The sequence below is a fragment of the Homalodisca vitripennis genome, chromosome 5 (assembly GCF_021130785.1).
Source record: "Homalodisca vitripennis isolate AUS2020 chromosome 5, UT_GWSS_2.1, whole genome shotgun sequence".
Taxonomy (NCBI): Eukaryota; Metazoa; Arthropoda; class Insecta; order Hemiptera; family Cicadellidae; genus Homalodisca; species Homalodisca vitripennis.
In genome coordinates this window covers 78,023,642-78,311,999 of record NC_060211.1, presented here as the reverse complement: position 1 = coordinate 78,311,999, position 288,358 = coordinate 78,023,642, and the positions used below count along the sequence as shown (strand labels likewise).

Below are 288,358 nucleotides of genomic sequence, written 5' to 3'. Positions count from 1 at the left end.
CTCCTTTATCCCTCCAAGTCTTTCATAGTTTCTTATGCTGTTTATTACATACCCTAAATATTTCTTAACCAGTATTGTATCCTTTCCATGCACAACCTTTTTCACTGTAATTTGCTTGTAAACTTAACTCTGCATTATTTTATGTAATATTTTCCTCACAAGTATAATTCCTTTACTTACCGGTAGGCAGTAACAATAGAAAAAGATTACGTCTAATATAGAAATCATACGCTTCCAGCAAAAATCCTACAGCAACATTAGTAAATGTATTAAAATATATAAAATAATTAGTTTAAAATATTTTAATACAAACATTTGAGATCTATCTTTTACAACTTAAGTTATCTCCATGCAGTATGATAAAATAAAAATTATGTAACACATAAAATAAATATTTTTGCGATGGTCTTCAAAGGATAAAAAATATATTTAAATCTCTTTCAAATGATTTCTATTGTAAGGGTTTGTTAAACAATAAATGGATACAAGAGAGGATTATAATCAATGAATGAGTTACAGGTGGATGATCCTGGACCCAAAAGATCCAGCTGATCAGCTTCAGTGGCTCAGAGATACACTATTATTGGCAGAAACCAGGAGAGAGAAGGTCCACATATTGATGCACGGCCCTTCCGTGGAAACTGACACCCTCCAAGTTTGGAATCGTGAATACAACAGAATTATTGAGAGGTACCATCCTCAATGTTTATGTTTACACAATTTTTACATAAATCCTGGAGCAGTTTTAAACGCTTTCATTTACTGTTGATAAAATCTGTTATGTATAAATCAATAAATTACTAAAGTTATTTAAGAACTAATCATTGTTCTGGTTCTCTTACAAGATAACAAATGATAAAGTTTGTAAATAAGTAAGCTTAAATAGTTCTCAAGAAGATGTCGAAATATAATTTCAAACTTAAAAAAAAAATTAACTCCTTGACATGTAGTCAGTCCCAATTACAATACGATAAAAATTGCAGCTGTTGTACAAGTAAAATTTATTCATTACTGATCCTCAAATAGATGAATTATAATTCATCAGCTTACCAAATATTCAATCAGAACATGATTATACATTAAATGTTACTTTGGTTTTGGTGTTAAGATGTAATGTTTTAAGTGCTATAAAAATGTAAGTAGAAACTTTGTAACATGTAGAGATTAGTCAATGTGTTTGTATCACACTGCTTTAAATGTAATTTTCTATAATTTTTAGTTTCTATTGAAATTTGAATGTATTTTAATATTTGACGTTAAAACCACAGTAACTTACTGTACTGGGGAGCAAGGACATAACCAGAGAGGAGGTCCAAGGGGCTTAGACCTCCTAAATTTTCAATTACTTTTTTAGCAAACGATTATTATTTAAATAATCCAGTACTCCTGACATGTACTGCTGAAAATCCGTTCTCAACATTGAAACATGTCAAAAAATGTTTAAGGAACAAGATGAGGAATGAGTGGTTGACTGCTCTTGCCTGTCCACTATAGGAAAATATCAGTTTCTCCAGAGCAAGTAAAAAAAAGTTAAAACAATGGCTTAGATTTTAAGAAAATTTTACTTTTGTAAAAGGTTTTTTACATATTATCTCTCCATGTGGAGTTGTATACTATGTACTGTATTTTGCAGACAATAAAAGCATTTTTTTGTAATTGCATTACTACACAAGTCTAAATTAATTCAATTATTAATCCTACACAGCCTACTAAAATAGTGCCTCCACATTATGAATATCATTTGTCAATACAACCTAATCAAAGACGTGAAAACTTAGAGCAAAATTCACTATTTTGCTTTTTAAAGTTGATAGTTTCCAAAATTTGAATGTTTCCAGGGGAGGCTTTCCAATTTTGTCTTAATCCCCAAAAATGTACACATGGCTGTGTTGTTGCTGGGGAGAGTTTTTGTTCGTGTCTGCAGTAGTCTTCAGGGTGTATGAAATCCCTGGGTGGACAAAACAGACTGTCCTAAACAAACAATAATTTTGGCAGCTAGGCCGACACACTCTATGATCTCCCAGCCACCAAACAAAAAGAGAGGATTATTCTCAGGGCCAAAGTCCTGAATATTTCAAAATAGATTCAATATAAAATCATGTTTCTCTAACATCGAGGGCTTGTCAAATTGTAAGTGCCTTAGTAAGATTATTCTCCCATAGTAATGTTGATATTCTGACACTTCAGGAAAGCTAAAGAAGATAAAGGTCATCATGCACCATTGTCAGTATCCAGACCATTTAAGATTGATGAGCTAGAAGTGGCCATGCTGCTTGCTGTAGCACTAAAGACTAATCTATAATCGAGTATTACCTATTTTTGCTATAGTCAATAGTCAATCATCATTATTTCATAAACATTGAGTTTAGTTAGTGTCAATCAGGTTACACCAAAATTACTCTAAAAGTGCAATCAACATAGTGTCAGAATGTGTCTTGACTCAGTGTTTATCAAGTCTGTAAAAATTCCCACCAATGAAAAGCCCGTGTCATTGTGTAAAAGGGGTGATAAAGTAATATGTATGCTGCTGTAGCACTAAAGACTAATCTATAATCAAGTGTCACTATTCTCAATATCAGAATTCCTGAGGATCAAGTTGGTTAAACTCTTTCTTATAATCAGTAAAGAATCAGAAATCATTCAGAAATTAATTTCACTAGATTCTGAATAGCTAGTCTTATTCCAGAGTCCCAACAACATCTTGAAGATTAATTGTGCAGAGTAGGCTGTATTTCTAAACTGTTATGACATACTATTTTAACAATGGAATCACATTTGAAATATCATGACTGTTGATGATAGGTTCCAGTCAACAATAGTAGGACAGTTTCTTGGCCACACCCACAGGGACCAGTTCTACGTGTACTATTCCCCCAGGACCAACAAACCTGTGTCGGTAGCATGGAATGGAGGAAGTGTCACTCCATTCACAAACGTCAATCCTAACTATCGAATCTACACTATCCACAAGCAAACATTGGTAAATCAACGCTTTATTTTCAATGCTGTTATTGAAACATTTTGAAGGAAAATTATTTTATTTAAATCTTCTGATTTTTGTTTAGGAAGTGGAAGACTTCGATACGTACACATACAACCTTACAGAAGCAAATCAGACACCAGACTCACCACCGAACTGGATTAAGCTGTACTCTTTCAAACAAGCATACAATATCCCTTCACTGAAACCCTACAATATTGACCAGTTGGTGAAGAAAATGTCAAATGATGATGAACTCTTCAATAAGTTTTTCTTGTTAGTTAGATTCAAATTTATTTCCTCAGACACTGATAAAAGCATGATGGACATTGTGCCACGTTATGAAAATGGGTGATAAGTGTTCACTTTTAATATATGAGGCATTAAAAAACTATAAACAACTTATATTTTTGTTTGTCTTATACTATTTGAGACATCTGATTTTAAAGGTCTTCATGAAATGATAGCAATCTTTTACTGAAAAATAAACTTTGGATGGTCCTAAGTTGATATAATTCTGAACAGTTTTGACTATTGAATAAAAAGTGTTTAAAAAGAAATGGATTAAAAAATACCAAATTATTGAGTTAAAACATTAAATTCCTCAAGTAGGAGGTCCAAAAAAGGACTTCACTCTGCTTTTCATAATGTTTCCTTTTTAAAACCCAAAAATGGGTTCTATAATGAAAATTCAAAACAGTTTAAAAATGTTGTATGCTTTTTATAAACAGCTAAAATGCTCCAAATAATATCACCAATCAATGTGATATTATACATGTTTTTATAAGCAAATGTACATTAATATAGCGGACAATATGTGTTTGTTTATTGGAGAACGTTTTCATGAAATAAATGAATTTGTTGAAGTTGCACACAAAAATTTCCAATTTTAAACACGACTGATAAGATGACATTACATTTTTGAAAATAAAAAAAACTGTCAGGAATTAGAATATATAATTATTTTTCTAATAATTTGTGAACTATACTATAATGATTATAACACAGTGAATTTGTTTTCTGAATAATTTGAGTGAAATATTCATGAACTTATATAAAACAGTTTGTAACTTTTATATATAACATAACAAAATAACATAAATATATGTATTACCTCACCCATTACCTCATTTGAACTACTATGGCCTAATATTTTAATTATCACTTAAAGTGGTTAAAGAAAGCAATATATTTGTGAGATCACTTATTTCATCTATAAAATCTATTTTAATTTATTTTCGTCTGCAGAAGTAATTAATGCAAAGTTTTAATACGACCAAAATGCTAAACTACAAATAATATACACTTAATATACAAGGCTCAATTTAATTTTGATTTCAATTTGAGGAATTTCTTATATATCTTATCATCTAAATCTTTAATAAGTGGATAGCCTACAAACTCTATCCTTCATTGAAACCATATTTTAATAACAATATACTATTAATCTCTTGCCAAAAAAAAATTATATTCTACAAATCTTAGTAACTGAAACATATAAATGTAATAGGCATGCAAGTATATATGCTCTCTACTGAACTCATTGCCTCTCTTCAGCAAGAAATTCCATTCCCTGTGAAAGAACCTACTCTGACTTACAATGCCATTTTGAATTCAATTCACAGATATTTGAACCACGATACTTATAAACTATATGTTGTAAATCTTGTTTTATTATTTAAACAGAACAAAACAAATCAATGTTCCGGTTTCACATTTTTCAAATTTAATTACACACTCTTAAAAACCATTTAATCCATGAATTGTCTTTATCATAATGTAAACATTTACGAGTGGTGTATTTTTCAGATACTATATGAAGAACAGTGATATTGCATTTGTTAAGGGATGTGATAAAAAATGCAAGAATAAACAGCTGTGTAAAATTGTGACTTCACCACACAATTCAACTCAGTGTACGAAATTCTTACGATATGTTGAAGGAAATGATTAGTACAACAATGATCCACTCTTATCATGTTTTGTCTACCTCTAAGTAGCGTTCGGTATAAGTATAAGTTCATTTTGCAATTAAAGTTAGTAAATCTTCTATTCCAATTTTATTTATTATTACCTCTTTTCCAGTTAGCAATGTCTCACCTCTATAAAATAAATACTACATTCAATCGTCTTATGATAAAATCATTTACCAGAAACTACAGGCTTGTGTAAAAATAGTATAAAATCTCATAATTGATTATTTAAGTTTAAGCAGAGCCTATTTTACAAGTTAAGGATATGCCTCTCTCTTATATTTAAATTCTGGAGACTAGCTGTGATTTATAAAGCTAAACAAAATTTTTAATGGCAGGTTCACTGAATTAGATTATATGGCAAATTTCATGAAATAATGGCCTCTATAATAATTCAATTAGATCTTATAAAAAATTAAAATTGTATGAATTAGATTGTATGGCTAATTACATGAAAATCTATAATGGCCTTTATAATAAATAATTAAATTACACTTCAGAAAAAAGGAAAATATTACTTTTTATCACTTTTGATTGAAATTTCAAGAAAGAATGAGATTTGTGCAATTTGGGGAAGAATACTTTTGTAAAACCATTAGAAAATATTGAAAACTATATCTGGCTAACCATTAACTAGACTTAGATGCCAAATTTTGCAAAAATCTATCTACATCTTAAAAATGAAAGTTTTTGCAAAACTCACTATTTTCGCACAAAACTACTATTCTTCAGAACACATTGTACAGTCAATTGGACAAGAGTAAATCCTATACACTTCTTATTCTATTACATGACATTTTTATTTGAAAGATTAAGGTACAAGTAAACCACACTCATTTTTATTTGCTACATAAAATCTATTTAATGCTACACAAATATACAAATTGTACACAACAAATATTTGGCAAATACAAACCAGCAAATTTACGTCTTTTCTATAGACTGCCACTTTATATTACGTTTTCTAAAATCTTCTTCTGTCATGTTATCCAGATATTTAATCTGAAAAACAAAACATCATGTAAAAGCCTAAATTATATAAAGGCTACCAGGAAATTAATTTCTGTTAGGCTATAAAAAACTGAAACAGAAATGTAAAAATTATAAAACACTGTTAAAAATAGAAAATGTATTATTTACATCTAAAAATATACATGTCTATACTACTTAATTTTATAACTGTTAGATCTAACATGAACAATTGTATATTAATCAATTAAATATGTACATGAGAATCAGCACCAGTCAGGAAAAATATGCATAAAATACTACTTAACAATACAGGAGAATTGTTGCCACACGATTCATACATCATGGTACCTTAGAGGAGACTATGCAAGAGATTCCATCAGTGTATCCTGACTAGTGACCTGAATAACTGCACAGCATTTAGATCAAGACAAGACATCGAGGGTTGGGAGGACAGATAATGGACAGGCAGCTTTAACCTTCATCTAATTCCTATGTTTTTGCTCATGAGTAGTTTCATTCAAATAGGCAGACATCTTAAACACAACCATATTCTATATGAGCAATAACACAGTTTAAGAAAGGAAAGGACTGGCATTGATGTTGTCCAGTCTGTAATTGATAGTATTGATGGAGGACAAAAAGTGGTGAGTATATTTTTGGGGTTTGCTAGTGTTTCACATAGTTCACTTGTAAACAGCTTAAGGATCTTGGAATGAATGACAAGGAGCTTAGTTGGTTTAGTTCTTATTTGGAAAACAGAGCACACACCAAATAGATATATTGAAAGATGTGGATGAATGATTAAAACACATAGTGAAGGATTCCAGTGCTTTGTGTAGTTTTCTAGAGATAGAGTAAAAATTCAACACTCTTTGCTCAACTGAACTAACTGTAAATATTGTGAGACCAACAAAAATACAAATTGTACTGTGGATCCTACTGTGTGTTTAGTACAAATATATAAAATAACTCGGAATCTTTGAAGAAATATCAATTTAAGCTAGGTAAACAACGACCATTGCTGCTAAACACATCAACTTCCAACTCTATACCAGCACATAGACAGTCTTGCTGTCATGCAGTTGGAGCACTAACTTCACCTGCTGACAGTGTGTCTACTGATCAATCCAGACCAGATCAGACACACACAGTACAGATGTGTCTGGATCCTGATCCAGTGTATGTGACCTGAGCCATCTGTTCCGTTTCACTTTTGGTAATCGTTAGCAATTACTCTTCCTATGCTAATATAGAAATAACTTTGGTATTTATAATTACATTGTAATAAATTTCTTTACTTATCACAGCTAATTAATTCCAATTCATGCCCCTCCCCCCACTACCCATGAGGTAACTGTGATATTAGAGTATGATATTCAGGTGTTAATGCACAGGTTGGTGCCAACAGTGGTTTCATGCAGGATGTCAAATGTTCCAGAAAGAACTTAAAACTACTTGAGAAACTATGGCATGGAAGTGTATAAGATGTAAGGTAGACAAACAGTCATTCCTGTCTAATCAAGAAATATCCAACTCATTCACAGCTCTGCACTCTTCAAAAGCATTTAAATAGCTTAATCTTGATATATATATATATATATAAAAAAGAAATGACCTTTGTTTTTTAGTCTCACTAAAACTCGAGAACGGTTAAACCAATTTGTTGCTAATTTTGATTTTGAAATATTTGTAGATCAAGGAAGATTTCAAAGGTGAGAAACATTGGAAAAGTTTTCCCGAATATTTAATAATTCTCGAAAATAATTATAATATTTACGACACGTATCCAAAGTTAACTGACCCTAAACAGCTGTTGACACATTCAGCTGAAGTTCACAAAAATAGTAAAAACATTTGTTTACATTTAAATTTTTGAAAATATTGAATAATTATACAGTGCTTGATCATTAGTGATATGCAGATTGCAAAGGCAAAGGTATTATTTAAGTTTTACTTCAGATTGCACCAGTGACGAATAAACCATTTAATGCATTGAAAATAATATTTAAACAGTGTTCTAAAACCCACCTTAACAAACAAAGCTGTGAATGTTTTGCACATAAGGCCATCGAAACTGGTTGGCTCCCTTAAAAATTGTACTGTAGTTAAAGGAAAAGCAAAGAGCTGGCACACTCTTCCCCTCATATCAGAAGCAGAATATAAGAGGCTGAAGTAGATGCATTTTGACTAGTAGTCAAAGTAGTCTTTTTTAACGGACTAAAGTCAAAGTCAAATTTATTTATTCCATTGATTAATACATAATTGAAATAGGAGTCATCAATAAATATATTGAATTTAACACTGAAATATATTTGAATAATAGGACTAAAATAGTGAAAACTATTTTTAATTAAATGTAAAATAGATTATTTATAAAAGAGATATAGATAAAGACTCATGAGTTCATATATTAAAATATCAACTCCACATCACAGTTTAAAAATTCATGAATCATTTAAAAAAGATTTCTTTGCAATCAACCAATCAAGGAAATGTTCCTGGCTGAAATTTGTGTAATTTGTTAAAAAATCGAATAGCATTTATCTAGCGAGGCGATCTAATTTCAGCCAACCTATGTTGGGGTGTATCTAATTTGTATCTATTGCATGTTAAGTGATTATGAATTTCGTTTCTGCTTGAAAAATATGAATGTTAGGTTTAGCGAATATTTAAATTTGGTATACGTCAAGGTTAATAATTAATGATTGTTATAATTTTGTAGTGAACATATAAAGGCCTACAATGATCTTGTGGTGCCACTCTACAAATAGTCCTCACCACCTTCTTTTGAAGAAGGAAAATCCTATGGGTTGCAGTTGAATGATCCCAGAGAATAAGGCCATATGATATTTATGATTGCAACAAACCAAAGTAGCAAGTTTTCAAATATTCCGTGGATATTAAAGTCCTTCAACTTCCATAACAAGAAACTAACTCTAGAGATTCTTTTACATAACTTGTCTACGTGATAATATGCCCAATTAACAACTTTACTGACTGTGTCTGGTCTGTTGATAAACTAAGGAGAATATTCTGGGTTTTTTCCTGGCGACAGTGAGTCCATTGGAACTAAACCAGTTTCCTGCTTCCAGTTTCAATACTCACCTGCAAGTCATAGATGACTGAGTTTACATTGAGGTTGTTTGGCAAATCATTTATTATAACTAAAATGGGAAAAGGACCTAGAACGGACCACAGGGATATTTCTATTATGACAGTTTTCATTGTCGAGTTAAATCCTTTCACACAAACATATTGCTGCCTATTTACGAGATATGAAATAATTACTTTAGATGACATCTCTGAGATGCCATAAAACCTGAGTTTCTGTACTATAGAGGTAAATGGGACATAATCCAACGCCTTAGTCAGATCCAAAAGTAACGAAACTACAGATTCTTAAGTGTGTGATCAATAATTTTCATGACTGCATTAGTAGTGGATCTTTCCTATCTAAATCCAAACTGCGATTCAGACATCATATTGTTTTGTTAAAAACAAAGAGACAGCTGCCTGTAAATAAGAGTTTCAAAAACTTTAGACAAGATTGGAATAATAGAAACTGACCGATAACTTTGTGGTAAATGTTTGTCACCTTTTTTTTAGACAGGAATTACTTTGGAAATCTTGAGTGAGTTTGAAAAGCAACCTAACTCAAGACTGAAATTTGAACTACAGCAAGGTTTTGGATGTTAGTTAGAAAAAGGGTTCATTACTTGCATCCAGCATTACTGAGTTGAAAAGTAGATCAGCAGTATGTGAAGCATCAGTGTGAAATTCTTGTAAAAGTCCTCCCATTTCTCACTCATCCAAGGGATGAAAGTTTTCCTGTACTTCCTAGATATGTAAGTCTTGACAGGAGCTAGAACCAGTTCTAGGAATCCATAAAAGTTACTTGGTAGTGGTGAGGAATAAATCTTATATCTTTTGCTCTTAGCAAATAATTGTAATTCACAATGAGAAGACAATACTGACCTCAATTCTTTAATCTCAATATTGTACTCCTGAGCAAGATACAATCTTAATAACTCGTAATAGTTGATGCTGTTACTATTTACATTTATTTAGTTACCTGCATTCGGACGTATTTAACCATGGTTTCAAGATTTCTTGGGTCATTGCAGTTTTTTTCAAAGAACCTTCTCCAAAGGGCCGAGGCCAATACCTTGTCATTACACAGCAGTCCCTCATCATATGTAATCAGAGCTGCTTGAAACTGGTCTCCAAGGATCTTGGTCTGGGCTCGAGCCAAAGAGTAATTCTCAGCCTTCAAACACACATTCAAATGTATCATCTAAAGAATAATCTAATGCATATTTCTTTATTTATGAGACATGAATTCACTTACACTAAAGCACTTGTGGTCAGGACTGTCTTTAGTTAAAGTAATCATTCACTAGCTCAAGAGAACATTACAATGCTATGCTATGGGCTTTTATGTACTCAGTAATTTAATAAGATTTGTAGCGTCATCGGAAAAACAAATTCATTTGTAGAACTGACATAAAATTTAAAAAAAAAAATAGAATAATAGGACTTAAAATGTGTCCTTAAAGTATGAATAAATGAACTCTTTAGTTCACCAGACAAAGTTAGAATTACCAAAATACTTCTGTTTTACAATCAGTCTAGGATATGGCTACTTATAAATAAGTGCAGTGTTAGTCTACATAATCTCTACTTCCTGTCTGTGAGTACTCTAAAAGCTTCCCAATTAATTGAGGGCGCCTTTTCTAACACTCACACCATAATATGCCATTTTAATTAAGATGGTGCAATCTTAAAGTTTTTTGGATTTGGAGAATATTTTTTATTGTTAAATTTATAACCCTTCATATACTGTAAGCAGAATATCTCAACGATTAAATCTAACACTAAATGTTGTAACTGGATTCTGAAACCACTATATCCTTCTATCCCTATCCTAGCCTAACCATTTTTGTAAGGAAATAAATATTTTTCAAAAGATCATTACTCCATAAACATTAACTATGACTTAAATGGTCTCTATTGTGGGAACTGCAATGCTAATATTAATAATAAAGGGGTGCTCTAGTTAAACAAGTTTGAGAATCCCTGGTGTACAATACATAATTATTTAATAATGATTAGATTGGGAATAACATTTTATTAATTACTGCTTTTTTTGGGTTAATTTCCTTTAAGAAAAAAAAATAATTTTACTGTCAGAATAAATATTTTCAAGTGTCTTACTTTATTTTCTATAGGATTACACAATCTTATGTATATTGGTTGAAAAATAAGGATAAACACACAATTACACCAAAAACAATCACCTATTTGATGATACAACTAGAGTGACGTGATGCAATATGAAAAAGATGCAGGTGACATATTACAACATTATTGCATAAATATTTGTAGAAAGGTCATAGGATGTATGTTAGCATAGATAATCATAATTTTATGATGTTTCATGACTCATAAACATTAAAACAAAATACGGGCTGGGGCTAGCCCATTCAAGTTTTTGGCAAGACTAGTGTGGGGATGGGTCTGGTTCGATTACTCCACTGATCGTTGGCCCAACGACCCAAACATTAGTTTAGTTTTAAATAAGAGGGTTGGCCCAACGATCAGTGGTGTAATCGGACTGATTTGTTTTATAAAGTAAAACATAACTAAAATGGGTCGTTGGCCCAACGAACCTTATTTACAATTTAAACAGTAAATTTACAGTCAAGGTTCGTTAGGCCAACGATCCAAAATTTACTTATAATAGTGTAATAATAATACACTAATAATAATCTATTATATAAAAATGAAACTGTTCGTGTGTAACAGCATCACTCACAAACGGCTGGACGGATTCGCCTAATTTTTTTTTAATTTGTTCGTCTTGATCTGTAGAAGGTTATAGGATACTTTTTATCCCTTTCCCGATTCAGGATTCCGCCCCACTGGTAGTGTATATGGTTCGTTGGGCCAACGACCTTATTGCAGTAACAAGTGAAATTGTAGAATACAGGTTCGATTACACCACTGTTCGTTGGGCCAACAACCCGTTTTAGTTATGTTTTACTTTATGAAACAAATCAGTCCCGTTTTATAATTTATAGAGGTTCGATTGGTCCACTGGGTCGTTGGCCCAACAACCCGATCACATTAAACATTGCATTTCAAATGAAAAGGGTCGATTACTCCACTGACCGATTAGTCCACTATGGTCATGGGCACGGCAGCCGCTCCTCCTGCACTGTAGTAATTTTATTCATTATGAGCATGAACACGTTTGATGAACATAATTTTTATATATATATATATATATATATATATATATATATATATATATATAAATAATATGTATATATAAAAAACTATATTATTATAAATTATATATTAATTAAATGCAGGTATGATGTAACTTGTACATTATTTTTTTGTCGGCAAAGAAAAAACTACATTGGTTAATATAAACGTAATATATTTTTAGTTCCGATTTCTTTACGTCATTGAGGTGACTAAACATATATATAAGTTCAAGATTATTCTTTTGATGGTGTCTTCCTCAGTTTCTTTCCAAGTTGAAACATACAAACTTTAATTGATGTCTCCGTGGCAAACCTTGTTATAATTATTAATGGTTTCATTTTGAAATAAACGTATTCTTTGGCGTCTTCATTGTAGCTTTGTATGCTGTGATGGCTGATGAGAATATTGACAACTGTTGACCGTAACATAAAGTCGCAGTCAACGAGTTTATTTATATGATTTTAGTCAGTTTTCATTGAGCCTGGTGGTTTTCTTTTACAGTCAATTTACATCATAAAAGATAGTAAACGGATTAGTTCTTCGGTTTACACGGCCGGTGTCATTACCAACTATTTCAGCCAAAACGTGGAAAACTACCCTCAGTCACAATATTGATCCGGTTTAAGATTTGTTGTTTAAGATAGTTCCCCACACAAAAACTGATACATTGTAAGAATTTAATTGGGTAAGCACCATTTCGACGTAATGTGAACTGTAAAACTTAGATGTTATGAAATCATGTAGCTCGTGTTTTAGTATTTAAGGTTATTATAATTATATTACCAACTACCGAGAAGTGTTCTATGAAATTTTTAAAACTTTCAAATTTGAATACATTATTTACTTTTACTTCATATCATTGGCCAGTATGACTTAGACAGTGAAGCAGTGGACCTATACAGACGGAGAATCAATCGTGTCCATTAGGCAAACTAGGCGGCAACTGAGGACGGCAGCTTTAAGGGGTGGCAAAAAGAAAAATTAAAAGAATGTGTATAAATTACTTTACAGAAACTGAGCCAAAAAATACATAAAACAGGCTCGTGTCACTTTAAAACTCAACCTTTATCATATCAAACATTACTTAGAACGTCAGAATAAACCTTAGGTAAATTGACTATAGTACAAGAAGCCTTTGTAGTTACCCTCTATGTAAAAGTGAAGACAGCAACAGTGTTAGTGTTGTGTTCGGGGGTTGGGCGTGATGTGGCCTTGAGAAGCATATTGTCGCATCGCTTCTACAACCCCATTACTACTACTTGTCTAAACCTTTACTCAAGTCAGTGGACTAATAAATCATTAGGCTAGTTTTGAGGGTTTTGTATCGACACTGTGTAGTCTTTATTATCGGTATCTAATGTAGCTTGATTATGCAAGCATCCCGTATGTAAGAGGACACGCTAGTAGATGCCACCTGCTCATCCGAGGCTTTATTTTTAACATGGAGCAAATAAATGAATGGAAAATAGCACTTGACTTGTCTCAAACTTGATTTATCAATCTTTCATTCCACAGACAGACTTTATAGTGAAACGCCTAGGGGTTTTGACCTCGGATTACAATTACAGTGAATGCATTTATATGGTCAATGTGGTATTTTGTTTTTCAGATTATAAATTTCAAATTCTTTGTCTAGTTTTTTTTCATTGTTTAACCCTCCGAGTGGCGGTACTTTTTTCTCCAAGTGGCGGGACATTTTTACTGATTTTGTATGTTCGCAAAAGAAAATTTATATAAAATCTTGTATATTATATAAGTATGATATATCTTACATCGATTTAAACTTCATAACACACAGAGTAGAATGGTAATAATATGAAACACTTACCTTGGATTGGGGTAAAAAACCAATGGGTTGAATTCCAAAAATAAAAATTCAAATTTTTTGTTTTATATTAGGCTGAGTAAATGTTCCTAAACTTAATTTTTTAACACAAATCCAAAATAGCCATTTTGTTTAAAATTTAATTCTGAACAAAAATATGTATCCGTTATATGTATTATTCCTAAAAACAACGCACTATTTGCTGATCAAAACTTTTATGTACACGTTTTTTACTGCATTTTAGTCAGTATCAGAGCCAAACTCATTCCTCATCATTCTTCCTGGTTTGAGAGGCTTCCAATAATGTTCCAGGTAAGGGAAACACTCCCTATGAACCCCAAAATTACAAGTTGGGCACCAGAAGTGACTTTTACCCCCTTTTTTGGTGTGTACACACACTGCACAAAGTCTGGTAAATAAGCAATCCCGTGAAGAAGACCTACACTTGGTCCAGGAGGTAGTACAGTAGGTGGATGAACCGTTTGTAAGAGTTCCATTAGTACCGGCATATCTAAATACTATATCAAATTAAAGTTTAGAATCTGGTCTTTCTAACCATACCTAATATATAGCGTTTAAGTCGCGGCATAACATCGGAAATACCGGAACAATAGAGGCTTGCGTTAATAGACGCTAGAGCGTCTTTGCCACTCGCGAACGAGATTTAATAGACGCTGCAGCGTCTTTCACCACTCGGAGGGTTAAACAAATTATTATAAAAATTCATCTTTGCGCATCTAGTTTTGCATTAAATGGTATTTTTTTCATATTATATGTGAAATTTCACCTAAATAGATGTAGAGAAACATCTATTAAGAACACCACTCTTCTTGTTGTGTTTTTGTTTATGTGTAGGGTTGTCGGGCTCTTGAAATGTAGTAAAACATGGAGGGGAGAGCGGAGCTGCAGGTGCAAAGTACAGTGGAAATATATGATATTAAAAAATAATATAAATATAGCCTTATTTTCACATAGTTCAGTGCCTAGCAACGAGGATTGTTATTATTAAGACTGTTTGCCTTAATTGTAAGATTTTGAACAGTATATAAATTAATTGTACTCACATCTCGTTACCATGTATATACAAGTTTTGTTATTTAATAGGAATCAACCCAACCTTTTCCCATATTGGTGACCTCGACATGGTCTAAACACATAACTTTCTGATCTGGAAAAGGTTAAGTTGATGCCTAATAATAACACTTGTATATAGGTTAACGAGATGTGTATTTATTGAGTATAATTGATAAGACTGTTCAAAATATTTCAAAGTAAACTCTCTTTATAATAACAACCACCCTCGTTACGAGGCACCGAACCATGTGGAACGATTGTCACATACATATATAATATCATAAGCCTATTTCTTATTTCAAGTATCGTAAATCCTTATGACTACATCCATATTCATACTGCTGGACGGTGTACTGATCTATAGATTTTAACCAACATTGACATGGTCCAAATGTTGAACCACAGAGACGAAGTTCTAGGGCCAACTCCACATTACTTCACAACAATCCAAGAGGGTTAGGGACCCATTGACTTTAATCGAAATTGACATGGAGATTCTTTGAGATAAATGACGATATTTTTTTTATCCCCTTTCCTTTGAAGACAAGAGGCGCATTTCAAGAGCATAAATGTTTTTCAGACAATTTCCTCTGCATGGCTATGGGAGTGGGTGTATACATTTTCGTGAGAATTAACTTACTTATTGACTTGAAACTTGCTTGAATCATCATTTCTGCATAAGGAACATTGGTTCGATGATGTGTGCCATGGGATTTGCCTGAGTTTTAAGAAACATTTTTACGTAGCCTATTTATGTTATGAATAACCACGATGAAAAACGAAAAAAATTGAATAAACAAATTTGTAAATAGACTTTATTACAAATTAAAACACATCATTATTTTTTGAGGCACAAAATTAGTACAGAAGTCTCAAAGTTTTTTAGTATTTGTGTATTTATATAGTTTGTGCCTAAGTTCACGGAGCCATTTATCGAAGGGACTGAAGTATTTCCTTAGTCGCCAATAAATTGTGATGACGACATGTTCTGTCAATCAAACGAAGAAGAGTAGGAAGATATAGAAGACAAGACAACATCACAGAGACCAGGAAGTAAGTGCAAAGCCACACAGATAAGCTGGCTTCCGGGAACGAGGGCATAATAATTTTCAATCAATAACCAAAATTACGGATGCTTTGAAAATTCTTCCTCTTCATTCGTCCAATCTCAAGCACAAAGCCTGGAACATCACAACCGCCTAAATTGTTTGAAATAAAAAACATTTCATTGCTATATTTTCATTCATATAACTGCCCCGAACAATTATTGACGTCAGTGATTTCCATTGATAGATGTCGTAATCATCAAACTAATTACGTTTGGCTTCGTCAGCCCTATAACCCTTACTTTCCAACAAAATGCAAAACAAAACGGAAACCTATTTTCAACGTCTAACATTTCATTCCTAAGATTAATATTACAATTTCCAGTATGCATTGTAATATTTTCACCAGTTGATGCCAAAGGTTATGAATTAACACTTTTACAGGAACTATATTTTACTTAAATTTTGTACATAAAAAACAAAATCAGCGATTTCATTGATTTAAATGACCTCACTGGCCTAACTGTTGATTTGAGCAGACTTTACATTAAATCAAGTTTAAAATGTAGTAGTCAGAAATGTACAATGTGTATGATATTAAAACCAAACCTGATATAATAATTCTTAAATTTAAAATTAAGTTTTGTTTTAAAATCTGTAATATTTTTTAATTACTTATACCCTGTTATTAAATTGTTATTCTCTTTGCTTGATATTCAAAGTTCAAAAATTAATATCACAGTTGTTGTTTATACTTTGCTTATATCCAATTCTCTTTTACCACTAATCTAATGTTTAAAATAAAATTATAAATTACGTTGCTTCAAAATAACTGTCGGGCTTAAAAAAATAAAATTGTATTACTTGGTTTTTTTGTATGCAAGAAAGAAAATTTATTCAAATAAGGTAAACAAAACAAAAAATAATTTATGGATAAACTGGTATAGACAAATTCACTAATTCTTGATAATTTAAAAGATATTTTTATTAAGATTATTTCTCAAATAATTCCAGTATTGATTTATTGTGGTCAGACAATAAAACTTCGTTAAATAGTGTAGATTTATTATACAATTCTTTTTGATATCAAAGAATAAGTGTTTGTAATATGAAGGAGTACTGATATTGTTTATAAAAGTTAACATTGCAGATTATTTCAGAAGAATATTCGTATTAGTGAAATTAATTCAATAATTCAGCTAAATCCATTACGTCATACTCGAAACCTCGGTCAACCTTTATTTTATGTCACTGGCAGTGTAATAATCGACAAATACTATCTGTACGTCTTTATGTATAAATCTTGTGTTATATTTTTCCATTTTGTGTCTTGTTATGCTATTTGTGTTTTATAATTGTTTGATTCCAAAGATTTAAGATTGAAAATTCAAATGATTACAAAATAACTTTAAGTGAAAGTGGTTCATCGATCGAACTAAACATAACCGTCGTTGAAAATTGAATTCTTGTGTAATAATGTGTTAATAACTTGTGTCAAATGTCCCACACCATAAAATATGTAAATAATGCTTCTCATCATCATGTAACATCTTAACGCCATTTCAAACACCAATTATTTTTCATTATAAAATGTATTAAGGATTATTTTGTATCTTTAAAACACATTATTGTAAGATTTCTCAGGGTCCATAATCCTTAATACCATGTAGAAATGTATAATTATTATAATATTATATATATGAAATCAATATATACGTATGTAAGAAACGTATGTGTCTAACAACGTTTACGGAATTTCAATACATTTTACCAACTTCTTATTAACCAGAAAAAATATAACTGTCAACGAAATTAATTATCTAATATTTGATTACATATGAAACCACTTATACTTTATATTAACCTTGTTATATAAGTATTAAAAAGGTAATGATAAAACAAAATGTCATCTTATAATTATACAAGCATTTGTGGATACTAATACTGATATAATAGTACATACTCCTACTAATATGTATATCTTTATTTTTATTATTTAATATTCATCGGGTTATTTTATCATATATGAAATATTTTCTACATACATTAGTATCCAGAGAACAATAATAAAACAAAATATTAATTGGAATGCTAAAAAAGTAAAACATTGTCTTACAAGAGAGCTTAGAAGGAGATGGGGAATGAAGTAGTGGACCAATCGACCCTCTGGTCGCTTAAATGAGCTAATTCAGTGGCGTGGGTCGTTGGGCCAACGCCTGGTGGTGTAATCGGCCCTCTTTTGAACATCGTAGGATTCATTCAATTAAGGTTTGTTGGCCCAACGACCCCATACAAATATTATTGCTTAATATTAATTCATGGTTCAATTACACAACTGACCGTTGGTCCAACGAACCTATTTACGAATGAACCTTATAAACACTATAAGGTTCGTTGGGCCAACGACCCTATATGTACAATTTAAATAAACTAAACAAATAGGGTCGTTGGGCCAACGATAAGTGGAGTAATCGAACCGTCCCCGTGGGGATAGCCTGTGCATTGTCTTCTTGGACAATGACTGGATACTATAAATAGCCTAATTGTCCTAAAAAAGATTAAAAAGACAGTAATTTTTGGTAACTTCAAAACCTAGCTATTACTGGACAAAATGTACTTTAAACTTAAGGAGGTGCTCTAAAATAATTTGCTACAAGAGTTCAGAAACAAATAGAACAGAATACTCACACCAAGCTTTTTACTCTTCATCGCCACATCAGCCCACATTGCTTCTACAATGAAATTTCTGATGAAACGTCCATCATCTCCTAGCTCCATAGCTTTGACCATCAACATCCAAATGTGGAGTTCAGTCACAAGGAACCAAGAGTTGAACGTATCTGGGAGTGACATTTCTGTAATCACATTAAAAAACGAGTACAATACAAACAAAATGGAAGTTAATATTAAAGGTAACAGAAATTCAATTTTGTCTTCCCTACAATAAAGCAGGAGAAACTCAATGTAGTTGAGAAAAATTGTTACATCATTGCATGAATGCCATCACTCAAGTTAAATATGCTCATGTCTAGCTAGTCTTAAACAAATGGTTTGTGTGATGGGTTTAGTGATCTACTGTGGTGGAACACACCACATTATGTGTGGTTGTATGTGTGGGCGCATACATAATGGTACATGATATTAGTTTGAAAAACATTTTTGAATTATGGAACTATCGAACCATGCTTCCCCTAATATACTGTACGCTCATATGGAGATACAGTCAAAGATAGATGGTTTTTCAAATATTATCTTTAGTACTTAATATTTCTGACACACAAGAAAAGCACTTTAAAAATTAATCATATTGTATATAAGAACTATTTGGAAAATTTAGATGAAAAATTAAAAAGAAAAAAGTTGTTACCTTTGAAAAACCATGTGTATGGGACTTTATCAGCTACACACTCGTAAAGGTAATATCCAAGGACTTTCAACTTCTGAAACAAATTCAAATTTGTAGTGCCTATTTAAAACATTTTTATGAAGCATGTTAATACATTTTTATTTCAAATAATTTTAAATTCCATTTCACCCTCCTTTATCTTTTTCTTATGTAATGACTTAAGTTATGTATCATCACCGTCTTCCAATTTCATCATTTTATAACCTCATCATGAAAATTTGGATTTAATCCGATCCAGATTTTACACATGCATGCACACATAACTGCACATATGCTCTAATAAAGCTTACAGGTGTATAAATTGACATATATAATATGAAACCACATTTTTGAACCATCACTATACATGCAGCAGCAGAAGTGTGAGAAAAACTGAGACTCTTTCAAAACGTAAGACAGTTGATGTTACATAGAGCTCAGCTTTGCATCGATAAAAAAAAAGGAAAAAATATGGACCATAATATGCTGTGACATTTTTTTACATTCTCGTTTAATTGTGTGATTATTTTTTGTGTTATTAAGAAGAAAATTAAGTTTTTTTCAGTATTTTTGCGTTTTTGTGTGTGTTAAATGTCAAAGGAAATGTTGCCTACAAGGACGCATTTCACAAATTCTCAATTTTTGTCAGAAATGAAATATTTGTGACCCCCTACATATTGGATAAAAAATGTTGTATTCACATCTTTTATAAAACCTGAAAAATGTGTAATTTTATCGGAATCAACTTGTATGTATGTATATACTATATATACAGTATGGTTGAAAAGTCCCGGAATGGTTTAATAATTCTTTAACCATTTCTTGTAAAGCAATTAGACATGGTATATCAATATTACCCATAAAAATCTAATGTTTTATGTGACTGTCAGGTTCTTATCTAATTAGGGGAAAAGCCCACAAGGAGTCAGAAGAAAATCTTAAATTGGAGCATAGATTGAGATGTATATAAAATTAAAGGTCTTTTATAGTAGAACACAATGCTGGAAACTGTACCTCAAAAAGTTTACCTTATCCAAAATGGCAGCATTTTAAAGTTTGTCTTAAATTATGCAAAAATGAGTAAAACACATAATATTCTATTTCTTAAGGATAACATTAATTTACTGTAGTGAAATTTAAATCAAGGACTTGTTTTTTTCTCTTAGGACAAGAAGCTTATAAATTGCACTTAGTCCTATAAGGACCTTATTGCTGCTTCCGGAGTGACAGGATATTCAGGATGGGTAAGGTTAGGGGTTAGGGGCCGCATCCTATCGAGATGAGGAAGAATTAGGACACTAATCTCAAAGTCATGTCACTCCAGAAGAAGGGGAGGCCAGCTCTGAACCAGCCTCTCCAGTCAAAGCAGGCAGCGGGTGGCACACCCTGGTTGAGACTAGCAATTGAACCTCTGATACTTAGGGAACGAACCCCACCAAATCCAACAGTCACAATAGACTGTCAAATTATCCTTGCACCCCAGAATCTTGACATTTGCGATTAGTGATATGCCGCTCCTGGACAACCATAAGGTTGCCCAGATTTAAGTGATACGTTGGTTTTTGCTGTACCTAGTGGTAGGTTCAACTGGAAGGTATAAACCAGCCACAAGTGGTCCCTACTGGGTAAAAATCAAGGACTTAGTCTCTGCAAGTGTTAAAAATGATCTCCAAGTGTTGATAATATCCCAATCTATAGTAGAAACTAGTAACCACATTTGTAACATATCTGCACATATTTGCCGAATTTCTTTAAAGATGTGATTAATTGTGGCAGGTTTAGTTATGTAAATCCTTTGTTTTCAATAATCCCATAAAAAGAAATCTAAAGGGTTTAAACCTGATGATCTAGGTGGCCTCTCTATTGCTCCCTTATGTCTTATACGATTGGGAAACTTGACCAGCAGCTCATGTACTTGTACTGCATGAGGTAGTACCCCATCCTGTTGATACCGTACTGTGTTATAACTTTGATCCAGTACAGTACATAAAGCTGGCATAATTTTATCTCTCAACATCAATTCATATAAGAACCAATTGAAATTGCCACTGAATACAAAGGTCATACAATGCCAACTATCCCAGTCCACATGTTCACTTTTCCAGGTTTCTGTTTATGTCTATTTCTCATCCAGTGAGGATTGTTATCACAGTTATGCCCATTCTGTGAAGTGTAGAGGTAGCTTCGTCTGAAAATAGAACATTAGATAAGAAATTTAGTTCCTGTACACACCTGCCCATCATTGTTTCACAGAATTCGAAACATAAACTCCTGAAGTAATTTCACCTTATAAAGATGATAGAGGTTTTGTTTTAACATTTTTAACACTGAACATTTTCTTGTACTGTGAAAAGTTGCTGCAGCTCTTGTTAATGTGTGTGGCTTTTTGGAATACATATATTGATTTATTTTTGTTTGTAGCAGATTTGCACCACTTCTTTCACAGTCTTTTACACAGACAGTTTCTTTGAAACGTTATTCTTTCAGTTTCAGTCAGAGACATCACAATAACAAAATACACAACTAGTCAGTGTTGTTAAAACGTGTGTTAAAACAAAGTTACTCTACAAATCTTCACTTGCTTCACGAAGATCACCTGTGGAAAATCGACAGAAAAATAAAGCTTCCTGAGAGAACATATTCAACAATCAGATTAGATAAGATAAACAATGAGTCACTTTAATGCTGGAATGACAGTAAGAATGTCATCAGCAACTTTCATTTACTAACAAGGATGTAAAGACTAATGACTTTTCAAATAATACACAATCTCGGAAATCCCATTGTCACACAAAAGAACTAATTCATTGCATCAATGAGGAAACCCTGCAAATATTCTGGATATGTTAAGAAACTTTTAAACGCCACCATTTTGGATAGGGTAAACCCTTTGAGGTTCGGTTTGCAGGAATGTGTTCTACTAAAAAAGATCTCTAATTTAAGACTTTCTTCTGACACCTTGCAGACTGTCCCCCTGATGAGATAAAAACCTGAAAAACACATAAAAAATTAAATTTTTATGGGTAATATCGATATTACAAGTCTCATTGCTTTACACGAAATGGTAAAAAAATTATTAAACCATTTCATGACTTCAACGGTCGATCCAGAAGCCATGCTGTCAGCTGTTTCTTGAGGCGCTTTGGATGTTCCATCCTTAGGTGCTCTGGCAGGTTATTGAAGAAGAGGGCACCTTTGTAGGTGGGTTTTTGTTCCGACAGACTCAGGTGGTGTTGGGGAAGTGAGAAGTTCATGTATGTACAGGGTGTTCAGTTAAAGTGTTCCAATACTTTGAGATTTTGTTCTAAACATAAAAATGAGAAAAAAATTCATTTGAAGGTATGTCATAAAATTTATAGTTTTCCATGTATATTTCTGTAAGTTTTTTATAAAAAAATTACATCTTTTGAACCAGTTAAGATAAAGTTACAAAACTTGAGAATTGTATTAACCTTTGGAAAAACTTTTTGGAAATAAAATATTAACAAAATCCTTTTACTTGTTTCAAAATGTTGTCTAACCAGTTTCAAAGTTTTTAAAGTAAAATAACAAAATATAGTTTTAGTTATAAAAAACTCATAGGATACCAACTATTTAGCCATTTGTATACCAATTCAAATGGTACCTTTTTTAAAGAAATCCAAAAGGAGGATGGTCTACAAGGAGTTGGGGTAAAAATTTAACGTAAGCTTAGTTCAAGATTTTCATTATTTTAAAATTGTTAAGACTATCCTCCACTGTATTTGAAGAATCAATAACTACCTTAAAAACTATTTCTTAAGCCCAGTATTCATTTACTACGTTTAACTTTTACAACTTGAGCCAAGACAAGAATATGAATAAATGAATTTATTTCCCATATAGCAATTCCACAATACAATCATTTGAACCATTGAGAGAAAAAAAACTGGCCAATTTTACAAGTAGTTTGGCCAATTACAAACATATATAAATTACAATGTTTTAATTAGCAACCAGTCTATGATTAATTAACTGATTAGTTAATTAATCTAAATTAAATTATCTAAAATAAACTAATTAGAGTCTAGCATTATGTTTATTACAAGTTGTATGCCCGCTGTAGCATCTGTGGGCAGAGATATTTATTTAAAACATGCTTAAAAACCACTACTCTAGCACGTTGGTGAAACACCTTACATCCTTCTGACCATAAAGCCAAGCAACTGTCCTTTTACTAAAATACTTTATATTGATTGAGTTCTTTATTTGAAGCGGAAGTTGGTTGAACAATTTAGGGCCTAGGTATTGAATGGAATGACGGAAAATAGATCTGTTGACTTTGGGTAGTTTAAACGATTTATTTGCGAAGCTTCTCGTACTGTAAATATGGTCATTTGGTATAATACTTTCTCTATTTCCGCTCCTAACAAAGAACAGTCTCAGGACCTTAAATATAAAGAGATGTTGAACAGGTAGGATTTGTAGCTCTTGAAATAAAAGGAACGAGCTTGTTGGTTTAGATTTTTTAAGAATTATTTGAAGAAAAATTTTTTGAGTTGTTCTTATCTTATCTATTAAAGCTGTTTTGTAAGTACCCCCCCCCCCCCCCTTCGGCAAGGTAGAGCATACTGTAGTTTTGAATTGATTAATGCAAAATAAAGGGTTCTTAAAAGATTAGAATTACAAAAATTTCTAAAAAATAAAATTTTCTTATTTGTGATATTAAACCACCTAGAACAGAACCTACGTTGTAAATGTTTCGGTACTTTGGGATTATACCGACCACACCCAGACATGAATCGTTATTTCACATTTCGTTTCTACTGATTACTAGATTAGCGTAGAACAATATTTCGTCAATATAAAACAGGAATTGTCTTATCGCAAACCCCTCCCCATCCTCAGACAGAGGTCAAAGTCGAGCGTCTAGTAGATAACGTGATTGCAGAGTCTCGCCGCCCGTTCAGCTGGTGCATCGCTTTGTTGTACTTCCGTGTTTTACCTCTACATTTCTCCAAACACAAAAATTCAACAAAAACAAACATTTACCAAACTAAACTCTTTATTAAAAAAAACACTAAAAACTTGTTTTTATTCTTGATCACATTCCGCCACCCAAAATGCGAGTGCCTCCGGCCATCAGCGCGGGCTTTGGCAGCACCTTCGGTGCTGCCCCGCGCTGATGTCGACGAAAGAAAAAACATCCCTCGAGATAGTACCTATCAGTAAAATATCAAATTCTAGAGGGGCTAATCAGAAATATAAATTGAATTGTAATGGAAAGGCAATTATATACCGTGCAAATCACGTGATGCCGCGCGGTCTGCCGTAATCAGGATTCTCGAGAAAGATAAGATAACAGCGAACACAATAACGATCACAATACCTGGAAATGCTTGTAAGTTTGTAATTTTGTAATTGAAGAGTTGTTTTTTTCGTTCTATCATGTTTGTTTCTATAAATTTCTATTTTTTGTGTTCTTCATACTAGTGTGGTCGGTATAATCCCAAAGTACCAATGTTTCAAACTTTTAAACCAGCGTAATGTTTTTAAAGAGTGAACCTTTTCAGATCGGATTTATGGCATTGTACTCTATTAATAGAGATCTTTAATTTGATGTACTACTCAACCTATCCTCTAATTTAAGATTTCCTTCTGACACCTTGCGGGTCATCTTCATAAGATGATTAGATTAAAAAATGGTAGTTACTTCAAAAATTGTGTAGTAAATTTTTAAATTGTGTTGATATTATTGCACTCACCACTTTTCCTACAGTGTAAAACTTTATTTTTTTCAACGTTCTCCCAAAAATATTGCCATCTAATGCAGTTGATTTTGGGGCAGCAGCGCCTTGGTGGGACTGTGATAAACAAATATGCCTATGTTGAATAGGATATAATATGCTTTGTATTCTTGGCAGCTGGGTCAAACACAATGTTCGATGCATACCCATTTCCACAGCCTGTAAAAAGAGGGATATTTTAAACATACGACAATTGGCAAAATATAAAACTTGTAATAGAATATAAAATGCATAAATAAAGTATGTAACATGCAATATATTAGTTTGAATGTCTGTACAAGTATCCTCAATTACAAAATTGCATAATGAAGTATGCACTTTTGTCTTCTGCTTGATGGCCTGACTATATAGAGTATTCTTGAATTATATTGACAAATTTGTATCTTCTTAAAAAAAGATTTAAAAAAACCAATAAACACATGTCCTATCTCGGTTTATTTAGCATCTGTTTGACTTGATGGGATAGTTAGCTTAGACTACTTATTTTATATCTTGTGATGTGGGCTTTCTTTTGGTATATAATATATGAGGGTTATCCAGAAGTAACAGACATTTTTGAATGGCGCGACAGTGGGCGGGGCTACAGCCTGCAAAACAACTGAACAATTTCCTTAGAAACTAATTTAGAGAAAGGCTATAAATAAAAGTTATATGGATAAAAATCTCAATCCACTTACATGATGGGATATTTATTCTCATGGTGGTTTATGGGGTCACTTGTTTTTTTTAATGGGATTCATATTTTTCACCACAAATTCATGTTCTACATAAAAAATACAAAACTGCTGTCTGAAAAGTTTGTTACAAATCATATATTGCAACAGAACACTTATAAAAAAAAATGTTACAGTGAAACAACATAATAATTTGTTTGAAAAGTATCAGTTTCAACATGCAAATAGTTAAAATTATTAATAAGACTTAATATTAAAGAATTACATTATTTTTGTAGAATATGAAATTCATAAATAAATAGAAATTTCCGTCGAAAACAGATGTGACACTTGTTGGGAGCTCCAGTCACTGTTGAACCTCACAGAACCATGAACACATCAAAGAGTGTTTTCTACTCCTGTAAAATATTGATTGTTGAGAGAAATAACTACGGCAAGTGTTGAAAGGAGTCAAAAGAATAATAACAAGAATAACAGAACCAACTGCCAGAGATTTGATCATTCAAACTCTGGCTGCAAAGGAGAAAAACTTGCTCTCGTTATGGGTGAAAAACATGTTGAGATTATATGTAAAGCTGAAACAAATTAGTTAAAACAGTTAAAACACTAAACTAATTCTAAAGAATGTTCTGGTTAATTCTCTCCATTATCATATTAACCTATTATCATATTAATTCAATTTCCTTAATATTATAATATATTACAAAGTGAACGTTTTAAATTACATTTGAGATGAAAACAGGTTGATAACCAAAAAATGAAGAGAATAATATAATTCTCTGTCACTATCTACTGTTTGTGATGTTACTTACAATTTTGTACAAGGCCTATTGAAATATATTACAAAATGAACGTTTTTAATAACATATAAAATGATTACAGATGTCAGAAAGTCCCAACTAAAACCAACATTGATGGCCAGGACTTTTCTGATTTTGAAATTTCACAAGCTAAGATCATGTTGAAAAATCTGGTACAGGTGAGCTTTCGGTGCCTTGCATTTCTGGTGGATAAGGAGGAACATGAGGCAGTTCTAATATTCAAACTCAGATCATATAAATTTAAAAAAATAGACTAAATTTAACTTTTCTCCATCTTTTAATATGAGGGTTATTCCAAAAGAAAGGTCCAGTTAAGAAAAAAATCCAAATTTTTTCAAAAAAAAATTGTTTTATTTACATTCCTTACATCTTTCTCCATTTTTCTACATACTTTACTACATTTCCATACTTATTTATACATTTGACACATCACTCAACAAGCTTTTGAATGCCTAAGTTGTAGAAATTGGCCAAATTTCCAAATTTCTTGATTAGAGGTAGGTTTCTTTCGCAGTATAGGGTCTTGCATTGTCATACAACAACAACCCTCCTGATAAAAAAAAACCATGTCGCTTATTCTGGATTGCATGTCGAAGTTTACTCAAGGTAGCACAGTAGGCAGCTTTATTGAGTGTTGTCCCTCTTTACATAAATTCGACTCATAATATTCCATAACTATCCCAAAACACGGTCACCATAACCTTGCATGTTGAGATTGTCTGCTTTGCCTTGAGAACAACCTTGACTAACGATGACGTGTGACACCATTCCATTGACTGACGTTTAGACTTGTGGGTTATGTGAGAAACCTATGTCTCATTCTCTGTGACAATATGGTCTAAAAGTCTGTTATCCCCCTTATGATATCGCTCCATAAAAGCAAGAGCAGAAGCAATTCTTTTCACTCATTGGGACTGAGTAAGCAGCCTGAAAACTCAATGGGCGCTAAATTTTCTAAAATTCAAATGTTCAGAAACAGTTTTTTACAAAGTTGTTCTACTCACATTCGGGAAATCCATTTATGTCTAAAATCGATCAGAGTCATCTTCAAGAATTTTTTCGTCAACTGCATTGACCAAATTGTCTGAAATTACTCAGTTTCATCATGTTGCACATTTCCCCTCCTTCATTAAAAGGTTGCACCACTTGTGCATTTAAGTGTTACTCATTATATTAGGACCATAAATTTCAGTGATGAATGTCCGCCGCTGAAATTTACTTGCAGACATAAACTGTATCACTGCCCTAACTTCGAGCTATGGTCAGGAGGAGTGCCTATTGCCTTCAGCAAATGGGACTTTGGTCGGGATGCAGCAGTGGGCACTGTAGAATTAGCATTCTGATTCAGGGGGATGATCTGCACATGATCTCTGATCAGATGCCACCAAAATCTTCCTTTGACAAACCCTTTAGGGTTGTGATACCTCCTAAGGACGATTGGTTGGAGGGAAGGAAACCTCTTCCACCAGCGGAGCTTGAATGGTTTACAGACGGCTCTAAAACAAAAAGCGGCATAGGTGCTGTAATTGTGGGGGTGAGACCATGCAGGAAGCTGGTGGTCCCTATGGGTCCTTATCCTACAGTTTTTCAGACGGAGGTCGCAGCCATTATGGAATGTACTTGTGAGAATCTTCGTCTGCGTTATAGGAGTAAGACTATCAATATTGATAGTCAGGCAGCACTGATGGCACTGGATACTTGTGTGTTCAAATCCAAACTTGTCTGGGATTGTGAAGGAAACAGGATTTTTCTGGACATTTGCCATCGTTCAGTGAAACAAAAAATAAGTAACACTATGTTTCGAGATGTCGTAGGTGGTTGATCAACGAATGCAGACATATTGTGACCTGTATTCTGTAGTTCTGTTTTAATAATTAGTGTTGTGTTTAGTTTTGTATTATGGGCATGTATTAGAGTTAGTGAAGTTGACACACAACATGGTGGTTGTTATTCCTGAATTAAGCGTGTCACAACTCTCTGGTATGATTTGTTTATTTTAACCTAGTTCATAATTATGTGTTAGTTATTTACCTGAAGAAGAGATCAGATTGCAGATCTCGAAACGCAGTGTTACTGATTTTTTTGTTTCACTGAACAGTGGCAAATGTCCGGAAAAATCCTGTTTCCTTCACAATCCTTCCATCGTCAAAAATAAACTTCAAACAAAGAATTGTCTGAGATTGCTATCAAGTCGTTTCTTCCCTTGCCAGAATCAACAATGTGACTGTCTGTCGGGGTCATAAGGGGATCCCTGGGAATGAAAGAGCTAATGCCCTGGCCAACCGGGGTTCTGCATCAATTATGACAGGTCCACAACCGTTCTGCGGTATTCCAAGGTGTGAATCCTTTGGGACTGCCTCGAAATAGGTTCGTGCTGAACATGAGAGAAGGTGGAGGTTGCATCTGGGTATAAGAATGAGCAGAATGGTTCTACAGTCGCCTTCCTCCAGAGTGGCATCTGACTTTCTCTCACTAAGTAGATTGATATCTTCTCGGGTTATAGGTCTGATCATGGGACATGGTCACCTGAGGAAGTATCTTTACAGAGTCGGCATCCTTCAGGACGTGTTCTGTAGAATGTGTGATGAGCAGGATGAAACTGTCGAATACTGCTCTTTGATTGTCCTTAAAGATCAAGGAGCGGTATGCCATTTTTGGTAGTTTGGACAAGAGTGGTGAATTTCCCCAGGAGGACCTGATAGGTTGTTTTCTGTGGTTTGTGGAACTACTGACATCATAGACTGGTAGGCCTCATAGTGTGCTTCGGAGGTATATAAAAGGCCCTTGAGGCTTAAGTGCATGGCAGTAGGCTGCCCCATAGAAGGAGGACTTCACAATATGCAGGTTGATCAATTGTCTTAAAACACTGTGAACTGACACTATAAACAGAACATAGCAACAGTCACAACTCTAATGGCAGCGCTTGACGTGCAGGGCATGTCAGGAGTCAGCGCACAGGCATGTTTTGTCCTTGGCAGCAAATTGAAATAGTTACAGTGAATTGGACCTTACTTTTAGAATACCCTTGTACAGACTTAAGTAGCTATATAGACTGTAGTATAATAAGTGGCCACCACTTCACAACAATTGAATTACTAATATTTCTGATTGAAGTATCGAACAATAAAAAACTGAAATGCAAATTACGTTATCGATATTTCAGATTATAGCATAGTGAAGTTATATTTTTATATGTAAAGGAAATATAAGTGTTTAAGATTATAGAAAATAATAGCTTTGTATGTCCAAATAGTTTGTCTCCTCTGTTCTCCTGTCTGGACACCCTACCAATTAGGACAGATTAATCAACTTGACGGAATCCAGAAGAGGGTTGTTACTGCATCAGTGGACTCCATTGAATTATTTAGAGAATTGAATTTCGATGCCTTCGGCTTTCCAGAACTACTATTATTTCTGAGAGGAGATTCTAAAACACAGTACTCATACCACAGCACAGTGCCACACCTGCATCACTTGAGGAATAGTCTACCCGACCACTTGGACTTTTCTTGCCATGTCTGATATTGTTTTCAAGAAAAACCTTACAGAATTTTTTTATAATGGAGTTTGTGTATAGAACGTATTGCATGCTAAAGCATTCACAAACACACACACCAATGCACACTTCCATGCTTGGCCACATTCAATAAAACACACACATACTTCGACATGTCCACTAGCTTCAATTGCCATAATTATTGTTTTTGTCTTGTTTAGTGGCTTCATGGTCGTTATTTATTTGAAATATTATTGCTTATTGTTTGTTCAAAGTTAATTATGTTATTTTTAAGCTCACATTTTTTTAAGTTTATCAATTATACTGTTACTTATCAGAGGTCTTTGCATATAACCTTTGATATATTAAATATAAACAAATACATTACTTTCTATTAGTTCTTGCTCTTGTTAGTGTTTTCTGGATCATGTCATATAGGCTACTGTTTGTCAATTATTGTAAAATGATAATTACTGTGCAATTAAACAGATAAATGCCTCTCACCCATGTACCAATCTTCCACAGTTATACTTTCTCTTTCAGATTTTTGCTTCATCAAGTACTAATATAACTCCTTTACCTTTTACAAATTTGTCTTCTATATGTACAAATGATAACCAATCTGCAAATATTGTATTTCAGCATGTACTAATGTCACCCAAACTGCATTAATTTATTAAAAAGTAATAGTTGGAATGGTTTCAAATAAAATAGTATACCGGTATATGATTGTTAATAGTCTATATTCATCGAACCAAATTTGGAATGTTTCTAATAAAGTCTTCTCAAGTGCGTTTTCTGTAATGTTACATATTTATCTGTTACATGTTCATTGAGTTTGTTTTGAAATGCCCCTAGCCATTGCCATAGTGGGCTTCGGTGATGCCTTGGGCACCACCCCTAACTACCTAGTTATTTACCTACTATAGCCTAATAACAAATAGAGCAGATAATGACAGTGGCTTCCTTCTTGCAGATATTGCTTCCTTTTGGGAGGCAAAAAACAAGAACTGATTGTCATCATGACATGCAATTTTCACAATAAGTCAAATAAAATTTGGTCTTTATAGGTAATAATGTAGTTTTTTAGGTTCCTGGTAAGAAACACTCTTACAAATATAGTGGCTTCCGGATAACACCAAAGAAACCCGAAACCTCTTTACAGGAAAACAAAATCAACATTTCCTTAACAAGAAATAGCAAAAGTAAAATTTCCCTAAAACTGTATAGTATTAATGATAAACTATACAAGTAGTGCTGTAATGATAAAATAAATATTATTTACCTTGTAAAATATGACCGATAAATGAGAGTTCATTTTGAAATTTTTAAAATGTTAAGTGTACTGACAGTTTAACCTTCTTGTTACATCATAACCTTACTCTGACAATACTGTATTCACTCTCAAATTCACTATACTGTAGTGACTGACTGATAGTTACCCCTACCACTTTCACTCAAGGAGGGAAGTTTGTCATACGTTAAGTATGCTTATTTTTTATATTTAGTGGGGTGATCTTCCATAACCTTTACTTTCTTATAACTTATTATTCTTCTTTCCACTTTCAGCATTATCCAATCAGAAACTATATTGCAGGTTAAAGCATGAAGATAAAAATAATTGAAGTTATTTTCTAAAACATGTGAGCGAAATTGCTGTTTGGTGCTGCACTCTATATGGCGATTTACAAACTAATTCGTGCTAGTGCGGCAAACCAATGCAATGGCATTCTCGTTCTTAGCAAAAATGGTGGTGAATGGTTGTCCGTGTATTTCGTTTCATGACTTTTAATATGTACAGATATTTAGTCTGATGAGCTGTTTGTATGTTAGGCTAGTGTAAAATGCAAGAATAGTTATCATATTTTTATTTGAAATGTAACAACATTAAAAATATTGTGTACAACTAATGTAAATTAAGGGAGAGATTAGAGGTGTTGGGAGGTGACCTCAGTGTAGAAGCACACCGAGCAGGTAAGCAGCATTGTTATCCCATATTGGCCTCAAAGTTGTTGAAAGATGATTCTTTAAGTTATGCTTGTAATTCGTAGAATTTATTATTTGTATGGTAATTGTATTGTGCATGTTAGTATATCTGGTTATTGTAGCTGACAATGCACATCGCCATGAAGAGTATCAATGGAAGGCCTGCCTCATAGAAAACGTTGAAGCCAAGTCTATGATTATCAACAGGCCAGCACACTTGTCGGTTATGCAAAAAATCATGTTGTTATATTCATTAAATTTTAACTAGCCTATTGACAGTAGGGTATTTTTTCTTGTTAATTCTGCAGATTAAATTTGCTAACAATAATTTAAAAGTAAAATATTGTTTAAATAGCCTACTAGCTGTATAATATTGGGTTTATCTTATAGTCAAATCTTAAGTTAAATTAAACTTACTTGATATATAATATAATAATTAATTTCTAACTTTTTAAGATTATACTATGGCTCCAGTATCATATTGGGCTACAAAAACTAGTTTGATATCTAAATAAAGTTATCTATATAAAAGAGATACTTAAAAATAATTATTTGATGTTATCTTATACTGTTATTTATAAAAGCAGGTGATTTTATATTTAGCCTATATTTCTTTGTCTATATTTTTGTCTCTGTTGAAAGTAGTTCTTAAAAAGTTAATAAATTAATTATTATATTTGTGGACATGTTTTAAAATTAGCTAGGCCTATGAACTATTTTTATGTTTTGTTTTATGAAAGGCTATGTTTAGAATAATAAAGTCTTAAATAGGCAGTCGCGGGACTAACCGATAGAAGTGACTACTTACGATGGGCTGTGTGAATATTTATCTTGAAAAAGTATGTTTCTTAATTATTCAACGAAAAGGTATTGGTAGCACAACAGCAAACATTAATGTGGAATGAAGACGTACTTACGCGTAGCTTCTGGAAAATATGTTCTTATTAGTATATTGTTTGATGAACATACAGGAGAACTGCCTTTTCCATCAATATACTTCGGTCAATTTTGTAAATTTAAACTAGTGAACTCAGGCAATCTGAATGGAGAGGAGTTGTCCCTCATCATATATTATATATGGCAATGAAAGCCATTAAGCATGTTGGTAAAGACACTAATATTACAAAAGAGAACAATTGAAGAAGAAAATTGTCTTCATGGCTGCATTGAAAGTAATTTGGCATGCTATCTTTGCGAACAATGTCTTGAAAGTTCTTTTGAACATTGCTAAAGCTAATTCTTTTTGCCTTGCTTCACTTCATCAGTGTTTTCTGCATTTTGTAAATTACAAATTCTGCTTTGCTTTTTACAGAGATTTCATCACCATTTTTTTTATTATTTGATTTTGTGGTTGAATTGGAATAATATTCTTCGTTTTCCTCCATTATAATTATTAGCTGAAAAAGAAATATAAAAATAATTATTACCTGTAAATCCAAATAATAATAATATACGAGGTGTGTTCAAAAAGTATAGCGAATTTCATGTGTATTTTCAAAAATTATTGATTTATTCGTGAATATCTATTTTGTCCCCTTCAAAGTAATCCCCCTGGGATATTATACACTTGTGCCAACATTTTTTCCAATCTTCGAAGCACTTTAAAAAATCATTTTTTTGTATCTTGTTCAGCTCCTCCTTCGATACCGTCTCTTATCTCGTCAATCGTGGTGTAGCGTCGTCCTTTCATGGGCCTCTTCAGTTTCGAGAACAAGAAAAAGTCACAGGGGGCCAGATCTGGAGAATACGGTGGCTGCGGTATCATTAGTGTGTTGTTTTTGGCCAAGAAGTCGCGTACAAGCAGCGATGTGTGAGCAGGGGCGTTATCGTGGTGCAAAAGCCAATTTTTGTTTTTCCACAAATTCAGGCGTTTCTGGGGGATTGCTTCGCGCAAATTGCGCATAACTTGCAGGTAATATTCCGTATTCACCGTTCTACCTTGTGGCAAGAACTCATAATGCACCACGCCCCTGCAATCAAAGAAAACTGTAAGCAAAACTTTCACATTTGATCGAACTTGGCGTGCTTTTTTCGGTCTTGGTTCGTGCGGCAGCTTCCATTGAGATGATTGAGCTTTTGTTTCCACGTCATAACCATAAACCCACGATTCGTCACCAGTTATGATCCTCTGGAGCAAATTCGGGTTGTCACGGACAGATTCCAACATCTCATTAGCAATGTTCATGCGATGCTGTTTTTTGGTCAAAATTGAGCAATTTTAGTACAAATTTTGCGGCGACCCGTCTCATGCCCAAATTATCGATTAAAATCAAATGGCACGAGCCAATCGATATGCCAAGGTCCTCGGCAATTTCTCTAATGGTGATTCGACAATTGGCCAATACCATTTTCTTCACTTCATCAATTTTTCGTATGTTGTTGAAGTGCTTGGGCGTCCAGCACGCTCTTCGTCGTTCACATCTTCTATGCCTTCTGAAAACATTTTGTACCACCAATAAACGTTGCTTTTGTCCAAAGTAGCTTCTCCGTATGCCACAATCAACATTCGGAATGCATCCGCGCACTTAATTTCGTTTTTCACACAAAATTTGATACAGGTTCTTTGTTCTATTTTTTTAAATAGGTAAAAATCGAAGACGAACCAAAACACGTGCAAGCAAAGCAGCTGTCAACAATTAACTGAACATTCATAATGGCCGAAATTGTCAACATAAGTGAGAGACATATGTACCAACATAACGCCACAAAAAATCTAAATTCAAATATACGTAACCCGTGAGAATTCAAAATTCGCTATACTTTTTGAACACACCTCATATACGCTCCATCACAGCTGATTAAAGGTTCCATTCTCATTGCCTGGTTGTTGACTGCTGGTAGTTTCAGTAAAACGTGTTTAAAATGGCATGTTAGTTAAGATCAGATGCTTTTATAATAGTTTGTTTACGTTTCGGTAGTCACTTCAAAAATTGCAAAATGTGATACATGTAATGAGGAGATAAATTGAGAGTCAATGACAAAGGCTCTTTTTAATAATATTAAGATGATAAAATATTTTAATATTTAGTAGACAAGGCCACCTTAATAACTCAACAGAACCAAAGTAAAGTTACCTTTTCAATTCCATTTTTTAATTTTTTTTTTAAGTTGTAAGGAACTTTTGCTTAGTCCTAAAAGGTCCTTTGTGCCTCCCTTACTTTAATTTTGTGCCCTCAAAGTCCAAGGCTTTTGCAAAAACCAATCAGATTTTTAAAAGGGCTCCTGTTCTCTAATGTTCTTGGGGCTGAGGAGATATGCTCCCAGGTATCTTTTCCGAGTTTCTACGATGGAAGGACAATCTAACCAAATGTGCTCTGCTGACTCCTCCTCCTCTTCACAGAGTCTACATTCATTACTCTGGCTAAGGTCTACCTTCATAAAGTGCTTCCTTAGAGGGCCATTTCCTGTCAACATTCCTAATATCAGTCTTATATCCTCCTTATTCTGGTCTAGGAGAGCTGTCCACCCTTTAACATAAGGAGAGATAAACAATTTGGATAGTCTTAATCCTGAAGCCCTACTCCAATTATTGTGTCTTGTCCTCTTTTCCCAATCTTTGACCAGAGCTTTAATGTTGGAGAAGGCTATCTCACAACCTGGCTCAGGCCCCACCATTGTAGATTCCGCTCCCTTTTTGGCAAGGATGTCTGCTTTTTCATTCCCATGAATACCTTCATGACCCGGTACCCAACCGAGTGTTACTCTGTTATTCATTGTCAGCTCTGCTAGCATTCTTGCATTCCCAGACCGCTTTCGAATCAAACGAACAGGTATCAAGTGCCTTCAGTGCAGCCTGACTATCAGAAAGTATTAGGTATGTTAATCCTTTTGTCCTCATTTGTATGAGTCTTCTGGAACATGAGTCTATTGCCATGACCTCCGCCTGAAAAACCGTGGCATGTCTTCCTAGGGGCACAGCCATGTCAACTCCAGGTCCATGTATTTTGTATCCTGCCCTAGGGTCAAGGCGTGAACCATCAGTGTAAAACTTCAGGACTCCTTTTGTAGGGTAGGCCTCCTTTTTAATCCCTTTCTCCCTACTTCCGATAGAGACCATATATGATTTGTCAAAGGAGTATTTCTTAACCGTTGCGTCTGACACTTTGGTTAGCATTTCAGCCTCAGGAAATTTTTGCAATATCTTCATGTGGCCTTCTAAGGAGGTAGCATTTATTACCTTTGTTCCTAGAAGCTTCATTGCACTTATAGCGGCTGTTCTCACCACCTCCTGCCCCAGAGGAGAGTATCCCAGGACCGCTTTAATTGCTAGTGTTGGGCAGGAGCTCATCGCTCCCATGATGCTTAAGTAAGCTAGCCTTTGAAGACTCTGTAGCCTTTTAGCAGCTGTTGTTTGTTCTACTTTCGACCACCACACTAAGGCAGCATATGTGACCATTAGTTTTATTATGGTTTCGTAAATCTAATATATCATTTTGGGTTTAAGTCCCCATTTAAATAAAAAAAGTGTCTTACAGGCCCCAAGGGCCATTGTTGCTTTGGATATCCTGTTTTCAATATGGGAGTTCCAAGTGAGCTTATCCAACTAATAGTTCCATTTACAAATAAATGCTAAGAAATTGAATCAAATATAAGCCTATACGTTATACTTTAAAAACAGGATTTTTGCTTGTGTAAAATTATTTACTGTCATATTCCAGAGAAATAAAGCATTTCAGTCAGAAAATTAAAATTAGCCTATTAAAAAACCTACAATCACAGTCAACAATATTATTCAAACTGTAATCCATCCACAGCAACACACTGATAACAGTGCTTAACAAATGAATCCGAAGCCAGTATAATTCACGAACTGAAGAGATTTCACCTTGCAGTTTCAAGTTCAGAAAGTTAATATGTGCCGTGAGGTCAACAAGAAAATCCAATTTCCATACAAACACACTGTCAGAAAGTTCAGGTACAGGACAACGCTGTTCAGTCATAAAAATGTCAATCATTTCATGAAGTTCGAAAAACGCTGAAATACTTTGTCTCTGCTCAACCAGCGAACTTCACAGTGGTCGGGAACATCTGGGTATGCACTGTCAATGTGAGTAAGAAAATTCTTGAACAGGCGGTGTTTGAGGGAACTTGATATAATGAAGTTAACTGTTTTTACAACTACATTTATTACTTCAGCTACATCTAGATGTTTACTACACAACGCTTGTTGATGGATAATGCAGTGATAAATCATGGGTTGAAAACCGCCAGCTGTTTGAACAGCATTGCAAATGTTTCCAACTACTCCAGTTTTTGTACCAGACATATTTTTCATACCCTCATGCATTTAAAGTCGAGCCCAAGATTAGAAATGGTTTTATTTTTTTTTGCAAAGATTTGTCTCCGGTCAAACTACTCTCCGTAGAGTGAACTTCAGCCAACTTTTCTGTTATCACTAATCACTGTTCACACCACGAATAAATAAAAGAACTTGTGCCGAGTCAGTGACATCGGTTGATTCATCAAGAGCGATTGAGAACCATTCACAGTCCTTGCATGCGTCTTTCAGCTGATCAACTTTATTTCAAAGATCTTTCTTACGGCATGCTACTGTGTTCACCGACAAACTAATAGCATTGAACATCTTCCATACTCACCAAGATGCAATCTTTCACTATTTGGGCGTCGGTAAAAGGTTTACCATCTTTAGCTGACTTTAAAACTGGCTTTTACACCAGCCTCTTTTTGTTGAGATTGCTGGGTAAAACTTTGTCTCTGATTTTAAAGCAAATTTTCCAAAGAAGCAATTTTTTCTCTCGTAGTTTGCCTGTTAAATTGGAATACTCTTGTGTTTTATTTCATGTCTACGGACATTCTTTGAGAACAGCAACAGTCTTGTTGCATATAAGACAACGCTTTAATATTGTTACCAGTCATAAAATAGTCATGAGTCCATAGTTTATTAAAAGGTTTTTATCAATAACTGTATCGGCAATGCCATGGTTTTTATTCTTCTGTAAGCATATGTTTTGTGTCTCAGCTGTTTTTGTGCCCTAAAAAGGGGGATTATCAAGAGACAACTAACAAGAACTACTGAAAAATAAAACATGAGAGGTCAGTTTCCATGTCCTTGTGCACTTGCATAAAAAATCTTATTTTTTAGGAGTGTTGTTAACGTAATTAATTGCATCCACAATAGTATATCGTGCAGTCCCTTAATGAGATGTTCAGCGGTTAATTCTTCCCTATGTTCATGCAATGGGTCTAAATCGCAATGGTCACTTTCGCTCGAATGAGCTTTAAAAGCCCAATTTTTTTTGACCCGCCATTGAACTGCCACTATCAGTCGACTACTTATTACAACACATTTTTGCCAGTCAATGTTATGCTTGTTGGCTTGTCTGGGTGGAGTGATGTGTAGTGTCAAAGCAACAGTTTCAAGATATAGTGGTGAGTGTGCCTGCGAGTCTCTCAACACAACACTATTCATGCGATGAAACAGTAATCTCTTTTATTTATGCTTAATTGTTTTAAGTTAAAGGTAATTTTAAGAAATTTATTGAGCTCTAGGTATATTAATGATGATTAAATAATTCAATATGACATTATAAATCTAGTCTAGAGTGAAGGTAATAATAAATATATATTTTTAATTTTTTCACCCGATATAATATTTTCCTTATCATTGTAGCTCAAACACGGTGCCCCTGATAGAGTTTCGAGGTGCTGCAGCACATACTTTTGGAAGCACTGATATAGGTTTTTGTTTGAAATGATTAGTATGTCTACTATCAGCCACATATAGTTTTTGGTACCCTTTTCAAATATCCTTTATGTTAGAGCATAGAAATAAATAAAGGACTGGGAAATATGTCTTATTCATCTTCCGAAACTTATTATGAATTTGTTAATCATGGAGAATCTGTTAAAAATATTATCTCATTATCAGTCAGGTTAAACTATTATTTTGATTAGTATTCTGATTCTAGTACAGTTCAGTTGGAAATTACGCTACAGTACGTATTTTGCAGTAATTAAAGTAAATGACGAATATTCAAACTTGTCTCAGGATAGTTTACTCAAATAATTCTTTAGATATAAAACTTTCATAAACTGATTGATTTGTCAAATAAAGCTCTAAGGTTATTTGATATTAGAGCTCTCTCTAAAGTGTTATCTGCTGGAGGGCATAGGTCATTAATTGGTTAATTCTCTTTTCAAAATGTATTTCCAACTCAACATTTAAAAAACATGAAAAGTGTATACTTGTTTAAAAATTAACAACTTGACCAACGTAAAACATTTTATTGAAAATCTACCATGAATGAATGAATCGTTTAGCAGAAACATAGTTTAAATCATTAAATAGTGCAATAGCTTTAAAGAGAGAATAACCTTTCTAGATAATAAATTTGGTTTAATAATGAAAAAGAAGATATCAGTATGTATTTGATTAGATTTTATTTTTTAATTTAAAAGTGATACCTCTTAAGGATATCATCCTTGAAAACAGGAAAAAATAAAAAAATATTTTTGTTACTCCATTTGATTGAGGAATTTACTCAAAATATCTGTTCTATGCAGTTTCCATTCTAGCTCAATTGAAAACAACAGAAGATAACAACATGAAATTGTTATGATATGTGTGTGCATGAATTAATTAGGACTTTGATGAATGACATATAAGATTGTTACTGAAATTTTGTATACATAATTGTAACAATGTACATTTTTTCTTCGCCACGTGGGCTTGATCTCAAAATCACCGTATCCAAGTAAAAAGCTTTGTTGTTTTAAAATGTTTACAGTTCATTGTAGAATGACAGAAACTTTTTGTCTAGTTTTTCTTACTTTAGCAAATGTGTTTAAAGGGTTATAAATTTATTTATAATTTTAAACATGAGTTTTAAGTCGGAGCTCACTTTAAATCCAAAAATGTTTCACTTCTACTAGTTATGTAGAACTGAATTATTGATGACAAAATTATATGAGATAACAAGCAAAACTTCAAGCAAATATCACTAGGAGATAAAATTACAACATTTAATGTAACAACTTGCAAAAGGGCCAATTTGAACTTTTTTATATATCACATATTTATAATTTAAACACTTTTGGTACATTTTGTTTCATTTTTTCAAACATTCATTTAGTTGTTATGTTAAAAATACTGCTGTCATGAAATTTATTAGTTAGGGTAAAAAATAACTACAGCTAGGCAAAAAATTTGGAATTTGTTACAGCTGAATAGCTTATGGAAATAAATTACCATGTGGCTTAAATACTTATCAGCTGGACCAAATAAATTACAGACCAGTTCTGAAATTATGTTTGTTTGCTGTAGTAACTTTACTTCCTATTTGTCATGTTGAATCTTGAACAGTGTTTCCATCTGTATTTTGTATTATAGTACCATTGTGCCAAGTGTGAATTTGTTTTAATGATTTTGGTTCTGTGTAGTTGTATGTTGCTAATTCTATATGTAAGAAAAGTGAGGGAACTATCAGGGATAAGAAAATTCATTAACAGTTTTTTTATCAAATTTGAAAGACTTTTAAAAAGTCTTTATTTGGGTAATTACATATAAAGGCGTTTTAAATCAGGCTGTTCACCATGTGGTTAGGTGGTTCATTAGTAGAATTTGTAACATTCTAAAACATCTTTTTTTGTTAGATAAATCAGGTTGTTCACCATGTAGTTAGGTGGTTCATTAGTGGAATTTGTAACATTCTAAAAAATCTTTTTGTTATATTTTCTTAGATATGCGTTTAAGAATTTGATATATCTATCAGGTTAACAACGTTGAGTATGAGTGTAAAGGTTATGTGTTAACCTGGTAGGCAAAAGGGTTTAAATATATAATTTCATATTACTAATATTTTCCTGGTTATAATTCTTCATTGGTAGCTTTTCATCAGTGTCTCCAAATTCTTTTAGAATATTTTAAAATTTATGACAGTGATTGACTGCAGCATTGTAAACACTGATTATGTATAAAATTATTCATTTTGATAAAGCTTTATGGATTGAAATGTGAAGTTTAATTTTTGTAGAGTTGGCTATGTAGCATTACAATTCATGAAAGTAACAATTTTTTTACTTACCTTTCTTGCATGATTTGTATATTCCTTTTAAACTAAAGTTATTATCAATCAATATTTATTATGTATTTATTTATTCTCAAGATTTAGAAATTTACAATAGTTTACCTATTCTAATGTATATAACATTCCTGCATTATTAATTGTCAATTGTCTGTGCGAACAATCACAGTTGTCTCACCTTATCCAATTAGTTAAGTGATCTGTTGGTTTTAGTATGGACTTTAGATGTGCATAGATACAGTTTTCTTGGTGTTTAATCAGTCAGGTCTTTTATCATGCTGTACTTTACACATTTATGTTGCAGTGTGTTCTGTGCAATTAGTAAGTTTTATTTCCACTTATGAGTATGTGGTCAGTACATGTGATTGTTACGGTTTTTGTAGTTTCTGGATAAGTGTAATTTAGATTTATAAAAAATCGAAAAAAGGTCTGAGTTGGTTGCCTTTGGGTACACCAAAACATACAGTGCACTGCTCATCACACTTTTATATTACCTATAACTTTCTAACTATTAACTAACTATTAGGATCAAGGCAGTTTGATTAATAATTTTTAATCATAGTCTTACATAGGGAACCAATTATATTCTTGTGACTTAAGATGTATTAAAAACACTGTTCAGTTCAACATAAAAAGTGAGTGTGACAATTTTTAGTACATAAAAGTGTTTTCTCTTAATAAAAACTTTCCAACAGGGCATATCCTGTAATTTTCTCTCTTTTTATGGCAACTAAATTGCTATTTTATTCTAATTTAATTCTAATTTAAATACATTGTAACATTTTCATTATATTTTTTTCAATAATGATTGATACATCACAATTGATTTGTAATTTTTATGTTGTTTTATATTATTTTTATATAGGTGTTATAATTGGTGTCATTTGGCTTTTGGTAAATATTACATGTAAGAGAGAATCATTTATGATCTTGGGCATGTGATGTACCATATCTACTATGTTTAGATCATTAACTCACAATCTCAGTAGTTAACACTTTACACTTTATCTAGTGCAGATGAAACGGTGTATCACACACTGGCATCACCAGAAAGAGAAATTGAAAGAAATATTGTTTGTTATAAAATAGTAAAACTACAACTAGAACAGTAGGCTACTAATATGAAGATTATGTTAACCCTTTTAGGATGAGTGGGCTAGTTATATAGCCCGTAAAGTACATGTCCAAGAAGACGCTATATGTAGCCCTCTCTAGTCTTGTCAAAAAATAGAGGAGTGGGCTATCTGTAGGCCGCTTTTTTTTTAATGTTTACGAGTCTGGAAACATTGTAAAATCATGATTCTATATGCTACCATACATTCTATGACCTTTCTAGAAATATTTTATAGTAATGTTGGTGATATGTCATTTATTTTTTTTGTCATGTAATAGGTGTTGTACACCTACTCTACCTGTATTGTCAGGTAGACGATTGTATTGTGTGTGTGCTTTTTATCCTTAATTCAATATCAAATTTTGCACTGTTATAGAAATAATGTGAGAAACCGAGAAATGTTGGTTCCCACTGTAATATGATTTTTTGTTTTTGTAGTAAACTAATGGTAAACAACAAAAATGAAAAATAAAAACACAAAAGGCACAAAGTAAAATTTTTTTTTAAATTTTGTATCAAATCAAATTATTATTAAATAGTATTACATTGTAGAGAGTGTTATTGTCAGTAATAGGATTAAACATTATATATGTTTATCTTTTTTATTACGGCACTTAAAATGTATTTCTAAAATATTTTCGCTACTCTTGTCTTCTTTAATTCACTCTTCAAAAAAAAGTAGTCACTTCAAAAGTTTATACCTGAAAAAATTATCATTGTCCTAAAGGGGTAAATAATGGTTTGAAAAATAATATATATTTTTTATAGATTATACCTGGAAAACATCACAACATAACAAACTGCCTGTCTTGAAAGAAAACTATCTCAGACTTAACGATAACGTAAACATATATATTTTTTAGAAGGATGGATGTTTAATTAAAAGAATAAAGTATTCAGGATGTGTTGAGCAAATACAACAAATAAGTATTATCAAACTGATTATGAAAGGATAAACAAATTTGATTATTTAGTATCAGCTTCTTGTGTATGTGGTTCAAATGTAGTAGCAGACAGATGGATAATGTTGTTGTAATTTCAATAGTTTTCTCTTTTTTCAGACTGATTATGCGTGCCAAACCGACCTCAAACTCACGTGCTGGTAAATCTAGCCGTGGCAATGGGAAATCTAATGGAGGAAATCCTAAAGGAGTTGTAAAAAGGCGTAAAGAACAAGAGCAGAAGGTTATTCCTGACCTGTCAGTGTTACGTCAGCCAGTTGATACAAGTGTTTGTGGGCTCAAACAGGCTGTTAAAGTTTTTGAGACTGGAACTCCGGAGGTGAGTAATGGTTGAAATGAGATTTGATTTAATTTTAAAGTATAACTTTCAAAACTTAGTAATAAATTAGAAAAGTAGTAGGAGTGATACAGTCACATTTCTCTGGGTTATGATATACTCTCATACTCATTTCTGGCCATGAGAATGTGGTAGAATGCAGTTGGAAATGGATGAAGCTTAAGATAGAATAGTAACATTAACATTTAACTCTTCAAAGGTGTATTACGGAAAATCTCGCATAGTTAAATTTGCATAAAACATGTATGACGAGAAATCTCATAAATTAAGTTTTTGTTTTTTGTCATGAATTGTAGTTTGTCAAACCAGTGATAAAATGCACTAGATTGTAGACTGAACATCAGACATCAGCTGTGCTCCATTCGTTGTTTTTAGCTTCCTATCAATACAAAACTGGTTTTTGTAGCTACCGACCGCCATTTCGGACTTTACACTGGTGTGTTTGACGGTTTTTCCATGGAGGAAGAGTGCCATTGCAACTCTTAAGACCAGCGTGTGGGATTTGTTCCTGTGCAATGCTTGCAACTAATAGGAGCTTATTTTTTTTAAATAGTGATAGTATCTTTGTATGCAGTTATTTCTTTTTATAGGTTCCTAAGTTTTGTATTAAACTAATTATAAAAATGGCTAACCCGGATGATGAAAACTTTGATTCATTTATCAGTTACATTACAAAACATACAACAAATAAAAATTGTAAAAATAGTTCAGTTTGCAAATTTTTTGTCATATAATAACTTCAGAAACCTAAATTCAAGTAGTACAAATTAAAAAAAGATTTTTTCCATTGTATTATCATGGTAAGTGGCAGTACAAAAATTGGTATTCAACATTCTAAAGGTTAACAATAGTTGTGTATTAAATACTGATAAATTCTTGCTTGTTAAAAAAGCTCAATGCAAGATGAGATAATGATGTATTAAATGAGCGTGACTCTTTATTTTGATGTAAGATTAAATTCATCACTACTAGCCAGATATAATAGTAACATCGTGGTCAATATCAGAAGAGTGATAAACCATGTTTGTTTCAAGTCTACCATTAATTATTAAATAAACATCCTGTAGTACAAACTTTCAAATACTCAAATGATAAGTCATACAGTCAAATATTTTACTAAGTGTTAAATTGTACTAATATTTAATTAAATACTGTATGTCCTTCTATTGAAATGTTTTAAGAATAGATGAAGGTTGATAGGCTGAGCATTAGCTAAGCCTATTACTCAAGGGGCTGGTAAAATTTCATTTCTATCTGTCTTTCTGTCTATTTGCCTGTCTATCCACAAGACATGTCAAAAACGAGCTGACATATACTCTTGAAATTGTGCATGAAGCTTCATTTCTATATGAAGAACACTGAGTTCGATTATGGTTCATGTCACACCATGGGATTTGGCTGAGTGTTAGCGAATATTTTTACATAGGTCTTATGAGTAACCATGATGGTAACAAGAAAATAGCATAATAAATAAATTTATAAACAATCAGTACACTTATAACAGATTTTAAAATGTGACATATTAACACAAAAAGCCTAACTATCCCATCTTGGTGTGTAGACTTTTATTACTTAAACACTGATATGAAACCCAATTTAATGAACAAGAATGTATATAATGTGTTTCATGCATATTTTTTCCATTTCTCTATGGACAAGAATGTTCTATGATTTTGCATGTTCAACCACGGAATTCGGCTGAAGCCTATCACTCATTAGGTTGACACAGTTTCTCTTTTGTTTGCTGGGGAATGTAAAAATTTTCTTTTCTGTATGATTGTGTTGTTAATCTTTTAATAATAAAAAGAGCTATAGAGTTGAATTTGCTATTGAACCTCAGCAAAGCCTGTAATGCGACGCCTTGTAATGGTTCAGTCTTTCAAGAAGAAGACTTAGTATTTAGCGTTGTTGGTAATACATAGGCCATCCAAAATTTCACTTGGGAATGTACAATATTTTTAAAAGTAAAATGCAACCAACATCCTGACATTCCAATTACAGTGTAGGAAATATGCAGTTAGTTCAAAGATGGCACTAACTGTTAGTCAACAGTTATAGTTTTTAGGTAACCTGAGGAATACCACAAAACCTTTGAATATTCATTATACTGGAACGTCCTACTAAAGATACTTTTAACAGAACCATCAATATTTAGTATTAAATGCTGACCCTTTTCTGTTTTGCTAATAAAGACTAACAAAACGAAATTTGGTTCTTAATTTTATAATTTTGCCTATGTCTAGCAGTAATATAATATTACTAAGTAATGTAATATTAAAATATGAAATATATTACAGTTCATCTTATAAAATACACAAATTATAGTAATAAAAACATTTTTTATTATTAACTGCAATTGAATATTCAACATAGTGTTTGACTACATACGTCCCCATGTCTATGTTTCAGCTAGTGCTTGTCCACATTTTACTTGTTATATATTTGTATTTTAAATAATCGTAAAAGACCATCTCTAAAATCTATAAACTATATTCAGATTGAAATTTGTTGTAATGTTAAAAACATCAGTCAATAAATTTTTTATAAACTATTATTTGTACTTTAAAAATAATTTTAACTTTTATATAAAGAACAAATATTTGTTTAAATAGCTCTAGTAATTTTCATTGAATTTTCATCAATTATTGTAAACCAAAATTACATAAACCAAATTTGTATAAGTTTTCAAAAAAAAAGAAAATTTTAATTTCTTTCAACTGAAAACCAATTGTACGTACATTTATCTTAATCTAGACTTCCCCAAACTTCTTGTATTGTGAATGTGATACAATTTCTAATATTTAAATGAAGAGAGATATTGCCCTATTTCATAACTTGGATCCCTTGAAATGAAAATTGAAACTAAATAGTTCAAATAGTACAGTTTAAAGACAAACTATAGATCCTTGTTTCCTTATAACCAGAATAATGTGGCAAGTATTTGTCATGTTTCACTGCTGTCTAGACAGAAGATTCCTGAGGATCAGCACGACTTGACACACACACACTGCTTGTATCTAGAACAGCAGATGCTGACATACTCATGTTACTCAAACTGGCTGAGTACGAACAACTATCCACCATCTGGCTTCACATTAATTTTATAGATGTGGTAGTTAGGCATCTGTTCACAAACAAAACAGTCTTAAAAATACACAGCTTATGATAGAAATATAAGGAAATCAGAAATTTGTATTGTTTTCAGGCATTTTAAACTAGGGATATGCAGTTTTACAATCTCTTCTGTTAAATTGTACGTAATATTAGTTGATAAATGTGACTTTTTATTTTATAATGTTTTATGGAGAACTTTGTGTTTTAAGCAATAGCATCAATTTTAAGACACTGATGAGCACATTTTTTTATCTATGCATATATTTTTCAATTTCATTAGCAAAATATGCTCTAAATTATTCCTTTGTAAAGATGTTGCCTTTTGTACATTACTTTTTTAATGGTTGCCAACAACACTGTTTAAAGTCAGTGATTTGTTGCTTCAAAGATCACTGAAAGTCACTGATTTTCATTATACACTTCAAGAGTAGACACCCTGAGCTTGAATAACATTTTTATACCATTTACAACTGTCAATGTCACTACATTACAACATATCAATACCCAATCAATTATAATAAGTGTCTGATATAACCAACTTTGAGATTTAAAGCCATTTTACAGGTGAAACTTATGCAATACAATGAAGATGTAAAAGGTAATAGGATTTTTTGGACATTTGCCATTGTCCAGTGGTACAAGAAATCATTAAAACTACATTTCAAGATCTTCAATCTGATCTTTCTACAGGTGGATAACAAAATCAACACATAACACAGGCTCTGGATTTATTTCCTTTTTTTACTGCTATCTTGTTTCTGCCATAAGTACTGGCCTCTGATCAGCTGTCAGTGATTGGGCATTCGGTGTAGACCTATTTTGACTTATATTCTTTAGTTCAGTTTTAATAATTAGTGTTTTTATTAAGTGCATGTCTCCAACAGGTTTGAATAAATCCTCAGTTTTGGTCACAATTAGGCTTTAAATAAAAAATTACACCTAGACTTTTTAATCAGTTTGTGTTTGTTTAAAGCATTAAGGCCCAGACTAGTCGCTTGATCCAATGCTTCCTAACTAGGTCTTTGTATCCTTTGGCCATATTTGGTTGAAATCAGATCAACCAGTAAAATTACTATTTCAAGATATGTCACTTTCTCTTCCCAAACAAAGACCTAGAACAGTGTGATTTAAAATTGATTTCAACTTGAAGCTTGGTTCCTTGGCTTCAAAAATGCTTTTTATCAATCCTATTTAACAGGTAAATCATAGAATATTCGTGTCAAACTAGGATAATATCTGCCCAATAATAAAGAGACCTATACCAGTCAGTTGAAATTAGGCTGTATTCTTAGTATAAACCTCTAATTCACGATATAAAATTTCGTTAAGGTCTTAGGTTTTGTGTATACAATAGGAAATTGATCAAATTTGGAGAAAATCCAACATAGAATGTGACTGGTAGAATGTTAACAGACAGACAAACTTTGAATTTTTTCACTACTAGTCGAATGTTAGGCTTCACTTCATTCAGCCAACAGAGGTTTTATAAAACACTCAAAACATCTTTTAGAGGTTAGAATTGGTACACATTTTATCCTCCCGGGTTTGGGTATTACTATGAATGTGCAATAAGCTAGCTCGTTTCATTTGTGGGAATTTACTAATGGCATTAAAATCCTAATAGACAAGGAAAGATTAAGTCCAATTGTTTCATCTGTGGTAATGGTGTGAAATATCTTTTGGAGTTGAGGCATTTTCCATTTGTATATTCTTGGTAGAAAATGCAACCTCAGTTGTGTATTATAATGTTTTAAAGATTAAAAAAGTTGATTGTGTCAAGGCAATATATAGGTGGTTCAGTAATAGTTGATAATCCATTATCACATTGGCTATATTGTTGACCAATAGCTACTAGGTTGATGTCTCATTGAGGAAAGTTACATTTTTCATTCTTGGCAATGTAATTGTCCAGGTTAGCGGGGGGAATTTAGATGAATCATAGGTGAGTGGTGGGAATATGTAGTGTATACAGTGAGTTGTTTCAGTGCTAGCTGGCAGTGTTACTCCTCTCCTCTCCCACCATTCTGCTTATTGCTCTCAGGCCTCCCCACTAGGTTTTCCATAGACCTGTCTCTACTGAGCTACCTAAAAACATAAATCTGTATCAACCATTCTATAAACATGCCGCATAGTTTGTTTGGTAAAGAACTTTCTATTGAACAAAAGACATAGATAACCTTTTGTGTAGTAAAGATCATCTTTCCTATTTTCAATTTTGTGATTAGTAGTGAAGTATTAGTGTTTTTATTGTACTATTTTTGGGAAATAAACCATTTTCATTCATTCATTAAACTAAATAGTTATGTTTTCTTTTCCAGTAACCAAATGTGTGTTAATATGATCTAGTTCTTACCTTCATTATAATGAGGACATTCTACTTAAAAAAAAACTCACTATCAATTTGATTTCATAGTTCATTTAGTCATAGTGTGTCACAAGTTTGTGAAACAAAGATTTGTACTTTTATGAATCTGGAAATGAGGTTAAAATGGTCTTATTAACCATACACACATATATAGCTATAAAAATAATGTCTATAACCGTCTTAACTTGTTCTGTCTATTCGTTTTTGTACTAAAAATTCTGTGTGCTCTATTAATGCTAACTTAATTTTTAAATTTCCTTTTTTATAAGAAAACAGACAACAATTCTATGCCTTTTTTTGTTTGAAAGCAAAACCATGACCTTGGCAATCCTGACAGTCTGAAAAATTGTTCATGGTCAATTCTAATGATTTAAACTAAAACTACTAGGCCTATGTGTTTAATTTTTAGTTTTCAACTACTTAAAAAATGTTATTTTATTGGGGTTTTATTAGTATCATTATTTTATTGTTTTACTTCATAAAATGCTTTGAAATTTTTGTGCAACCTAATATCCACTAGAGCCTTTGGTTAGGATTTTCTTTTACTCTGCAATCTATAAAATGTCAACAATGAAGATTAAATAAGAAAATACAATGTCTTTAGTTATCAGGTTTCAAAAACTACTATGAATGATTAACGTTTTCATTGCGTTTGTAAGTATAATTGTTTCAACGTCTCATGGTTATTTTTATAAATCAGTCTAATCATAAGCCAAAGTTATTTATTCATCATTTTATTATACTGCTGTTATTTTTTAAGTTTTGAATTATAAATAAAATAAATAGCTTATTTAAATTTGTTAGCAGAGTTATTTTATACAAGTCAGTTGTGAATCTGTATCTTCTTCAACCCTTAACTATCAGTAAACCTTTTATGGACAGTGTGAATGAAGTATGCACATTTGCATGTTCAACCACCGAAGGCTGTATAATAGAAATGTTTGTTTTTGTATAATTTAGAATTTGAAATTCAGCTCAATGACATTTGGTAAGATATAGAACAAACACAATTACTTTTTGTCTGTTATTTCGTATGTAGGCAACCAACACTTTTAATTCATGGAAATCAAATCACATACATAATGTTTGTATAATGCAGATGCTCAAGATTTCACTAACTCATTGTCTTTATATTACAACAAAATCTTATAAATTTGTTTTTAGTTGTCTGTAATCATGAACTTGAATAACAAGTAGACAGCAGTAATTGTATAGGCCTATTTGTACATACAGTTTTACTAGTAAAGTACGCTGATATTTGAATCAAGAATCAAGATCTTTATTAGTCTTTAAACACAGTACGCATATGCAATTGATTTCGTCATAATACTTATCAGTAATAATTACAGTTATTTTGTACAACCACTCTAAAGTTTAAAATATTAATAAAATAGAAGATTTAATAAGGATAATAAATTAATAAAATAATTAACAACAAGAACATTACAAATAACAGTAACAAGAGAATAAAAACAACGAAATAATGAAACATGTCTAAAAATTTATGTCACTAGTATCACAGGCAAAGTATTCATTGACACAATAAAATGCTTTTTCTTTTAACCAGCTATTAATTACAGACTTAAACCTATTAGTACTTACTAACCGAGCTCCTTCTGGCAATTTATTAAAAAGTTTTATTTCCATAAAAATGTGACTTTTCTTAGTTGTTTCTGGTCTAATTGGTGATAAGTCTACCTTATATAAGTTTCTTGTATTATAATCGTGAGTATTTCCCCTGATTTGATATTCATTTTAATTTTCTTTAACTTTCATGAGACAATAAAAAATATATATAATTGATTGAATAGTGCTCATCAAAAAGTTTATATTTTTCAGTGATCAATGTTTTTGTCCTCAATTTGGAGTATATTTTTGTGTAAATAGTGTAAAGAATTATGAATATTACATAGTCGAAAGTATGTGACCTTTGGGAAACCCACTGTTATCTGCAATGGTCATGAGGCTAGGCCTATACACATTTTTTCTTTACCCAGAACTTGCTGTAGAAAATCATAAATAGCCAACCAAATTTCTAGCAAACAATGTTTTTCAATTATATAATTCTGTATAAAGTAAAAACTCACAACTTTTCTGTATATATATGTTTCCAAAAAATATTTAATTTGATCATGAAAAAAGTTTTTTGTTTTTCCTAAAATATCTAAATAAAATAAAAATAATTTTAATGAGTATTATGAAAATTGAGGAAATGGAAATATTTGTATTGAAAAACACATGTTTAATTGGCAGCATTTTTGCCCACTACAGTAGAAAGTTACTTGGTAGTAGAAGGGTTAAATTGTAGTGTCAATAATTACTGTTATTTGCTATCGGCTTGTTTGGTTTGGTTGTTATAAATAGATGTTAGTAAAGTTAATTTAGTCAGCAAATTTGTCAACTTGTTGGCTAAGGATGTTTGATGAGTAGTTTAGCAGAGAGATTAACTTGTCCAACTTCTGTGCAGTGCTGATAAGCTAGTTATGTGTGGTTTTGAAGACTGGCTAGTAATGACAGCTTTACTAATTAGAAACAAAATATACTAATTATTCTTACAAGTCTTTCTGTATCAATTTGATTTTTTAAGAATCAAGAAGAGTTATTGGCTGTTAAATACCACTCTGTTATAATAGGCCACTTCAAAATTAAAATTACATGAAATACTACATTAGATTGAACCTTCTTGATTCTTGGTAATAATGTAATAATAATAATAATCGTTAATAATTCAGTTTTTTTTTTTTAGTTAAAAAGTGTAATTAAAACCTGCTGTCTATTGATGAGGACAGATATATAAATTCATTGTAGAATTCAAATTGAAAACAACTATTTGTTCAGTATACACACTATGACTTAATGATTTTCATAATAAAAGGCTTTTAAAAATTCAAGAAACATACTAAGCATATGAATATGGTTCTCAATGCTTTGAATCATGTAAACAGGACTTACTACTATGTCCGTTGTTTACTTGAATAGCACTTGAAAAAAAATTAGTCCTTGAACAGGAATTGTGCTTTTCAAGCAATTTCAAAAGCTGATTCAAAAACGGATTTAATATCGATCAAGACAGGGATGTTCTAGATTGTATGAACGTTTTCTAACAAGTGCTGAAAGTTTGTTGGAAGATCGATGTAACTTTTACTAGCTCTGAAATAAAATACTATTTATCGTTTTAAGTTTGATTATTCTTGAAAATGTTATGATGTTTCCATTTTAAAAATAATGTCAAAATGTGCATCCGATATTACAAAAATAACATAAAAATTACACATAGATAACATTAATATTCCATAACAATAGTAGCAAAATATGTGTCCAATCAATACAGAATGATGCTACATATGTATCAGTTGGTTATATATCTAAAAATATTGTTTATAGAAATTTAATGCTCAGTACATACTCATCAAATTTATAAGTAATGGTGCTTGAGATTTGAATTCACTTTCTTTGCAGCACCTAAGAAATATTGTTAAATCATTAAAGGCATATCAAGCTAACCTACTTCTTGACCAGGAAACAAGCTTTGAAAAAATTAAATGCAGTTATTATATTACTGAATTGTGTTCTTTTCCTGGAATTAAGTAGAATGTCATGTTTACCAACAATTGGAAAATGAAACTAACATATTGCACATTTAAAGAAGACAAGTACATATTTGAATAGTTCATATTATAGTTAATAGTTGATGTTCTAAAACAAGGCGCCATTAACTAAATGATCTATGCAACATAACTATGGGGTTTGGGCGTTTAAAATTTAGTCTGTGTTTCAATGTGTATAATACTTCTTCAAGTATCTAGTTTCTTCACATGCCTATGTTGTGAGTGGAATGGACACAAAGGGCATCCTGACTGCATTAGCAACAGAGTAGTGTATTGATCAGTACCAGCTGCATCAGACATGGGGGCTGGCAGATCCACAGCTGCTACTGCTGACCTCATTCTTTCCACAGCTGGCTTACAAATACAACTGGTTTCCTCTCCTCCCGAAATTTTGAAGTTTCTTTTATTGTATCCCAATTTGCAACAATATTTTCAGTACATTCAAATAATGAGGTAACTGATTAACATCAGTATTGTCTTCTTGTACAACTCATATGAACATGTCTGTGGAGGTTGTAATGCACATTAATTGAAAGGCTTCTATCTAATTTTGGTAAATAATTATAAAATATTCCGTTACCTGTTTAAATATTATTTTTGATTATGAAGGATTGAGTGTATAATTTAATTTTAACAAATATTCAATATAATTAATTGAACAAATAGTGAAAGTCTCTGGATTGTTTTATTAATAGATAAATGATTACTCACCTTAATAATCCTTATTTTATTGCTGTAAGACCGGTTTAGATTTAAATTAAATCATCTTCAGTGACGGAGACATATAGGAAGACTTGTTTTACTTTTGTATTACCCGTTTCGGTATCGCTGGTTGGTTTAAAATATACAAACACATAATTTATATACTCTGTTACACACAGATACACTCATTGTTCAGGTGAGTAATCATATATTCATTAATTGAAGCGTTTATGTTTCTTCACTTAACAATGTGAATCTGTGTGTATAAAATCCCTTACATCTATCCTTAAAGTCAGTTTCTCAGTACTTTATCCACATATTTAAATATTGGAAAAGGCTGGAATTGGGTTGATGTTGAAATTGGTTACCTGAAGTTATTTAACTCCACGGAATTTTGGCGTGAAACTTCTTTTTAAAATTAAGACTCAAAATCTAAAATACTGAGTTAATTTTTCGATTGATTTATTTGTCACAATGTGATGAACTTGGGTTTCAGAGTGAATACTAAGAAAATAGTGGAATAAGATGTATAGAAAATAGGCTTACTAATGAGTAAAATGGATGACTTAGGTCTAGTCTTTACTAAGAAGAATTAGCTCTTAGAAAATGTTAAAAAATTTTTGTTAAAATATTTCCTCAACTAGAGGATAACAGGATTACTGACATTTGCCTGTGTTGTAAGTTTCTACAATAAAAGAAAAAAGTAGTTTAATAACCTAATATCTGTCCTATTTTCACCTGTGTACAATTTTAAATCATAAGGTTAAGCATGCAAGAAAAAAACCATGGTGATGAACACACCAAAAGTCTAAATTGACAACCAAGAGGTATAAAAATTACAGGCATGCTCAGGAGCCTTGATGACCTTGACATTAAGAACATGGGTAGGATTAAACAGTAGGCATCTGTCTATACTTCCTCCCTCCCCTCCCCCTACTGGTGCCATTCTGTCTTCTGTGAGATTCTAGGACTGCCATGTCACTGTTAAGAAAATTCCGATTCAGTTGCAATGTGTTTGTTGTGTTGTGTGCACCATGAGTTGTTGCGGTACTTCAGTGTTGTCTTCAGGTGACTCATTTGTGCTTATTTCCTTTGCTCTCTTAAGCATGATTAACTTCATGGTTTAGGAGTCAACACCTGAAGGATATTTCTGGAAACGCCATGTTTTCATTGTTGCAGCAAATAACATTACGGCAATTATTCATAAGCCTAGTATCCTCTCAATTCATCCATCAATAATAATTAAAGAAAGTAAATACCATGCCTGACCTATTATTAAAATAAATAGAACAATTATTTGCTATTTAAATAGTTCATAAAACACGACACCAAGCTTTTTTATAGGAATTAAGTAACACTTTATCATGTTCGCTGGGTTGTTAAATTTGGTAATCTTTTTCATATTGCAACTTGAATTACTGGTGACCCATAAAGGTGCATTATATCCATGCGGTATCGCAGATGTCTCATGGTGGACTTGGGCGTCTGATAGTTTAGTGTAGATCAGTGCTAGAGTACTCTAGGTGAGATTGACAGAACTGCCAGATCGTGTTCTTTTAGGGAATGCCACTCTGTACAGTGTTTCCTTTTTATTGTCTCATGACACATGCTGCAAACTGTTTATATTGAATTATTATTTTAAAACATGACAGATAAGACACCTTGGAGGCTGATGCAATGATGTGACAGATAATGACAGCAGCTGAAATTGGTACTAACAAGGGAAATAACTGCATGTATGAATCATGTCACACTCGAGGAATAACTGTGTAGGCAAAATAATTCATGTGTAGCATGAGCGACTTGTGATTCATAAGTAATAATACTCTTTGTGCCGAAAAAAAAAAACTTCAGCACACTTTTTTTGTTAATTATAAAATATACTTTTCTCCACTTCAATCCCCAATTAAGTTGGTAAAAAGTATTAATAATATATATTCCGCAGAATAGAGTAGGTTTGGTGTAACTTTGTCGCAACAAATGTGGTGTTTTCTTACACTCTAAACATTATTATAAAGTCCAACCAGATAGTTTTTCAATAGATACTAAATTTAAAATATTAACTGGAAATTTAATTTTTCATAAATTCTCTTGCATCTTCAAAAAATTTACAGCAAAAATGATAAGATTACCACAATGTGCTTCTCCATTGCACTCAAAAGTTGGAGTTATTAAATTAGTGGAGATTTAAAAAAGATAAAGTATGTTCAGACATAACTGATAACAGTACATATTTTGTGGTCTTTAAAATGTAGGAACCAAGGAGGAGAAAAATCATTATTTTTTTAGCATATATACTTGTCCTAGGACTTGGAATAAATCACCCACTTTTCTTGTGTAATTCATCATTGATGTATTAGTGATATCATCAGATGACACTGGAAACATAATTCAAATACATCCCATCTTCAAGCCTTTTCCAATATTCAACCTTCAATTACTTAGTTCATAAGCTAATGACTTCTGATCTAATCAATGACATCTTTGTTTTACCTCTTCAGGTCTCCCAAGACATTTTAACTCAACAGCTGTGTTACAGTATTTTCAAACAGAAACAGGTTATCAATAATATCAATATTGTTATTCACTGCACATGTCCTAATACTTCTTTTGTCTTGTTAGTTATATGATCAGATGACTGATACTTTCGTATAAACTCTGTAACGAATAAGCACATCAACTGGATTGCACAGTATCTCACAGTTGTAAAATGTTTGTAAATTTTGTTGTTTTTTACAGGTTCTCCACCTCCTGACTTATGACTGTGATGTTGTTTACGAATGTAAAGTGTGCCGTAATCTGTTCAGGAGCATAGCAAACTTCATTTCCCACAAGAGAGTTTACTGCACTGAGAGATACAGTCGATCCCAAGATTTACGTTCAAACAAAGAGGTGAGTTTTACAAACATTATTTAAATGTGTTTGTATTCTACTGATGGTTAGAAATTATATTGCAATAGACTGTATTTACACAACTGAATGTCTCCGTTATTAAATTATATGGAAGAATTTACGTCTTCTAGTATACACTACTTGGGGTATTTTTTTATAGTGTGCATTAATCTTATAAATACAGAGTGTCTACCCAACCAGGAATAAGTCGGGAATTTAACGGACTGGGAATAAGCTGGAAATTTTTCTGAGAACCGGGAGAATTTCAAAAATAAGTTTTCCATCTCCAAGAACTTATAAAATCAAGACATAATTTAACAGCTTCTTGAATCAAGAACTGATTAATCACGATACATCGTATTTTACGCGACGTGGCTCGTTAAATTGGGAATGAAGATCGACATATGTTCGTGAGCTACATCTGATGCTGGTTGATCTAAGGTTACCTCCACTAGTGTAGTGAGTTAGTTCTACTCCTGTGCAGTGGCAAGCCTCCGCCTTCCCGCCCCTCCAAAATGTAACAATACATTGGACAATTAAAATCGGCCAACCGATCGTTTCTGACTTCGGTACTAAACAAGTGGTACGCTTTAAGTGGCAGAGCGGTAGTAACAACCGGGTATACAAACGTGTTATTTGTACTTAAGTATTAGTCAGTCGCCTAAGTGGAGTCTCCGGTTTGTCCAACTCTTATTCTTTAGAGAAAATAGTGTTTTGGACAGACGTGTTAGATAGATAGCATAGGCCTTAAATATACAGTGTTGCAAACAGACTTAAGAGTTTGGTTCGTTGAATATTATAATGTTTGACGGTTTAATAAGGGGTGCAGCCGGGTTTTTGAGTACACCAGAATGTCAGTTGGATTTATACAAAACTTAATAAGATACCTTTTGGAGAAGAAAGTAGTAGATTAGATGCAACAAGTAACGTTGAGAAGTAACGCGTTTGCGTCCTGTCGCACAGCTATGACAGACTGAGCTGAGTGTTGAGCGGCAGGAGAAACATTTACTGTTTAGAATTGGTGTCGGGAGTCCCTGCCCAATCTAGCGCTCATCGCCCAACGCTAACCACTCGTATCGCGGCCGAGGCCTCGGTTGGTCTATGAACGATTGCTCCTCTCACACGCTCCGATTGTCATAAAATACATAAGTTAAAACAAAGAAAGTGATGTTATGTTTTGATATCACGGTCATATCCAAATCTCAACTGAACTGCGTTTACACAGGCAAAAAATTGTGCAAGTTTTGTGACCAACTAAACATCGCTAGTCTAAACGGGCGCAAGAGCTCTTGCGAGTGCTGCCGCAACCAGTGTCGGACAGTTGGTTACAAGAACTGGAGAACAGTGTCGGCTATTGAAATTTCAGTTTTTAACACTGCCAAGACATCACTGTCATGTGTGAACAGACTTTGTCTTAACTTCCGGAACAACCAGCGATACAACTGTAGCAAGTACTTGCGACAGTTCTCGTTAGTAAAATTGCTTATATGTTCACATAATGCTACAGTAGTTGAGCAAATTCTCTCAAAACTGTACTTGCCAGTGTAAACGCAACTTAATGGTGTTGCCAGTATACAAACGGCAGACGACCAGCCGATCGAATCGGTCACTCTCATCAGTTTTCGTCGTCAGAGCTGCATTGATTGAACGATGGCTGGAAATCCCGTCAGTTCTTCGGTCAACTATTTACCAGAACGACTTCTACGCACACGTCACGATCGTTCAGACAATTCAAACTGTTCAGACCAAATAGTTCAACGTGCATGAGGATCATTATGTCTTGTTGTTTTGTAGTTCTTGACTGTAATCTAACTGACTATGTGGCTGAGTCTGCACTGTCTGTTTATTTGTTGATTGTACTGAACTGACCTTGTGTACTAGTGAAATCATCGTCTCGTACCGAAAGTTTGTCCACCGCTAGACCTCTGACCTGCAATACTGGGCTACAGTCTGCCCCATGGTAGTGCTGTGTTGGTATTTATTTGTTATCTTTTGGATACATGTATTTTCTAAACATCACCGAAAGGAAAATTATTAGGTATACACAATATTATGGCGACTAACAGGAAGACACAGAGATAAAAACTAAGGAGCTTAAAATAGGTGATAGCGATAAATCATCACCGAATTTCTCGTATATCGCTAGCGACAAAATGCTAGAGCACCGCAGCTTGGTGACATTTCTTGCAAATACTGCTAGTGACGATGAAACGTCATCGTTGCACTTGGCGTAAGGGTTAAATACAGTATCACAGTTGTCTGTTTGGTTAGAAATAAACTAGATAATCGGAAATTTTCAACCGGGAAAAAACCGGGAATTTGAAAAAAAGGTTTTGAGTGGCCACCCTGAAATAGAAGTGAATCAAAATGTGTTGCTAGGTGCATATTCAGAGAGTAGCTGGACAATTTTGGCTAATTCTTTTGTAAAGCATTACACTACTCTGTCACTCTGGTCTTGTCATCATGTTGAGTGTACAGCAGAAAGTACAATCAATCAATTGTTAAATTTAGTTAATTAATTTAAAACGTTAACATTTAAAATTAGTCTGTAAGTTAAAATTACCATACTTTTATCAAAAAGATAGATAAAAATTTAATATTTTGTAATATTATGGTATGCAGAGTTTTAATCTTTGATTTTGTTTAACACTTTTGGCAAAATTATGATAGAACTTTGCTTATCTTATAACTTCACAAACCATTCTCTATGGTTTGACAGTTCAAACAAATAGAAAGTATAAACATTAAAAAGTCTTCCACCAAGGACATCAGAAAAAAATGTATAGCGTTTGAGACAGTCATGTTTGCGTAGCCCAAAGAAGTTCGTCACTCGACACTGTTTGATACAAAGTATGCCCAAAAAGTATAATTCAAAATTGTAGTACAAAATTCGATTGAGTTATCAAATGAAGCCAGGTGACTGACCCAAACACATCGAATTTGTTGAAACGAAGTTGAATAAAATGATTAATGATGCAAGTTATCTCAAAAGAGTTCTTTTTAGTGATGAGGCAACATTTCACACTAATTTCTGTTTGAATTATAACAATTGCCGAATATGGGAATCTCAGTAACCCAATGAAATGTTTTAGTTCATCCAATGATTCGTCCAAGGTAAATATGAAGTGTGGACTAATTCAGGATCATATCATTGGCCCTTTACTTTTTGCAGAGGACACAATTACGGACACTACTTAATTACAAGACATAAAAGGAAAATAGAGAATTAATTCAATTTTCCATCAGGATAGGACACCCCCTCACTTTAGTCTGATTATATGATAAGCTCTTAATAGACCATTTCATGGCAATTGGATGGTAGAAGTGGTCCTGTACCTTTTAACACCAAAAAATTTTGATTTTATCACTTTCAATTTTTTGTTTGTTTGTTTTGTTATGTTAAAAACATTGTGCTGAAAAGATTCGAGACCTACATCACTTATCAATACAGTTATAACAAATGTGATTAACCATGATTGAGCCGATCTGGAAGGAGGTGGTGCAACAGAGGGAGCTCATTGAAACCTGCTAAGACATGGAAAAAAACTTCCAAGATCTTTTTAGTTTTTTGTGGATGTATGATAAAATTTCTTTTGTAACTGACATATATTTATTTCTTAGATCAAAACACTTTTTGCAATGACTGTATTTAAGATATTGCTTATAAGCGTATAGAGCCGTGATGTCTGGAGAACATCTCATGGCATGCTTACAGTTTTTAATTAAAATTTGTTTTATTTCAGGGAGAAAATTATACTGTAATTTTAGAGGACAAAGCATCCGAAAGGTTACCGACTCGGATAACAGCACGGAAGGATTTGACGTCCATAGTAGAGTCACTGTCAGGACAGACAAACAGATCCCCACTGTCCTCGGAAGGAGCAGATAGTGGAAATGACTCAAGAACCACTGAGCGACGACCTACCACGGTCCACTTGGAGCCTATGGACAACACAACATTTGGAGTCTTCCAGACTGTACTTAACAAGCCCAATTCTCAGGATCTCATGAAGAATCAGGTGAGTTCTGCCTAATGTTCATAGACTTTTAGTAAATGTTGGCTTGTCAGGAGCACAAACTAATTAAATCTGTAAACTCATTCAAAATGTTCACATCAGGTCTCAAGAAAGGCCTAGCTTGAAAGGTTCAAGTAATAAAAATTTTGTTATTATGGAATATAGTTATTTTTCATTAACAAGATAAGGAATTAGTAAGATATAAACAACGGTTTGATAAAAGGTATGGTGATATTGAAATTACACAACCTTTATTAATATAGTTACAAAATCATCACATGTTTTTGCTCTTCTGTTCAGATTTGATAATAGCTGATTTCGTCACTTGATTATGATTGCACAGACAAGTGATTAAAAACCAGGTACTAAAGAAGCAGTTGGCTATATAAAATCAATGTAGTGTTATATTAATTTATGACATTTCCAATTTGTTCTTCAACTAAGTCAAGAATTTGGATGATCAGCAAATTTTGTAATCAAAGTATGGTTGTGATTGTAACCCAACTATAAAAATATGAGAATTTTGGACAATATAAGATCATGGTTTTTCCCATATTGGGATACTTGATATTTGGTGTTTTTATCCTTGTCTTCAGTGAAGATAGACAGCATAAAATCTTAAGGATAAAATTACTAACAATAAAACATGATTAAACAAGTTGGATGGTGACGGTGGTATGAATGAAATCATTTAAAATAATTATCATTTAAGTCATCGAATAAGTAAATAGGATCAGTGGTTAGTTTATTTTTAGAATCACTTTAAATTTGTTTAAGTCATGATCCTTCATGTTTGAGGTGAGTTTGTTGTACATTCAAATATTGGAATTTAAATGACAATTTTGTGTCTGCTAAGTCTACATGTAGAGATGTCCAAAACATAGGTTTTCTTGTACTGTAGGAATGAACACCAGTTCTTGTTTAATACCTGTTCATTTTCCCTTTTAGGTCAATTAAAGCAGATACCTATGTCAGTCTAGGTACAGTAGTCTTTCGATAAGCTACATTAACAATGTTGGTTATGTAGTAAACTAGCTGTTTCCCGCGGCTTCGCACGCGTCTCTTAAGCTTTGCCCGTATATTTCTTTGCCTTCAAATAGTGTTTGGATATTTTAATATACGTAACTACTGTGTTGTAATTGCAGTTTATAATGTGCAGGCGCTTTGATAACTTTTATATCTTGCAGTACAGCCTGGTGGTTAGTTACATCAATGGGCATTGCGTATAAACCTTCTACATAGAAAAATACAAATTTTCATAGTGATCGGTCCAATAGTTTCTGAGTCTATAAAGGACAAACACACAAACATTCATTTTTATATATTATGATTGCAGAAACAGTTTAAACAAAATTTGTCGTTTCTCTTAAGCTTACTCTATGCTTTAAAAACTATAAGTGTAAAGAAATTTATATATAAATATATTTTTTGTCGCATTATATATGTTTACAAAGAACAGCTGATTAAAAATTTGAAAAGACTCTTTCACTTAATAACATATGTTTGCTGCAATGCATTTCTTACGGGTATTTCTGTAACCAGTGGGGCGGAATCCTGAATCGGGAAAGGGATAAAAAGTATCCTATAACCTTCTACAGATCAAGACGAACAAATTTAAAAAAAAAATTAGGCGAATCCGTCCAGCCGTTTGTGAGTGATGCTGTTACACACGAACAGTTTCATTTTTTATATATATAGATGGTTTATATAACTCTTTGGTAACAGGCAGGAAAACCCTAAAGCTTCCTTGTTGGTTATTTTGAGTGATAAAAAATAAATGTCTAAATATTAATGTGTTTACTATAGTATTGGCATGTTATGAACATTATTTGGGTGCATAATGATAACAAATTTTGTTGTTTTTTTTTCACCTGTGACAAGAAGCTGAGAAACCTCTGATTGCACTTAAAATTAAAATTTACGTTTGCTTCCATAGTGACAGAATATTCAGGGTGGGTGAGGTTGGGGGTTGGGACCTGTCAAGATCCCATGAGGAGGGGTAGCAGGCACACTATATCTCAGTCATGTCACCAGGCCAGCTCTGTTTTGGCCTCTCCAGTCAAAGCTGGCATGAGACAGCACTTCCTCATATCCAGGCTAGCACCAGCCTTTAACACCAAGCAAGCTCCACCTAATCGCAACGGTCATTCTCTGCAGTAGACTAGACCTATTGATCCACCAGCTACTTAAATAAAAACATATGAGTACTGCGATGCAAATATCCTGTTTTGACACAAACTGTTTGTGTAGCATATCTCAACAGCCGACAATCATGAAGCACTCTAGGTTAATTTTGGGAGAACTGTTACAACCTTATTTTTAACATACAAGTCAGTAGGAGAATTGCTATGAAACGAGTTACTGGTTATTTGTTTCACGCACAAGTAAGGTTTGATTAAAATTATATTAAACAATAAATTATTTGTAAATGGTTTGCCAGACCTATATGTTTGATCATATCAGTAAAAATTTTTCTAAGATTGGTGTAATAGGCTCTTGTCTTTTTTACTGAACGAATTAGTGGTTACTCATTCTGCACCCAAATAATAACTTATTACCATAGTGTAATGTAATCCATTACACATATTATTCAACCTTTAAAAAATTAGCTTTCTTGAATACAACTTTTAATTAAATGCAAATTGAAATATAACTTCATGAAATATGCAAAACGCATCAGAGTAAAAATTAATATTTTTTACTTTGTATATTAAATGCACCATGAGTAATCTCCTATTCATGATACACAAGACTCTTTGATGTGGCTAGATATTCCATTGACAAGCCTATTTATGTTGGAAACTGCAATGATACAAATGAAAGTCTTTATATAACAACTGACAGGCAGGAGTTGTTTGATAGACCTAGTTGGTGTTGTGGTTGTCATTAGTCCTTTGGCTTTGACCTACTCCAGTTCCATTCTTTCATCACAATTCTTCTTCAATATGCCCATTTCTTCAATAGATGGAATTGAATTTTACATTGGATATCTTTATAATATCCCAAAAAGAAAACATACTTAACAGCATTGGTAAGTCTCCTGGTAAATATTTTGCTGGAATCATTACTACCTAGAGCGCTTCATGACTAAGATACTAGTTTAGTTTCTTAACAGACCTTGTAAAATCAGTTGTAATTATTTTAGTTTTGACAGTCAGCAATTTTAAAATACTGCTGTTGTGTAAAATTTATTACTGTAAAACTAAGAAATTAATTATTCGTTTAATTTTCATTAGATCACATCCCTACTGGTATTTCTTAACTTGTTGAACGAGTACATAGAGTAAGCATGGTGTGTCTGACTGACACAGGTGACCGAACTGCAGAATCTCCTTTCACAGAATGAGGTGGTATTGGGACCTGATGGACGTATTCTACAGAATGGTGTCTTGAATGTCCATCATGAGGAACCGGAGGAGGACCACAGTCTGGTCTGTTCTGCCTGTGAGTACTTTGATGACTTTCACTCTTAGTGTGCCTTGAAAATGATATTAATGGATCCAAATCATTCCAAATAGAATTTAATGTCAGGTCTTTATAAACTGAGTAAAACTCACGTAATACAAAATTAATCTTAATGTAGAACAGTAATATTATGGTATGACAAAATGATTTATTTGTTATTATAGCTTATGAATTTTGTTTCAGGTAACGTAAAATTTGCTAATAGAAAGACACTTTCCAAACATAAAAGGTTGTTTCACGAGGCAGTGAGAACAAGTTATTCATGTCCTTGTTGCAAAAACTACTTTGCCAACCCTTGGAGTGTTTACAGACATTTGTACAAAGGTAAAAAGCTATCTTTATAACACATTTTTGTTAGAAACTAACTGGATTAACTGCATTAACTTACTGTCTCTGGATTGCTAGTTAAAAACTCTTTTATATTCAAAAACACACCCAGATGTGCCAATATCTTTTGTTATCTTGCACACCAATTAGTGCTTGGTAGCGTACATAATTTATCTGCAATACTGGTTCACATGTATCAGAAGAGTGAGTCCTTTCTCATAAAAACCTTTTGCAACCTTAGAACCAAAACCTTTATTCTCTGTAATAGCTTCGATATTGTGAACTTTTGTTGCAGCCTAAGCTTCATAAAATAAGTTTTGTGATTGTTGATCAAAACTTAGATTAAGTAACTGCACTTAAAAAAAGTATTATGATAAACAGCATGTCATGTAAAAATGTTTTGAGTTTTTAGAAGAAATAACAATTCACAATAACAATAACTTACATATTTTCTTTCATTACTGATTTTTCTGTTTTATGTATTTCTAATGTTATTATTGAAGTTCATCCTTAAATTAAATATTTTTTTTATTTGTCAACCCTCTCAATTCTCTTGTCCACCACCACTGGCGTTACATAACCATCTCAGTCACTCCACTATAATGCTAACACAGAGTAGCTACATGTGTACTGAAAACTGAATACTAAGTACACTGGTCACTGTTTATTCATGCGATTTAAACAAAATAAGGAAAAACTACAATCTCACAAAGTGATATTTATAATCTAGAACCCTTTCAGAATACAGTTAAGATCTGCTCTTTTAAAATTTATACGTAGATATCCAAAGTTTATTAAAATGTACAGTTGGAGGAATTTAGCTGTGCTGGTAGAGCCCAAATACTACCCTTTCAACAAATTAACGCTATCTGTGTGGCGAGTTGCGTTTACGTGCTAGCCGCTGAGATGAAGGTGCAACAATCTCTTTAATGACTTTAAACTCACGATTTTGATTTGCCGATTAGTATTGACAAATACGTTATTTTCAAAAACAGGTTAAACAACACTATAACAACTGAAAAACAAGGATAAGTTCTATTATTTGGTATTCTCTTATTATTTAAGTTACAATCACTTCAGTAATATTGAGTTAATTAAAATGCTAGAATAAATATAATTTTCAAATAACAAATGTTACTTACAATGAGTGTTTTTTTATTGGAGCTCTTCAATCCCACCCAAATCGTCCTCCTCTTCTGGGTCACTGTCACTGCTGTATGTATCCGAATCAACTGATATAAGGGATTCTATAATATTGTCAATCTAGGGTTGACATAGTCCTTTTTAATTTTCTCTATGTGCTTGCACTTTCTGACCACTCTTCTGCGCCCATACTTGATATCTTGTCTTCGCATAGAGCTTTAGCTTGAGACATAGTAAAAGATGTATTTCTCATAGTCACATAACTTTTGACTTCTGCCCAAATTAAGTCAATGGGATTGAGGTGTGGGTGGTAGGGCGGAAGTCGTAAGATGTCATGACCCTCTAGTTGAACAGTTTCATCCAAGGCGTACCGGACATGCCTTGCTTTATATAGCTGCACAATTTTGTACAGTTCAGGTAAAAATATATCGTTGCAAAATGGTATTCCGTCTTTTGAAAGCTACACCTTCATATATTGCTTCCTACTTTTTCAATTAGGAGCATTTTCAGTTTGCGTGTTGTGGTAGGGCGTGTTATCGACTACCAGTACTGAATTTGGTTCCAAATTCGGTAACACTTTTTGCTTTATCCACTTCATAAATATGTCCCCATTCACGTTGTCGTGGTAGTCTCCACCATGGTGGTTGCTTGCTTTCCAACAGGTAAAAGCATTGGGCACGGACCCTTTCTCTCCACCCACATGGATAATTATTAATCTCTTGCCCTTGGAAATAAGATTCATCTAAATAAATTATTGGGCGTCCTTGCTCCCTGTAATTTTTCAACGCTCATGTACGTTACCCTTTTCTCTCGGATTTCTGGCTTTTGAATTAATAATTTCCTATTGTTTGCTGTCCTTCTCCAAGTAAATCCCAGGTCCTTCAATACTCACCTCAAACTTTTCTCACAACCCTGGAAATTTATTTTGTCCTTTAGCGCCTCCCCCAATAGTTTTGCAGTCGGTATTCAATGTTCTTCAATATGGAAATTGTACACTAGTCTTTTCACTACACATTTATCGAAGTCATGTAAATGAGTGACTATTCTACATAGTTGACTGTTTTTGTTTGGTGTAGTAAAACTTACCTCACACAGGTTACTAACCTTCAACTTTTTAAGCTCACCGTTTATTTGAGTTACAACTCGCTCTGACACTCCAGTTGCTGCAGCAGTTCTTTGGCGAGCCTTTGACAACGGAATTTTAACAGTTTGATGATCTGCCTCTTCCTTCATAAATGTATAATCATTACTCATAATTTCCGGGCCTGACTATGAATAGTTCTACCTTTGACTTTCGACTTTAACTCAACAGACATTATCGGTAAAAGCAAAGCACAAGCTACCACCACACTCAGCACTATCACAAAACAGACTGATTTTAGCGAGTGAGATGAGTTATTTGGGCCAATACGATTCCAGAAAGGAGGGTTATACCCATGAGTCACAGGAAATGTTTTTGAGACGCAGCGCACACGGTACCCCTCTCACCTATCAACACACACTCAAGGTCACACGCACAGCTAAAGTCCTCGAACTGTAGTGAATAGTATGATTGGTGGAAAATTATAGTACTGCTTAAAATACGCTTTAAAAGTTCTGATTTCACAATACCACGACTAATGATGGGTTGAAGCTAAATCTCTAATTCACATAATCTTCAAATGAGTCTATTCGTGGACGACAACTGATCCACAATACACAAATTACTGATTGCTAAAACATGATATTGTTATAACATCTGTATGAAAAAAACTCACATAAATTAAACTATTTGCAGTAGTTATTTAAAATAATATTTTGCTTACAGTTAATATAAAATTATAAAACTGGTTTGCATTCATATGCATTAATAATTAAGCAATGTTCATTACGGTACTGAATGGATGAAAATTACCTTATTTACGACGTATGCGACTGCTAATAGTACAGTCATCTTCGGGTCAGACTTATAAAATCAGTTAACAAAGGCTTTAAAAATATACATTTGGGACACTCTGAACATTTATTGATACAAACAGAATAATCTATTAATAGAAGAACAAAAACAAATCAACACTAAACAAGACCAAAATTTCAATATAATAAAAAAAAATTTTAAACCTCTCCCCTCCGATTACCAAAATAAAATAAAAGGAGAAGCTAGAAATTCAACCATATGGAGCAATTAACTCTCCTCTCCCTCACATCAGAAGAAAGTGGCCTACCCTGAAGATCCTCCAACAACAGCAGAAACTGCTCACCACTTCGTGACCCAAAGATGACTCTACTACCAGCAGTCGAAAACACGTTCATCATACTGGGTGGCGCAAAAAGGATGGTTGGATTTGAACTGCGTAGTACCAGTGGAAGGTGAGGAGGGGAGACCACTGCCGGCCGTCTGCAAGTCGGCCATTACACCCAGTTTGCCACGAGATGGCGCAGTGGACGGTCGAGCATCGTGTTTTTGCTGTGGAACAGTTTTTCAGAAATAATGAATCTTTTATTACTGTGCAACGATTGTTTCGACAACGTTTTGGTGTAGCGCGTGATGAACCCATTCCAGATCACAGATCCATATCACGTTGGGTGACTGCATTCCGGACAACAGGGTCTGTCATGAGTGGTAAATCTACTGGGCGTCCACGTACGGCAGTTACTCCACAGAACATTGAGAATGTTAGAGCGTCAGCGCTTCACAGTCCGCGTCGTTCCACCAGGCGTCGTGCTCAAACTTAAGGTCTCAGCCGTCGTTCGTTGCAGCGCATTTTAAGCCGTGAGTTACAGTTTCACCCATACAAAATTATGATCACGCAAAAGCTCTATGATCGTGATTTTGAGCACCGAAGACGATTTTGTGAAGCAATGTTGGACATTTTGTACTCTAATAATGATGTTGTGCTTTTAATGTCAGATGAAGCCCATTTCCATTTAGACGGCTATGTCAACAAACAAAACTGTAGGTATTGGGCAGCAACTAATCCCAGAGAATTGCACCAAAAGCCTCTTCATAGTGCTAAAGTAACAGTCTGGTGTGGAATGTCAAAATTGGGGATTGTTGGTCCTTATTTTTTTGAGGAGAACAACGCTACAGTCACTGTGAACTCGGAACGTTACGTTAACATGCTACGTAGCTTTTTGGGGCCGAAACTGCGAGAGTTACGTGTAAATCGAGATCGAATTTGGTTTCAACAGGACGGGGCCATGACCCACATAGCCAATGACTCCATGTGTGTCTTAAGGCGGATGTTCCCCCACCACATCATCTCGCGTTTTGGAGATGTCCACTGGCCCGCTAGATCACCTGACCTCTCACCCTGTGATTTTTTTCTTTGGGGATACCTAAAGTCAAAAGTCTACGTAAACAAGCCCCGAAACTTAATTGATCTGAAGGAGGCAATCAGTGCGGAAATTATGGCAATTCAAGAAGAAACTGTAGTGAAAGTGATGGAAAATTTCAAGGAAAGACTTGTGGAATGCATCACCGAGGAAGGACACCATCTTCCGGAAGTTATTTTCCGTACATGTATTTTGGAGGTTATTTCTTGTAATTGGGTGCCTGGGAGCATTTAGTTATGTAATTGAATAAAATTAATTTGTAAAACTGATGGAGTTATAGTTATTTAAAATCCGACCATCCTTTTCGCGCCACCCTGTATATAAATAAGGTACCAGTCATCCATTCAGTACCATAGTGAAAATAATTTTAATTTTTTTTCACACATCGTCATGAGTTTGCTGTAGCTACTCATGGACGACAGCTGATCAGCAGTTACTGATTGCTAAAATTGGAAGGATATTCTTTTTCTTTATAGTGTTCTTTTTTTTTAATCTCTATGATGAAGAAGTGGTATCGGAATCGAATTTATTTGGTATCAGCTCATCCCTAATAAAAATAGCTATCCAAAATATTTTGAAGTGGAGGAGATACAGTTATATTGTTCTTAGATCTACAGTTCTTTGTGGAACTTATATTGAGATATAACACACTGATCAAACTAATATGTTTGTGTCTTCTTTAGTTCACAGGAAAACAAATGAACAGGTCAGAAGGCTTCGCTCACAAATACATAAGAAGGACATCAAAGTGGACAAGTCTGTTATAAATAATACAAGTGGTAAAAAAGCGGTTTCTCCAAATAAAAAAAGAATAGAAAATGAAAATCATCTAAGGGTTCAACAAGACAATAAGGTAAATTAAACTTTTAATATGATGCAGTGTAGTTATTGAGTTTATTAAAAATTTTGACGTAAATGAAAATAATTTTAAAAATTTGAAGTTATACACGTTGTATAAATTGATTTACATCAGTATATCTGGGTTGTAATACCAGTTAAGTATATTATTATATGCTTAAAAATAAATGTTTTACATAAAAGTTTTACTTTGTCCGAATATTATGTCTAATTTAGATTTTTTACCATACTTGCTGTGTGAAATTAAATGAGATTCAGATAGATTTAATCTTCACTGAAGAAAATTAAGTGATTGATTTTAATACAACCTCTCTGTTTCTAATATTTTGTTTTAACTAACTATCCTCTATGCTTTTCCTTTAACTACAGTAAAATGTTAAGGGAGACAACCAGTTTTGATAAGCTTATATGCAAAACATTCATAGCTTTCTTCATCAAAAGGTGGGTTGAACACCGCTTAAATACTATTTTCATTATATGGTTTATTTATCATTCATCATTGATGTAATCTCAAATAAAAATCAGAGAGTTTGTTTTTGAATCTACATGACACTACTGATCAAGGGAAAAGTTTCTCAAAATATTTAAGAATTCGGGAAAATAATTAAAATATTTATGACACCTAATCCAAAGTTGACTGACACTAAAAGGCTGTTAACTTTTTCAGCTGAAGTTCACCAAAGAGGCAGAATCATACTTAAACTTTAGAAAATATTAAATATACAGTGCTTGATCAGTTGTCCAACGCAGAGAGCAAAGATAAAATTATTAACTAATATTTACTACTGATAGCGTGTAAATGGTGTAAACCATATAACGCATTATAAATGTTATTTCAACTCTCTTATAAAACCCACCTTAATGAAAAAAAGCTGTAAATGTTTGCACGTAAGGGTAAGTGGTCGACTCTTTTTGAGATTGTGTATGGGGTTTTTTGTGGGCTTTAAACATGCCTAAGCGAGCCATTCTTTCCCAGACTATAATCCGGAAAACAACAAGATTTCAAGCTTAAAAACTTGAAACTTAACTATAAACGATTATTCTGTAATGTTGAATGGACCTAGTTTCAATGATTTTACACTATACCAGTTATACCGGAAGCAGAACACAAGTGATGGAAGCAGGTTAGAGGAGTCTTTTTAATTTTACGTATACATTATTTTCTTGATCGGAGTAAACAATCAAAATTAATTATAGCACCAGAAATATTGTAGACCAGAAGTAGACGCTTTTTAATACGTTGGTTTCCAAGACCTACATATGATTTATTTTCTAGGTTGGGGCAGCAACACAAACTCAACTGTAAAACCATAAATAAATTAGAAAGGAAGTGAATTTAAACAGTCTTAACTTTTTGACCGCAGTAACTTCTGTCAGACAGGAGTATGTATATTTTCTTCTTCATTATGTAAAGACAAACTCATCTATGGTACTTGAAATATCTTAAACTGAAGTAGGTCTTAAAAACGTACATATGTATTTATTATAAACTCAATCTAAGGCGTCTGAAATTTAATTGGTTAGAACCATAAATATATGGCCCTACACTTGCAAAAGAAATATGAATCAGTAAAAATTGTATTACTTAACTTTTGAATCTCATACCCATGGGTACAAAAAATAGTACCAGACATATGCCTTCTTTTGTTTGAAAATTATTACCGATTGCTAAAATTGGAAGGATATTCTTCTTCTTCTTTATTGTGTGTTCTTTTTAATCTCTATGACGAAGAAGTGTAATATCCTTCCAGTCTAATAAAGGTAAGGCTGCTCTTATCCTATTTAAACTATTTAGTCATTATTTATACAGAAATCTGTATCGAATTTTGGTATAGGTATCATATGTCATAAAAGACTGCACACTTCTATTTTGAAATTTGCTTGTGCCGTGTGAAACAGCTAGTAAACAGTTTAAAATAAAAATTAAAGTGAAAACATACTGGATCTTCAAGAATAAGTTAATTTCTGAAACTTTAGTCACTTATTAATTTAGTTACTAATACTGTTTTTAGTCATCAAGTCAAATAGTTGGGCATTTATATTGAAATGTGTTGTTTTAATCAAGCTGGAAACATAAAGAAGTTCGGGGTTTTATAAAAATATAAATACTACAGCAGCTGCAAAATTCATTTGATAATAGGGCGTTTAGCCAAAAGTGATTAATTGTTTCTGACTCTACCTTGACCTCTATTCAAGACAAATTTACATTTTACTTTTTTATTATATCAATAAATAGATCGATATAAATTATTATTCTCCATTATTCATAATTCATTGATGACAGTACCTCATATTAAAGTAATATTCACGACTTTTGTTTTCAGGAGTGGATGGACCATTTTGAAGATGACTGGGAGCTCCAAAGGTGTGGAGGTTGCGGAAGAAAATTTGAAAGGAAAGCTGCTTTGATTTCCCATTCACAGATTTGTCAGAAAAGGATTGCCGCCTGTAACAGAATTGAGCAGAACCATCAAGTAGCAGTGGCTTCCAATCCAACATCTCTCATAGTAGCTGTTAGTCCATTGTCTTGCTCGAAGAAACCTGTTCCTAAACCGTCTCCAGAAAAAAAAATAGGAATCCAAGTGAGAATGAATTATTGTAAGAACAGTTCCAATTGTAATGGATCACCATCTCAGATCTCGAGTCGTCAGCAGAGCAGCTCAAAGTCTGTACTTGGGGATGAGAATGATATAGACACCCTTAGTGTTGATGAGAAGGAATCATTCTTTCAACCAGGCCTCATGAAAAGTGCCGTTGATTTAAAAGAAAGCTCTGTGTTAGAACAGTTTTTAAAGAATGCAAGCAAGTGTCACTCTTCCGAGGGTGTAGAAAAAGTGAATTCGTACCTCAGTAACAGTGTAAATAGATTAGATAAGGTGCAGACCTATGAAATTTCCACCTGTAAACGTTCAACATTTCTTAGGAGTAATGTCTCTAAAAATAAAAATCTTGAAGCCAAGTGCATGCAGCTAAGATCTGCTTTAGAAAATGGAGTAACAGAAAGTAAGAAAAGTGGAGGAAAGGACAAAGCTATAGAAAGTGCAGTATTTTTTGACAATAACATTGATAACACATCAGAAAGTAATGCATCGGCTATTAGTAGCTTGAGCAGCCAGCTGACACCTTTAGTTGACAAGGGCTATGTGTGTGAAGTTGAGGAATCGATAGAGATAAAAAATATAAACATTTCAAGGACTTTGGATAGTTTACCGAGCACAGAAGCTGATTCTACTTCCATGTCGGGTGGAGGTGGACTAACAATGACCTACAATAGTCGCACATATACAGGGAACATCAAATTTTCTCCAACTACTGATGCTACATGCGAAGAAGTCTCAACATCAGTTGTTTCTGATGAATCACCTCAGTCAAATCTACTTTTACAAGTAGATTCGAGTTCTCTGAATGATGATGATGATGAAGATGATGAGGTGTCTATAAACCTAAAGCCCTTAGCTTTGGTAGAACAGGAATCGAAGATTATACAAGAAAGTGAACTAGAAAATACTATTTCGATCCTGACGAGAAATCAACTTAAAGCGATTTGCAAGGACGATCTTATGCCCAGCACCAGTGATAGAAATGTTTCTTTAGAAAACAGAATGAAGAGGAAAACAGCAGATGCAGAAATTGAAGCTGTGACAAGAGAACTTATAAAGAAGAAGCTCCACAAGTATGTCAATGAAATAAAAAACTCCTGTAACTTATGTCATAAAAGATTCAAGAATGCTTGGAACATTAACCAACATATTCCCATCCATACACAATGGAAAAGGTACAAATGTCTTTTTAATGGATGTAGATATGAAACTTTTACAAAGAAAAGTTGTGTGTCACACATAGCTGTACACACCAAGGACAACAACAAGGAGTCTCCAGAGTTACTAGTGGGTATCATCAATCCAAGCAAATGGAATCTAAAGCTATCAGATAAATGGAAAACAATTGGACAGACAAAAACTGCACCAAAGGTTAACAATGGTCAAAACAAAGACAATTCATCTCATAAATTAGTGAAAACTGTTAATAGGTTACCAAAGAAACCTCTCAATCATAATATTGGAGATAATAGGAAAAATCTGTTGAAGATAAATATTAAAAGATTAAATGAAAAGAAGAAAACCAAATTATCGAGAGTGTTGACTAAAGTTGGTACAAAACAAAAACTGTTAACTGATTATAAAACGTTCAGTAAAGTTTCAAATTTAAAAGGTAAAGGGGTTTTAAAAACAAATAAATTAAAGAAAATTGCACTGCAGTCACCAAAGAGAAAATTATCTGTCCAAAAATCATCTCCAAAGAGGTTAAAAGAGAAACAGCTTAAAAATGGAGTTTCAGCTTCAGCAAGGAATCTCTCGCAAACAAAAGCCGGTAAGTGTAAAAATTTGCCCTATTTGCAATAACATAGTTCACCGTCAATATTTCTAACCTTCTTGAAGATGTATATATACTGCTTGAGTATTTTATTAATTCAATGTTAAATTTTTTTAGTTTTAGAAGGGCGAGAAGTGCTCGATCTTCCTGTAACCAAACAAAAAAGTTACAGACAGACAGGTTATCGAAGACATTTCAACCAAAAAACACTCCCTCCTCTTCTTGGATTAGTGTGGAAATAATGTTCCCAATATTTTGGACTAACCATTTATTTATTTGGCTCTTATTATAGGTCTCATCTGCATTCTTATGTAATGTTTTTCTATATCAGTTTTTCACAATTTTTCATACTATAAATTTTCTCCATGTACTGGTGCTCTTGAAGCATACAATAGCTCCAATGATGAACTTGTGGCTAATTCTCTTCTTTCTGTACCTGCATCATCAGTTCTCTTCCTTCTGCTGTCCCATGCACCTAAATAAGTTGTGCACTGCATTAAACTGGATTAATTTCTGAAAATGCAGATGGGAAACACCGGTTTCCCCTCACTTTGGAGGTGTACTCAAAAATAAATTCATACTGCTACGTTACAGAATTCTTGTACTCATTCTTCTAAAAAGTTGACTTGAGACCCAAATTTATTGAGAATTCTGTGTCCTGTAACGATATAATTTTATATTTTGGTTCTATTTTAAATTTTAACGATTAAACCTGTTTGTTGTCATTTACACAGCACGGCAAGTTGTGTATCATGATGGTTATGTGCCTGTTCCACTTGTTACAATTTGTTCCTCATATTAACTTGATTCTATCAAGAGACTAACTGAAAGTACCCATGTTTCGTTATAATGTAGTAAATCAAAATCTAACTCCATCTCACCTAGTTTAATATTACAAACTTTATTAATGTTTCAGTAAAGGCTACAGTGAAGAAAGAAGGAAAATCTACCAGTCCACCGAGAAGAAAGTTACCTGTAATCAAGAAAGAAGTAAAGGAAGATGAAATTGTTGTAAATCATTTAACATTGGACAGCAGTTCTGGTGAGTGTCACCAATATTTGTGTGCAAGTTTTAAACAAAAAAATAAAGATAATCAAACCACAAGAACTATTTTTGAAAAGTAACTACTATAACTACTAACAACGCTAACCTTTTATCTTTTTTGCATCTATTTCTAGTCTTTATGAGACTGCATTTTTGTATTTTAATCTGTTCAGGAAACCTGTTCATTTGTTTTAGTGCTACAGCATCACTGTGAGCGATTCTATGATTTAGTGTAACATTGTATGAACTGCTGTTGCCAATTTTCCATTTAATAAAATTTGGGCGAACGTGACACAGCCGGCGTGTAATAACTTAATAAACATATAACTTAATAAAAGACGGAAATGCCTTTGCTATATAGTTGTTTATAAAGTCACCCACCGGTTTATCATTTTCTGAACGATTACAGATAAAAGCAATAACATGTGGTATGTCTTCACTACACCTAAAATCTACTTTTTTAAGTAAGTTATCTTTCAAATTCTTATCTTAGATCACCGTTTGGACTTAACAATTAACCAGTCTACTCATGGTAATCGAGTTTTGCTGTGTGGTAGTGCTGTCCAACATTTCTTTCAGTGCATTATTCAAAGAGTTCATGTCATATTGCTTGCAATTTTTCAAATGATCACTTGACGAGAGCAGCACTTAAAAAGGTTGATCCAGTACAAAATAGGAGATGTTCAAAGGTTTTACTGAATTAAAGTATTGTTTACTTAAATGTTTTTAAAGTAAATATTCAAAAATAGTGTCCTCCGGTTATTTCACTATCAATCAATCAAAATTCTTTATTCAATAAATGTACGTAGGTTCAGTCATATGCAATTAGGCAAATGTCTTGTTTATGTACTACTGAAGTGCTAAAACAGATTTATTACGCTCATATACATTCACACATTGCTTATGGCATAGCCATATTTGGTGCCACAGCTAAGAAAAAACCTAACTGACATTTTAAAGGTGCAAAAACAAGCCATTAGAAGTATACTTAAGCTTAAATTCTCAGAATCTGTTAGAAATTGCTTTAAAGAATTAAAAATAATAACAGTTTTTGGACTTTATATATATGAAACCATCCTATATTTTAAATTCAATCATGGCCAACAAATTAACTTAGAAAATAATGTGCACAAATATAACACACGCCATAAGAATGAAATCATCATAGACTTGAAATGTACACGAAAAAAAAACTATGTATATCGGGAAAAGATTTCTGAAAAATATTCCTCAAAGCATAAAGATGGAAAATAATATTAACAAATTTAAAAGAAAACTAAAAAACTATTTGATTGATTTGTTTTGTATTCAATAGAGGAACTTGAGTATGTTTAGTACTTTTATATATATAAGTAATGTATGACACTATTCGATGTACCGTATTGTACAACTAATGAATAAAGAATTATTGATTGATTGATTGATTGATTGATTGATTGACAGTTTGAATAGGGTAAGGATTTATCAACTTTCATAAGAGATCAAAGTTTTACTGATATTTAACAATTCTTGTTACTCCTTTGAAAAACCATACATAGTCTCAATGGAAGATAGGGAAAAATGGAGTAAAAAGGAGGCCTACCTTACTACAGGAGTCCAGAAGTCCTTTACAGATGGATCAAGCTTTGACTCTAGGGCAGGATTTGGTATTTACGGTCTATAACTTAATTCAGCTGTGCCCCTGGGAAAACACGTTAAAGTCTTCCAAGCGGAAGTCATGGCAATACAATCATGTTAGGCCATGTACAAATTAGATTAGGTCAAAAGGAGCAGAATACTTAATCCTCTCTGATAGCAAGGTTGCACGTCTGCTCATTTGACTCGAAAGCATTTTGGTAATGCAAGAATGTTCTAGTGGAAAGAAGAACAGAGTTACACTCGGCTGTGTGTCGGGCTATGCACTCATAGAAACGAAAAAGCAGATAGATATTCTTGCCAAAATAGGTACAGATCCCTTTTCCCTTATGATAGGACCTGAGCTGATACTGAGAATTTATACGTGTCCACTAGTACAACTATCGTCTGGTTTAACTGAAAGAGAGATATTAATCATCACTTTTAAAATATTCACAATAAAACAATTAAAATCAAATTAGACAATATTTAAAATTAGCCTGTCTCTCACAGTCTGAGTATTATCTAACTCATGTATGATGTGTTTAATGTATAATCAATTAGGTTCTTGTTTAATATATTATTTTATACCAATTCTTCTGTAAAAAACCTGAAACTCCTTTCAATCTTTCTCCAGCCTACCATATTCAAGAATAAAGTTCTCTGTAGCCTCAGTCCAAACCTTTGTCCCTACATTCCACCCTACGTGATTCCTGTATATGATGTTAAAACTTTTTCAGAGACAGGCACAGGAAAAGGAAGAGTATCAAGAACAAGCAGTAGAAAGTCTTCTGTAAATAGTGTCGACCAACCAAAAGGAAAACTTTGTGTCAACACAATTGTTAAAATAGAAGATTCACATACAAATCATTTCCCATCAGATAACTATGGTGAGATATATTGAATTTGGGTTCGTCTAAGCTTTCTATTTGTTTATTTCCATGTTTTTAAAACATTTTCTTACTATAAATCCAGATTTTTTTATTATAACTGTTATTAAAAATGTATGTAGTGTTTAGCACAATTTTTGTGAGTTATCAAATTCCCTGTTGTTATAGTTTCTTTTATTTTTTAGTTCTGCGAAGTTGTGTTTAGTTATTATTTTCAAATGGATTTGATAGCAGTACATTTGATTTCTTCTCTTTTTGCATTGTTTAGTCGTAGTAGATGCAGCTAAGAAAAAAAGTCTAGCATGCATAGGTTAAATTCATTATTATCATATTATAGTACAACCTCATTTATCCACATGTCAGAGTTATCCGGATCCGTTTTACTGAGTGGAGCGAATTCAATTTTTGAAGAAAAAACATATTTTTCTTTATTTTCATTGTAATTCATCTTCTGTTAACACATGTTTGGCTTTCAGAGTAATGCATAATCATGCGCATACATCATTTAGAACGATTTTAGAGTTGAACTTCATGAAGGATCTATCTGAGTTGTCTTGTACTGGTATGAACACAGTCATAATCAGTCGAGCCGACCACTAATGGCATTTGACCACTGACTCATGCAACGTGCTGTCATGAGGGAAAAGTTATATTGTTTTGAACCTTTCACTTGCAGGGCTTCTAGTATTTGTTTGTGCTCACTAGGCGTTCAGGAATAATTCCAGAGATGGTAGCGCTGCTTCACCGGCTAATTGACCCAGTGCATGAACCAAATGTCGAACCTGCGATTCCTTTTGTACTGAGTAGGATTACTTTTGCATCAGTAGGATAAAACTAACCTGTCCCATGATGGTTTAGACTTAGCCTTTTCACAAGGCTTTTACACAACAAACCTCTGCGTTGTTACATCAATAACAATTTATTAGTAGGCCTAAGGCAGGATAGTTTTAAATTAGGAAGATGTAAATCATATCCATTACTTTATTAGGCTAATGTTATTGAACAGGCTAAAATTGCTGTTCTTTTTTCTACACTTTGTGGACAACAAACCAGCAGAAGTTATCTGTTGAAGGTTCAAGGTCGTTGTGCTACAAAAGTTTAAGGTAGCAAAAGACTACACAAGCAGAGGCCTGTATTTAATTACATCTGCCAGGGATTGCACTCCAGGGATTGGTTTACACTCCAGAAAAAGACTTAGCCATTGATGAGATGGTAGTGTAAAACTGCTTTTATAAACTAATATAATGCCCATGTTACCTTGCTTTCAAGTTAACATCTGGTTTCCTTTCATTGCAACTGCTATTTTATTGTGCAGTTTATTGTTTATTTCCAGGATCTCCTTACTTTTTTTCTGCTACGGGCTTTAGAGTTTATTCTGAGCAACGTAATTGGCTGATCTAATCGGCCGTCAGATTCAATTCGAAGTCTGCCATGGGCCAATGTGCTTGGCTCAGGCATGTAGAAAAAAAAACTACAGGTCAATTATATCAGCTTTGCATGTTTGTTGTACTGCATGATTATATTGTACTGATATGTAAACTTCACACAAACTTATAGGTAAAGAACCATTCTGAATAGTTCCTTTGTGTATAATTACAAATAAATATACCCAAGAGTGATAAAACGACAGAATATATTAAAAAATAGTCTTATTGTGACCTAACAGTAGAAAATTACATATATTTTGCAAAGAACCATTTTTGTCATAAATACACGTTTTGTTCTATTTTATTCATTTTTCATTATTTATGGCTATTTCATCTCACAGTTGTTGCTTTATTCTTATAAGAATATGATTAAAAATAATATATAATTAATGTGTAAAAAAATTTTATAATAAAAAGTTTAAAGAAAATTTTAAAAACAAACATTAATAAAATTAAAAAGCAAGTATAATATTTTCAAACTAGACATGTAAATGTAGATCGATTAAAGATAAACAAAAAAGATTTTTAGTGTCAGTGATTAGTGGCCTAAATTCTTCCTCATAGATCTCGATAGGAGGCGATCTTTATCCCCAACCTTATCCATCCTGAATATCATGTCACTCTGGAAACAGCGCAAAGGTCCATATAGGACTAGGTGCAATTTATAAGCTTCTTGTCTGAAGAGAAAAAAAATGTTTAGGAGGACTGCTGGTTAAAGGCAGACATTTTCGGCCTTGTTTTTATTTTGTTGTGTTTCACCAACTTGTTCAATCAAACATTTATATTATCAATCCCTAATCCCATTTAAAATATTTATGAACCTTGTTGATTTTGGTCAATTCTAAATAATATATTTTATATATATTCTAAATATATTTAACACTACAGATATTCTTTAATATTAAAATAAATATTTAAACTTTTTAAAATATTTAACACTACAGATATTCTTTCTAGTACAAACTGCCGCAAAACAAATTTCTAACCGATTAGTGCGCTGGGTGTATATTTAAATTGATTCCGAAAACTTAATTCTACCGTGTGTATATATGTATAAATCTGAGAAGTGTTTCTTTGTATTTGTGTCTACTTTCAATTCCTGAAATAGTACTTAGTGTCTTAAAATGCACTATTATTTGAATTGAAATTTAGACATTGCCATGATATTACTATTTTACGTTTATTGCTATAGCTATTTATGAAAGTTTTATGTTAAAATAGATTTTAAGTTTTTAATTTTTTTTTGTAAAAGTTTAGCCTTATTCCATATTATAACCTGTTGCAGCACGGCAGTATCAACTGTAAAGGCATCAGACTTGGATTCAAATTTGGAGCATCCTCCAGCAATAGCTGTGTGGGTACAAAAGCAATATAAAATACTCCAAATTTCTGGGGGGTTTAAGGATAAAAATTGGAAATTATAACTGTATTTTAACAAATGATTAGTTTTTATATCCGAATAGCTTTTATTTCATAAGAAATAATCCAACCCTTAGCTATATTTTTGTGCCACCAATAAACAGTGAATGTTTAAAAACAAAAAATTTAAATTAAAAAGAACATTCAGTTAGTAAATTTTGTATGTTTTCAAATTGACTTCTGTTCATCATAACTTATTTTAGGGTTTAACCCTTTCAGGACCATATATAATCTTTCATTCACCATAATGAACGTCTTGTAAAAGACTACAAGTGACCTCAATTTTTATCTACTTTTCTCTTAATGAAGACACAATGCTTTGACTCTTTATGGACTATTAATTTCTGTCACATTTCTAGTAATCTTTTTTAGCTGCAAGGGGTGATGGATGTTTTCTGTTTGCTGAAACAGACGATGTTATATGCTGCACATCACATGTTATAATTTTGTGTTTCTGTAAACAAATAATGTGCACTATGAAGTTAATGCAATTACTGTTGACTTTTAGACTATGTTTTATATATACAAGCACATATAATTAGAATGATACAATCTTAAGAGCCCATTGAATCAGTGATTGTCCAAATAACAAGTAATATGGATACATGTTGTGTAGTCCTACATTTGTGTCTAGTAATTAATAAATTTTAAAATTTTAAATGATTACATATTATAAAGTATTATCAGAAAGAGTATTAAAAACTTGCTTTCTAGACTTTCATTTGCTTTATTTTTTTTTTTAATGCAGCAAAATTTGCACATAAAAGCTCCCCCAACATTGTTTTTAAGTAATCCATCTATTACTATCGCTTACTAACTAAAAATATACTATATCGTAATTATAATTTAGACATACCTTCACGAATTGAAAATTTCCTGTGTAGGTAGCAGTGATTGATTTTGTTCTTAGGGTATCTTCAAAGCTTCATTTTACTATTTAGGTGTTATTTTATAAACACATTAAAAAATGTATTCCAAACATTTATCTTATTAATAAAATTGTTATACACAAATTTAAACACACATAAGTATTTATTTATAATAAAAATAATGTGTATTTTTACTTACTTTACCTTTACTTAATTTAGTTCTGTACAAAATATTTATAAAATGTGTGTTTGAGTGTTCTGGTTCATTATTTTTAATACTCTTTGAAAAAGTCACACACCTGCTATACTTACTTGTTTCCTCGAACTGTTGTTTCAGAGAGAGTGGTACATTGTGCCTGGTAAAATGCTATTAATGCCTTGTGCGTGACAAAACTGTTTTGTTATTTTACTTTCATTCACTGTAAATTGTGTGCCGCAATATTAAGAAACACACATATTCACAGTTTTATTGATTTGAGTTGGGTTTTGTAGTAAATTTTAAATGCTATCTGCGGTGCATTAAATTATTAAAATCATTGCCATTTGAAGGGAAAATCTAAAAATATTTTTATTATTATTTACAGTTCTTCACTTATCAAGCAGTAATGATGGAATGGATTGAAATGAATGAGTATTACTTTCAAAACTTAAAATGCAAAGAGATGTTTTAGCCTTTCTCATCATTTTAAAACATCCCCTATACTTATAAATGAGATATTTTGATACTAGCGGAGTGGAGTTCTATTGTAATTTCAAAACGTAACTGATTGTGTATTATATTTCCATGTTTAAATAACAGTTCATACCAAATTTAAACTTAATCGGTTCAGTAGTTTTTGTATGATGGAAGGATAAACATCCAAAGTTACATTTAGTACGATAAAAATGTGAGTGAAATTATCACTTACCACTGATAAGTGAGTTAAATGAAATTTTTTTTAGAAAAATTGAAAGAAAATGTTCAATATAAAATATAAACATTCAAATAAAATTGTTAGTGTAGCAAAATACTTAATTTATAGTTTATGATATTATTTTAACAATACAAAATATAATAATAGTCTACATTATTATTTAAAAAATAAAAATGTTTTAAATGTTACTTGTAAACTACATGCATGTACTTCAAAAGTTCATAAATATTTGAATTGAATTATGATGTGATTTTCCATTTTTATAAACAAAGTAACACACATAAAAAAAAACAAACAAAATTCATCATTACTGGAACATATAACAATTTTAATTGATAACAACACTTAAGACGGCGTTGCTCCCAATGCTGTGAAGTCAACATTGATGACAATTATATTGTTGTTTCATCACAATGGTTAAATGTTTCAATTTATGTTATTTTGGATGAAAATTCTTTAATCCTTTTAAGATCACCATGATGTAATTTGATCAGGTCTAGCCTGTCTGCAACAGTCTGTGTCATCGGTTGGTGTCCAGAGGTTTATATAACATACCTGAATATATATTGTGCACACTATTAAAATTATGTTAATAAACTAAATGTCAATGAAGACTACTACTAATAATATATATTAATATTAATTCTCTAAAAAGCTGTGTAATTTTGTAATGGATAAGGTTTTAAAAATATTCTTCTACTGTAAATAATACATAACTGGTCCTAGAGGGTTAAGGAATAAACATTATTTAAAGGTAAAGGGACACATTTATTTTTCTCACAGCAGGTTAATATCTAGTCTTGGTTTTGAGCAAGCAATGTTGCCAAATCCTAATGCAGTACTTTTTACATTTGCATCCTTACATATTTGAAATTCTTTAAACATCTATCTAATATGAAAAAAAATATTTGTAACACTTTGGTACATTGCATATTGGTTTTGGAGCATGAATATTAATTTAATCTTTACACTGAAGTGGAATTTACCAGCAAGTTCAAAACAAAAATTAAAACTTAGTTGTCTACATAAATGCTTTTCCAAAAATGATAGTGTGAAACAGCAAGTCTATTGATTTGTATTTCATTCTTGATTTAAAATTTCATGAATTAGGGAGTTTCTTTTGAAACCTGAAGTGAATTATTGAGTGAACTGCTGAGGTCTGGTAAAAGGTTTTCATGTCAAATTTCATTTATGCTTTGTTTTACATTTTAAATTGGATGTTTCACTTTTGGGCTATCCAGGGTACAAAATGTGTTGTCTTTTGAAAATGGTTATTTGAATGTTATCAATTTTCCATGCATGTTCTTTCATTATTGAAATATGGGTTGTTTTTAGCACATTTGAATGGTAAAAATTTGAGTAATGAATGAAAAATGTGCTTGGTAAATTTTAGTACTTTGGATTTGTCAAAACATAAAATTTTTCATGTTCCTTGAAGCCTGAAATGAAATTGCAGATATATTGTATGTTTTGTTCATTTTCAGATTCCCACAGCTCAATTCACATTCGGGGTCCAGAAATTGTTGATGGGTCTTCGTCCATGGAAGAAGAAGAGAGTCAAGAATCTGACAGGCCAGTCGATGACTCACACTTGAAAAAAATTTTTATGGAAGTTATTTTTGGGCCAACAAAACCATCGAACCCTGTGCAATCTCCTGGAAGGCCTGTTAGAAATAAAAGTAGACCTAAAAGAGACAATGATTTCATTCTTGGAAGCCAGAAAGATGACAAAGAAATAGATGACAAATCAAACTTGGTAAAAAAGTCTATTAAATGTTCACCTGGATCTCGGACCTCTCCAGAGAGTTCGAAGAAATCCAAGTAACTTACAAGGAATAGGAAGACAGTTTTGTTTTCTACCATTTTCATGCATTATAACACCACTATTGTATAAGAACATGTTTTAATTTCAATCAGTAGCATATTTTTGTTTTCTTGAGGAATAGCATTGTATTATTTTCACTGATGTTTTGTTCACAATATAAAACCGATTCAAAACATTATTTAAAAAAATGATTTAATTAATAAATTAAGGGTGATCATTCCTTTTGTTGTTGTTTTTAAGGATTTTTCGTTTGACTTGTATATTTTAAGTTGTTGTGATCAATATGGTTTTGTGTGATATTGTGGATATGAAGAGGACTGATAACTGTAGACGTACTCAGATGCTATATTTTTGTGAATGGAATGTGAATAAGATACTCGCATTTACCTGTCATTAACAGTGATACATTTTATTTTTATAAGCCATGTAATTATGTTATTATTGCTCTTGATACATAAAATACTTTGTACAGATCGTGTAAAGAACTAGCTGTATTTAAACTTCATTGGTCCTAATATAAACTTGGTATTTTAGGAGTAATTAATTAGATACCTGTTGAACTTTTTTAACAAACTGATTTTTGTAATAGTGTGTAATTCTCACATCAGTTTTTGTTATTAATAAAATACCTCAGTAATATATTAGTTTACTGTCTTCTGTTTTTTTTTTTATCTTTATCATTAATATTTAAAAAGAAAAGTAATTAATAAAATCAGTTTGGAACTTTTTCTTATTTGTGTAATAGAAGAATAAACAATTATATTTTTTGTCAAGATAAATTTATACCTATATGTTTTATTGCTTTAATGTCTTCTGTTTTTTATCTTTATCATTCATGTTTAAAAGGAAAGGTAATTATTAAAACCATAGTTGAACTTTTTCTGATTTGTGTACTACAAGAATGATCAATTACAATTTTTGTCTAAATAAATTTATACCTATATGTTTTATTGTTACATTGTTATTCCAGCACCACTTTGGAGTTTTGTAATATTTCTTATTTATTTACTTATGAATAGATTCTTAGTCTCAAAAATTCATAGGGAGCTCTGACACAATATTAATAAGCGCCCAGTTGATTGTTCTGTAATATTTCTAGTCTTAAGTTTAAAATTGCATTTCATAGCAGGATCTAACAATATTTTTTGCCAGTTAGAAATTCTACGGTTTCACATCATTCTATATTTACATTTTTGTCTTCTGAGAAACTAATTTTTTTATTATTACATATATCAAAGTGATATGTTCAAAGTCAGCTCATAAAATTAAGACGCATCTGGTACCAAATTTTCTTCTGTGAGTAGCATTATGCTATTTGCTTTATAAAATTGGCAAATGCACCTTTGAAAAAGAAATAATAAAAAGTTCATAAAGGTGTCATTAGTGGTACTAATGGTGGTGTCATGCTTCGTTTTAATGTGTAATGTCTGATAAAATTGATAATTTATCATTTATACCTTGACGCGTGTGTATTTGCTATAAACAAGTACTTGTATAAACGAACATAATAAAATACTTACTTCATTAAGTCAGAAAACAAGATTAAATACAGTCACTGATCAGCAACCTCAAAACTAAAGGAAATGCGGATTAGCTTTTACAACAGTTTTTTAGTACAAATCAGATGATAGTTTATAATTATTTGGTTTTATTGTATTAGGAGAAGAACGTTTTTGAAAAACAAGACTGTTACTAGTGATGTCATCGTAAATATGAGTGCCGGAACACTAAAAATGTAGGGGGTGGGTTAGAATAGAATATAAACTTCCCTCCCCTGACTAAAAAAATAAATGAACTAATGTATTAATTAGGATGGAAATTTTGTTTATTTATTTTATGATTACTCTCTAAAAACCAATGCCCGAAGATAGTTCTGGCACCATAAAATCTATGTTTGTTAGTATCAAAAATGTATATAAAACCTCTTTTTGTGGTAATTATTTAAATATAATATTAAATAACAAAAATCAGTATTGTAAAAGAAGGCACGAACATAAAGCACGCTTTGTGTCGTCATTACTCTGGATAATAGAGTTCATGATGCCACTACGTCATCACTAGTTTTGAATTTGTTTATTTCAGCCCTTGGAATGACTGTTATGAGTTCCTATCTAGATATGTTGTTACATTGTAAAAATGTTATGGTTTATACGTTATTTAGATATTGCAATCTCTCAAGGAGTTTAAATTTTGAAATGTTTTCTTGATATAAAGTAGACAAATATAAGAAGTTGAGGTTTCTGACATTAATTATAAAAAGAACCTGACATTGATAAAGCCAAAATCACCATATATTAATTCAGCTCTATTATGATAAAAATAATATAATATTAATTTTAAAGTTTATTACCTTTGATGCTAAAAATTAATATTAAATAATATATAATTTACAAATTATACAAAAGGTGCCGATATAAAACGATGTGTGAAAGAATATTTCATATAACACCTTTACTTTAAAAGATTGTAATAATATTAATTAAAATTGTAGTAAACAACATTGTACTAATTACAAATTGGCTTGTTGCAATTCTATAACACAAGAGAGACACTTTTACAATAAGAAATTATATTGCCAAATATCAAAGTTAAAAAAGATTATATAATGATTTGTTATCGTGTATATTCAGATAAAATTTACATTAAACTACAGGTATGTTTAATCTCTTTGATTTCAATATTATTTATTTATTATTGTTAGTTGCTGATAGTTCCTGTCTACAAAGCAATAAGTTACATTGCTTTGGAGGGCCATTTCCTTGTTGTAAAACCTTGTTAATGAGAGCTGTTTTTTGTGATATTATCTTACTGTTCTACCAAGTTGAAATCTTATTTTTAAAACCTTTTGATTTGGTGGTAATTTTCGAAGATCAATTATTTATTCAATCACAATCTAAGGTTATGTACAGCAATGTGATAAATGACCAATTTAATGATTTTGACTTTCATTATTAACATTGTAACCACAATGTATGATAATTTTGTACATTTTTACTCTATGTATAATTCATGGATTTTTTTGAACGTTTTCTTTATGCCATACCATCATTTACTTAGGCATGTTTAATTTAATTACTAGTTAAACTATTTATAATTAAATAAAGTGGATGTTGGTAACTTGTCTTTTATTTGAAACCCAGTCATAAAAAGTGACATTCTCATTCATTATATGCTACTAAATCATGGAAACAGAAAAATTTCCATGGGTAATTTGGGTTCTGAACTTAGAAGGGAGACATTGCTGTCTATATTCATAGCTGTATGTGTAGCTGTATTCGTAACAAAACAAAAGGAGAAAAAGATGCATAAAATCCAATCCTCTTTTTAAACCGTACCTCCTACTTCATAGTTCACTGGCTTGAGCATTAATATGTATATATATATATATATATATATATATATATATATATATATATATATACAGGGTGTCAATTAAGTCTGGAACCTCTTTTTTAATTTTTAAACCACAATATAAAAAAATACCAAAGTTCACACGCGCTTACTGGTGATAGTAACGCATACATCTGCTCAATTACCGACCGGATAATCCCTTTGGGGGACGGTCCACAAGGAGTCGGACAAAATTCTTAAATAGCAGCATAGGTCAAGTTTGGTATCAAATTAAAGGTCTTACTTAGCAGAGTACAATGTCACAAACCGGACTTCAAAAGGTGGATTCATTCAGTAGTTATAGCTATTTGAATTTTAAAACAATTGAACAATGTAAATTATTAAGTATTACAAGTAAACACCAATTTTTAAGTACCTGTGATCAAAGTAAGTGTTCAAAATGTTCCCCTCCCATCGTCTATGCTGCTATTTAAGAATTTTGTCTGACTCCTTGTAGACCGTCCCCCAAAGGGATTATCCGGTCGGTAATTGGGCAGATGTGTGCGTTACTATCACCAGTAAGCACATGTGAACTTTGGTATTTCTTTCTATTGTGGTTCAAAAATTAAAAAAGAGGTTCCAGACTTAATTGACACCCTGTATATATATATATATATATATATATATATATATATATATATATATATATATATATATATATTATATCACTACATCATCTGGCACAAAAGAAGCCTGTTGATCAATAATCAATAACCGAAGGAAGAGTTGCTCTTAGTTGTCATTCAGAGCAGCTAGTGACTATTGTCAGAATCCATTCAAAATCCTTAATTCCAACACAATGCCAATTCCTTATAAAACAAGGTAAAGTAGGCCAGACTATTTGTCATGTAAAAAGCTGTGCTAAAATTTCATTTAAAATATTAAAACCTGTACCTTAATTTATTCTTGCCATATCTTTCAGAATACTGGCAAACAGAAGAATTTTGCCATCCCCCTGAGTAATAGGGCAATTCAACCTTCAGTGTACATTTAAAACAATTTCATGGATGTAGCAATTAAAAAACCTTGCAAAGTGCTCTGAAAACAGGGTGACCATTTTTAAATTATAAAATTACACAAATCTAATGTGAACCCTGTAATGGTCATAAGCTATCGAGTGTTTCCATTACTTATTCTACTCAATACATTTCAAAGAACTGATTTTTTGTGATAGTATATAAATTTATATACCTTTCCACACGTGCATAAGACTGTGATTTCTATCACATTTATATATTTTCTAAATGTAATTATGTGAATTTTTTACTATTTTACATACTTATGTTTAACCAGAGACCAGTAATAGAAGGAGACTGCCGATCCATATGGGAGAGTGTATCAACTCAGTGTCAGCCAAGTTGTCATATTGTTGACAGACTACCCTGGATTGCACTGTGCTGTTCACTTTACCACCCCGCACATCCCCCCTGTACATTGCCGCCACCCCCTTGCACTTCCTGCTAGACTGAGCTACAGCTTGTTTAAAGAGTATAAGTAGATCTGCTAGAGTGAACTATTGTCGTACTGTTCTCACCAGCCTCAAATTAGAACATATGATTGCCAATCTACTTCAATTATTGGTTTCTGGTTTTACACTGCAACTTTGTTATTGTTTGGAAACTAGAGAAATTGAGGTTACATTTCTACATGTAGAAGCCATTTTGGCCGTCTACTAAACGATTGTTCTTATTGTCCTCGGTTAGCAAACGCAACACCCATCTCATAGAGATTTTATCTAACAAATTTTTATGGAAAATTGAAGCAACTGCACCTTGTGATATCTCTATTAGTCTCAACTATTTCACACACTTTAATTCGTCAATCATTCAAAATCATTTCTTAAATTTTGGGTAGACACTTCCACTTCAATCGTCAATAGCAACAAAACTAAACGATGGATCAAGCTAAAGTTTTGACAGCTTTCTAGTGCTGCTAACGAACAAATTTTTTCATTCCTATGAGCGCCATTTTTAAGGTTTTCTAAAACTTGTTGATGATTCTCGTACTTCTTGGTTCAATATTGCTCCTAAATATTTGATACGGTTTGTTATGCCTACTTCCTTACAAGTTGCATTGCATGAGGATTCTTTACATAAATATTGGCTTATTAAAACATACTTCCTTTCTAAAAATAATATATGAAGTTTTTTCTATATTTAATAATGTATGGTTTACAAAACCATCACTGTATTGCCATTAAATCAAAAGTAATGTGTTCTTTAGTAGAAATAATATATCTTCATTCAATGACAGTGCTGTATCTTCAGCAAATGATGTGAATTTACCTTCAAGTTTACCATTACAGAAATCATTTAAGCATATTAAAAATAAAATTGCAACTAAAACAGAAATTTTAGGGCACCTTGGTGTACTGTAAGTATATACTCCAAATTCACTGAAAAATATCAATTTTTTCATGTTGCCTCCTGTTTGCTAAATAACTTTTAAACAGTTTTAAAGTCGCTCCTCTAATTCTGATGTTTTGCAGTTTTTCCAATACAATTTCATGATAAACAGTGTCATAAGTTATTTTTACATAAGAAAATAAACCAATTGCATATTTTCCATTATTTAAACTATTGTAAATAGCACACTGTTTATAGCAAAGGAAGTTCAGTACTTAACTTCTTTGTGTACCCAAATTGGTTTTGACTAAAAAATGTTATATCATCCAAAAAAACTATTTTTTCAAACAGCTTTGGGAAAATAGAAAGTAGAGAAGTCGGATAAAAATTATTGCATTAGATATTCAGGCCACCTTTATGCATTGGGATGACCACAGCTTCTTTTAATTTGTCAGGAAAGACTCCGGACTACAAACTTAAAGTAATTATATGTAATAAAATAACTGTTAGTTGTGGATGCACTGATTTTAGGAGGTAAGAATTTATTCCATCGATTCCTAGGAACGTTCCAATTTTTAAGGATTTTAGTATGGTACCTGGATTTTATAACATACGTATAACGATGGCAAATGTCTGAAATCCTGTTATTCTTTTGAACCTTCCATCGTCAATAGCAAACTTTAAACAAAGAACAGAATATTTTCAGGTGTAACAAACATTGATCTTACCTGTGGAGCATAATAACAAATTTCTTTAAATCAAGATTTTTAAAGATATCAGGTTTGTCTCAGCTAAAATCTAATTTGTAAACAATGTTTAGAAAATATTCATCAAACATATAAGCAACAACTTCTGGATTATTTTCAATTTCCCCATTAACCTTCATTGAGATGCACTTTTCTTTAGCTTTCCTATGATGTCTTACCTCATTTATGACTTGAAAAATTTATTGTATCTTTATCGTAATTAATAAACTTGTTTTGATAAAAAGAATTCCTAAGTTGTCTAATTCCAATTTGAAGTTTAGTCTTATTTTACAATGTAAAATTTTAATTTTTTATTCATGTAAATATCAGACCTATCAACATTATTTAAGAGACTATTGAGAGCCAAGTAATCAAAGTGATAAGCAGAGGCAGGTGGCTGGGCGCCCCCCCCCCCCCACACACACATATAGCACAGGGTCACTTTATCAAACAGTGATCAGTTACATTGACATTCAATATTTCAGATTCCAATTCAAACATGTCACATCTTGCTAAAAAAAAAGAACCGTTATCAATGCATTTTTGAGACTGGTTTGTTATTTTTGTTGGTTTACTAAGTATTTAAACCTGGTTGAGATAACTAATTTATAATTCCCTGTGAGTTTTAATTTTACCAGTGAATTAATTTTAAAATGTAGTATTAAAATATTTGTGTAGCTTCTCAATATATTTTTTAATATTAAAATAGTAATCCAGTTCATTTATAAGTACTTCTATGTTATAGCAATGAGTGTTATAGTATTGCAAAAACAAAAAAGTTTCATTCATAGATTGTCATTTTAGTTTAATTTTTAAAACATCAGCTGAGATCATTGTTATAAAACTGTCATTTATAATTTCAATTGCATTATGTATATAAAATGCCACATCACCAGCTCTATATTTATTATTACATTTAGTCTCTAAAGTGTAATTCTCGACTTCATAAAAATTAGCCTCACTATTATTAAGCCAAATTTCTAACAACACAATAACCTCAGGTAAATTACTTAATATTTGTAGCTCCACCAAAACTTGTACTCCATATGTTTTGATAAAAAAATCTCTATTTTCATCTTTATATTAAAATCTGAGTAACCTCTTTCAGTGGTCTCAAACTATGTACTATTTTACTAGTAAACACAATAAAAAATTTCACTTTGTAAGGAGGTACTAAGAAAAAAACAAATCTTAAGTATTACATCTTGCATACTGAAAAACAATAAAAAATAGCTCTTTTAGAAAAATAAAATAACATTAATGAATAAAACCATATCCTTCATCTTAAACTAATTTGCTTAAGTCATCTTGGCAAGTCACATGAATAACTGGATCATATAATATACATACATACATATATATATATGTGAGTTCAAATGTCTTGTTGAAAAATTTCTGTTTACACGTCTGCTCCGAAGAGATTCTTTGTTGAGACACCTTAAAAATGTAATGATTGAAGGTAGCTGGTTGTTAGCTCCTATTTTTCTGCCCAATTGGTGGCCAGCATCAATCACGGTATTAATAATGAACATGTCAAGTGCTCTGCCCACCTCCTTCACTACGTTTACAGTGTCTTTAACCTTTTCCTAAGGGATACCATGTATTTTGACGCAATTACTTTGGGAATACTCTTCCATATATTCTAGTTTATTTTTTAAACTAGATATTTTTTTTAATATGTGATTTTTTTTAAATAAATTTTATAGAAAAATATTTTTTTAAACTGCAATCAACCATGTCTTTATAGACTTTGAACAATCTCCAAGATCATATTCAGTACCATAACAGTTTTTAGTTGTCCTTGTGTTTCGAAACTCATTATTTTGTAAGTTTTACTTTCAACCTTTTAATGAAATGAACCAAGAAGTGAAATGAACTGAACTACTTTGACAGTGTCAGAACAGCAGTTTAACTTCACTGATGTGATTGAACACATTCAAAGTACATTACTGTTGACGTAACACTTTGATGGTGCTGTGTTATGTAGTGTGTATCTACCCAATAAAGTCATTTTAGTAATACTATTAAAACTAGTACAGAATGACTTTTAATATTATGCTAATAAGTATTTTGAGAACAACTTATGTATGATACGAACAGCTACTCGTATTTAGTATTGGTACGTATTGAATAAATCAATGATATCTATATTCGAAAGTTTAGTTTAGCTCCATTTCATCTTCCGCTTCATTTAATTTTCCGCATCTGAAATATGACACTGTCACAGACTTGACTTCTGGAATTTGGATGAATAGGTCACAGGTGTTTTTATTGTCTCGGCAGGTGCACAGTCGAGTGTTTTAAAATGTTTTATATATGATCCCAAAGCACAGTGGACCAACAGTTTTCTATAAATGAGCTATTTTACATCCATATTATTAGAATAGTTAAGAAAGGCAGGCTCTTTTGATTTTGCAAAAGAATTTACATGTGCCACTCACACTTATTGGTTTGCTTTGATGGTTCTTTTTAAGAGCCCAAGTACTTAAATATAAAATTACAAGAATATACATAAATTTACAATTTTCCATCCAAAATACCTTAAATTAGTAGGCATGTGGCCTATATAATGATTCTGGACTGAATCATGAGTTATACTTAATTTTGAGCTAGAACTTTTGTTTACCTCCATGAAATGTAGCAAATTTTTTTAATTATTGTAATCAAGTGTTTTCGTTTGATCGCGTTGTATGATTTAATTTTATGTTGGTGAGAAATCGTAAGATGAAGAAGAAACCAAGAAAGGCATGATGCCAATGTGCTGGTAATACATGAGATGAGTTGTACTGCTTTGCCTCTATCATTATTAATTTGAGACAAAATGATGATATTGCGATAGATAAATCAAACGTGGCTCGTAAATTCAAAATTAATCATCCGCTGACAATCACAGCCGTAAAGGGCATGACGTCACCTCGATTTGTCTCATAGTTACGCCGTAGTCCGCTGAGGTCGCCGCGCCACAGCTGTTGCCGACTGCTTCTACCTGGCGGCCAACTCGCGAACCAAGATTCACGATCTGCCTGGAGGGAGCATCATTATTTGGGACTGTTCGAAGCAAGGAAACGCGCTCAGATCGGGAAAACTTTCGTTTGGTCAGTTTCAAGCGCACTGTTGTCTCGTGTAGTCGTGTCGCGAGCGTCTTTGTGTGGGTTCGTATTTCGGCTCTTACAAGTGACAGTGCTTTTGGATATTTTTGGGCTTTATGTAAGTATTTAAATCATATTAGCCTTGTTATATCAACAATCTTGTTAAACAACTAATATCATAATATACGTACAATTGAAAACTACAAATAAAATATCGTCTAAAATTACAATGTTCATTACTTTTTACTGGAGTCTTGGAAATTTAAAAACACGCCAACATTACCCTATATTTTTTTGTTCAAACAAAGTTGTCGATTGTATTTCAACACTTATGCAAGGTTTTTGTTTGAAATTGATTTATATGAAATTATAGTAACAGAGATTGAGGACAACATAATAGCGAAATTATTGGCCTACAACTAATTTATCCTATGTTTTTTTTATAAACAAGTTATGATAACAATTATTTATTTAATTTGTTAAAATGTATATGCTGGTGGCAGATAAATACGACTTATGCTAACATTAAAACTGAGCCGTAAATCCAAGATTACCTTTATTGTGTATTGACCAAAATGATGTTTTGTTGAAGTGCAAACAGCAATCTGTGTTAATAAGTCAATGTTATCGCATTATTATTCAAGGCGCTGCTCTGCTGAATGACCTCTAATTTAGATTAATGAAAAGAAACATCACAGGAAGAGAATTAGTTTACTTTTGTACTGTACAATATTGTGTGTATAATCCATATCCAAAACGTTCGGGTTGCCTTTTCTTTGAGCGAAAGTGGTGTACCCTAAATACTGTAAGTAAATGGGGTTCTTGTTAATTTTGTAATATTGAATATTTAATTGAATAATCTAAAATGAGGCTTTACTTACATTCATAGACCATATTTATCTTGGTGTGGCCACGTATAGAACAAAACCCGATTATTTGCAAATCTCTAAACTCCTTGAAACTATTTACGTGTTATAAATTATTCAGATATCTTCTAAGGTTTAAAGATTAACACGATGGAATGTGCGATTTCTTTGAAAATGATACATTAATGTTGTGTCAGTAAAAAATTGTCATGGCTACAACTTTGTGCAAATTAACCTTCAAAATTATAATGTACCTCAAATTTAATATTATTTTTATAATTACAATCACATACGAAATCTACATTTCCTCCGATTATACTAGCAGTGACGTTTTTATTTTGCAGTGTTTTGAAAATAAAATTATCGTGATAGAATATCAGACAGTCTTGCTTTCACCTCTCCTGTTCTATTACACCGAAAAGGTCACATACTTTTTACTACGAAACAACGAAATATACAGTCGCTGTTTTTATCCTTCACACCACATTAATAATACACAGTAGAAGTACACTAGACCAATGATCGTGTAACAGGCTTCGCTAAAGATGTAATGAGGGATATCCAGTGGAGGGTCATGCACTATAATCAACATAGATGCACCTATTTATTAATAAACCTTTTCCCTTTGGATAGATTCGTTCTTTAGAAATAATGCAGACAAACAGACAGAGGCCTCGAGTGACAAACTTCCGAAGCCCTCATCCAAACTCCATAGAAAGAAAATTGAACTCAATCTTCTAAAATAGAAATGAAGTCTCATGCGAATCTTCGAGTAATTATAACTATATTATTTCTAGAAATACCTTTGTGGGAGATGGGCTTCACTGACGCTCAGCCACATCCCATGAATGGTCATACACCATCTCTGAACTCAATGTTTCCTATGTAGAAATGGCATTTCATACTAAATTCCGTACATAGTTCAATTCGTTCTCGAAATATCCCCCTGTAATAGTCTTCGCCTAGTTTCTGCCAATGGAGACATGCACCTTATGTAGAAATGCTACAGTCTGTACAATTTCAAATCTATAATTAAATTTGATATCAAGAAATCCTGGGGATGTCATTAGGTTTTGCTGATGCTCAGCACATTGTCATGGTCGGATATCAAACTCGAACTTGCCCATGTAGATTTGAAGTTCCTTGCAAAATGTTAAGTCTTCAGCTCAGTGACAGATAGACAAAGACAAAGAGACTGAAGTCTATTAAGTCTAACTATTAAGTCTGTGTAGCTCAGTCCGTTTTCGAGAAAGTCTCTCAGAAAATCTAATCAGGAACACTAACCTAGACGGTAAGAGATTATAACAAGTATTACTGAAGTTGGTGTATGAAAATATGGAATTTCCCATTACTGTAACACATTGTAGGTTCCAGATAGGCTGATCTCCGTTTTTGCCCTCTATAGGAAATATCAAACAAAATGTTTATATGGACGAGAGTCGATATAGCAGGAGAAATGTAGAGTGGCACATTTGTAAATTGTATTTGTCCACTATCGATAACAAGAATGTTCGTTAAATATTCACCTACAAGAATATTTTATATGCAAAATTTCCGCTAATTTAAATGTTTTTGATATTGGAATTATGAGACTTTCACCTGAAAATTGACATTACGTCTTCACACTAAAACATTTCCGGGGTTTTACTTGAGCTTAAGAATCTTGTTTGATTTATCAAACGCCTACTAAGTCGGGAGAAGGTATTTTCGATTGGGCGGAAATTTTCGGGTAAAATACCTTATTGAGAGAGTTTATTCGTTAGGCTACATATGAATACCTCTCGTATGAATTAAACTAACCTACTGTATTTGAAGTACAAATTTTTGACATTTCATGAAAAACACGGATAAAAAAATTAAAATGAACCATTAATTCCCAATTCACATACGTAATTAGAACACAAGGTTAGACCTTGCAAGAGCCGGTTTCCCTTATAAGGCTACTGGATACCGCCTACACAAGAAATAAATACATATACATACATATATACATACATACATATATATATATATATATATACACATATGTGTGTGTGTGTGTGTGTGTGTGTGTGTGTGTGTGCGCGCGCGCGCGCGCGTGCGTGTGTGTGTTTGTATATATATATATATATATATATATATATTATATATATTATATTATATATAATATATTATATATTTATATATAATATATAATATATAATATATTATATATTATAATATATATATATATTATATATTGTATTATATATATTATATTATATATTATTATATTATATATATATTGTATATATATATATATATATACACACACTACACGCTCTAAAATTACTTTAGAATATGATCAGTTATGTAAGTGTTATCACAGTGTAAATATATAGGTGTATTGTATTGCATTCAATTAAGGCTGTCTTGTATAGCAAGCTCTATAACTCGAGGAAACTATTTGAAACGTGTGTTACCGTATTAAATAAGGGTTTCTTCACAATTTTAAAACGTGTATTTAAGGTACTTGCGAAATAATAAATTACAGTTATTATATGATTTTATGTTGTTATAAATAACATAAATTATCATTGAAACGATTTGATGTAAATTACGGTTTTCGTCACCTTAGAATTCGGACGAAACATGTTCGTTTTATGTGTTTTCAGTTCCTGTTTTTACAGTTTGACGAATCTCATGAAATCGCGTGTAAAAAATCTCATAATTTTTGTGTTATATATAGTCTATAAAAGTGTCCATTTTAGTTTTATTGGGTTGAAACTTTAAGCATGTTTGGACATTAAATATATGTTTAACACTAAGGAATATTTCCATCCTGGTAGCAAAAATTAAAGTTTAAATATTAAAAAAAATACGAGCTCTAGACGTAACTAAATAAATTATTTTGCACATTTCGAGATAGTTAGCTTTAACATGATTTTAAAATTCCAGATCTCAGATGAATCAGGCTCGCGATCTTGACTACCTCGCTCCATCTTGCTAATCTTCTGCGGTGCGTACCAGCTTTAAGGGATGATTGCTAATTTCTCTCCTAAAATTGTTTTCCCTCAGTAGCTAGCAAATTGATGGGAACAGTCATAAAGTAACGTTACTCTGTGGGAATAGCCCTCCAAAACCACGAGGACAGCTGGTTCGGATACTGCCCATTACGTGAAGCCTTCCCTGCGCACACCTTGAGCCTGTAGTGCTATATCATTATCTCGCAGACGTACAGGAGCGCGTAATGTGTGATAGATAAGAGGTGTTTGTTTAGCACTATACAGACAGGTGTTACTGTAACATCCTGAAGTTGCTCGTCCTTGCCATTGTTCCCAAGGTCACACAACTACATTATCTAACTATTTACATGGTGAATGCAAAGGAGTTGAGAGCTAACTCTAGTTGCAATTTTTTCTTGCGATAAATAACCATTACTTGTTGATTTTTAAATTTTTTTATTCCAGGCCCAAGAATCCGAGTCGTGACTTGGTGTGTAGGCGTTCCATTTACGTTAGCGACTATTTTAATTAATGGACCAGTCAAAAATAGAAACCAGAATCAGTTTAAAACATCAGAAAACGTGTTACTGCCTTAATTATAACTGTTGATTTCAGGTGTTGATACCAGTAATAACTCCTTTGGAACAACCCGCATCAAAATTGTCCGATGGTGCTTGTCGAATATTATGCACCCTCTCACCCAGCGCCCAACACTGTTGCCCGTTGTGTACGAAAAATTACTGATACGTATCAAAACTAGTGAACGGCTGATAATCAGCAGCGATATGGCATTTAAATATCATCGGATCATTTTAATGCTAATATCATGTGCAGACTGCTCTAGTAAAAATAGGCCATGAATAAATCAGCTGTATTGCATAATACTAATGTGCTGTAAATAAATATTGTTTTTGTTTTTATTGATCCCGGAAACGTTTATCAAAAGAATTAAGGCCACAGATTTTTATTACCGGGATTCGAACCTGTGTCCATGATATGAAAGTTGACGCTAAGCACTCAGTAACGAGGAGGTACAGTAGGCGAGTGTCTTTTTTCGAACAATGCTATGCTGAGAAGACTACCATGTAAGCATCCTCTAAAAACACACACAGAAAAACACAAATAACAACCAAAATGCGTTCAGAAATGTGCTGATTCGCCGCAGTGTCTCCTGCTTCTTTAACTGTTATGGATTTGCATTAGGGGTGTGTTCTCTTATACAAACTTTATACAGATTATTTAGTACATCTTTACAGAAAAAAATAAAACACTTGGCAAGGAATTTTGTATTTTCCTGTAATCCACAAACTTACAAACAAAACATAAAAAATTTGATTCATAAATGTGGCACGAAACATGTTGAGATTATATTAAAAATTCATAAATTAACAACCTTGTTTTTGTCTTATAACAAATAAACATAATGTTGACGCGATAAATAAAACTACTTCAACTGATCAATCTAAAATTATGATAGAAACATTAAATCTTAACTTTATGACTGAATACGTCTAAGAATAGTCTAATTATCTAAGAAAATGTTAAGGACTTGAAGAAAAGTTTAAAAATCGAATTTAAGACATTCTTACTTCCCTTTAGTGAACTTTGAAGATCTTCGTTTGAATAAAGATTTAGCTTTTTACAATTATATCATGAGTATTGTGATTTAATTAATGTCTAAGCTTATATGATTTGCGAAATGGTTTTTAAAGAAATATAGAGGTGCATTGGTTTCGATACGGTCTGCAATTCATTTGGTCCTAATTCTTTTGATAATTCAGTGACATTAGCGCACTTGATAATTCAGTGACATTAGCGCATTTGCTGATTCCACGGGTGGATGATGGAAAAAAAAAAAACGAACCTCCTCTAAGATCCTGCTACACGAGTTTTTATGCGCGTGTGGTCGAAGACCACACCTCTATTACTCCTATATTTCCTATCTTTAAGTAGCGACAATAATTATATACAATTGAAAGGCAATTTATGATAATCATTGTAATCACTGCACACGCAATTTAGATTGTTTGGAATTGTAAAATGTCATTAAACGCGTTAATTTGGTTAAAGTAGCACATACGGTAAGTAACTTACCACATATGGCAAAACCTGTTAAATTTATTATATGGCTGAAACATATACAACCAGTATCCTGCACTTAATTTACGGAATAATAAAAAATACCTATAATTAATGAATTTTAATGATTAGTACTCAGAAGGAATGAAATGGAAAGAGGGAGGAAAGGAAAATTCTAAATATATTACAATTAAATAAATTGGTTGCTAAAAGCATTAAAAGTGATTAGACTACATTTTTTCAGTTGAAAGGCATCAGCTGTTTTGACACGTTTGTTGCTCCCCATTTATGCAAGCATACTTTAAAATTATCGTTCTCATATATGCGTTGACGAATTTCGATGAGAAAAATACCGTTGGAAATGTAATAAACATTTATAAGTCATTTGCATCTTGTAAAATGTTTATAATAATACTTGTTGTGTTGTTATTTATCTTGAAAAAATTCAATAGCCGCCATATAGGTGATATTACAGCAAATTACGCCAATATTTAAAAAAATGTCTTATGTATCACTAACTACCTTTGTGCAAGATTCGGTATCTGTACCTTCGCTAGTTCTAGAGATAATAATTATGTTATACAAAATAACAAATGGCGCCTAGCGGTTAAACGAAACATTCTTCTACCTATGTTTATAAGACATTTTTTTATGAAATGGTGAGCATTATCAGCCACAAAAGTATGTGACTTTTTCTGAAAACCCTGTTTATATAAAATCCTTAATTTATATATTCAGGAATGATGCCAACCATTTGATGGCACGATCATAGGCTATGAATTTATGAAGATTTACTATCACATAGGTTGAACACCACACCACATTTACGCAATCGGCATTTTTCAAGTAAAATAGTGAATTGACCTATTGCTCCAATTTAAATAGTTAAAATAACATTATACAAACTAATAATACTACTTATACATTACAACAAAATTATCATTGTATCTCATAAAATAACCCCTGTACTGAGCGAACGGCCGGAGTGTGCTCCTGTCGTAGTAACAATGATGATGGAGCGGCGGAGGTCGCAGCTACTTGGAGTCGTTAAGGGTTAATTCAGTCAATTGCTGGAATTGTTTAACAGGACGTGCCTTGATTAGCGATAGGTAGGTGGAGGCTACACGTCGTAGTCATGGAGTGAAACCATTTTCTTGATATGGGTTCCTAGATTAACCCCCCTCTCATGGCCGTAATAAATATTTTGTCTACGGGAGGCTAAAATAGACTCCTTTGATCGACTTTGCCCAATACACACACTCGAAGCACTAAATGCTTTTTACGAGTGTCCTTAATTTGCGATGGAAATCTCATAATAGATTTCTCGTCCACAATTCAGATTAATCATAGGCTATATCTTTAAAATCAGACTATTCAGGGTGAGGGTAAGTTTAATTTGTGCAAATTAAATTAAGGATATAATTATAGGATTATAATTTATAATCCTAAATTATAATTATAATTTATAATCTCTATATTTTTGTGTAGGTCTGGCAGGGCTGACCGGCGTTTCAATATGTTTAATCAATATGTTGTTTGCCCTAATGGTTTTTAAACTATTTAGGACGACTGGAAAGGACTGAAGGAAGAGGAGTGCCTGACAATGTTCAATTTTGAAACCTCTATTTGTGATTGAACACTGAAAAGTGAATAAACTAAGTCTGGGAGAATGTTCCCGCTCTTCGGCGAACATCCTCAAAGTTTTGAATATCTCAGAATTTAAGTCCTATTCATTTAAAACACTCAAAGATTCCTTGTTCTATACGTTGTAATTGATATTTTACAATAGGAGGCAGGCGTTTTAGTAAAAAAAAAATACACACTCACACAAACATATAGTGGTTTTACATAATAATTGACATAATGAAAGAACTATCCAAATTTGTATTTATTTTTATTAAAGATAGAGTACAAAGTGAATTTAAGTTAACAAGAGCCAGAAAATGATGTCAACTTTGTTCCTATTTGAATAGCTTACCTTGATCTACAAACACTGTAACTGTAAATGCAGTTTGCCATCAGATTTAATCGTTATCGTAACTCATGTGTACTTCGTTATTCACCCTATGCATTTATCCTACAGTAACGTGCAATATACTGTAACAATGCTACAATATTACTATAGCAATGTTGCAGTAATGGAGGAGGACTTTGAAGGTTTTTATTCGTTTTGAAGTATTCGCATTTTTACTATACATTGCTGTATCCATTTTAGTTATGTACATGCATCATCCATATCAATAGCGATACAGCTTGAACTTTATTTTTAATTTCCCCACTGTGGCGAATTTATCTATCTCCAAATGAATAATTTAAAGTGTTTCCACATTTTTATATTTATAAAAATACACCTAGCTACAGTTACTATGTAACAAGGACGCAATAAGTCTACGCAACTTAATTATAACAATAGTGCCGCACGAAGTCCTCCCATTACATTGCGGCATAGCCTAATTGCACTCCGGAATGTAATGAGGGTTATTTGTATGAGCAGCGGGCACGAAGGCGCTTGTAAGAGTTCCCCTGTAACCGCTTCTCTCCGAGAGGTGTCAGATATCTCGCCACCTAACAGGATCACAGTAGGAATGTGTAAGTGGCCCTCTGCACCCAGCCGCCCTGCCAGAAGATTGTTATTCGATTTAAATGGCTTTAAACTGGATGCTAGTTCCCACCAGCATTTGAGGTTACGGCTGTTATAAATCCAACTATAATATTGTTGTGGTTATACACCAACAATAATACTCGTTATTATTTCTTCAACCGAAATTGAGGTTAAGTTTGTTGCTAGTATACAAACTATAAGGATCCGACAGGGATATATTAAAGTCGCTTGTCGTTGTTCGATCATCTGCGCAATATCTTTTGATAGAATGGTCCTAGAGACTTGAAACTTGGTAAATAGGTAACTTGATCCAAGGAAGAACTGTATTGATTTTGGGGTCAAAAGCTTAAAGGGAAGTCCATCTGTCTGTCCGTCTGTACAATAACTTTTGATAGAAAGGCACTTGAGACTTGAAACTTAGTAAATAAATAATTTAACCCAAGGCGGAATTCTAATGATTTTGGAGTCAAAAGGCCAAAGGGGATTGGGTTCAAAGATGGGGACGTCTGTCCGTCCATCTGCCTGGATACTTGCATGGGACAACTCTTGACAGAAAGACCATAGAGATTCCTCTTTGTCCAAGAAAGAACTCTATTCATTTTGGGTTTAAAAGATTAAATTGTAGACAAATCTCTGTCATTCTGTGCAATAACTCTTCCATTACGTTCTTTTATTCGAGTTTTTCAACTATCCATTAAATTGTCGACAATTTGTTGTAGGCTTGTTGTTGTTTATTGTGGTTTTATTTGTTTTTATTTATCGTTCTTCACAAATTAAGATTGTTTTTTGCCGGTGAAAAGTTTTACAATACGCTATTTTATTTTGGACGCTGAAATTGAGGTAATTTAAATTAAGGATTTTCATAATTCATAACGTGTGTACAATACAGCCGGTGGTAACCAGTTTCAACTAAGAAAAAACAATGACACAGTTAAAGGAGATATTATAAAAAACGTAGAATGTGTATAATTATTATGTTACAAGTTAGATCGTTTAAACTACTGTACAATAACTGTCTAGTTATAACGTATGTTGTCAACACTTTCACTGCGACTACATACTACGTGATCTCAAGTAGTGTAATAAAACAGCACGCGCAATACTGCCGCAGTCTACATGTTAAGTTTATTATGTCATAAATTGCAATCGGATAAAGTGCAATAAGAAAGGAGAATATTAATATAATTAAATTTGTATAAAAATATTTATATTTAAATACACTTATCATTGTATAGTGTAAGAAAATATAGTGCGGTATTTTAATCCAGAGCATTCAGAGCAAAATGTGTTACGATCCCAGTTTTATAAACTAATTTGCATTAAAAAAATGTTAGAGGGATAATAATTTGTAAATACTTTTTTTAAAGACAGCAAAAACGTCAAGTATTACTGTTTATTTTTACTTCTTTCCACCAGCCTACATATTTTCAAGTATCAAGGAATGCACTTAGTAACTTCCTACATGGAACATGTAAATATTTTTACTTATAGGCCTAGTAATGGCATAAATCGGAAGAACAGTAGGCAAATAATAACAAGGTTGCAATGCAGGTCGACGTTGGTGCTTGCCGTAGTTCATTGTAAGGGAAATTATAGTCTTTGATTATAGCGCACCACTTGTACATCAAGGTTGTCAGCCGTAACATCTTGGTGACCGCCGCGCCGACCGGCAATTACAATGTAAGGCGTCATCCTCTACATCACTCCTGTAGTCTCCAGCAGGAGATTGGCTCATGCCAGGGTCGTTAATGAGGGTAGCGCCGAGTGATTAGATTGATGGGATCCAGGTCCATTGCCATCACGTCAATTGAGGCTGACATAATTATTGACTTGAGTGTTCATCACCGGTTTAATGTTCCCGATAAAAAAATCAATCATCGCACTGCTTTCTGTAGTGGCGCCCCTCAATAAAGAGATAATTCGTATTATTAAGAGTTTCGTTCCTTTTTGTTTTTTTTGGCAAACAAACTGATAACAGGTTCGAGTTACTACCGAAAAAGGCGTAAAACAGTAAACCAGGTCCTACTCCGTAATTTGGAACTATAGGAATTTATAATGTAGTAATTAGAGAAAATATAGTTAAATTATATTGCAATAGAAATGTGATTTCTGCAAGTCATAAATTAATACTAAGAAAACATGTTATTCTGTCAAGTCATACACTACTCGAATACATTTAATGCATGAGTATTATTATGTATTTCATGTGTAATATGCATACTTTAAAATATTCACATCCCTCCTTATATTCAGCAGTTTCGCCTTAATTACAAAAATGCCTAAAATTGTACATTAAAAGTCTATAATTCTTCATGGAGTGTACAAAAACATTTTTTTTATTTCCTGTCTTCAATGATGTTATCCTAAACAGGTATGGCTTTAAAAATTAAAAAGAAACCAAACCAAAAATATATTTCTTGGCCAGTGGTGGCATTATTTTTAACATATTTATTATTTTTGTTGTTAGAATTGTGTCTATCGGAAATTTTACCGTTTGAGTCTTGACGTTTTGTTTCCACAAAATCAAACTTCGTACGAATCCAAAAACGTGTTATAGCAGTCAAAGATTTTGAACTCGTAGGCGAGATTAGCTATTTAGGCCCAAGAGAAAATGTTAATACTACGCTCAATCTATCTCGACCTGATTATATAATTTTGTAGTAGTGGTTGACGTGTACACAAAACTGTTGTCTTATGAAAAAAGAAACTGTAGCAACAAATGATACAATTTGCTGCTACAAATACAAAACTATGCTGTAATTTCTAAATATTTATTAATCGGTTGCCATGACAACAATAAATATGCAATAATGTTAACAGCCGATTTTGTTGTTGCTAATACTTTAATATTTCATACCAACTTCAAAAAACGAATGATTGTACTTTGTTTAGATGTACGCTACTGTCAGCCTTTATTTAACGCCCCTGGTAAAACCGCACTGACCAACACTGGTGTACCAACTCCTTCTTTACAATTCTGAGGTTACAATAGAATGTACTTCAGCAAGAAAGTTTAACTGGTCATTTAAGCTCGTTCATTGTGAATATAGCAAACCCAGAGAGGACCGTGTCCGAGAGAAGACTTTGATGTTGCTTGGTGTTTGTCTACAAAGATGCCGTGAGAAAATGAACCGCCTACACGAGCAAGGTGGAGTGGTTTCTATTGAGCAAGCTAACAGAACGTAAGCTGTATCAAAAGACGGGCTGAAAGGCTCATATGCCACCGAGGTAGGCACTCTGTGCGGGGCACGCCACGATGTCGATGAGAGTCAAATTAATGTTGAACTAGACTCCCTCCCCTCCCCTCCTCCCCATCGTGGGAGAAACACCTGCTCTCCACCTGTCCAAAGTTAAATCTCTTCAAAATCGATTTGAAGCGCCGCGCCACCCGCCACGTAGTGTGGTAGTGTTTACCTGGTGATGGTCTTAGGCATTCTGTAATAGACCGTCGCTCGTGTAGATTGATATGTGCTCGAAAGGATTGTCAGCGAATGGATATTGTTGCTATTGGACATTTTTATGTTCAAGCCAGTTGTAGTCAACTGCTACAGAGCGAGATATGTATAAAAATGCACAATTATTAAACAATGGGAAATTATATTTTTTTAAGTGTAAGGTTTTGAATTTAATTGTAGTTTTGGGTAAGGTTGAAGAAAGGGGCTTAAGAATAATTAGTCAGTTATATTGAAAGTTTTATTTTAAATTAATATTCTTTCGCTTATTAGATATCTTTATAGCGGAGAGGGGTGATCGTGAGATCGAATTAGCGTAGGGAAGTTTCAAGTTTCAATTAACATAAAAGTACGTATGTTTACGAGAATTCAAGATAATCAGTTAGTGTTTAAAATAAAGTGTTGTTCGACTAATTGTGTTAATTAATAAAAACTATGTTTCAGTTAGCTGAAGGCTTTGGTCTTAGGTCCATGAAGGTTGTTGGTAAACTCTGGGTTTAGTCAAATTAGAGGCTTGGTTCGCCGTGTTAACTTTATCAGAATGGCCACAATCCCACTTATTACCATCCACATCTGTACGGCTTCGAGATGTGGAGATTTACGAATAAATTGTATCTCAAGGTGTTTTGGAGACTAGAAGTTTGTATGCAATACACATGTAAATAACGACATGTAAACTGTTTTATAATTTCTAACAGTTCGATCTAAGAGGAAAATGTATTAGGAAAGACAATTCTCTGCTACATCAGCCAAATCTGTATTACAACCAGTTAAACAAAACTTAACTCCCGATAGTGGATTTTACGGGAGTTGTTCGATTGTCCACTTAAACAATAAACATCCAGATAAATCATAGAGCTCTCCCTTTTGAAAATTCCTGCTACACCATTCCTTTTCAGGACGTTCCTCATATCACTATTAGTACAATTCTGTGCACTAATTTGGATTAATTTGCAGAAACCTTGTTTAATAGTTATTTTCTCATTTTTAAAGTTGAGAGAAAGAGAATGGATAGAAAAAACAGCAAATTCTATTCTCGAGGTGTTACACTACATAATTAGTCAGACATACGTAGTTTTCCACTCACGCCACATTCATTAATCCAGATTAAACTCTTTCACCGTGGGTTATCAATTTCCTGATTCTGAACGTTCTTTTAAGAACTGTTCAGGGTGAATGTGAAAGAAACTATGTATTGTTTCTCCCCTTATGCACACTTTAAAGTCACGTATACTTCATAAACTAATTTGTTACATTTGACCCCACAGTGTTCCTTCATCGAAACACGCGCTTTTAGTTTCAAAGCAGGAATTTGGTTTTGTTCATGAATATATTAAATATAATTAAAAAAATACAAGATAATTCAAAACAGATATGCCATTATAATCCCTTGATGTGTCATTTGATTTAGATGAAACATTTATACTAAAGGATTAAAAAATCCTCATAGTCCTAAGCACTCACAAGCCTAATGATCAGGCATTCCTTTTCCCTTTCAATCATAAACTGCATTACCAATATGCAATGACCAGTTTAGTTATTTTATAGTTCAGTTACATTTTATTACATCTGTAATCTTCGTAACAAAATAATTAAAATGGATCCAAATACGATGAACTTATGAAATAATAAAGCGAGGGTATAGTCGTAGCCTACATTAAAATCCACCACTTTAACTCGCTACATTTATGTCGTGTATAGATTTGTTTTTTGTATATTTTGTTCATGGAGGTTACACATTTGATAAAATTACTTCAATAAATAATCCAGAGTTCAGAGCAACCGTACAAATTGTATTGGGGCGGCCAGCTGTGTAGTGGTAGGGTCTATAATCCTTCAGGCGCCACAGTATTTCAGAACAGAATATAAAAGTCTTTTTAATTGTAGAACTTAAATTCAACCGCTATACGTGATCTTGAACACTATTTTTAGCAAAGCAATAAACAAGCCACCGCTAAACTTAGAAAACTCATTGTTTCAGGCCCTTTACAGCCTCTAAATCCTTTCTTATGACTGCAGTGCCCACGTTCACGGTTGTGATTGTTGATAAACCAATGAGGGGCACATTCCCAATCCTATTGGGCAGAATGGACAGGGCCGATAATGATAATAGCGGTCTCATTAAATCGGCACGATCGTACACAATAAATCAGTAGAAATGGGACTAGAGGAGGAGCGGAGAGATAAAGAGGGAGTGAGAGAGGGAGAGAAGCTGTTAGGTGGCATTCCAGCCTCGACCTTGCTGGACTGTCCACGGTCGTCTCTGGTCAATGGATGGCGTCTGGCCTAGTTCAAGTAAATTTGAGCACATCGTTGCGAAATATTACTTAAGACAAATTAACTAAATTTGTCCCCTCTTCCTCGATGGGATTCTATTACATTGGTTTCTCTAAAAAATACTTCTCAGGACATTATCATCAAAAGAGAATTATTGACTCTATTGACCATGGTGTAAGGAGATTTTTTTACACCATGCTATTGACGAATCCCCTATTGTTAATAGTTTCAAATAGTTTCAGACAAATAGCAATTCGTGTAATACTTTACTTTATGTATTGGTTTGGAATGCAGATCCAACTCTACTGTCAGCAAAAGTACCTAAAACTTGATTTTATCATCGCAAACGTCTGAAGAAATGTTTCCTTTCGTCCAAAAGTGCAATTTATGTCAGAATTTCGTCTGGCCGATTACAAATTAACCGCGATCTTTATAAAACTTTAACCCTTCATTTACAAGCGACCCTTCATTAATTTTAGGCGGATTTCCTGTGTCAAGTATAATGTAATGTGTGGGTATCGTATATTTGTAGATTCACTCAGTTAATTTACTATAGAACATTGGTTATGATACAATATTTAATTATCCATGCTAAGTATTCAAAGTCCAAGGTGAAACATCATTTGTAGGCTAACACATGTGAATAAGCGTATTTATATTTCTTTATACTTTGAATCACACATTAAGATTTGGCCTTTACTTAGATTTTATTATAAAATATAAGCTAGTTAGTAACTTATTTTATGTGTTTCATGCCTCTTTTACGAGGCATGCTAGTTTGTTGCTCTCTAATAATAAAGTACATTATCAAGTAATAATTGTATTTTAGCTACATTGTATGTTTTAGCATAATTGCCTTTAAAAAAAGTGATAAAACGATATATTACGTTAAAGTCGTGTTTGTAATAATGTTTAACGTGAGTAATAAACTTGTAATTATTATGAAAATGTATTAAAAATATTCACTCAAAGCGTCATGTAAACAAATACAGATTATTTTGGTTCCATTATTTAGGTAAGAATGTAAAAGATAATTTGTTGGCCCAATGAGTAAATTTAATATAACATGCTACTATTTTCCTCATATAAAATAAAAGTGGATACAACTCCTTTTGTTTCCCCTTCTCACAAAAATATCTTGTAGTAGTTTACTCACTGTAGTTTACTCAATTTTAACATACAGAATTCTTACAATTGTTGAAAATTTCATATTTACAACATAATAAATGCATCTAAAATGTTTACACCTATATATTTCCTCCTTTTTCTCCCTTTAAGAAAATATAAACAATTGAGCAAAAACGAAATTTGAATATTGTCAATCAAATTCAAAAGAATCTGTGGATACTACATTATTATTACTGTGAAAACGATCGTATTTTTTAGAAATCGAACAAATATATGTGTTATAGGTATCTAGGCCACAACACGTAAAAACCTAAATATACAAAATCCTTCATTTAGTAACATGATTTATACATTTTGTACGGATATTTATTATTCTTAAACCAATTTGTATTATGACGTTTTTTCTTATGTCATTATACAGGGTGTACATAAAGTCCTGCACGGGTATAATATTTTCTGAACGATAACAGATAAATCAACAAGATTTGGTACATCAATACTACACCTAAAAATCTACTTTTTGAAGGAACTATCAGTTTTCTGTAATATCATGGGGACGTCCCGCAAGGAGTCGGAAGGAAATCTTAAATAGGAGCACATCAGCACATCATTTTAAAGGGCTTATCTAGCAGAGTTTAATGCCGCAAACCGCACTCAAAAAGATTGATCCAGTACAAAATGGCGGCTGTTCAAAGGTTTTACTTGGTTACATTTTATTAGTAGCCATAACGCACATATGGGTAGCATTCGTCTCGTTTAATTGAAGTCGATTTCTAGACGAAACAAAGCAAGTTACAAGGACTCACCGAGACCAAGGAGATTCAGCATTTACAGCAAGTTGCTTTTAGAGATATAAAACTTGGTCATCTATTTACTGGCTTAACCTCTACAATATTTATATCACTGTGCGATATTTTAAGTAACAGCTAAACGCTTCCTAAGAGGACTGATTAAATCACAAAACGCTATGTTGGGTGCAAATTGGTTGATTGGATTAATGTAGATGAATGTGAATACGTTTCAAATAACATCAATAAATTACTGTACACAATGTTCGTTTATATACTTTTGTTCCTCCGTTCAGTTCAGGAAGTCAGGAAGAATCATCGGAATATACCACTTCCTATTAATGTGGTTTAGAATTACAAGCACTGAGGCCAATGATCGATTAATTGGACTTTTACCAAGTACCAAGTCAGCAAGAAGGAACCGTAAACCGTAAAGATGGAACGTTTAAACCGTATAAATGAGAACTCCACTTAGAAGTAATAACCCAGAATGACAAAGAAGCCGCTTCACAATTGGTCAAACGGCGAATCCCCCGCTCATTTACCGGATGCGTTGTTAAGGTAAACTCGGCACAGTTGGTGTGGATGATAACCAAAACCAACGCAGTATTTATTTCTCGGAAAATCTGAACCAATACTCTTAACGTAACTGAAAACGAAATCCCGCGTAATTGTTGCACATTTTCACATACCTTCTAAACTGTTTATTACAAAGCATTATAAGTACTTGCATTCTTATGAAATTTAAAATCCCTTAAATTACATTATTACGTATAAAGCTGAAGGGAGTCTTTTTTCAAAATTCCTGCATTTTGATTGGTCAATATTTCAATTGTATCGACTATCACGCTTACTCGAATGATTATGTTCTTAGACAACCTATGTATACCAGAAATATACATACGGTAGTGGCCTTTTGATAAGTATCACAACAAGGACATCAATTCCTAGGTAACATACGAAACCCTTGGCCTTAACTTATCACTTTGTCCTTCTAAAAACAGTAATGGTAATAATTTCTGCTTTCTAAATGTTTTAATCTTATAAAATTGCAATTTATTTAAATTAATTTTGAGGCTTTAGTTAATAATGATACCCTTGCTTATTTATATCTTTAATTAGTTTTTGCTAATGTGAGTGCAGTCGTTACAATCGCCTAATTATGAACGTTGCGTTTGGCGCCCAACGTGGGGTCACTACAATTTCAAGACACGCGATCACCGCATACTATCTGTACATTGATGCAGCTGAATTGCAATTGTCATAATAACTCAGGCCGATCTAGTTCTACAAGAAAGAAAAAAGAAATGAATTCTTTGGTTGGACTAGATATATTCCTATAAACTCGCTTGGAGTGTGTTAGAGTTACCGCCTCTTGTAACGTCGACATTTGTATGTTGCAGGATCGGCTAGCTCCAGATTACTAACGTCATCATGGGGCTCGGCTGCGGGAACTGCTTCGCAAAGTACATCCTCTGTTTGTTCAACTTTGGATTGTTCGTAAGTAGTCCTTTTTGTGGTTTTGTGATGTACTCTCATGTCAACGTAATATGGACCTACATACAATTTGTTTCTCCTTTTCGTTGAATTTATAAACAATTTAAACATCAATTACAGCTCTTCTGTAATTATTTTTGAGTTTGGTGAAAACAGTGATATACAAATATCCTAAGACTTTTGTATCTTATTAGTTCTGCAGCACGCTCTGTGTAAAATAATAACATCATTGTGTTTTATCATCAATAATGCATGTCTATTCTGTGATGTCAATTCATTTTGCCAGTGCTTCGTACTGTATAAATCGCTAGGTACTATGTTCCATGCCAATTCACATTGGTTGGTTTCGTCGTCATTGGACTGAATCATGCTAATTCATAACATTCAGGTTGTATTTTAATTACTGTACTATATAACAATGGGATGTTGAGTTATTGGGGAAAGAAGTAGTGCTACTATGATTTACCGTTTTGGATGGTAACATTCTAATTAACACTTTAATTATTTATTTCTAGTTCTATCTCTTATTTATATTCGTCGTTTAGTTCAGGAATCCAAACTCCACATTTTGGACAACTGAAAAGCTATAAGTCCGAAAGTCCACAATGTACCTGTGTTTACTTTCTTAATTGGCTGAAGCGCGGTGACACTATTTGCCGGCCGAGCTGGCGGTGTTGAGGCCCGTTCTAATTGCCAGGACTGCTTCGAGGGCGCGAACAATGGACTCATACAGCCCTTGTATGCCCCAGTAATCAGGTTAGCACAGCTTTTGTCTCGCCTCATGTTACTTGCATCGCGGGGGAAGGGTTAATAATGAAGGGCTACTGTAGGGCTCAGTCCATCTGTCAACTGTTGCCCTTCGATTCTGCATGAGGTTCAAGAGTATGAGTTATAAAATATGTATTTTCGTTTTAATTTTTAGTTTTAGCTCAAATTAATAGATGTGTAATATTAAGATTTTTGTTAAGAGTGAAGCAAGATTCTGTTTGACTATAGACCTTTAATATTTTGCTTGTTCAGCTGTAAATTTGTGAGTTTAACAGTCATGATCACGCGTCCTATTCTGTCGATCGATTCTTTCCTAGAATTCATTAGAGACTTTCTTTCCTGGTTGTATTTAAAGTGTATGCCTGTTTATTAAATGTCAAATACAGTTTTGCAAAGATTTGAGCCAAACAGTTCATGTGTCAATGTTTCTTCAACTTTGTTTCATTCCATGTTTGACATATTCTCTATTATTAGTTTACCAGATGATAAATATGAAAATTTATATGAAAATACAGTTGTACATTGAAGGCATAAATATATTATTTAACTCATGAGGTAAATGCAGGCGATAAACATGATATTTCACTGAGAAAATTACTAAATTCAAGAGTGAAAATATGGAAATTGTGAAGTTCACGCGTATATCCATACACATGCTGTATGGTAAGTTACTACCACGTATATACTTAGTTCATTACAATTTTAGTTTGCCGTACTGAAATTTTATAATCATAAAAATTGATCCTTCTTAAATCTTTTAATGTTTTGGGCTCTTTATACACTCTTATTTTAATGGATAAATTTCAAAGCTGTTCACCATGAAGTTGATGGCAAGGGACATCTTGGATTGCATTGCAAGTTTTTTGGATTAATAGTTTAACTTTTTGTTAGGAGAAAATGTGATTCTGAGAAATAAAGTAAATGGGCGGCCTCGTGACGCAAGTAAAAGAAAGTTCTTCTTTCCTGCTTTCATAGAATACGAGGGAAAGAGTTATGTTTAGGATCAATATTATACGAGCAAAAAATGCGCAAAAAAATTAAATAAGCAGATACATTAGTTGTATAAATGAATTAAATTAAAGGATGAATAGCTTAAAAATAATAAAATTATTTTATTAATTCTGCCTAAATATGAACGGTATGTTATTACCTTTAAAATAATACTAAACTTTAAAAACATCTATTGAGTACTTTTTATAGAATATCGATTTAAAAAACTGCAATTTATAAAAAAAAAATCACCATTTCAACTTTTATTCCCCCCAAACTTAATATTTTTCAACTAAATAATATTTTTAAATTTTTTTACACTACACCCTAATGAAAAAAATACTACTGTAACTATTTTCCACACTTAATACAAAATGTATTATCCTTTTTCAATAGCGAATCCCCTTAAGTTATACCTGATAAGGTTCCATGTTGCATTTCTGTTCAGTGCTGGACAAAAGAATATTGGAGAAAGATGTTCTTTTTATAGCTCGTAATAATTAATGTTTGTTTATTGTTAAATTTAAGAGTACTTACAAGTGGAGTGCATATTACATACAGTAACATACAGTACATGAGTAAGTTTCGTTATTTTCAAATGAAATATATGTCTTCGGATTGATGCGAATACAATTTCCCAAATTGAAGATGAGGATTAATGAGAATTCGAATACTTTTAGCTTAAATAAAAGCCACTTATGTACAATCAGTATATAGATAGCTCATTGTAAACGATGTCTACTACGACATTTGGAAGCGTCACATATTGCGAAAATAAGAGAGAATGGGGTTTTGGAGCATGATACTTTACTAAAGGCCTGTACACTATATTAGGGGTTACTGTATTTATTACCATAGATCTCATACAATGGGTTATCCAGTAGCAAGTAACAAAGAGGCAGGGCTATGTGATGTGCGTTATGAGTTTTGCGAGCATACTATATCAGTAACAAACAACTGTATTTTCATATAAATTTTCATATTTATCATCTGGTAAACTAATTATCTTCAATGACAACAGATTCAGAAGACAAGAAACAAAAATATAAAACAGGTGCAATCACAGCGATACCGTGTAGTACCCTCGTAAGGTATGACTGCTTGTCAACCCCTCATGGAACCATTGTTGTCCCAGGATGAATGGAGATGCAGTGTCATCGTATCTCACGATATTTAGCCTCCCCACTCTCTTGACTGAGCCACTTTCTCTTGACACAGAACACACCCTCCTCGACGGCGGGGTGAGTAGCGAAGGAAGGGAGGCAGTTTCCCTCCGTAAAGCTTTCTAAAGTAAAACGGCCTGTAAGAAACATTCAAGTAACATAGAGTGGTATTATAATGTCGACGGAGTGCTACTCAAAAATGAGATGTTGATTCTGTAGGAATCGTGAATTTACTCAAATTCAACGTATTACTTTAAAAGTATCAAAGAGAGTACGGTAACTCTTAGAATATTTTTAAATCTGGCTGTACTCAGAGGAGTTCAGATTTTGTTTCATAAAAACAGCATTAAATAAAAAAACTTTCTATTTTATTTTTGAGCCTTGTTAAATGTATATTTTAAATGTACAGTATATTATCAATGCCGTTAACCTTTGATATGTTTTATTGTGCACAGTTTTTACATAATTGAATGAGTGATACACTCCCTTAAATGGTTTTGTTAGGTCACAAATAAGAGCGTAGGAAAAACTTAAATGCAGTTTCACAAATTAATCAAAAATCAAATCACATTTATTTCCACAAAATACTGAAAAACAGAAGTAAATATTCTATATTGAAAGAGACAACAACATTTAATGTAACATTTGGATATCTAATGGTAATAAAATATACAAAAATATTAAAGTAATACAATTTAAAATAATTAACATGAAATAGTTTAACGCTACATAATATTAAAAAGTTTTATATCACAAAGAAATAAATCCCCATGTTGAAATAAAGAGCTAAATTATAATGTACACACACACACACACACACACACACACACACACACACACACACACACACACACACACACACACACACACACACGCACACGCGCGCGCGCGCACACGCACACGCAGACGCACGCACACACACAGAGAGAGAGAGAGAGAGAGAGAGAGGAGAGAGAGAGAGAGAGAGAGAGAGAGAGAGAGAGAGAGAGAGAGAGAGAGAGAGAGAGAGAGAGAGAGAGAGAGAGAGAGAGAGAGAGAGAGAGAGAGAGAGAGAGAGAGAGAGAGAGAGAGAGAGAGAGAGAGAGAGAGAGAGAGAGGGGAGGAGAGAGAGAGAGAGAGAGAGGAGAGAGAGAGAGAGAGAGAGAGGAGAGGGGAGGGAGAGAGAGAGAGGAGAGAGAGAGAGAGAGAGAGAGAGAGAGAGAGAGAGAGAGAGAGAGAGAGAGAGAGAGAGAGAGAGAGAGAGAGAGAGAGAGAGAGAGAGAGAGAGAGAGAGAGAGAGAGAGAGAGAGAGAGAGAGAGAGAGAGAGAGAGAGAGAGAGAGAGAGAGAGAGAAAGGCACACGCACACACACACATCCCTGTGTGCCTTGTATCATATGAGGGAATTTCTCAGACCGGAGCATCTTAAGCAACTTTATTTTTCATGGTTTGAGGGAACAATGGGATATGGTATTATCCACTATGGAGGTACATACAGTACTATCATGAAAAATGTTATTATGATTCAACGATTTGCAATTAGAAATATTTATCATCTAAGAAAATTTGACAGGGTAACACATATTTTTTTAAGGAATGTAATATATTTACTTTCAATCAACTGTATGCACTGTGCTGCTTATTGTATATTCATAAAAATCTTTACAGATATGAATTTAATGAGTATTCTCGAAATACACGACTGTCTTCTAAATTTACAATTCAAACTGAAAACCTGAACAAGGAAATGGCTAAAAAACAGTTTACTTATGCAGGAATTTAAATATTTAATAATTTCATCATACAAGGCAGCGACGAGTTGTTGTTTGAAGGCAAACCAAAATTTAAGATGAAATCTAAACAATATATTCGCCAAATTATAATATAATGAAATGCTCCATGATGTGATTCCTGATTATGGCTTTCCAGTTGAACAGTTTTATACATTTAATTATATTTATTGAGTTCTGTTACTGAATTGTTTTGGTTTAAAGTTTTATTATCCTGTTATTGAATTTAGAAGTTTATTATTTGTTATTATTGTTAATATTTATTGCTGTTATGAATTTAGATGTTTATTGTTAGTTATTGTTGTTGTTCATTGTCATCATTATTGTTGATCTTTATTGCTGTTATGAATTTAGATGTTTATTGATAGTTATTGTTTGTTTATCTTGTTGTTATTTATTTATTTAATTTATTTATTAATCAATAACTTATACATATGGGTGTAGACTCATGAGAGAGCTTACATGTACTGGGAGTCACTTGGAATACCTTTTAGTCAGAAAATGTGTGTTTTGTTGGTGTAATTGTAATAGTATTTATTGTATTTTGTTGGGGTGTAGTTTTGTTTAAAAATTTTGTATTTGATAGTTTTAAATTGTTATTATGGATTATTATTGTTATCATTATTAGTTATAAAAAGTAATTTCAATCTAGAGTAGACTTTTCCTATATTGGAGTATTGCACTGTATAGTAGCCGTATAAAAAAATTGTAGTAAAGATGCTTGTTTTTTCAGAATCCCGCACGTGCTGTGTCAGGCACATGGGATCATGTATCAAATAAAAAAAAACTGTTAATAAATAAACATATTTGAACTGAACTGTGAACTGTGTGAACACACACACACACACACACACACACACACACACACACACACACACACACACACACACACACACACACACACCTAGTGAACACAGCATTTAATTTGCTACATAATTTCTGTTTAATTTAAAATAATATGGGAAAGAGCCTACATGGGCCTTAAAGGTCTGTGCGTAGACTCGAGAGTTATATGCGAATGAAACGTATCTTTATGCCCCAACGGCATTTTGGTTGACTTGTGGCTCTGTAGGCGGACAATGCAGTGATGGAAACACATCGGTTTGCCTGTCACTTTTGGCTGTGACTCATTGCGTTTAGCAGGAGTGGCCAACTCTCATATCCGGTGTTATACTCCAGGGAGACTGTCCTAGAGTTAGACTGAGGTATTAGGCTGGTGGAGAGGTAGGCGACCTTCCAGCATCAGGGGAACCTGAGCGTATCCTGTGAAGGGGAGACTGGCCAGAAGAGGAAAGTGGAACCAGGAGAGTAACATCCAGGAGAAGGTCGCGATCTTTCAACCTAGGCCTGTTTATACCTGCCAGCTACAGATTTCCCCTGGTTTTATGACTGTTGTAACCTCTTTCCATAAACTTGACACGGAAGGTTATATCAGAATGACCTTATCACCGCCTACCCTCTCAATATCTCCTGTATCTCCGTATCTCCGGTGGGTTTCCAATAAGTCTTGAAGGATTTAATGCTTCTACCCATCTTCCAGTTAATTACATACAAAATTTGCAATACGTAACATCAAGTGTACAAAGTAGTGTTATAAAGAACAGTAGGCTGCACAACCTTCTTAATTGGCAATAACGTATTTCCTACAGTATAATATAATTTTGAAGGTGTCAAAAGCCTGTGAATCAAACTTAATCTTTTTGGATTTTAGTAGATGATAGGTTTATTGATACAAATATTTACCATCTTTTTTATTTAGTAAAAAATGAAACTCTATACGTTCTAAAAATATGGTATCTGTTCCCTACTGTAGGATAAAATAGTGAAACGTGGTATTATGAACCTGAAAACTTAAAAAAAAAAACACGTTTCATTGAGCTAAAAGTTTCAAAGATAAAGTATCTCTCATCTAGTCAGTCAGTTGTCATTAATAATTTTATAGTGATGTATTTAATTTATAGCCTCTATAGTATTTTGGCGTTTCGCCTATGTTATTGGATTTCCTAAAATACACTTATAAAATGCAAACATTTCAGATATTTCACTATCTTGAGTACATTTAAAGAACGTTACATCAGTGCATCAGTGCATCAGTGCATTGCCAAGAACGTTTTTATTCTTGACAATTATCTATTCAGCTTAATCGGTTAGGAGCTACAGTCTACTAAAGTGTTTTAACATGACACGTTTTTACATGTTTAAGAAAACGCTGTGTCAGTTATTTCAAATGCAATAAAAAAGGTAGTTATATTATTATACAGTGGGCTATTAGTGTCGTATCCAGTCTCAATAATAAGACCTCAGTGTAATTAATAAATTGCCAACGAGTATAAAAATGTTTCAGTATGAAAATTATAATCATAGACGACAACCAAGTCAGGTTATACTGGTATGGCTTTACTTTTTACAGCGGTTTAAAGTTGAAATTAGCTTTGCTATCATTATTTGAATTATTTTCATGACAAAACCCCGACAATAGACATTGTATATAAGCCGCCATTTTATATATGTTAACTGTTTGTGTCGGTTTTACGGCATTGTGATCTCCTGATGTACGTATTTTATTCCATATATGTTTTTATCTGATACATTCTTATGAATTCTACTGGGCCGATCCCGGTATGATAAAAATATTTAATAAAGCTATTTGCATCAAAATAATGCAAAATTTATGATGATCAACAAAAGAGCTTCTGTGAGCCATCGTGACTCTTCACCTCTTCTAGATCATAGGATTAAACAATTAAAATATTACAGCTAATCTCGAAATGTTTATTGTTGTTATTTAAGCAATCGATTGTCATCGATTGATTATTTCCTTTATTCCTTAGGTGGAACATAGGGCTGCCACAAAGTCACGCCATTCTTCTCTATTCTCAGCCATCTGCTTAACGTTTTGCCAGGTTTTTCTTACAGTTCTCAACTCTTTTTCTGCTGTCCGTCTCCAGGTCATCCTTGGGCGGCCCCTTTTTCTATGGCCTTGAGGGTTCCAATCAAAACTATGTCTTGCTATGTTGTTATGGTCTCGTCTCATTGTATGACCTATCCAGCCCCATTTTCTGCGTCGGATTGTCAATTCGATTGGTTCTTGCCCACTCCTACGCCATAGTTCCTCGTTTGTCACAGTATCTGGCCACCATATCCTGTGAATATTACGTAGGCAGCGATTTACAAACACCTGAATCTTCATTGTGAGCCGTTTAGTTACCTTCCATGTTTCACAGGCGTATAGGAGAACCGACTTCACATTACTATTAAAAATCCGTAACTTAGTGCCTTTTCTTATCATTGCCGATCTCCAAATAGGCCACAATTGTGAGAAGGCTTGCTTTGCCTTGCGTATTCTGCTGGCTATGTCCTCGTCTGCCCCACCATTTTCACTTATCATGCTTCCCAAATAACAGAAATTAGGAACTCTCTCAACACTTTCATCCCCGATCTTGAGATTTTCCTGGTTTTGACTATTGACACGGATTTCTTTTGTCTTCTTAACATTAATTCTGAGTCCATCTCTAGCTGCTTCCAATCTGAGGTCATTTAACTTGCTCTGCATATCACCAAAGGTATGAGAAAGGAAACATAGGTCATCTGCAAAATCAAGATCTTCCAATCTCTCTGCCAACCTCCATTGTATACCTCTCGGTCTGTTAAGCGCCCTTCTCAAAACAACGTCAAGAACCATAAGAAAGAGAATAGGAGACAAAATACATCCTTGTTTAACTCCTGAAAGTACATGAAATGGTTCAGAAACTTTACCATGATGCACTATTTTGCAGGAATGACCACTCTACAATGCCCTAACTAGATTTATTATTTTCTGGGGAATACCAAACGTCTGCATTGCCTCCCATATTCTTCTTCTATCCACACTATCGAATGCTTTTTCAAAATCTATGAATGAAAGGTATAGTGTTGCTTGATACTCTGTAAATTGTTCTACAATAACTCTCAGTGTGTTGATCTGGTCTGCACAAGATCTTCGTGCCCTAAAACCACTTTGCTCTCTTCTTAGCTTGTCATCTACAGACTCTCTTATTCTATTTAGAATTATTCTACAAAGTATCTTGTCATCGATTGAGCAACTTTAAACTCTTGTAGTCAAATTGCAATTTTATAAATGAAATTAATATATTGAACTTTTTTTACTATATCAGAATAACAACACTCATAACAACATGGCTTAAACTAGCCGAACGTAATTGTATCGGATGTTTCCCAGCGATTTCTAGGACTGGAGTAAACATACCATTTTCCATTGGAGAGGGGTGTCCTCTTGTAGTAACTTAAATTATTAATGTAACGTACAGACTAAGCCCGAAGACTGAAACACGAATCAGAAAGTTATATTTTGACACAATTTGAATGATTTCACTTATATTTTTGTTTTTTATTTAGAGCAGAATATACAATTCGACACACAATATTTATGTAGTATACGTATGTCAAAGTTTATCATTAATTCAAACTACCTACCTTAGTATGATTGGTATCCATCCGAGAATGTTGTTAAAAAAGCCTTCTCTTTACACCCAGAGAGCAACACCAGAAGGTGTTCACTAACACGGACAGATGCGTGGATGCGTATTTCAATTTTCTCTCGATCATCAATTTCTTTTTGCATTGATCGCATCACGTCTTTACCAATATCCGGTTTGATTCCTTCAACGTCCCCTCCACTTCCAGGCGGGTATTGGTATTCCCCGAGGGCCATGTTTGATGGATGTAGATTCGATGATCCGTTCCACTAAGTGCAACATCTGGTAGAGCGATCGGCACAGCCCCATCTCTTCGGGAAAAAGTTTCTGATCGAACTCATTCATTGTTTAACATTACAATAATCGGTTTCTAAGGAGTAATAATTTAAACATATCCAGTGAACACTTCTACCTGCTTCGCTGGCCAATCCCTATCTCCATGCTGGATAGTTTCCCCGTTTTTGGGATTGAAAGGTTTGTACACATTGCCAGTAACTCAGAGATTTCATCGCTGACGGATGAATCATTTATCACTAAATCCACTAACACTGATAGTTAATTACGTTACTGGATGAATAATTTATCATTAACACTAATAGTTAATTACGCTACTGGATTAATCATTTATCACTAACACTAATAGTTAATTACGCTATTGGATCCATTATTTATCATTAACTCTACTAACACTGAGAGTTAATTACGCTGACGGATGAATTAGTCCTTGCTAGGAAACATGATTTTTCCTGACTTTTGTCCACTGTTAAGTGATACAAAATAACAACACTACGTTTCTACGTTTGACTAAAAATGTCAAATTTCACCAATTTGGCATTTTTATTATGTTCTGATGTCATAGATGTAATGACATAGAGTAGGTATAATGTTCTAGGTGTTTCAATGTATTCCAGGTGATTTACTTCATCGCCCGTATCCATATCTTGGTTACGCTCATCTTAAACAATGCCTTCTGCTAAAATAAACTTAGAACAAGAATATTTCATTGTACATTCAAAAAGCGTCCTGAAATTTCACTGGTGGAGGAAGGTTTCAAACACGAAACTTCTCATGTATTGGAGACAATAAAGAATAATGATTGTTACTTTGAAATCGAACTGGATCGTAATAAAAAGTAGTCTCCTGGCTTGTAATGAAGTTAATGATGGTTGCTTTGAACTCATCTTTATTGGATTGGAGTATAATGATGAGAACATGAGTAAAAAGTGGGTGACTCAACAGACGATGCGTGGCGTGCGTGTGGCCTCTGCCGGGAAACCCAATCCTCCAATCTGCATGTTATTAGCTTCTCCCATTGTTTGATGATCATACTAATGACTACTGAAAGCCTCTGTGGAGTCCGTGGGGGCGATCCACGACCGGCAGGCGGAGTATATCCCGCGTGGGAGGACTCCGCGGTCCTTAGTAGTCCACCCGCCTCGATGTTAACTGTCAAGAACTTAATCAACATTTATAGGATTATACGACTCGCTTTTTCGTTGTCTGGCATCCTTTTAATATAAAAATGATAACTGTATTAGAAATGTAAACATTAAATTGATTGAGATGTGTTTTGGATGTATTTCCCTTCATGTTGTACAAGAAGAAAATCAGTTTCTCAGGAATACGTAAACAAATTTGAATAGTAGTGAAATCCTTTGTTTGATGTTTATTTTTGACGATGGAAGGATTGTGAAGGAAACAGGATTTTTCCGGATATTTGTCATCGTTCAGTGAAACAAAAAATCAGTAACACTACGTTTCGAGATCTACAATCTGATCTCTTCTTCAGGTAAATAACTAACCTAATACATAACTGCAAACTAGGTTAAAATAAAAAAATCATACCAAAGCGTTGTAGCACGCCTATGTCAGGAATCACAACCACCATGTTGTGTGTCAACTTCACTAACTCTAATACATGCACTTAATAAACAAATTTAGTAGTGTTACTGATTTTTTGTTTCACTGAACGATGGCAAACGTCCGGAAAAATCCTGTTTCCTTCAGTAGTGAAATAATTAAAAAAGTTATTGTGAAATATTGCATTTGATTATATAACGGATTTAGTCGTATCCACAGGCGCTTTGCTTCTCACAGAAGCTTACTATCGACTTAGCTTGAAGTTGTAGTATTCTAGGAGCCTAGAGCTAATCTCCACTGTACAAGCGCAAAATATGATTTTCTTGAACCCGTTAAAGGGAGTTTTCCTAAGGAATAAATAGAAAACATCAGACACGCTAGTTTAGGTGAAGTTTTAAATGGAAAGTTAACGAAAGGATTACAAATGTAATACATTTTTCTCAGCTTATATTTCTTCTAGTTTGATCGCTCAATATGCTCATACAGAAATGTTAAGTGTTTGATTAAAATAAAATACAAGATGAAGTTCGCCGATTTCGAAATGAAGTCGGGTTCCCACGTTTTTGCTCACAGAATGATGGAAGGATCAGGAGTTTTGAAATAATTTCGAACCACCTCGTCTCATATTCTAGATTTGTGTGCAATCAGTAGTGCGAGGTCTGCAATTCTTCCCCGTGGCGTGAGTTTCCTTGATTGGTTTTCAAAACAACATATATTGGACAAGGCATATTGAGTGGATCTTTCTTGGTTATTACGTCTCGGTCCAATTGAAGCCTCTATCATAGGAATTGGAATACATGTGCAGTAGCCGGAGAGGAAATGCTAGTTGAACTACGGTTGGGAATTGGAATTAGTTTTTTTACCATTTATTATTTACAGTTCAATATATATCTTTAAGGTGGAATAAATGATGGTTTAATCGAGCTCGATTAATGAGTGCAATACGGTATTAATTTTATTCCCGGAAACAACCTCTTTACAACAGCCAGACGTCTTTGTAGGACATGATTAACGAAGTCGGTTAATTTGAGAGTATATTAGGGCTGAAAGAGTATATACTGCATTATTGTCTTTATTGTTACTCGTAGTTCTCACCAACGCCTCCTAAATATAATACAATAATTAATCAATTAGTAAAGGCAATTATTTATTAAGAATTAGAACACAAATTTATTATAACACGTTTTTATATTTTGAAACGCACATATAATCAGCTTAACAAAATAAAATAGAAGATAAAAGTTAACCTGAGTGGATGTACAATTAAATTTTATTAGTGGCTAATAGTAGCAGTTTAAAGAAATCAAAAGCAATAACAAGTAGTAACTTTTATAACAAATAACAGATCAATACTATTTTATGTTATATACTGATTTTAATCTCCTACAATCTAGAACCTATTGTTTTCAAACAATCAATAGAAGGGAAAATACAAAAATAAACATGAAAGGTAACTCAACGTTACTAAACTAATGTGATGGGTAAATTGAATTGAATTAGTTTCTCTAGAGAACAACAAATTTGTTACGTTTATAATAAACAAATTAACGTTTCTTGTGCTTTTTGTTTCTTTTGGGAGTTTAAGAAGGTATTAAGAATACAAATGGTTTTGTTAAAAAGGTACTTGTAGGCTATGAAAAATCTATTTAATTAGGATTTCTCTGTTTAGATTTATAAAAACGGTTTTGTCTACATCCTTTGTTAGTAATAAAAATATTGTCAGCACATTATAAATATACAAATATATAATTTGGCAGAGCTGTTTTAGCAATAAATACATGTCTGTTTATGTTTTCATTTCTGTTTTTCCTAGTACTTATGGATTGCCTCCACAATCGTGAATTTTCCGTATATTGCTGGTTGGTTATCACTCTCTAGAATTAAGTACGACAGGGATATTCAATTTGACAGGTCTAGTTGGCTAAATATTCACAGGAGATCATATAACCACAGACAGGGTTTGATTTGCTGTGATATAACATTCATCAACTTTAAATGGCTTTCATGCAGTCATTCAAATTGATATTTTACGCATCAGTTTGTTTAATTCCACAAATATTAATAAAAGAATATCGGATGCCATATCACGTGAATTAAAACACATTTTGTCATGTTACTTAATTAAAAATGAAATTCTGTTTATTATTTTTCACTTACTGGTTCGTATAAAAATACATTTACAAGCCACCTAACTAGAATTTGAAACTTACTAAAAAATATTCTTTATGAAAATCAAAACAAAATATTAATCTTCTTCAGAACACTTAATATTAAACTATAAGTTATTTTCTTTTATTGAATCTTCAATTTGCAATTCCTAATTGCAAATATAGACGTTTTAAATTTTAAAAAAGTTTCTTCTAGAATTTTAAGTCTCCATTAATGAGGAATAAATCTATATAAATCCAATGATCACATAATCACGAAATCACAGATCCTTGATGTTTTTACGAATCCTTTCCTTTCCCCCTCTATCCCCATTCATCTACTTCAACTATGTGGTTCGTTAGCTTACCCGCTATATATAAACCGTTTAAAAACCATATGTTTTATTTTTAACAATAATAATAGAATCTTCAGACAAGGCCGAGCAAGATTGCTTCTATACTTCCGCTTATATCTTGCTATATCGTTTCTTTCCAACCCCCGAGCCACAGGTTTTACCGTACAAAGCCTGAGATGGACCAATGTTGATGACGAATTGAATTGTGTGCGTACACAGTACACTCCAAGTCTCTATCTCTCTTCTGTGTTCAGATCACTTTAAGTTATATACAACAGTAGTTTAGTACGTTTTCCAGATAGAGCAGGACAGGCATTGGCCACAATATGCGGCGTGGTGTTCACTGGTCACTTTAAGTTATATACAACAGTATATCTCTGTGTTAGAACGGAAGATGGAACGTTTTCCATATAGAACAGGCATTGGCCGCACTATGGGAACGTTTTTCATATAGAACAGGCATTGGTCGCACTATGCGAACGTTCTCCATATAGAACAGGCATTTGGCACTATGGGAAAGTTTTCCATATAGAACAGGCATTGGTCGCACTATGCGAACGTTTTCCATATAGAACAGGCATTTGGCGCACTATGCGAACGTTTTCCATATAGAACAGGCATTGGCCGCACTATGGGAAAGTTTTTCATATAGAACAGGCATTGGTCGCACTATGCGAACGTTTTCCATATAGAACAGGCATTGGTCGGTGCGCCTGAATTAGCACCCCCTGGACATAGCACCCCCTCGCTACTGACGTCATTTTGACGTCACGAAAGGGGGTGCTAAATCAGCACAGTGGCCGTGTCCAGGCCCTGAATAAGCACCCCCTTCGAATACGGGGGTCCTAATTCAGCGCCTTGACCGTGGTTCATGTGCTGATTTAGCACCCCCTTCGAATAGGGGGGTCCTAATTCAGCGCCTTGACCATGTTCATATGCTGATTTAGCACCCCCTTGGATCTGGGGGCTGCTAAATCGGCGCCTATAACTTACTGATGAGATGAATAAGCACGCCAACGGAATATAACAATAAACGTTTAACCATATTGCGATTTATTAATGACTATATTTACTGCTTTGCTACGGTTTACTTAATGTTTCAAAAACAAACAGTTCAATACCAATTGTAAAAATACTATGCATCAAATAGAACTTTATTTTAAAGTAAAATTAATTTTGAAACAATGGTACGAACAACGCAGAGTAACTGTTATTGCTTAAATCTGGCATGTGTAATAAATATACATGGTCAGAGATTATATCATCCTATTAACCACTTTTAAAAACAATTATTTATTTGTTTTAATTTTTCGAATACCAATCAAAACGTGGGAAAATTTTGAACCGTAAAAACTGTAATTTTGCGACGGCCAAGGGCCAATTATTTTTATGGACGCATCACAAACTGAATTATACTATTTAAACTGAATAGTGCACCACGATGTGTAGACAAGATCTCAATTATCTGGGATGATACCAGTGTTATTTTAAATACTTGTGGTGGATAAGTTATTCAAGGTTACAATATTTTGTGCATTCGCGTCATTCCCAAGATTTCTGCATTCTGAGATTAAAATTAGCTTTACTATTTCATAACTATATCGTATTTCTTTATATTGTTTGAATATTTTAAAAAGTGGCTTCAATCAGAACATATTAAATAGAATGTACATTGGGAACATAGTCTGTGAATGTGCGTGTGAGATCGATTGTGTCGGACTATAATTCAAACACACTTGACAAAAAAATGTCAGTATTATTTTATATCTATAAGAATAAATATCATTCATATATCCATATCAGTTAGTTGAACTATAATTAAAAAAACAATAAATGCAATAAATGTACTATCATATTTTCAAAAAGCGTTATTGCTTAGGTCAAAACACACATTTATATACTGAAGTATTATGGATCTACATTGCTTAATTTCCCCTTTGTCGGTTAGTGTGCGTTTGTTTGTTATTGTTAAAAATGGAATATCTTTAAAACCTAATAAATTGAATCCCAAAAAGTCTTGGTCTAAATTTTATGGCGGCTAAAAATATACTATAATATCTTTTAATACTTTCAAAATAGTGGCTATTCAAATATTTTACCTTTTAACTTCTTAAAATCTGCAATTTTTCTAAAATATTGCAATAAAATGAATTTGAGTGGGTTCTATCACAAATCTAATGACCAAATAAAATGAAATATCACATGCACAGATTTACTGTAATAAAACACTGTTGACATTGATGTTCTCAGCGAGTAGGTCACAATACAAAAGTCGAATAAAACGGCAGCTCCAGAATACCGTATACCAATCTGTTGCCAAGCAAACGTTTTGTCTAATAAATTACAAACTACTAGAGATATTGCAAATTTATCAACAATGAACGCCTTTATGAACAATGAAGGACAAAAACAAACGTCTTAATTAACATTAATAAACTGTTTTATTTTATCATAAAGCTTACATTTATTCACAATATATGTTAAACAAACTAAAAAAAAGTGACTAGGTTAATCTGTTGTATATTAGGAATAATAAACAACAAGCAAAATCGTACAGTAATATTCAGACAATAATGTTTTATAGATGACAAAATTAAAGATAAGCGGTTTTATTGGAAATACATCTGATTGTCGCTTGACTTTTATAAATAAATTCCATTAAACATCAAATATATGATTCTATCCCATCCTTAGATAGGCCTGAAACATGTATTTCAAATGTTTTGCATAATAAAATGACAAAAAATAATAAAATAGGGATAAGATACTCTGAAGCTGCTGTTCATTTATTTTCAGGGACCGTGTTTTTTCAAAGTAAAGATGCTCTAAATGAGTTATTTATTGTTAATTTTAAATAGTATTTGAGTAATTAGATTTGTGATAAAATCCACGATCAGACTTATTGTTGTATACCTGCTGGATTTTAAGACATTCAAAGTTAATCAGATTTAATGGCTTGCCATTTTTTAATGAATATTTTTTATGACTGGGCCTTGTTACCACAAATATTTTATCCAAATTAGGTAGGATTTTGTTTATTCGTTTAAGATATTAAATATTTATAAAAAAACACATACAGACTGACGGATAGGAAACTAAGCACCGAAAATCTATTTCCATATTCTGAAATGCGTTTGCCATGACCTGAGCAGTACCGGTATATAGACTTGTCCTAAGAATTATAGAGCACTCTGTATATCAAATTATTATACAGAGTGTCCCACAACCTCTACCAATATTTTCAGATATTATTCACGGACCAAAGGCAAAAACAATCATATTCACCTTTCTAAAACTCAATAATTACTCAAATAGCCACAATTTTGTTTTGTTTTTGTTTTTTTTACTTAATCATTCATATTTGATGGGTTTTTTAGGTTAAAATGTTGTATATACCTTTATAACCTTAAGGCGTAATTACATAAAACATTTAAATTTCTTACAAGCTTTTTTTCAAAATAGTCATTTCCAAAGCGTAAATATCTTAAAAGCGATATATGGTAAAAAAGGTCTAAATTATTACACAATTTAAATAAAACATCCAACGATACCAAGTTTTAAAAATTGGTTGTGAAATAAGGGAGATAATTGTTTTTTAAAACCAATTACCAAACAATACCCGCCTTTATTATATGACAGCACTGAATGTGGGCTGCAATAATCAGGTGATTTTAACATTAAATTACTGAACTGTGATCATAATATCCATAATATAGGAATAACAACTGAGAATAACATCGATATTATTAACTCGACCACTCGATGTGGCCAGGTTAGTTTTGGTAGTTTTGGGTCGGTAGTGCACGGACGGGTTTCGTCAGCTTCGTCAAAATTATGTGTGGACCTACAGTCCTACAATCGATATTTGCAAGTAGATTTTACTCTGTATTTTATATTTGGTAGACGGCCGATATATAACGAGAGCAACGATGTTAAGGCTCAAATAAGGAGTCTCAAGTTTTTTATAATATGTTTACTAGCTGATACCTGCGCTTTCGTACGGAATTTTTGTAGAATAACTGGTACGTCATAGACATCTCCTTCATGTCTTTAGAAAAATAGCATACTACTGATAAAATAAATTATGATGATTGGAAGATATTCCAATTTTAATTTCAATGCAACATTCCATGATTTTTGTGAACTGATGTTCTAAAGTAATTACAAATCACGATCCCTCCTTTCCTATAGTACTGTAGGTAATAAAAGACTTATGATCCACATTTGAAAATAGGGTTACTCATAAAAGGAGCAACAAAACATATATGTGAGAATATTTTACATGTAATAGTTGATAACATTTCATATGAAAGTCCCCAATATGAATTCTCTCATTCATTCCTCGTAATATGACACTAATAATATTATCATCGATACCGTTATAAAAAGTAATATAATCGAGGGTATAATCCTTTACCAGAGGGATATATCTGCTAGAGGTAAGATGGACAGAAGTCGACTAAACATTTTTTTTTTATATATTAACTAGTAAGGAAGAAACCTTTGCGGATTAATATACTTCATCCTTAGCTACCAATGCCTCATCCATAAGTGTTTTATCACAGTGTTAAGTTTATAAACTAATAATGCATCTTCAAGTTTTAGCCTCATGTGAAATATACCTTTCATCCGACTCAGCCGGAAGGGATATTATGTATATGATGTTTCTATATTCATTTCCTTATGAAGAAATAGTTCGGCATGATTCTATAGAGGACATTTTACACGTAAGCAATAGTAATACTTATGGGCGTAACCTTGAGACATTTTTGTGAGTAGGTATCATTCTACGGATGTTTGTGTAGTGTTAATGTCTATAGAGCTGTTCCATTGTGCAGATTCACGGTACGCGTAATAGTGCATAAAATAAAAAAATTATAATCTATTTTTTTACTGCAGATAGTTACGAGTAATTATTTAAGGGCAGGTTACTGAAAAAGTATTTCTGTAATAAATGACAAGTCAAAAACTCTAATTTTCATGCTTCATCCTTTTAGTTCCAGAAAAAACTAATTTTGAAATGTAATTAATATTAAATATGAACCAAAAATGTTGAAAAGAAAAATTCTATACTGTGACAGTGAACTATTTAATCTAAAATTACGAGCCTAAATTGTTTACAAAATTATATTAGTTTTTTAAACTTGAGTTAATTGAACTAAAAAAGAACACACCATTTTCGTGAAGCTATTAAATGAAATAAATAGTTTAATTATGGATTCATATGCAAATAACATAGTTTTAATTATATCTAGAAACGTGTTTAATTGAGTTTTCACGATTGGGTTAAGCTTGAACCCTCAGTGAATGCTCAGTGAATACCCTTAAATAGATAGACTATGAGTAGATTTTTCCATTGGTATGGACGCCCAGTACGCAATGCCCATACAATAAAAATGATACAGCATAGATACTAGACTTAATCGTGTATATAAAAACTATAATTACATTTTACCTTCCGTAATATTAAAAAAAATCGGCTAAAAAATACCTTTTACTTGCACTAAATTGTAAATCTGTAGATACATCAGTAAATATGTGATATTCAAGAGGAAAACAAATTATGTTATTTTTATAGTATTCTTATAGTTAAAACGAAAGAACTTAATATACAATAATAACAAATCTCATACCTCAAAAGAATGAATCCATACATCTAAATTAAGACAGCTAATTAAAATTAAAAACAAAAGCAGTATTTATCATAATTTTTAATTTGTCTCTAATTACTGTATACTCGTAATTAAAAAACGTAAAGGGAACAGAGCCTACATGGGCTTTAACGATCTGTGCGTAGAAAATTGAATTTTTTAATAGATATATTTAGAAGTGCGTTAATTAATATACCAACTGAAAAGAACCAACTGAAATAGAATAAATGAAGGATATGATTTAATTAATAATTTTAATAGGTGATATTTAGAAAACAGAAAGCAAAGTCATGAGCGAAAATATCACAATGCGTGTGAGAGGGAGGAGTGCTAAGGTCTATTAGCCTTGTTGGTCGGAGCATTATTATGTAATATTATGTCTATGGTAATTTTGAAGAGAAAGCAGGCATATTTGATTATTATATTATTTAATCGTTTATCGGAAATTGTAAAACAATCCTAGATAGTAGCTTATAAGTGGCAGCGTCACAAAAATCCAGATAACAACTATTATATTTATGATTAAATTGAATATGTAAAAGATAAATATCCTTTTTGCTGGTTGAATGTTAGGGGGTGCTAATTCAGTGACTGAGCCATGTCCATGCGCTGAATAAGCACCCCCTTGGAACAGGGGGGTGTTAATTCAGGGCTTCGACCATGTCCATGCGCTGAATAAGCACCCCCTTGTAGTCGGGGGGTGCTAATTCAGTGCCTTGTCCGTGTCCGTGCGCTCTGAATTAGCACCCCCCTGCCGTGACGTCATAGCCCGAGGGGGTGCTTATTCCAGGGGGTGCTAAAGCAGCGTCCCCCATTGGTCGCACTATGCGGCGCGGTGGTCACTGGCCAGAGCACTATACCGGATTGTGGCTCAGAGTTGAACTTACTGGAGAGCACGATTACAGTATTAACTGCTTGAAACAAACCGCAGGAGCAGCAGGATGCCCGCTGACCGCTCTCCTGCTGCCAGGACCACATACTGTACATCTCTCCTCGTAGTTTTGCTTTTATCCTGGGTTAGTAGAAATTATGAGCCAACTATAATACTCATGTACAAGTATGTTTGTCACTATAGATATTAGCGTAAATAGAGATGTAACTGATATCATCAACTATGTTGATTATTGTATCGGTATGTGTACTGATTTTTTTGGCCAAGTATTTAACTGAAACAGGTAAAGTGTGCGTGTACGTGAGGTGTCTTCATGAGAATACAAATCAGGTAGGATAGATCTTCATATAAAAATAAAATTGGCTGGGTAAACACTGAACATTATCCTGTAATCAAAAATTCGATGCCTATGTGAGAAAAAGTATTTTGTTATTAATAGAAAGATTAATAAACTCATTTTGTTTTAAAACTATCAAAGGAAAATACCGCAAACTCAATGATTCCACTAATTGCCTGCGGCGACTACAAGTGATAGAATATTTGAAGTGTTTTACAGATTGTTTTAAAATTTGATTTCGGTTCTCGATACCAAAAAACTATTTCTAAAATATTATTTTAATGTTTGTTTTAGTGTTGTCCATAACGTAATAAAACGAGTAAAAGAACTTTCAACAAATGGTAACTGAATTTATGCGCAAACGCAATATTTGTTCTAATGGCCTGCATGGTGTATTTTATGGCTTTTGTGTTACACTGGAGCATGATTTATGTATATTTTACACACCTTGATTTTATTCAAATATATTTTGTCGATCACTGTTGGTCAGAAAAAACAATTTTAGATTACTTTTATAGATTTGTACTCCACGATGATAAGAGAAATGAACTGCCCAAATTTGCTCATATAGGTTCTATTCTATGTTAAGAGAAAGTCTTAACCCCAAAAGTGAAATGTGCTCTCTGCTGGTCAGACCGCAACACTTCCAGTCCCATCTCTTGACGGTGAGCAGCGACCACGAGAGCACGGCTCCCTCGCCCGCTGAGTCCGTGTGGCCAGGAAACTCCAATCCCGGTCTTAATCTGCATGATTAGCCAGCAGTCTGACCCATTGTCTGCCGATCATTACTCTAATGGCGAGAGTTGGGGTGGCGGAGACTGTGGCCCGCCTTCTCGCTGATGGGGTATCGGCATTGTTACAGAGAACCCTTCTGCTGTGCTACCGACCTTTTATCGATCTAAGCACGGGAATGTTGTATTTATGTTTATTAAACCCCTGTCAATGTAAAAGGGACAAAAATCTTAACAAGGGTTTTTTTTTAATTAAATTGAAATAAGAGAGCTGACTAAAAAGTATGTTCTGAAACCGAATACAGTGTTGGGTTCCAACAAATTACAGATTTGAATGTCGAGTTTAGCTCTGGTTCACATTCATTTTATTTTAACGTCTGGTATATGACGCTGTCTCAGACTTGACTCCTGGAATCTGGATTCATGTTCGTCTGAAGAGATCCAGAGAAAGCCGGTGACGGAGAAGCTCAAAACGAACCTTAACATTGTTTCGTCATCAGAGACTTGGCAATACATGCATAAATAGGTGACGTCGAAGTCTTATTGCCTATTTCTTTGGATCTCTTCAGACGAACATAACTCCAGAATCCAGGAGTCAAGTAAATTGAATCAACCCTTCCTACTATAGCTACTTTATGTTTAGAAAACTCGGTTGCTCCACTGTGTTCGTGTCTTAGAGTTCGTGTCAGAAACATTGTAGTGCACTCAATTGTGCACCTGGTATTACAGGAGTCAAGTCTGAGACAGCTTCAGATAACAGAAGCTGCAATAAAAGGAAGGTGAACTGGAGCTAAACACAACATTCAAATTGAATCAACCCTTCCTACCGTAGCTATGTTATGTTTAGAAATTACAGATATCCTTTCTTAGGGTTCCCATCTTCATAAAAGACAAAATAACTGTATATTCAGGTACTTGTCTTTTTACAAATAAGTTCTAATAGATAGCAGTGAATGCGCTTATTTGGTGTGGGTCCTTGTGAATTTTAAAACATTTTTGTATTTTAAAGGAGTTGTTAAATTTATAGCATTTTAAAATTTACTAACTAAAAGCAAATAGATATTATTTTTTATGATTGTTATTTAAAAGTTGTTTGGAATCAAAGTATTTCATCCAAAAAATAAAAGGTTATCGAGATATTTTTACTCTATTGTCAGGAAATTCCAATTTAGGAAAAAGTTTTGAAATGGTTTTGTTGTAGAGTACTATCCACACGATTTTTATTAGAATCGCAGTAGATTAGAAGTTGTACCTTTTTTCTCGATTTCCCACCTCGTCAGGGATTCAAACATTGACTTGTAAATTATCTTAAGTGCTGTGAAAGGGGGGGATGTGTCTAAAGCAATATAGTTTGCCAGAAATAGATTTTTATATTTCAATCTGAATAGTTTTTTATTCGTGCTATACTGTATTATGCTTCCCAAATATTTTGTTCGGTGACCAATTTTAAACTTGGATTCATTATTATTCCCTAGTTATCGAGTTGAATAAAAGGTAATTCGCTGAGTTCCTATTCCCTTCTCTAAAATTGAAACTGCTATTTCATATGTTCACGTTACTTTAATGGCATATGCAAATATAGTATGCACTATTTTACTAATATAATGTAATTAGGAACTGAAATTAAATTGAATAGAAATAATCAGTCTATTGATACAAAGGTTAAAACACAAACAGTGATATACTGTGCATTGGAATAGAAGAAAATTAACTGATTTCATTATTATTTCCTTTTGGCAATACATGGTTTTTCGTCAGATCTTGCTATCTATATAACATTTTCAAATTATTTTAAAAGTAATAAAGTTGGATTTGAATTAATTTTTTGTATGTTAACGTTTACTCTAATTAGATAATTTTTATCTTTGTAAATTATTATGTACATGAAATGCTGTAGTTATAATTGCTTGACACATATCTGTCAAAACGTAAATCTCCTTTATTACCAAATTGCCATATACTTACAAAAGCAATAACCTTTAAATAGTTGTTTGTATAATGTATCATAAAGTACATGTTAAGGTTTGTTAATTAATGTTATTCGGCTTTGTTAAGCATGTGATGGTAGAAATTGGCCAATTTAAGATGTGTGAGAGATACTGTAAAGGAATATGGGTGATTAATCTTTGAAGGATCCATTATTGGGGATTATCTTATCTTGTATTTCTATAGGGATGATGTAACAAAAAAGCTGTACAATATTGCTGATGTAAAACATTTTTCTTGGGCTTTTGTCGTGTACAGATGGCCTATTGTCCTGTTACAGTTGGTGCTGAATCGACCATCCAAAATATCGAATGAAGCAGGTTTTGTTCCGGTAACATTAATCAGAAAGCGAATGTTCGCTGTTCATTCCGCAATTTTCTTGGTTCAAGTCCAGCGATCCACTTCTAACGGCCTGCCAATCCAGTTTCGCCATTGTCACAGTAGGATGATCGCCCAACAATGCAGAACATGAAGTGAATCGCCAATTCGGTCTCGGGGGTCCGGAAATGGCGATGAAAGCAGTGTGAGCCTGGGCCGGTCAGAGAAAGTAATAGCCTTCTATGTCGACCCTACCCGGCCTTCAATCCGATAGTTGCCGCTGCTTTCTACTGACTGATTTAGTTATTGTTCGTGTCGGCTGCGGAGCCAACTTTCTTGCGGTCCGTGGCCTCATCTCTGCCGATGACAGACCGCAGAACATTGTTCAGCTGCGGTGTAATGGCTCAAGTCATTGAACAAACACTCACTGTTGCTGAAGACAGTATTGCTTTATACCGCAATGGTCATCTGTTATAATGGCTCACAAGATTGATTTTGTCCACTTTCGACAAAAGAGAGACGTCGGACTTGAATCTGAGATCAAATGTTGTCTGTGACTATAGCACTGTTTATCAGTACCATGGACCTTGATAACATCCTCACACAGAACAGTGACCCATTAGGGCGGGAAGAATAAGACTTCAAGGAGAATTGCATATCCTTAAAAAACATATCTTATAATATTTATCATATAATAAATGCCTTTCCATAATAAAGTACTTACGTTCTTATGGCAATGTAAAACATGTCTCAAAGAATATCACACAGCTATTAGGGCAACAAATATTTGAATGATTGCGGTAAGAATTTTGATCATGATTTCTTCGAACATGAAATTTTGATGCGCATACCTACTATAGTAGTTAACAACTTATTCATTCCTAAGACGTCTTGGGTTTAGTTATAATGAAAGTAATCAATATCCAATTATTGTCAATGCTAAGATACCAGTTTTAATAATTTCGAAATTTAGGTTTGTACTATACGTATCTTGCGTTGATAGCAATGAATACTCGAATATCAAAATTTATTAAATAAGACAGACGAAATGAGTTTTTTTTAACAGCATGGTTCAATAACAATTTGTGATTCCAAACATCAACTCATACCAATCAAATCAAACTAAATCAAAATTTTATTATTTAAAAACATGTACACGTATAAAAAATAATATCCAATAGTTGTTTTTGTATAATATTGAATCAATGAATATATTATACTGTATGTGTTCAAATTCCATTATCTAAAACATCAATTGTTTAAACAATCACACTAAAAAATGAGCCCTAAGTTACACATTACTTAATGGCCCAGATTTGGGAGTTCACGAAAGAAATAGCGTGGTTTACAATTACTAGTTTAAACTGATGTTAAAAGATGCCACACTTGAAGTGGTCTTCAATCTATGCGCCAGAGCATTGAATGTTTTGAGACCATTTTATGACATTAACTTTCGAAGATGGTCCTGTGCTGATGCGGAATGAGTGTATTACCTGTTAGCCAATATATTACATGAACTTTTGAAGATGGTGCTGTGCTGATGCGGAATGAGTGTATTACCTGTTAGCCAATATATGACATGAACTTTTGAAGATGGTGCTGTGCTGATGCGGAATGAGTGTATTACCTGTTAGCCAATATATGACATGAACTTTTGAAGATGGTGCTGTGGTGATGCGGAATGAGTGTATTACCTGTTATCCAATATATGACATGAACTTTTGAAGATGGTGCTGTGGTGATGCGGAATGAGTGTATTACCTGTTAGCCAATATATGACATGAACTTTTGAAGATGGTGCTGTGGTGATGCGGAATGAGTGTATTACCTGTTAGCCAATATATGACATGAACTTTTGAAGATGGTGCTGTGCTGATGCGGAATGAGTGTATTACCTGTTATCCAATATATGACATGAACTTTTGAAGATGGTGCTGTGGTGATGCGGAATGAGTGTATTACCTGTTAGCCTAAGACAAGTATCTCAATGATTATATAGAGGCACTTAGTTTTTTAGATGCATGATTAATATGTTTCGATCAATCCAAGTTAGAATCCATGTCCTAAAATACATACAGATGTGGATTCTTGGACAAGAATATATCAATCAAAATAGCCTCTCCACGCCTATTTATTTTGTTTGGAAATGGATTATTTTGGCTTTTAGGTGTTCATAAATATATAATTTCAAAATAACCATGAGCTGAAACTTCAAAGTTAAAAATTGGTCAGTTGCGAGGATGTTAGGTGATATCTCTGAGACGACAGCGTATTGAACTAAAGTGACTCTTGATTGATTTGTTCAGGCCGGTTACATACACGATATATAAAAGAGAACAAATTATTGACCCTCTAGATGCGCACATTGAAGAAAACGTGATAGAGTAACTATCTCTTGTTCCAAAATGTTGCTTCAGAAGTGAAAATGGGTGATATTTGATATCGTAAAAACTGTCTTAAAGGGTTGAAAGTGTAAAAATCGTAAGCCAAACCGTCAATTTGCAAAAATACAGTTGTGGCATGCCTCGGTTTCCTGATTGTACGATTCGCTATGATAATTGTGCACCCATTTCTCTCGCTTGTTACAATCTATTACTGCAGAAGTTCCTGGTCTCTCTGTTACCTCATTGGCACGGCAGCGGCGCGGCGACACACGCCCAGCCTCGGCAAATCATAGAGTGGCCGGTGGCGAGTGAAACTATCGCAGCCGCGACTCTGACATGTGTTTATGCAACAGTTCCTGGCCGTAATTGCGATTTCACCGACAGGAAGGAAGCAGTGGCGGCCAGAGGCTGATTAGGAGAGTGTAATGATGGCCCTGGATGATAACACTGGTCATCGTCTACGGCTGACCTAACAGCCCTGGCCGGTCAGGTGCTACTAACTAGTGCTAATTGTGGCTTGTGCTGCGCTCTGGCAGCGATTAAATGTCTTCTCAAGTCCCATTCGTTACCTCACTTGTAGTGATGATGATTGATGTAGGCAAAAACGGCGAGGTTTCTAAAGTAATTTTCTCCTGCATCAAGTCCAAGTGATGTTGCATTTTAACACTGTTTCAGCGAATACATTTTGGCAAAGTAAAAATGAGTAAATGAGTCAGACTATCCTGCCGTTACCAATATAAAACAATTTAATTCATTCAAGTTATCGAAAAAATTTCCAAATGTTCAAGGATAGTCCGACTGTCCTTTTTAAAGTGTTTAGTTCAACACATCGACGTTACTACTATAGCGGCTGTCCTAAGTCGGTACATGACTAGTGAAGTAGTTGCTGTCAGTGTTTTAAACCACAAAAATGTCTTCCCGTAAAGTCAGAAAAGGATAGGTTTTGTATGCGAATATCATCACAAATGCTGAAGCTAAACATATAAAACAATTTTGGTATGTTTCGGATTGCATAATTAGAACAATTATAGGGTAAAATATACCTTGTTGTACACTCCAGGTTTAATATCCTGCATGGGTTCCGATATAAAGACACCACCGTGTGCCTGAAATGTGCGCAACGGGTAGGTCTATCGGTTTTTGTTTCATTTGTATAGTTTTTGTACGACAAGGTATGTTTAGCCTTTAAATTATTCAGTCGGAAGATGCTTATTAATCTGAAGATTTCATAAATTATTAACTTGTCAATATGTACGGTATGATGACTCGTAATGGTTGTCATATCGTACTAACTTTATTTGAATTAATAAAAAAAATTGTAGCAATTATTGTGGCCATTCCTTATATTCGGTATGCTTTTGTCATCATGGTTTAAATCATAGGGACTTACCCTATTGCCGCCGGCTTAGTAAGACAAGAGACGGTTTCCAGTGCTGGTTGTGTAACAAACTCACTGAGGCCGTTTAGACATATATATCTATAAAGTGTACCAAACATGCATGTATTTCTAAATTAAAATGAGTCACACCATTAGGAATTCCGAAGATTAAACAGAAAACACAACAACCAAAACAATAATAATTCAGCCTCATTTAAAAAGTTTCTTACCCATCAGAGCCTATTTAAACTTAAAAAACTTGAAATATAATGTCAAAAACAAAATAGTTGAAGTATTAATTAAACTCTTAGTGTTTCATGATGGAATGAAGCCCAATATTATTCGGGACATTTTTAATGAACTGATATTTGCCGACAAGTCACATTTTTGTCTGATGTTGCAGTTGGCGGGCGGAGCGATCCTAACGGTGGGCGTGTGGCTCAACTTGGACAAGAAGTCTTTCATCGCGTTCACCAAGATAGTGGAGAGTGAATCTCAGATTCCAGAGGTAAGTCGGTCAGATTATTACAAAAGGCGTTTAGAAGTAACTAAATATTTCTGAGGTTTATACTGTTTTAGCTGTGCGTACCTCTAAATGTCATCTCTTGATATATTTCAAGATTGTGTTTGAAATATGCTCAATATATTATAGCTATATGTTAGGTAGGGAGCTCCGTATAAATCAAATTCAATATAATTCCTTACTATTCAATATAATATCCTAGATATTAGATTCTATCGATTGCAGGTTATTAATTATGCGTTTCTAAACTTTCTTCTAAGGCGTACCAAACACCTGTTCAGAAGGTACTATTCAGATATTACCTACATTTCTCACTGTAATTTTCCTTCGATCTTTATGTGTAATGTAAAATCGTTTTACACCTTAATCTAGAATGTTAAACAAGGTGAAAAATGAATACTACACTGATAGTGAATATATTACCCTTTGATGTAAAGTTTAAGGTTGAATTGCTTTAACAATAAACATCCACTCGTCATGGAAGAGAAGCATGGGGTGGAACCAGCCTTGTGGGAGATTTTTATCGACTTGCTACGTGCTCCTTTGAGTGGGTAATAGGCTCTTTGCTAGGGGATTTATCGGAAGTTCTGTCACAAGCTGCTGTTTAGTCTTTGAAGTCCTCTCATCTGGTAGTTGCAGGATTATATCAACAAATTCCCCGGCACGTGATTGTGAGGTTAGTGTCGAACTTTGAAGTAATAGATGTTTTGATTCTTTGGACAAAGGACATAAGTACCGGTGGCCAAATCTACCTCATTCATGGCCACAGGGGAACTGGACAATCGTTATTGGGGACTTGACGAATAAATCACGTGAAAGGGGATGAGTGCCCCCCTCCCTCCCCCTCAATCAACCCTTGACGCTATCTCCCCTGCGATTGTGTGGTGGCAGGTTTCTCCGCCACTTCCAACTGTATTAACACAGACATGGTTTCATTCTCATCTCGTACCCTTTAATTTATAAATTAATTTACAAAAACTCGTTTTTTCCAAAACTGAACTTCTCCATTACTCAAAATGAACCTTGAAATATTTTGTCTACTGGTGTATAACCTACTGGAAACGGATATGATAGTGTATTAGTACACAATTTTATATTATACTAGTCGTTACTTTGAAATCCCTGTTTTAAATGACAAACCAAGATCAAATGAGATTTGTAATGGCCAGTGGAATATATTCCAATATTCTTCCAATTTTGAATAATTTGTATATTAAATATATAAATTACCTTCCTACCCACGTTTTTGCCAAACAGGTATTTTTGATACATTTAAAGTAAGTAAAATATTTACATCTTGTACCTGGCAACCTGTTATGCAAACACGCTGGAGCACTTATACTTATACGCGTATCCAGCCTCATCCCGCCCTCAGTCGTTGGAAGAACATAACGCAATCTCTTAGACGTGTATTATTTTACGACTAACTTAAATAAAACTACATTTCGTGTATGTCACTAACTTAAATAAATTTCTTTAATTATTAAACATATGCACTATTTAAATCACACCCGATCGTAAGATCAATAAGAAATCCCCAGCAGTACTAATTGCTGTAGTTCAAGTAGTTAGTAGTTAGTTCAGTAATAGGGGGCATGTGACTCTGAAATGTATCACAAAGCACTTGGAAATTTAGACACGTAAATTATAATATTCAGTCAGAACTCATTTTATTATTTATAATAAAAGCAAAAATTGCAACAAAATCAAAATTATTATCAATGTAATGTTAAGTTCAATCTGCTTCAGACAAAGCCCTTTTTATTAGAATCACAGGAACCAAACTTTGGAGATTTTTGAAGGTCATAGTCATTCATAAATCGTCATGCAAATGTGTTACTTCTCGCTGTGTAGTTAGGTTATCTACTAATGAAATCTAATAATTATTACGTAGGGACAGAGATTGTCCTTTGTCGTCCTCTTTTGGAAACACTTTCCTAATTCGGCATAAATTGTCGATTACACGTTTATAATATTAGGGAAGTTAAAAAAATTCATACAAGTTTTTTAAAATTTTATTAATGAAGTAAATAGTAGTGCAAATATACAACGCTCTGTCTTAAAAAAGCTTTAAAGTTACGAATGTTCAAATGTAAACTAACAAGATGGTAAACAAAGCAGGGTGACATAAAGTTTGTTATTGACTATAAGGTTTGAAAGGATGACAGGATTTTGGACATTTGCCATCGTTATAGGTTATAAAAGGGATAACACAACGTTTCGGATTGGAATCTATCCTCTTCGTCAGGTGGGGGAGGTATTAATACATGCAAATATGATCCTGTTCGTTATTTTCGTACGTATTAATACCTCACCCACCTGACGAAGAGGATAGATTTCAATCCTCGAAACGTTGTGTTATACCTTTTATAACCTATAACGATGGAAAATGTCCGAAATACTGTTATTCTTTCACGATGGCATATACGGCAGAAAAGAGTTTTACTTTAATATAACGTATTTTTATCAATTTTTGTACCCGCTTTCCAAACACCCTGTACCTCTAGTGTACTCAAGATGGCATTCCGAACAAAGAATTGGCCTAAATCTCTGTCCATTCACTGAAATAAGATATAATGAGATTGAGAGACCCCCTAGTATCAAATCTTGGATACATCACTGTGCACATGCGCAGCAAAACACTAATAAATGCAGCAATGCGCAGTTTCTAACATCTGTACAGCATACATACCAGCACGTGCACAAACCTGCAACTTCAAAGATGTTGCAGATAATCTTAGCCATCATTGTCATCAGTGCACTATACCCCTGCCATAAAGTGTAGCTTCTGGGGTTGAGCCGACTTCGACTATATTAGTATTGTAAGTTATTAAAAATTAGGCTTTTTTACGTAAAAATAAAATTGTAATAATAAAAATAATAAAATAAACCTCTTTTAGCAGTAGGATTTAGGAAAAGACTATGTTATGACTCAATTTCTGAAACGTTTCTATGCAAAATATATGCAGTGTTCTAATAATATACAACTAATACACGCCGTTGTTTATCTATTACAACTGAATTACTGTTAACTCTTTATTAAGGTCAGGTTATGTTTTAAATCTAAATCATAATTTCATTGATTCAGTGTTTCGTCCGGTTTTAAAATTTATCCAGAACCTTGGTCTCTGCTTCGTGTCTCCACTTTTTTTTTTTTCTTAAAATACCACAAATTTCAATACAAATACATCCTTCTCCAAAATATATGGTAAAGACATATGCAGTCATCATGCTCTACAGAATAATTAAATATCCAAAAAGAGAAATATTCGTATAAAAGCGTGTTATAAAGTACTTAGTTTAGCGTCTGTATATATATATCTCCGTAAACATATTTTATATTTAAGAAACCAACTAAAGTGCAAATTTCGTATATAAAGGGATTTATTTTGCTTAGTTCAAATTATAGAAAAAACTATCAAGTTTAAATCATTGTCTCTAAAAACGGACAACCATACTAATACAACGAACAGTTTGATACTAAAGTTCATGAAAGCCGACTTATCAATATATAATCGTCAAGATATATAAAACATAACTCATTAAAATACAAAACGCTACAAAACGCGTAGTTCCTCACCTATTAAGTTCAAATAATAAATAACTGATAAATCAATGTACAGCTTTTGTTGAACCACATGTAAGGAAATTTAAATAATTTTTTAAGTAATTTATCATACGATTTTTAACCGATTAGGTATTAAATATTTTACATTTTTAGAGGCTACATCTTTTATCTGTAGAGAGTACATTGTATGTTGTTACATCGGGTTTCATGAAATTTGGAAATTAATTTCCCATATTTTAAATTAGATTTGTGATTCTCCATTCTTGTTGGTGAAGAGTATTTGACCGGTCTGTGGTCGTGTCATGCAGGAACTTGCTTTCTGGATGAGTGCGCGCGCTTCTTTAGCATGGACAAGATTCGTAATCAATATACAGAAAGACCAAATATAACCTTATAATGTTCTGATAACCTACAACTTGAAGGAGCCTACAACGAATGTATCAAGGACTAACTGTACATATATTCTTTGTTGTTATTTTCCTGTTGGCCATTGACCCAGTTAGTCATAGCGCTTCATGATTCAGGCGAGTTAACGGTTGTATGACCACATAACCACGAACAAAACGAGTGTCGAGTAAGCCTGAAAAACCATTCATTGTGCCGCTCTAGTAATAAGAAGCACAGATGACTTGCAGTTTTCGCTCTTTGGCAGTGGCATGCGCTCGAGCATCCAGAAGGCCCTGGAGACCATTATCGTGAACTGCTGCAGAGAAGCCACAACCGCTCCTGTGTTCTCGTCTCGTGAAGCGTGCGGTCCGGTGCGGTCACTGCCGGAGAACCACGAACCGCGCCCGTCTGCCTTATCTAATACCGCGCTCGACAAAGTGTTCCAACAACGGATGCGGTTACTTAGAAAAAAAATCACGTCCATTTGGAATACAGAGAGAGAAACGGTTGTTGGTGGCTCTTTTTTTGGAATAACACAACCTGAACTGTTGTTAAGGCTAAAATAAACCGATATGACGGAGTATTCAAGGGGCCAACAGTACGTAACGAAAAAGCTATCCACAGACGGCGAAACAGTTCGGACTGCCCTTTTATCGTTCGACCGCAAAATCAATAGTTCTTTCTTAGACAAAGACAAGGATGTAGCCAGCAATTGAGTCCAAAGAGTCCGGACACCCCAGATGTTTTGTTTTTCAATTGTTATTAGTAATTTATATTTAAAAAAATGATGTTATTATTTAAACAAGTCAATATTACTAACAAGTGGTGCTGAAAGATTGTTCTCAACAAAGAAATGGGTCAAGAACTTTTTAAGAAACAAAATGGGGCCTTACTCTCTGTCCACTACAGGAAAATATCATTTGTCTAGATCCCACTCCCCAATTGTTTTTTCTGGCTACGTTCTTGAACAAAGAGAAATGTACCAAGTAAATGTCCAAGACCTTTCTAATAATAGTTATCACATAGACAGTCAGACGCAATGCCCTTTCGCCTTTTGACCCCCAAAATCAATCTAACATATGTATCAAGAGTTAGAAAGGTGATTATTTGACCCCTAACTCAATATAGGCTTTTATTATACCAAAAGGGATATATGTACTAAGATTAAAGTTTCTAGGACCTTTCTATAAGAGTTATTGCAAGGACAGGTAGACGGGCGGACAACACACACCATTCTATGGAACTGATGGGTTAATAATTGTATACTTATGGATTTTTATGGCGTGAATTACCTTTAAAATGATTATAGAGTCGAGAAGAAAGAGAAAAAAAGAAAATTGGAATTGTAATACATTAGGCATATTTTAAGTTTTTTTCTTTTTTTTACAACTGGTTTTTGCACGTTCCGCAAGTTTAGATAGTATAACTGAGTTTTCACCACGAACTAAAGAATAATGCCTCACGAGTTTGGTATTAACTCTAGATTTGGGTTAGATGCCTCCGATGTAAATGGTGAGAATTGTGAGGCTAACGGTACTAGAAATTAGTGGTTTTGGTTATTGTTGACAAGCTGTAGAATTTGTGGCTATGGTTAAGAATAACGGAGAACCATCATGAAAACATAACTGTACTAAATATGACCATCTCGAACCGCTGATTCCTAATAATTTTAGGTTTTAAGTTTTGGATACTTAAGGCAACCTATATTTGAACGAGATAGCTGTGTGAATTTTCTGGCATACATGACTACCAGAGCTGCTGGGACTTTTCGAACGGATAGGATCTACGAACCCAACATATAGGAATGGCGTTAATTTAGAGTGTTCTTTTCTCACCTGTTATTATTCCCTTTTCCCATTTTCCAATTCTCCGTTTATTTGGATAAAAATACAAAATCAATAAATCGATCTTTTGTTGGAAATTAATGGAATGACAACTTTAAGATGCCAACTCAGTAAAAATACCGCCCACTAGACACAACACAATAGTTTGATTAAAAAACGAACAAACAATAATTGTGAGCGAGGTTTGCTCCTTAAAGACGTCGCGGTGCGTTGATTTGAAGGAGGTGGACAAATAGTATGAACTCAACAAGCCATTTTAAAGCTGATTTGTAACAGCTTTTGAATTATTCGGTCGAAAATTATGAAACATGGTCGAAATAAGTAATCATAATAAGTTTCACTGTGTTCACCAGTGAAGCATAAGGTGTGTCTCCTTCATTAATTTGTAAACAAATACAGTACTAAAATAGATCGATCATGGGACTCATTAATTTTCGATTATACGGTAGGAAAACTATTAAGTAAGTTCACCTAAAACTATTCTTAGCGCAAGAAGAAAGACAAACGGTCGAGGGTTTTTGTCGGCGTTTCCTTTTTTAATAGCCGTTGACCATCTGGCCCTCGCCACAACCTCTATAATTATACGTCTTGCCTAATCTATTGGCCATTGGTATCAGCTAATACAAGAGTCGGAAGAAAATTCTGAAACCCACAATTTTATTGTTCTTTCTCTCCAGAGATTTTTAAGAAAGACATCTTGGGCCAATCAATTCTTGTTTGTTGATGCCAGAACGCAATTTCATACAGTGCTAAAAATTAATAGGTCAATTTTGTTGGGGAATTCTCTACTCATTGTGTTCAGTTGTTCTTTTACTAAGGCAATGTTATTCTAATTCAGTTTTTATCGACTTTAAAAGGATGAATATGAGTTTCGTTCTCTTTTAACTCAAAAATGAATTAGTATTTGCCTCTATTCAATTCTTGACATTTCTAAAGATGTTTTAAAACAAGTTTGTAATGGATTGAAAGTATATATTTAGCGTATAGCTTTACCAATTCAGTGCATTAGTGTAAAATCTGATTTTTAACTATAATGACGAGTTTAATTCTTTCAAAGTATTCTTCTTAATTTAGCAATGTTGCTCAAACACCGTATCTAATAATACATTAGAATCAAAATCTATATAATAATGTTCATATTTGTTATGTGACACATTGTAAATCTCATGCAATTGTAGCAGATATAAAATATTGCAATTTTTGGAATGGTAACCCTGCGTAAAACTGTTAACGGAATAACTATAGAAATATAGAGTATCGTAGCCTATTTAAAACAATATTTCATGGAGTTTGCAGCCGAGTGAAACTGTTTATCCGATAATTCTGTCAGTAAGTCAAAGAAGTAAATAAATACTAACAATTTATTGATTGTTGTTCCTTACAACTTTTTACGCAAACCCGAAATTCATTTAAATTTTGAAATAATAACAGATAAACAGTTTTACACGTAGGTGTTTAGAAGTGTATAACAATTCTTATACAATTTAATATAGTTCAGATCACAATGATTAAATCAGTTGCCATTTTTAATTCAATCTTTGTGTTCTTCCATTTTATCAAGGTTTTAGAAAAAAGTGTCATTCATGTGGGTTTTCTAATTAACGTTTTTGAGATGCACGCAAAGTGAGGATCTTAGGATCAAAAATTATAAAATTAGTAACTTTTTAAATTTATAAAAAGATTTACTTTCTTTAATAATATTTCACTAAAAAACGGAAAATCTTTAAGTACATTTAACATAACATACATAAAATTTAAGTACATTTTTACTTTTGTAAGTCAAAATCTTTTTGATAAACATGTTTTTCACTAAAATTATAATTTCACATACGTATCGTAAAAAAATCGTAGTCTACCGTATTCTTAAGCTGTTTTTACTTGGACCTGGCTAAAAAATTGCAACTATAATACATTAAATACTCGTGGAACGATAAATTAAATAGTATACCTCCGATAAGTTATTTTAGAATTCTGATATTGAAAAATGACGGTTATTAAAAAAACAATTCTATTAACGTAATGAAATGTAGCCTTACTTTTTAACCACGTATTTTGTTTGTATTTTATGACTTTAGTTTCGTCCATATGTGTTCCGATAAAACCCACAAAAACGTTTGATAGTAGTATATACGAGTAGTTGCATATTATCAGGCTCTAGCTCTAGAAATGGTAACAGTTTCGCAAGCAGTAGCTGAGATAGCGGTGCTGAGCGGCGCGGCGGCGAGTATCAGGGTGATGGGCCATAGCATAGAGTAACCAGAGTTTGGCAACTCGGGTGTACGGTTGGAGTAGGAAGCGTGACGCAAGCTTATAGTGTGCCAACCGTCACCTCCACACTGCACCAACCTTTGTTATTTCACACGGTCCTGAGTTGTTGATCAACTGTACGCCGCGGCCGGGCCGCGTTCGTGTACAATTTTAATTTAAAACTGTGGTTTCCACGTTCTATACTATGTGCGCGTAGAGAAATGTTTTGGAACGCGTGTATGACGTTGATGTAGTGCGATTTAAGTCAGCAATACAAGTAATACTATGAGCAAGGTAGGAGTACGCCACGCCACGTGTCGCGTAACCAGGCGCGCACCCACGGGGTGGGCTAAAGGGACTGTAGCCCTCCCCACCCTCAAGAAAAACTCATACTCATACGTTTTACTCATACTGAATACTGAGCACAGAAGTGCGCTCATTTTCCACTCTTCGGTGAATCAAGACATAACCTGAGAAACACGATGTCAGAGAGAGGCTAAATGGCATAGCCAATCTCAATATCCACAAGGAAATTCCAGACAGTGTATTATCCATTCTGAGGAAGACCCAAAGAAAACTCAATTTTGTTTTGTAAGACAGCTGATGTAAAAAGATTTTGTCTAAACAAAACCTAAAATCTATTTAGTCTGCTGGGTTTTATAATTCATTCCTATAGTCCCTACCCAAATATGCATTCAAAGAGCTAAAGTAAAGTTAAAGTAATGCCTTAAAATACCGGGTTTTCTACGGAATTTTTAAAAAGTTTTCCGTGGTCAGCCCCCCACATAATTATTTTCTGAGTGCGCCACTGCGCGTAACAGACTGTGTTCGTCGAGATTGAATGCGAAATTTAAAGACAATGGCTCATTTCATTCTTGAAATGTCCGGCGGACAGGTAATCATGCAGAGGAGAAACTTTTACATCTCCCCGGCAAGAGAGGAACTGTTCCAGCCTGTTGAGTGATAGGCTTTACCGATGCTCAGTCATACCCATGCATGAACATGCATCATCGTAGAACTCATGCTTGTCTATGTAGAACTGAAGTTCTTGCAAATAAGTCCACAGATGAAATCTTTATTTATTTTACGGATATGTAAAAGTCCAATAATTAACAGCGTTAGAGATGAAAGCTCGAAGGGTTGGAACAATTTCATTTCCGCTTGCCAGCCTGTCTGTCTGTCTGTTTGTCTGTATGTCTGTTCGCACGATACCTCGAGAGCGAACTGACCTATAGACTTGCAATTTTGCATGACGCTTCATTTCTGTACAAGGCAACATCGAGTTCTATAATGGTGCATGTCACTCCATGGAACTTGGCGGAACGTTAGCGAACATTTTGTATTGGTCTTATGGGTAACCGTGATTGAAATGATATAAAGAAATGTATATGAATATGAATACACTCATCATGAACTTTTAACATATCGCATAGTAGCACGCGTAGCTTAATAAATTAGCTATACTCTTGAAATTGTGCATTCAATTCAAGTATATTTTCCAAGACATACTCATAACTTGGAAGATATTATTATGTTAATATTTCTCCGAAGATGTATGTTCATGGTATTAAAGTTTAGAACGCACAAGATTAATTATGAAATTGTTTTAAGGAATTAAACTGTTATCAGTCAATTTAAAAATTGCTATTTTGACTATGCTTTGAAATTGTTCGCACTACTATTGACTTTGTTTTCAACGAAACAGTTGTAAATGTAATAGAAATGCATCCAGTTGGACCCGATACTGGAGTAGTACTTGAGGTCGTGCATGCTGGAGCATAATCAGGTAATTAGGCTGGCAGGTGTTTCTTTTTTACAACTCTTTCATGGAAAAGCATTTAGATTTCAAAACTTGTTGATTGATAGCTGATAGATGAAATAGAGCAGTTAATATAAAACATGATTTAAAAGTTAAGTTGTATTCTGTTTAATTTCTTTTTTGAAATGTTTCAACAGTTAATTTTTCATGGTAATTCTAATATCCCGCCCCGGAATTGTAGTTTTTAATCGTTTATAATTAATGTTTACGACTTCTGTTTGTGCTTTCACTAAAAATTCATGATTTATGAATGATTTGTTTATTTCATAGCATTATCATTTTTAGACGATTATCTCAAAAATATAACCCTATCCAACTTAAATTATTTTATAAAAGTCTAAGAAAGAGGTTTTTTAACTTCTTAGCTCGTTACTAACATTACCATCAGACCCGGGCGATAATTACGCAGTCACTAACTATGCGTGGGTTTCGGGTGTTGACAATCAGCTGTTTGTCAGCAGCTTGGACGTCTCACTTGTTGACGTCTCGCTTGTTGACATAACAGGTGATTATGCTTTCCAGGAGTCGCAACTGCGCATGCGCGCCGGTCTCAAGGACGTCTTATTTGGCATAACTAGTTTTTTTAAACTAATTTATCACGGTGACATTTGTAATTTTTAGGCTAATATAAATTAGTTTAAACCGATTTCAATTGAAAACGCTTAGAATGAGGAAAATGTTTTTCAGTTTGGAATACGCAGTAAACGAACGTTCTTGAAGTACTGCAAAATTAAATGAATAATTGTTGGGTGAGATCATGAATACCTGTGGTAGAGAGGTCTTAAACCTTATTTGGGTGTCCCGTAACTTTCTGGACAAAGGTATATAACATTATTGCTTACTTCATGAAAAACGCATTTCACCATATGAGCATGGGTTTCCGGTGCTTAGTTTCCCACCTGTCTGCCTGTATATATTTTCTTAGAAAACAGTAATATCTTGAAAACTAATAAATTACATCCTACCAAATTTGGGTCGAATGTTTATGGCAACAAGACCAGTTACTACAAACAACATTATGATATTATTTTTACTTTGAAAATGGTGACCCACTTGAATGCCTTAACAAATTTAATTATTTTAAAGTACAATAATCTTCCTAAACAATTACTGGATTGGCATTTTTTGTGGATTTTATCACAAATCGACACAAAAATTATTTTAATTGAATAATAAATAACCGATATAGTGCAGATTTACTGTTATAAGACACGGTCCACATTGAGGTTCTCAGCAAATACAATACAAAAATTGAATAAATGGCAGGATTATAATAGAACTTAGACTGATACCCTATTTTAGCATGGTAATTCACTTAGGATGGTTGGACAAACGAAAACCTGTCAAAACAACAAAACAATAATGGTGTTTTTGATTAAATGTTATAATATAGTGATTTTGCTGATGTGTATTATAATTTACGATGGATAGACAAAAGCATTATCCGTTCCCATTAAGCGCTTGTAGCTGTGGCAATGCATTATATTTAATCTGCTAAAGATTAAGAATCATAGCTCTAGCATAGAGAAATCTGTCGTTGTTTCCTTAGCAAATGGTGTAAAAAACTAAGAAAGTGTTTTTCCTCGGACGATCAAATGGACATGAAGGTATCGAGCATGAGCAAAACACACGATATTGTAAGGTGGTACATTACAACTTTCAAAGGCTATTTTCCGATTTGAGAACCAACAATCATAGGTGAGAAGTCAGTAATAATGTTGTTTTAACGTTCCAATAATGAAGTGCAATAAATCAATAATTAACCGTATGGTTCGCGAGGATTAAAGAGAATAAAAAGGCTGCGAAATAGATGACTTATACTGAAGGCACATTTAAGAGACGAAAACAAAGAATACGGGTTCAAAGTTCAGAGAGAATGTTGCAAGTACAACTTGAGAGTACTAGAGGCTCGGGTCGAACACAGCTCAGCTCAGCGTAGTCGTCTCCATGCCGACAACTGACCACTCAATGCCAGTCGCTGTAACAAAAAGCTGCCCGCATCCCTCGGTAAATACAGGTTAGGTTAGAATAGGCAGGGTCGGCATGGCGTAATTGGGCCAGGCTGTCGTCAGATTGAACCATTGTGATGTGGATCCTGCAGCCGTGGAGAGGCCGGTTATCTATAGCGTGCATGTGTTTTTTCTACGCACATGATACAACAATACTTAATCTATTAATGATTACAAAATATACACTATAACAATAGTAAACGTTATACCTTGACATACTCTACAGATGAGCTAACTTGTTAACAGCTATTGAGTGTATTGAGACAAAATCATCAATACAACAAACTCTTAAAATTTCCAATAAAAATTTAATACTTTATTATTATCTTTTTAAATAAAAGTAAATAATACGTGTCTGTTATAATGGGTCACTGGCCTTTGCGAGGATCTTATGAAACAGAATAAGGAGAATAGCCGATATAGTACAAGGTCGATGGTACTAACAAATGTGCATCGGTCACAGGCAGGATTTGAACCTGTTCTGGTTCTAACTCAGATCCGACGTTCGAAGGTTCTGGTGGGACTGTGGGGGTGACGGGCGGTTGTGCTTGCGTTGTGTATGAGATCAGACTGTGTGTTGGAACAATTGAATGTGTTATTGTTTTTTTTTCTCTTTTACGTTGTTAGCTGTTTTCTTTATCTTTAATTAAGAATTATATTATTTCTGAGTTATTTTCTTTAAATTGAGCAATTTTGTTTACATTTTATTATATAGTTAATAATGTTAAAAATTTACATGAGTTTGTATTCAAGTATTGTTAATTTACTATTATATGACAAGAGGTTGAGTGGTAGGTATGGCATGACAGCCCTAACTCCGCCTCTTCAATAAAAATGCGTTTTTCATTTAATTTTAATTTTAAGTCCGACGTTTTAGACTACTCAGCAATCGAGTCTCTGTGCAAGATCCTCGCACAGGCCAGAGGTTCATGAGGATGGGCAGAGTACAGCTAAAAAGAGGATCGGCTTCTACTAAAAAAATTAAAATACGATTAATATATGCGGCTGTGGTAAGGTATAGTGTATCTCTTTCAGCTTCTTTCATTTCATGGAGATTAGTTAAGAATTTCTTTATGTGTGTATATATATATACATATATATATATATATATATATATATATATATATATATATATATATATATATATATATATATATATATATATATATATTGTACGGCAGAACTCTACAATACCAATAATTTGCTGATTGATTCAAATTCTGGATCATCCATAATGGGCACATAGAATAAGAAATGAGTTAAATCAATCCATAGAAGTTACTACACTAGGTGTGGTAATAGCACTATCTCGATTGAGAAACGAAACTGCAGTAGAATGAATTTTTTGGACCAGTAAGCCAAAGCTAAAAGCAGTGTTTCACTCGGAATACCATTTTTGTAATGTCGTAAACAATTCTAGGGTGTTAAAAATGCATCGCACATTAACAAAATAATTACTTTACATCCGGCAGAAAAAAAGGAGAACAAAATGATATTTAGAAAGTCTGGTAGATGAAAGCTGGTGACAATGCTCATGAAAGCAGGTGCACTGTGGTGCTAGAGCCGCAGAAACAAGAAGCCCATTTGCGCGGATAGGATATTGTAGACTTCTCCAGGACGTCTTCCTGAACTTTCCCTCTTCAGGCTAGTCTCATCTTCCGAGAATTTCCACAGCAAGACACCAACCCAAGACCACAGCTTAAGTCAATGACAGTCCAATTGGGATACAATAGCGACAAGAGGGTTATGCCAGGAAATACATCAGTCCCATTAAGGGTGTTAATAAAAGCGTTACTTTACTGAGAAGGATTTAACCCACTGCGGGAAAAGAATAAATAAGATTCAGGTGTATTAAATTAGTAAACTTAGTTGGCCCAGGGTATGTTAAAGTGTAGTGCTGCACTAAAAAAGATACGTTCTAACTTTGACTCTGAAGAATAAATAACTTGGCAAAAGTGCAGGTGTATGTGATATCTTACTTTAGAAGCTAAAGTTAGAACGTCTATAGTGTAATAGGTGGAGTGGTATGACACATTCTCGTAGTGTTTCCAAGTAGTGCGTTTCCCTAAGATTACGTTCTAACGCCTCTAGTACAGAGGAGGTAACGACACATACCTGCGTGTTGCTAAAATACATTTTTCAAAAGCTCGTATCTAGCGTAGGGAAGGGCTCGTCTCTAATGAGATGAGTTATAACCGACTTGGAGAACACACTACTTGGCAACACTGCACGTGTGTCATAACCTCCTTTGTGGACTAGAGACGTTGTAACTTACGTTTTGGAGAACGCACTACTTGGCAACACTGCATGCATCTGTTACACCCTCTCCTACACTAGAGACTTTCAAACTTTACTTATGAAGATTGCACTAATCGGTATCAATCCAGGAATATCATTCAGGCTTTTTCATTTTGACCCCTAAACCACTTCTTTTCCTGCACTGTTTATAACCCCTTTGTAAAATCCTGTAAGCGCCATTGTATCTGCTAAGTTACTATTATTTATGGTACTGTTCCTCCTTCCACGCAACAGTGACTACAGGTTAAAACGGTTATAGAATACACTCTATAGTATCTGAAGGAAGTGGCAGGTTTCCGGACCGTTGTCGCTTTAGAGACCGTAGGATGCGTGTCATCACAAATGTCGATGCGTGAAATGGCAATAATATTGCCACCGGAACAGGCCCCCTGGTGCTGGAAACGAAGACAGATTCGGTAGAATTGTACCGCTATGAGATATCAGCTCTTATTTTTGTTGCCTTTTACAACGCATCTATAATAGATGCAGTTAGATGGTGAAGGAATATGATGTCCCTAGCTTGTTGACCTTTGCTTGTGAAATTTTCCATCCATGATTGGTAACACTATGTTAAACATATCAAGTTACAGGTACCGAACTGTCAGAACTATTCTGACACGCTAAATAATTTACATTTTGATAACAGCTTACAAATCGGAAGTACCGTAACTGGTAGACAATTTGTTGTAATCAAATAAAAATTAAAGAGGCCAATAACTAAACAACTTGGGCCCAAGCCTTTTGGTAATTTCCCTCAACATCTCTGATTGCAATAACTCTAGTGTGATCGTAACCACTAGAAGTTAAATTACAAATTTGTCACTACAAAAAATATTGGGAGACAAATTAATAGAAAACTTTGAATAATATTCTTATATTATTCTTTATTGTATATGGAAATGGGAGAGCTTTATATATAACATATACTTATTATTTTTTATCTATGGTAGTCTGTCACATTCGGACTCTCTCACTATTCGTCCAAATTTGTATTAATTATATTTTAGTTTCTAGCCTCCCAGGATTTTGTCTTGAACTATATTTTCAGACTTTTAATTTAAAGTGTAACAGTCTTTTACGTAACGGTCTCATTATAATAATCATAACACAAGAGTGTTACAGCCAGTAAAGGTGGGGAATTTACGGTACATTGGGTAATAAGGCGAAACTAGTACGGCTACTAGTCGCCATCGTGTGTTACAACGGGAATATGAAGTTTGAGAACTGGTATCTACTTCCTCTTCAGGTGTGAAATACTTAAACATAATTTTGAGCATGCAAGGAAGTAAACGATTAACGATAAATACGTCTAAATTTACAACGAATGTGATACATCACTTTGGCACGCTCATTGATAGTCATGTGTGCTTTTGTGTTCTCATTACTGATTATAACTGGCTAATCATTCAGTCAGTATATGATGAATCAAACACGAAAATCTATAACAAAAAGTGTAGTTATTACAAAGGACAGGAATTGTGATTATCATTAGGCTTTTGTAATTATTGAAAAATACAGTTGTCATAGACAAAAATGGTTTGGAATAAAATTGAAACTGTTCCTTTTATCCTAGTATTAAATAGGAAACTAGTTGTATGGGACAAAACTAGAATGTTTTCTTTTAAATATCTGCGGGTGTCTGTTTGAGGAATAGCAGCGATAGACATGCTCTCTGACAAACCGCAAAGACAGCAGAAAGTGAGGCGTTACATTTATTCGTCTGTGACTGTCATGATGTGGCTGTGCTGCTTCATTACTTCGTGGTCTTTGTTTTACAACCTATTCATGGGAACGGTTCCAAAGACGAGCGAAAAGAAAGGACGAAAGTTGTTGTAGCTTCTTTATATTCTGCTTTTGTTTACGTCTTAATGATTTTAATTTTCACTGTTTATCTCATTCAATTTCTCGAGCAGTTCATTTTATTCTCGGGAGTTTTATTATTGTTGCAAATTCATTCAAAAGTTTTTCATTGTGATCTACTGATGTTGAACATGCATAAACTACGTATGTGGATCATAAACGCAGGTTGACCGATTTAACCTTCTGTACGCATGTTTATAACGTTTCTTAAACACTTTCGCATTAAAGCATCTATAAACATAATGTTTGAAATATATATGAGTATTCTATTTTAATTTTTATATTGTTAGAATGTGTTTAAAAACATCATAACTCGATATTTGGCTGAATTTGGAGTGTGTCAAGCAATTTGATTCTGGATAAGTCGGGTGATGTTCTAAATAGTAGATAGTAGTATATTATATAAATTATTAGAGCTTTCATTTGTAACTCATTTAGATAATTTACCCGATAATTAAAATGAAATTGTTTAGATTACAAACAAACACTGATAAGTCGCTATTTTGAAAAAGAGTCCACATAGAGCATTGTAATTGTGATAATTCTCCCCCTATAATAATAAGTTTAAAATTACGTATTATAAATTGGGGTTTACTTACGATAAGGGTCGGTTGTACTGACGTCAATCTTGATTTTAACTCCATAATAACAATTTTAACCTTATGCACTGATGGCTGATTTTAAGTATATAATTAATATGCATCAAACCTCTTTTCTGTTTCTCTATTTTCTTTAAATATACAGAAAAAACCTTATACCTTTCTTGCACTTAAGTGTACACTTTATACCAAACAATTACAGCGTTTAAATTCATAATAATTGTATCTTTTAAATGAGCATTTTCCGTAACGCTACGAAAAAATAAGGTTGTAAAAGTGCATGAGGTTTGAAATTGTTCTTATGGAGATAAACTCCAGCCCCCCTTTGAGTTACCAGTCGCTCTTTTGGGAGAAGGAAACATTTTTTCCACCCATAAAAACCCCGTTGTAGGCCATATGTGTATTGAACCAAATGTTTCTACATGCATGTATCTATTCAATTAGAGGAAGGGCAAGGCTTTTATGAATATCCAATATGTCGCTCGAGATTTATGGGTTCTGGGGCTACCGGAGCCCGAGCCTAAAGGGGAGGGAGCAAATAGAAGAGAATCGCATTTCGTTCGGCATCTTTTAATTTGACTAAATAATATATACATACATATAGAGTTAATAACACTCTTACACTTAGTAACAACCTGGATATGATTATCGGTTTATAACAAAGGCGGATCAGACACGACGTGTTCACATATGTAGTGTGATCCGTACTCATGCTGTTAATGGTCTGTCAGAACACACTTGGCTGTCAGAACATGGCTGTCGTTCGCAGTCCGCTGTACGTATCACACGCAATATAAAGCAGTTTACAACCGATGTTGATGGGTTACGTCATCCGAGCCGCTAATGGAACAATTAACTCGTGCGGCAGAATAAATGAATCACGTTTCATGGCCTCGTGCAAATCTAACTCGAAATCTCACAACTGGGACACTCACACATTTCTGAAAAATTACAGGGCCGTATTTGTTGACGAGGCGATGGAGCAGTGACCTGCCCCCCCCCCTCCCTTAGCCAAGTGGAAACCATAATTAGCGTATTAGTGCTGAGTGCTCAGAAATTTTAAAAATTCATTCATAAAGGAGGGAGGGGTTCAAACATCGTTTGTTGTGTGGTGGATCTGAATTTCTAATGCCTCTCCTGAAGGTCTGAACTCATTCAATCTATATTATTCAAACTGTCAGAATAGTACTCTTTAATGGTGTTAGATTGCTAGCAAAAATTTATGTTTTATATGTAATCCTATAGCTAATATTGATTTTTAATTGTAATCTGTAATTAATTTCCTTCAAAAATGTTGCCAAAATTCGCCATCTTCCCTACATTATCTGATCAAATTGCTTTCATCCGGTTTCTTTTGTGGCCCAAATTATAATGATGTACCACAGTTTAATGATTGGTATTAGTTTAATGATCGGTATTATCGTGTGAAACATCACCACAGTTTAATGGTCAATTTCTGGCAGGGTGACAAGTTTTAAGCATTTTCCGGCTGTGAAATGATTAGGACGTTGATTAGGGTCGCTGTGGATATGGTGTCAATGTACTTAGATATTCTTTCAATACATTCCAAACTCTACATTCATATTGATTTTACAGATTCTTAATTTGCAATTTTAAAATATCGTGACGACTCAGAAAAAAGATAGCGCAAAATTAAATAGTAAATATTATAAATGTTATAATGATAAAGAAAGTCGAAGTAGTTAACGTCAATATTAAAAACATAACCGGCTAAATCAAACATTTTTCTTATTAATCTCCATTATTATGTATTCCACTCAGAGTATTTTCATCAGGATTTTGTGTTATTATGTTACTACAAACTTTGACAAATTCAAATATAAATTATTAAAATAGGAAGTATTAATATTATGAATCAACCCACTGCGGTGCCATATACACCGTATCAGGTGTAGTATCAGGTAAATGTGAATGAAGATCGTGCGTGATTATAATGAGCGGATAGACCATTTCACAAGATATCTGGACCACAGGAATTTAGATTTAACTATCTATATTGTTGTATGGTGAAATCTAGCTTCCAATGCCAAACACTTTCATCCCTTAAACCCCATATGTAATCTAACCTTCAAAAGGCTATCATCTGTTTTCGGGAATATGGTGTATAAAATACTACTACTACAATATTGAATTACGTAAAATTCTGTACATTTCACTCTTGTTATGGTGATCCAACTTTTGTTAAATGAAAAGTAGCAGACCAGTAATACATATCCGCTTACGAAGATGCGTGTAGAGGGAAGGATGGAGCTGTATCGTAATTGGCAGAAGCTCAAACAACTGATTGCTAACACATCAACCATTGCCTTATATTAAAGGTTTAAAATTTTAAGATTGTTCTATTGGTGGAAAACCCATTTTCTTACTACAGCCAGCTTACGTAGGAAACCCGATTTCAATACTTTCACACCTAGAACCATTCTCAACATTTAAGAAGCAGGGTATTTAACAAGCAAAACCAAACCGCTAATGCGATAAAATAAAAAAAAGATTATAAAATTTAAACACTTTTTCTTAATTTTGTTGTTATTGCTTTTTTCCATCTAGAACAATAATAATTATAAATCTGCGTAAAAGTATAGGAATCAAAATATTTAACTAATAAATGTTCTATACTGTAGTTAAACTTCACGAAAGGAAAGCTCCTATTAATAGAAACATTTTGATATTAAAATCGTCAAGGATCTGCTATCCGTAGACGCTGGTTTGTATGTGTCTACAATCATTGTGGCACGGACTTGTCATGTCGGCGCGAGCCGTCGTCGGTCACTTGAAATGTGGAAGGGCTGTTTAAACCCCCCTACAGCCCGCGGGCATCTCTTAAGACGAGTGTACTGGTACAGTAGAATCCTAGTTATGTGGGGAAGCGTCTTTTCATCTAGAGTGGTAAACTTGGTCGTGAAGTGATGCCAAACTCGACTGGTGGTTTTGGGGCAAGATTGGTCGGTCGTATAGTGCAAAAGGGTTGTTTTTGCTTTTCGCTGTTCGCATTCATTTGCACCAAGCATACTCGTTGAAAGTGTAAATAAAACTTGGGAAGCTACTAACTACAATTTAGATGTTTATTGTAAAGGAACTAATGTAAAGAATAGCTATACTTATTATATTTTCTACTAATTTTATTTCATATATAATTCATTTTCTAGATCAAATAGATTAGAATGATCTGGAATGTATTCTCGCAAAAGCCACTACCTAACCATCATTTGAATATATATAGTAATATAGAAATACTAAAACAAATTTTATATTATTTTCTACGTTCCGGTGGCTGAATTATTTAAATTTATCAGGAAAACGGCAAAATAGCCTATTAAAATAAAATTTGTGTGGAAATCATAAAAAGGACATATTACCAAAGTTTCTTTCGCTTTTCTGGGGCTACTCCCACTGTGTAAATATCACACATTCTTTTGAAACATAAATGAAAACCGTATGATTAAGAAGCAGGGTAATTGCACATAAAATATCCAGAACTAAGACCTTGTATTGCCATTGAACACGGTTCTGCAATATGAAAACACGCTTTGCAGCCAAACCTGAATATTTATACAACTGTCAGTCAATCAGTTGCCCACGACGAAGCCACACTACTCTAGATAATAATGCTGTCAAGTTTCCTGAACGTTATCATAGGATGTCGTATAGGTTTTTTCCGAGAACACGAGGTATGATTCATAGTCTAATACGGAAGACTCCGAATTATGACGTCACTCCGAAATACCCTGGTGCGACATCATAATTCGGATTAAAGTAATTAAGATTAGGTGTTGAGGTGCAGCAATGGCTCAGACTTCCTTAACATTCACGTGCCACTATACTTACAATATAGTGTTGGGCAACAGGTTGTCTGGTCAGCTTCAACAGGGTTTCAAAATGACATTATTTTACATATTTGTTTCACTATAAACCGTTGTTTTAAAGCGGGGTTTAAAAAAGAATCGCAAAAGTGTCAAAAGTGTATTATTGTTTGTTTGTACTTTATTAAAATCATCTTTATAATATGTATGTCTTTGAAATGATTGTAAGTGCAATTTTCCATTATAAATTTTAATATAACGATAGGCCCACTTGATCTTACGTAATGAAATTATTAGATTTAAAATTAGTAAACATTTTTATCAAAAATATGTTACCGTTAGTAGATTATTTGGATTGAGATATGACCCTATAAAGACGATAAAATGGACAAAGGAAGATCTCTGAAGTAAAGTTTTTTGTGTTGGTTTATCGATTTCGAAGAAAGTATCGGACTTTCTTTGCATTCTTTATGTTTCTGGCCTAAATTGGTGTTAAAGTGCGTGTATACTGTAGAGTGGCCGCTGTTGCGTGTTTCAAATCCTCCAAGCACTCTTGCAAGTGTCCGAATAAGTACTGACCAAACACGCGTATTCGACTGGTGACATATTTGTTTCTAACTGTTACGGTTTATTGTGTGCTTTATTCAAAAAAGTAACAAGCACGTGTGTTAAATTTACGATTCTCTCAACATTGTATATATTTATTTGTGCAGCTGAAAAAGCATTCGGATCATACCGGTTTTTTCGACTTTTGAATTAATGTTAAACAAGTTAAGTCTTGGTTAACACAAATTGTAGTATTAGTATATAGTTTATGAAAGTATTTTAATATAAATCCATTCAAACGCAACCTAAATTTTTATCGTTATTGTATAAAAACAGGACAAAGTAGACTAGGAGCTCCGCAGGGTTCGGTACTCGGCCAGTGATGTTTACTGTTTAGTTTAACAAATTGGAAGCATGTGTAAATATGTAATAATTTATTCATTAATTAGTTTATGACGGTAAAGCTCCGTCCATAAGTCACAATATACATTTATTTTGGAAAAATAGGATTGGGAAATCCTATAATATATAATATATAAATAATTTTCTTTTGCAACTTATGAGAATCCTATGTAGTTAGTTTAAGATAGTGCCAATCTAATGGAATCAATCAACAAGTCTTTGATGAAATTGTTAATAGCAAATACTGGATTGACAAGAAATTAAATTAAGACGAACACAGACTGCATTGCTAAATAATTCATAAGCTATTTTTGCTCTAGGATGAGCTTGTAAACAGTGGCCGTGCTTGAGAGCTGCCTCAGCGATTAGTTCAAGTTCCCAGGCTGTTATTTATTGTTTTGTCTCAAAAAATTGGTATAAATATTTCTTAACATTTTAGGCTACATTTTCAAAATACCCAGAGTCATTTAATAAAAAATATGAGTTGTGGATCTACCTTCCTTTCTTGGAATATCAGTTTGAGTCTTCAAAACTCAAAATCTGGATGCGCCCCTGGTAATTTTGTATAGGGTAAAGTAAACGGACAACATTGATTTGCCTATCTGATACGGAATGGCGACCAACGTTGGGAAGCTAGTTGGTGTTTATAAACCGAACATGGCATCTGTGCAATATTGGAATACGATATTATGCCGGAGCACCGATGTTGTCGTCGCTGAACTGAAAATTCGATTACCGCAGCACCGGCTCAACACATTCATATGACAGCGTTTGTCGAACTGTTTGCATCGTGTTTCTCGTGCTCGTGTGTTTCGCCGTACTGCTCACATTTTATGACTCCAGTTATTGTTTGCTATTGGGCGCTTGTTGCTGCGTGTTGATTCTTCTCATGCTGTAGGACAAAATGTATTGTTCTATTAGTTAAGAAAACAATTTGTAAGGTTAGATTGTTTTTTTATATTTATTTAACTCCCGTAGTTAATCTAGTTCGGAAAACAGAATTTGAGAATTAACGTCATTAATTTTAAACATTCATTAAAACAAGACGTATTATCTCTCCATACTTTCTTTTTATCCAGACTTTATTGTTTGAAACTACGGTATATATCCATCCCATATCCCCACATTCAACAAATTATCTCTTACTTATCTCCACAATATTGTATATTACAGGGGTATTATATATCGTAACACAGCAGAATAACATCTAGATTTGTTGGAATGTGTGCTGTTCTCCTAACTCCTAAAGTACATATTTTAGTTGTATTCCTTAAACAAGGGGTGCCTCGGTCCCACACAGATGACTGTTGATGTTACAATGTAACTTTTCAAGATATCGTACACTTTACGAATCGTTAAGGCTCATGCACTGAATCTAAACAACGTAAGTCGAATTTCAGACTCGAATTTAGTTATTCGTGATCACTGTATTATTAGACCACAATGTTTTAAGTTACAGACGCGTTAATGCGAATACATAAGAAACACGTACGTAAGTTTAAATCTAGCATTACCTCTTGCCTGTTTCGTTAATACATAACATACATAAGCATACATAAACATCTTGCATACATAAGTTTAGGCAGTTGTATTGCGTCTGGAACCCAGTTAGGAGGTACACCCTGAAAGGACCACCACTTATGGTTCGGGGGAAAAATATACTACTCGGTTTGCGATATTTGTCGCAACAATAAATAGGGACACATCTTAATTTGCTGGTCGAAAAAGGTGACGAGGAAGACCTGTAATTGTACAATAATTTTATGTAGATTCCATAGAATAGAAGTCTGCCTGTTGGAATCACCCTCATAAGGGAATTTCTAGAAGATATTAGATTTTCAGGGCATATTATGGCCCACCAGAACTCAAAAGCATCATAATCCGGAAATTTTATATGTGTGTATGGGGTTACGCATATTTTATAGAAATGGATATAGAAGTAAAACATTGCTTTATTTTCCTCTATTTAAATATATATATATTACTAATAAAATTACTAAGATTACTAATAATATATTCGGATTTTTTTTATAAATGCAGACTAAACTTGGCACAGAAATAAGTTTTACAAAGTTTGGATTAATGAGGCAGTCATAAGCAACAAAATGTTTCATTTCAAGTGATGGCTGTTTGAACTTTTGCAGAATGTTGATTATTTGAACAATTTTTTTTATATACACATATACAATGTTTTATATACATGTATAATTAAATCTAACAATGAATAGGCGGGTTTGGTCATCATTTTCTTAGCCTATTGTGTCTATAATACATAATGTGCAAACACGAAAAGATCTGTATACCTTCCCCCACCCCATGAAGTTACTAGATGATGGGTTTGCATCCTTAACTCACATCTTGAATACACCACTGCTAGAGCTATTACTGAAATAGCGGTCTAGTACAATATTTTTACGTTTACCAAAATCTGTTTGGATGATTGTATAAAGGTTATGCCTAGCAATTTAAAAGCGTGTCAGTGGCAATATGACTATCAATATCAAATATCAATCTCACTAGAACATATTGTCTAAATTGTACTTCTACAGGAACAAAACAATGAATGGTTCTTGAATTTCATACTTGTTGTCTGATTTTGGTTTAATCCAGTTATATTAGTTTTTAGTAATTGTATTAAGTCGACTAAGAAAGGTTTCTTTCAATTAGAAAAATACTAAACTATGGTTTCAACTTGTTCAATAATTAAAATAATTAAGATTTTTAACTTTAAATCCATGATTTTGATGGAAAGAAAGGGGTTTACTAGGAACAGAGTTAAATGATAGTCAATGATTCAGAAACTCGCATTTTTACCACTTCTGTATTTGATAACGGAAAGTTCTTTTCACAGAAAAGAATTTGCTATGCACATTCTACAGTTTTCTATAGACCTTCCTAAACAACTTTCTTCCATTCTTGGTTAAACTTCTCTGTGGCCTTTTAGAGGACAAAAGAGAACAAAGAACAGGCTGGCTGAGGTGGTAATGAAGGTCCCTCAACAATTCACAAGATGGAAGTTTTATTTGTTTAAGAAAGGGTCCGAAGATTTATTACCGTCTACAAGTAGCGCACACAAATAGTTTAGATTTATTCCGCCCAGTTCTTCGATCAGGCCGACATTAATAGCCTCACAGTGTAACATAAAAAACTATTTCTGTGGTATTGAGATACTCGCTCGATTTAAGGATGAAGCTGATATATAACCTCGCACTTTTGAAGTTTTTACTAAATTTTATGGGATTCTTAATGGTGTGACTGTTGATTGCTCTTGTGCCTATAATTCTGACAAATGTGAAAAAGAAGAGGTGTGGTTGCATTTGGCGAAGTTGCTCTAACAAAAATGTGAATGTTTGTTGGACGATAAGGTGTGATTTACGCTGGTTCACAAAACACCTGACTCTTATCTAAAACCGTATGTTGAAACAGGTGTGCCGTGTCACCGCAATGGTGGCATTCCGTTTTGTACAACTCAGGAAAACGATGTTACACATTATTTCATTTTAAAATGAACTTTTATTAATATTGTAATACAAGGTGCTCGGTTACGTACAAAACTTAATTACTAATGTATTTTCAATTTTGTTTTCTCTAAAGTAAATTAAATTCATCCACTATGTTAAATTGATGATTCCTCTTTTGATAACGATCAAATTAAGTAAACGAATATGAAGCGCGGAAAAAATGTTAAGAATCATAGGACAATTTCACTATAAACTTTATGAGCTATTTTATTTCACTAATTTATAAATCTTTATCAAGACTGATAGCGTTTGGTACGTATTTAGAATATAATCTTAAACTACCCAATTAAGATTGGTCGGCTGACTTCATGGTTAAAGAAATTCACTAAGATTTTGATAGAATTTGATATAGTTTTAACCAGAGGTCTTAAAAATGATGATAATATTAAACTTTTGATCATCCGAATATATTTTTATTAATCGATTTTATTATAAGAAGTACTTGATGTTCAAAAGTAAATTTACTATTGGGGGGTTTCAGGCTAACACAAAAAGATTCGATCGGACCAGTTCAGAGCTTGGCCAAACCCTATTAATTCTTGATAAAACTATTGCTACAGTCAGATTGTTCTTGGCCAATGATTCAAGCAGTTAAAGAATTGACCTTAAGTATTGAATTTGGTTACGCATATTTAAATGGAACCGTGATTTTCAGCAGTTTAGAGAGCCTTTATATATATATATATATATATATATATATATATATATATATATATATATATATATATATTATTAATCCAATAGTACTTTCAGTGTATCATTTCCATTGTGTCAAGTATTTATTCGGTTAGAGTACAAACAGCACAAGTGTGACGCTGTCGATGTGTAGGTCGCGGTCGATGTCGACAGCACGTCGTGAGGATGTCACCTGCTCTGATTAGTCAAGCTCAGACTGCTGCTGAGTGATGTTTTCTCTGCTATAAAGTGTTTTTACTTACTGTGACATATATAGAGACTACAGAGAAGCCATGGAGGATTATTACATACTCTCTTACTTTAACTCAAAGGGTTCATCTCGATGAACATAAATAGCGTTAGTGTTTTATAAGATGTTCCGCTGGCAACTCTTGTAACGATTTGCAATAAACTCTGTTTCGATAGCGCTAGAATTTACTTGCTAGTTTTTATTACAGTGGAATAACACTAAATGTCTTCTTCATATAATATATATAGCCTATATTATAGGCTAAGATGCTTTCCGAAGGCTACCATTTTTGACATCTAAAAGTATTATTAAAAAATTGAAATTTTACTAGAATGATTAAAGAATTAAAGAATAGTGATCATATGAAAAGACTCTGTTTGTTCAGTTGTATGAGGATCTAGAGGTATTGTTTTTAACCACTTTATTGCCTCCAGTTACAGCAACACTAACGCAAACTTTCTTCCAAGTTTTAATGTTCACTGCTTTAAAGTTTCGTGGAACAGGTGGTACTTATCTATGCTCGAGCAGGCAAACAAGCGAATTCCTAATCCGGGAACCAAAACAGTTAAAGATCTCTTCAAAAGAATGTGAATATTGTTGTTGATAGGATAAGAGGTATCTTGTAAACAGTTTTGTATTTACAAATTTAACAATATAATGAGTTGAAGTTTAGTATAATTTCATTAACATATAGAGGGCCAGGTACGAGTGATGGATGAGCTTTCTGCGTCTCCGCAACCTGTGATGTTTGTTTACAACATAATAAAGGGTTGTCAACTGTCCTACACGTGTCCGCCTCCCAGGCTCGAGGCAGCAGTTGAACCTGACCCTCCGCGACCCCAGATTTTGTCTTCCACGCTTTCCATTGTGAGTAATCACCATTTTTAGACGCCGGTGATCGATGTAGATTTCTGATTTTCCCCTCGACCCTGATTCCACAAATGATACTCATTTACCGACTCTAACGGCCATTGTTTGAATATTACTCACTATCTGAGTTGACCTGCATTGTGATTTTGGATTGACGTGAAATTGAAGCGTTTTGTATAAGCATCGACCTTGCTTTCGAGCAGTGTTTTCTCAGATTTTTTCGGTCAGATTTGTTAAACAAAGAAATTATATACTAAGCTCTAAGGTAACAGAACGTGTTTAGACTGTACTACTTCCCCTTTGTTTAGAGCGTTACGTGATTGTTTGGCTATTTTTAGAAAATGTGCTGCTCAATTAGTATATATAGATGATTCAGATACCTAGTTAGGTTTAGAGTTTTTATATTTTTCCTAACGCTTGTAACCACAATTTCAAAATGTCCGTCTTCATGACAAAACACACTCATTTTAGTTAAGTTCAAAGTTGAGTTCTTTTAAGGGAACTGATACGGACTGATTAAATCACGCAAAGACAACCCATTCTGCTCAAGCTCAAAATGTCAGTTCAATGGTTTCTTCGTGCTTGAATGATGTCACATACTTCACTGTAGAGACAAAGTATTACATGTGTAAAAGACATTACATTACATGAATCAGAACTGATGAATCCCAAAGCGAAATAACCGTGTTAAAAACATCATCTCTAGGGCGTAGAGTAACGTTTGCACATATCACTAACGGTGTTTTGTGGTTAGTACGGAAACAGGTATATCAATTACATCAGCTACTGAGTAAAACATCCTGTGAATTTGATAAGATTGTGTTTGATAGCCGACACAATCTTATAGTGTTGCATTCCTGTAGGCCAGGCGTTTGGAAGATTAGAAGAGATTAGATATGGTCACGACACTCTCATGCTAGCTAGTTGTGGGGACGTTCTGGACAATCTTATACCATGGACAAATTACAGCAAGAAGAGATTTATTATTGAGGCTTCGGTAAGGATGGAAATCGAGAGCCGGTGTTATCAGTCGATTCGATGAGACAAATACTTGGGTATTTCGATGCCAAGCCTCAACACAGACAATACTAGAAAATATACTCTCTGAAACTATTTGCCATTCATCTCTACAAATTTTACACCTTTCCAAAAATGTTGACACATTCCCTTATTACAAAACGTAAATCTAAGGTTTGTTACGTTCATACTTTTTTGACAGTCACCACAGCTGGGAATAGAAAGCCAGCGCATAACTACTGTTGGTATCGCCTCATCGTGACACAACTCTTATGAGCTAACATTACTCCGCGCTCGATCTTCTGCGTCGTCACATCTGGGAGTGACCCGGCAATCAGCAGCAAGCGTGACTGTCGACTCTCTGCACTTTCCACACATACACAGATATCACCCACCCTCCAGCTGCCAGACCGACCGTGTCCCAACCGGACCAGGAAACCGTCCCGCGAGAAAGCCGCTCTTGCTCTCATTAACGACGTAATCATCTCATCATCATCTGCATACCTGAATCCCCAGTGGCTTCCCGGTGCCTTTATGGGACGCCGGGTACGCGCCTTCTTGGTCGTTTATAAGACCGGCCTCATTATTATGGCCAAACCCGACTTAATTGAAACCATTATAACCACTTCCTACGTAAATGACCGGTTACATTGTGATACTGGCACGTTCCTTATGTTATTGAAAATTTGTTTTTTACAATTCACTTTTATTGGATTCCGTCTATAACCAGGTTTAAGATAGTAAGGAATAGTTAAAATAACGATATGTGTTTAGTTTCTTTTGTTAATCACACGAAGAAGGCGAACTATTTAATCTGTAATTTGTATTTAAAAGAAAAAAATAATCCAAATAAAATAGAAATGTGTAAGTGGTTCAGTTATAACTAACTAGCCTTGTATTACGGATATGTTGAGTACTAATCCGTACAATAACCGACCATCAACTTTAAGTGAAATGATAATAATTTAAGTTTTTTGAACGATTATTTGTGTATATAAATGTATCTAAAACATACGGGTATTTACTTTAGATAATTCATTTCATCTACAAACGATTTTGCGGGAACCATAAATTATCAATTTAGTACTGGTGGATAATAAATTGAGAAATTAGTTTCATATCATGATTAGATAACATTACTGATCATTGTGCCATTTGGCAGAGCATTTTGTATTGTTTTAAGACAGTGAACTTACTGCTGAAAAACATTAGTGATTGGCATAGTTTTAATTGCGTGTTCTGATTAGCAGACAAAACAGGGCATATGTTATCGCTGTTCCTAGAACATGTTGAAAGATCATCAGGAAAGCAAAATGAGCTAAATTTAAAATAAAATTCCAATCTTTTATACTCCATCCACGTGATACTAAAGCATTGAGAAAACATGGGTATTTGCATTATAGTAAATTACGAACCTATAGTTTAAAGGGATTGAAAATATACAAACGTAAGTACAGTACTCAATTCTCAAAATATATCAGGGAGGTGTGACATAAATTTGGCCATTTACTACAAAAATTGAAGTCAGCCGATCAGACTTGATCAAGTGGTCTGATAAAGTTTGTTCAAAATAGATAGATCTAGATATATAAAACTTGATCAGAATCGATTCGGCTTTATGAAACAATGGTTTTACCAAGTCTCTCAAGATTGATCTGGTAATGTCCAATAACTCAGTCCAATTCTGATGAAACCTCACATACGTAATCTGTTTTAATCAACATTTGATTGAATATATTCATTGGAATCAAAATAAAAGAATACTCTGATCAGAATCGATTCGACTTTATGAAACAATGGTTTTACCAAGTCTAACAAGATTGATCTGGTAATATCCAATAACCCAATCCAATTCTGATGAAACCTCACATACGTAATCTGTTTTAATCAACATTTGATTGAATATTTTCATTAGAACCAAAATAATGAATACTCTGATTACGAGTTAATTAGACCCTGAAGCATAAATTAAGGGTTACCGCAGATTGATTATGTAACTGACTTTTTACCCTGTAGTAAATATTAACATTTCATTCGCTGCACGCGTGCCGCACATTGTCAGCGAAAATCTGCAAATTACCTGTGATGGGTTGCCGTGCGTATCACAACGTAACGTAGCGGAACGCGGTGGCAGAGCGCTTGTTAATGCTAAACACATTACGTTACACAACGACAATGTCGCGTGAACAGGGAACGTCACGTCAGCTGAGGGAACGTTCCCATCCCGCATCGGTGCACGCCCGCGTCGGAACAGCTGATACTTGGCGGGTAAAGTTTTTCACAGTATCGTCTGTAGCTCAAAGGCGCGCGCGCTCGCTTTTCTGATTGCAACACAATAGAATATAGCGGCGTGTGCTGAAGCGTGCGCCTGCCTTGAAAATATATCACAACGTACAGTTTTCAAAGGATAGGACTTTGTTTTTGTTCGTTTCTCTGTTGTTCACCATTCAAAATAATTGCGAACTTCGCAAATGCGGAGCCTAGTAGTTGGACTTATAAATGACAACGTACAGTTTGTGTTCACAAGCGTCGATTGCCTAGTTAATGATGACTTTACTGTTGCGTATCTAAGACTTGGGGGAGGGGTGAATGTGATTGAAGTGCAGACCACACTGGGAATATGGAATACATTTTAATAAATCTAAATAATTTAATTAGGCCTGATGTAAAGTTAAACATGTAACTGCTATGTTTGAAATAAGATTGCTGTCGGTATAGTTTTTAAATTGTTAGAACCTTTAGAGGGTGTCTATTCTCTTCATCACACTGGTTAAGCCACTGATGTAGATGAATTTATATTGAGTTAATTACATGAAAATCAAATAAGTGCTATATAGTTAAAAAACATACAATTTAGTAATTGAAAAAATACCGTTCATAGAAAATACAAAACGTATATATCCAATGATTGGAAATAATGCAAAACAAAACGTTACGGATATAAAATATAGCCTCATTATTTTTCCATGGAAATTCCAAATTATTATTCATAAATAAAAACAAAAGCAAACGAAAAATAATTGCTGAAATTGTAATGATTAATAATAAATGTTTATAGATAGATACACTGGAATTAAAATTTCAATTTGATTTAATATCATGATTAAAGGAAAACTCATACATTCCATTCAATCTAGATGCTTCCTCGATTACTCACAATACAGGAGTTTAAATCGAGTTTTTAACCACCTTTTTAAAGATAGCCACATAACAGAAAGCCTCTGTGTAGATAAGCGTTTTGGCTGTCATCTATAGAGAGGTGTATTCCATTAACTTTGCACACTAGAAGTGAGTTTCAGACAGACCTCGTCCTTCATCTATGTACCATTTGACACTTCTTAGGTTCATTATAGTGAAGCCTATCAGCAAAACTATTGGACATAGTTAAAAACCAAGAGGATAAACGCTCTTGGTAAGAATGGTGATGAACTAAACTCGTTCGAGGATACAATCTGAGAAGTAACCGGACAAATATTCGTCGAATGCAAAAACAGGATTGGAATGTGGCCGAAGGTCCTTTTATGATCAAAAACAGAATTGGCAGGTAGTCAAATGTCTTCCAAATATTAGAACTTGAGTGTAAATAGTCTATAGTCCTTTAAAATAAGAATTTAAATTGTAAGTAAATACAGTTCTTTGTTGGTTCGAATTTGAATGTGAATTGGTGAAATGTCCCTAAAAAGTTATAATCTGAATGACGAACGTCCAAGGTTTCTTGAAAAATTCGTATCTGAATGGTAGGCAGTTGCAGATCCATCAGTTTTAAAAGTCTGAATGGGAGTTGTTCAAAGGATCCTTGAGGATGAGTTTCAAAACGACACGTGGGTTTGTATTTAAATGTCTTAGGTAGATTGAATTGAATATTTTATGTAAGAGAGAATTGTGTTTTTACGTAAATTTAACGAGCCTTGAACATTTATATAACCATACAAGGACGATATCAAAGTAAAGTTTCAGCCCACTCGTTCATTACAGCAGACAGTTCAGCAGGCCGACGTCACACGCTAACATCCGTCTGCTCAAACACTGATAACACCTGTCCAAGGTCGACCTTGCACATGATTGCGCGACCTTGTTGTTTATACCTAGCGATCTCATTTCTAGAAGGGGGATCTCTTGGTCTGACAAAGATCCAACTTTGTACCATTCGCTTTTTAGTCCGCGCAGGACTTGGACAGAGACTGCTCCTAAGTATTTCTTGCTTTGCTCCATCCTCTGGTAGTCAGCTGTAAACGTTAATCGAGCCGTACTGAAAAATACTGAAAAAAAGAAAAGCAATAATCTCCTATTACAATCTATACCAGGTTTGACTGAAATCGGAATAACACAAAAACGCAAAATATAAAATTATTGTAAATTCACAGGTAATGTAATAAAATCGGTATAACTTTTGTCGGTACTATATGATACGCCTAATAACCTACGAAATCTTGAGTCAGATGTTCAAGGTAATTTATTGGCGGATTCCAAGACAAGGACTCAGGTTTCTACGTAGCTCATTTGTTTCTGCCAAGTTCATGACATCTCGGCTGCTAAGGAAATCACACGAAGTCGAGTCAGATTCCGAGCATGGTTTGATATAGGGGTGTATTGGAATTGGAATTCCCCTTGTTTTCTGACGTATAAACCTTGTCACGGATTCTTGAAAAATGTTCTCGGGACACCCTTATGTAGTAATGGATGAAATATGGCAGTAGTGTCTAATTTCATCAATATGTCCGGTATAGCTGCTCGTTACGGTGACACGAATACATACTCGAACACTCCCTACCCGTTACAAATACGTTTATTGGAACATAGATTTTCCGCCATTGATTTGGCTGTAGGGTGAGTAACTGCTCCCCTTGAGTTTAAATCAAAACTTGAGTACCAACGCCACTCCCCAGACCTACAAGACTCCTTTAGATTAGTAAACTAGTAACTCGTTAAACAGACATTGCTAGTGTTAGTTTAGGTGTAAATACTAGGCCTAAGTGTGTGATTGAACAATGAGAAGTAGTTCCAGTAAGTAGTTTTTATAGTAAGAAATCCATACTTCCTTTAGGTAGATTTTGTATACAAAATCAGCATATTTCAACTGTACTCATGGTATAAGTTCACCGGAAATGACACCCAGAACTCAAGCATCTCGAACAGTCTTCGAAAATGTCGAGTACATGCAGATCCCTTGAGAATAAATAATTAATACTTCAGTTGTTACAAAATCTATCTACTTCTTCCGAATCATCCGGAAGGACTATTTTATGTGATTATGGTTATTAGGCACATTTCACAGAATTTTAGATCTTTCCATATATTGCAAAAAACAGTGTTGTTTCGGAAAGTTGGAGCAATATGAGTTCTGTGATTTAGACCAACCTATTTTTCAGCAGCAAAAAGTTTTGCCTCACGCTTTTTTATGATATTTGATGGCTTCGTATCTTTAGTATGCCACTTCGGTCTAGAACAAAGAACGTGAAATGATCTGTCAATGAGGCTGTACAGAGGAAATTCCTTTCGTAGATTGACTGCAAGTTTTCTGAACCGGTTTGATTGGATTTGTGAAATAATCTTCACTTCCTGCTCGTTCAGCTTGTCGTACTGTGATAGACTTATTATTTTTCTATAGAGTTCTGCATGGACACTTCAGGATAATTAGTCTATACGTTAAAGAGTTCCGGGATGTAAGTTTTGTAACAGAAACTTGTAGTTTGGAGTATATGACTCGGTAATTATGTGTTAGCATCTCAAATACTTTTAAACTTTATATTTTTGACAACAACATTTTTAAGATTTTACTAAACGTAAAATGCCATTTTCACTGTGACTACTAATTCTTGCATACTAGAGGTTGTTCAGTTTGTAGATCGACCTTCTTAAGGAATGAATACGTACTTTCAGAATTGGTTTCTGTTGTAATGGTCGATTTTCACTGTACAATAGGGACTCGGTAGAGTAGAAATTTCTCTAGAGAAGGAGAGAGAACTTCATAAAAGAAAATGTAAAGTAGAAAAGGAGTTCATATTAGTATAGCGAAAAAAAACTATAAACATACTCACACATTTTGTTATTTGTTTCCTCTTTGGTTTTGACCCAGAAATATTGTTTCATATCAAAATTCCTCAACTGAAGCTTACACCTGCGTTGTGTATGCGCCAGTAAGAGCTGGTGTATTACACTATGCGGCTGTGGGCACATGAATGTCAGCTATTTGTTCGTTGTTATTGCCGCATTCTCTAAAGCTTGTTGGCCGCTTTCCCCTCTTACTCATTTGATTTGTAGGTTAATTGTAGACAATAACCCTCTGACCACCGATGCAAATAATTAACATATATTATCATATTGAACAATTTCAAAAGATTTTATACAAATTACGAAATTAATTCCATAATTCAATTTGTATAACTACCAGGGATGAAAATACCCTTCTTTTCGTTTATTGAATTAAGTGTCAACTGTATAATGCTAAGTTATAATTAGATTCGAAAAATTTTGATGAGTAAAACAACTATTAATGACCTCATTCGAAAGGTCTTGTAAAACAACTTCAATATATTCCTTAATGCTTTTCTAATATTCGTGTTGTTGTTTTTGTACAGTGTCTTAATATTATAGTATCTCGGAATCTTCCTCACGTTAAACACTAAAGAGGCTTAAATATTAAAAACTAATAAAGATAAGGTTTTAGGATAAGGTTTAACATTTGTTAATCGGAATAGTGCGTAAAATGGTGAATTCAGGCTTCCAAAAATTGAAAAAAGATGTAAGGCTATACTGTTATTATCCAATAATTCGTGACTGAAGTAACAATGATTCATTGTTTTATGTGTATCTAATAATATAATACATATACATAATACAATAATATAATACAGCCGTTTAGCTGATATAGTGATACCTCTTTGTACTTATGCTGAAACAGATTTTTAAATTTTTTTTTGATGATTGTATTCGTAAATCGTAAAATGAAATCAGTTGTAACTTGTCAGTGTATATATAAAATCCCGCTTTTGCGCGATGGTAGTACATGTCTGTCAAGCTTAAACTTCTTTTTGATTTAATTATTTACCCGGACATCTTTGCTTCCATATTACCACCAGTACATATTGTGGATTTAATTTCAATCTGTGAACAAAAGCAAGAAAAGTTTTCACGTTAAATTAAACCAATAATTCTTCTGAATTGTATTAAGTCTCTTTTGTTCTTAACATTTCTGCTTAAAGAAGACACAGCCGAGCAGTCTTGCCTTTGAACTACAAGCGAAATGAGGTTATCTGCAAGAAGTCAAAGACGTCGCTGTAGCCGCGGGGCGCCTCAACATTAGCTGCTGACAGAGGAACAAAAGGCGGATGGAGATACGGTACGGCGACAGCTGTGAAAGTGCGGCGCGGCGGCTACAGTCAGCTGATGTGATGTTTACAATCAGCTGATAGCTGTGATAGTCGGCGCGGTGCGCGGCGGCGGCTTCTTTAAACATCTGTTGGCGATTCCTTGTATGCCCGCGCCCATTGTTATTATGTTTTGCCCGTAGTAATTAGTCAGGCTCGCGTGCGACTGCATTTAAGGTTATGTTCTGGTATCTAAGAGGTTATGTTCTGCAAGGGGCTGCCTGCAGTAAGGGTGTGTCCCTACATTTGAGTATGAATTTGTTTGTACAGTAACAAAGGTATATCCACCAAAAGAACAGTATAAAAATAGAAGTCAAAATTGACAAAACTTCATTTCATTTCTGGATTTTGAAACAGACTTTTCATCTAAAACAGTTAATATGTAATAATATTATTCAAATGGCGTTTAGAACTGCTGAATGAAATCCACCCAGCTGAATGCGAAGTGGAGCGCTAAATTGGAAATCCAGAAATCACTCGTACGTGAACAATCCAGCAGTTAACAAGGAAGTGAAAGCTGACTGGTCCTTTTTAATGTTCTGTGCTGTCGTCACTGAATGTATAATTGAGGTTACCTACCTGTACCAAACTATATATACTAAAGTGTTAAATTACTGAGATTGGCCAAGAATAAACACAATAAAGCAATAATCCCGAAAAAAATCATCCAAAGTAGGTTGTAAGTTAAGCTAAAAAAATCACGAAAACGCTCCACCGATCGCTCGCTTCCCGTGTTTGACAAACTCATACCAACGTAAGAGAGAAGAAATTAGCCATGCGGAGTCCCCAAATAGTCCAGCACGGAAATAACACGCCTCCAGTGGACTTGGCGGGAGACGACGCGGTGAGTCGCGAGACCCACTGTCGTGGGAGAGTGACAACCTGCTACCGCTACGCTACTATAGCGTCGTCGTCACGTGAGACGTACGCTTGTCACAGCGTCCTTGTCCTTGTCTTTCGAACACAACAGGAGGAGTATTCATAACAGTCAGGAGGGACAGTTATTGCAGCCAAATACATTTCCACAGTTACAATTTTGAAAGTTTAGGAACTACTAGAAACAAGACCATATTTTACATTTCCAGCTATATAAAAGGAGGAAAGGAAATTGGATATTAAAAGGGTGCTGAGGATAGCTTTTGAAATATGCACTCACACAACTCATGAACGGACGATAGATAACCTTTCCCCGCGTAGGTCATGTAGCTCATCTTGTTCCACATACTAAAAGGTTGAATTATATAAACAATTACTTAAGCAACCCTTGAATTATAAACAATTAAATTCCAAATAACCTTGATGTAATCGTGATGCTGTCAGCAGTCTCGTGAACCTGAATTTACTAAGAACTCTGCTCCTTGAGATGACTAGATATCGTATCACACATAAGATAGACGCGATAGTGTTAGCTTTGACACCGCATCTCTGCTGATGGCTTTAGCTTCCAGCCGTACTAGCTTAAATGACGATCGTTTTCCTGCCTTGTTAAACATTGCCTATGTATAAATTGTTATATCGTTTCATTTTAATTTTGTTCAAACATTAAATTTTCAGTAAAAATATAAATATTTACTCTTTAATGTTACTGTTGTAATGTTGTAATTATAATCAACATTCTTGGTCAGCAATTCTTGGTTTCTGTTTCTTTACACTATATCTTTGAAGCTAATTAACCGAAAATGAACAAATGGGTTTAATTACACAACAGATTAATGACGTGAAATGTAGCGCATAAGAATAATTAATTAATCTGCTAATAAAGATTATTTACGGTTACGAAAGAACTCATCTGAATTGATCCCTAAGGTTAAAAAAATATACTTCAAGCAAATTAAAACACAAATAAATAATTTAAAATTGATATTAATATTAGGTCGAAACAATCATTTTTACGTGAATTAAATTTACAAACTATAGCCAAAATTATGAATTGATGTTTTCTTTATTAATAATGTTCTAATGCAAGCATAACATTTGTTAGTCAAATATTTTTTAGGAATACTAAACCAGTTAGAAATGAATTTTACTGATTAATGCTCTTATCCGACTTGCCTTACTTCTGCTTATCTCTAATTGCCCTTTCCGTTATCTATTGGCCCAGTCAAGATAAGGTAAATTTATAGCCTGTAATAAAAATCCGTTAGGATTATGAAAACAATTAATTCTATTCAGCTTCGTTGAATTTAAGAATGGAAAAATCATTCAATGGTATGATGTAGGCTCCAATGTATTATACACGTGCATTGAAGAGTAATGTATGATGTAATGAATATTTAACTGCAACTGTTTTACCATTCCAATTATTTATTCATTTTTCATGAAGCTCTATCTCCTTGTATAAAGCAATGTCTTAGTACTAGTGTTATAGTTTTAGTGTCCTAGTCGTGATTAAACTATTGATATACTAAAATATTATTATTATTTTTATAGTGCACATTTGATATTCATGGCCTAAAACCAAAATGTTATAAGTGTATCAGATACGATACATGTGGCCGTAATGGACAGTTCATCATGGTGAATCGTATCTGAGATACAACTGGGCAGTAAATGTTCTACGAGCTTACTGTGTGGTGACCATTTCGATTTTAATCCCACAGTATAAATACAACGTTAAATCTACAACGTAAAATACTTTTACCCCGTTATGAATTTGGTCACTAAATTAAAAGAGATTTTAAGGAACCCCCAACGGATGTAGTTCATACGTATGGGTGTTCCCAAAAAGGGCGTACAAAAATATAAACAATGTCTAGTTTTTAACATTGTTTTTGTGTATTTTGAAGAGATCTTGAACAATTCTGAGTACTGTTTGAATATGAAAAACGACGAACTGGAAAGCGTTTGGACGTATGATAATCTTTAAAACGAGACGGATCTCATGATTCCATGAACAAAAATAAAGGCGTACTGAGTGTTTAGGAATTAACATTGTTCTTTCCTTGGCAAACCTTAAGGTCCTTTCACTACAGCGTGATTTTAAAGTCTGAAACTTGTTTACGCCATTTGCAAATATTCATCTCCATAGAATGGAAGACATTCTATGGAGCGACTTATTCTATTCTTTAAGTAAAGATGCTTTTTGAAGATAGTGATAAGACGAAAAAATCACATAAAGACAGTTAAATTTGAGTAATCCTATAAAAGAAACAATAATATTCAGTTTTGGATATGGGATCCAAAAAAGGCAACATCATGTTATACTTGGATTTCATAAAAATGAATGTTCTCTGTTCTTTACAGGAAATTATAAAAAAATGTTCTCTGAGATAATCGTGTACATTTCAGGAATGGAAACACATACTGCCACACATGGTGATATAGTTCATTCATTCATACCTTTGTACATTTTACACAGATTAAGAGAGGTTAATATTTTGGATATGAGTGCTCTCCTTTTATATTATTTCCTGGCCTTCTTTCATTTTATTTCTTTTTATGATTTCCCTTATATGATTTTTCGATGTTCATTGCTGGAAACGTGCAATAATCGCCATTTTCAATTAACTATTAATCGTAACGAACCCTACGTGTTGATAACGAGCCATATGCTTATCTCAATTTTTCTGATCACTGGACTGTTTACATTTGTCTTTCTAATCATCGGTTACCCTTAGATCATAAAAGAGTCGGTGTGTGAGCCCACCTTAAATTAATAGTCATCAAAATATTGCCTATGGACGGTTAAATTTGTCTTTCTAATCATCGGTTAACCTTAGAACATAAAAGACTAAAAGTCGGTGTGTGAGCCCACCTTAAATTAATAGTCATCAAAATATTGCCTATGGACGGTTAAATTTGTCTTTCTAATCATCGGTTAACCTTAGAACATAAAAGACTAAAAGTCGGTGTGTGAGCCCACCTTAAATTAATAGTCATCAAAATATTGCCTATAGACGGTTAAATTTGTCTTTCTAATCATCGGTTAATCTTAGAACATAAAAGACTAAAAGTCCGGTGTGTGAGCCCACCTTAAATTAATAGTCATCAAAATATTGACGATGAACGCTCGGACGGTTAAATTTGTCTTTCTAACCATCGGTTAATCTTAGATCATAAAAGACTAAAAGTCGGTGTGTGAGCCCACCTTAAATAATTAATAGTCATCAAAATATTGACGATGAACGCTCGGACGGTTAACCTTGGAACATAAAAGACTACACTGGGCAGCAATCGTAATTTCTCAAGCACAATTTGTTCTTATTTGACCACGACTTGATGTATGTGACTCAGATCACAAATAGATCAATGTCTATCGTCTAGTCCATGTCCGGACAGGGACATGTAGACACAACGGCCTGCCAACTCTAGATATATTGTTATTGATGTATAAATAACCCACTATATTTACAGTTCAGATGACAACTTGAACGTTCAGTCACACAAGTCGTGTTCGTGTTTATCAACTTGGTTATCTAAGTTTCTTAAATATTAAACTTGCCCGTGTTATAGCGTGTTTGTTATTATTTCGGTATGCAAACATAAATGGTATTAGATGGTATTTGGCCTTCGATACTTTGGTACCACATAGCGGAGTGTACGTGGTCTGACCGACCGTCTTAATGTGTTTCGTTCTGCCACCAATGACTAAGCACGCTGTTCACTTCTATAAATAGAAGTAAACCAGCGTTATTTTTGGCTGAGTGGATGCTGAAAAATGGTAACAACTGGTGCTAATTGTTGTAGATGGACAACCTGGTATAGATACCTAATTTAAATATAGTTTAAACTATACACATAACTATTTTAAGTATAGATAACGTTTTTCACAAAAAACTAATACAGGTAGTGGAAAAGTTATAGATATAGGAAATACTTTTTTTGATAGCTTCTAGTGTACAGTAAATAACTAATTAAAACCAAGACATTTTTTGCATAATGCAAAGTATATTGTATTTTTATTCAAAGAAGCCAATTACTTCAACTACCCATTAAACTGCAAGTGACGAGAGACCTACAACAAGAAGAGCGCTGAGAGATTGGCACGTCAACAGTTTAAGTGGATTAACGTGAAACAAGCTGGTGTTATGATAAACTATAGCTCTTGTCGGGTCGTGTTGATGATTATCTACTAACAGTAACAGAGCGGTATACACAGTAGATATCCATTAGTTGATTATCGCTTGGGTGTAGTAAAGTGTTGCCTCGTGAAGATCTCAATCTGAAGGCGGAGAAGATAGCAACTAGTGATGGCAAAGAAGACCGATGAATTTATATTAGATTTTCAAGTCGATAGTTTCAAAACTCGATAGATTTGTGCTACAAAATCGGTTGTTTCCTCGTAACTCGTTTCTTGTACTGTTTTGAAACATGTGCGTACGTGTTCATGTGTAATTCAACCTATATAATTAAATTCGGAACCGAGTTTGATGCCATTTTGGCATGTAAGTGATCTACCAATACATCTGAGATAGATATACTTTTAATTTTAGGAGTTTTTAAACGTTTGATCACTTTCTTTTAGCTAGTTACATGTTTTACCAACAATTAAAAAGTGCAAGTATTAATTGGTGCCATTTCGTTTAAAGTCTTAAGATTATGTAGTTTCTAAATATTTCAAAGTATTACGATTGTATTAACATGTCAACCTTGAGAGTTATTGTCCCATCAATGTTGTGCGAAACAAACATCTAAATTAATAATGCATCTTCAGTTTTACACTTCGAGATAATGGCTACTTAATAATGTTACTTTCTTCTGACTGAACCAGAGTGATATTTTTCATATTACACACTCACACCTTTTTCTATAAAAATAATATTCTCTCCTTCGTATTTTTTAGAAACATATTACATCGACTTTTTCAATCCAATTTTCAATGAATTTTTCCTGATTCGGAGTCACATTGAACAGTTGATTCTGCACTAAATGCTATAAAGACCTGACTATGAAACATTCCCGATTCCCCTATATTCTGTAGCAGTTATCTTTGTACCCTGGTGTCTTCGCCGTTCATAACCATCTGATTGTGATTTAATAACTAATTACCTTAATTAAAAACACGTTAGAAAATTAATGGTAGTTTGTCATCGTATACCTGTTCCAGTCCATTTTGAGTTTTGAAGTACCAGTGTTTAAGAATAGTTTAAAAATTACTTTATTGTATTTTAAATAGTACCTGAATATCCGCACATATTTTTACCCTGCAGTATTTAGTGTTTAAATTCCAATGATGATTCAATTTTGTGCTGTTGATTTTGACACTATTTCACAGAAACTGTATTTTTACAGTTTTATTCTAATTCAATCTTAAAATATTTTATATTGATATTAAAAAAAAAAAATAATACGACCAATACGATTTAAAACTGCCAGTGGCATTTTGAGAAAAGGCAAGGGGAAGCAGACTCTCACCCCAAACCATCGTTGGGGCAGGGGAGAAATAAAAGCTTCTGACAAGTGCACATGTTGAATAATTAATTGGCTTTAAATCTAATTTTTTAATTCGTGCGTTTTCAATTAAAATAAACCTAAACAAAAGCAACCAATATTGATTTAGCGGTGATAAACACAACGGGTACTTTCCGGCTACTTAGGGAATCTGAACGTAACCCCAGCTGTGGATTCGCCACACCTGAAAAACTTTCCTTTTGTACATAGTTAATTTGAATTTCAAGCGTTTAAGGTTAGTAACTTTAGACACAGCACGGTAGTTTACGAACATCTGCCCTCACAAGTAGGTGTTAACTTCATCAACAAGCTGCTCAATTGGATAAGGAATGCCGCAACAAGGTGCTCAAAACTTGTTTGAAACGCTTTTTAGCGTCGCAAACTTTTTATAATGTTACAGAGTTTTTGGCATTTGACTGGGAGATCGCCCAATCAGGAAATTGATTCAGCGATGTAGGTGGAAAATTGGCAAATGGATGAAAGTTTCATGAATGTTGAATTGTATGTTTGAGTATGACTATTCTGATGTGGTGAGAACGTACACAATTTCAGCTCTGATTCTTTGATATTTACGTTTGCTATACACGTGAATGAATCATGTCTCTGCAATAAATATCGATTGATTGAATAAAGTTTTATTAAAATTGTAACCCGGTCTTGAAGTATTCCAAGAGTAAATTCTGATTAGTTAATGGTATCTATCGCAAAGCATTATTAATCGAAGAGGTTTACAATGGAAATAGAGGACATATAATGGTAGAAGATATAACATTTTTTAATACAAAACGTTTAAAACATTTCTCGAAGACCTTAAAATAAGTTTTTTTATTTTTTTATTTCTGGAGTCAATTTAAAATAAGTTGGTTTATCAACCCCCTTCCCCCTCCTTAAAATATGAGATAATGTGTTGCCTCTGTTTTCTGTCCCCTACACAACAGCTAATTACATCGCTACTGGAAGAACTCGGATAAAAGCTCGGTAAACGATGTAAAAACGCGCTCTGGGATTGTGATGGGGGAGGGGTGCTTACACGATTGCGGTGCGGAGTCGGCCACACAGAAACAATCATTCTCACATTGCATAAGCCTCGCGCATCGCCCGCATGTCGTGTAATTAACTGCGGTCGCCTCTGACGAGATTAACTGTGTGGATATCTCGTTACACGGATCAAACCGCGCGCCCAATTATCGGAACAGGGCAAAAACCGGAACATGGAAGCCCACGTGCTGACTTCTCCTGTGACTTCTCTCGATAATTGATAATCTCAGCTCGTGGTGAGAGAGGGGAGTGGCAACCCAGACGCGTCGGATTGAAGGTGAGAATGTTTTGGAACTAAACACTATACGAAACGGCATCATTATATATTTTGTTTCTATTTTAAATTTCAGTTTCCTAAAGTAGTGACAAAGGAAGCACGGATCTGCAAAGAAGACATTCTGTAGACATGCACCGTTTTTACTGCAACAAGTGTTATTAAAGTGTAGTCTATATTAAATATCCGTTAAATATCAGCAATTTTGTCCTCACCATTGGCGTCAGCAGTGTGCCACATGGGCAGTTTCAGTTTACGGATTGTGCCTTTCTCACGTGGTATCCAATTTGGACCAGACACAAACGCGCACACACGCACGCACTCGGACACGCACACGCGCGCTATTTGTGTGCTATTCACAAACAGTTATTATTGCCGAAGGGGAGAATCAATGTGTCCATCATTGCACAATTGACCACTAACAATTTTGGGATCAGGATTTTTTTAAAGTGTGCCACTATGTAAAATTAATACGGTTTTTGTTCATGTCACGCATGAAGAACCTAACTATGAGAAGCATTGGGCTTTGGCAACGACTAATTGTAATTTCTTTGTTTTAAACAACGTTATACATGTTTTTGTAAGTATATCCTAAATCTCTTGTTATGTATAATGAAGCAGACTATCGGTTGCACCTGTTTAGGCTCGTTCGAGTGATAGTATAACATCTATTTCTCGTAGTAGTATAAAACATCTTTTCATGTTTGAGGTTATCTAACACAAATGATCAAAAGAACCAAAGTCCTTGTTAACATCGCAGGTGACAACGGGTCCTTGTACGATTATTTTACTTTCTGCTTCATTTTAACCTGTAAAAGAATTAAAAGATATATTATTTCCAAGAATGACAAAGAATGACACATAATTTAACTTTAGGAAGTGACAATACAATATCAATTGTAGGAAAATAGGCTATATTTTAATTTCTTTCAGAGACTGCAAAATGCCTGATTGTATTTTGTCTTTTTCGAAATGGACTTACATAAAACTTTTAATACAAGTTTCAACATTTTCGATGTGATGGCCTCATATCGCCTTGAATTTATGTATTGCCTTTTAATATTTAATATTTGGAATTATTCCCCCCTCTATTCGCCATGTAACAGATACAGTACCGAAAATGTGTACATAAACAACATAGACTAGAAAATGTCCATACATAACTAAAATCCTCCGAACTTCTCTGCCTATATAATTTGTATTAAAAATTATTATTATTTACAGGTTTACACTAAAGCAGTACTTGCAGGGCATAGACAAGTTCACGCGAGGATGCGTCTCCGTTCCGTCTATGATAATGGCTCCCTGGCGAGAGGTGAGGTAATGCGGATTGTTGGGTGATGCGTGGGGGGAGGGGAGGGGAAGATGCTGCAGTGCGTAACATTTAAATGGCGCACGCGGCCTTGCCGGGTTCACGGAACCGGAACTGGTCCATCGGCCCGCGCCGGAAACAAGGTGACGACTCTGGAGCACAATCGCAATCGATTTCAGGCCGATCATTCATGGCGGGTTGGGCTAACTAGGATACTTACCTCAGGTAGCGGCACCCACCTGAGTGGCATCGTTCCACCGTTCCGGTTCAAAATCATACCTTTTGTCCGTTTTGAAAGTTCGTCTACCACAAGTACAATTCACATTTGGATGTCTCTTCGAGGTCAATAATTAAGCCCTATCAATAGAATCCGCAAGTGCTGCACGCTCTAGGCCTTGGTAATGGTAATACTAGATCTGACCGTTGGATCTTGTTGTGAAAATCGTTCCAGTGAGACGTAAAGTGTTCAGATAGTAGGACTGAAGGTCCACACCTAATTTTGATGAGGGTAGCCCATGTCATGTTTCTGCAGGGCAGGACAGTTAGTCCACGCCTACTCCCGTCAACTACTACCGATCCTACTTTCCAAAAATAACCTGACAGTGTCGTTTTCTACCTGAACTTATTCTAGTGGCGCCTTCACTACATTCGTACACGGTACTGATAAGGTAGTAAATATTAACACAGCAATATTATCTGTGCTCTATCGGTCGCGTGAACTTCATGATACACTGTTATAAATAAACGAGTGTAGCGGTCCACCTTTTCACTAATTTTAACCACTAACTCATCGTTGACCGAGGACCTTTCTTTTAAAAGTGCTCTTTTCTGGAGCAAATAAATCGAGTATAAGGCATATTTTGAATATTTTTCGTCAAATTTCTATGTGTAACTAGATTGTGTCCCCAAAATAAATACTATATTCTACTTCAGAGAAGGATAAATATATATGATTTACCTGTGTGGTGAAGAGAAAATTTGATTGATTCACCTTTTAATTTTTCTTGTATGTAATGACTGATCGAGGACAATTAAAAGAAAGTCAGTGTGTGAAGAAGGGAAGGGTAGGAAAGGAAAGGCAATGGTACTATAATATAATTTGGAAACCGTGTGACGAGTAGCCTAATGTTTACAGTTTTAAATTTGGGAATGCCTGCAACTGTAATTTGGGTTGGATAGGATTTATGTGTGTGTAATGCCTCCCACTGCAGAGGGTGGTTCGAAGGGACTTCTCAATGGAAAACTGATCAAATTTAAGGTCTTAAAATAAACCACTGTATCTCTTTTGTAAGATTCTTAAGTTAATACATATTTTTGATAGTTTATAACTTATATTTTAGTCAATACCTTGCTAGCCACCAAGAAATATGCAACGTCGATGAAGCCTCACAATCCATTGTCGTGTCGCTCCGAGGGAGGAGCACGTGAGATACAAGGTTCCGTCAACCAATGTTGTCACTCCACCTTTTCTTATTACTTTGCACAATCAGTTACGGTAAATATACATAATATAAGCATCGCTTGTGTTATCCTGGCCTAAAACAAAAATCAATACGGTATTTCTCATTTCATCTTAAGAGTCCAAAAGTGCTTAGGCTGTATATTTCGAAAAGGAAGTAGGCCCCATTCTTATATACGTTACTCATCCCACTCCCGTTATTTGGGGTAAACAGTTCCTGGAGTGAAATGTCTCTCTTGTTGAAACAATGGAACAATAATTTGTACGGTAGTTTCTAACTTCTGACGGTGAGCCCACGCCACGCCACGGCATGTCCTGACACAATAGTGGATGGTGTAATATGCGCGGACAGATCCTCTGAGCGGCGGCGCCACGCCAAGTGCGGAGGAGTGCGCGCGCGAAGACCGGAGGCCCGAGGCGGGAGAAGGACAGACAATGTGGTAGATGGTCAGATAACAGGGTGTTAACTGTGGTATCCGTCATGTCGCAAGTTGTGTGGGCACCTCTCACTGACCTCTGACCCGCGGGCTGCGCCGCGCCGCCGGCCCACTCGCGTCAATGATAGTGATAACCTCCGGCTGCTGAACTTAACAAATATTCGATGTTAATAGATTTACATGGTCCCGGCTCTTTATTATATATAAGTTCAAGTAACAGAGTGTAACTCTAATCTGTACAAGGATTGTCAATCAAGTTGGTAAGTGGCAGCTTCAAATGGGCTAGCCTAGGGAATCTATTATTTATCAAATTGAAAACAATAATGTAACTAAAACTCTGTAAATTGATTTATAACTTTCGTTTTGATAAACAAAACATTTCTATTATTGCTTACTTTTACATTGTAGGTCTGTATTTATTGTTGAAGCGCACTAGTAAATGGTTGTTGACAAATCATCGCTCCCCCAACCACGCACAATAAGGTTTTCTCCTTCATCCTCTCTTTTTATTATGATAGTTTCAAAATGAGCATTTTGTGAAAATTTTGTTCTGTAGCAAAATCCTATTTTGTGGGTCGATATCAATGACAAAGATTCTAAACATCATCAACATAGTTTTTACTTTACGTTTTAAGTACGGTAACTCTTAATACCGATAGCGAATTACAACACATATTCCAATAATTAATTTCATTTGCGAGGCCTTTCATAATTCAATTTTTGTGTGAAGTTGTCTGACGATGGAATCCTTGATTCTGAAAGGCCTCGCAAAATTAAATTAATTATTGGAATATGTGTTGTAATTCATTAGTGGTATTAAATTAAAATATTTACAATACTCTAAGAATCTTCATACAGTAACTCTGTTCATTTATTTCTTATTTTTACTGTCCATTTACCGCGTGGTAGTAATTAAAAATATTGACATAAACGTGGTCTTAATCTAATAGTTTGGATAAGCATTATAAAAATCGCTCCAAAACGTTTGTGTTTTAAGTTATTTATTGCTTAATAAGTCTAGCGTTAAATCAAACACTAACATCTCTGCGGATTCCACAATCTCCCACGGCTGGTGCAGTCTAAAGTGGTTTTTTTAGGATCATCTTCATTGTTTGTAACTGCAAAGGAACCTGCCATCCTGCCGAATACACCAGATAACGCCTGTATTGTAAATTGTGATTTTCCCGGTCCTGAACAGTAAAAGGGATGGAAGTTGGATAAGGTATCTACACAGCACAGTCAAAGAACAACACATGCTCAAACTAAAAGTAACGTAGCCAATGTTGGCTATGAGTGTTATAAAGTTCCGCTCCCTCTTCTGGTTTCTCAATCGGGGAGCCCAACATCAAAGAGAAAAATACTACGCTATATAAGTTATACATTTACTAATTATGTAATTTATAATTGAGAATAACTCACAATCAAGGTATTTTGCTTGGGGTTCCATTGTAACTAACACGTACAACACGGAGTAAACAATTCCCCTACGCTACTCCAAAAGTAAACTAAACACTAGTACGTTGAAACTGTAACTATACGTTTATCTTTAATTAAAACTCGTTATTCTGTAGTCTAGTAAAATTACAGTTTTGAGAAGTCGTATGATTGGTGTGCACATAGTCCTATCTATTTTCCTTCTTTAAAATTACACAACTTGACATAGTGCGATGTAAGCGTTAAGGCGAATTCAAAGAACAGAAATTGCACAAATGATTTCAACACGACGAGTATGATTGCTGCAAAATACATCGTGTTGTAATACAATCTAGATTTCTCAGCTGATTCATATGTTATTGTGTTGTGTGTGAACAGCGATGTATAGACTAATAGTATCGCATCAATGACGCAACCAAATAGCTCAATCAAATGTAGACAATGGGCAATAGACGGCAGTCTTGTGCCGGGTCGTTGTCTCCAAACTCATTATCTGACCAAACACGATGAAGACAACAATTAGCACACAGCCCATCATTATATACTGTGCCACTACTGTCAGAAATAGTTGCCCGTTAAGCGTGGTTGTGAAACTTTTGTAGCATTATCGTCCAAGTTACGGATATCAATGTTTGAAGCCTAATTAGACTACAGACTAAATCAAAAAGCTTCAATGATAATGAGATTTTAGCTATGTGATTAGAAATATAAGTTGGCTTTTTGGTTCATCAATTAAAGGCTTTTAAGAAAGTAACATACACGCTAGAATTTGTGTGATTTTCCACCTAGTAGCTTAAATACTTATAATCCGATCGAAGTACAAAAATAATATAAGATTTTTACGAGATTCTTATTGTTGATAATGAATTCTGTTTAATAGTATTGTAGATCTTGTTAATTTGTAATTAGAATTCAAACTTAAATTCCACTAATTTATATACAGACATTAAATGGTATATTTTTTGAAAAAAGAAATAACTTGATTTTATTCTTGTTTAACCATTCTTGAATTGTTTTTTGCACTCTTGTATCTTATGTTACAGTTTCTCAGAATCGAGTTTCATTATACAATGCGTTGTGGTCGAGATATGAAATATCGTGAAGTGTGCAAAATTGGAACTTTTTATTTTTGATCTAAAATTGATAAAAATATCAATAGAGACATTAGAATGTTATTAATATTTTGTTTGTAATTGTTTGTCCAAATAAGAAAAAAATTGTAACAAACGTTTACATAAACGAAAGTAACTCTTGTTACTCCATCTAGTGCAATATGCCAAAACAATATACAGTTGGTTTTTGCTATTTTATCGTCAAGTAGATTTCATAGAAATTGTGCTATTAAAATAATGCTGATAACAGAATTTCTGTAAACATTTAGCATATTTTCGCCGAATTCAATACTCTCACACGTCGGTTCCAAAGTCTATGTATTATATAAACGTTATATATAAATGAACGTACACAATATAACGTAGACTTGTGAACTCATTTTATTCTGATTTGCAAGTGACTTAGACCAAACTACCAAGTTTTATCTTAATAAATAAGCTATAGTAATTTCACGTCTATGACCGCCAGATTAGTTATTTTTATTAATTCAGACACAACTACAAAATTTTATCCCAATCGTTAAAAAATCATTAAGGTATAGTGGTCATACGTTTTTGAAAGTGATGTATAACCTAATTTCTGCCCTGGTGTGGTGATACACACCAAACTACTAAGTTTTATCTGAATAAAGATTAACATCAATACGTAATGTTCAGACCAACACGCCTGAGATAAGTCATTAGCTAGCCCCAGTCATTCAAAATGTTCACAATATGATCATTCACAAACGTGCACAGTTTTTACATGAACTGTGTAGACCAAACCTCAGTACAGTAATTGTAAGAAGGTGTGTTTTTTTTTATTTTAATTTGGTTAATTGCAAAATTTTAATAGTGGTTAGATCAACTGCAGTATAACACTTGATTTTCCTAACTGTCGATCTTCAATTTGATTGGCTGAGCTTTAGCAAAGCCTATCACTAGTTGGCCTGGAAAAATATTTAATTTTTGTCTATCTATCTAGCTGTCTGTCTGTCCGCACGATATCTGTGTCTAAAACGAACCGACCTTTAGACTTAGAATTACGCATTTATTCTATATGAGGAACACTGAGTTTGACGATGGTTCATACCAGTCCATGGGATTTTGCTGGACGTTAGCGAATATTTTTACATTGGTCTTATGGGTAACCATAATGGAAACGAGAAAATAGCAGAATAAATAAACTCGCAAACAAACTAAATACACCCATAAGGTATTCAAACATGTGGTCTATTAACACATGTAGACTAAATACACTTTAAACTTTCCATGAAACTTCATTTAATTTAACGTTCTATGACACGTCATTTTCGTATCAACTTCTTTTTTGTATGATTGTTTTTCTATCAGTAGGAAATCTCGTGAATTAAACGAGATATAAATTAGAAATGTTGCCTTGCATCCTCAATGAACCCTTTTACGACACGTGGTGTTGCGTATTTCTACTTTGTACTCGTATTTAGCTGGGAGGGGTATTTGAAATTTAAATGTTTTACGATTGTACCGGAAAATGTTCTGTTCTTTTAGCGACTGTAAGACACTTTCCGAACGATCTTTACAAACTGTTATTTTAACAATTTTTATATTGAATTTCAACAGATATGCAGCAAACTAACACACTATTAGAACACAGTTCAAGACATTAAGAATAAATTATAATTGTGTTAATATGGACACTCACGTTTCAAAGGTTTTGTTCTGACTGAAGGTAGATTGGGCGGGTGATACTATTAATTTGAGAATTCACTCTGCTGTACAATCTTTAAATAAAGATTTCAGAGCGAATCAACCACTAAGAATTTTAAAACGAAAAGCTATAATAAATAATCACACGAAAATTCAACGTATGATTGGCTGGGTCAAAAAAATTAAAATATGGCAATTCAGTAAAAAAGGGATGATTTCCACTCACCGATTCCTGCCCAACAGTTTGAAATTGTTCTGGAAGAGGTCTGACCGGTCCCAGACAAAGGCATTCACCTTCACCAGTATGTGGAGCAGGGATTCGTCGTTGGGATGTCTTTGACCGGAGATCGAAATTTTGCCACCTGCCTTCTTAACTTGGTTTTTCTACCAAACTGTCCAACTAGAGTACATACTGTACTTGTTCTATTTTACTCGTACTATGACTATTATATTGAGCAACCCGACACCTCGCCTACGAGTCAATTTGTCTTGTAGGCTACGGCTAGACGATGAATTGAACAATTGTCTCGACTGCATCTGTAGCAGTAATTTGTCATGTCTTGCTGCAGTAGTCTCAGAAACCGGGGTCTATTAGACAATTTAACAATCTGTACACAAAAGGAAGAGGAATAATGGCTAGGAACGATGCAGGGATGATGGGAGATACAAACATTGTATGGCCTCTACTTTCTAATAACTTCAGAGTATGTGAATTATAAAATGTAAAGGTCACTGGGGTAAGGCAACTCGTTCCTTTAGTGGAGATAACCGTTAAGGTAACTCGAGTTCATAAAGGTGAAACAAGAGCTAGGCATTCTAAAACGAATCAGCTCCATTTCAACAAATGACTGCAGCGATCGCTTTAAACGTTTAAACACTATTATTATTCCATCCATTATAAGTTATTGTTATTGCCGTTATAAGCTGTTCCGTGAGCTAACGTCCTCTTGTTCAGTTTCAGCAATTCACGCAGCCCCACGTCATCTCCCAACTCAGTTACATCCTGATCGCTGCTGGCGCTTTCATCTTCCTGGTCAGCTTCCTCGGGTACTGCGGTGCCCTCAGGGAGTCCAGATGTCTCCTTGCTTTCGTAAGTAATTTTTTGTTACTGCTTTGGTTACACATTTTGTGAGTAATTGGGATATGACAAAAGGTATTTGATAAATAGGCAAATATTTAATGTTACATTTTTTCCATGGAATCAATCAGTGACTGATTCTTCATTTCCCCAAAGGAATGGCCCATGATGAGTTTGGCGATATGTGATTAATTGTATTTTGGATTCCTAACGTTAGGTGCCTTTTTACACAAATCCAAACTTGATTTTACAACTTTTGCTTTCTTCATTGGTTAAAACAATAAAAATATAACTACGAGTATACGGGTTCTTTTCAAACTGCCGTTGGAAGACTTTTCCTAAGGTATCAAATTTTGATGTTTTGATCGTCGTTGTTGTTAATAGATTGATTGCATTTATGAAACAGCGGCCATTTTGAAAAGGAAATGTTTTAGAGTTTTTTAGATTCAGGTTGAGTTTAAAATATGACACACAGTCATACCTAGTTAGCCTACATCTAAAATATTTTAACCAGGCTTGGGTTATGAAATTTAAAAAGATACTGGTGGGATGAAGAAGTACGCATTTTATTCATATGTTGTTGTTCTTTATGTTTATTTTAAGCTGAGGAACACTACAATAAATTATTTAAAAAAGTCAAGCAACATTCTGCATGATGCAATAACTGCGATCTCATTGTAAGATATGTGTATCCTTATCAAGTGCTTCTTGAAGAGTTTGGACAATGGACAAATTAAAGAGAAACAATGTCCGCAGAAGACCCTACAGCATTGGGTAAGTAAGTATACATGAACGATCGAGGTAAAGTGTCGGTATTTATATGCTATGCCTAGCACCCGGAGCTGATTACGGTACTGAAGGCATTAACCTACTATACTACCTCTGATCTTTAACTGTACCGACCTGCAAAATGAAGCTGATGGCTAGTCAGAACTTAGAAAAGTAGTATCGTGATATCATGTATTTATAGTAATCATATGCGCATATATTTTCCAGAACTCGACTTTTGTTGTCACTTAAATTGTTCTACAGTTCCAGTGACAGGAAAATTTGCTCATACTGCAACAAGAACCTCCGCAGTAAAGTTGAGGCTACCCCTAGCTCGCGTGCGGGTAGCGGGCATGACATGCTATTGATAGGCAACAGAGCACGTACTACGTAAAGGTAAAAAGGCATCCAGAAATAAGAGACCTTTGTTGTGAATCGATGAGCGTCTCACGAATACTATCTTATTCTTGGAATTCTAACTTCATTACCTTGAATTATTAGCTAAAGTATCAAGTTGACTGACATATTATTGTCTAGTTGTGTTTAGAACATGTACTGCTAGTGGGATACTCACTCAGATTAAAGTTAATAGGTACTTCAAAAGTTTAAGCTCTTGTGGTGATTTAATCGTATTCGGTTGTGTTAATCACTTTTATATTTTCAGAGCTATTTCTATTTAATTTATATGAACGCAAAACAACTTTTAAAATATTTTTATCATACCACATATTAAATTCATGAATAAAGGCATATTACGAATTTTTGGTCAGGCCAATCGGAATAGAGACTAATATAAAAAATGAGGGGTTTACTGTAGTCCGTCCATATGAATTTTTACTTCAGCGAATGTCATGGTTTTTAATTATATGTTTTGTAATAAAAAGAGAAATTAAAGTTTTACAGATTAAAACCCTCTCTTCAGTCGTCTTTTATACAGCTCTTACATAATGTAATCATCCATATCCTTATTTCAAGCAGTTTTTCTGATGGACTAACTACAAGATTCCCCCAAATACTACTTTAAATTCCTTTTGAAATGACAAAAAAAATTTCAATTGTACTGGTCTTTTTGAAAAGTATTTTAAAGAACTCTCATGATAATACTGGTAACCTTAATTAGGTTATCTGTAAACATTCGATTACCTTAGCAATTAGTATACCTGTACGAGGTTGTAGAAATAGCAAGGCGATCTGAGAATATGTATATGTTTGAGAAATCTGAATTTGAGTACAATGTTGCATGAAACCAATTTTGGTAATTCATACTTCCCGTGATTCAGTTCAAAAGCAGAAAAAGGGGATTTGAGGTTATGAACCGATTTATATGAAGTATGGTAATAAAGCTAAGTGACGGGAATCGTTGAGCGGGAAGCTGGGGTTAATGCATCCCGTGCGCGGCTCCCACAGCAATCAAGGTAGCAGTGGCAGTGGCCGTGGCAGTCAGTAACCGGGACATCAGTGACCACGGCCTTCGTAGGTATTCGCGTCCTTCGAACGTTGTCCAGGAGACTTATACTATGACTTGTGCAGGTGTACATTAATACAACATATCGACTTGTTCAACTCAGTGCTAATTGTAAAGAATTTATGCTCGAGACAGTTACATACTTATAATTTTATTCGTATTATTGATATAACCGTGCTTTTACTAGATAATTAACACTATTTGAGAATGAAATGAATTTTCCTGTCCTCTATTTCACGCTTCTAATTATTATACCAAAAATAGCCTTGTAAACCATAAAAAGTTTGTCAATTTAAAAATGTTTGGTTTATTTGTTAAAAATACTTTTAAAATATTACTACTAAAAATAGTAGCAAAATCATCTAAATCAAGGCAACGAAGGGAACAAACTGTAGACCACCACCGTCGGGTCGGTGTCTATTTACTCGCTCACCTCTCGGGAGGATAGTGTACTCTAGCGGGCGTCCGGTGCATGGCAGACCAAGCGTGATCAAACTGGTCTAGAGTTTTTACCACCTGTAGTGATTCTCCCCGAGGCACATGTTATGTAAACTGGCACAGTTCCTGCCGCCTGCTTAATTGGTTCCCATAGTTCTCCCTTGGGCAGATTCCTGACCTAGTTGATCCATACTGTTGCACTTGTAACACGATAGGAAACCCTGTAAGGCCACAGCTTGTTATCCGTGACCCCATCCAGAGTAGTCGTGGTCGTGGCAGGGAAGTGCTGCAGTGCTACATTCATTTCAGTTCAGTTACAAACACAGAAAGAAACAACCACAAACAACACAGTGATTCTGGAATGCTGAAGAAGGACGACATTGATAAAATGCAGGCAATTTTAGACTTTGCAAATGTTGGATATTGAATATACCATTCCATTGCGAGTTTCGTCTAAAAAGTACATTAGAAATAAAAATGATAATGATAGATAAACAAAATATGATATATATTATATCATATACGATATATGAGGGTTCTTAAAAATAGTTCTTCGTTTTTTGGGGGAGTGGCGGAAGAAGTGTTCTAAAGTTATAAGAACTGAGAGCGACACAACGAACTTGGTACACTTACGAGTATTAGTCCTTGTCTATATTTTTTCAACTTAAAACACACACTTCTCCTTCACACCTCGCGTTTAAGTCAGTGCTGCTCTAATAAGCACTTTGACTTTCTACTGCACTGAAACCTAATATGGTTCAGTAATCGTAAAACCCCTTGCTAGTAGATTTATCCAGGTACTAAAATATTGTGACCTTGAATTAATATTTCGTTGAGGACGGTGACAGTGGATACGTCTATTAACTAGACTAGGTTTATTATCAGGATCATATCGGTGGACCTAGCTGTCGGTATGTTTGTTTTCATAATTTTAATGGCACATGCTCGATACAGTCTAGGAGAATTCATTCCTCTGTAAAATTGTGAGTAATCGGGGACTTAAACGAGCAAATACCTGATACTTATAAAGCTGGTCAAGGATATTTTTCATGGATCTGAAGACAATCTCACCACCTCCAGGTATGCAGTGAACGATAACCCAACAATTTATCAAAATTACTGCTTCCACTTGCTGTTCATCGATCAGGATGGTGACCCTGGAATTGGATCAGTTTCTACTTAAATCCGTCCTCTCTTGAGTTGACTATTGACGTCATAAAATGGAGAAATTTCTTTAAAAATCTCATCTTATTGAAAGAGTGCGGCTTTTCAAATAAAGGAATTTGATGATTGCCCTTCATACCAAGGGTTTCATTACTGACCTTTCACTAGAGCAGCCCTAAAGATATACTGATACTTAGCTTATACATATTCGCACGTACTCCATGAACCCATACAGTGGCGCACCCAGAAATCCTCTCTGGGGGTTGTCCGGAACACCAGGGAGTCGGGGGTATGGGAAACCCTCCAGAACAGTAGGAGGATGAGTCCCGGAGCCCTCTCTTCGGAAATGTTTGAACTATTAGATCCTAAAATCATTATTTTGTAGTACTTCTGAACTAAGGTGGGCAAAAATCAGGTGAGAGTGTACAAAGTTTACAGTAAAAGCACTCAACCAACCAGGAAGCTTATAATTAAAAATTTTCTGCAAGAAAGGATCTTCTCGATTTAAATGAAGTTTATCTAACTAAAACAAAGCTTAATCATAACATTACCCAAACATTGAAGAAAATAATTAAGTTTAAATCACAAATCAAGACCAAATCTTGATATCTGCTCTCGGATCAAAATGTATAGATATCCGAGTTTAAAAGTTGACTACAAAGTAAGTAATAGAGATAGAATAACGGGGAGTAATATTAAAATTTAGCTGTTTACTTCTGCGTTTATATATTTAAAACTTCTATAAAACTAAAACTAACAATACATTACCGTTTTTATATCGATGACAACAAAATATAGCGATTATTGGCGCCAACCAAACTGCAATTTTGAACATTCATAACTCGGAATCTTGTCATCCGATTAAGACAGAGTGTTAATACAAGATAGATACAAGTGTGCTGTAACTGAGTATGTCATTTTAGAGTAGCTTGAAAATAAAGTTGTTATTAAATCACCATATTGACTTTTATTCTTGATTGGGACCGTTATTGGGTGGTCCACAAAATTCGGAATTGGAACTCTTAGTTATTATCTTGAGCGTATAATTTTGTAAACCACTTTTTAAAACGTTTAATTTTTATCACAGACTAAACTGAGCAGGTTTTGTTAATTTGCCGTAACGGGCAATGTCGAGTTTTGAACGCTAAAATCGCCGGACTACCCAGGGCGCCGTTGCCTCGTAATGATAACGAATGGCAACAAAATAATACAGTACAGAACTGCTCGGAGCTCGGCAACTCACTTATTACTGTGACAACTGATCATGTCGAGACTATGTAACAGATACTTTGTACAAGATACTCTTCCGTCTCCAGAGTACAAGTTACCAAAAACCGAAAGTACCCGATACAGGTTATTGTTTCTGAAATTTTTACGATATAGATACTTTATCGTTTGACGCGGACTCGTTTCAGTAACAGTGACTGGAACACGAAACTATACCATTTTAGGAATAATCTGTAAATTATGATTCAAAATCAGTAAGAGTACATTTTGTACTCAGTTACTGAAAGTACCGGGTACAGGTAGAGCCACAAGAAATAGCTAGAACTAACTTCATTTTCGTAATTGCTGGTTAAATTCAAATATTTAGCGTTATGAACAAAATTGAATTAATATATCTGCAGTTGCATGAATTTCGTTTAATAAATAGTTATATATATATATATATATATATATATATATATATATATATATATATATATATATATATATATGATTTTGATTGAACTTTATAAGTGATATTGATTGAACTCAAAGTCGATATTTGTAGTCGAAAATAGACTATCAAGCGCTCGAGATTATTTTGAAATAAAATGCTCTGTGTGGGGGGGCAGGTCCCATTCGTCCCCCCTTCGATGTGCCCCTGAACACATATATAATGAAATTATGAGGGTTAGCGTTTTTCGATCTCGTACGAAAACTTAGCTAATAATGTACATTCTTTTTTGGTGCCAGATCGTAAAAAAGTTTAGCTCTTTTAATATACATATCCAAAATCTTCAAATGACCGTCATATCCGTCAGGTTCGTCTAATTTTCTATTAATTCTTCTCTCATAAGGACTTGTGAAACATGTGTACTTATACCTATGCAAGATCTTATACCGGCTCCTCAAGGTCGAAAAGGTTATGCAACAGCTACAGTAGTGGTTTGTTAGCTTTACGGAAAGTTTTTGACACCCTGTAGCCTACACATTTAAGACATAAATGATTTCGAATCTTCGCGAATTAGTAGTTGCAGTCGTACCCTGTAAAACGATAAGGGTGTTAGGGCTCTAGACGTCCTGTATGGAACAAGTGAGCGTGAGAACATCTTTGTGTGACTGATTGATTCCATGCCGCCGCACCATTACTCCACAAACCGTTGCTCCTTGCTCCACCATCGGACATTCCCGTTCTGCGGAAATTGGCCGTTTCTGAGCACTCTCAACCATTCCTTCCTGAAGCGTGAATCCACCGAAAGGCCAGCTTCTGGGCTGATAATCAATTAGTTGCAAGTTACAAATCGAAGCCAGTGGTGCCGCGGGAATTCAGCGGTTCAGCAGGAGGCTTGTGTGTTTCCCATGGGTTGCTCGAGACAAAAGGAGCCTCCCGGGGCGTGACGTGTGTGTTACCAGCCAAGGACAAGGCCTGGGAATATAACACAGCTTGTTTAGTGTCCGGTTCGTCTGTACAATAATATTGCTGAGTTAGTAAAAACTGTTCGGTTTGTGACCCAAAAGAATAATAAAACACTAATCTGTAAACATAATTGTCTTGTAATCACGACTTATCCTAGACGTTTAATGTTGATTCTTAGTGAGATAGTAAAAACCTACCCTATTCTCTTATTCGGTTTCATTTACAGGCTAATCGGAAGGCCTTCTTTCCAGTTTAATCTTTTAAACAGATGAAAAGTTTCCAATGCTTTCAGAAATTTGAGGTGACCTAATGATTACTTTCCAAAAATTCTCTCCCCTTCTCAAAAAATGTTTGAATTAAAAAGAAAATTAATTTTGAATTAAAGATAATGCCACAAAACCCAAGTTAAAAATAACCCAAGTTAATCATCTTCCATATCCTAAATGGCAGTATTAAAAACTCTGGGACATTTTGAAGACATTGAATAACTTAATAATTGTGTTATATGGTTTCTGTCTAACAAAATGATCTTTCTTTAAACTCAAATTATATGTATTAATAAATAGGTACTCAAAAATACTCAAAATAATAATAATAATGATGAAGCTAAACTTCTTCACTGACTAACCGACCCACTGACAGATTCAGTATAAAATTTTATTACTCAAATCAGTAAAATTTATTGTCTTTGATTGATATTTATCCCATAGTAACAAATCTGATACTCAGGTTTTTAAAAATTTTTTAATGGGCGTCATTTTTAAATTTAAATAAACATGTTTTTAATATATTTTATTGTTTTCATTAGACATACAACAGTTAAAAAGTTATAATTTCCTGGCTTCAAGTATTTGTTTACTATGTACAGAGTTTACCACAAGTATCGAGACAAATAATATTTTTGGATTACTCAATTTATACTTACTTACTGTATAATCTATACTATTCTTACTGTTAAAACCTGTGGGTTAACAGAGAACTTATGCATATTAATGTTTTACACAACTGTGGTTTAAAAACAATTGCAAGTGATCTTTTATATCCTCTGAGAGACTTAAGTGCTAAATGTGAGGAGTGAGTTTCAAAATTTAAAATTCATATCTAAAAGAAAGTTATTTCAAATTCTCGTCAAGATAAGAAAATCAAATTAAAACCATTGATAAAAGAATAACAAAAATGTTAACAATATGGTTTTATAAAATAGTGTTTTGATTTTATAACATTTGATTTAGTAATATGACATATGACTCCCCAACATTGTTATTTTTGTGGAAGTCAAATTAAAACATATTCTTTTACTCTTGCCTTCCTAAATTTATTTATGGATGACTTTTGGAGAATCTCATGTACAAACTACTAAGTCTTGGCGGCAATTTTACAGTGAATATATAAACACAACAAAAGATTATAGGAAAGATGTTGGTCTTTAGGATTAAATAGCTGTTTTAATTCAGTTCTTGTATAGTACCATTTTAATGATAATTTGTCAGATTTAGACTTAAACACGTCCCATCACTATTTATGTGATGGGTGTTACGGTCAGCTGTTTGAACATAGGACTGGCAAAATACATAACAATTTCAAATGTTTATACAGGGAAAGAGAAGTAAATAGGGAAACAGTTGTTTACATAAGAAAAGTAATGTTTGAGAAAGGGAAATTAGCTGACTTAGCTACGAGGGAAACAATGAATATTGCAGAGCTCAGCTGTATTGGAAAGTAGCCCATTACCATACAGAGTGGTGTAAAGATATTTTTATACTTTTATACAATATCAGAAAACAGTGCTGTTCAAATAACATTGACATCCTAATCCTAGTGAGACGTGTCCATCTTATATGTACTGTACTTCAATATTTGACTTCATTGAAACCTATGTGAATATTTCTGAAGATCAATTCAACTTTTAAAATATTTAAACTATTTATGAACATATCCAAATAGTTTTCTTTTACTAGATATAATGTTTACATTTTTGTTACACCTTTTGGATTGTGACAAGAAAATTTCAGAATAGAACTGCTAATTTTTCTTCCTTACTTTTAGGTAGATTTTGTATACAAAACACTCACTCTATTGCAATCGCCCTCATGATAGTACTTACTGAAAATTTCTGCATTTCACCGAACATGATCCTAGGGCCTAAAATACTCCAATTAGGCCCTCCATTCATAATGTCATATGCATATACAATATACATGTATACATGTGACACCCGGTGCGGAAGTTGGTGGTGTAACCCCATCGAAAGTAAAAAGCAATAAATTTGATATGATAAAGGTCATGGATCATTTATTATGTATAATATTGAAGAAGTAGCGAAAAAATAGTAACTAAGACAGAAAAGGAATTGTTATACAATTAAAATTTTTTCTTTCTAGCTTTGACAGCTGCAAACCCTGCAATAACTTCATCGAAATTTATATCTTGTATTGCCTCGTGTTCAATGGCTAATATACCAAGATTGCTAAGCTGCGATTGGGTCATTGTTACCCGCAATTCGTTTTTTATTAATTTTAATTTACTGAAACTCCTATAACGTGAAGCTAGGGACACGAAACAACACACTTCACGAAACAGATGAGAAATGTTGCAACTAAAACATCAAGGACAGCGTCAGGCTCTTTTGCAGGAATCGCCGAATTATACATAGAGCTGAGCTAGTACTAGTTGAGGAATCCCCAAATAAGACATTTTTGTGCTAGCGATTTTTTTTCTTTTTTTTGTACATTGTTCTTAAAGTTGAGAGACCGGGTGGGTGTCACCCCAAAAAAGGTGACACCCCGTGCGGCCCGCCCCCACTGCGCTATGCCATTGCATGTATATCTATGCTATGTAATATGGCTTGTGGAAACAATAACTACCCCAAAAATTCCAAACAAGATGAAGCTTGGTACAAAAATTTATCTTTTAATACCCCAACTAAGTTCATTTGCCAGCTTGTTACGCTATTCAACTTTTAAATAATTCACAAATCTGTTATTTATGAACCTAGAGAATAAACTAAAACTGTTCTGGAATGCTTATAACATTCCATAAACTTATGTTATACAGGTTTTTTTTGTATCTCAACCAGTTTTCGAGATCCTGATTACATGTAAATCCCATGAGAATAAAGTAATAATATTTTAGCTGTCACAAAACCTACCTCCTTGACTACTATTTTATAACCTTTTTCATCAATAACTCATATATACTCATTATATCAACATTTTTTCCTTAAAAACTCATGAAAATAGTTTAAAACATTTAATTTCCTATAAGAATTTTCATATGGCATGTCAAATACTCAACTGTCCATCCCTAAAATTATATCTTCTCAATACAGAAAATTTAAATTAGTTTAAAATAATAAATTTAACTAGTTTGAAATAATAATGTAAATATAATAGATTTTTATTAATTTAGAACCCTCATTATAAACCCCTAATTATGAACATATTTAATTTGTAATAAGTAAATAGTTGATGATATTTTCATATTGTTAAAAATTTGTGTATATATTCAATCCTAATAATTGTTCATTTATTTGTGCTAATATACCTAAGTATCCTATTATTTGTAATATTTTATCAAATTATTGTCATATTGTTAACACAAATATCTGCTGTCTTAGAACAAAAATACATGCTAGAAATTAGAATGTTTATAGGAAAGTTCATATTGTCATTTAATTTGTGTAAATTTTGTTGCAGTATGGCATTATGCTCGTGCTCATCTTGATCCTGGAAATAACAGCAGCAGGGATGGCTATTGCTTACAGAGCAAAAGTGAGTTACATAACCATATTAAAGCTAAATATAATTGTGTTTTTGTTTCCATTCCGGAAATATAACTTAAGTTTAAGAGAACTTAACTTAATTATTTTCTGTTTCACACAACACTGCTTTGTAGCACTGATGTTGTTACACTGTAAGGAATTCCAGATGTAATATAATAAGTCCCACTAGTTGCTTTCCTAGTTTTCACATTCAACATCATAAAGCTGTTAGGTTCATTGTAATTAATAGCATCACAGTAAATAACAAAATTGCTCCTTTATAAACTGGAAATTGAATTTCAAAGTTTCCACACTGTCATAGATATTTGAAAAATTTTAGATTGGCTATAGGTATTATTTACTTTGAACCTCTCATGAATGCACTTTAACTTTTAGATAAAATCAAGTTTATCCTTTCATTTTAAACTAAAACTATCTAGCAGTTGTGTTTTATGCTATTATTATTAAGTTTATAATGATAAAATTACAATAAAAAACTGTTGAAAGTATTTCTGGAAAATTTAGTTCACTGCATGTAGCCAACAAACTTAAAGTATAGACAAGTCTGATCACTGAAACATGGTTATATGTACACACATTCTCATAAGCTTGCAGTCTACTTACATGCATATATTACATTCACATTTTAAAATATTTTTGAGGAAATAATGTTTTGGTACCATATAGGACTCACAACTTGAAAATGTATTTTTTCACAAAAACAATAATTTCTAACCTGTGTATGAAGAATGTAATAAAACAAATCATCATTTCCTACTGATTGAGAGTTTGCAAGAAGATGATCCCACAAATGAGATGCGGAAGTAACTAGAATAGTATTTTATTGTTGAAAGCAATTTATTAATCTCAATAACTGTCTGTCTGCTGCTCATAAATGTCTGAGATTAATGAGCAACATTTTTGAACTAACAAAGAAGTACTACAAGAGCTCCCATTGTTTAACTTCTACATAAATAATGTAATAGCTTCTTTAACACTGAAAACACTGGCCTGTATATGCTCATGACAGTTGTCTCAAAGTACAGTACACTACAAGAGAACTAGATGTTAGGAGAGAAATATCCAGTCAACAATCTTGATTTATCACTATTGGGTATCAGAGAATATCTGAGGCTGTAGGTGGATGAGGAGTTGATGGCAATCCCACATAAATCAGTCTTTTTATCTCAGTCTTCATTATCTTACTTCAACTCTGTTTGTAAAATATTACCACAATTATTGACCAAAAACTGATATATTCTGCTTGTGTTGTATGAAATTTACTTTATGAGGTTTTTTTTGGATAGGAACCTTTAGAAAAGAATTTCATAATATAAAAGTGTATATTGTGGCCAGCATTAGTCAAAGAAGTTCTTAAAGATACGCAATTATAGAGCATAATACTTTTTACTTTTCTGCATTATGAGTTTATTATTTATGCTAAGTTTAATATTATTATTGATCTTCATCTAAAGTCAGTACATGACCAAGTGTCCACTTGCGACAAAGCATTGGTGGTAGATCTTTTTTAAATTCTGGGTAAACTCTGTAGTTACTAAAATTCTATAGAGAAATTAGCCTTAAAAAAATAACTAAAGTAGCATTCTAACTTCTTTGTTTCAAGTTTATTATCAACTGTGGTTGGTTTGGTAGGGTGTTACAAAATTTATCACACTACATTTTGAGGGTTGAAATTTATCCTCCTCTTCAGATGTAAAGAAATTAATATATATAAATATGTATTTAGTATCTACAACGTGCAACAGTGCACTGTATCTTGAAAAAGATGTTTATGTATTGTTTTTAAACCTGAGAAAGAAGGTAGATTTCAATCCTCTATATGGAGCATGTGTAATTGAAGGATGTTTTTATTCGGTTGAAGAGTTTTTAATATATTAAGTAAGTTATTTTTAAGAAATCGTTCTTGTATTTTTACTAGTCAACTGTTAGTTTATATTCTGAATTTGTATATAATCTGTGGTATAATTTCAACTTTGTCATAATTTACTGTCACTGCTAAACGAATAAAAAAATTTCCAATATACATTTTTTATTCATTTACCAGTGATAGTAAATTAAACCTTTTTATAATGCTCCAAGATTTTTCATTTGTCATAATTGTTAAAATATTTGTTAAAATAATATGTGTATTTGTAGTTCTGAAGCAGATTGAACTGTTGCTTTATTTGGGTGGGGGAAGGGTGGGGGTTCAGAATCTGTAAGACCTAATTTTATTACACATTGTAAACCCTTCATGTAAGTTTAAATATCATAATTTTGTCATTAATCATGATGAAATGATTAGCTGAAGTGACAAAGCAGAATGTGACTATCATTGTATGTTTGATTGATGATGTGTCAGTCTCAACTGTACAATCTTTGTTCAGATCATAACTCACAAGCTTAAGCTGCCATTGTCGGTATTGTTACCTGAGGAATGGTACATCTGTATTACTTTGAATTTTTGGTGTAATTCAATAACCCAAAAAATAAACTTAAGACTGTTACTAAATTTTTTTAACATTTACTAATTATACAGGTTCATCAAAACGGCTGCCTTTATCTTAATTTTTGTTGTTGTGTATTTGGCCAATAGAATATAATTTTTGGAACATTAAAGTTTTCAAATGATTACCATTTTAACAATATTCTTTGTAACAAATTGTTAAGGACTCAAAACATGAATTTTGACAAATGTTTAAAATTGCCTATTCTGATTCTACTTGAAATGTTCAACGCTTAAGATTTAATTGAGGTAAATACTCGTATATTCTCAACATTTCATTTTTATAAAACATATAAACATATTAAACTGTTCAATTCGCATAGTGACATTCTTAATCACACAGTATAAAACTACTAATGAAATTATTCACTCTAAGGTAACATTCAAAGATTTGAATTTTAAATTGTATTTGGTGAAAAAGAAAGTATTTAGTGGAGATGGCTATCATTTAACTAGTCTTTTTATGAATTTATATCATGCATAAAGGTGACTTACTTATGTCTTAAATATTTTGGTCTTGTTGTGGAGCTATTTTCAGGGCATTAAACCGAAACTGAGTGGAGTTAAGTAACTTGTGGCATTCTTTTTACTGGCATAAAGTGAGTTTTTTGAATGTTTAGTAGTGGACACTTGAGAAGACAAGGTTGGTTAATAATTTGGTTATATAGCCAATTTCTAATAGTTCATAGGAATAATTTAAATCTTGGTCATGAATAGTTTTCATTTTTCTTCATGATTCTATAGCCAATAATGCTGAGTAACTGTGAACTTCACATGTTGAAGGCAAGAAAATAAAGACGGGACCAAATCAAAAGGGTTTTATGATTTTTTTTACTATCATAATACATTTTTGGAAGAGATGCAGTTACTGGAGGATATGTCTTGATCTCATAACCTACTACACCCTGCACAAAGCAGGTTGTCATCATGGTTGAGTTTCCAGACTCTTGAGGGACTAATATTCCCAATCAGAACTATTACAGAAGGAATAAGTATTTTGAGCTGCAAATGGTTGCCAGGATGTATTGTTATATATTTTGGTGTTATTTTTGTAGAGGGGTTGCTATCTAAAATACTTATGGGTTCTGTAAAACATGGGTTTTTTGCACAGGTAAAGTTAAGGAGGAAACTAAGATAAGTTAAAAAACAAGTTATATGGTTATAACTCTTTGGGTAATTTTTCTTTGAGTCTAAGGAATACTGGCGACTTTTGCCCAGGGATTACTGAAGATTTGGCCGTGTGTGTATTAATTTAGATTTTTGCCTGTAACTTATTATTTTTTTTTAATAAAAATTAATTACAAAAAAGTTTGTACACAAAAAGTTCTATGACAGTAAATGTGGTATCTTTTTTATGAAATAAATGTACAATAAAAAATAATGATAAAATTAATAACTCAAAATTGAATTACCAAAAATAAAATTAATTTTTTGTTGAGTAGGAATAAATTTTTTTTACAAAATATTCAGATGCAAAATCCTTCATTTTACTAAATGTTACATATCAAACTGTACACAACCACACATTTTTATTGATTTTATAGTCAAAAAATTATAACTGATTGAATGTGTGTTTGACTTTTATATATATTAAGTTGATAATTTGCAGTGTATTTATTTACAAAATACCAGTGGAAATCTATATTTTTAAAAATATAGTATTTATTTTTATTTCATATATATAGTAAATGTAATATATTTTATTGTATTAGTATTTTTAGTATTTTTCAACAATTAGAGGTGTGTCCATAAGTATTTATATGCATTTTTAACACTTTCAAATATTCGGATATTAGTACCCAAAGGGTTAGTCTTACTTTGACTGTAAGACGAAAGACAAAAACAAGTTGTCTAACCAAAGAATTTCGTAGGACTCCTGATTGTTCATATGAATCTGCATAAGGAACACTGCTACTATGTCTGATTAAGGAGGTCATCAAAATTAACTCTGTAACTTGAAATTATTCTCCCAATCTTCACTATTTCAAGTATTAATTTATTTCAAGTATATTAATTTTTCCATATACAATTATTGGTATTCTTAACAACAATAGCACAAAGTATTATAGCATTCCCTTGTGATTAAATCTTATTCAAGACTAGGTTATGTAAGTTCTGGTCCCGGGAAGTTATGGTTCAGCCACTTCTGTTCTAGATATTCAGCACTGTGCACACCCATAAATTAAAAAAACCATCCTTAGTCCTGGTACCTGTGCATCAAAGTATATCACACACCATTTTAACTCTTGGTGAGAATCATACTGTGTAAACGATTATTGTAAGTTTAAAAGTGACATTGCACTCAATCACACTGCTCATCTTATTCATACACAATGTCATGCAAAATTCATATGAAAGATTAGGAATGTTACTTGGTAATGAATGTATAATATTGTTTGTAATTTAAACCGTATAAAAGTTGTTATTATCATTATATTTATTTTTGTTTTCAGGCAGAAGATGAGACACGCAAGTTCCTGCAAACAACGATAAAAGACTACTATACTCCACAGCGCGACAAGTCCGACGTTGTCACTCTCATGTGGAACTATTTAATGGCACAGGTGATGATCATGTTGTTTTTATTTTGTCTTACGTATTAAGCAAATCACAGTTTTATACAGAATTTCATTTTATAGTTTCTATGTCAGGTGCAGGGGGTGATATTTAGACGAATTTCCAGCTACACTTTTAATATATTGAAGGTTGGGTGTGTGTAGCTGCTGAACGTTGTTGTGCCAATTGTAGTAGTTCAGAAATTTGGTTCAATGGCCTAGCCCAGTGTAGGTGGTGCAATAATTACCCCTTGTTGTTGTTATGTACCCCGCCCGATGTTAGTAATCTACCATACTGACCACCGACATACACTTTAGGAGTATTTAAAACTCATATTACTTTACTCATCACTAAACATCTTATTATGTATTTGATTGCCATATACTATTTAATTTCCAAATCACTGATGAACAGATTATAAACTTATTAGGCCTATATTGCTGCTGTATGGTCACAGTAGCATAGCTGCTCCTTCTCGTATGAAAGCCAAGGGAAGAAAGAGAAAGAGATTGCAAGAGGAACGTTGTGGACGGGAAGGAATACCCTTTCTTTTAGTCTCAAATCACAAGGTGAATAAAGGTCCATTGTGCTTTTTAATATGGAATTATTATCATGCACAAGCAGAAATAATGGTTTAATAAAAACCTCAATGGCTTTATTAAAATATTAATAAGCCTTTGTAATAGTCATGTGAAGAAACCTCAAAACCACATCACTATCTTGTGTTTCTGATGACTTATATGCAATATAATGCATAATCTAGTTCCATTGTGAGTCATTACCATCTTCTTTAGAAATTGTTAGTACACATATTAGTTCCATGTGAGTCATTACCATGGTCCTTAGCAATTATTAGTACCATTAGATTGTTTGGCAAATTACCCCCCCCCCCTCTCTCTTTCTCTCTCCCTCTCTCTCTACTTGTCCCAAAAAAGCCCAAACAAGTTGAAACTTGGTATAAAAATTGATCTAAAAATGTGTATCTTAAAAATGTTTTGGCTAAGTTCAGTAAATTTCATGAAAATTAATTGATAATATTTCAGTTGTCGCATTTTCTACCTACTTCTTCTGACTGAGTCGGAAGGATTACTTAAGTTTTAACTCTTTCGCTACCCTCCCATTTCTATTTATACCAAAGTTAGCTTGATACATTTTTTCTGTTTTTCTAGAAAATTCCTCTTTTGATTTTATGAAAAGTATGTTCTCATAAACTGCAATTGGCTCTTGTCTTTCAGTACATTTTCCTTCTAGCCAATCCAGTGCTACTCATAAGAAATCTTATCTAACAGCTTTGCAGCATCTCTGTTTCTTCATTCTGTCACCTAAAAGTCTTTGGTCATTGTACTAATACACTTCTGAAGTATCTCTGTATAAACCACTTCATTACATTCTAGTTTCTAAATTTATACCAAGGCAATTCATTGACTCATTCTATATTTATTAAGGGCTTCTTACAATTGTGCCATCTGTATGCTTTATATTGTATTTAAAAAAATCTGTATGTATGAAAGGTTTTAATAAAAGAGATTTAAATTTGGTATATCTCTTGGTCCAAAGAAAATTCCTATTGATTTAAGCCTTAATTTTAAAGATACTACTAGCTGGCACGAAATCTTATTAGTGTTAAATGTTCCACAATAATTAACATTTTTCTTATACGAGATTATATTTTTTTTTTTTTCCTTATTTTTCTCGTATATTTGATATATTTATGTCTCACATAAATCAAAGTATAAATTAGCTTAGTTCTTCAAGTATGTTTTCTTATAAACAGTGAGGTATGTATTTCTTCTGCTTACATAATATATTTTTGTTTTGTATACTCCACAATATGCAAAAAGTCAAGAACAAATGATTTTGAAGTGCATGACAACAAAAAATATGTGTACTTATATACTGAAGGGCAAAAATTCATATTTATATTATGCTGGAGAAACTTGTGACTCTAGTTACAATAATTTATTGTAATATCCTAAATACAATAAACTGATAAAAATTTTAATTGGTAATGTTTCTTTCGTAATGATTGATAGTTGTCAAATTATAAAAATGTATCAAAACCTCTGAAGCAAAATATGGCTATTGTGTGAAATGATTTCTGACATTTTACTGGTTTCTGTCATTACAATATCAATAACACAATAACAACTCCTGTTGCAGATGTCCTGCTGTGGACTGGACAGCTTTGAAGACTTCTCAGATAAGTTCAAAGAGGAGAACAGCACCCAGCTTATTCCGGCTGCATGTTGTGTTCTGGAAGGGGACATCAGGAGATTCACTCCCAAGTTCCCCAACTGTACAACAAGCCCTTCTTATGCCAATTCGTATTACATGACCGTAAGTTTACTGTTCTGTGTTAGAATTAGCATAGTACCTCTTCTTGCTAATTTGAGAAACAATGTATATAGAAAATAATTGCTTGGATTAGTCCGAGTTTGTGTTTTTAACATTTTGCCCTAAGAGAGGTACCCTATCAACAGGTTTCTTAAAATTCTGTAGTAAAGTCTCTTATGGTAAATTATTAGGAAGGGTATAAAAATAACGTATTGGGAGAAATCTGAGATTTAAATCTTAATTAGTTTATGAGTTATTCAAGAGTAAAAATTACCCACACACTAATATTATTTTTTTTAAGCTCATAAGAAAAAATAATTATTGCAATCCAAAGTTAGGGAAAATTTTAACCTAAGATGGAAAATATAAAGGGTTGCAAAAAATTTAAATACAAAGTCTTTATTTGATTTTTAATAGAGTGTTGTACTTTTGTGACAGGTCAAATTACGACATTTAAATATTCACGGGGAATTAGCGACGGTGAACCAAATGACCGTAACGCAAGTAAATCACATGTTATTGGAATTGAGATTTATTTAATTAATAATGGAGAAATATGTTAAACTTTATACGGGAAGAAATTCAAATAATTAAACTGAGCTAAACATAACCAAAATTCGTTTTTACTAAAAGTACCAAATAAAATTACGCAAAAAAGCCAATTGTGGGATAAAATGACTTGCGTATTGATGACATCAGAAAGCACATGTTGCAAAAATTTAAATAAAAAGCGATAGAAAAATAGTTACAGAAAATAGAAAGGCTTAAATTGATCAATTATAGTGAACGTGATAAAATTCGATAATTATGAGAAAAGAACTAAATTATATTCAATCGTGAAGACGCTAATTTGAACGGGAGAGGGGTTGAGCATTGTTTGAGACAGCACGCAAGGTTTTGGCCCGAGAATCTTTCTTCTGTTAGGAGAGCTGAAGCAGAGAGGACGTCAGACGTGTAGATCCACCTGGCAGTGATGCAATACGGAATTGTGCAATAGTGTATTAAAAGTTATAACCGGGCGATGGGATATTGTTTTTAGTGAATAAATTAACAACAAAGCAAAGTGAGTAGGTACAATTAGTTGTTTGTATCACATCAAAATAAATTAACGTATCAAAGTGATTTGCTTTGTTTTAATATGATTGACTATCCCATCTGCGAAGAAGTGTGAGCCTTCAATACAGTGATATTTAATTTGCACTATCATTTAACCTATTTAAAACCTGAGATGAATATAGGCCTAGGCCTAGTGACATATAACGTATACTTTCACTAACACTCAGTATACTTCCAACAACACTACATACAATTTCCACAGCATAGGACACATCGACGTGGGAATTGGAAGTTCGACATTTTTTAAACACCGATTCGGAGCAAAATGACACAGCCAACGTGGGACTACAACACTCTTTAAAACTGATGATATTCACTTTATTTGAAAAACTAAAGTCGTTAAAGGTGCCTGCAGGACTTTTAGGATCTAAAAATTGGATATCTCTTTAGGAATTACTATGTTTCCCTTTTACCCACCCTTTTAGTATGTTTCAAAGTTGCTCCTTTATCTTTATTTCAAAATAGCTTGGAACGTTATGCACACAAACATGTATAACATTGTATAGTCAGAAGTCAGAATTTCTTTATTCACCATATTTATGATTACAAATAATCTCGTATATTACACTAAATTATTAGTATAAGTATTGTAGAGGTCATGTTTACAAACCAGGTCTCTCCAAGAGTAAGATTCTTCCATTTTGTATATTGTCCACTGCAAAAGCCAGTTTTTCAGTGTTGTTTTCATTTTCTTATAAAGTAAAAGCTAGGTCTTCATTTCTTGTGGCAGTGCATTAAACGTTTTTGTTAGAGCGTATTATTATTTCTTTTCAAAGGCAGCTGTTCTATGAAATGGTAACAAGAGGTTTTGTGAGAAGTTTTGAGCGTATCTAGTTTGGTGGTTATGAAGATTTCTTAACATAGTTTCTTTGAAGATTCATTGTCAAGCAGTTTAAAATTGTGTTCAGTATATAACAATTTCAGGTCAAAATTTTCAGGCCCCTAAACGCATCTATATAATAAGTGTCACAAATATATAACTTTTCATTCTTAAATGAAGAAGATAGCTTTTCAACGATTCATTATTTTAATATTACTGAGGTTTTAGGAAAGACTTCAATTTTGGGAGAGTTAGTAAGCAAAATGTCTAAAATTTTGTATTTTGATAACAAATTCTGTAATAAAATTCTTCAACCTAGATAACATCTATTCATATTATTTGATCATTGCATTTTTTATCAGCTATGTCAATCTTGTATTACAATCCTCTCCTTCGTCAGTTTGATAAGCTTCTTTCATAATTCTATGGTGTATGGGAACAGCCAATACAAGTATAAAATTAAGACTGAACTATTCTTAATATAATTTAATCTATTCAATTTTGTAAAAAGCTCCTTGTTTTTAAGAGCAAATGACTCATAAGTATTGACCTATTTTTGTGAATACAAAAACGAGTCATTGAAACTATAAGCAGTCTACATCCTGTGTATGATATTGCGAAGGTCAGTAAATATTTAATGTGTCAATTTCAGAACACCTTTGAAACAAGTAAAGTGCCCAGGGCTTTTAATTTCAAGTATAACAATGTTTCATGTTTGACACCAGCTTTTTTCAACACAACTGCACCATATTGATTAAAAATAGTGGTGAATCTCATAAAAATACCTGTCCAATTATTGTTTACCAGAATTATCCTTCCTCGACATGAAAATCTAAAAATTAATGTCGAATTCCAATTTAGTAACGAAGTTATTTAAAAACCAATTCATGCAAATTATTCATTTATAATAGTATATAATTACAAAAAATATATAATAATCCACTGTATCTTACACTAACGTAGCATTGACCTAGCTTCTGCTGACTCGCCATCCTGACTTCAGACTCTAGCTACTAAGCAACTCTGCAGCAACTGTGTGTTCTCGGTACTGGCTTAAATGTATATTACTCTCATATAAATAAATTTTGTTTTTAACATCTCCCTGACACAGTATATCATGGCATACCAAAGGATTGACGGATAGTTTTAAAACCATAGCTCCAACTTAAATAATTTTGTATATAATGAAATGGCTTTTTATTTATCTGGACAACAGCAATCATGTAAAGCTAGAATGAAAAACTGTATACAATTTTATTTAGCGGGACAACAGCAAGCTGGCTTAAACTGCCCATTTAAAGCCAACAATTAGTCAAGGCTAATTATTACTTCTGGAAAACTATATTGACTTAAAATGGCTTCAGAAAAAAATTGGCACTCTCGGGAAAAGTAGAGCAGGCATTTGGAATGCCCATCATACTGAACTAATATACTACATTTCATAAACATTTGTATGTAATAAAATACAGTTGATCCAGGTAAGTGAGGAATGTCACAAGTTCACAAACAGCCTTTACTCATCATCACACATTGATTGTATGTACATGTTTGTTGCAGTCATTAATAATTATATGGTAAAACTTTATTTTTATTATTTTATATTTCATATTAGGAGGGAAGGGGAGGAGTATTTATATAAAAAGTACAATTGCACTGATATGCTTGTGATGTGTCTTCAAGATTGCACATGCTTTTCATAAATATCTTTCTGCACTCTGTATTTCCAGAAAGGAGGGGCACAGTTGGTTTAGGGAAGCACTACATCTAAACAGTACACTGAAATTATTTTAAAATGTTCCAGGGTTGTTACAAGACAGTGTTGAACTGGGTGTTGGACCACATCAATGTCGTGATCTGGGTCGTGCTGGGAACAATATTTGTGGAGCTGTTCACAGTGTTCCTATCGTTCTGTCTGTGTAAGGCTCTACAAGGCTACGACGACGACAAGTAAACGCCCATGTAGAGTGTAACACTCAGTGTGATTGTGATTTTAGTCTCTAACAACAAAAGATGATTTTGTCTATTTTGAGGCTCAAAACACAGTGAAGCAACATACCAAATATTGTTATCGAAACATTTTGGACGAGCTAAGCTTATAAACACTATGTGCATAATTGTAGTATAAGTAAATGATTGTTATAGACTTAGGTTTATTTTGTGTTACCAAAAAAAATAGCTGTTAATCGATTTTGATTGTAAATAAACATTTAAAAGTTCGCGGAAAGTTGCGAGTTGGTAAAACAGAGTCATCTACGTAATTAATTTATTATGATTAAAAATCCCAACTACTGGAAAAAATATTTGAACATTTTTAGCAACTCAATGTAATGAATGATTCCTGTTAAATTTTAATTCATTATGAAAATTCCAGTTATAAGTAAAGACATAGAGTAAGTTTGTGTATACGTAATTTTAATTATTGAGGAATTGGGACCAAGTTAAAAGATTGTTAATAGCATTAGTATAAACAGCCAATATCTTCATCATCAGTCAATGTATATAGTGCTTTGTAGACAGCTCAAATAGTTGTAAACGTTGTTATAATTAATTAATTGTTAACACTTTTTCAAATAAAAATTCTCATATTTGTGAAAGAATGTTTATTGATAGGTAATAGTATGTGGATATAAAACAGATTTCTAAACTTGCGAGGGTACAGAGAATACTACTGCCTTTAGTTTTGTTAAGAATATTTTGAGACCAAAAGTACGTTTTGTGAGAAGGTATTAAATTTCTTCTGTACAATTTGTACTATATGGTATAATTTATTGTGTATTACAGTAAGATAGATCATAATATACTCTAAAGATGCTTAAATGTATGTTAGCTGAAAAATATTTGTAAGATTTAAATTAGTGCATAATAAATGGCCAATAAAAATTCAACGTGTACTGTATGTTTTAATGTATAAGAAAACTTTAATGTGAGTAAAATTCTGTACCAGATCTAGTTTGTTGATAATTAAAAAAAATATATCTGGTGAACTAACTCCTCTACTTTTCAGTACTCAATATTCATAATACAGATGGTAGGTGAATAATACATAATTAGAAATTTGAAAGACAAAACTAGATTTTTGATTTAAAAAGTATATATCCTCCGAAGGATAAATTAGGAACGATATTCCAAAAAAAGTACAAAGATGATATATTTTGTGATAGTTAAGTTTAAGTTTCTAATATTTGCATGTTAAAACTGTATGTTAAAGTCAGGTTGACATAAAGGACAAGATTTGATAAAAAAAGATGTTACATTGTTAATAACTCTTTTTGGATGAATAATGATACACAACCTTGTCACAATATAATATAATAGTAATAAAGTATGCAATAATTAAATAATAAATTATACAATTCCAGTGTCCAAAATAAATAAATTTGATTTTTAATACTACACACTCAAGTAATTTGACTTCCCTTAAAGTTATGTAAGTTTTTATGTTGAGAAATTATCATGGGAAGTTTAAGAATTAATATCAACATCTAAAAGCAATTAAGTATTAAATACAATATTGTGTAAATAATAAATAAATCATCGAGAGTACCATAAGTCTAATTTATTACCACCCAAGCAGAGCATAAAATGTTTTACTGAAAATTAACATTTGTTGTTTCAAGTACTGTGAACATAGCACGCAAATGTTAATAATGCAAAGTGCCTTCAACCACATTTCTGTATTTTATAGTTTTGATATAGAACTGACGTATTTGTAATGGTTTATGTTAGAGAAATAAATAAATATATGTGCTTTCGTAAAAACTAGTTTTTGATTACACACCTTAAAATTTGCATTCTTTATTTCAGCACCCAAATTGGTAAGTAGTAAACATAGGTTAACCGACTGCGTAGTACAAAGATGGTAGGTATTTCAAGATTTTACTTAGTTGTAGACAGAAATTTTATTAGAAGCCACAATCTAAGTGGACAAACAAATAAAAAAATGCTGCTACAAACGGAAAACTCCATTATACCTGTCTTTCAAAAGTACATTATGAAGTTAGTTATCAACTAAGATTAACAACAGACGATTATACCAGGTAATGACTATTTTCCTGAGATACAGTGTAAGGAGAACTGTTCACCACTTTATGGGAACAGATGCTGTATTTCCAATTGCTGTAGGTCAATCAGCTACTGCAACAATCAAGGAAAAATCTTTAAATGTATTGCAGACATTTACTGAGAACCCACATGAGTCCCTATGCTCAACAGCACAAACTTATGACGCCTATTACTTCTGTGAATAATATTCTGAAAGTCCCATTTCAAGCCTTATCATTTGGAACATGATTTCAACAAAGATGACTTTGATCACTATATAGAATTTTGTGACAACAATGATGATAAAAATTGATAGCAGAGAAATTATTGTCAACAATATTTTGTTTTCAGATTAATGTTTAATTATGTCAAACAGATACAATTGTCAGTACTGGAGTGAAAAAAATCCACAGGACGCTTGCGACACACACAATATCCACACAAGGTGAATATCTAGCTTGGTGTGATAGATACCCAATTGATAGGTCATTTCTTAATAGAAGCAAATTTAAATTCATCATAATACCAAAATTTGCTCAAAAATGATATTATGCCAGAACTTTACAAGATGTTTGAAGAACATTTTCAGATATTTGATTTCAGCAGAACAGAGTGCCACATTATAGTGTATAAAGTAAGTGAATATTTAAACTCAGTTTTTCCACAACAATGGATCAGTAAGCGAGGGACTGCAGAGTTGTTACTACATTCACCACATCTGTCTCCATTAACTATTTTGTTTAGGGTTATCTCAAGGACAAAGTCTACATAACAATGCCTAATAATTTAGATGAACTGAGACAAATACAGTATACTCCAAGACTGTTAATGGATTACTCCAATTGGTCTACAAAACTCTAAATAGTTTTTAAGTGCGTCTTCCCAACTGTCATAAACTGGAACAAAAATGTTTTAGAGTAAATGTGAACAAATCTAACATTTACTCTAAAAACATTTGGTAAGTAAACAACGTTTTTATCAGTAAAATCTTTGAACATATGCCATTTTGTACTGGATCAATCTTTTAAGTCCCGATTGCAGTATTTATCTCTGCGAGACAATACTCTTTAAAATGATGTACATCTTGATCTATGGTTATTTACTATTTTAGTTGAACTCCTTGAGGACCATCCTCCATTGGATGTGGAGAGTCACTAACCACGTTAAAAAATTATTTCTTAGTTCCAATATGCACTTACAAAGTTTTTCAGGGTTCCCCCACTAATTTTGAATTATAATATTCACGGGCTTTATTGTAAAGAAATAGTAATTTCATGGTCAACTGTAATTATACATAATATTATTAATAAAAACAGAAAAAAGATGGTGTTTCTTTTACACGGGGTAGCTGATTTGAGTGTCTAGCACCAAAATGCGCCACTAGCTCGTGCAGTGGCCCAGGACTCTGCACTTTTGGCCGGTTTTCGTGTTTGAACTCAGCTTGAATACAGGTGTGTTTTGTTTCAAATAGTTTCTCAGATGTGGTGGAATGGTGAAATGATTTAAAACTTTTCCTTATTTCACTAACAATGTTGATGATTTATGCAAAGATGGACAGATGAATCTAGAAAAATAAGAATTAATTTTAGGCCTCAGCTATGACACAAGACAGAGGCGGTATGCATTTAACAGTAGATTTGCTAAATAATGAGCAAAAAAGGGAATAAAATTTGTGGTTTTTTCATACTAAAGCTCCCGCTATTAATCGGCCCATAGGAGCGCTTCACACAAACAAGAATCCCAATGGCTTGAGGCAATTAATTATGGCTTGATTTAAAGTGGTTTCACTCAGGCCAAAACAATTAGAAAAAAGCTGTCAACTTTAATTTAATTTATTTGATTTAAAGCAAAAATTCCTTTCCTTGAGAATATTTTTACAAGACAAGTGGTCCTGTACGCAATTGAAGTGTAAATCTAAAATATTTATAATATTATACAGATTATTTTATTGCAAGCCAATTTTAATTTTGAAACTAATTCCTGTCTATCTTAGTCAAAAACCATTATACCAATAACTAATAAATAATTTTAAAACTGAAAGCATAAGTGCAGATAAATTAATACAAACATTATGTACAGAGATTTTGTGCGTTTTGCAGATCTCTCTACAGTTACCCTTTATGAGTACTCATGTAATCTGAGCTTGAATTTAGGTACTATCTCGAGGAACGATTTTCTCCTTTCGCCCGAAGTGCGGAGTGAGTTTTCTGGTCACATCACGTTAGACGATCTGGCATGTCGATCAGAAATACCCCCAGCCATCAGTGTGGGCATTGGTTATGCCTTTGGCATCATCCCGAAATTTTGACAAAAAAAGAAAAAAGTATTCAAATTCAAGTTCAGGTCACATGAGCGCTCGTAAAGCTTAACTTTTAAGTTTGGTACTAGTTAGTAACATATTTATTATAACCTTATCTATACATACTTATATTATTAGTTTTGATTAGTTAATATTAGATTTTATATTATTTTTACATAGGTATAAAAATGTTACATCTCAAAACTGATAACGCAACACTAAAACATAGAAAATGGGTAAATAAAAAATTAACATGGTTTAAAACTTTATTATGAAATAAAAAAAATTATTATTATTTATTAGTATTTTATTTTTAATAAAAAATTGTTAGTAGATACAATTTAAATGGAATTATAAATTGGATTGATTTTAGGAGAAGCTAAGTTACGCTAAGATCAAAAATTTATTTTTGATCATAAAAAGCTCCTTTTTAATGATTTGAAAAAGGTAAATGAATTATGTATCAATTTAAAAGGTTATTTAATTTGCATAGGTACGTATCATCGAGCAAGACTCCCGGCTCCAAGCACATTTTTTACATTGTCTCGTAGTGAGATCCCTGGCACTAAAATGGTTAATTTACTTATTTACATGTTAAGCTATGAATAAACTTGTATCACGTGAAATTATTACTATAATTTAAGTATGCATTTACACATGTTCCCTTTAGTAAAATAACCAAATCATTACTAAATGCATTTCTCTTGCACTGCTAAACTACTAGCTCTGGTAAGAAAGTCAACTTATAGTACTATAATGTTGTAATATATACAAAAATTGTCAAGTAAATATTATTCATAAAAATGGGTGTGTCTTTAAGGTAATCTATCTTATTATGAAAAAATCAAACAAATAATGACAAACCAAAGTTTTTATGTATAATGCACAGATACAATATGAAATATTGAAAATAAAAATAAAAAACATCATAGTGAACAAAAAATAATGTTTATACATTACACATATTAATGTGTGACTCCAATTCAGCTGAATCCACAGACATCCATATTTGAGAAAGATTGTTGCGCCCAAAAGGTTCGACTGAACCGTCCATTGCTTCCCCCAAAACACTACGTCACCAGGGCTGCGACATGTCGCTGGTAGCGGTTGTTTGTGATCAACATTGGCCTGCTCACACTCACTCGTGTGAACCACTCCATTTAATCAGGTACCCACTAAATCGTACCAATTCGGACTGATCGCCGGGAATAGGCTTGTGCAATTCTCGGGTTAGATATAAACCAGACCTTACGACTTAGTTGTGGAGACGACACATGTTGATTTATTTAATCGCAAGTTGCTGAGATTTTTACAATTTTTTATACTACTTTTTACGAATAATACTTTTAACTATTCAAACACAGTGCCATCTTTTTTATAAACTTCGTAATTTGCTACCATATTGAAAATTCTACGATCCACTGCTTGGTAATGGCTACTTGGTATTCTTCCTACACGCTGCCCCAAGGCGATTTGGCTTAACATTGTTACAGTATCTCTTTGTTCTTGTTGTACTTCAACTATGAAAGCACCCTTCATTATTAGTTCTTGATTTCCTTTCCATCAAGCAGGTGAATAGCAAACCGGTAAAGCTTTCCTTCTTGCTCTGGCTGCGCGACCTTTTATATACATCACCTCAAAGTAATCTATTACATTTGTGAAAACTTTTGGGAGCTTGATTCGCAAATAAAAATCAAAAACTTCTAGTACATTGTCAACTGGTACAAAGCTCAGAGCACACATAATTTTAGAGACATCTCGTATGGAGCTGTCATCTGTGTTTTGATAATCAACTTGTAACCCTTCAGCTTGTACATGCCGGTGCTCTGGCACAGATGAAACAGACACAATTTTATATTATTACCTAGATGATTCTGTACTACACTGATTATCGCCAGCTCAAAATCTGTCACAACGGAATTCGGAAGCCATGAAGTTTTCCTTTAATTATAAGTTGCGCCATAATACAAAAAAAATTATGTAAAACCCGATTTCAAAATTTGTATACAACAAATATTTATTTGAGGTTTCTATCATAACATTTTTTACAATTGGTACTTCATCATTTTGGCAATTAGTAGTTATGGCATTGGTTAGATTTAGCATTTCTATGATTGTCACTTTTAAATTGGCACCTTTGTACCTTAATTGTTATTGGAACTGCAAAGAAATTGTAACTAGATTCTGATTCCCCAAGAAACCCCTACAGACAGGAATAGATATTTATAAAGTAAGTCTATTTTAAAATAAAACGTATTATGTAAAGATATATCTAAAAATAACAAGTGTTTGTGAGCTGTGTACAACTTACATCACATGATTTGACTCAGTGTTATAAGGGTTCAGTATTATCATTAACATCAAGGAGAAACTAGGTTAGAGAAGTTAAAAAGCAAGTGTAAAAGGTGCATAATAATGACATAAAACACTTTTTAACACAAAAATACTAATTTATTTGTTTTATAATAAATATATGTATAATACAAAAGTAAAGGAATAGTAAGTAATCTATACAATATTCCAAAGTTTGCCTGAATGCTCTCAGTGTAAAATAATATCTTGAGATCATATGTACAAAGGACACAAACATATTGTTCGAAAACCATTGTATGCCATTCTTATCAATAGTTATACACATATACATTGAGAAAACATCAACTTTTAATATTTACTATTAGCTAACAATAAAAACAATAAAACACAGCACCTCTTGCGTAAAGAGTCAATATAATTGAGAACTGTTGTGGTTATTACCACCCACGTTTCACTAGTGTCAGTCTGCCACTAAAGGAGTCTCTCACTTTTCACATTTCACAGCACCTGGAAGTGTTGGTACCCCCTGGGCATAGGCAGCTCATGCTAACCCAGCATCCCTGCACAAATACAAATTTATAGTTCTTTACGTAATGTTAACACATCAAAATACAAGGCTATAAGTTGTTTATATCTAAGTCAATTATAGCAAGTTGTATACTTAGAATCACCATATGAAATGCTTAAACACTATATTACAACTCATTTTGATTTGTAACTGTAAAATAATGAGTTTTTTATTCAGAGGAGACAAAAATATTGCAAATGTATGTAACCAGGCATATCCTATATGATAAATGTAACTTCTAAATAATAAATTTCCCACATTTCTAGCACCTTTGTAATGTAGTTGTTCAAAACCAGCTTCCACACTATATGAGTTATTCCAAATCAGACAGCGCTATTAATTGTTGTCTGATAAGGTAAAGTAATTAATTAAGTTGCTTCCCAATTAATTTGAGTGTTTTTGTCACTACCAACTTTTAGTTTTTATCAACAAGTGTGTGATGGCAGACAGAATGTTAAGGAACATCATTAAAGTGGAATTTAAGAGTCAGGTGTAACAGTTGTTGGACACCACCAAGAGAAGAAATTGATTTTTTCTACAAAATTTGCGTATAAATAATAATTGTTTTGCCTTTGACTTATTAAGGATCTGACATGTTAATGAAATCATGTCATTGTGTCTAGTTGCGTGATAAATCTTATAGAATGGTCCTAAAGATCTGTTAGCATGGTATATACATTCCTTATGGCCAAAGGAAGGAGCTTCAAGATTTTAAGGGCAAAAAAGTCAGTCAGATTGTCTGTCCACCTGCATGATAACACTAGATAGAAAGGTCCTAGAGACTTTAACTTGGTACATATTTCCTCTAGGTCCAAGGAAGAAGCCTAAAGATTTTAAGGTAGGTTTCTTTCCACCTGCATGATAACACTGATAGAAAGGTCCTACAGACGTAACCTTGGGACATAGCTTTCCCTTGATTTTAGGGTCGGAAAGTAGAAGGCAGTCCGCCCGTCTGCCTGTGTGATACTTCTTTCATTAAGCTTTGTCGGGTTCTTTGTCGGCTTCTTCGATAGTCTGTCGTATTGGTTTCTTTTAAGTACTCTGTGTGTGTGTGTGTGTAATATATATATATATATATAATATATATATATATACACACACACACATATATATATATATATATATATATATATATATATATATATATATATATATATACAGGGTGTCAATTAAGTCTGGAACCTCTTTTTTAATTTTTGAACCATAATAGAAAGAAATACCAAAGTTCACACGTGCTTACTGGTAATAGTAACGCACACATCTGCCCAATTACCGACCAGATAATCCCTTTGGGGGACGGTCCACAAGGAGTCAGACAAAATTCTTAAATAGCAGCATAGGTCAAGTTTGGTATCGAATTAAAGGTCTTACTTAGCAGAGTACAATGCCGCAAACCGGACTTAAAAAGGTGGATTCATTCAGTAGTTATAGCTATTTGAATTTTAAAACAATTGAACAATGTAAATTATTAAGTATTACAAGTAAACACCAATTTTTAAGTACCTGTGATCAAAGTAAGTGTTTAAAATGTTCCCCTCCCATCATCTGACAATGTAGTAATCGAAGCCAGGAATCAATAATTATTACCAATAACACAACTACTGTTAGAATGTGAAAGTGGCACATTGAGTCATACACAGCATCCACAGAAACTTAACGTTTGGGCAGGTATTATAGGAAATCAAATTATGGGCCCATTATTTATCAATGGTAATTTAAATGGTGACTCGTATCTAGCAATGCTCCAAAATGAGATAATTCCTGCACTACAAGCTGCTCTTGGTCGACAATTTCAAAGAATTTATTACCAACAAGATGGCGTGCCACCACACTTTGCTCTCCTTGTTAGAGAATACTTGGATACAATATTCCTTCACAGATGGATTGGAAGACGTGGTGCAGTAGAGTGGCCTACTTGTTCCCCTGATTTATCTCCGCTGGATTTTTTTCTTTGGGGATACCTCAAAGATAAAGTTTATCGTACTAAGCCTCGAGATTTGGCGCACCTAAGAAATCTCATAGTCCAAGAAGCTCAAGATATTCTTCGTGACTACCTTCAAAATGCAGTGGATGGCTTTTACAACCGCCTAGGACATTGCCAGACGATGGTAGGGGAACATTTTGAACACTTACTTTGATAACAGGTACTTAAAAATTGGTGTTTACTTGTAATACTTAATAATTTACATTGTTCAATTGTTTTAAAATTCAAATAGCTATAACTACTGAATAAATCAACCTTTTTAAGTCCGGTTTGCGGCATTGTACTCTGCTAAGTAAGACCTTTAATTCGATACCAAACTTGACCTATGCTGCTATTTAAGAATTTTGTCTGACTCCTTGTGGACCGTCCCCCAAAGGGATTATCTGGTCGTTAATTGGACAGATATGTGCGTTACTATCACCAGTAAGCACGTGTGAACTTTGGTATTTTTTTATATTGTGGTTTAAAAATTAAAAAAGAGGTTCCAGACTTAATTGACACCCTGTATATATATATATATAATTGGACCCTAAAAAGTAAGGGCTCTGTGGTGTTGTGGTAATGCACTCACTGGCAAGTAAGAGATTCGTGTTCGAGTCCCTGCGGAGCAAGTACTTTTTGTGATTCAATGTTTATTAAAATTAAATTAGGCGATTGCCGTTCATACAAATTTTATGAATGTAAATAAAAGCTGTTTGACAGGTATTTGGTCTTCTGATCATATATACGTTTGTTTGGTAATTTAAATTCGTATCTGATAGAAACGGCCACATACAAAATAATTCAACTGTAAAAAGTAAGGCCTTTGTGGTGTAGTGGTAACGCACTCTCCCGGCAAGTGAGAGACCTGTGTTTGAGTCTCGGCGGAGCAAATACTTATTATTAAAAAAAATTGAAATGATATATATATATGTGTGTATAATATATGGAGAAATATTCATTATAGGCAGTATATTGGTATAGGTTAAAAGTAAGAGGCCACACTGCCCCAATTTTATATCAATAAAGAAGTATTTTCTATTGTAATCGTTATTCATATTTGTAGCAAATTGGCTGCTATTATCTTATTAATACGGCAAACCTAGTTTTTAAGAATGTACTGATGTAATTAAGTTTGAGATTTATTATATAAAGGATATACTATAGTAAACAATTTGATAAGAATTAAATTGTACAAAATAAAGTTAAAAAAGTTGATTAGAAATTTCTTGATTCAAATGTTTATTTACTCTAAATATGAACACACTGACTACCACTTTATTAGTTTAGAATTTAAGACCAATATTTAGTGGCTATTACATTTTATCATATTTGTACTCAATCAGCAGAGCTAAAACTGAAATATAGTATGTATATAATTTTGTTTGCATCATAATAGGACAGCTAGGTTGATTATGATGATGCACAGCTCAAGTTGACCCTTTTGGGAGTCCAAATTGCTCTGTCTTATATATATATATTCTTCATTATTGTTATAATTTATAGCACCATCCATTCTCACTAAATTCAAATGATTCTATAACAGAGAATAGAGAATGTTTCCAATACAACACAAGTAAATCCAGAATTAACACAATAAAATTTACTAATGATTGCAATTGAAATACACGATTAAAGTTTGTTTTTGATGATGGAAAGATTGTGAAGCAAAAAGGATTTTTCTTGGCGTTTGCGAAATACACAAGTCAGGAATCACAACAAATAAGAACAAACAAGTTGTGATTATCAAGGAAACTAGATTTTTCTGACATATGCCATTGTTCAGTAATACTAATAATCAGTAACACTGTGTTTCGAGATCTACAATCTGATCTCCTCAGGCGGTTAACTAAATGTAGGTTTAATGTAGGTTTAAATAACAAATCACACCAGTGTGATGTGACAAGCACAAGCAAGGAATCATAACAAACAAGCTGTGTATCAACTCCATGAACGCTATCTCTAAACCATAAGTTTAGTTTTTATAATTTAATATTTTTATTAAATGTATGTTCAGAGATAATGTTCATGGTGTTGTTACACAACTTGTTTGTTGCGATTCCTACTTAAGCGTCCTACTACGCTCTAGTATGATATGTTTATTTCCACCCAGATTACAGTTATTTTTTAGGTTAGTTATCTACTTGAGATCAGACTGCAGATCTCCAAATGTGTTACTGTTTTTTTTATCACTAAACAATGGGAAATGTCTAGAAAAATCCTGTTTCCTTGATAATGTAAGTTGATATAAATCAAATACAAGTTAGGACAAAAATAAGTTATAACACTAGAAATTTTCCTAAACTGACCATGGGAGTGTGGAGCGTATCCTCATTGGGGCCCCCCCATCATGGGGTGCTGCATGCTCATGGCGACGGGGACAGGGCCATAGCCGGGGCCTGCCTGGGGCCCTCCCATCATGGGCGAGTGCATCATGTTGCCAGGGGCCTGGGCCTGCCCCCCCATAACCACAGGAGATGGCCCCACTGGAGATGACACCACCTAGCAGACATTTAAAGTGTTAAGTATTGACCAGACATTGTGATCAGTTTTAATTTAAATATTACTAATGATATGGAGCTCTTACACTTGAAGTGGAACACAAAGCAGATCTCTTTTTGGACTTAACAAAATGGTCAGTGCAAGCTAACTTATTGATTAATTAAAAAAAAACTCATTAACCCATTGCGGATCGTATTGTTTTGGCGCGCGGGCACGAATTAATTTACGGTCAGCGGCCGAACGAACAGCAATGATGCGCCACAGTATTGCTCGCTATTGTATACTAGAAAATTCAGCTGTGAAGGTATTCGTTCAGATGGAATATGGGCCTGCTGAGGTATCCGTGATGTAGGAACGATAACACGTGAGCAAGGTTCCGGGGGGTGGCAGGGATGACATGTGAATCATAGTCTAAATAAAGCGGTTTGGGCGAAGCGATTACAACATCCAGGCCATTGTCTAGACTAACCCCGCTAACATGTACTTCTGCGTCGTTTAGTTCTGTGTCACTAACCTCAAAAGTATTATAATAACAACTGAGGAAAACACCCAATCAGAAGCGCTAAAAAGCAGAGAGTAAACTCATATGAATGATTTTTCAACTTCGACATACAACTGCGATCTGTAGGATATTTATAAAACTTTTTGAAAACTCTAAACGTAGACCGTTGTTAAACATTCTTAGTTGACAAGGGAAGACGATCGCCCGATCTATCAGACATTAACAGAACTATTTGGAGGGAAATTTAAAAGCAGACCGCTTTTGCGACCTGAGCTCGTCATCGTGCCGTTAGTCCCGGCCGCTGCGTGACGAACTGGGCTCGTCAGTAATCCGCAACGGGTTAAATCAGTGATACAAAATTTGAAAAAATATGTTTTACTTTAAACCCATTATTTTCTCACAAATATTCTCATTTTGTATTTTCGACTCAAACAATAAATAATAATTAAACTAAATTCTCAAACTTTGTAAATTCTAACCCAGCTAGACTAGGTATCTGGTATGTTGTGAATATTTCCACTAGCCTCAAAAATAACATCACAAAGAAAAGAGGTGTGGATGAGAACTAGAAGGAAGGAGGTATAATTATAAATATGATGGGGAGGACAATGACTCAAACAGATCTAGTGTGTTAGAGTGGGAGATACAATGCAGAAGACCAAAAGGAAGACTAAATTACCCTACAAACGTCATAGAAAATACAAATGAAATTTTAGAAATTAATTTCTAAACTTAAGAGATTTTTTTACCGTAATATACTGTAACATTAAAAGCAATAAAAAATGTGTTGAGATTACTTCCATTATCACCTCCGGAGCATTCATGTGCAGTGTACAACTGTATGATTACTGTTGAAATTATTATATCTGGAATGGTGTCATACCTGAGGAGGTTCTGTGGGTAATACAAGGTTGGCCAGCAGGTCACGAACAGCAGGAAACAGTGAGCACTCGTTGTGGATGGCAGCCATCTCAACAAAACGCTTGAGTTGTGCGTTGGCAGCAGTTAGTCCAGCCGCTGGGCCCGGCTCTCGCTTTTCCGCTAACTGAGTTAAGTTGGTACTGGTGTCATACACAAGGGGCAGTACCAATGTCGGTGGGTCCATGTAACCCACTCGGGTGATCTGCAACTGTTCCAACAACAAAATAAGTAAGTAATTCACATAAATGCCAAACCAAAAATTATTCATTCACATGTTTAGTTTAAACACTAATACAAACTGTAAATATTTTCTTGTCCTTTATTTTGGCCTCCGTTTTTGGCCACCAGATAACAGGCTCAAACATAAGTGCAGTCTAACCACGGAGACATAAAGCCAATACAAAAGTCTCAGCTTAAGTACCCAAGACCCACCTATTACATGTCTGCATTGTATTAAAAGCCTGGTGATAGCCCTTTTCAGATGGGGTCCTTAATTTAGGACCCTATCCAGGATAATGCCCAGCTACTTGACCTCAGACATTAATTATTCAATGGAAGAGCCTCTCAATAAGAATGGACCAATACCCTCAAACTGTTGCCTTCTTGTAAAGGCAACCAAGACAGTCTTGGTGGAGTTGACACTAAGATCCAACCCATCACACCAGTTTCCCACCATGTTCAGATCAGAGCAGCATTGGTCAGTTCTGTGATTGTTGTGTTGAACTTGCCACTCACAAGAATCACAATGACAACAGAATACCCTTGTATGAAGACACCATTGCTATTCCAAGACACAAACTTGTTATCCATAAGTAGGTTCTACAGAAGGGGAGAAAGGAAGCCACCCTGGAGACAGCCCCTTGTAGTACTGGCACATCCTTGCTCCCGTAAGAATGGTGCTAACCAACCTATCCATGAGTAGGGACCATATCCAATCACACATTTGACCATCAATACCACTTCTTGAGACTGCATTGGCCTGAGTGCCTTAAAAGCTACTTCGATGTCCAGAAAGACACATATGGCTACTTTTTTCACTGTTAGTGCCTTCTCAATACTAAAAACCAGTTTATGCTAGACTGAGTCACATGATCTTCCTGGAGTGTAAGAATGCTGATTTGGATATAGATGGCACTCTAAGAGAGATACCTCCCGATCAAACCTAGAAATCATCTTCACCATGGTTTTTGAGAAGAAAGGAGGACAGATATATCACTCTAAAGGGCTTAAGTTGACCCTGGCTAGAGTTCTTCTCCTTCTCCTCCTCCACTAAACTACTTTGGATTTTTGGATTCATATGTTTTGTTGTTTAACCTTTTGAGCCCCAGCTGCCGGTATATCGTCGGTAAATTTCACTGTCTAAAAACCCCAGGCCGACGATATTCCGGCGGTAAAAATAGTGCGAGAAACCCCAGCCGACGATATGTCGTCGGCATGATATAAGTTATTATAAATGGCTCTTAAGTGTTTAATTTTAGCGACACCAGTGGTTTTAGAACTAATAATGTTCTTTTCATACATATACAATATGATTGCATGGTCAAAGGTTACTAAATAATATTTACACTACTCCTAAAGAAAGAGTAAGAAGATCAGCTGTTACTAAGAACAACATCTGGATCTGCCGTGTAATTGTTTAAGTTTAGTAGGCTGTGTTGTGTTGTTCCACTTCTATGTCTATTTTGATGTTCGTTACGTTTGTGTGAGTAGACAGTGTTATATTATTGTTTCGGTACTTTCAGTATGAAATATTGTTTTATTTTGTAAATAATGGGTGACTCAAACCTAGCAGAACATTCTAGTGAAGTTGACAGACAATTGAATATTGACTTTTCAAATGACGATTCGGTATTATCTGATAGTTTTGACGATGATAGTGACCTTGATCCGACGTATATGGTAGTGACAATGGGAGAAATGTAGGTCTATTTAGTGCTAAAGACTTAACACCTGAGATACCATCTACATTAGCTCAGAATAATGTTACACAACCTAGGCCTAGTACGTCACAGGTTTTGTGTCATTTAAAAAAAATATTTTACAAAATATTTATTATTGAACTAATCTGTCTGAAATTATTTTTTGTATATTTGCAATAACATGACAAATGAAATAAAATTATATCCCACAGGTTAATTGTTCCTTGTTTTATTTCTAAAAAAATGTTAAATGTAACTTTTTCTTTTTTTTTAGTTTGCACATATGCGTTATTTTACATATATAAAAAAAGTACAGAAATATTTTTTAGTCCTTATTGAATTTTTTATTTGTGAAGTACCTTATTCCAAACATTTTAATGTATTATTTAGGCCATTAGTGATGGTATGATTTTTCAAATGAAATCGTACAAAATCACTGAAAAGGCCTTGGGGTTTTTAGACAGTTACTTGCAAAACTAGACTTGGTAAAATTTTGCACAAACTATATTTTTAGGTCCGGGGCTCAAAGGGTTAATTGTGATGTTTAATTAGATACATAAGTTTTAAATTAATTCAATTTGTTTTGTTGGTTTATTAAAATTGTACATCAGTACTTTGTTTTTATTGTACATTTACTTAATCAGTACTTTTATTCGTATTTGAAAAGACTATTCAATAACAATAAAAAATTGTGTTTTCATGTATCACAGCATTGGTAGAGTAAGTTAGGGCATTCATATACAGTATACAGTAAAACCTCTTTAATCCGGCATTCCATAGTCCGGAATTATCTATAATCTGGTATAAGTGGCAATAGATAAACTTAATAGAATTGCCTTCACAATGAACATTCTAACGTTGACACTCAAGAGTCACAAAGCTTTACCCTCTGAGCAGTAAACTTCATACTGTATTAAAATTTATTTCATTATGTACTGTTCTTAAAAAATAGATTTTAATATTTCTCCTGTACTCATATATTGTTTAAATAGCCCATGTTTAAATAATAAATACATACAGTAAAAGTTTTTGTACAAATTTTGTTATAAGACTCCTGTATTTTTATAAGTAACCTTCATAGTTCAGAATTTTCTTTAATACGGCAAGCATCAAGCCCCAAACAAGCCGGATTAAAGAGGTTCTGCTGTATATATAATATAAAAAACATTCAAATTGTTTATATTTAATATTTTTAAGCACTGTTTGATAAAGGTCAAATGCATGATTGTACGAACGCTTGGCCTAACTGTAGCCAAGCAAACAAGCGTGGGGCTCTACGAAAGGTGCTTTCCTGAAGGAATATCCACTAAAACAACACCCTCTTCTCTTCTTGGGCCAGCCTAAAATGGTGTTCCCAATACTCTGGGCTAGGCCTATTGTTGAAGCCTTATTCAAGTTCTCATCTGATTTCCTTTTTTACTATATCTGTTGATTCTAGATTTTGTTCACGATCTAATCAGTTTTATTGTCCTTAAGATTTTCTCCACGTGTTTGGACATCATATTCCAGCATTCCTGTCATTGGAGCATAACTCCAACAGTCTGCAGTTGCACGTCATCAACTCTTCTTTCTTCTGTCCATTGTCTTCATCACATCATCCCGAGATGACTCTCCAAAAACGCAAGTGGGCAACTCCTCTTTTCCCATCCTGTCTATGTAAGATCCAAAATAACCGTGGCTTGACAGGAACAGAATGAGAAAGAAGCCCACCTCAACATGCTGTCTCTGAAATCTACTCTGTGATGTTACAGATCCAACTTTATCGCCCAACTTCTGTAACTTTTTTTATGGCACCAATTGTTGACTTCCCCTATCTGAAGCCATACTGCCTTGCAGAGAGGCCTATATGCTGATGGGAGCTTGTATCCCCCTTAAATTTGCTTATCAGGACTAGATGCTGTCTTTTCCAGATTTTTGGGAAAATGCCCTCCTCCAAGCAGCAGCTGTACATACTCAGGAGCACTTCCGGACACACCTCCACAGCCACTTTCAGCACTTCACCGTGTATGCCATCTGGTCCTGGAGCCTCCTTAATTCAAGATGTTCATGCAGTTTTCTTTAGTTCTTCTTCTATAAACAGTAGTATGCCATACACTGGCACCGCAAGCACCTCCAAATCCAAATAGGATGAGTTGGAAAGGGATTGTCGATGATGTGCTCCAACATATCAGTATCCATCATGGAGCTGGGTGACAAGAGATTCAAGCTTTTGCATTATGATCCTGTATCCCAGAATTCAGGGGCCTGTGTTAACTTCATGTCTAAGCTCATATCTATTTACTCTTTTTTATTGCAACATCAACTGCTCTCCTTCTCACCCTGGTCAGGACGCTGATGCACTTCATTAATTTTTCATACGTTCAAACCAGCAGGTGATGAGCTCACAGAAGGTCGCAAATGATCATTGTTTCTGCCGAACTGCAAGCTGAAAGTGATATACTGATGATCGCTACCAGTATAGTCTTCACTTACCCTCCAGTCTACAATATTACGTGCAAATGTATCCATTACTAAAGTAACATTCGGTATTGTCTGCGCATACCCTGGCCTGTGTAAAGTAGATACACTCTCCTCATTGATCACGGCGAGTCCTGTTCTTGCAATCATTTAAAAAATGTATCTTCCTCTCACATTTGTACGGGTCAAACCGCATTCCAAAGTTTTCAGATTGAAGTAAGTAGTAGTTCTATATAGTTTTGAGCAAGTTTCACATAAAATAACTTCCCTCTATTAGCAGTTTTAGTTTGTAAGCTATGGGCAATGAAAGCATTTTTTAAACAGGATGAATCATCTTTGAACAAGTTCTGGAATGTCACAAGCTATTGACTGCTATATAATACCTATCTGTAGGAAGCATCGGTAACACCAGTCAGCATCACTCAGTATAGACCATCAGTGAAAGGATTAAACTATGGCTTGTATGGATCTCCGGTTATGTAGAGATATGAGAAAATTAAGCTTGAGAACATCTTGAAAAAAGATGTGTGGAACACATTCTCATTGTTTTAGTTATTGATCTCTCTGTAAGATGTGCAAAAAGGAAGGAAGGTATGGTTTCTTTGGCAACAGACTCTAAGATGGCAAGAACATTATCTGTGAGTCTTTATTGGAGCTCCATGTTCAAGAAGAAGCAGAACGTGCTGTTTTCAGAGAGACCCTTATTGAGATTGCCAGTGATAAAATGTTTGCCATTTCTGTCTGTCTAACAAATTCTATTTGAAGGATCAAAGCTAGAATCAAACTAAACTGTACACAGTTATACTTACAAACAGGAGAATCTTTGAGCGACAGAGTAACACTGCAGCTTGTCCTGCAGGAACTATGGGAGGGGCAGACGGGGGGATCCTGAGACACCACTGGACTGTCCACTTAAGGCCTTGCTGCTGCACTAGACCTGGCACCTGGTTTAACAGTTCAATTATAACATTATATCATTTCACCCGTCATCATCAATAACATATGTCACTTACACTTGTGAACTCTACAGAGTATCTAAATGCATTGGTGTTTCTGTTCTTCCAGACCTGTCATACTGTTGATAGTTCAACTTGGGGAGAATGAGTTGTTTCAAGCCTGGACCAATCAACTTATTTGATATATAACCACGATACCATACGGATAACACAGTTTTCTACATGGGTTTCTGGTAATGTCTAAATAAATTGAAAAGTGATTGCCAGAAGTATGATAATGACATTGGTTGTGGAAGGCAGTGTAACCATTGGATACGTGTGAATAACAAAGTTTGTGGTCTTGAACTTAAATTTGCCACCAAATTTCATAGAGTAAAATTAGAGACCTCTAGTTTTTGGTATTCTCCTTCTTTGTAAAATATACTCCATACTCCATTTGAGGGGGAGGATAAAAAACTCCTATATATATATGTGTGTGTGTGTGTGTGTCATAATATTTTAAGTTTTTTAAGCTTTTAATCTTCTATGTATTTTACTTTTCTATTTTTTATCTTTTTTCTAGTATCTTTTGTATTTTTGAAAATTTTGGAAATCTTGTTGATTATATTGGAAACTGTAACCTTTGTTCTTTATAGGAAATGAGTTGTAAATGGCAGGCCATTGGAATAAATAAATAAGCAAGTGTACAAGAAAACGTTAACTCTTTGTTCTTGAAAGTGTAAGTGTGTAAATATTCAAACTTCATTTCTCCGATACAGAACTGCTGACATTTTTTTTTCTTATGCCAGACTACATAATAAAGCATGAGTAAAATATATTCATATACGGTTTACATTGTTCAAATTCCATCTTTTTAGAATTAGATTTTCAGAAAACCTCTTTTAACACAGAACATTTTCAAATACAGTGTCTAAGCATTATAACAAGCCAAATTAATATCTTAATGTGTAGATTTAGTCATGGTATTCTCACTGAATGCATTTTCATTGAATGCTGTTTTAATGAAAAAGAAAAAAAATGGTTGAAGATTGGAATATTTTTATTGCATTGGAAAATATTTCAACATGAGAATTATTAGGATTTTGGCTTATAAAATGGGGTTATACAATTAAACTCCTTAGATTTAGATTCTCTGTTTACACCACAGGACTACTTATCTCTACCATTACTATTAAAGATGATTATGATGATCAGTCAACCTACACAGTAACAAATTTTGACTTATAAAACATATTTAACAATTGACAATAATTGTGAATGTACTCACCAACTCAAGCTTCATTATCTGTACAAAGTCCTTGAGCAGATTGAACTGCACACTAAGCATGCGACCGAAGCAACAGAGTGCGTTAGGCTTGAAGGGTGGAGCGCTGACACGCATTTCGAAGAACTTCTCCAGCACTTGTATTTCCTCCGGGGACCATGAGTCCTTATGTTCTGGCGCAGTTGTGATCTTGATGTGTAAAGACTGCAGATGCTGGGTGTTGAGCCCTACACGACACTGTAACGTCTCCACTTTGAAGTAAACAACTCCTGGCTCTGTGGTGGTCATCTGCGACAACTGCGGCTGCAATCATATCAACAATGTCAGATAAATTAATAAACACTTTAGAGAGCACATCCTCTCCTGAAAGTTGCATTTGTTTTGCAACTCGAGGTAAAAAACAAAACAAACCCAATGAAAAAAATGTTTAAAATGAAAACTTTATATTGGAAATTCTTACAATTTCCAGTGTACATTAACACCCTGCAAATTTATAATACTAATACTTTATCATTCAAACAGACTATAAACAAATGATGACATGCAGATACTGACACATTCTTCAGACTGGATGAAGCGCTGTAGTTGACGCCGCATGTACACACAGCCTAGGAATCGCTCTAGAGGAGCCAGTTCGGGTCCTGGCAGTCCCTGTGGGTGGGAGGAAGGAGAGCACAGCAGATCCAAAGCCTCATGGGTCAGCAATGTTGGAACTGCTCCAGCCCATGATCGCTGGGGAAGAACTCGAGACTGCTGACTCACACCTGCCGATGACAACACTCATGTACTATCAAGATTCAAACTTAGGACAAGCTAGTACTGTAGAAACTAAAAATGTTTAGTAGTAGAGGAATCTTAAGACAACGCAATATTTGTATACCACAATGTAGACTTGCTGATAAGGGGGCCTCATTCAAGTCAGATATACTTCACCAACAATTAGTTGTCTATTTAGTCAAATTTTCCAATATGAATTAACAAATTTTAAAGGATATATTTACAATAACATATTATTGCTTACTCCATTAACAAAAAAAAAAAAAAAAACAATGTGAAATATACCTATTCCAGTATTTTGTATTTTCAGGAAAAAATATCAGCTGTAATAGTGTGAAGCAAATAGTAATGACAAGTAATATTATCTAGTTTTTACTATTAGATGGCAGCAATGACGAAATCAAACCAATAAGTTTATTCTGGACTTTCACTCACTGAAAGAAATTGCGAATGTGTATATGTAATGTATTCAAAATACACAACACAACATACAATTTTTTCTCAAAAACTGTCAAGGGTACGTTGCACCAACTTTTTACTAATGAGGAATACATTACAGATTAAATACATAACTATTGATATAATTTCTAGACTGGATCAAGCGAATAGGGATTCAGAAGAAAGAGCATACATACTGTGCTGTTTCAGGTTCATGGATATTCATACCTTAGACAAACTAATACCTAGGGTACAGAACATCAGCATACTGGATGGCCTGCAAGTAGGCATATATTTCCTTTTATGGAATTAAACTGATTAGAAATATTATTAGTAAGTTCAAGTCTTTGTATCTATCTATGTCCATTTAGATCTGGTAACAAATTATCTCGAAAACCATTTGACAGAGAGTGAAGAGATTTAGCTTCAATGTAGGTCGATTGAAGAGAAAGGAATAGGTGGAAGTTTAGATTTTTCATTCCACCTCCTATAACCTAAGTCAGAATCAGAATAATTCTTTTCTTATTTGTCAAAAACATAAATAAAAATGTATAACAATGGTAAAAAATATCGCTAAGGTACGTCACGCTTAATTGAAAAAGTCATCTAAATCTAAGTCTTCTACATTTTTACACAATTTTTTATCAAAATTCTTGTAATTTTTTTCAACAAATTGACTGGTATAGTTTAAATGAAATTAGGTAGGACATTATAGAATTTAATCCCTTGGTATTGGAAACTCGCCTGAGTTTGAACTGAAAGTACACTTGCTATTAAAGAAGCCTATGCTTGTTTCTTGTATCATGATTGTGAACTGCAGCTAATTCCTTAAATCTATCTAAATTGCTTCTAATAAACACTAAAACGGATAAAATATACATGGATGGCAATGTTAGTATACCAAGTTTTTATTCCTCTTGGCTAGAAATGTTACTTATAATTCTAATGGCCTAGTTTTGAAAAATAAAGAGCCTTTTAGCAGATAAAGAGTTACCTCAAATATTTTAGGTTGATAAATAAAAATATGAGCAAAATAAACACTTACAATACATTGCAGGAAATATTATTTCTTAAAACTCTTAGCTACTCGGGTTGCAATATAATTGGTATGTGTAGACCATTTATGATTGTCTTGTATATTTATACCCAAGAATTTGGTGGATGTAAGATCTTGCCCATTGCTGCCAATGTTAAAAATTAGATCAATACTCCTATTGGGATTTAAACATAATTTGTTTACTGCACACCAGTTCACTAGTCATATTGTCCAAAAAATCTGATTTTCAATTCTGTTTACTACAAACATAGAGGCCAAGGTCATCAGCAAACATGTAGCCATTAACCCTTTGACTAGTAATCCCAAAACAAATTCGGGAGCGCCCTACGTAATGCCTGCAGTAATTCCGACAGCCGTACGGGAAGAGTTATGGTGCTAAACTGTTTTCACAATAATGTTTTGAGATTAATAATCGCTCACCTGAATATGAATGTGATCTAGTGGAATAAATAAGAAACACTTTGAAGTAGTTTTCGTCTTTCCCACTAGGTCGCAGTTGCTCTTTTATTTATTTCTTTTAAACCCAATTGACAGTATTCAGGCCATATGATGGTATTCAATAATTTGTTCAAAATAATTTTCTCTTTGAGTAGTGAATACAGGTTGTAAACTCACTTCTATGTTATCGGTTGCCCTGATTGTAAACCTTTTGTTATGTTTACCGTGAGTAAATAAACATGGGTGTTTATGTAATGACTGATTACGTAAAATAGCGCGAGAAAGACTTATCAAACACATGGAAATTTTTGTCTAGTACCTGAAGGGTTAATTAATTAGTAGTAGTACAATTTGGAATTGCGTGAAAACATTTTAAGTTGTATAAAAATATGAGAAGGGAAAAATGAGCTTATGCATTTATAAGATACTAATGTGGTGTACCATACCAGTCTTGTGATCTGGACTGTGTAGGGCGGGATGAGGGTGTCCGGGGGACTGTCCAGGGCGGGCAGGGGAGGGGCGGGGCATGCCTGGAGATGCTGGCCAGTTGGAAGCTGCCGGAGATGTCATGCTCTGCGACGATGGAAAAGGACTGCCATCAGTGTGACCTGCAAATATTAAGTAAATTGTTTTAAAAATTAATCATACATCAAGAGTTGGAGAACACATTTGATTTGTTTGTCTATTTTTCATAAACTAGTAAACTTCACTGTAATAATTAAGAAAAGAGTTTATCTGCCTAATGAAAGTGACTTATGAAGATTTCACTTCTCTTTTTACCTAAATACCTACCCATCATTTTAAGTGATTTTCCCTACTCAAAGAGGTTACTACAGTATGGTTTGGATGTTGTGCAGCTTCGATGGTATTAGAATTTAAGCCATGCTCTGTGAGTACAATATCTGGATTTTAAAGATAAGTTAATGGAATAATCATTCAATCTTGTTACTGAGTCTGTCAATATTTTGGTGAAATATAGATATTGTCTTACTTAAAGGAGGCCTTATGTTTTTTCTAGACTTTTCAAGATGCATTGTACTAACTACTTGTCTCCAATTCCTAAAAAAATGTTGTCTAAGGCTCAGTTTCTATTGTTAGTAAGTGCTTGTTGTCTGTTGGAAAGATTATTTTTATTAGCCAAGGATGAACAGGTTTTTGGGCTTCTTCAATATTTTTAATAAACAAAATCATCCTACCTTTAAAATTCTTTTAACTGTTTGGCAGTGATCAGGGGCTCATTATGAACTATGAAAGAATGAATATTATATTGGTTTTGAACTTTTTTCAAATTGATTCTGGAGAAATATTCAATGCATGAATTCAATTCAATGAATGACTCCACTTCAAGTTCGTTTCTTGATTTTGATCTGATGCAGAGAGTCGTATCGTCAGCATACTGAATAATTTTTCCATTCTGGATCACTGAGTTCAATCGGTTGACGTAAATTAAAAAAAGGACTGGCCCTAATATTGACCCCTGTGAGGCACTGTACGGCATTTTAACTTTGCCTGACAAGACATTCGCAATCTGCACGCACTACTCTCTATCTTTCATATAGGATGAGATCCAATTGTGTGGCAATCCCCCAATACCACTTGACTACAGCTGGTGCAACAGTGTCGCATGATGCACACAATCAAAAGCTTTAGAGAGGTTGAGGAATATGTTTAGCACCTGCTCTCACCTCTCTAGACCCTTTGTTTGAAGTTTATTTTTGACAATGGAAGGAATGTGAAAGAAACAGGATCAATAAGCAATAAACAGCTGTATAGAAAGGGGATGGTATGTCTACTGTTGAGTAAAACATTAATACTTATAGACTCACCTGGCTGTCCCATGAAGGAGCTTGCAGGGGAGTGACCAACTGTGATGGCTGGGCCGGGGGAGGAGATAGGCATAGGAGAGGGGACATGAAGAGGATTAGAGGGAGAGTTGGCCAGTAAGCTGGAGCTGGGGGAAGGGTGGGGTAGCATGGAAGGAGAGGGGTTAATGTTAGGTGGTAGTGATGGTGGAGACGCCAGGTTGAATGAGGTAGCTGGGCTGGAGCCAAAGCTCTGGTGTTGTTGAGTCTGAAAAAATTGTTTAAAAATTACAAAATATCAACTTTTTAAACAACAAATATATATTTTAAGAAATGTTTCTGGTAATAATATCAAATGATTCCTCATGGATAACTAAAAAATTTGACTGTGGCACTGCATTCACAAGCTACAAATGAAACTTACAATAACTGTAAGCATAATGAACTAAAGTTTCTCTTCAACCCAACTCAATAGAGAACAGTTTTGAGTTGTAGAGTACATCATACTTCCATTACCTACAAATTTATCAGCCCACCAATTAATACTGGATGTGCTTACAATAATATAAAAGAAAAAAAATAAATTATAACAATGGTAACAAATGATAGTACATTATAGGCCATCTAGGAGTTACAAGTTAATAAATAATGCATTTGCGATTAACAAATAATCATGTTATCAAAATTAAAATTCATGTACTCATCTGTAGAGTAGAAGCCATTTCTTTAAACAATCTAGTAAGTAGATCTTTAGTGATTCATTAAAATAATCTCCTATTCTAAATTTAGCCCATAAGCCAGCTTGGTCACTTAATTGGCCTTCGCCAAGTACAGTATATTGGTATTGGTTTACACCAATATTGGTTGCAATATTATCTAAGCATGCTTGGTTTCTAGTTGGATTTGTATTAATACGGTAAGAAATATAGCTTGTAGTAACTACAAGTTAAAACATTCACTGGTCACAGGTATGTCTTTTAATAATATCAATATTAAAGTCTCATATGAGAACAATGTGTTCACAAGCCTTCATATTTTTTATACATTCAAGGAGCTGTTCAAGATACTGAAGAGGCAATGCAAAATTTGAGTCAGGTGTTCGATAAAAAGTAATGATAGTCGAGTCTAGATTCGGTGATGTGAATAAAGTGAAATAATTGCTTCTACTTGGGTATATTTGAGCAATTGCTTCATTTAAAGTGAATAAAACAGCTAACAAATTCTTAGCCGAGCAATTGCTCGAGTTTTCCTGGAGTGAAGTAATTGCACATAAAATGAAGTGAATAAAACGGTGGTGCTTCATTATTTTGGAGCAATTGCTCGATAAAAATGAAGCAAGCCATAGGGCACGCTTCATTTCTCGACTTAGGCGGTACTGTCAACATGGCCGAGTTCATGTACGTGCGAGTTCGCAAATTTTATGGTGAACGAAGAGAAATTACCCGTTGTAAGGAGAGAAAGTGTGGACTTCTAGCCAATGAGTTTTTGCCTGAAAATGAAGAAACTAGAGGTAAAGCTCTATCACCAAGACAAAAGATGGGAGTTTTTTTGAGGTTTGTTGGTGATCCTGGATTTCAAAGTGGTATTGGCGAAGATATAGGCATACACCGAACAACTGTATGTAAGACAATTGATTCAGTTCCGAATATTATTGTGGAAAGATCGGGTAACTGGATTCACTTTCCTGCAAGGAATAATGAAATTAATGAATCAAAACTGTTGTGGCAAAGACGTTTTCGCCTTCCTACAGTAGTTGAGAGCTCTTGATTGCACACACATCGAGATTAAAGAACCCACAAATGTTGGAGATGAGTACATTAATAGGAAGGGGTTTGCCAGTATCAATGTACAAGCGACTTGTGATGCCCAAGAACGTTTCACAAGTGTTTCAGCTGAATGGCCGGGAAGCGTACATGATGCAAGAATTTGGAGAAGGAGTCCAATTAGAGATGTAATATCAAAATTTGATGGAGCTGCCTGTTTGCTTGGAGACTCGGGTTATGGAGTATCACCATGGCTAGTAACACCTTTTAAGCCAGCTGCAGGAGATGCACAAGTGAACTTCAACATTGCGCATGCGAAGGAGGGGTAATTATTGAAAGGTGCTTTGGACAACTGAAACAAAGATCGGTGTTCCATCGGTGTCGGATTGAAGCAATTGCTTCAAAATTGAGAAGCAAGCAATACGTATGTAAAGCAATTGCTCAAGAATTTTCCGGTATCTTCTCCATTCATTGAGCAATTGCTTCACGAGTCAAGCACTTGTTTATTCACACCAAATTGAGAATATTCTTAAACTCGTGGCTAGTGCTTCATAGGCATTGCTTCATTTTATTCACTTCACTAATTATTTATCCTAATGGCTGCAGCTTTACATATAAAATTAAACTGCCAACATCAATCTTTTCAAATTTTATGTTACACTTGATAAATATTAATACACCACCATGATCTCAAGGAGCCTGTCTACAATAAGAACTTGCAAGTACAAAGTCAGCAGGGATGTAAAAGGAAATTTAATCCTTGGCCAACCAGTGTTCATTAATACAGATGACCTCTGCAGGCTTTTCACTCAGGATGAGCTCAAGTTGGTTCAGCTTATTACAAATAGATTAGATATTCTATTGTAATAATGTGAGCTACAGTAAATTCTGCTGACAAACTTTTGGGGTCCGGATCACTCGTCTTAGATTTAACACTTTTTCCCCAAACTAACCTGTTCTAAATGAGAGAACTTGACAGTAGGCTTACAGCAAGATCCATATTCTTGTGAAGTGCCACTCTCCGTTGTCTGGCCTAGTTCCAATAAAGACAACACATGAACATTTTTATGAGAGTATCTGAAGGCACAGATGTAGGTCCCCTTAGGCCAGAAGTCAGGGTTATAAATGTTTTCCAAAGTGATAAGGGAACTCCAAACTTGAATGAGCTACAACCTAGGAACTTATTCTTCAGCCTAGTGAAATTGATTGGAATCTCTACTGATTTCTTCAGCCTTGTATAGTATTTTATAGACAAAGATCACGGCTACAGACATAAACACAGGCTTACACATTATTTACAAGTATTTTTTATATATCAACTCTCTTGAACAGTTAAATAGTTGAATAGTTATGATTTATTTTCAGCCAATCTTTTTGGCACCATAAACCATCAACAATATATCATCTGCCAGTATCTAAAGGGTTAAAACAGATCCTGATTGAGTTTTCATAAGTAGCCATATAAATTATTTAAAATGTTAATAATTAACTTTAGCTAAAACTGAAATAGAACATTATAAACGATTACAATCTCTGACTCCTTGACAGATAACTGATCCTCACATCTTACCTGAGAGATATTAGTGGTGTGAGGGCTGGCTGGGGTATGAGGGTTGCTGCCTGACGGGGGTGTGAGGGGTGGGTGGAAGCGAAGTCCTCCCTCTCTTGTGTTGGGGGACTGAGGCTGCCGGTGCCCACTCAAGAAGCCTCCTCCTTCCACCGGGTCCATAGGCACAGGCGATGGTGGATTGTCATCCTCTGATTGAGATCTCCTCCGGAAAACAGCACTCTCATCCACATATTTTGATAAGAATGTCTAGAAAATATAGAACATTGTCAATTTAGTATTATTCATACACCGGTTCAACACATAATAATATTACATATACATATATAATATGATATATGTATATATCATGTAAATAAAATCAGAGTTTAATCAAATCATGTCAATACATTATTTATTTATTTTACTTTAATTTGTTCAAATTGTTGCAAACGAAATTGATTTGCTTATTTGTTTATCTTAATGCAAGATTATCTGAACAATGTTGTCTCTTTAAAATAGCCTGTATCGAAAAAAAAGACTAACAAATACTTAAATGTACTAATAAGAAAATCAATAAAGTAATTTTTATTTTACTTGATGCTATATCTGATGAATGTTTTTCAAAGAGAATAAGTTTATGAAAAGAGTATTGAAAAAATATAAAGCGAATAAATGCTTGTTAGATTCTGTAACACTTGTTTCATTATTGTTTAAGCAACACTCATTATATAATTCTCTTTAGTACAGGCTAATCCAGTTTGATATTGTATTGATATTAGAATATTTAAATTTGAAAATATTCTAATATAGGTAATTCAATTTTTACAACAGCTTCAATAGACATTGTGGGTTGTGTAAAAAAATTTCATTTAATACATAAAAAAATCTGCAGGTTGAACATACTTTCAATAGTTTACTATCTCCTCTCTAATACTTAAAGCTTGATTAGTTTCCATTATTTACTTCCTGTATCTTTTTCTTTGTCCTTTCATTCTGATGAAGCAATTTTTATGGTTACAATTTTTGCTTGTTATATAATCTTCCACACCATATCCTAAAGACAAGACAAAACCCACCTTGAGACCTGGTGTGGGGGAGAACTCATTAACAACGTTGGTTCGGTCGAAGCGACTGTACGCAGCATCACGCAAACTGACAAGGCCACCACCACGTAGCCGCAGTTCTAGACAGTACATGCCCTGGTAAGTCAGTCGGATGAGTGTGGGTGACTGCGGCATGACGGTGAAGGTCTGGACAGGCACCTGTGGCCGTGAGTTGTGTACACCTAACTGCGGGATTGTGGGCAGCTTGCTCACAGATATCAGCGGCTCATACGTCTCATGCAGCAGGTGCACTATCTGGGCCAGGTTCCTGTGTCGGTTCAGATGTGCCTCCAACTGTTCCCGTAACAGTGAATGGGCATTTACACAGGTATTGCTGCCTCCTGCAAATGTTAAAAATACATTAATATTTGAAAATTATAGTAGAAATAATTATAGTTTTACTGAACACAAACAAAGCGAAACCAATACCTTAGGATGATACTGGATCCAAGAATACAATGAAGAAGACCATGTAGAAGACCACAAAAGAGATAAATAAATACTGTGAAGGAAAAGTATGTTCAAAGAAGTATTATAGAATAGCAGAAAGTATTTATTTACTACAAAGTTTAATAAATAAATCCAGGTTACACAATAATGGACCATGGACCAGGAGTGGTTATGTATGTAAATAGGAGCAGTTATGTATGTAAATAAAGAATAAGAAAAAGCGCTTATGTTTTGACAAAATTTTAATTGGCTTTATACTTGTAAAGTGATATCTACATACAGATTCTATAAAAGAAAATCCTTTCTAAGTTGATTAAACAGACTAAATTGCAGAAGTATTGTTTCTATTCAGTGTGTGTGTATTTCTATACAATATGTATCCTTAAGTATAAATATAATTAGACTAAAACCATAGAAAAATTCAAAATGAATATTCATTTTACAAACCATATACCGAACTAGGAAACTGGGAATAAGAAATGTTTCTCAGATAAATAAAAACACAGGAAATATAGAAAAAGCAGGCAGATAGCTAGGAGCTCACTGCCTCGTTAACAAATGGTAGGAGCTTTGATCACAACAGTGGTCCCATGTTGACAGTTATCATTAACAATTATTGTTGTAGTACGATTCTTGTTAATGTTATACATTCTCTCTTTCTTAAATTGTTTTAATAAATCTGTCTTTTTCAATATTAAACTATGCCTACCTTAATATTTAAGCCTATCCCAAAATTCAATACTTTAGAAAAAATTCATCCAGAAACAAGAACATTAAATTCTTATTTCCAATATAAACAGTTATCAACACATCACAAGTAGGCATTAACCATGATAAAGAACTATGTGGTAAAAAGAAGTAAAAATTGTAATGGATTGCAGTTTTATTCTAGTGTTTGTGTATATGACAGTCGGTTTTGAAAATTACTTGTATTTCTGTAGAGAAGTACAGCTATGAGTAGCAAAGGGTTGAATTATAAACTAAACAAATCTAAGAGTGACTAGTTACCAAAGACCAATGTGAAGGCCTGTGCCTGGCTATTCCATGTATTTCTATAGAGAAGTACAGCTGTGAGTAGCAAAGAGTTGAAGTATAAACTAAACAAATCTAAGAGTGACTAATTACCAAAGACCAGTGTGAAGGCCTGTGCCTGGCTATTCCACTGCACTGTAACTGTTGCTCCTCTCTCTGGACCGTAGCCCAATACCAGTTTGCTGTAGCTGTAGGACTTGATGGTGACCATGTTGGACAGGTTGTACTTCTCTGCAGCAAACAGTGACAGAGCATTAGTGAGACAAACAGTTAAATAGCTAGGCTCTTTTTAAATAATAATTGCAGGGTTTCACCGAAAGCAATTACCTATTCTAAAGTACTCTGCAAGTTCATCCACAAGTGTGTAGAGATGTGCGATCTGTGCCCAATCATTGAGAAGAGCGTCTACAGTTTTGCCAACATTGTCTGCAGATCCCATCTCGTACTGGAAATACACGGGTCGACGCATGCCTATAAACAGAAATATGCTTTGTTTAAAAAGTATTGATAATCCTTGACCTTATTATATTCGGAGTTGCTTATGTATGAACCGCCTTTGAACAAATGTCTTTGAAAGTTCTTCTTGGACCCAACAGATTAAAAAAATATGTAAAAGTGCTTTCACCTTTGTGTGAATTAGACCATTTTACATATAAATGTTATTAGATTTTTATATGATCAACTAATGTCCAGAAAGTTACCCTGCTCCTTGGGATGAGTGGTGGCCAGGGGGCTGCCGTACATGACAAACTCTGCCATCCAACACTTGACCTTGCCAAAGACACGGATAGAGACGGACAGCAGCCGCTTGAGCAATGAGAACCAACCGGAGGACTGGGCCAGACCAGGGGGTGGAGGTAGCTGTACCAGTCGCAGGACTAGAGCTGTGGCATTGGCCTCCACTTGTAGTCCTTGGTGTGCTATCTCCCTGCGTGTCAACTGTTTGGACAGTAACAGTAGTTCTTGAGAATAACTTAAAAAGACAAAATGTGTTACCTGTAGGTTTTAGAGTATCAGGACTCCATAAGTTCATATTAAAAACTTTAAATAACCAGTTACACCCCAATGAACAATAGCTCATAAGAAAACTAATAATCAAAAGTATACCTGTAGTATACCAGTTGTACTATTCGTTTGATGTGTTCTGATAAAGCTTCTGGGTGACTAAGTACATAATACCATAATTGATTGCAGGGAATACAAAATAAAATTGAGATGAAGTAACACATGTAAAGCTTAATTTTCCAACTAACATTTACAAGACATTAAAAACACATGTTGTAAAAATACAAATTAATACTGAACCAATGATAATATCAAAATAGGATACAAATTCAAATAAAGAATGATTCACAAAAAAAACTGGTTTTTTAACCGTTTTTAGTGGTTTTAAAAGATCTCATCAAAGTGAAGATGCAACTGCGTAATAAATTATATAAAACTGCGGAATCTAAACATTGAGTTGATTCTAGCTCTAAACTAAAAATCTAAATGACAAGCAATATATATGATGGTATATGCAATTATTTTCAGAATGAAATTAAAAATAATATTTATATTTGAAACAGATTAAAACATTGTTTAAATATTGTTTTTATATGATATGTACTTTGTTTATGACATTATTACTATCATGATAGGGACCATGCTAACAAAATGAAATTGTTGAGATAAAATTTGAAAAGTGAGATTAAATTTCATTTAGAAAATAACAATTTTATTACACATAATATGGAAATATACTAATGCTAAGAAAGAAAAACTGACTATGTGCCCATAAATGGTGAAAAACAGGTTTATACATAAGAGTTTCGTGATAATAATTTTAATACAGTGGCCCTTATACTTGACACCAATGGGACTAGGCTGTGATTGGAACGGTAAAAAGCTGGATAAGCTGAGTAGCAAAAAAACCCCTTTCCAAGAAAAAAAGTCTACATATTTGATGATAACTACTTATAAAATAACATAACAGGGTTACAACAAAATTTAATATAACTCAAGAATAAAATGTAAAATACAAAAAAAAGTGGAATAATAACACTAAAGGAGTAATAAAGGCTATCTCTAGTTGAAGACACATGACTGACCTCCTGAGCCAAAGTGACGAATGGTATCCTCTCATCACAAAGAGCGACAACATGAGCCAACTCGGGTATAAAGTATGCTGGGGTCATGCAGGGGCGGCTAGATTGTTGGTCATTTAGGCTCGCCAATTTACGTTTCAGGTTACACTTTTCTTTTTGCTCTGAAAAATAAATTAAATTACAGTCTACAATTACTAACCAAAATACAAAACAATATTTTTGACGTACATAACTTAATGTTTTATAATGTTACTATATGTTTTACAAAGGTGGCGGTTTTGGTAAAATTTGCAGTAATGCTGTACAGAACAAATTTTTCATTTCTGTAATCTAATTTAAAGCAGGCTTGGTTATTAACACATTAGATGCCTAGGCAATTAGACTATATTATCACCCCTTGACACTAATCTGTTATTCATTATATAGAGACTGAGCAAACAAATCTACCCTCTGTTAATATTTTAATATAGCATAAAGGAAAGAAAACTTAAAAAATAAAATAATTTTAATGAAGCAGATGGTATAAAATTATAAAATAGTCCTCCCGGCTCAGTCGGAAGAAGTAGGTAGATTTTGTGACAACTAAAATATTATTCTCGTGGTATTTACATGTACTCAGTATCTTGAAAACCATACGAGATAAATAAAAAAAGGCTTATAGCAAAAAGTTTAGGAAATATTGTAAGTATTACAGAACAGTTTTAGTTTTTTCTCTAGGATCATAAATAAAGGAGTTGTGATTTTTTCAAAGTTAAACAGCTACCATAATGGAAAGAAATGGTGTACCAATCTGGTCAAAGAATTTAGTGGAGGTATTTAAAAGATTCATTTCTGTACCAAAGCATTCATACCATAGAAATGTTTTTAAAACATTTACATATAATCAATATCTCAAAAACCTTTCAAGTTAGTCTTATAAGCATTCCAGAATACTTTTTTTCTAGGTCTATAAATAAGGGAGTTGTGCATTTTTTAAATGATCAAACGGCTACCATATTAACACGTTAACTGCCACCATAAAGAATTCTAGAGTTCCCTGTTTTGCCAAAATTGTATGTAGTCGTTTTCTATGTGGTATTGTTTTTGTGGTGAATATAATGGTAAATGAAAACGATTTATGCAAATTATATGATATGGGGTGTGGGGCTTAACTTTCGACCGATCGGGTCGGCGGATTTATTTTTCAACCGAAATTACCTGAAAAAATTTCTTGCCAACCCAATTGGGCCGACATAAAAATTTCAATACACTTTGGGATATTTAGTTTAAATGGCTGTGAAGACAGTGTGCAATCCTTTTTTATTACTCTATGGTGCGTGTGCAATGAACGGCTGACTGAACAAACATTCCCAACTGCTTCCCGCTCACAGTCGATACGTCGTGTAGTTGGCGCCAATTTATGTAACCTCACTTACACTCGCTGCTTTCATTGCGGTTATTCGTTACATAGTTGTATGGTTGTTTATGTTAGTCTAAGCTTTATTAACCCATTGGCCTAGACTCACGTATATACCACGTGCAGTGATGCACGGACCGAACCTGGACTCATGTGCGCAGCACGATCTGGTGACGTTGTGATGTATTATTTAAAGTATTTATAGTTTTTCACGTTATATGGTATGCCAATACGCTTTCTGCAGACCTTTTGAGTTGTTGGTGAGTTCAGGTGTGCCAACTATGGCAGAAAAATATTACTTTTTTTCAATAATTGTAATCTATTACCAGTGCTTATTTTGTGTTGATACTAGGATTATGTTGCGTCTAAAATTACGGCTAGCACTTCTGACAATATTATTGAAAGTTAATTATAGTAGTTTTATAAAATCCATTTAAATATTTATTTGCGATATTCGGTAAAATTTTGTTTTGTTTCAAGGCTAAAGGCTAGCCTGCAAAATAGAAACAACGTCTTTTGACGTTTGTTTGTGAAGTTTTATTTTTTTATTTATTATTTTTACAGTGTATATTTTTAGTGTAGTCCTGTGTTTTTATATGCAAATTGTGTGTGAATGCTACAAAATCTTCCACCCGTGTAAAACTGATGGAAAAACTGCACTTGATGAGTACTCAAATATATTTAAAAAAAATAAATTTTCAAAAAAAAAAAGTTAATATAATTGATTTATCATGACAAAGAGTTAACGAACAATAATATATATTCAGTTTTTAGATAATAAATAATTTTAATAGTGAAAAAAAAAAAATTAAACCTGAAGTTTTTTAAATAAAAAACCCAACATTTTTTTTATAATTAACATTATTAGTAAATTTAAAACAAAATAAAAATTAATTTTATAGTTTACAAAATAAAAATGTAGCCTAGTTTCTTAGAAACATTATGGTAAAATAACCATGATAATAACTTAATTAGTTAGGTTTCTATAAAAATTATATGAAACCTTTACGCTTTCAGTAAAATTAATTGCTTAGTTCAGGTCCATGGAGCACCAGAAAAACTACTAGGCCAATGGATTAAATGTCAGAGATGAGTGGAAACCTGGATGAAAGTGATATAGAGATGTTTTTGGACGAACCGATGAGTAGTGAATGCGATAGATATCGAGGTAATTATGGTGAATTGGAAAATTATAGTGGATTGAGTTTTCTGATTTGGAAGACATTGTCGATGCGCTGGTACCACAAGATTGCAGAAGAACTGCTTCTTGGAACAGCTGTTGTCAATGCGTGGCTAGCGTACAAGAATGATATAGAAGTTACTGCTCAACGTAGAAGAAGTCGTGTATTTCATCAAAACGTTCAGAGAAAAGTTAGTGTATTCACTCTTGGGTCTAGAAGACGAAATTCTATCTGCAGTGTGTACAACGGGCCATCACTACATTTCTGAGACAACAACTTTTGTTGGCGAGGAAAAAACTAAACTGAGATCAAGGAAAAACTGCAAGATCTACTACAACAAGGCTATGCGTGAGTTAGGTCGTCAAGCATAAAAATAATCTGAAGAAAGTGACAACTTTCTGTGAGCTGTGCCCAGAAAAGCCCTACCTCTGCAAAGACTGTTTTAAGAAAATCCACAAGTAGACCTTAATCTGTATTACAAGTATTAATCCTCTTTTATGTATCCAATTAAAAATAAACTTTGTTTTTATAAATATTGGATAATATTTTATATCCAATAATTCCAATATAAACGTTTCCAAAATATTTTTTCTAATTTCATTCACAACGATAATGAGGTAAATGAAATGAGAATAATTAATAAAACAATATAACAAAATCAATTAACAATAGTATAGAAGACAAATACATCAACAATTGGTAAAAAATAAATTTGCCGACCCGATCGGAAGATAAAATTTCATAATATTCCGTGGTGTTTTAGTAAACCTAAAAAAATAACGAAACAATTTCAAACAACGTTCTCTGTTCATTCTCGTATCTATTTAGAACATTTAGTCCACTGGTTTGCCAACAGAGCCAACGCAATGCTCGTAGCTGCAATAAAGTAAAACTAAGTTATCGTCATGGTGAGGCCGATCGGGTCGGCAGCGTATAGTAGCAACAAAATATTCGCCGACCCGATTGGGTCGGCATGGCAGTTAATGTGTTACAGCAAAATGGAGAACCAAGTTGGCCAATAACTGAACTGAGACATGTATACATACAGTAGTATCAATTTTTATAACAAGTTTAAAATTGTTTTGGCTTTTTTATGGACAGTTATCGTTTCCACAAGCTGCGTTATATAGTGTAGATACATACATAACAGGGGATGATTTTGGGCTCAGGGTGTTATGTTCACTGAAATCATGTAGAAATTTGTCTTAAGTGCTACCATGAGTGCGATTGCAATAGGCTACGTAAAAGCCTATGATAAAGAAGCCAAATGGATTGTGTTGTTCATATTTGTTCAACTTCAGCCAATCACATCCAACACAAGCAATATTAAAATGCATGATCTTATATTGTCATTGAGTTACTGCAGCTGTGTACTTGGCCATGACCGAGGCTGTTGCTGTATTAAATGAGTAGAATGAGTCACATTATGTTACGGAAGAGATCTCCTCCTTCCCTTCCATGCTCATTTTCATTTACGTTTGATTTCCAAGAATTTATCTGGTGTACCTTACTTCGCCACTGTCAATATTCCATGGGGAGGTTTCATCCCCTATTCTTCCAAAGCATTACTCATGTCCTCATTATGTCTTTAGTTTAAACATTTTTTACTGTACTTATTCTACACTAGGGGCTGAAATATTTCACAATTTGAACTGTGTTAGTAATTTTTCGATGCTATATGAACGAATAAATTTAAGATGATAGTAATAATACTGACCTAAGATTGAAACCAGTAGGTATACTTTCAATGGACATTGGTCAAACCATCTAACTACATGATTTACATTAGACTAAAATAAATATAAAGTACCTACCATCTACCGAAGTGAATGGTCCATGAGTAGTAACAAAAGTGTCAAATTCAATAAGTGTCAGCACTTTCAGATACATCTTTGGTATCTCCGTCTCAATAGAATCATCATGGGGATTGTCTTCAATTGATGAGTGCTTGACTACTGCAAGATAGAAATTGCATTCCATCTCGCAGGGGGAGTTTTCCTTTTCCTTTATCTCAACCACCTGAAACATTAGATTAGAAATTATTGCTGTTAAAAATGGTTTGAAATTGACGCTTTTCACTCTAATTTTAAATAGTATTCATTTAAGCCTCAGTTCATTTTTAAAAGCTAGACCAATGAGGGCCTACAATAATACAAAAGCAAAAATATTGGAAAGTACAAAAAAATTAATGCAATTAAAGAATTTATAAAGATTTGGGTGATCCCTTTCTTTTAAAGAAGTGCATAAACAAACTAGATTAAATTTAGAACAAGTAATTCAATAACTAAATTTGGACCAGCATACCACAAATTTGTTCAACAAGTAAATTGTGAGCAACTACATCAAAGGCCTTACTCCAATCTACAAACAAGGTAAAGGTGAAGGGCTTTAAGTTAGAAATGTAGTGTGTAACTACAAAAAAAATGTAATTATCACATGAAAACATAAGTTTGCGATTATTATTTACTATTTCCCACATTAAGACTATAATCTACAATTCCTGACATAAAAAATATACAATACACATTATTTGGGAAAGGCATATATTTTTAGCTATTAAAAAGTACTTACTTAAGTAAAGAGTGACCATAATTATGAACTTTTACTATGCCAAAAATGTAGGATTAAATGTGTATATAATTAAGAAGTAAACATACAAGAATAACATTGGGATGTTTATGGAGTTTGACAAACATCTTGTGCCTGGAGATTCTGCTGAGAGGATGGTCAGCCAGGAACAGTAGAGGCAGCTTCTCATGAGGAGTGGCGGGCAAATGCTGCAAGGTCATCTCACAGCGTCTTTGGGTCATCCAATACCTAGATTTAACATAACTAGATATTACAACAGTAAAGTATTCTCAGCATTCAAACAATGTTGAACGAAAACCATTAATGCATAGAAAACTTTAAGAAAAAAAGTATATGGCCACTTTAAATTTTTGGAATCACAGTGACAATAGCAATTTAAGTCTAAAAATAACAAATCTAAAGGAAACTGGTCATGTTGTAACTTGGGACTTTTGTGAGATATGCACAATATTATCTTAACCATGTGTAATTCCACAGTCGTTTAAGATGATCTATTTCTCTAGTAATTACCTCAATTCTGAGATGAGTGTGGGTAGCCTAGTGTGGTCTGTATTGAGGGCAGACTGCAGCTCTGTCATGATGGGAGGATCATACTGTGGTACGTGACACTGCAGCATGCCTGTGTGCGTGTCTACAGTCACCAAGAGACTCTCTGCCCGCAGGCATGGCTGCAGTATGGCCACACTAAGGATGGCTGGTGAACCTTGCAGCTGACCTTTGGCATACATGAATATTTTCAGGTACTTTGTTTACAGTGTGTTATTGATGATGGATGATTTGAAAGGATAGAAGGATTTAGGATATTTTATATCATGATATGTCACAAAAAATACAACACTAAGTTCCGAGGATTGAAACCTACCCTCTTCTTCAGGTGTCAAAAACCCTCACACATAAAAAACTTATAAACTAAAAAGTGCGGTAATGGACTACCACTCAAAAGTATACTTAAGTGATATCTAACTGGAATGAACCCAAGCGGTCACTGCATAGGAGACAAAAGCACAAACAACACATCATACTTGAACTAGCTAAGGTGGACCACAGGTGTATAACGATGTCGAACGTCTGAAGTACTACTTTCAGGTAATTGAGTAATTCAAGTTTAACAGATTGGTGAAATACTTACAATGCTTGACTCAAACTAATTATGTGAGGACTCTGTTTTATTAACCCTTTTAGCCCCGGCGTCCGTTATATCGGACAGAGGTGGTCTAGCTAAAATGCCCAACGTCCGATATACCGGACGTCTCGAGAATTTAATGTAGCTGGCTAATAATATGTCCAAATGCCATCAGTTTCGGTATAGTAGTCGGTGAAGAAACGGGCTACATGCAAAAAACAATAAACCTTCCAATTGGCATCGTATTTCGTCGTCATTGAGCGTAGTTTATTTGTCGATGTCAGTTGTCAGACGACTTCAGTTGCATTGTTGTTGTATACTGACTTATAACCTCAATTAGTTTGCGTGATTGAAAGCGGTTGTTTTTTCGTGTGATTTATTGTATTATTAGTAAAAAAACATGAGTAAACGTCGTAGAGAAAAGTTACCAGTGAGTGAAAACACTTTGATAAACACTGGTACTTTGGCATTATACCAACCACACCCATACATGAATCGTTATTTGACATTTTGCTTCTACTGATTACTAGATTAGTGTAGAACAATATTTCGTCAATATAAAACAGGAATTGTCTTAACGCAAACCCCTCCCCATCCTCAGACAGAGGTCAAAGTCGAGCGGTCTAGTAGATAAGTGATTGCAGAGTCCCGCCGCGCGCGGCCTGCCGTAATCGGGATTCTCGAGAAAGATAAGATAACAGCGACAAAAATACCGATCACAATACCTGGAAATGCTTGTTGATTAATGGAATGTTAGTTCTGTTACTCAACTACATCGTTTTATAACGTTCTAAGTTCATTGAAAAAGGTTTAAGCGTTGGGGGCATATAACGGAATCTGACCCCATTCCCAAAGTATCATAAAATGTATATATTGTAAATATTATTCCTTTTACTTTTTTGAAAAATTAAACAAGTTTTAGTCTTACAAACCATTACAATTAGTTTGTGTTATTTTATAATTGTTATTATTTCAAAAGTGCAAAAACAAGTAAACATATCTGTATACTTCTACTGACGTGTATGTGGAAATATATGAAGAAGTGCTTATGCAGCAATACAATTAATTGGATATATCTCCTGCATTTATCAAGGAAAGTTCTTAAAATTTTGTGTGTGTAGTAAGAAATATGTGTACAACAAAATTGCTTCATTTTTCAGGGGCTACAATTTTTTTTTTCTACCGTTTATGTATGTCCAAACTATAAAAAATAAAAAAAAAAATTATGTATAAATACGCTAAAAAAAAACAAATCATTCTGTAAAAGTACTTTTTAACTATTACATCTAAGAGTACACTTATTTGTGAACAATTTAAAACAAAAACCTAAAAATTATCTTTAAAAATAAGAAAACTAGATGAATTTTCCCTCAATTCTGCACTACGGTCCCTTATCGCCATGGGCTTTCTGGCAAGTCCATGGAAAAATGGCTGGGGTTAAAAGGGTTAAACAGCATCTTTTAATATTTTGACAATTGTTTTAGTAAAACTTCACCATAACTCATTAGTCATTCTGACTAGTAGCATTAGAATATGTGCTGAAGTGTCAGAAAAAGAGGGTTACCACAGTCATAATTATTTCAAAAATACATTGAACATGCTAATCACAATCTTGTACACCCAACTAACAGCCACAGAATAAACGTTGAAGTTTACAAAATCATGTCCTGCTGAATCCGATGATCACCTTGAAATGGAATCAATATGGTGCTTTAGTACTTGTAGTATAATGCACACTTTACCTTGCCCACTTAATGCATTAACAAAACTTACATATGTGTATTTAACGATATGAATATCGAGGATCAGCACATCCCCACCCTGTTGTTAAAGAAATTTGGATTTGAGAATGATTCAGTGGGAGTCTGCGACTACAGTTATAAAATAATACTATAGGAGTATACTACAATTTACATGACTTGAGGATTATTGCCTACATTTCTCCTCTGAAGTAGAATAGGCTATACTTCCTCCCCTCCATAGATAAAACAGACACATAACACTCCTGCCACCATACTTTATTCATCTCTATTTTATCCCTACTTTAAGAAAACCAAATAACAAATATTAACATTGCACTACAAGGTGTAATATTACTTCCTACCTATTCCTTAAGGGTCATTTTCAAATTGAGAGCAAATATGATGTAGTAACCAAAAAAAAAAAAAAAAAAAAAATTAAAACTATTTCAAAACACAACAGCAGTGGTCCTTAGTTATCATAGTAACAGTTACTGAAGTAGCAGAGCTTAATTTTTACAGTTTATATATATTTTTTATATTTGAAGTTGAAGACACCTGAAATTATGTCAACTCGCCGACAGTATTAAAACATTTATTTTAAGGTTTAAATAAAAAGTGAAACCACAAAATTTATATTATCTTATTAGTTACTGTCATCAGTAAGATGAATATATAAGAAATTTTCATAATTTGCAAGAATTGAAGGTATTTTATTAGAAAAATGTATGCTCAAATGAGAAAAATAAAATAATCAGAACGATTTAAAAAAAAAAAAAACACCAAAATAAAATATAAGTAATAATTAAAAATTACTTGACGTTGTTTATTAAATGTTTTGTTTAATTGAAATTACAAACACAACTCTTTGTTTCCATTATTTACGTTTCAATGTGCAAAAAAGTAATCGTCTGCGAGGGGACATCGGCCATCAGCGAGGAGACAGCGGCCATCGACGTGTTTCGGTGAGGGACTATTGCGATCAGCAAAAAGATGATAATCGTCTACAATCACTGACAATGTGTTGGGTTTTATTAAAAGTATACTAACAGCTGTTCCTTGAATCGTGTTTAACTCCTTTTTTGCATTATCATAAAAGTATAACAATATGTAACTTTCTGGACTCTGCATTTCCTTAATATTTTCGATCCGATAACTCTGGTCGTTATTTTACTCTTTAGTTTTAGGCGGCGTATTTTTCACTGACGATTTCAACTGCTTTTCAAGGACATATCCGGCAAAAAGTATTTTTTTTACATGCGGTGATACCTTTTCATGGCCAACCAGATTTCTCACCTTTTTTCTAGGTGAAGGCGATGTTAAATTAGTGTTTTTCAATCGCTCTCTCTGAAGCCGTTTTTTGTACTTGTCTAGTTTGGCTTTTAGTTTTTTGTTCTCTTCTTTTTGTTTTTAGTTCTCTATATGCCTTGGCTCTGTCTTTCCGAATCATTTTTCTTCCAACTTGTTTTTACCGAGAATCTCTCTCGGTAAATGCTAAGTCTTCAGTGTCACTGTTGGGTGGAGTGTTTCTTAATAACTCTTCATCTTTATTCTTCTTTCTAAGCGCAGCCTTTCGTTTTCTCCAAACTTTTCTGTTCTGTTTCTTCTCTTTTTCTGTTATTTCACTAACCAACTTTATTTTTTTCCTGTTTTAAGCGACGGTACCGTTCTCTATCTCTTTGCCGTTTTTTTCTAACTTTTCTTCAGACAAATTCGCTTTGTATCTGCGATTTCTTGCATTGGCTAGTTCCCTTTCTCGTCTATATTTTTTTGCGTCTTCTGCAGAGCTTTTCTTTTTCTTATTTCCCATTTTTAATGAAACTATAAAGAAAGAAAAATAGTAATCAAAATAGCACTTACAAAAACTATATAGCTGGGAAGCAGGAAACTGCTACTGCTGATTGCTGGGAAAGACATATGGGGCTGTAAGGGTTAACAGAGTTAGTGAGGTATTATAAAATAATCCTCTAGATACCATGAGTATTGCTGGGGAGGAGGAAACTGTCTCTGCTGGCTGCTATGATAGTCGCATGAGGCTGTAAGGGTTATTAACATAAGAAGAAAACTTATTAAAAACATCAATTGTTGCCGATGGAAAATGTCTCAACGCCGACGTCGGCAGGTACATTCTGTCGAGGATTTCCGCTAATTCAACAACGCACTTAGTTAGACCCGGTAAGATTTTGAGGTTATGTCCGATTCCGTAACGGCTCACAACACCGATAATATGAACGCAATTGTTCAAGAAATACGTTGTTACATTACCGTCGGCGAGTAGACATCTAATTAATATACGCAAATAAATAATTACCTGGATTGGGGTTTAAAAGAAGATTTTATGAATTTGTCGAACAAGAACAATATTAACCTGTAACGCGGAATATCCACAACTCATAACACACAAGACAGGGAACGCTGGAATTGAATTCGTGTTTTTGTGGCATTTGGAAAAAAGGTTGTTGTCTTAGAGATAGTTCTGGGGACATGAAAAAAACGCAAAATATCCTTTATTTAGAAATAATATTGATTTATTCACAGGTTATGGTCAAAGAGATTATAATTGGAAGATGACACTCCTTGTATTACAATTGAAGAATAGAGATTTATATTGTAAATTTGTAGAGACATTCTCATGGCAACTGTTGGGGACAGTCAGCGAGGGGACAAAATGAGAGTTATAACATTTATTGGACAATAACTAATTATCATTTTATTTTTAAATGGGTCTATCTAACTACTTAGCATACTTTTGTTAATCCTTAACCTATTATAATTTTTATTTGTTCATTTACTAAAATGTTATTAGCCTGGGAATATTTGCTCTCAATTTGAAAATGACCCTTAACTCCAAAGGAATCAAATACAACAATACTGAAAATCTAAACGTGTATTAGAATTCAAGAATTTGAACAAAATAATGTGACTAATAACTCACAGTCAACATCCTTGAGCATGGTCTGCAGCTCAGTTTTAAGGTCAGACAGCCTACTCTTGGTCCTAACATAGATGGTGTGTACCAGCAGCCTCTCCATGGACAACAGGTCGGACCTTATAGCTCGGTCTGCTATTTCGTTCTCCTGAAAATACAAAGTTGTCTTAAGAGAATATCTACAGCTATTTGTGTATTACACAGGTAAGTGAATGCAGAAAAGATTTTCTCAGACTTATTTAGATTAATATTTTATACTTTTATCTTTCAAATACATTCTTCCTGGCCAATTGCAATGTGTTTGTAAAAATGTGATCCTTAGTTTACTAAATATCATTAAATTGAAGATTAATTAAAAAAAATATCAAGCACACAATAAATATCTTTTATTTATAAAAAAATCCGCATAAGAGGATAGTAAAATTTGGTATTAAATTGAGCATGCTTTCAAATAGAATGTGAAATAGTTAAAATATAAGTCATTAGTCAAATAGACATATTTTAGGGTAGTAAAATAAACTATTAATATTCATAGCAATTTTACTAAGCCATTTAAAATTCATTTCTGATACCCTGGACAGGAAAATAAAACAATATACACCGCAATAAGACATTCATTTTTGTACACTCCATACTGAAGAGTTACTACAGTACATGTGACTCATCTTTTACTGGGTGAAGATGTGAAGATGAAGATCTAAAATACTTTTTTAAATTCCCAGTCCTTCAGGTTCAAAGTTTCCAAAGCCCTAATGTATTCTGACATCAAATATAAACAAAGGTACTGTATTAAATTCTTTGGATACCAAGGAGACAATTCACTGTTACCGCTTATTTAACCATTTCCATCTCTGTTTTTCATTTTCACTTGGATGTCGCTGCACAGGTAAACAATTAAACCTGATACTGAAATATGTTCAGTTAATACTTATGAATGACAATGCAACACAATACCTCAGTGCCAAGACCAACTTTGTTCCCGAGGGTAGGCACATGGACGACGGACAGAGGTCTAGCTGGATCGTGTGTGTCTACCAGCACTGTAAGCCGGTATCCCAACTCAGATCTGGGATCCTTTGAAGTTAATTCTCTGCAACATCACATTTAATTCTCCTCAAACTGTTGTACAACATAAAAAGTTATTTGTTAAGTATAAAACTAAATCCTAAAATAATTGTTTCTAAATTTCAACAGCCAAAGTAAATTTTACCACCTGGCATGTGTATTGTTTGTATTAGTTCAAATACCCCTCTGGTAAAATTACTTGGCCAAATTAAAAGCTCCTGTGTCGTCTTCAATATGTAAATATTGCATAAATAGATTTGTTAAATTATTAAGCATATACTTTGTCATTGTATAATATTCAAGAAAGTTGAGAACTATAATTTATTTCCTTAAGTAAGAAAGTAAGAGAAATACTAGAAAGTAAAATAAATTTAATTATAACACATGCACAAAAATTATTCACATTATTGGTTGTTTAGCAAATAAATATAAATTAAATAATAATTAAAACACAATTGATGATAAAAAAGTAGGTTTCAAATTATTTTAAGTTCCAAATATTAAACACAAGAATTACACAACAATTTATTCAGATGATGATATCTTCAGCTGGTTATTGCTGGCAGATCATAAAAAATCAACTCACGAGTCTTAGCTGATTGTGTCAATATTAAAAATAGTCTTGGAGGGACCAAAAGACAAAATATTGTGGCATGGAACCAAATCAATAAACAATGAGTAGCAGATGGGACTGACATTTTAAATTATTATCATGTAAAAATATCATTGCTTGTGGAATAATTATATCACTATACAGTCAATGATGATAGATTCAATATTCATGGTGATTCAATTTAGATAGCAATTAAAACTCAAATAATGCTTGATATTTAAAAAGTTCCCATTAAATGGTGATTCCAATTTTTATGTTACCAAGATATTGCCTATTGACTAGTTGGGAAGATAATATGTAGTGGATCTTACTAAGTAATGACTACTTTTACCATAGGTTGATATTTATGTTGAGGTGAAAAGAGAACAATAACTACTTGGTACTGGCTATCTATTCAAAGTTAGGCTTTTGTTTCTAATAACCAAGTGATAAATTGAATGATGTGAAATTAATTTGGGACTACTTAAAATGATAGTAAAATTAATAATAACATTAATTTACATCATGCTGAGAGATGTTAAAGCATATTGGGTATTACTTGAAGACAATAAATACTTAAATATTAAATAATTATAACAACACAACATAGGTATCAAATTAAACACAGGTTGATTGGTAAGCAAGTTTAAACACAACTGTCATTAATATAACAGAGAAATTGACTGACGTAACTTACTTTCTAAATGAAGTATTCCTGAATTGTTGCCATCAGCTATATCTATTACAAAATACCTATATCGAATATCACCTTAAGTTTGATACACTACTTACCGCCAATATGATATAGACAAGCATTTTCCAGGGGAGTACTCATCAACATGAATGTGTCCATCCAGTCTGTCCCGACACAGACGCTGAGTCTGAGAGTACAACACCTGAAAAAGTTTATACAAAAGAATTAGTAACTCTTTTAGTGCTAGAGCATTAGTTTTGAGTAATTCTACAACAGCCTAAAAATAAGTAAATGACTTTTAACTGATCCTTCACATTTTGTATAATATTCTGTAGCTATACAAAGGTAGTTGACTTCTAAAAGCATATTATTATCCTCTACTTTTTCCTGCCTGTTCAAAATGTGCCAAAACATTGATATGTTTAGCCATCTTTGAACAACAGATGTTGAACTTGTACTTAATATACAACTAAGATAGTTCCTGCTAAAATGTTGCATTAAATTGATATCCTCAGGATATCTTGCTTAGTATGTATTATGCCTTTGTAAATGGTCAGCTAAAATATGGAATCGCCCTTTGGGGAAACTCTGGCTATTGTGACAAGTTGTTTGTTAAAAAAATCATTAAGCTTATTTGAAATTTGCCAAATTTAGCTCACTGTAAACCATATTTTATCAAATTAGGCATTCTTTCCCTCCCATCTCTGCATGTTTTTTTCTGCACTAATGTACAGTCAAAAAAACCTCCATGCTTTTCAACATATAGCTGATATTCGTGGCTATGAAACAAGGAATAGGCTAAATACTGTTACAAAAAGATGTGTTTACTCTAGCACTCAAAACAGCTTTGTATATCAGGGCATTAAGTTATTAAATGAATTACCTAGTGAAGTCAAAGGCATGTCCCTAAACAAGTTTAAAACCACTATTAAGTTATGGTTAACTGAAAAATGCTTGTATAGTGTAAGTGAGTACTTTGATTTATAGGCTAACTTTTAACCTGGTTTTGGTCCTTTGTCCTCACTGGATTTTAGAAATTTTAAGTAAATTTTATACCTGGACCACTAAATTGTAATTTTGTCCTATTAAACAAAATAGGCACTGTTTTGAAAATGTCTTGCAAAATGAAAATAAACTCGACTCTTGAATAAAGTAAAGAAAACATGTATTTAAAGGGTTGGTGAATTTTTAAAATGTATTTGTACTAAATAATTATAAGCCAGTGTAGATTGTTGTTCAACGTCATCCTTTAACTAATGACATTGTTATATACTTTTGTGCCGACAATATATATATATATATATATATACTAGCTGTTTCCCGCGGCTTCGCACGCTTTTCGTAAGTTTTGCCCGCGTATGAGCATTTCTGGTTGAAGTAAATTATATTTCCAACCCCAATGTAGATTTTACCTTGATGTCACGATCAAGAAAATATGTCAAAAATGTATTGTACATGCATAATGTATTTTATTACAAAGTGGTCTACCACTCAACCTTTAAGTTCAACCAAAAATTTAGTTTAGACAATTATACATCATAACTTAGCGCCTTCAAATAGTGTTTCACTGTTTAATATACGTATCTATCTCGTAATTGCAGGTTATAATGTGCAGGCGCTTTGAAAACTTTTCTTCATTTTATTCGTTTATATTCACGACATAAGCGAATAATTCAGATAATAACTATCCTATCTTCTAAGTTAGACTAAATTACGGATACATGTGAAATTTGATTGAAATTGGTTCAGTCGTTTTGGAGTTTATTGGCAACATACATCGTGACTCAAGATTTTTATATATATATAAGATATAGATTGAATTACCAAGACACTGCTAGGAATTTGCACATGCTACGTTTAACAATTAATTTCCCAACTTGGATACAACTATTTAATTGAAATTATTGTAAAAGTTGTTTTTTCTTAATAAATGAATAGGACATACATAACCTAATCAAATACAAGATGTAATGAAATACCTACCTCCAGCTGTAGGGACTGACAGAAGAAATGCAGACAGTTGTAGACCTCTGTGAGAGGGTTGGGATTGTCCACTAATCTGGCTTGTACCACTTGGTGGACATACTGCACTTGCAGAGGATGGACCAACGCTTTGCCATCTGGATGCAGACAGTAAAGCTTTAGGTACAGTGAGACATAAACATACATGTGGCTCTCAACTTAAGGTTAATATAGGAATAGTTTATTTCTGCTTAACTGAGCTATGTTAAGAACATATCTTTATAAATGTTAATTTATTTTGAACATACAACCTTCCATTTGTAGAGTTAAGGAAAATGTTAACAAGTGTTCTAACATACTAAAAGACAAAGTCCAAATGATAATATTCATTATATTGATAAAAAAAGTTATATCAGTGAGATCAGCATTTTCAAGACTTTGAGTTCAATTATTTTATGTATTTGGAGTTGCAAAAGATGAAATATCTGTCTTTTGAATCTTTAGAAAGGATTAAAATTTAATCTTTTAGAGAAGGTTTAATTGATGTTTGGATTTTGAAAGAAAAACAAAGAACAAATCATATTTTTTATCTTTGGAGAAGAATACGATTAACCTGTTGACGAGTGCAGCAAAACATACCCAAATGAGTGCACACGGCATTTGCCGTTTGGTCCCGTATGAGGAGGCACGGCATTTTCCGTTGCAGACTAATGACTGTCAATTCGTTCTCACTGACTTACTGTGACGTCTAGCGGAGATTTTTGGACCTTTTCAGTTGTTCCTAATAGTGTCTCTGTACAGCGTTGCTAGTCCTGTATCGTGGTGGCACCTGGTGATAATTTAAAAAACTATTTTACGGAGGCGGGACACAAGACCCGCTACGCCTCCAAGGTCGCCATTTTATAAGGCCACTCCCCCAGAATAATCCAAAGAAGCGAAAACTACTCAGGCAGTGCTATGTGTGCATGCAAACACACTTCTCGAACTGGACAAAGAAGAAAAGAAACCAGCTATGAATGTTCAACATGTGGTCGCCCTTTGTATATATCCTTGTTTTGAGCAGTATCACATATTAGCAAAGTTTTAAAACGAGGATATTGCTTTTAAAAATCTACAATGTATTTTTATATACATTTAAACTATAATAAACAAGTTTATTAACATTTAAAAGTTTTTTTTGTTTTACTCCCTAACAGTCTGTCACTGGTCAATGAGTCACTCAGTATGGACCGTCATAAGGGCACGGCAAATGCCGTGCGCACTCGTCAACAGGTTAAAGAACCAAAGAGAGACCAACCTCCAGTCTCTTTGTCCTCCACTAGAATGTCAATATCCAAGAGCCGCCAGGGAATGTTTGGTCCTTCCCCCATAAGAGTGAGTGAAACTTCAAACTCGTGCTCTACATGAAACGTCACTCTGCCAGCTTCGATCTGAAACATTAATGTAGCCAAGTGATCTACTAAAATTAATACAGGGTGCGGCAAAATAACCTCCCTATTTTCATTGCTTTATTGTGAGTAGAGGGAGGCACTCAGAATGGTGGGGATAGACGCAATCGACGCAGGAGAGGGGGAAGTTTAAGTGATGCTCCGCCCGTAGGCACCAGTCGTCAGTCGCCATCATGGTGTGGACGAGTGCACAGAGAGCTTTTGCGGTCGAAGCGTTCATTCGTAACAATGAATCAGTTATCATGGCTCAACGTGAATTCCGAACGCGGTTTCAAATTCCTCCTCGTGATTCAGTACCGGACCACAAGTCTATTGTGCTGTGGGTGAAAAACTTCAGAGAAACTGGTTCTGTTGTGAAAAAATGAGGTGGAAGACCTCGTAGTGCTCGTACACCAGAAAACATTAATGCGGTTAGGCAATCAGTTTTGCAGTCTCCTCAACGATCAGCTCGCAAACATGCAGCCGCCCTTAGAATGTCCGACCGTAGTGTTCGTCGAATTCTACACGTGGATCTTCATTTCCATCCTTACAATATGGTTGTTGTCCAAGAGCTGTCTCAACGTGATTGGCAGAGTCGTATGGAAGCGTGTCAAATAATCTTGGAAAGTTTCCCACCAGACGCTGTTGTTTTTTTCAGTGACGAAGCGCATTTCCATCTGTCTGGAAGTGTGAATAAACAGAATTTTCGCTATTGGAGTGAAAACAACCCGAAGGAAATCCATGAGAGGCCTCTTCATAGTGAACGTGTGACTGTTTGGTGCGCGTTATCACGATGTGGAATCATTGGCCCCCATTTTTTTGAAGAGGATGGCAATGTTCTTACTGTGAACTCAAACAGGTATGCCAACATGCTAGCAGAATTTTTTGAACCTGCCCTACAACAGAGGGCTTTTGAGAATGTGTGGTTCCAGCAGGACGGTGCCACAGCACATACTGCCCGAATAGCAATGAACATTTTGAGGCAAATGTTTCCTGGCCAGTTGATTTCTCGGAAGGGGGACATTGTGTGGCCAGCGCGATCACCCGATTTAACTCCATGTGACTTTTTTCTGTGGGGTTACTTAAAGGCCGAGCTGTTCAAACATTGACCCAGAAACCTGCAAGATCTGAAGCAAGCTATACGGGAGGAAGTTCTGCGCATACTTCAAGCCATGCTCGAGAGAGTCCACAACAGTTTCAGAATTCGCTTGTAACAATGTATTGATAACCACGGCCACCACTTATCTGATATTCTTTTTAAAAGAAAGTAGAAAAAACTTCCCATGTCATAGAATAAGTTAAAATGAATAAATTTGTTTTTTGGAAAAAACTGTGGTTTTTATTAGCATTTAAAAATAGGGAGGTTATTTTGCCGCACCCTGTATAACTCATGTAGGATTTTAGTTCTTGATATATTAAGTTATTTTTGTGATATTAAAATTAAATTTGTCACATGATTTATGATACACAGGGTTTTGTCCATAATGCAATGAGACTGGCTGCCATGCAATACTGAGATTTTCAAAAATGAGTTTAAAAGTGGAAGGATTTGTGGTGGGGAGTCTTAAGCTAAGCAATGGTGCACTGGACAGGTAGTCACATCTGAGTTTTGATATAATAAAGATCACATGTTGCATAAAAACAGTTTTTGAGTTTTATCAAGGCTGAAAAACATTAAACTAACACAAAAATTAAGGGGTTTGCTGGAGTGTCATTACTCCATTAAATTTTGTTTTTACTTGTATAAAACCGCCTCCACTTTATCATGGTTAAGGTGATTTACAAAGAAAACAGTGGATCAGGGTTTTTGGTGGTTCAGTGAGTCAAATTGATATGACTAGAGACTGACAATTCCTGATAACTCCACTACAACCTACCACCGCCTACCTGATCCATATTAGGGTTGCAACCTTGCCACAGCCATCATACAGCTTCCCTGAAAGGTTATCATTTCAAAGATGCTATCATCATCAAATGAACTGTCAGAGTCTCTATAAGAGATTATGGTAATAACTTCCAAAGAGCATATGCTGTGTGGTAATTGTGTTGATATCAGGAGAAAAGTCCTTTTACTGAACCTAGTGTCACTACTATGGACAAACCCTATGAAGGACAATAACCAGTAATTAAATTATTAATGTATTTGGGTGGAAAGAATAAAATAATTGATCAATTCCTTGCAAACTTTTTCAAGTTGCATTACTATTTATTTATAACCTTGATAAAATATTAAAATAAAGCAAATATCAGAAGAATTGGTTTGTTTGTAAATGAAACTAATGGTTGAATAAAAAGTAGCCTAACACCAACATTTCTACCTAAATGAAAATTTGGCAGTGACCAAGGAGTTCTTAAATAACTATTGAATTGAAGTTACCACACAATTTCATTACATTTTTGAACTACCAAACATAAGTGGCAATGACTTCATAGCACAAAATATTGTACACATTTTTCATAAACAAGTTTGTTGTAAGTTAAAGCTACAAATGGAAACTATACTTTAAAGCATACATATAATTAGTACGACTTAAACACATTACTTATGACAAATCATATAGTCATATTTTAATAAGAAATCCACACACACAAGCACCTGGCATATAATATTATCATATGTGGTGTATTATAAAAGAATTAAGGCAAAAATCATTAATTTTAATAAAGAAAATATATTGTTCAAGTTTAAGTAAAACACTGTAATTTCAACTGTTTTAATTGCTGATTAAGTGCTTAAAATATCAGTTAAGAATGATGGGTTGATCTCAATTTTTAGTGTTATAATGCAAAAATGAGTAGATTTTTAAATAATAGTTGAAAACTTTTTATTACCCCCCCTTCCCCCAACTTAAGTTCAATAACACCATTTTACTTACTATACGGTCAGATCGGTTACCTTGAGGTTCCTCATCTGAGGCAGGAGGTTGCCTGTGACCAACCGATGTTGGATCACTTGGTTTAGACGATGTAGTGTGGCTCTACGTTCACTTGGGGTTATTGGATCTGGAGGCACTATCCTTTCCTGGAGTCATAAAAATCAGTGAGATCAGCAAAAAAATTAATTTATAAGTATTTAAACCAAATAACATAATTTTTTTGATTTGCGGTATTTAAACTGCTTTAAGAAATGTCATATGCTGAAAAAACAAATTACACAAGTTTTACATTTTATGAGTAACTCAATAATAATACACTAACAAAATTTACTAATATTGCTAGCTTACTAAAAACATTTTACTAATTTTATAGTGTGCATACTTGTAATAATAAAATATTCATACCATTACTTGTTAATAAACATCTGTTACTCGATCCAATCAGAAGTCATAAGGTCTGTAGACTTGATAGCATAATAGATTTTAAACTTACAAAAAGCTTGGTATGGCTTAACCCTTTGAGTGCCGCAGCGTTTTGCTACATGGTATACATAAAATGCCGAGCCAAAATGCTTGATTTTGCAAGAGGCTGGTTAAAAATTCATAAAAAAACTATTTATTGGTATACTGTCCTGGGTTTTTTTTATTTTTTTTTTTGTAGATAAATATATTTTTTTTATATATATAATACATTGATTACTTATTTTACGTTTTAAAACAATAAAAAACAAACAAAACCTGTATGTGCAAAAACATTATGTTTTTTATTTTGACACAACTTAGTGTTATTGAAATATTTTATTTTTTCACTTTCAGTTATTCTATCTTATACTCCATTTAATTCTTTACAAAAAGACATATAAAAACTTTTTTATACTTATAAAGTTTGGAAAATAAATATGAAAATGTGAACCGCTACAAAACTAGAAATTTTCTAACCTAACCTAACACTCTGTGTATTGTCTACACTGCTAATGCTTAAATCTAAAGCCTGCAATACTAGGTCTTCATTGTCAGCAATGTTTTTATGACTCAATGTTTATAAAATATCACTGAACAAACACAAAAACTATACAAATGTATTTAGTAACGTCCTAGTTGCTTACGATCACCGTAACTCACGGTCAAGTCATTGTTCTACTTATACACAGACTAGAACAACATACACAAACGAAATAATATGAATATACTAACACTACAAACCCATTTACACTTAAAAACTTTCAATATTTATAATAATTTGTGAAATAAACACCAGCACAAACAAAACATGTGACGGCTCGTCCGTGTAGCTGTCGATTCTAAACTTGACTGACGCGCGGTAGCTCTTTACAACCGCTGTAAAAATCAGAATCTAACCAGAATGCAACAAAACCTTCATCAAAAGTTACGTTGAAGCCTTTGGAATGCGTATGTATAGTCATTGAGCCAATTTAGATAAATACTATATGAAATATAAGCGTTACTGCAGAAGTTGCAAATAGCGATTCTGGCATTTCTTGCATATGATGCAGGATCGCTAATAGCGACGCTCCAGCACTCAAAGGGTTAATACAGCTTCCAAAAATTATTAAATTAGATTCCTATAAAAATATTAAGCAAAAATATATAATCCAAACTATTTGTTAGTTACGAAATAGGTATACATGAAATAAGAATTCCTTGAAAGCATATTATAATACACAGTTGGACTGAATACATGAAGACTTTTGTAATTACAGAATGTAAATGAAGGGAGCACAAAAGTGAGTAAAACCTTACTACAAACAGCTGTTATTAATGTATCTTTGAAATGAAATCACAACAAATGAGCCATGTGTAGCCTACTCAATTTAAGCTAGTCATTTAATACAAATTCCAAAACATAAGTATAGTTAATTTTAGTACTAAGCTATATCTGAAAAGTATTATAACAATATTAGGCATTGTACTGTAACTGATACAAACAACATTAGTTTATATATAAATAATTGAGTACAATCCCTACAATAGAACTTTCAAACTGGGTATTCTGCAACATTTAACGAGTGTTTATTGGCAGAAGATGTACTCACCCTGATGCAGGATGGGAGGCGAGAGTAAGTGCCAGTGGTGAGCACCTCTACAGCTGCTGGGATGTGGAAGTTAGGTAGCCTAGCCTGTACCAGGGTATCACGAGACATGCGTGCCAACATGTCAGCCGTATCCACAAACAACATTGACTGCTTGTCCAGAAAGGCCATTATATGCTGCAAATGGTGTAATGCGAATTTAAGTAATTAGTTTAATCTTAACAGGCTCATTGTTATTTTCGACTGATAAATATGGATACAGGTTATCCATTGGATAGGATGGTTGGCTCTCGGATAGGTTATTTGATGTTCGGGTAGGGTAGTTGGTCCTTGTATAGGAATAGGTTAATAGATGTGTGACAGTCAGGTAGTAAGGTTATATTTTCAGATTTCTTTTTCTGAAGACCAATATATTTGCCCTGGGTGGGATAGGACTAAAATAAGGATATGACAAGTTATAATAATGGTTAGTTATAATAGGTTAATACACAAGTGGGACAGTAGTTGGGAAAGTTTTCATTATTTTAACCCAAAACATAGGCCACTAAAAGTGTGGTCGGTATAATGCATAAGTATAAATGAATTTTATTTAGGCCATAATTTCTTTTCAACATAACTGGAACTATAGTCTATAATATGTCCAATTGTCAAGTAGGCTTTCAACAAATCACAGACTGTTATAATTATTATGCCTTGGCAGGTCATACAAAATAATGAAACCAGGTGCACTGGTATTGGACAAGCCGTACCAATCTCTCCAGATGTGCTTAACAATCAATTTGTAAATATACCAGTAAATATGAATGATAACTGTCAAACTAGTTCAGTAAAAAGTACTAACTATAAAGATATATTAAGTAATTTTCCCCAACCTGAAGATGTTATTATAAATGATTTTAGTTGGAGAACTATTAATACTTCTATAGTGAAATCAGTTGTAAATGACATGAGCTCCTCTTGTAGCGAGGACATTTATGGTTTGTCTAACTTTCTAATGAAAAGTATTATTGATGTAGTGTTAATTCCACTTACTTATCTTATTAACTTTATTTTTTAAGAAGGTTAGTTCCCATACTATCTTAAAGATCACTTCTATTTTTACGTAGGGTTGTAAAGAGGATGCTGTAAACTATCGTCCTATAGCAAATGTAACAATTCTTAGCAAGTTACGTTCTTACTGAGTCATGTTTACTTAAACAATTGTATGTATATTTTGTTTGAAGACTTACTTTATGATTATCGGTTTGGATTTAGATCTCAGTTATCCACTACTATGGCTGTTGAATGTATAGTTTATGTCATTTTAAATGTTTTGAAAATAAGTTAATTGTGGATCTAGCCTACTTGACCTTAGTAAAGGTTTTAAAGTTGTGAACCACACCATAGGTTGTGAGTAACTTGATTTTTACTTTTAAATAAATTGAAATTAAATAAGTAAATTGAAATTAATTTAAAAGTAACGTTAGTGACGGAATGCAAGAAGTCAATATAAATGTTTTTTATTATCTGATTACTCAAATGTAGTTGCTAGAGACCCTTCAGGCTCTGTTGTTGGACTTTTGCTTCTAGTTTTAGTTAAAGATTTTAGTTTTAGTATATCAACTATGTCTGTCCTGTATGCAGACGACACAACGTTACTTTGCAAAGAGTCTGATTTTTATAGGGTAAGTGACTTAGGTCTATTAGACGATTCCCTCTTAAAACTTCTAATTTTTCTTGGCATACACCTTGATACTAGGCTTTTTTGGGGTGAGCAGGTAAAAAAATGGTTAATAGAGGGCTTTCATTTAAGAAAGCTTTAAACTTGTGTGAATACAAATGTGTTATTAACTTATTTTGCAGCTCTGCTAAGAAAGCTTTTCTCTGGCAAAAGAAAGCAATAAGAATTAGTGATACCTTACCCTTTCGTGGGTCAAGTAGAGACAGTTTCTCTAAACTTAAAATTATGACCCTGACTAATATTTATATTTATCAAGAAACCTTGCGTTTGCCAAAGAAAACGTGAATATTTTTACTTCTCACTTTACTTTACATGATTGTAACACTTGTCAAAAGCATAATTTGGTTACACCAAATGTCAAGCTAAGCTCTCAAAAGCCATTAGCAATATCTGCTGTATAATAAGTTACCATTTTCTGTAAGATTTTTATCTATTAACAAATTTAAACATGATAGAATTGGCATACTCTTACAATGGTGTGCCAGACTAAAACTAACCTTTTTGAATTTTTTACATTGCTATTTTATATTACAGAATAATTCTTTACAGTAAAAATAAAATTAGTCACTAAAATACATAAACACAAAGTAAATTAAATACTTGTTCTGAAAGTATAAAAATTTAGTACATAATACATTACTTCTAGTGTTAACCTGTTTTGAAATTCAGTAAACAAAAACTATAGCTGGTGGTTTGATACTGGCTTAGTAACTGTTAAAACACAACAATCAGCAATTTAATAAAATTGTACAACCAATGACATACTTTTAAGTGAGTACATTTTAGGATATTACTCAAATCTGTAACATTGAACATAGACAAAAACACTAACTAGACTCAGTATTAAAACTGCAACTGCAAGTGATAAAAAAAGAGCAACTAAAATGCAATTTGACGGTTCAATTCCACCACCCATTTAAAATTAATTTCTTCATATCTGTGTCTTTCAATAATGTTTTGACGTAACATTGTGTATGCCTTGTAATTTTCCTTTAACATCATGATATTTGGAAAATATCAAGTATCTAATAAAAAAATTAAACAAATAAAAATTTATTTTAGCTCTAGCACTTGTTTATTCACTTGGTTCTGAGAAAGTCAACACTAGATGTTAACCACTAGTGTAGTGTGGGGTAGTTTTATTCACTTCACCCAAAATTTGAAAAATGTAACAACTTACATAGAAACTATAAATAGTTAGGCCTACATCATAGAGTTACTTAGATAGTATACAAAACCTTCATATAAACAAATCTATTATTCAAATATATTTAGTAAAAGTAGGAATGTTCTGGATAAATTATAAGTACTTACAGCAGACTTGTCCACTTTCGAGGCACTGTTGGCCCATTTGACAAGAGCCAGCAGTCTGACAAACAATTGCCTTGTACGAGCAGAAAATGTGTAGATTTCAATCTTTCTTTCGATGTCAGTTTTACGTGGTAATCTGAAAAACATTGCATTGTATCATAATTTTTTGTCTTAATTGATATAATTAATTTGCAAGAACAAGTTAAATAGGAAACAATATTGAGGTGAATGCATAATCTAAGAAAGTAAAGTATTATCTTTTAATTTAGTTTCACATTTAAATAAAGAAATCTAGCTTTATAAAATATCAAACATATTGACTTTATCCATTAATATTTACCTACCAACCACAAGTTATAAATAATAATTTAATAATTTTATTGAATAATTATGTCTCAGCTTATTTACTAATATTTAACTTGTAGATCATGTATAGATCAAGAAACAGTTTCTGCTTTTCTTCATGGATCACCCTGTATATTGAGTGTAAATGTGTTTGCATAATATAAGGTAATGTAAACCAAATTGTATAGTTTGAAAAAATTGCAATCGATTGCTGATGATATCAATAATAGTAATGACACCTATGCTAAGCCATCTTATAGAGTTCAGAATGAGTCATTCAAGCAAGGTGACAGAGTGGCGTGGTGTGAGAACTCCAAAAGCCACTGCTCCTCAGTTGTCAACCCCAGCGTGTGCGCATATCTTCCGTCTTCTCTCGGGTATACAGGAACTGAGTGAGGAGTACCACATTTCAACATATCGTTCATAACTCAGTGACAATGTTGTCAAGCTCTTCACTTGGTAACTTGTTTAACTATTTTATTATTACAATGTAATTGAATATTTTCCTCACAACATATTTATTGTTATTATCCGTATATATTGTGAAAAACAGTTCATGCAATGTATTTTAAACAAAATAATATTAAGACAATTATTGAATTTAACACCAAAAATAATCTGGTGAATTTCCCAAGAAGTTTTAATCTAGGCTCTCAGGCACCGATCAGAGACAATCAATTAAAGTTTTAAACAGTTCTCATGAAGTACCTAGGCAAGATAATTTGACAAAATAAAACATATTTTGAAGCTTATGTACCTAAAAAGTGAATCCAGTAACCAAAACTTTATTTATTTTAAAATTAAGTAATTGTGAATAAAATCAATTAAAAACCAATTACAAAATTGTATTTAACAAATTTTCAATTTTGTTCTTTGGAAAAGTCTGGATACCCTAGACAATGCTTTAGTGAGTAAAATGATATAAAAATCGTACTAATCTGATTAAAAATACTTAAGGTCAGGACAACTGAAATTAACATTGGACATATGGTACTGCTACTCTGCGTCCTCTTAAGTAAAAATATACAGTACCTTGAAACCGTTATGAATATTGTGTGGCAAATACTATGCAATAGCAAATTCTGTTTAGAGATTGCATACCTAGTATTGCCATGTAAATCGTGTTGTAATTGAATAAATGAAAAATGCCTTTATCAAAGAGGCAGAATATTGTGAATGTTATATAATAATAATGTATGTTTGAATCATTCTGCCGAATTGAAAAATAGAGTTGGAAATATGGAAATCACCATCAATTCATTCAGTTTTTTACCAGAGTATTTATTGTTTTATATTTAATTCATTATATTGAATATTATGACAAGTGTTTTGTTATTTTAATAAAATACTGAATAATATTGTGTAATGTATTTTGTTCATTTTTGGCTGCCATATATTATCATTAAGTATTACATAATAAAAAACAGAATCAAGTGAGTTAAGAAAACTTACAGTTCCGCCAACACTGTGAGCTCATGGTAGGTTCTTTGCACGATGAAGTCGATGAGGACCCCAAGAGATATGGAGCCTCCCCTGGCCCCCTCCTGTGGGACATTGTTGCCAACAGGAGTCTGATGGCCTTCAAGGGGCACAGGAGCCATGTTTGTGGGCTGTTTCTATGTTATTACTGACATGCAATCCGTCTTCTTCTTCAGGCATTCATTTTGCTGAAACAAGCCGTTGCAATATTATTTATCTTAATGTAATAAAAATACTGAAAAATCCTAAAGCAATTACTTTGACCATTAATTAAAACACACAATAAATTTAACTTCAAAATGAAATAATTGTAAAACTTAAATGGTGAAAAGAACTAGGCCTAGCAGATCTTCTTGAAATAAAAAAAATCAATTTAAATTGAATAACTCCACGCTAGATGATATTGCCAATCCTACACTTACTTAGATGTCCACTGTTTTTCGAAATTAGCGATGCAGTTCTTAATAACATTATATATATATATATATATATATATATATATATATATATTTGGCAATCATGAATGGTATGTGACAAACTCTTTGCACAAAATACAGTTAACTCTCAATTATATAGGATAGTTGAGATGACACTGACCATGCTAACCTTCAACAGGGTTGCTCAAAGATCACACAAAAATACATTTAATTTTAAAATACAATAAAATCATGTTTACCAAAGAATGAAGTTATTTTGTTGAGATGTAGATTTCAAGTAAATTATACGTATAAACTAAAAATATAGCCTAGTTTACAAAAACTATGCTATGGTAAAAAATTACAATACATATTTTTATCAAGGTTTAATCATCTTGACAAACTGTGCCAGGAACAGTCCTCTGCTAAGGATGCAGGAATAGGCAAACTTTATCTTTGAGTACATGGACCTCTTCCTTGTGCAAATTTGCCCTTTCATGCTGACCCTCCTTCATTAAATACATTCACATGTGCACATCCACATGCACACAGCGCATACTCTGATAATAATTTTCCACTATTAATTGTTAATGCATCTTCATTTGTTTTTATCATCGTTATTGTTTTCAAAGTTATTGCAAAACTATGCCCTTGTTGTCATTTATTGAAAATTTATCAATATTTATCAGTTGTTATGGTTTTGTAGTTGTTGCAAATGCTTGCCTTATATTTTGTAATGTCTATTTTGTTAATATTCTCATAGGCTATATTTATTACTAGTGCATTATAATTGAAATGTATATTACAAATTTAATGTATAATGAAATCAATAATCAATTTCATATTTATTTTTAAGATCTATAACCAGGAAAACTATATTGTTACTTGAACTACCTATTACATAATTTGGTCCAATATTTTAAATTCAGTATTTTTAAACGGTCATGAATATGAATGATATCAATGATTCAAACTATGATTTGATTGTGTTGGTGGCCGCTTCTTATTTTGCAGCCATTTTGGTCACAGCTTCTACCTCCATAGTGAAGTTTGTTCTTTGTTATTTTCATTGTGGAGCTAACAAGTGATGTTTTACTGCATATTCAATGTAAAAGGTAGTGTCATGAGGGAACTTTAATGTACATTACTTATTATTGAATCAGAATAGACAGAAAATACGCAGTGTTGTTTTCTTTTACCTCTTAAAGTGAATTAAATTCTTTGTGTACTTGTACTTCTACAGTAGCCAATAGCGGCCATTGCCCTGTTATGTAGAATAATATGGTGGTAATTGTAAAAGTAACGGCCGGAGTGGCATAATACGAGTTTCGCTTATTAACTTATTGGAATCGTTCTACAGAACAAAACAATATAAGGTTTGACGGGGTGGAAATGAGAAATAACGAAGTTGTAGAACATAAAGAATAGAACAGCTGTTCACACGCGGAGCAATATTTCCATGTTGTATATCCACTCGGGCATCACGTGACCTTTCATGACCCATGAATTAACCTTGAGATGAAGTCATCGGATGTGGTGCCATCTTTGGAAACGTAAATGAAAAATAATACTAAAATGAGCAGAATTTTGACCCATATAAACAATATTTTCTTTAATTTCGAGCTACAAATTAATTAGTTGTTATCGGTTTGAGACGAGTGCCTCCGGCCAAAGGTGCTGCCACAGCCCTTGCTGATGTCAACAAAAGAAAAACATTCCTCAAGATAGTACCTATCAGTAAAATATCAAATTCTAGAGGGGCTGATCAGAAATATAAATTGAAATGTAATGCAACGAAAATACACTCATTATTCAAAATTCCATGTTCTATTAAAAAGGAAATAATCTCGTTTTGTTCAAAACGAATACTCCTAACATACCTGACAAAACACTCTGACACACAAAATTCGTCAAACTAGTTGATGGTTGATCCATGATTGACACGCACGAACTCATTCGATCCGAACTACAGTACACAATATCTTGTGAAGCACTAACTACAGCCCCGGATACGCTATCGGTCCCAGCCGCAGATACTTAACATTGAAGTAAACAGATATCCGGACACAAAACACAAACAGGGTACGGTCCAATAAGCGGACCCGGTTTTTTTATATCGAAATTGGCAAACGATATTACTTAATCATAACCATCGATATAATCAATCGATACTGATGAATTATTTTTAACAACTTAAATAATCTATATGAACAGCTGTAAACACTTTCAAATAATACAAGGTAATATTTTAAATTTCACGTAACATTGTGTATTAAAATGGCCGTCAATCTTAGGAAGCTTCACGAAATTGCTTTAAAAGACGATAAAATATGTTTTTTTATGGCTTCAGGATGTTGGGTTAGTACCTAAGAATCCATTATGTGATATTTGTGGAAAGGTAACAAATGTAACTGTCAGAGGAGCTAACATGGTCGTCTTCAGATGCAAAAAAAGAAGGTAATGGTGGACACAACTTTAGTAAAAACGTTTTCGTTCTGTTTCATTTAGTTAAAGTTATGAGTTTCCCTGATTTTGGTTATGTTCATTTATTATTTGTTATAATTAAATTCACATTTTAATTTAAACATATGATTGTTATTACTTTTATATCGATTGATAGTCTATGATTCGATATGCGAATATTAGGTATCGATGATTATATTCTTCGATATAAAAAACCGGGTCCGCTTATTGGACCCTACCCCACAAACAGAACAATAAAACTTAACTATTTATGAATATACACCCTAAAACCATATTATTTGTCATTTGCACCCGATTGATTACATCGATGGTTATGATTGTCATATCGTTTGCCAATTTCGATATAAAAAACCGGGTCCACTTTTCATACCCTACCCAAGCAAGTTTGTAATATTTTTAGTAAATATTAGAGATCAGCCTTTTCAAATTTTATACTATGGAGTACTGATAATACTATCTTGAGGGATGTTTTTCATTCGTCGCCATCAGCGCAGAGCATCACCACCTACCACAGTACGTGCTGATAGCCAGAGGCATTACTATTTAACTATTAAATCCTTTTACAAGACAAACAATATCAGTCTTCCCAAAATTGAATTGTTTACATTAGTATTTAAAGGTAATTTTAAGGGGTTGGTACCAGTAAGATTAAACGCCGGGGCGGCAAATCACGAATTTGACGTTACCAACGTATTCTGCTCACCCTCCTGAACAAAAAATATATATAGTACTATGGGGTGCAAATGACAAATAACATGATTTTAGGGGTATATTGATAAGTGGTAAAGTTTCTAATGTTTTAATGTTCAGTTTGTGTGCTGTGTCTGGATAATCTGTTTACTTGAATATTATCTGCGGCCGGGACTGATAGCAGCCTGATAGCATACCTGTTATCTGAGTTGTCCGGGGCATAGGTCAGTTCTACACAAGATATCGTGTTCAGTAGGTCGGATTGAGTGAGTGAGTTTACAATGATGAATCAACCATCCACTAGTTCAACCAACCCTAGTGAATTGTGTGTGTCGGAGTGTTTCGTAGGGCACGTAAAGAGCTTACGTTTTAACCGAAACGAAATTATCTCTTTTTTAATAGAACAGGGCATTTTTAAAAATGAGTGTATTTGTTCGTCGTGCGGTCGAGTGGTGTTTTTAAACCGGGAGACTGTGTCGTTTCGTTGTGATAGACCACTTTTTTGTTGCTGCTGTTTAGCTATATCCGCCAACACACTAATGGTAAGTGTTCTCTGTTAATATCCATCTATATATTTGAGTTTTTAATGATTTATTTAGTTTTTAAACTTTACATAATTGCCTTTGCATTACATTTCAATTTATATTTTTGATCAGCCCGTCTAGAATTTTATATTTTACTGATAGGTACTATCTCGAGGGATGTTTTTCTTTTATTGACATCAGCGCGGGGCAGCACCGCGAAGCCCGCGCTGATGGCCGGAGGCACTCGTAATTAATTTTTTTCTCGAAATTAAGAAAAACATTATTAATTTTGATCAAAATTCTGCTCATTTCTGTAATTTCTCATTTACGTTTGCAAAGATGGCGGCGCAACCGATGACGTCATCACGAGGTTCAATCATTGGCCACAAAAGGTCACGTGACGCTAGACGTGGATGTAGAACATGGAGATATTACTGGAAAGTTATTTAATTTTTTATTTTCTAGAACTTCGTTATTTCTCATTTCCACCCCATCAAACCTTATACTTTTTTTTATATAGGACGATTCCAATAAGTTAAGAACGCAAAACTCGTATTTTTCCGCCCCGGCGGTTAATATGATAATTACCAAGGGGTTTCTTTTTGAAAAAAAAAAACAGCAAATATTATGGAGTGGATAATGTAATTTTTTAACTAGGCCCAGCCAGTTTACACTTTAACAAAATAGGCTAAGGCTAGATTTCAAGTTTACTAGATCATAAGTCTAGGCCTATACCTTAAAATCTTCGATGTCATTCTGTAATTGGATTAAATAACTACTAATGGTTTTCTTATAATTTATATATTCTGTTTTTTTAATTGCAAATCATTAACTTTAGGCTATACAGTGTGGAAAACTAGATTTGTAACGTTAAACACACAGTTTTAAAACTAATATGAGCACTAATTAAAATGGTAATTTGAAAGTAAAACAATATTATATTATATTACAACAGGGCGTATAACTTAATTTACTTACAAACAATGAAATGAGTTCTCGGCGTATTCACTTCTGATACAATCACAACACTGACACAACGACGACACCGAGTCAAATAATGGAATGCAATGAATGGAATGGATTGATGGATGTGATGTAGAATGGAGAAGCGAGCTGGTGTCCAAGCAGCTGATGATGTAGCTCTATCCTGATTGGTTAAAATTAAAACTGGAATAACAGATTTTATTGGTCGGTTTGGTCCACTCTTGAATATTAACCGGTGGATCGGTAGTGTAAGAGTGAAGCCCGAATTTTCATTTCCGTGTCTTGAGAGTACGACCGGTGAGAACGGTACCTCTAGTATAAGTATGTATCTACTAGCCAAGGCCCAAAATTGGCCTAGAGTTTTTGGAAAGGGAATTATATATAATTTTATGTATATATTATGTATGGTATATATATATATATATATATATGTAATATATATAATTTTATGATTAAATGTTTATTGAAAAAAATTAAATTCGGCTATTGCCATTGATACAAATTGTATTGGTATACCAATACAATATATATAAATATACCATACAATATATATATACCATTATATCTTCGTTTTTCATTTAAATAAGTGAAATACTATAATATATATATATATATATATATATATATATAATCCTGAAGACGGCTTAAGCCGAAATATAGAAACTGTTAATACATTTGAAGATTTCTTATTGAAGATATATATATATATATATATATATATATATATATATATATATATATATATATATATATATATTATGTATAGTATTCAAACTCGTTTAATCTTAAGACATTGCAATTAATTTTAAACAGCGAGATACTACTGGTTAGGAAATTTGTAATTAGACCCTCCGAAACTGAACTATTATGGTCTTGACATATTTACACTAATGGGCGGAGACATTCATAATAAGACTCTCCGAAATGTTTATTTATTATCGGATACCTGATTAGCAGTGAGAGACAAACTTAGTATAACCAAACATGATGAAACGATTAAAGCACTGGGAGCAACAAGATGTAAACAGTTTAGGATTATTCTTCTTGTATTTTGTCATTCTTCCCATACTTGGACACTCATTATTCTCGGATTTGGATAACCGTCCTCCCCATAAACGACGAAAAATAGATCAGTCTCCAAGACCTCTGTCTTGGTTTTTATGTTTAGTGTCAGGAGTTGTATAATCAGCAAAAATGAAACGATACAATAATAGCTTTCTGATACCGTTTTGGTACGTTAATACGTTTATTGCATAACGAGTAACCGGTTACTCATAATGCACCTTAATTTATTTGCAGATGCAAACTTGAAGGTATTTATCCCAGTGCGTAACGTATTTCCTGAGCCAAAAGCTTGATTTTGTGACAATGTTATTCTAAAAATTTTGTTCAAATAGTTTTTGAACCGAAAATCACGTAACTCGGGACACACTGGAACTATAACGTTTTGACTGTTTGCGGGACGTGTTACCGGTATACTTCAAGCTTCTCCCACTAAAAGCTAGTCTATTTCATCACATACGCTCTCTTCCGGCACTAGGGCGATGTAAATGAGATGTTATTTGCATGGTACAGTGTTTTCGAGTCATGTTTTTGTTAAGATATTCGTTGTAATAATGACTTGGGATTGTGATGATAACCCGATTTACAGGCTTTAAATACCTGGCATGGCACCAGAATTATAAAGTGATGTTCGTAGTATAACAACAGCGCAGACACTTGTTAATACCAACAAACCCAGAAATCTCGAAATAATCCATGATTACTCACTCACAACCACTACCACCAGTATTTGCCGACAGCTTGTTATGTTTTGGATTTTGAATGAACCTCGACCACTTGACTTAAGTAGGTGTCAGGGTTATAAAATGGTCAAGAAAGGTTTTGAAATTTTACTGTACGTTATTTAATTAACAAAGTTTGAGCGTAAACGCGATCGAACGCTTTAGAGAAGTCAACAAAACAACATAACATTGTATATTTTAGTAGGTTCATGTCAATATTCAATATTTTGTCTGTGGAATCATTAAACAATTAATTCCTTGCAACTTCGTGGGCTTATATTTTTTAAACCATACTGGATAGAAACCAGGATAAAATTTTGTTCCAGGTGATATATCAGTTGTTACAAAATGATAGTTACATATCTTCAAGGTTTCTGAATTCTCTAATATTTGCCACTAATATTGCTCAATATAGAGGCTTTTATCAAATCTACAAATCGTTTCACAAATTCCAGAAGATATTTTATTGTGGGATAATTTTTGTTTATAGTCAGACCGCTAATTTTTGTTACTAGTTTACCTCGCAAATTTATCTATCTATATCTATTTTACATAACTCTGTAGCTTTATTTCTGGCCTCATTATTTCTATGTTTTAAAACGCTGCTTTAGAATTTTAAATAGGCAAGTTGTAAATTTTGACTTAATACCTTTTTACAAACTAAGGCTTTAATCAACAAAATTCAACTAGATAACCTTAAATATTCAATCAGAATGTATAAACAATTACTTAATATCTTCTTTAAACTAACAGATGATCTAGTTATGTTTACATGGAGTAAATTATATAACATTCTCCCCCACTGAATTTAGGAGGTAGTCATTGAAATGTTCAGGGATCCTTCTTATTCTTGATCCTCTTCGAGGAGAAACTATTTTATTTTCTTGATTGAACTGTTCAGATTCAACTTCAGTGTCTTTTGAAGAATCTTCCTTATTTCCTTGTGATGCATCTTCATGTTCATCCTCCACCTCCTGTTCTTCCGACCAATTGGATAAGTCTGTCACCATTAGACTTTTATCACCTCGGGGAGCTAAGTGTTTTAGTGAAACAGTAGATTCTCTTCCATTGGGGTAACGAATTAGTGCGTATTGTGGATTTGCTTCTACTAATTCAACTTCATCAACTAGTGGTTCGTATTTGCTGCTTCTTACATTTCGCCTAGTTAGTACTGGACCAGGTTGCAGTAACCATGCTGGTAGTGAAGTACCTTTAGTTGATCGGCGTGGATGTATGAACATTTTCTCGTGTGGAGTGCAGTTTGTTGCTGTGCATAGTAAAGAGCGTATCGAATGTAGAGACTCTGGAAGTACAGACTCCCAGTATCGTTGGTCCAGTCCTTTGGATTTTAGTGACAGTGTAACGGTCTTCCATATAATTCCATTATACCTCTCAATTTGTCCATTTCCTGCAGGATTATATGGACTGGTTAAACTTTAGCAATCCCCTTTTGATGAATCGTATATCCTTATTTTATCAGACAAAAATGATTTGCCTCTATCAGAATGGATGTAATTTGGTATCCCATAAACAGAGAACAAGTTTTCCAAACATTCTATCACAATACTCGAAGTCATCTCTTTGCAGGGGTAAGAGAATGGGAAGCGAGAGTACTCGTCAACAATATTTAACATATAACGATTTCTACTTGACGATGGTAGTGGTCCTTTAAAATCAATATTGAGTCTTTCAAAAGGTGAAGTGGCCTTTATCAATGTGTTTGTTTGTTTGTGGAATCTAGGTTTGACCTCTGAACAAATAGGACAAGATAAAGTCATTGATTTGATCTCATTCAAAGAATATGGTAAATTCTTGCTGCGTACCCAGTGATAGAAACGCGTTATTCCTGGATGACAAAAAGCCTGGTGCATTTCAAAAAGTTTGTTGTCAGTCGTAGAGGCATTACAGATCCGAGAGAGTGCGTCTGCAGAAACGTTTTCTTTACCAGGTCGATATTGAATGTCGTACGAGAAAGGAGAAAGCTCTAGTCGCCAGCGCATGATTTTGTCGTTTTTAATTCTGCTAGAATGTTTTTGGTCAAAAATAAATGACAAAGCTTTTTGATCAGTTAAGAGAATAAATTGTCTCCCTAACAAAAAATGTCTCCATTTCTTAATAGATTCTACGATGGCCTGTGCTTCTCTTTCTACTGTGGAGTGTTGTTTTTCACTTCCATACAAAGTCCTAGAAAAGAAGGCAACAGAACGTCCATTTTGGCTCAGTGTGGCAGCTATTGCAACTCCTGAAGCATCAGTTTCGACTATCAATTGACTTTCCGGTTCAACAGTCACAAGAAATGATCTTTCTATATCCTTCTTAATGTTTTGAAAATCACTAGCGGCAATGGAGGTTGGTTCAATAGGAAAATTCTTACAGCTTACTAAACTTCTAATCTTGTCAGAAAACCTTGGTATCCATTTGGGGTAGTATGATAACAATCCAAGTGTTCGTTTAAGAGAAGCAGCATCATGAGGCAGAGGCATGTCCAAAAGTGGTTGTAATCTCTCTGGGTCGGGACGTATAGTTCTATTTCTGATTTGATAACCAAGGATAGATATAGTATCTTGAGCAAATTTACATTTCTTCAGGTTCAATGTTAGATTGTATTTCTTAGCCACAGCCATAAACTTTTCTAAATTTTTATCATGATCTTGTTTACCCATTCCTCCTATTGTAACATCATCAATATATGCGAAAGTACCTTCGAGTCCTTCTTCTGAAATAATCTTATTTATAGTCCTTTGGAAAGCGGACACGCCGTTGGTTACTCCAAAAGGAATGCGTTTGAACTGATACAACTGCCCATTAGCTTCAAAAGCGGTAAGTTGTTTTTCATGCTCTGGAATTGGTATCTGATGATAAGCACCAGACAAATCCAATGAACTGAAAGTATCAAATTTAGCAATTTTTAACACAAGTGATTCGATATCTGGCAAAGGATAAGCATCCAATAATGTAAATTTATTTACTGTCTGAGAATAGTCTATTACAAGTCGTTTCTTGTGGTTTTCATTTTTGGTAATGAGCACTTCAGCTCGCCATGGAGAAACACTTTCCTCGATAACACCATCTTTCAGAAGAGACTGTATTTCACATTGTATAAATTTTTCATCTTCCCCAAAAAACCGCCTTGTCTTAGTCACAACAGGTCGACAATCTTTAGTCATGTGCTGAAATAATGATGGTGGTTCCAAATTAGCACAGGCAACGTTACAAACGGAGAAAGATGATCTTGGTCCCCCAAAGTCTACAGTAACATTTGTATGTACTCGTAGTTTCATGATATCATGTCCTATCAGTACATAAGAAAATAACCTTTCAATTACAAGCATTTTGATTTGTTTGTAAGCATTGTCTTGTACATACAGATCTACCCTAACATACCCTTTAATTGGTGAAACGAGTGACGTAGATGCCATCGACACCTGTTTGACTTCTGGAAATGTTTTAAGGTTGTTAGCCTTTACAAAACTACTATCAATAAAACTATCAGAACTTCCAGTATCAACTAAAAACTTAGCAGAAATTCCGTTTACATTTCCGGATACAATTGCTTTAGATAATACTTTGGGTGTTACTGCTGAAGTTATTACGGGACATGTTGTTAAAGAGGCTGAATTTATCTTACCTTATTTAAGATTCTTAGATAAAAAAACTCTGAGAAAATGACCAGTTTTCGAGCAACCTTTACAAATAGCATCTTTTGCAGGGCAGTCATCTCTTGAAATATGTCTTGCTCTTCCACAAAAATAACATTTCTGTCGGAGTCCGTGTGCTGATACAGCAGCAGCAGTAGAATTGTATTCCAGAGTTTTTAGTGTGTCTGAAGGAATCTTTAAATTACTACTCGTATCAACGTTGTGACAATATGATTGAGGTACACCTGAAGTCACGGAATAAGCGTCCGCATGTTTCTGAGCTGACTCTAAGGAACGAGCTATTTCTTCAACTTTTTCCAAGGTTAAAACGTTATGTTCCAGAATACGTTGTCTGATTTGAGAAGAATTTGAACCACTAATAAAGGCATCTCTGATAGACTCATCACTATAGATTTTAGCATCGACATTTACGAAATCACACCCCTTACTAAGAGATTTAAGCGTTTGCAAATAGTGATTTATTGATTCTCCTTCTTGTTGTTTATGATTAGCAAGCAAGTGTCTAGCAAAAAGTACATTTTTCTTAGGTATGAATAATGTTTCTAAAGTTTGTATAGAATTGTTGTAATCTTTACATTCACTGATAAATTCATAGTTTTCATAGGTTAGAAAGTTTACTAGTACTCCCAGTTTCTTATCTTCTTTAACCTCAGCATTTTCTATGAATGTATTGAACGGTTGAAACCAATGTTTCCATTGTTTAGAAGCATTTGTTGTTTCAGGGCTGGATGCAAATTTCTCAGGTTTCAGTAGTTTTTCCATTACAGAGTATTGAAGTTAGTATAGCAAAATTGTTGATTAAATTGTAATGAAACTAAGAAAACCTTTTTACAAACTAAGGCTTTAATCAACAAAATTCAACTAGATAACCTTAATTATTCAATCAGAATGTATAAACAATTGCTTAATATCTTCTTTAAACTAACAGATGATCTAGTTATGTTTACATGGAGTAAATTATATAACATTCTCCCCCACTGAATTTAGGAGGTAGTCATTGAAATGTCAAATTTGGCATACACGTGTTTTATGCTCTCGAGTGACAAATAAAAGATTTCAACAGAAGAGAAACATCAACCACCTATAGGTGTTTAAATTGGGTTGCAGCCCCTAAAATAACTATACTTTAGTTTTTTTCTCATTTCCCGAAATCTTAGAAAGGTGAAATTGGACATAAACGTACCTCACGACTTACAAAGCAAAAGAATTTTCATAAAAATAAATCACCTATATTGATTGAATAAGGTTTGAAACCGTAGAAGAACTATATTTTAGTTTTTTTGTCTTCCCAATGTCCTGCGACTTTGAAATTTGAAACATATGTGGCTTATGCTCTCCCCATAACAATCATGCAGATAAAGCACATATAATGGCTGTAATAGGGTTGAAATCCCTAAAGGAATTAAGGTTTTGTTTTCCGGCTTCCTATAATGTCCAAAAAAATTAAATTTCACACAAATGTGCGTCATGACTTACACAGAAACACAAACAGACTTTTATAAAGTTCAACAAACTATGGGGTTAAAAAGGGTTGCAATCCATTGAAAAATCAAATTTTTGTTTTTAACTTTTCGATGGCCTAGAATGGTGAAACTTGAAGTACACGTAGCTTAAGCGCTCAATATAAGATGTAAAGATTTTTCATGAAGAACAATTATTTTGGGATGAATTAATAGGGTTACAATTCCTCGGAAAAAACTGTATTTTTCAATTTCCTGCTGTTCTAGAAAGGTAAAGTTTCACAGACTTGTCTTAGCAGAGTACGTATAACGGAAATAGATTAGACCGGATATGGATTACAATTTTCAGAAGTGGTCGCTTTTTGGCTGACTATGATTGTTCAGAGCAATGTATGTGTGTCGGAAGTAGACGCTTTTTCACAGAAGAAAACTTTCCACACCTATACATGTATATATTTTCTTGATCGTGCCATATGTTGCTACAGCACCGTAAATAATATACCGGAAGTTGACGACGATTGCCGAAAGTAATCGTTTTTTCACCGGGAAGACTTAGGAGACCTATACATGTATATATTTTATTGATCAGGAAACAATGCAAACGATATACTACGGCTCCGCAAGTATTTAGTTCGAATGTACATGACTATGAATGTATAAGAAAACTTTCCAGACTTATGCATGCATACATATTTTTGATCGGGGCAATAATACGAACGCTACTACAGGACCATAAATTCCATAGACCGGATATTGATTATGAGGGTCAGAAATATATCCTTTTTTTACCAAATGAGGCTTCTCACACCTTGGCATGTTTATATTTCTTAATCGTGGCATCAATCCAATCACTACTAATGCATAAAAAAATATCTTATACCAGTAGATGCTTTTTAACTAACTTTAGTATTTCATACCTACGTATGTATATTTTATAACGTGACTAAAAGGTAAAGTTTACTATGACATATGACAAAAATTCATTCACATCAGAATTGTTCTTCCAAACCATGCGCACACCAAATACATATGCAAAACCTAAAATAAAATTCATTCGCAGTTTTGTTTTACTTTTAATCCAAAAGGCCATGTACACTGAAATAATATAGACCATAAAGGTATCTACTTCCATTAAAATATTAATTAGCTCATATACATTATATTGTCACACTGAGCTTAAATAATACTGTTGTTATTGAAATCTTTGGAGCTATTTATTTAAATATTATGGAATGTTCCGGAGAAATTTGTGTATTTAATTTGTATTTATAAATACTATTACACTTTCGGATACCAGGGCCCCTAAACATTACTCTTTACACTTAAAAACAATTATTAATTTGAAATGCATATGGAAATTGCAATATTTTCCACCGACAATAACTTACATTCAGGGGCTTGTATTGTGTTATTTCAAAAGGAAATGCTTATAACGTACCTTTTAATCAATAGGAAATCACGTACAATTGACCGCCGGTAACTGCTAGTTTGAAATAATGAAACACAATTCATTGGTCTTCTGCTGTTAGAAAGTGGCAACAGTTCTGGGTTGCTTAATATTATTGGCCCTATTAGGTGAGTTCTTTGTGCGATGATGTCAACTTATTAGAATAATTGAAAGTTAAGGTTTTCAGCTACCAGACTCGACTTCGCTGGGTCCTAGAATATATCAATAATGATATTACCATGATGTGATTCATCACTGGGCAAGATCGATCGGTGAATCTAGTAACTTAGACACCGATAACTTGGTTACTGGGAAATAAGCGATCGATCTATCCCTACTATGCATAGAACTAAACATGGACTCAAAAACATACTGTAATTCATTTCAAATACTGACAGATTAGAGTGTGGAATGATATATTGCTGAACGACTAAAGTGAAGACAAATTTGGTCAAACCCCATCATATTATATATATATTTAAAGAATTACAGTCTGATTAACCATCTACAGTAAGATAAAATTTTCACTTTTTGTTTACCTAGATTTGTTTAACCTAAAAAACCACAATATGTTGAGTATATACGTTTGTTTAAGCATAATAGTAAAAGATCTTAGATTACAATTAATATACATACACTTTCATGTTATCTATTCAGAGGTTGCTACAATCGTATACTAGGTATATTCTATAAACTAAAATATTAATGATTTATTAAGTGGCACAGATAGAAATTCTGACTGAGGACTACATGGTCTGATTCATTAGACTGATAATTGAGCACTTTTTAAACATAACACGAAATACCTTTTAAATACCATTTCAAGAAACAAAATAACACATAAATGGCATGAAGTGTGCTATGTCATTGATTTAATTGTGTTGCGGTTAGATGTTTGATTGGAGTATAATTTCATAATAATAAAATTTTATAGCCTAATGTTTTGTGACATTTTGTAACTAACTTGGCTGTCTATTGTTTTGAAGTGACTACTTATTTTGGTTTGCTATAGGTGTATGTTTTGCACAGGGGGAAAAACTTCCGTTTCGCGTCACGTCACGTTCCTTCGCTCCGTAGCCACTAGGGGCGGGACAAATTTTTATTTCTTATTTCCGAAACATAAGGTTGTAGTGAAAATGATAATAATTACCACATTTGTATTGCCATCGTATTCTAAAAATGAAATTATTGGTTTACAACAACTGAAATAAGAAATAAAAATTCTGGGATAAAATCTTGCTAAATATATTGTTGTTACATATCTTGTATCTTGTTGTACTTATGTTTTATCGTTTGCCATTGTTACATTTATTTTATCTTTTCAAAAGTAAACTAAACTATTAGACGCGTCTGTAGCAAAATTTGTATTAAAACTGTTTTTTTTTTCGTAATTAATTTTTTAAAGCAAATGTTAGGCAAGGCCCAATGTAAATAACTAAATGATATAATTATAATCAAGAGAAAGTCATATTTGATTCCAGGATTAAATTACAGGCTTTGTTAGTTAAAAACTCGATCTATTTTAAATTTATTTAAAAATCTCGTCAGGATGTAACTAGTAGTGAGCTGGAATAGGAATTAATATTAACAGTTTAGTTTAATTTTGACCCGATAAACTTTAAATAGTGTTACTAAATGATACAGTAAGTTAGTCAATTTGACCGTAATGAGCGATTTTGGTACGAATAAGCACTTAATAAAAAGATATTTTCCTTACAATTTCAACCCCTAGTACACGATAGTACTTAATCTTCAGTCATGATCAGAAGAGGGTGAGGGTTGATTGGAATTGGGGATGCTGATTAGCAAACTAAAAAACACTGGTTTTAGGTTAAAACACATTTAAATACATTATATTAACAAGAAATTGATATAGATCTGTAGAAATTATTATTTGTATTATGTGATTCAAAGTCCGGACACATGGGCACGAAATGGAAACATTCAAAAGATTCAATCCCTTACTACATATGGGTGTTTTAATATCCATTGCTAAAGCTTTATAACTGTAGTTTCTGTATTAGTGTAAGATGTTTATCTTACATTGCGATATCATACTCTGTGTGGCGTTAAAAAACTGTACCCAAATGGAAATTTTGGCCTGAAAAATTGTATCTGAATTCCACATCTTATTTATAAAAAAATGTTTAAGGAGTATACGCTAGAACAGTTATGATAATGAAGCAGTGTTTTATTCGCAGAGATAGCAATATAAAACATATGGAAGTAAATGGAAGTAAACCTCTATAGGCTAATTAATTGGGGTTTCTATTTAATAAAAGCGTAATCATAAGTCAATTCTAGGAATGGTAGACTTACTCTTAAGTACGTAAATGAAGTTTTGTATCTACCAGTATAAATAGAATTTATTAAATCATTGTGATCATAACAGTTGTTTTGACAAAAGGGAGGATATAGTTAATCTAATTAATATATTTGTAGTATAGCTAAGCAATTAACCGACACTCAGTAACTGCGTTTTATTAGTGTGAGGTCACTGAACGGATAGTTTCTTATTTGCTTATAGACACGGTACAAGCAAGATGTTTTATTCACGAGTTCTATGTTACGGAAGACGGTATGGTAATGATATGTAGACCATAAATATGATTTTGTAACGTGGCTTTTTTAGTCCTTTGCAGACATCGATGATTATTACAGCTCTAGTAATAAAACTAAGAACTCACCTGGATTAAAACACAAATTACGAGTATATTAAAAACTTGTAGTATAATTAAGAAAAGGAGATTAGAAATTTGTTGCAATCTTTTTACTCAGAATGTATATTACGTGCTTACGATCGCAAATAAAATATTGCCTAAAGCAAAAGTCAGGAGCCCATTGTAATTAATAGGTTTATAATTTTAAGATCTTTGACTAGAAGATCATATTCCCGATAATAAGGGTAGTACAGTATGGTTTGTTCTCAGATCGTCTTCCTGACGAAAAAAATTGAATCGTGAGTAAATAACATAGAGTAGACTTAGGAGATGGATTGGAGAAATACTTTGGAGTTACATATTTTAACTTGTTGAAAATTACTTTCTATAATACATGTAAAAATCTCGTCATATTATTTTAAGGAACACCTCCGGAAAAACACCGGATACCGATAATTTTTTATTTTTCTATCTATAACAATCACCATAGCTACGGTTCTAAAAGTTTTAAACTTTTCTGTACGAATACAGGATAAAATAAACTTAAATTTTAACATTAATCTTATTACCTTAGCACATCTTGATAAAAAAGCTCATGTACAATTATTTAATATTTAACGATTCAAACTAGGATGTTTGTAGCTTGTATTTGGAAAGATTACGTTGTTATAGTTGACATATATACGTAATCCTGGTAATTGTGTACTGTATTATTGATAACAATAATAATACTGTATTGTTGAACAACCTTTGCAGCAGTTCGTTATCAACAAAACTAGCCGATGCTAAGAGAACCTAGAAATTTACAGCACCAGAATTATGGTAAACCTAGAATATTTCGTACAATAAGTACTTATGAATGTGAGAAGCTTGTGTTAGAATATATAAATAACTACTCCAAATTTAAGCATCAGAGAGGATAACAGTTTGATGAAAATAATGCAACCATTGAGAATCTGCTGCATGAAAAACAATTATACCTGTATCACATTGACAGCAAATTCAATTTCTGTCAACTCGTAATTATTCTCAGCGTGGTTCCTATGGTTTAATCGATAGAGTGATACCTAAAAATGTATTGGCAGTGTTATTTTACTGAAGAAACTAAATTATCAAGAAGCACAGTTACTAATTTTCACTTACACATTTTTAGTTCACTCATTTTAGCAAACATTTATGAAACTGAAGAGAGCCGATACAGATTTCAGTTCTCCTTAAGTATTAAGGATAATTTAATGAGTGAACATAAGATTTGCTTCATTATGAGGAAAACCAATATGGTGAAGGAAATCCAAGATATTCCGTAATGGTGGCATATATTTATACTTATTGAGTATTAACCTTCCAAATTTCGTTGAAGACATATCACCAAACTATCTTATTCCGTATATACTTGATAGAGCACCTGCTCATTTTGATTTAGTGTTTGAGACTTCCTCGATATTACATATCAGAACCCACTACCAGGTAGCTAAGATCCCCCGACCCAATTTCTCACAAAATTATCTTGCCACAGATTTCCTGACCTGTATTTATGAAACAATCTATATATCGTTATCACATTTCCGTGGATACAGTGAAATATGTGCGCTAGAAAATTTTGAATTGAATATTTTTAGATAACGAGTTACGGAAACAATGTATCCAGTTTATTTATTTGTCACAATTGGTTTAATATTAGGGTTTTATAAATTTGTAAAATTTTAATTGGATTTTTACAATCTGTCGACTTATGATAAAAAATAACATTCTCAGGTATAAATTTGTAATGTATTTATTCTTATTGCTTAAGTACAGAGTAAGTGGCGTATGTTTTTAACACTAACAAATAAACACAGAACATCCAGTCGCACTAGCCGT

At 33.6% G+C, this 288,358-nt stretch overlaps 5 protein-coding genes across 9 annotated transcripts in view; 3 read left to right on the top strand and 2 right to left on the bottom strand.

Annotated features, from left to right (window-relative positions):
* Positions 1 to 3,025, top strand: part of LOC124363522 (sphingomyelin phosphodiesterase-like) — a 5,247-nt gene extending 2,222 nt beyond the window's left edge. The window contains exons 4-5 of the mRNA XM_046818770.1: positions 520 to 690; positions 2,803 to 3,025. Of these exons, the coding sequence (XP_046674726.1) occupies positions 520 to 690; positions 2,803 to 3,025 (394 nt within the window). The remainder of the gene's footprint in view (positions 1 to 519; positions 691 to 2,802) is intronic.
* Positions 3,026 to 5,776: 2,751 nt separating this feature from the next.
* Positions 5,777 to 31,881, bottom strand: LOC124362391 (ubiquinol-cytochrome-c reductase complex assembly factor 1). The gene is made up of 6 exons (XM_046816836.1): positions 31,570 to 31,881; positions 25,252 to 25,452; positions 19,511 to 19,583; positions 18,832 to 18,998; positions 9,998 to 10,192; positions 5,777 to 5,955 (listed from the first exon to the last, which is right to left on the bottom strand). The coding sequence occupies exons 1-6, from the start codon at positions 31,600 to 31,602 to the stop codon at positions 5,878 to 5,880; spliced, it is 747 nt and encodes a 248-aa protein (XP_046672792.1). The 5' UTR covers positions 31,603 to 31,881; the 3' UTR covers positions 5,777 to 5,877.
* Positions 31,882 to 31,999: 118 nt separating this feature from the next.
* Positions 32,000 to 84,859, top strand: LOC124362390. Of its 4 annotated transcripts, XM_046816834.1 has the most exons (12): positions 32,000 to 32,258; positions 43,490 to 43,709; positions 56,256 to 56,408; positions 60,152 to 60,427; positions 63,736 to 63,868; positions 64,073 to 64,213; positions 69,358 to 69,527; positions 71,857 to 73,903; positions 74,823 to 74,948; positions 77,306 to 77,455; positions 80,168 to 80,236; positions 83,569 to 83,676. In XM_046816834.1, the coding sequence occupies exons 2-11, from the start codon at positions 43,497 to 43,499 to the stop codon at positions 80,185 to 80,187; spliced, it is 3,429 nt and encodes a 1,142-aa protein (XP_046672790.1). In that variant the 5' UTR covers positions 32,000 to 32,258; positions 43,490 to 43,496; the 3' UTR covers positions 80,188 to 80,236; positions 83,569 to 83,676. The 4 variants fall into 4 exon arrangements, with proteins under 4 accessions (XP_046672790.1, XP_046672791.1, XP_046672789.1 ...); XM_046816835.1 differs by lacking the exon at positions 77,306 to 77,455; XM_046816832.1 differs by lacking the exon at positions 80,168 to 80,236 and having other exon boundaries at positions 32,001 to 32,258; positions 83,569 to 84,859.
* Positions 84,860 to 90,960: 6,101 nt separating this feature from the next.
* On the top strand, positions 90,961 to 213,469 carry LOC124362389 (tetraspanin-18-like). 2 transcript variants are annotated; one of them, XM_046816831.1, is made up of 8 exons: positions 90,961 to 91,008; positions 111,038 to 111,134; positions 138,739 to 138,843; positions 190,038 to 190,172; positions 200,314 to 200,388; positions 205,338 to 205,448; positions 207,601 to 207,777; positions 211,512 to 213,469. In XM_046816831.1, exons 2-8 carry the CDS (start codon positions 111,069 to 111,071, stop codon positions 211,659 to 211,661), a joined length of 819 nt encoding a protein of 272 aa, XP_046672787.1. In that variant the 5' UTR covers positions 90,961 to 91,008; positions 111,038 to 111,068; the 3' UTR covers positions 211,662 to 213,469. The 2 variants fall into 2 exon arrangements, with proteins under 2 accessions (XP_046672787.1, XP_046672786.1); XM_046816830.1 differs by lacking the exon at positions 90,961 to 91,008 and adding an exon at positions 93,432 to 93,597.
* Positions 213,470 to 218,479: 5,010 nt separating this feature from the next.
* On the bottom strand, positions 218,480 to 275,640 carry LOC124362388 (mediator of RNA polymerase II transcription subunit 14-like). Its single transcript, XM_046816829.1, has 27 exons — positions 275,483 to 275,640; positions 270,364 to 270,578; positions 268,570 to 268,702; positions 265,539 to 265,712; positions 263,505 to 263,630; positions 260,479 to 260,611; positions 259,203 to 259,339; positions 257,318 to 257,421; positions 255,823 to 255,958; positions 254,875 to 255,016; positions 249,588 to 249,792; positions 249,146 to 249,305; positions 248,303 to 248,507; positions 243,915 to 244,072; positions 242,526 to 242,763; positions 242,152 to 242,295; positions 241,918 to 242,055; positions 240,316 to 240,683; positions 239,261 to 239,506; positions 235,952 to 236,195; positions 234,572 to 234,733; positions 231,971 to 232,179; positions 231,419 to 231,718; positions 230,005 to 230,139; positions 224,782 to 225,027; positions 223,204 to 223,396; positions 218,480 to 218,923 (listed from the first exon to the last, which is right to left on the bottom strand). The coding sequence occupies exons 2-26, from the start codon at positions 270,510 to 270,512 to the stop codon at positions 223,226 to 223,228; spliced, it is 4,563 nt and encodes a 1,520-aa protein (XP_046672785.1). The 5' UTR covers positions 270,513 to 270,578; positions 275,483 to 275,640; the 3' UTR covers positions 218,480 to 218,923; positions 223,204 to 223,225.
* Between the last annotated feature and the right edge of the window lie 12,718 nt (positions 275,641 to 288,358).

What these genes read in the sequence shown, in the direction of transcription:
- LOC124362391 (XM_046816836.1), bottom strand. Translation starts at nt 31,602, where the DNA reads ATGAACTCTCATTTATCGGTCATATTTTACAAG. An exon ending in ATACACATGGTTTTTCAAAG is followed by an intron (nt 18,999 to 19,510) that starts GTAACAACTTTT and finishes ATGTGATTACAG; the next exon opens with AAATGTCACTCCCAGATACG. An exon ending in TGAAGAGTAAAAAGCTTGGT is followed by an intron (nt 10,193 to 18,831) that starts GTGAGTATTCTG and finishes GTGTGTTTGAAG; the next exon opens with GCTGAGAATTACTCTTTGGC.
- LOC124362390 (XM_046816832.1), top strand. Translation starts at nt 43,497, where the DNA reads ATGCGTGCCAAACCGACCTCAAACTCACGTGCTGGTAAATCTAGCCGT. An exon ending in TTGAGACTGGAACTCCGGAG is followed by an intron (nt 43,710 to 56,255) that starts GTGAGTAATGGT and finishes TGTTTTTTACAG; the next exon opens with GTTCTCCACCTCCTGACTTA. An exon ending in TTTCCCATCAGATAACTATG is followed by an intron (nt 77,456 to 83,568) that starts GTGAGATATATT and finishes GTTCATTTTCAG; the next exon opens with ATTCCCACAGCTCAATTCAC.
- LOC124362389 (XM_046816831.1), top strand. Translation starts at nt 111,069, where the DNA reads ATGGGGCTCGGCTGCGGGAACTGCTTCGCAAAGTACATCCTCTGTTTG. An exon ending in TGTTCAACTTTGGATTGTTC is followed by an intron (nt 111,135 to 138,738) that starts GTAAGTAGTCCT and finishes CTGATGTTGCAG; the next exon opens with TTGGCGGGCGGAGCGATCCT. An exon ending in CCAGATGTCTCCTTGCTTTC is followed by an intron (nt 190,173 to 200,313) that starts GTAAGTAATTTT and finishes ATTTTGTTGCAG; the next exon opens with TATGGCATTATGCTCGTGCT.
- LOC124362388 (XM_046816829.1), bottom strand. Translation starts at nt 270,512, where the DNA reads ATGGCTCCTGTGCCCCTTGAAGGCCATCAGACTCCTGTTGGCAACAAT. An exon ending in CGAAAGTGGACAAGTCTGCT is followed by an intron (nt 265,713 to 268,569) that starts GTAAGTACTTAT and finishes CACCATTTGCAG; the next exon opens with CATATAATGGCCTTTCTGGA. An exon ending in ACCATTCACTTCGGTAGATG is followed by an intron (nt 244,073 to 248,302) that starts GTAGGTACTTTA and finishes TTTATTTTTCAG; the next exon opens with AGCAAAAAGAAAAGTGTAAC.